At 34.4% G+C, this 269,449-nt stretch overlaps 33 protein-coding genes, 5 long non-coding RNA genes, 2 other non-coding genes and 3 pseudogenes across 53 annotated transcripts; 17 read left to right on the forward strand and 26 right to left on the reverse strand.

Annotated features, from left to right (window-relative positions):
• Positions 1-7,635: 7,635 nt before the first annotated feature.
• On the forward strand, positions 7,636-9,263 carry LOC18597488 (nudix hydrolase 11-like). Its single transcript, XM_018121839.2, has 4 exons — positions 7,636-7,995; positions 8,165-8,307; positions 8,389-8,508; positions 8,900-9,263. Exons 1-4 carry the CDS (start codon positions 7,665-7,667, stop codon positions 9,116-9,118), a joined length of 813 nt encoding a protein of 270 aa, XP_017977328.2. The 5' UTR covers positions 7,636-7,664; the 3' UTR covers positions 9,119-9,263.
• Positions 9,264-9,990: 727 nt separating this feature from the next.
• Positions 9,991-13,053, forward strand: LOC18597489 (ammonium transporter 2-like). Its single transcript, XM_007026558.3, has 4 exons — positions 9,991-10,780; positions 10,877-11,162; positions 11,262-11,365; positions 12,393-13,053. The coding sequence occupies exons 1-4, from the start codon at positions 10,136-10,138 to the stop codon at positions 12,825-12,827; spliced, it is 1,470 nt and encodes a 489-aa protein (XP_007026620.1). The 5' UTR covers positions 9,991-10,135; the 3' UTR covers positions 12,828-13,053.
• A 1,084-nt stretch (positions 13,054-14,137) lies between these two features.
• Positions 14,138-17,070, reverse strand: BAG4 (BCL-2-associated athanogene 4). 2 transcript variants are annotated; one of them, XM_007026559.3, is made up of 4 exons: positions 16,610-17,070; positions 15,823-16,142; positions 15,577-15,723; positions 14,138-14,510 (listed from the first exon to the last, which is right to left on the reverse strand). In XM_007026559.3, exons 1-4 carry the CDS (start codon positions 16,821-16,823, stop codon positions 14,313-14,315), a joined length of 879 nt encoding a protein of 292 aa, XP_007026621.3. In that variant the 5' UTR covers positions 16,824-17,070; the 3' UTR covers positions 14,138-14,312. The 2 variants fall into 2 exon arrangements, with proteins under 2 accessions (XP_007026621.3, XP_007026622.1); XM_007026560.3 differs by lacking the exon at positions 16,610-17,070 and adding an exon at positions 16,351-16,563.
• Positions 17,071-19,386: 2,316 nt separating this feature from the next.
• G1 (transmembrane protein G1P-related 1) lies at positions 19,387-20,569 on the reverse strand. Its single transcript, XM_018120805.2, has one exon. It carries the CDS (start codon positions 20,446-20,448, stop codon positions 19,684-19,686), a length of 765 nt encoding a protein of 254 aa, XP_017976294.1. The 5' UTR covers positions 20,449-20,569; the 3' UTR covers positions 19,387-19,683.
• Positions 20,570-21,632: 1,063 nt separating this feature from the next.
• LOC18597492 (PEBP (phosphatidylethanolamine-binding protein) family protein) lies at positions 21,633-22,358 on the reverse strand. The gene is made up of 2 exons (XM_007026563.3): positions 21,870-22,358; positions 21,633-21,779 (listed from the first exon to the last, which is right to left on the reverse strand). Exons 1-2 carry the CDS (start codon positions 22,299-22,301, stop codon positions 21,705-21,707), a joined length of 507 nt encoding a protein of 168 aa, XP_007026625.2. The 5' UTR covers positions 22,302-22,358; the 3' UTR covers positions 21,633-21,704.
• A 2,762-nt stretch (positions 22,359-25,120) lies between these two features.
• LOC18597494 (transcription factor bHLH140-like protein) lies at positions 25,121-25,974 on the forward strand. The gene has a single exon (XM_007026565.3). It carries the CDS (start codon positions 25,279-25,281, stop codon positions 25,789-25,791), a length of 513 nt encoding a protein of 170 aa, XP_007026627.3. The 5' UTR covers positions 25,121-25,278; the 3' UTR covers positions 25,792-25,974.
• A 1,881-nt stretch (positions 25,975-27,855) lies between these two features.
• On the reverse strand, positions 27,856-31,801 carry LOC18597495 (receptor-like protein 7). The gene has a single exon (XM_018121351.2). It carries the CDS (start codon positions 31,376-31,378, stop codon positions 28,001-28,003), a length of 3,378 nt encoding a protein of 1,125 aa, XP_017976840.2. The 5' UTR covers positions 31,379-31,801; the 3' UTR covers positions 27,856-28,000.
• An 8,033-nt stretch (positions 31,802-39,834) lies between these two features.
• Positions 39,835-40,871, forward strand: LOC108661896 (protein trichome birefringence-like 34; annotated as a pseudogene).
• Positions 40,872-45,445: 4,574 nt separating this feature from the next.
• Positions 45,446-48,825, reverse strand: LOC18597498 (uncharacterized). The gene has a single exon (XM_007026569.3). The coding sequence runs from the start codon at positions 48,823-48,825 to the stop codon at positions 45,643-45,645; it is 3,183 nt and encodes a 1,060-aa protein (XP_007026631.3). The 3' UTR covers positions 45,446-45,642.
• A 9,565-nt stretch (positions 48,826-58,390) lies between these two features.
• Positions 58,391-61,932, reverse strand: LOC18597499 (receptor-like protein 7). Its single transcript, XM_007026570.3, has one exon. The coding sequence runs from the start codon at positions 61,701-61,703 to the stop codon at positions 58,509-58,511; it is 3,195 nt and encodes a 1,064-aa protein (XP_007026632.3). The 5' UTR covers positions 61,704-61,932; the 3' UTR covers positions 58,391-58,508.
• A 982-nt stretch (positions 61,933-62,914) lies between these two features.
• LOC108662230 (uncharacterized) lies at positions 62,915-63,411 on the forward strand. The gene is made up of 2 exons (XR_001928040.2): positions 62,915-63,028; positions 63,125-63,411. It is a non-coding gene; the product is annotated as an uncharacterized LOC108662230 (long non-coding RNA).
• A 1,389-nt stretch (positions 63,412-64,800) lies between these two features.
• On the forward strand, positions 64,801-70,467 carry APTX (APRATAXIN-like protein). Its single transcript, XM_018121352.2, has 7 exons — positions 64,801-64,981; positions 65,087-65,223; positions 65,441-66,366; positions 66,880-67,767; positions 68,298-68,805; positions 68,894-69,064; positions 69,741-70,467. The coding sequence occupies exons 1-7, from the start codon at positions 64,945-64,947 to the stop codon at positions 70,074-70,076; spliced, it is 3,003 nt and encodes a 1,000-aa protein (XP_017976841.2). The 5' UTR covers positions 64,801-64,944; the 3' UTR covers positions 70,077-70,467.
• A 589-nt stretch (positions 70,468-71,056) lies between these two features.
• Positions 71,057-73,786, reverse strand: LOC18597501 (pyruvate decarboxylase 2). The gene is made up of 6 exons (XM_018121353.2): positions 73,092-73,786; positions 72,813-72,976; positions 72,065-72,715; positions 71,813-71,930; positions 71,498-71,686; positions 71,057-71,417 (listed from the first exon to the last, which is right to left on the reverse strand). The coding sequence occupies exons 1-6, from the start codon at positions 73,614-73,616 to the stop codon at positions 71,247-71,249; spliced, it is 1,818 nt and encodes a 605-aa protein (XP_017976842.1). The 5' UTR covers positions 73,617-73,786; the 3' UTR covers positions 71,057-71,246.
• Positions 73,787-79,031: 5,245 nt separating this feature from the next.
• LOC148762315 (uncharacterized) lies at positions 79,032-79,897 on the reverse strand. The gene is made up of 2 exons (XR_016026344.1): positions 79,179-79,897; positions 79,032-79,091 (listed from the first exon to the last, which is right to left on the reverse strand). It is a non-coding gene; the product is annotated as an uncharacterized LOC148762315 (long non-coding RNA).
• Positions 79,898-82,007: 2,110 nt separating this feature from the next.
• On the reverse strand, positions 82,008-84,545 carry LOC148762316 (pyruvate decarboxylase 2-like). Its single transcript, XM_088806518.1, has 4 exons — positions 84,289-84,545; positions 82,576-82,693; positions 82,259-82,447; positions 82,008-82,178 (listed from the first exon to the last, which is right to left on the reverse strand). Exons 1-4 carry the CDS (start codon positions 84,528-84,530, stop codon positions 82,008-82,010), a joined length of 720 nt encoding a protein of 239 aa, XP_088662644.1. The 5' UTR covers positions 84,531-84,545.
• Positions 84,546-84,565: 20 nt separating this feature from the next.
• LOC148762317 (pyruvate decarboxylase 1 pseudogene) lies at positions 84,566-86,305 on the reverse strand (annotated as a pseudogene).
• A 2,615-nt stretch (positions 86,306-88,920) lies between these two features.
• Positions 88,921-90,033, reverse strand: LOC148762318 (dnaJ protein ERDJ3A-like). Its single transcript, XM_088806315.1, has 4 exons — positions 90,004-90,033; positions 89,596-89,892; positions 89,436-89,506; positions 88,921-89,191 (listed from the first exon to the last, which is right to left on the reverse strand). The coding sequence occupies exons 1-4, from the start codon at positions 90,031-90,033 to the stop codon at positions 88,921-88,923; spliced, it is 669 nt and encodes a 222-aa protein (XP_088662441.1).
• Positions 90,034-92,629: 2,596 nt separating this feature from the next.
• LOC18597502 (pyruvate decarboxylase 1-like) lies at positions 92,630-96,569 on the reverse strand. The gene is made up of 6 exons (XM_018120667.2): positions 96,045-96,569; positions 95,774-95,937; positions 95,032-95,682; positions 93,199-93,316; positions 92,883-93,071; positions 92,630-92,802 (listed from the first exon to the last, which is right to left on the reverse strand). The coding sequence occupies exons 1-6, from the start codon at positions 96,567-96,569 to the stop codon at positions 92,632-92,634; spliced, it is 1,818 nt and encodes a 605-aa protein (XP_017976156.2). The 3' UTR covers positions 92,630-92,631.
• Positions 96,570-100,192: 3,623 nt separating this feature from the next.
• On the reverse strand, positions 100,193-101,783 carry LOC18597505 (pyruvate decarboxylase 1-like; annotated as a pseudogene).
• A 4,628-nt stretch (positions 101,784-106,411) lies between these two features.
• On the reverse strand, positions 106,412-108,763 carry LOC108661892 (uncharacterized). Of its 2 annotated transcripts, none has more exons than XR_016026424.1 (9): positions 108,737-108,763; positions 108,512-108,574; positions 108,184-108,246; positions 107,969-108,077; positions 107,675-107,769; positions 107,515-107,573; positions 107,221-107,330; positions 106,960-107,051; positions 106,412-106,873 (listed from the first exon to the last, which is right to left on the reverse strand). It is a non-coding gene; the product is annotated as an uncharacterized LOC108661892 (long non-coding RNA). The 2 variants fall into 2 exon arrangements; XR_016026425.1 differs by having other exon boundaries at positions 108,224-108,246; positions 108,737-108,762.
• A 975-nt stretch (positions 108,764-109,738) lies between these two features.
• On the reverse strand, positions 109,739-113,722 carry LOC18597506 (dnaJ protein ERDJ3A). Its single transcript, XM_018122371.2, has 7 exons — positions 113,530-113,722; positions 113,121-113,176; positions 112,689-112,762; positions 111,863-112,410; positions 111,431-111,772; positions 110,809-111,162; positions 109,739-110,464 (listed from the first exon to the last, which is right to left on the reverse strand). The coding sequence occupies exons 1-7, from the start codon at positions 113,617-113,619 to the stop codon at positions 110,171-110,173; spliced, it is 1,758 nt and encodes a 585-aa protein (XP_017977860.2). The 5' UTR covers positions 113,620-113,722; the 3' UTR covers positions 109,739-110,170.
• A 1,715-nt stretch (positions 113,723-115,437) lies between these two features.
• On the forward strand, positions 115,438-125,262 carry LOC18597507 (ARM repeat superfamily protein). Of its 2 annotated transcripts, XM_018122202.2 has the most exons (24): positions 115,438-115,981; positions 116,090-116,199; positions 116,405-116,477; positions 116,755-116,816; positions 116,932-117,073; positions 117,424-117,642; positions 117,781-117,847; positions 118,416-118,815; positions 119,104-119,251; positions 119,379-119,539; positions 119,797-119,896; positions 120,544-120,618; positions 120,736-120,870; positions 121,313-121,402; positions 121,771-121,953; positions 122,041-122,145; positions 122,767-122,925; positions 123,321-123,365; positions 123,487-123,708; positions 123,951-124,057; positions 124,152-124,208; positions 124,305-124,377; positions 124,463-124,714; positions 124,934-125,262. In XM_018122202.2, exons 1-23 carry the CDS (start codon positions 115,841-115,843, stop codon positions 124,625-124,627), a joined length of 3,039 nt encoding a protein of 1,012 aa, XP_017977691.2. In that variant the 5' UTR covers positions 115,438-115,840; the 3' UTR covers positions 124,628-124,714; positions 124,934-125,262. The 2 variants fall into 2 exon arrangements, with proteins under 2 accessions (XP_017977691.2, XP_017977692.2); XM_018122203.2 differs by lacking the exons at positions 123,951-124,057; positions 124,152-124,208; positions 124,305-124,377; positions 124,463-124,714; positions 124,934-125,262 and having other exon boundaries at positions 123,515-123,705.
• A 512-nt stretch (positions 125,263-125,774) lies between these two features.
• Positions 125,775-128,294, reverse strand: LOC18597508 (ran-binding protein 1 homolog b-like). The gene is made up of 4 exons (XM_007026582.3): positions 127,948-128,294; positions 127,701-127,852; positions 127,447-127,572; positions 125,775-126,301 (listed from the first exon to the last, which is right to left on the reverse strand). The coding sequence occupies exons 1-4, from the start codon at positions 128,112-128,114 to the stop codon at positions 126,066-126,068; spliced, it is 681 nt and encodes a 226-aa protein (XP_007026644.3). The 5' UTR covers positions 128,115-128,294; the 3' UTR covers positions 125,775-126,065.
• A 952-nt stretch (positions 128,295-129,246) lies between these two features.
• LOC18597509 (metallopeptidase M24 family protein) lies at positions 129,247-133,264 on the reverse strand. Its single transcript, XM_007026584.3, has 10 exons — positions 133,124-133,264; positions 132,884-132,997; positions 132,676-132,760; positions 132,421-132,570; positions 132,170-132,323; positions 130,238-130,453; positions 130,007-130,143; positions 129,831-129,922; positions 129,546-129,725; positions 129,247-129,426 (listed from the first exon to the last, which is right to left on the reverse strand). Exons 2-10 carry the CDS (start codon positions 132,972-132,974, stop codon positions 129,350-129,352), a joined length of 1,182 nt encoding a protein of 393 aa, XP_007026646.3. The 5' UTR covers positions 132,975-132,997; positions 133,124-133,264; the 3' UTR covers positions 129,247-129,349.
• Positions 133,265-134,609: 1,345 nt separating this feature from the next.
• On the forward strand, positions 134,610-136,018 carry EM1 (Stress induced protein). The gene is made up of 2 exons (XM_088806594.1): positions 134,610-135,440; positions 135,534-136,018. The coding sequence occupies exons 1-2, from the start codon at positions 135,227-135,229 to the stop codon at positions 135,749-135,751; spliced, it is 432 nt and encodes a 143-aa protein (XP_088662720.1). The 5' UTR covers positions 134,610-135,226; the 3' UTR covers positions 135,752-136,018.
• Positions 136,019-136,279: 261 nt separating this feature from the next.
• Positions 136,280-140,449, reverse strand: G4 (UbiA prenyltransferase family protein). Its single transcript, XM_018122297.2, has 15 exons — positions 140,173-140,449; positions 139,927-139,971; positions 139,737-139,825; positions 139,225-139,312; positions 138,856-138,941; positions 138,671-138,757; positions 138,539-138,604; positions 138,375-138,458; positions 138,214-138,275; positions 137,668-137,743; positions 137,518-137,580; positions 137,293-137,374; positions 137,108-137,184; positions 136,954-137,001; positions 136,280-136,664 (listed from the first exon to the last, which is right to left on the reverse strand). The coding sequence occupies exons 1-15, from the start codon at positions 140,297-140,299 to the stop codon at positions 136,602-136,604; spliced, it is 1,143 nt and encodes a 380-aa protein (XP_017977786.2). The 5' UTR covers positions 140,300-140,449; the 3' UTR covers positions 136,280-136,601.
• Positions 140,450-146,157: 5,708 nt separating this feature from the next.
• LOC148762319 (uncharacterized) lies at positions 146,158-152,838 on the forward strand. 2 transcript variants are annotated; one of them, XR_016026464.1, is made up of 4 exons: positions 146,158-146,388; positions 147,040-147,119; positions 147,986-148,698; positions 152,588-152,838. It is a non-coding gene; the product is annotated as an uncharacterized LOC148762319 (long non-coding RNA). The 2 variants fall into 2 exon arrangements; XR_016026463.1 differs by lacking the exon at positions 152,588-152,838 and having other exon boundaries at positions 147,986-148,718.
• Positions 152,839-158,994: 6,156 nt separating this feature from the next.
• On the forward strand, positions 158,995-160,288 carry LOC18597515 (uncharacterized). Its single transcript, XR_016026460.1, has 3 exons — positions 158,995-159,531; positions 159,647-159,754; positions 159,851-160,288. It is a non-coding gene; the product is annotated as an uncharacterized LOC18597515 (long non-coding RNA).
• Positions 160,289-171,619: 11,331 nt separating this feature from the next.
• On the forward strand, positions 171,620-179,045 carry FAC1 (AMP deaminase, putative / myoadenylate deaminase). The gene is made up of 20 exons (XM_007026594.3): positions 171,620-172,137; positions 172,754-172,935; positions 173,045-173,231; positions 173,677-173,855; positions 173,946-173,997; positions 174,099-174,226; positions 174,320-174,499; positions 174,909-174,976; positions 175,078-175,220; positions 175,701-175,762; positions 176,067-176,180; positions 176,365-176,505; positions 176,623-176,775; positions 177,066-177,119; positions 177,196-177,306; positions 177,391-177,564; positions 177,653-177,733; positions 178,102-178,200; positions 178,354-178,475; positions 178,571-179,045. The coding sequence occupies exons 1-19, from the start codon at positions 171,786-171,788 to the stop codon at positions 178,420-178,422; spliced, it is 2,529 nt and encodes an 842-aa protein (XP_007026656.3). The 5' UTR covers positions 171,620-171,785; the 3' UTR covers positions 178,423-178,475; positions 178,571-179,045.
• Positions 179,046-179,445: 400 nt separating this feature from the next.
• On the reverse strand, positions 179,446-182,219 carry HCC1 (electron transport SCO1/SenC family protein). Its single transcript, XM_007026597.3, has 7 exons — positions 181,971-182,219; positions 181,679-181,876; positions 181,499-181,589; positions 180,938-181,150; positions 180,577-180,666; positions 180,334-180,466; positions 179,446-179,908 (listed from the first exon to the last, which is right to left on the reverse strand). Exons 1-7 carry the CDS (start codon positions 182,124-182,126, stop codon positions 179,794-179,796), a joined length of 996 nt encoding a protein of 331 aa, XP_007026659.3. The 5' UTR covers positions 182,127-182,219; the 3' UTR covers positions 179,446-179,793.
• A 517-nt stretch (positions 182,220-182,736) lies between these two features.
• Positions 182,737-185,101, reverse strand: LOC18597519 (UvrABC system C protein). Of its 4 annotated transcripts, none has more exons than XM_007026598.3 (5): positions 184,949-185,099; positions 184,676-184,778; positions 183,366-183,427; positions 183,186-183,244; positions 182,737-183,097 (listed from the first exon to the last, which is right to left on the reverse strand). In XM_007026598.3, exons 2-5 carry the CDS (start codon positions 184,750-184,752, stop codon positions 183,083-183,085), a joined length of 213 nt encoding a protein of 70 aa, XP_007026660.1. In that variant the 5' UTR covers positions 184,753-184,778; positions 184,949-185,099; the 3' UTR covers positions 182,737-183,082. The 4 variants fall into 4 exon arrangements, with proteins under 4 accessions (XP_007026660.1, XP_017976973.1, XP_088662394.1 ...); XM_018121484.2 differs by having other exon boundaries at positions 184,676-184,769; positions 184,949-185,089; XM_088806268.1 differs by lacking the exon at positions 182,737-183,097 and having other exon boundaries at positions 183,162-183,244; positions 184,949-185,101.
• A 1,151-nt stretch (positions 185,102-186,252) lies between these two features.
• TBL3 (trichome birefringence-like protein (DUF828)) lies at positions 186,253-188,425 on the reverse strand. Its single transcript, XM_007026599.3, has 6 exons — positions 188,133-188,425; positions 187,772-188,009; positions 187,505-187,676; positions 187,217-187,413; positions 186,842-187,000; positions 186,253-186,749 (listed from the first exon to the last, which is right to left on the reverse strand). Exons 1-6 carry the CDS (start codon positions 188,422-188,424, stop codon positions 186,416-186,418), a joined length of 1,392 nt encoding a protein of 463 aa, XP_007026661.3. The 5' UTR covers position 188,425; the 3' UTR covers positions 186,253-186,415.
• A 2,823-nt stretch (positions 188,426-191,248) lies between these two features.
• On the forward strand, positions 191,249-193,322 carry CXIP2 (CAX-interacting protein 2). Its single transcript, XM_018120616.2, has 2 exons — positions 191,249-191,701; positions 192,680-193,322. The coding sequence occupies exons 1-2, from the start codon at positions 191,318-191,320 to the stop codon at positions 193,181-193,183; spliced, it is 888 nt and encodes a 295-aa protein (XP_017976105.1). The 5' UTR covers positions 191,249-191,317; the 3' UTR covers positions 193,184-193,322.
• Positions 193,323-194,543: 1,221 nt separating this feature from the next.
• On the forward strand, positions 194,544-200,269 carry SAC8 (SAC domain-containing protein 8). The gene is made up of 20 exons (XM_088806458.1): positions 194,544-194,789; positions 195,097-195,171; positions 195,297-195,424; positions 195,529-195,620; positions 195,713-195,770; positions 196,276-196,332; positions 196,544-196,575; positions 196,763-196,845; positions 196,933-197,039; positions 197,389-197,475; positions 197,588-197,665; positions 197,978-198,042; positions 198,455-198,553; positions 198,659-198,758; positions 198,931-199,039; positions 199,129-199,201; positions 199,292-199,385; positions 199,495-199,581; positions 199,704-199,770; positions 199,968-200,269. The coding sequence occupies exons 1-20, from the start codon at positions 194,639-194,641 to the stop codon at positions 200,093-200,095; spliced, it is 1,770 nt and encodes a 589-aa protein (XP_088662584.1). The 5' UTR covers positions 194,544-194,638; the 3' UTR covers positions 200,096-200,269.
• Positions 200,270-200,471: 202 nt separating this feature from the next.
• LOC18597523 (protein ZW2-like) lies at positions 200,472-202,170 on the forward strand. The gene has a single exon (XM_007026604.3). The coding sequence runs from the start codon at positions 201,189-201,191 to the stop codon at positions 201,894-201,896; it is 708 nt and encodes a 235-aa protein (XP_007026666.3). The 5' UTR covers positions 200,472-201,188; the 3' UTR covers positions 201,897-202,170.
• Positions 202,171-202,217: 47 nt separating this feature from the next.
• ACX4 (acyl-CoA oxidase 4) lies at positions 202,218-206,079 on the reverse strand. Of its 3 annotated transcripts, none has more exons than XR_001928183.2 (13): positions 205,890-206,079; positions 205,513-205,617; positions 205,203-205,309; positions 204,962-205,039; positions 204,740-204,863; positions 204,527-204,600; positions 204,359-204,418; positions 204,127-204,236; positions 203,473-203,632; positions 203,208-203,284; positions 202,951-203,122; positions 202,618-202,855; positions 202,218-202,521 (listed from the first exon to the last, which is right to left on the reverse strand). XR_001928183.2 is itself a non-coding variant. In XM_088806459.1 (13 exons), exons 1-13 carry the CDS (start codon positions 205,912-205,914, stop codon positions 202,390-202,392), a joined length of 1,332 nt encoding a protein of 443 aa, XP_088662585.1. In that variant the 5' UTR covers positions 205,915-206,078; the 3' UTR covers positions 202,218-202,389. The 3 variants fall into 3 exon arrangements, 2 of the variants coding, with proteins under 2 accessions (XP_088662585.1, XP_017977375.1); XM_088806459.1 differs by having other exon boundaries at positions 202,763-202,855; positions 204,973-205,065; positions 205,890-206,078; XM_018121886.2 differs by having other exon boundaries at positions 202,763-202,855; positions 205,890-206,077.
• A 9,434-nt stretch (positions 206,080-215,513) lies between these two features.
• On the reverse strand, positions 215,514-219,427 carry LOC18597525 (lysine--tRNA ligase-like). Of its 2 annotated transcripts, none has more exons than XM_088806597.1 (15): positions 219,192-219,427; positions 218,947-219,079; positions 218,702-218,867; positions 218,529-218,622; positions 218,268-218,353; positions 217,999-218,117; positions 217,852-217,920; positions 217,499-217,624; positions 217,116-217,398; positions 216,810-216,906; positions 216,543-216,699; positions 216,137-216,280; positions 215,976-216,044; positions 215,736-215,879; positions 215,514-215,648 (listed from the first exon to the last, which is right to left on the reverse strand). In XM_088806597.1, exons 1-15 carry the CDS (start codon positions 219,245-219,247, stop codon positions 215,610-215,612), a joined length of 1,782 nt encoding a protein of 593 aa, XP_088662723.1. In that variant the 5' UTR covers positions 219,248-219,427; the 3' UTR covers positions 215,514-215,609. The 2 variants fall into 2 exon arrangements, with proteins under 2 accessions (XP_088662723.1, XP_088662722.1); XM_088806596.1 differs by having other exon boundaries at positions 217,852-217,923; positions 219,192-219,426.
• A 273-nt stretch (positions 219,428-219,700) lies between these two features.
• TRNAA-AGC (transfer RNA alanine (anticodon AGC)) lies at positions 219,701-219,773 on the reverse strand. Its single transcript has one exon. It is a non-coding gene; the product is annotated as a tRNA-Ala (tRNA).
• Positions 219,774-220,363: 590 nt separating this feature from the next.
• Positions 220,364-220,436, reverse strand: TRNAA-AGC (transfer RNA alanine (anticodon AGC)). Its single transcript has one exon. It is a non-coding gene; the product is annotated as a tRNA-Ala (tRNA).
• Positions 220,437-220,780: 344 nt separating this feature from the next.
• On the forward strand, positions 220,781-228,430 carry LOC18597526 (uncharacterized). The gene is made up of 24 exons (XM_088806534.1): positions 220,781-220,989; positions 221,130-221,248; positions 221,506-221,590; positions 221,901-221,954; positions 222,039-222,130; positions 222,252-222,355; positions 222,593-222,668; positions 223,076-223,511; positions 224,033-224,371; positions 224,465-224,671; positions 224,743-224,841; positions 224,943-225,015; positions 225,091-225,218; positions 225,353-225,651; positions 225,750-225,966; positions 226,050-226,174; positions 226,354-226,468; positions 226,681-226,736; positions 226,842-226,935; positions 227,014-227,191; positions 227,271-227,342; positions 227,424-227,524; positions 227,614-227,676; positions 227,940-228,430. Exons 1-24 carry the CDS (start codon positions 220,945-220,947, stop codon positions 228,045-228,047), a joined length of 3,285 nt encoding a protein of 1,094 aa, XP_088662660.1. The 5' UTR covers positions 220,781-220,944; the 3' UTR covers positions 228,048-228,430.
• Positions 228,431-229,271: 841 nt separating this feature from the next.
• LOC18597527 (omega-3 fatty acid desaturase, chloroplastic-like) lies at positions 229,272-232,201 on the forward strand. Its single transcript, XM_007026612.3, has 9 exons — positions 229,272-229,639; positions 229,770-230,344; positions 230,459-230,548; positions 230,702-230,768; positions 230,878-230,970; positions 231,047-231,232; positions 231,350-231,430; positions 231,570-231,707; positions 231,813-232,201. Exons 2-9 carry the CDS (start codon positions 229,812-229,814, stop codon positions 231,990-231,992), a joined length of 1,368 nt encoding a protein of 455 aa, XP_007026674.3. The 5' UTR covers positions 229,272-229,639; positions 229,770-229,811; the 3' UTR covers positions 231,993-232,201.
• A 1,400-nt stretch (positions 232,202-233,601) lies between these two features.
• On the forward strand, positions 233,602-235,762 carry ACI1 (ALC-interacting protein 1). 2 transcript variants are annotated; one of them, XM_018122449.2, is made up of 2 exons: positions 233,602-234,784; positions 234,889-235,762. In XM_018122449.2, the coding sequence occupies exons 1-2, from the start codon at positions 233,932-233,934 to the stop codon at positions 235,260-235,262; spliced, it is 1,227 nt and encodes a 408-aa protein (XP_017977938.2). In that variant the 5' UTR covers positions 233,602-233,931; the 3' UTR covers positions 235,263-235,762. The 2 variants fall into 2 exon arrangements, with proteins under 2 accessions (XP_017977938.2, XP_017977939.2); XM_018122450.2 differs by having other exon boundaries at positions 234,892-235,762.
• Positions 235,763-261,149: 25,387 nt separating this feature from the next.
• LOC18597532 (trihelix transcription factor GT-3b-like) lies at positions 261,150-262,675 on the reverse strand. 3 transcript variants are annotated; one of them, XM_018120802.2, is made up of 3 exons: positions 262,481-262,675; positions 262,076-262,387; positions 261,150-261,904 (listed from the first exon to the last, which is right to left on the reverse strand). In XM_018120802.2, the coding sequence occupies exons 2-3, from the start codon at positions 262,337-262,339 to the stop codon at positions 261,368-261,370; spliced, it is 801 nt and encodes a 266-aa protein (XP_017976291.2). In that variant the 5' UTR covers positions 262,340-262,387; positions 262,481-262,675; the 3' UTR covers positions 261,150-261,367. The 3 variants fall into 3 exon arrangements, with proteins under 3 accessions (XP_017976291.2, XP_007026681.2, XP_017976292.2); XM_007026619.3 differs by having other exon boundaries at positions 262,076-262,392; XM_018120803.2 differs by lacking the exon at positions 262,481-262,675 and having other exon boundaries at positions 262,076-262,461.
• Between the last annotated feature and the right edge of the window lie 6,774 nt (positions 262,676-269,449).

Consider the following 269,449-nt stretch of genomic DNA (forward strand, 5'->3'; position numbering starts at 1 on the left):
CTGAGCAGCTTGTCAATATAGTCTTGAATACCTTCATCATCCTTCATCTTCAGCAATTCAAATTTTTTGGATAGATTCAACACCTGCATAGACCTTGTCCGATCACTGCCTTGATATTCCTCCCTTATGCTATCTCAAACTTGCTTTGAATCCTCATAGTTCATGATCTTAGCAAATATGGATTCTGACACTACAGTTTGAAGATAATTGAGAGCTTTATACCGCTTGACAACTTCCTCACTATGCTGCTTAATCTGAGTAATAGTAGGGTTGGCATGCCTCTGCACAGGGATCTCACTTGTCTCAACAGCATCCCATACATCAAATGCCTTTAAATAAGTGTGCATTTTAACTGCCTAGAACGGGTAGTTTTCACCTAAAAAAATTGGAGGAGAAGCTGCATTGAAACCAGATGTGGCCATCTTAATCACTTACTAAATCACTAAAAAATAAGAAACAATTCATAGGCTCCTTAAGAAACCAGCTCTGATACCATGTAGAATTTTTTGAAGAATAAGAAATTTCAAGGTCACAAAGAACACAGCTCACAAAACCAGAAAACAGAGGAAAATAAGAAGCATTAGGAAGTAATTTGGGAAAAAACCAACCATTTATGTTCCTGTATTCGTATATATAAGCATCAAGGTAACCGTGCCTTAAGATTCGACATTAGAGAAAACACCTTACTGCACCACATAACTGTGCACAGAAATCTAGACATTGGATCCTGTGCATTACAACGACTCAGCCTAACGGCTATAATAAAATAAAAGACTGAACATAAAACGTGTTTTAATTGCCTCAACAGACTGAACAAAAAAAAATGACACAAGGACTGACGTTTAAGCCACAACAAAAAACAGAAGAAAACAAAATGACATAACAACAAACGTTTCATTTAATTATTAAGTAAAGAACCAAAACGACATAGTATCCTTCCTGCCTTCTTTCTTTCAGCCAGTAGCTGGTTTGCGCCCAAATTCATTCTTCTTCAACTTTTACCAACTGAAATTACTGAATCTTCAACAGATGGTGATTATGTGTTATTATTTAAAAATCATGCACGCATAATTTATGAGCCTATAGGTGAGTACTTGATGTGAGTTTCCATGATTCTTGTGAAATGGAGTAATGTATGCTTGTTGTAATAACATCATCATCATAACAGACATCCTTGTGGCACAAAAAGGCTTGGTCATTGCAATTATAAGTCATTATCGCAAGCTAGTGCCTCAAGTTTATTGCTTGATCTTCCAAAATTACATCAACATGGTCTTGTGTGCAGTTCATGTCCACCTGGTAAACTGACTAGAAAGCCTTTTCCTAAATTGAACTTCAACAAAACAATCAACAGGTTAGACTTAGTTTATTATGATGTTGCTAGTCCTATGAGTGAGTCGTCATTAAGTGGAAGCAGATACTTTGTCATTTTTATTGATGACATGTCAAGAATGACTTAGATTTATTTTATGGAGCACAAATTAAAAATGTTTTCCATATTTTATAAGTTTAAAGCCAAAGTTTCCTAAAATGAATCTAGCAGAAAAATAAAGACATTGATGTTAGATAATAGTGGAGAGTATACTTCATTAGATTTCCAAAGTTTCCTAAAAAAAAAAGGTATTCATCATCATTTGACTACTTTATATTGCCTTGAACCAAATGGGGTTAGTGAAAGAAAGATTAGAACAATTGTTGAGATGTTAAGATGTCTGTTATTTGAGAAAAGTCTTCCAAAATCTTTCTAGGCTGAAGAAGCAAGTTCCTCTGTCCATTTGTGAAACATTTTGGTGACTCAAACTATCAACAATAAAACTCCTTATGAAGCCTAGCACAATGTCAGACCTTCTGTTGATCATTTAAGGATTTTTGGGTGCTTTTGCTATCAACATGTGCTAGATAAGCTTAGAGACAAGTTGCAACCAAAGGCAAAGATTGGAATCTTCATTGGCTATAGTCAACAATCCAAGGCTTATAGAATTTATCAAGTTGCTACAGGTAGGGTCTTTGTTAGCATAAATGTATCATTTGATGAAGGAGATTACTAGAATTGGGAGCTTAAACAAGTCCAGTATACAAGAATTCCAAATGGTAATGTTTATTTTCATCCTGTCAACAATGATGACATGCTTGATAGTGAACAGTCATTAGATGAACCTTTTATGAGAGGCACTCGATCATTATCTGACATATATGGGAGTTGTCATATGACTTTAATTGAACTAACTACACTTGAAGAGGTATTCAAATCTTTTGAGTGGATTAAAGCCATAAGGAAGAGCTTAACATGATAACTCTTAACAAGACTTAGAGCTTAGTTGACAGGCCTAAACATCGTCATGTCCTTGGAATGAAGTGGGTATTCAGGAAGAAACTCTGATGGTATATTGAACAAGCATAAAGCTAGGCTGGTAGTTAAAGGTTTTCCTCAATTACTTGATGTAGACTACCATGAGACTTTTGCACCAATTGCAAGAATGGATACCATTCGATCACCAATAGCTGTATCAGTTATGTTCAAATGGCAGATATATCATTTGGACATCCAATTTGCCTTCTTGAATGATGACCTACAAGAGGAAATTTATGTTAAGCAGTCTAATGGCTTTGAAGTTGAGTCCAATAGAGGCAAAGTATATATGCTTCATAAACTCTTTATGGTTTAAAGCAAGCATCATGTGCTTGGTATTGTAAAATTGATGAATACTTAAGTCAAAGGTTTCAAAAAAGCTACAATGAAGCAACTCTGTATGTGCAGAAGACAGGTGACCAAAATCCATTAATCATCTTATTATATGTTCATGATATGTTGGTTGCAGGAGGAGATGTAGAAAGAATTTCAAAGTTCAAATAAAAAATGCAAAGCAGATTCAAAATGACTGATCTTGGATAGATGAGTTACTTTTTGGGATTACAAATTTCACAATGTAGTAGAGGAATCTATGTAACTCAGACAAATTACATTATAAAAGTGTTGAACAAGTTCAGTATGAATAGTTGCAAGTCTACTGAAACTCTTCTTGTTACCAATGAGAAGCTATCAATTGATAAAGGTTCAAAACTTGAGGATCCTTCTATGTTCAGAAGCTTGATAAGATCACTTATTTATATCTATGCATCAAGACTTGAATTGGTCTTTGTTGTGAGTTAATTATCAAGGTTTATGCAGGTTCCAACCTCTGAGCATTTCACAATTGCGAAAAAAGTTCTTAGATACTTGAAGGGACATCTGACTTTGGCCTTTATTTCACACATTTTAATGCAAGCTCTATTGAAGTGATTGGCTTCTCTGACAGTGATTGGTGTGGATGCATTGATGATAATAGAAGTACTTCAAGCTATGTATTTTCCCTTGGAAATGGATCATTCTGCTAGAACTCAAATAAGCAAGAAACCACAGCCTAATCCTCTACAGAAGCAAAGTACATTATAGTAGTAGTAGTAGTTACAAATTAAGCCATTTGGGTGAGAAAAGTCTTATCTAATCTTGGTTTTCTTCATATTCCTCCAACTTAACTATATGTGGACAATAAATCCATGGTAGTATAGGATTCACTAATTTATATGATTCTCCGTCGAGATATTATATAATTACCTAACTCAATTTACCCCTTATATATCGATAGAGAACTAAATCAAGCCAAGTACCTTCAGCCTAAGTCCTGGTTATTGACTATGTATGGTTAATAAGTGTATGTCTATCCTATCAATTTATCACCCACTCAACTCTTGAAATGAATGAACACACATTATCCAATTCTAGGTTTATTTAGATTGTTTTTGTCAAGTATCATCTAAACACTGAATCTCATCTTGTTGGTAATCAATCAACAAGAGAGGAAATAAATATAGAATTGAATAAACATAGATAAATTTAAAAAGAGTATTTAACAAGAACCCAAACATCCAATCTACATATTAGTGTAGACACCTAAAAAATGAATAAAAAATTAATTAAAAAAATTAAATTGTAATAAAATAAAATATATAATAAAATAATTAAAAAAAAAAAGAGATAAGGAATGGCTGGGCGTACACCCAGCCATCCCTTCCCCAACCACCATGCATGATGGGGCTCTGGCCACCAACTCTTTGGTGCCAGAACCCCATTGCCGGGTTGTCTAAATTTTTGGACAACTCAGCTGTTAAGGACACCACCTGCAAAACCAAAAAGGGGGGAGGAGATCAAAAATCCAAAAAAAATCCTAAATCTACCAGCAAGCTACCTAGCCACAAACAAAAAATTAAAAAAAACAACAATAAAAAAAAGCATAAAAAACAGATATACAAAAAAAATGAGAGAGGGCAGGGGGTTAGGATTTGAATTCGGTTTGGTTTGAGTGAGGGAGATTGGTGAGCTTTGAGGGAAGGGTTAGATCTTCGGAGTTCTGGCTAAATGAGAGTGGAAGCTAAAGCTTTTCGGGGTCGGTATACCAGCCATCGACAAGGGAAAGGGTAAACCCGATTGGGTCACCGTCGACCGAGGCAGGGAGTGCCAGATCCGTCGATCGGAAGGGAAGAAGGCTTCGAGGGAGAGAGGCTGAAGTCTCACCGGTCTAGGTGAGGAAAACGGTGGAAGCGCCTGCCATAAGAGAAAGAGAGAGAGGGGAAAAATTTTAAAGAGAAGGCAGAGAGGTCGGTGGCTAGAGAGAGAAAAGAAGGCAGAAAAATGAGAGGAGAAGAGAAAAAGAAAGCTTAAATACTTAGGTTTAAGGTCTCCAAAATGACGCCATTTTGGAGGAGCACAAGCTGCTAAACAAACACTCCAAACGGTGCGTTTTGGGCTCAGTTTAGTGGACCTAGGAAGTTAGATCCAGTGCAGCAGACTCGGGCTTTTTGTGGGTCTCCGAATTGGGCCAATCGCAACCCAACAAGGTATAACTCTTTTCTTTTTTTTGCTTGGGCTTGTTTTAGTTAGTGTTGGGTCTAGCCCACTTTAATTAAAATGCATTTATTTATTTTTTCTAGGAAAGAAATATATATATAATATGAATGCTTATATTTAATATTAAAAAATCAAAAAATAATAATGATAGTAATAATAAAAAATAAGAGTAAAGATGCATAGTTTAGAGAAATATATATATATATATATATATATAAAATAAGAAAATTCATAATAGATTTAGTTTGTTTTTTTAAAATAGATATAGTAATAATGATAAGTAAATGAGAAGAAATAAAATAATAAAATAATAAAATAATAATAATAATAAAAATAATAAAAAAATGAATGAAATGATTATTTAAAAAATTTCATCCATGAGAGGTAAAGAGTTGCCTCTTCTAAGTGGATTTTTTTTTAATGCAAAGTTCAAAACGAATTTTCACCGAAGCGTCGGGATAAATCCGAACTCCAAATTTCAATACCCATCAACTCAAATAATCGTTGCTAAAATAATAATATATATTAAGAAAAGTAAATCTACACAATATCACATTTAAATCTAGGTTAGTGTAGTTAGTTAATTAGCAAATAAATATCATTAAATAAAATTAAGTTAACCATTAATTTAATTAATTGTTTATTTGATTAAAAAAGGAAAATAATACATAAGATGAAATATTAATTCACTATGCTAGTTAAAGAATATAGATTTAAATGGGAAACTCTAAAAAATAATAATAAATAATTAAGTAACACTAAGTATATAAACAAGGTGATAAATATTTAAATACATAGTTGGGTGAATTATGAATCACCTAAGTCAATAAATGCGTACATATAGACATCAACATTTTATCCTGTCATAGCACGCCACATTTATTTTGCAAATGGTGCGAGAATTCCGATGATGAGATTTCCCCGAAGAGCTTGTAGAGACGAGTTCTTCCGGGGATATCTCTAGGTGAGGAGAATTTCGAGACTTCACCAAAGCGTTGGGATGGTTTTCGAATAATTTTTCAAAAAAAGATTACCGACCCCATTATTTAAAATAAACGAGTCATGACATCATTTAACGCTTGCATCACATGCATACGTAAAACCAAATAAAAGACTCAGGCAGTCAATTTAATAAAAATTTAGTTAATAAGTAGGGATTAAATCAAAAATAGGCTATAATAGGATAACTTAAGAATAAATGGTACCGTTTATGGAACGGGCGCCACGGAGGTGCTAACCTTTCTCCGTGCGTAACCATACTCCCGAACTCATATATAAAAAAGACGTGGATCAGTTCTCGTTCTTTCGACGGATCTAAAATTAATTTAGGACTTCGTCGATTAGAATCGGATTAATAGGTAACCAATCACACCTAGATAAAAAAAAAAGATTGGTGGTGACTCCTAAACCATTTAACTTTCGCCCGCATATGATGGTCGGGTTCTCGGACCCGCACGTTACGACAATTAGTATCCTCCATGATCCTAGATAGAAAAATTTAGCTCAGCATATTTATAGTAAAATCTAATATTTTCAAAAAATCATTCATTTCTACAATAGAACATAGAAGGAGAAAAATAAAACTAGTGAGGGAAAAATGAGCTGATGCAGATGATTAAAGCCTCCCCAAAAATCCTTGATTCCTTTTTTTCCTTTTTGTAGAAATCCTTTTTTTTTTTCTCTCTGAAAGTTACTGCAAAATCTCCCCCAATTTAGCCCTAAAAGACTTCTTTTATACCCTAATCTTAGCCACCGATGGAAAGATTGGATGATCAGGATTTATTGAGTCCATGCTGGCGCTGCGGCCCCAAGTAATTGGTACTGCAGTGCCAAACGCTGATGTGGTTGTCTGCTTCTTGTTTGGCGCTGTGGCTAAAATGGAATCTCACTGTGACACCAAACCCTTTGTTTTGGGCACTTAATATTGCTGAAATTGGCGCTGCGGCCAGAATGGAATCTCGCCGTAGCGCCAAACTCTCTGTTTTGGGACTTACATTGCTGCTGAATTTGGAGCTGCAGCCAAAATGAAAACTCGCCGCGGCCCCAAACTCTCTATTTTGGGACTTGACATTGCTGCTGAATTTGGCGCTGCAGCCAAAATGAAAACTCGCCGCGGCTCCAAACATGCTTTGTTGCTTTGTGTAGTCTGCAGCAATCCTTCGGCTTCTAATGCGATTTTGACCATGCTCTAATCAGAATTAGGCAAAGTGATAAACATAAAAGTTGTAACCCTTCCTTTTGGCTTTCTAGTGATCCAAAAACCACGACGATCAAGCATATGTAACTCAGTTTATGCTCAGAAAACCGCAGCATGTTCATCCCACAATATGCATCAATCCAACCTTTGCACAATTCACTGCAACTAAATCAATAACAACTACAATTAAACATTTTAACACATAAATGAACTAAACTAACTAACATTTAATCTACTCGACAAGCTTTTATTTCATTAAAGAAAAAGCAATTAAAACAATTTAAACAACACCTAAAACTCAAGAACTTAACCCTTTAAACACCTGAAATATAGCAAGATAACTCTATGAAGTAGAGTTATCACTTAGTACTTGTCATACACCTGTCTGTACAAGTGTTAACCATGTATGTAAGATATAAATGATTGTATTTACTCATCACTTAATGTATAAGCTCAATATTAACAAAGTTTCTCTTCTCTTAACTGTGTTTAGTTCTTAGCATTACTGTTATATATCCGTTAATGCTTTGAACAGAACATATCACAGTATAGTTCTGTATATATGTTGCAGAGCTTGTAAACATGGCTCGTATTCCTCCATCTATGAGCATAGAAACTGAGATGGAATGCGGAAGAAAGGAGGTTGTAGGCAGCCAGACGCTCCAAAGGATTGCAGAACAGCTTCAATGTTACAAAACACCTAGTCTGATTGAAGAATTGGAAAACGTTACCGGTCGTAATATGGGCTCAAAATTTGGGATCATGGATCATGTAGAAGGTGAAAATGGGCTGTTTACTCATGCAAACTGGAGGAAGAGGAGAGCAGCTGTCCTGATATGCCTCTTTGAGGGCAAGCAAGGCGAGCTACGCGTTATTCTCACCAAGAGATCGATGAAGTTATCATCACACCCAGGTAACATGGACAAATGTTATTTGTTTCTTAATTGAACGTGTAGGTATAATTGTTATATCATGTTTGAAGGATAAAAAATTATGAATTCCTCTGATAGAGAAAGAACATAGTTCATAGACACATGACAAAAATTTGTGGATGCTTAAGTATTTTTCTTCGAAGGAAATAGGAGATGTAGCATTGCCAGGTGGAAAGATGGAGGAAGGAGATGATGATGACTCTGCTACTGCATTAAGAGAAGCTATGGAAGAGATTGGCTTGGACTCATATTTGGTTCAAGTAGTTGCCAAGTTAGAGCCCTTCATCTCCCAGGTATTTGTGAAATTCACAATTTTTATTAGGCTTTTTCTGTTAGATATAAGTCTCAAATTCTAAATCTAAAACGTCATGCAGAACCAACTGAGGGTTGTTCCTGTGGTAGGCCTACTTGCCAAGATAGAAGACTTCAGTCCTGTGCTTAACTGTGATGAGGTTGATGCTGTTTTTGATGTCCCGCTGGAAATGTTTCTCAAGGTCTCGAATTTTTGGTCAATTAAGTTGAAAATATATAGGAAACATTCCTGTGGATTTATACATCCACAATCACACACATTTGCTTTGTCAATGGAAACAATTAATGTGAAAAAAGGTCATCAAATCTCCTTGTTCTAGAGAAAAGGAGGTGAACTAGAACAAAAGAATGGCAGCAAAAACATTACTACTTTCTAAAAGACCATTCTTTAGATTCAGGGTGGCAATTCTGGTAAACAGGGAGGTCTTGGGGATTTAGAGACGGTAACTGTATCAACTAACTACCTGACAGGTGCTAAATTAACTGGATGAATCACTTTCATATCATTGCAATCCTTACCATTGACAAAGACATTCAGGATTCCGCAACTAACTTCATTCTGCTATTCTGCAGGTAGATAATCATAGATGTGAAGAAAGGGCATGGAAAAGTTGGAAGTATGTTTTCCATTGTTTCGACTGCGAAACAGAGCAAGGAGCTTTTACAATCTGTGGTTTGACGGCAAGCATTCTTATTAGAGCAGCCTCTGTTGTCTACCAGCAGATTCCATGTTTCTCTAGCAATCTCCCTGACTTTCAACAGCTGCAAAGGGCTTTGAGTAATGCAGCATAATATACTTTGTACTTCGGTCGGTTCAAAACTGCGTAAGCATGAGGCAACCAGTAACCAAAACTCGATGTCTTGATGTTTCCATAGCTGTGAATCAATATACTAGGCTAATTTTATTGAATAACATAAATTCTATACCAGAAAGCAATTCTGCCACGGCATCTCAGAAACTGCTTACAGTCTTCAGCCATTTGTTGTTCTCAAACTTTGAGAGTGAAAGATGACATGAGCTGGTTATCAAATATAAATGGTTGCGTAACTTGCCAAGTAATCATTCTTTCTTGTTTTTCTTTAGAATGACACCAAAGACCATCTGACTTGCATTGGAAATGACACTGAAGCTTCAATCGAACGAGCTTGGTCTTTCTGCAACAGGCAATTTGTTAAATAGCAGATGGGATTTGCCAAATTTTCATGTGCAAAATGCTACTTTGCTCATCAGTTCCTTTAGCTTTTCTAGCATCTCTTTCACCCATCCAATTTGAACGCAGCTTTGCGATACTATGCCCACCTATTTTCCTTTCCTTGATTAGATTGCAGTTGCATCATTTCAGGTTTAAAGATTCCAAGAATCCTCATGTCAAACTATCATATGTTCCCATTGTGCTAGGTATCACATGCATTGACCGACCAAGGTTAGCAAGTTCGCTACGAATTCACGGGGAGCACATGTGGGTCTAACAAGGAAGACCCTTCTCCCAAATCAATATTTTCAACTTTGGACAAAGTCTGATGTTTAGTCCTGTCAATGAATATAGCAAAATGATAATAATGATAATAAATAAAAGAAAAAACCATTCATTCTTGACACGAACCTTCCAAAGAATTTACCAAAAAGAAATAACAAGTACTTATATTTAAATAAGTAAACGAATGTTACTTCACAATCAATTTCCACTTTCTATTCACAGCCCACCCAACATCTATAAACACTTAAGTGGTTGAACTTTAACAAAGATATTGCCTCAGCTGGTGTATGCTTCTGGGTCAACTCTGCACGGCTCACGCTAAGTTTTATCCATGGCTGTCGAGCAGCTAGCCTACACAGCACACGAGATCGCCCCGGCAGTGCCCCCATGGCTAAACAAAGGAGACAATGCGTGGCAAATGATAGCATCGACTCTGGTGGGGATTCAGAGCATGCCTGGACTTGTAATCCTCTATGCGAGTATTGTCAAGAAGAAATGGGCCGTCAACTCAGCCTTCATGGCACTTTATGCCTTTGCTGCAGTCCTCATTTGCTGGGTCCTTTTATGCTACCGCATGGCCTTTGGTGACGAACTCCTCCCTTTCTGGGGCAAGGGTGCACCGGCTCTAGGCCAAAAGTACCTTGTTGACCGAGCCAAGATCCCTGAGAGTAAGCACAGGATCACCAACGGTAACTATGAGATCACTGAGCCTTTTTATCCCATGGCGACACTTGTGTATTTCCAATTCACTTTTGCTGCTATTACTCTTATTTTGCTCGCTGGTTCTGTTCTTGGTCGCATGAACATCAAGGCCTGGATGGCTTTTGTGCCTCTGTGGCTTATATTTTCCTATACTGTTGTTGCTTTTAGTCTCTGGGGTGGAGGCTTTCTCTATCGCTGGGGTGTCATCGATTACTCAGGCGGATACGTTATTCACCTCGCCTCAGGGATCGCCGGTCTCACCGCCGCATACTGGGTAACAGAAATCACAGTTTTATTTCTATCAAATTTCTCAAGTTTGATGATATCGTTTATTCCTGTATTGTTACAATTACTATACAATATGACACAGGTTGGACCAAGGATAAAGAGCGACAGAGAAAGGTTTCCTCCGAACAATGTTTTGCTAATGCTTGCGGGTGCAGGGTTGCTGTGGATGGGATGGTCAGGGTTCAACGGAGGAGCGCCATATGCTGCAAACATTGACTCTTCTATAGCAGTACTCAACACAAACGTTGCTGCAGCAACGAGCCTTCTTGTCTGGACATCTCTTGATGTTGTGTTCTTTGGGAAGCCTTCCGTAATTGGAGCTGTTCAGGGAATGATGACAGGACTTGCTTGCATCACGCCAGGAGCAGGTTCGCAATTTTATAAAATTATTTGGAGAATTATAGGGCAATTTTGCAGCAATCGATCCGATTCAAAACTTTAAGAAAACTGTTGGTTTTTTGTTCCAGGTTTGGTGCAATCGTGGGCTGCTATAGTGATGGGAATGCTTTCCGGCAGTATTCCATGGGTATCCATGATGATCCTTCACAAGAGATGCAGTTTGCTACAAAAGGTAGGTGTGACCGTACGACTTTGTCCCCATTTTTTGTTTCTTCTGTTTCCGTAAATGCGTTGGCTTCCCATCCCAGATTTCAGGCTTGACTAACTCCGTTGGCTTAGTTTGATTTTTCCCATCAATTTTTCTACATTGAATCTGTACAAAATTTGAACCCCCAAAAAGCACAAGGTCTAGAAAGATTATGTAGGTTGTTTTAAGAGCACTAGTGAGAAAGTCGTCCAAAGTCAATGAATTCAGGACTCTCACGGTTCACCATTTGCGGCCAGGACCACACATCATAAATCCTAGAGGCCCGAAGATTGAATTCTAAAACTTTCATCTTCTCAACTTGCAACCTGCATCCTAGCTCTTGCTTCATTGAATGGTTTTCAGATCCTGAGATTGATGGTCTGAAATTTTATTTTCTTTTCCCTGGGAAAGTTCTTTTGGACACAGCTTCTTTCCTAGAAATTATGTATACAAGTTAATAAAATGACTTCTGTAACGAGTTTCACCACATGCAGAATGCCAGCTCAAGCACTAGTTTGATGCTTGTCTTTTCGGCTTTTCTCCTTGCTTAAAGTCATGGTTTATCCAAAAAGAAATGATAAGGTTCGCCCCCACCTTTGGAAAATTAACCCCAGGTCACTTTCAATGATGGAAGCATAGCATTTTCAATCATGTTTCTAATCTTTGTTCTCCAATTGCCAAGAGCCTGAGAATTTTGACCATTACTTACCCATTATAAAAAGAAGCCCATAAACAACAATATAGACACGATCCCATTGGGTTTTCTGGCATGTGAGATTTGATCTTTTACATTGTCTGCTCCACACGTTGGATGTCAAGTATTCAACTCTAGAATTGTTAAAAAAAGAAACTGAGTCAAAAACTTGGATTGCCACTGCAATTTCGTCCATGTATAGACATAAGCATTGATTGAATTCTAGTTGGAGGATTAATTAATTTCGTACCACGGGGTTGAAGCCATCAAAGTTTATAAATTTTAACTTGACCATTTTGTGCTTTGATGTGACCACAGATAGATGACACACTTGGTGTTTTTCACACCCACGCGGTGGCCGGTCTGTTGGGCGGCCTCCTCACCGGGCTGCTGGCAGAGCCAGACCTCTGCAAGCTCATACTGCCGACCGACACAAGGGGTGCGTTTTACGGTGAAAACGGAGGTGTGCAATTCTTGAAGCAAATAGTAGCAGCCTTGTTTGTCATTGGTTGGAACGTAGCGTCCACGACCATAATTCTTCTAGTAATAAGGCTGTTTATACCATTGAGGATGCCCGATAACCAGCTCGAGATTGGAGACGACGCCGTCCACGGGGAAGAAGCATATGCCCTTTGGGGTGATGGAGAGAAATACGACCCGACAAGGCACGGTTGGCACACGTCTTCACACTCAGAGGTGACAGCACCATCACCTTATGTGAATGGTGCAAGAGGAGTAACCATCAACCTGTAGCTGCTGCAAACTTTGACACATAAATATAGAAAATATTTTGCTGTAAATATGATTTTTCCTGTGTGAGATTGCGTGGTGGGGAGGTAATATATACATATCAGAAAGTAGAGATCCTCAGCTCCTGGCAACTTCAATTTTGAGAATGGACACCCTTATGGTCTGCTTGTATTAGCGTACCCTGCAAAAGCGGATTGTTTCTGTTTTAATCTCAACAACGTTCTTTTCCTCTTTCTTTGTTTAATTAATTGAGAAAAGATTGCCACTAGCATGAAACATTGCCTGTCTTTGACCGCGGAATTGAAAGGAAACAAGTATACTGGCCAACCCAGTGCCCCTTTCCTCCGGGAAAATATCTATCCTCACAGGCTGACACCTTTTCTCAAAAGCAAATGATTTTGGATGTATGATTGCACCACCAATCACACAATGAATGATGAGAAAAAGATGGGATAATTGTCTTAATTAGAACAGCCGGTAATTATGGCTTTGTTGGAAAGACTTTAGCGACCCAAGGTCAAGCCCTGTCTGCTCAAACCATATTTTGGCCCCTCGGTACTTTTCCTCAAATTTCCCGTGCTTTTCTTGAACCTCATTCGTTCATTCATATTAGCCTACGGAAGTTGTTCAACCAAAAGGACATGAGAAAATGTTCCATTCTCGAGTGAAAGACTAGCTATTTTTTTTTTATAATTGAAAGAAGAAAAATTCAAACTCTACTCTTTTAAGCGAAAAAATTATACACTAATCAATAAACCAACTGTTTAAGTACTAGTGAAATACTTGTTAAGGTTGACCAGCTTTCTTGCAGGATTAAAATCTGCATTCGTATTCTTCCCAAATTAAAACAACACTTCCTTCTGGCCATTAATAGCAAGTCCTTCTCAAGACACAACTTGCTTGTAGTTGTCTCATGACCAGGGAACTGCAAAAGGTTCCATTCAAAACCGTTGCAAACTCAACATCAACATTTATAAACCTTGTTAAGTGTGACAAATTCAGATCCCACCTTACTAAAGATCTAGGAAGTATATCTGTCTAATGATAAAACTTGTTTGTAAAATGTGTAAGATCGAGCTCCACGAGCATACACGACAAGAATAAAGCAGAGAAGCAAGAGTTGAGTTCAGAAACCTGCTTAAGTGACCATGTCGAAGGGTATAACACATCTAACCGGTCACATGATCCCTGTTTTGTATGCAAAATTTTCCACATGAGAACTGAGTATCTCCAAGATACTTAGAAAATGTGGTCTAGTTAAGAGCTAAACTATAAATAATGAACCAATTCATAAATAAGGTACTATAGAATAAAAGACCATGAATTCAAATATTATATCACAACTGTTAAAAATGCAGTTGTCTTTCAAGCATAAGATATATCTCCGTTAGCTTTAGTAAATGGCACACCAAAAAAGGAGCCCTGCATGATACATATGTTATGTTCCGCAGACAAGTTTTATAGGCCAAAGAATTGGGCAAATAATAACTATTCAAACTGTTCCCAATCCTGCGTCATTTTTGTTGAAGATGACATAGGTGGAGGGGCAGTCAAACTCCCCATTCCAGAGTCAAATGTCTCCCAATTTGTTGTCACAGACACAGCATTGCTACTGTTGCTAAATGGATTGGAATTTCTTGCTTTTAGATTGTCCAGTGTCTCATGGAAGTTTTGGACACGTCGCACCTGATCAAGGGAGCAATGAGTTGATGCGACATCATGCAGCAACATATACATAATTGATTGGCTATAAATAGAATTTACAATATTGTAAAGCTTGAAACATGATGCCATAAAAGATATACATGCCTAATCTACTAATTCCATAAACTCCCTTCCTCTTTCAGCACAAAGCAAAATATGACACTCTACTAGAATTGTTTGCATGAAGAGTACATTGCCATGACTATATCCATGACTGTGTGTTTGCCTTCACACACCTATTCTCTGGTAATGTCAGAGTTGACATGCTGGAGAGCAAGATTATGGTGCAAACTATTCTTCAGTCATGGATTTGTCGGTTTGTTGTCATTATAGGAAGTGGCAAGTTCTAGCATTACCAACAAAAATGAATTCAAAGGACATATAGCAATATTCTCCTTACAACAGGTATTAATATCAAGGTGACACAGCTTTCCCAAAAGAGAAGATCATGGGAACCAGGGGCTGAATATCTTCCATTTACTGGGGAATTTAATTGAAATATCAAACAATAGCATTCCTATATTTCTCATGTAGAGTAGTCCTTAACTGACATTAAAAAGCAATAACTTAAGACTTCTTATGATTGTACAAAGGAATTCCTTTTCTGGATTATGAATGAAATCTAATGTCCAAAAAAAAGAAAAACTTGAAGACTTAGTAGCCATATTCCCAATAACCAAAGATGGAAAAAAAGGATTCAGGTTGCAACGCATTAGTGAGACCTAATAATTCCATCCAAATAGTTAAGAACTCTAAATGCCCATCATATTTCCAAATCCTTTCTAACAACATTAGATACAGGACATGGGCAAGAAACAACATACCTCAGATAAGAGGATATAAACACACGATACTCATTGATAACAACTATAGCTGAACAATCTCAAAACCCCAGTTTACGTTCAACTCTTTTTAGCAATTGGTTAAAGATATATTTATATTGCAAATGATGCAATAAGTGAGTACAGTAAAAAAAAAAAAATCAATGCAATATGCGAGCATTGTCCACAAACAAAATGTAGTAAACCTCAATGCCTACAATACCAACCTCAGCCTTTCGCTGTAACTTTGCTTCTCCTTCTGCCTCAATTCCATCCAATTTCAGCAGCTCTCTCATGAGTAACTCTGCCGAAACATCAAATTCCTCATTTGCAACCTTGGTCCCACTGTTCACAGCCACTTCTAATGCAGCCACCTATACAGAAGAACAAGAAAAAGAAAATTCTAATTAAGTGTCAACGAATGATAGGCTTCAGTCTCCATAATAATAAATACAGCAAGCGGACAAACTCACTCTTTCCGAAAGCTTGTCAACCTCTTTTCTAACTCCAGCAACCGCTGCAAAAGCCTTTGACATTTCTTCACTTTCTCTCATCTCCTCAACCTCATTCTCTTCGCTAGATGTGGACTCTTCAGCCTTCTCTTTGCTACTTGACATCTCCTCAACCTTCTTCTCTTTTCTTGCTGGATTCTCTAGAAGCAAAACCTTGGATTTATCCTTGACACCAGCCACGTTCAAATGCTCTTTGTCCTCTTTCTCCTTCCCTCTAAACAAGACCTTTTGTCTATCAGGTTCCAACCCAGTTTTTTGAGCAATTTCTTTCTTCAATTCCCCTGCCATCACCCGATAAAAACAAGAAGACATAACAATTTGAATCAGCACAATGAATTACAATTCATAACAGGAAAAAGCAGCTTCTTTTACCAAGTGAAATCATCCAGTCCAATAATCAAACAAGTCTTGTTAAATTTCATACAAAACTAAGAATCCATCAACGAACTTACACAAATGCAACTAAAAACAATGAAAATAGAGCAATACCAGAAGCAGTTTTAGGAGTGGAAGCCCCAAGACCCATATGAAAAGGCATAAACAAACGACAAAAAACCCTAATCACTCTTCATTTGCTTATCCACAAAGGCACACCAATATCTCCAATTAACGCCCAAAGAAACAATTAACACGCGCATGCACGAAACCAATAATTACCCAAAAAAAAAACTAAAAAGAAAGAAAACGTTCTTCTTTTTGTTTTTAATTTGAGGCTATAAAAAGAATGGAGAAGGTACAAGGAAGTTACCGAAAGTAGAATGGGCAGGGACATAGAGCTCGTGCTGGGCCGGGCCATATGAGACGTTGATCTTGATCATGGGCCCGAAAGAAGAATCAGCAGCAGCAGTTTCGTGATCGTGTTTGTGATGATGATCTTCCTGGCCGTCTCTTCGCTGGACCAGCATGCCTCCTGGTCTCAACTCCCAATCGGTTTCTTCGCTTTGGGCGTTGGGACTTTTCATTTGGAAATCACGATGATGGAAGGAGAAAAGGGTGGGAAAATTTATATATGTATATTTATATAAATATCACTCGTAAGAATATTCGACGACAAAGAAGAAGAAGAGGGAGATAGATATGTTTTTTTTTTTTCAGAGATTTCGGTGAATGGTAACTCAACCGTATGTCGGTTTGGTCGGTTTCCGTCCGGGGTTTAAATAAGTTACCATTGATCTTCTTTAATCTGGCTAACGCTTACAACGGCGTCGTTTTATATTGTCCGTCATGGTAAAAAGGGGAATTTGCGAGGGACAAACACACGAATAAATATCAATATACCGAAGAATTCTGAATAACTTAACAACAGGGTACATGTTTAACTTGTACAAATTGGTTGTTGAGTAGGTAGAATATGCTAGACTTGCAATGAAAAACACACCGCGAGTTCAGATGGAAAGAACATAACGAAATCTTATGTCGGATAAGTAAAGAAGGGATCTTGGATTTATATTAAAGGTACACCCCATTATCTTCACTTTTGAAGAGATGACAATGGCCATTGACCAGCGCACTATTGTTTATATTATAGATCCATATGAGCCACAAAATCTCAACTACTGCCTATATTTGGTGCAGGCAGGGCCATGGCGACTGACCATAGCATCAGTTATTGTCTCACTGTCTTTTGTATCTCTTCTTCTTCCGATGTCATCATCCTCACATTAATATCCGAACTAGTGGTAGTTGAATCCAGAAACTACATTTATTCGAGCCATAATCTGATTTTCATTCTGATAATCCTTCTTAACATTCTCAAAATGATGCCATCAAGCCCTAAGGATGTGAAGAAATTAATGGAACACCATGTCTGCTACGTAAATAGGATAATCCATTGTGACACAAACAAGTCATGCATTATCACGCAATAAGCAAGCTGCTCATTCAGTCCAGGGATGTCAACAGGCTTGGATATTGGTTATTTTCCAGCATCAGAACAATCATCATTCACCATGAAGATGAACGCAGTTCCAATATGTTACCATACACGACAGGGGAGGATTTCAGTACTAGAAACAAAGCAATAATACAAGAGCTAATATCATATCAAGAGGAAATCAAATACCTCGAACACTTGGCCTAGATGATGAAACAGATGGTTTCGAAAAAAAAGAGAGCATTTATCCATGGCCAGGACCTTCCTCACCAAGCTTGGTTATAGACCCTTTGTATAAATCCAAGTTTGTCATTTATTGTCCACATAACTAAAACCAATCCACACTCCTCATTTCATAACTGGCCAATGTCCAAAGAACTCTGCATACATTTAAAATCTCCTTCCTAAAGACTTGGCAACATTGGTATGCACAAAGTAGAAGGTGAAATATAGAAACAGGTTACATTTGTAAGTACTTTTACATTTACATACCTGGAAGCCTTACCAAATAGAAGAGAAAAAGTGGTTTCCTTCTCATATAGGCTAAACCAGACAAACAAAGAAATCTTGCGCTAGGCAAATGGAGAAGATCCTGTAACATTGCATATCTTAATTTGTTCCAAGCAAATGTATAAACCAGTTCCTAAACTTTTCCTAGAAGATATTGCTGATGCTGTAAAACCGTGCCTCAAAAACAAACCATCACTCTCTGTGCATAATGTTCTCTTCCCACTGATAATTTTATGAATCTTGACTTGAGGGTTATCCATATCCATACCAGAAATAGTATAGCAATCAAATAAAATTTCCCCAATCCCCTGCGTGCGGCCATGTGTATGTGTGTATAAATTCATTGTAGTTGAGGAAAAAACTACACTTAAATTTTCTCCATAATCACACTATCTTCAATCATGATAACTAGAAATTCATTGAAATGAAAACATCATAAAACCTTTTCCAATTCCTTGATTATATAGTTATAGTTTCCCATCTCTTTTGTTCTGTTTGCACTATTCGAAAGAGAATTTTAAACAAAATTGTTTCTTCTAGTTTTATTAGTTAGCTTTTCATCACTCACAAAAAATTTTCTAATTTGTCAATCTATTTCAGGTATCGATGATTGACAAACTTCTTTTAATCCCCACCTAAACTCCCAAAAAGTAGGAACAAGAACTATAACCAGATACCATACAGAGGATTAGAAACACTCAATGGGAAAAAATCAACAATGAACTAAACATATCACAACGTAATGCATGAACAGAAACAATCTGTTTCAGGTCCTAAATGAATCATAATTTCCATAGGGCATCAAGAACTCCTCAAAATAATAGAAGGTACAACCTACCAGGTGACGACTAAGACAGCATGCAGCTGATATAAGGCATGTAGCAGCTATAAAACAGGTTGCTTATTCCTGTTACTATGAACAAAAGGAAGATTCTCATAAGTTTAGTTCATGATAGCCGTTGCTGGTACAATGTTCGCAAAGCTGATAAAGTATCAACTTGCAGCAATTCTCTAATACCATCATCCAAATACCGATAAAAGGAAATATTAACAATGGTAGCGTGCAACCAATTTTGCTTTGCCCGCAATAACATTACAATGAGAAGAAAAGACTAAAGCAAAGTCATCCATTGAATAACAAATAATGTAAATTGTGAGGATGTATTATTCAAGGTAAGAATGAAAAAACCAGTAAAATTCCGCAATGGTGGCATTACAACAACAGAATTAAAAGAAAAAAAAAATCCTCAAATGATTAGATTTCATCCTCTTCCTCAATTTCCTGTTATATTTCTATCAAAAATTGATTCCCATCTATTCAATCTTAACCTATAAGTTTACTACAATAAAACCCCAAAGAAAATTAAATCATTCCCAAATCCCAATAATAATCGTCCAAATAAATTAATACCGCCATTAAAAAAATCAGAAATTACCCATCAAACTACCGATTCCTTAGTTCCTTCCAGCCCTTCCTCAATCTTCTTCTTGTTCTTCTCAATAGCAGCTGCAACCTCTGCAGGCATATACTTCTCATCATGTTTAGCAAGAACCTCAGTCGCTGAAAAATAACAGTCTCCGCTCCTTGCTTTACCGGAAACGCTCTTCGACGAAACTTCCCTTTTAGTCTCTTCTGTAAACGGCTTAACAAATCCTTCAACCACAACGGAATGTCCCTCTCTAAACAAATCCGGTAACGAACCTTCGTACCTAACCAAAATATCGGTTATCAAATCGGTAATGACAAATTCCATTTCTTTGCTAGAGCCCGGTTGAACGACGCTTCCTTCCAGAACCAGACCGCCGAGTCTAAACTTAGTTTTCGAAGGATTTTGCGTGTACTTTTCGAGGGCGTCGGTTGGGGTAACGTAAAAGACTAATTGTTCTTGAAAATTGTTGAGGACTAAAACTACAAAGCCCGCGATGCAACTGAAGGTCAAGGCGTAGGTCCAGAGGCGGCGGGTCTGGAGCTGGCGGGCTCGGGCTCCAATGTCGACTTTTTTGGGCCGGGTGGGGATGCGACGGGACGTGGAGAGGAAGCGAAGGGTGGGGGATGTGAAGAAATGGTCGACGGTGGTGATAGGAACGGGTGCGAGCTGAGAGATCAATGGTGGAGATTTAAGCGTGGCGAGAGTTGGAGGTTTCTGATTGTGGAGGTTGCGTAGGAGATGGGATCTGAAATGGAGGGCAAGCCTGGCGGCCATTTTTTATCGATCTCCCCTTCTGGTTTTCTCGGGAAAGTGATGGAAAATTCTGGGAGGGGTTAGTTGGGAGGGTTTTGGGGTTAGTAAGCAGACAAAACGGATGGCGGCAGTTTGGTCTTTGCAGGCTTTGATAGCGTGGGAAGCACGGGAGTGAAGACCATTTCTTTTTATTATTATTATTATTATATTTATTTAAAAAATGTAATAGTAATTACAAAACAAAATTCTAATAAAATTAATTTTTATAAATAATAATTGATTAAAAAGGAAAAAATAAATATATCTATAAATAATAATTAATCTTACATAAATATATATTAGTATGATTTTCCAATTTAAAATTCAATAAAAAAAAGAATGATATGAACCTTGGATTATGAAAAAATGTAAGTAATCATTGTTGGGACAAGTCTATATTGTCATTTTAATGTATATATTGAAATTAAAAAGCCACCAAATAATTTTTTTTGTTAGCAAAGATATATTATAAGGTTGGTCTATATTATATATAATAAATAAATGTGGCTAAATCCTTTCACCATGCAAAAAATAGCTTTTTAAATAAAAAAAATCTTGAGATTTACTAATTACTTGAATTATAAGATTAAAATGCAATGAAAAATGTACTTAATTATTTTGGACCAATGATAATGTATATATATCTTCGATTTTGAATTCAAAAAATTATTTTTTTTAACTTTTATCTTATAAAAAAGATGCAATATAAGTTTCGATGAATAGAATTTCTAAGTTAATAATTAGGATTGTATTTTATAAAAAGATGCAGTAATATATTTCCTGAGAATTTATGATGAATAGATTCTCTAAATTAATAATTAATATTTGAAATTGCAACTTATTCTTTAAATTTTTAATTAATATTCGAAATTATGATGAATTATTTTTTTACGTTAATATTTAAATATCCCAAAAATCTGTATCTAAGCTTCCACTTGAATCGGGTCAGAAATACAGATTGGACGGATGAAATCGGGGCGGCCATTAAAAGGTAGAAAAGCCGAACAAAACCTTAGTGCTTACATTTCATTAGTTTGAGATTAATCTACTTAATTAAGAACAATCTATCCGATTATCGAATACTTTTCAAAGTTAATTAACAAAATATTTTTTTTCATAAAATACATTCAAGAACAAAAAATAAATTGATAATTAATTTTCCGTAGTTATGGTGCGACAAAAAGCAAAAATTAATTGATGTTCAGTAGCTCAAGATTACATATGACAAAGACTTTCACTTAAAACTTGGTCGTGAATTCTGCTTCTCCAAGCATATGCCCTTCGATTGAATCTAGCAGCTTCTCCTTGGTCACCTGCATACACAAGAAGCAGACCAGTCAGAATGAGCAATTCCATTGCAGATGAATGACATAGAGTGACCTGAATATTGATAAGCAACGTACTTTGTTGCCAAGTTTCAATTCATCATCCAAAGCAAAGAGCCTGAATTGGAAACGGTGGCCATGGGAGGGTAACTTGGGACCATGCCATCCAGGAACCTTGTGATCATTGCTGCCTTCTTTGATCTCAGCATAATCTCCACCAGCCTCCTCTTCCTTCCCAGAGAACCCCTCAGGGAGACCCTTCAACGTCGGCGGTATGTTAACAACCACCCAACAGGTCCAACGCACGATCGGTTCGCTGGGGTCTGGTGCATCTATGTCTTCCACCACCAGGGCCAGCGTGCGAGTCCCCTCTGGCACATTGTACCATTCCAGTGGGGGAGACAGATTCTTCTTTGCACCTTGACCTTCGTCTGTGTACTTCCTTGGCAACCTTCCTTCATGGTTTATGGCAGGGGATACGAGCCTGAACTGATCCTGATCGGTAGCCATGCCCTTAGTTTTTGCTCTGCTTAATTCTTCTCAGAATTCGCTGCCTGATTAGAACTTGTCCAGCAAGGTTGTTTATACATGGAGGTGGAGGCTGGAAGGAGATGACACGTGGTGCGAGAAGTTTCAAGGTGGCGAGAGAAGGTTCGAGGAGTGGGGTGTGGATACACGTGGAGAGCCACATGGAGAGAAGTGGATTGTTCTAGCAGATCAACTTCTGCTAATTTGTTAACAAGATCTGCGGTTCTTTAATGGCGATCAGAGGCATCGACCTGTTGATTCATGCAGCTTACTCGAATGCCCTTGAAAATGCATCATTCTTCTTGAATTGGGCCAGGCTCAATGTAAGCTATACAGAGCAAGACCAAGCTTGGGTGGTAGTGGTACGCACTGCATAGGCTGTCAAATGTTTTCAAAGCAATCGAGCATGGGCTTATGGTTGGGCTTATTGACATAATCATAAACAGGCTCGCAGGATCAAGTTCAAGCACTAAAGTTTTGTTCTCCAACTGTTGGTTAATGGCTAAATCAAGAGCAGGAGGATGAGGACGACACATATAAAACCAGCAGTTAGTGTCCAATTCTCTGCCCTCAACACTCAAATCGTTTAGTCTTTTAGCGGTATGGGTGCTTGGAACTCAGTGTATCATATCCAGTCAATCATCTGCAACAGGATAGAGTCCTTGACCTTTGGGAGAAAGACTCCAGTCTCCCCCCATTTCTTCCCAAGATGAAACCCTCCGGTCAGCATGTCCTTTACTCGAACAAAAACAAAGTCTTTTGGCTATGTGATCCTTGATCCCTGATCTCACAGTTCACAACTTATTCTTTGGCAAACTCTTTTGCAAAAAGAAAAGGCTCGCCCTTTCATGCATGGTAAACATCTCTCTTTCTCAAAAAGCCTAAAGAAGTAGAGCCGACATTTTTTATTTTTTTGCACTTTTCTTGATATATTAAAATCGGACAAAAGGAAAAGAAAGAAACGGGTCATGCAATGTTTCAGAGGGTCCTTCTTCAAGTTGTCCACAGATCTTTCGTAGCGTTTCTCTTACTCAAAAACTGAGACAAAACAACAGTTACCCTGTACCCACTATAACAAGTTAAAATCGTATCTGTCTCGGTGACATAGCAAACAGTGAATCAGAACATGTTAATAGCCATGTTTCTACTCAATGAGTAACCTTTCTTTCAATCAAATGGCTCATCCTAAGGTTTACCAGCTTCTGTCCCCAACTCTGTAGACTTCTTCTAGTTTTATCTTCTTTTGATATGGTTTTGGTTAACTAGTCCAGTCAAAGAAAAATCATTAATTTATGTTAAACTAGTCTAAAATTTATCAGAACAATCGGATAAAATCTGAAGAAATTGTGACTGATGTGTGTTGACTCGATATGAGAAGACTTGAAAAGCTGGGTATTTCAGTCGAACAAGAAAGAATAATTAGGGTTCTACCCACCCCCAACGCGAAAACCGGAAGCCACATGTGCTTTTACTTGCCTTTGTCTGTCCTTCTCTCAATGACTACATATATTTTTTTTTTGTCTTTCCAGCTTTAATCACTTCTTGTATTTCCATTTCATCATTTATGACTGCTGAATAAAGTAAGGATAGCCAGGGTAAGTAGTGACGAAAGGCTTGGCTGGAAAAGAAGTTCAAACAAACTGCGGCACTGTGCAGGTTTCCCATTGTTCAACCAATGGAAGATAAACCTGATAAATTCTTCAATAAAAACCTGAGCGTATATTGGCGGAATATTCTATACATGGATGCTAAAATTAGTCATGAATTGGGTCTGTTTCTTTGTTAGTTTACAGAAATTGGAGATTGTAGAGTAAAACCACCAATCCAGAGTTTATATATTTGCTTCCCTGGAAGCCATTTTTGCAGCCAAGGAGCCAGGATTTCCCTACTTCACCCTGGGGGGTTCTTTTCATCTGTAACAGTTAATTTCTTTTTAATTTGCATTTCTGTTGTGGCACTAATTTTTATGTTAAGGTGATGAGTTTGTCGTGACGTCTGAAAGTTATGAAAGGGTACATTTTCATTTTTCCTTTTCGAGCTCTTTCACCAAGAATATTTGAGGCTTTAGGCTTATTCCTGGTGCATTGATCGGTTCATGTATAGTTACAATTAGGTAATTTCGACTGACCTTTGATCTTCAGCCATACAGGGACAAGTAAAGGAACAACATGATTGCTAAATGGGGTATCGCAAACCATACCTCTGCCTTGTGGTTCCTATGGAAGGTTTGGTTATGGGGGAGATGTTTGCATGCTAACGGATCCAGTTTGAATCTGAAACTGGTTCAAACGAGTTTCTTGAAAAAATTCCCTTTAAAAGAAGAGCTGATATGACTGGAAGCTCTTTTCTTTTTCCTACTTAAAGAGGAGTAATCAGGGAACATGAATAGTTATTTTCTTTCAGCAAACAGTGTGTAACCTCAGGAAAAAGGCCTGCTTCGTACATTAAAAGCCCGGCAACGATTTGGTTCTTGGAATTAGGCACATCCTGCAACTATGATACATCCACTTCGATTTCAGAGAAGGACCCCCACGGCCCCCTCCCTCTCTTTCTTTCTCTTCACCACTGACCAAACGCAAACCCAGATTTTCTCTCTCTCTGTGCCTAACGTTTAAGTGCATTTGTGCCTTTGAGGAGGGGGGGTCCTAGCCAGTGGGTCAGATATTCTGTAGAAAGGGGAGTATCAAGACATTAACACAAGGCAAAGCAAATGCCTTTGCGTAGGTTGCTTTCCATGCTGGCCTAGGCCCCTAGTGCAAACACCCGTATCCTGCGCCAAAGATCGGCTGACCCACATGACGACATGTACATTTCCTCGATTCATTCAAATCAAAACTACCTGCATTTTTTCTCCTCTATATATACATGTCTAATGAAGGAGGACCCCTACCAAGCGTTCAAGTACTCAAAAATCATAATCAAACTTGTGTGAGAGTTTCAAGTGCTAGCTGGTGCTTTAATGGACTACTTTCCTTCTCCTAACCTTTGCTCATCGTCATCATTTGCTGGGTCTCCTTCTGTGGCAAACAACCGCAACAACAACAACAGCAAAGAGAAGAAGAAGGCTGGCAAAAAGACCAAAGGTGCGGTAAAGCTATCGACTGATCCACAAAGCGTGGCTGCTAGGGAAAGGAGACATCGAATTAGTGACCGTTTCAAGATCTTGCAGAGCATGGTTCCTGGTGGAACTAAGATGGACACCGTCTCCATGCTTGATGAAGCTATACACTACGTAAAGTTCCTCAAAACTCAGATATGGCTTCACCAAGCCATGATCAACTTCGTGGACGATGATCCATCTTCCTTCTTTGCCGGCTCTTTCCCTGTTCAAGGAGATTTCTACTCACCAAACAACACCAACCCAAACCCTGCTGCAGCACTGCAACCATCACAGCTGCTGCCATTGCCCGATTCTTGCTTCCAAGATGACCAATGGACCATGCCTTATGATGTATACATGAAAAATCAATAAGCTTCGTCTCTTTATGTCTCTCGCTGTTGTCGGCAGATTAAGATGAATGGGCTGCTTTAATATTGTCTAGGATATTTATCAATGGAACTGTGTGAATATCATGAAAATCGATCTTGTAACAAATTGTAATGTAGCTTGGTATCAAGGAGGATTATGGTGTTCATGATCTGGTTTCCATTAAAACTTCTTTCAATACCCAGTGTTCGGCTGTTCATAACAAAATTCACATCTTAGTTCCGCCATGAAAAACATTAGCTCTTCTCCTCGAGCAGTAACATGTGTAGTGTAAAAAAGTTGCACATGCACGCACTCAATTTATTCATTACTACTACATTTGTCTTACACGAACTATATTAAATGTTAATGCTAGATCTTTATTATCTACAATTATTTTTTATTTTGTGTTATATATATATAAATATGGAAAACTTGAAAAATACTTTTATTTAAATTTTTAATTACACATCTTTCATTTTTAATAATAATAAATATACACATAATTTTTGTAATATTGATTGTTATACATGATTTTATATTTTTTTATATAAATTCATGAATATTTTCAAACTTTATAATACTCTTTATTGTGGCAGGGAATTTGAATTTGAAACAATATCTTTTAAGATAAAGGTAAATAATTTATTAATGTAAAAGAAGAGAAATGATCAAACCTTAAGAAATCGTGTTGAAAGCAATAATGTGGGAATCATTAGCCTTATATTTTGTTTATAATAATATATTCACCATGGCATGAATTCACGTAGACATTTGAAAAAGTCAATTGGCTTCCTTTTGATTTGGTCGAGGATGTTGCTGGTCTTGGGAGGCAGTCCAAAGCTTCGGGGGTCCAAGGCCTTCCCCTTTTTCTTTTTGGCTTTTGTAAATTGTATCCTTTTTGTTTTCCTTTTAAGAATGAAGCTAACACAAAAAAAAAAAAGTGGTCAAATAACAATGAAAATCTAACCAAAGTTAAAGACAATTCAAATTGGGAATCTTAAACTTTAACCCTTTTGTACTTAAAATAATATTAATAATAACACAATTAAGACATGCATGGATGATTTACAACTCATTAGGTTAATGGTTTATAAGACATTTTGTTTAGGGATGAACATTTAATTGGTTCGATTGTAGAATTTTGAAAGTTGAATTGATTGAATTTTTAAAATCAATCAAATCATAATAAATGATTAAAAATAATTAAATTTAATTTATTTTGAGAGATTCGATTCGTTATTTTGATTGGTTTGAATGGAAAGTATTTTTGAGATACATTTTAAAAATTATATTATTTATGGATGGATTTTCGATCAATTTAATTGTAAATTTTAAATACTAAAAATTGATCGAAATAAATTGAATGGACTATCCCTTCTCATCGATTAATATTGAAAGCTTCTAATTGATTAATACCGAAATTGAAAAACTCGTTTCGAATTAATCTAATTTAATTGGTTTCGATTTATTATTTTAATAAGTTGTCCAAAACTCCAAGACAGCTAAATCTATTTCATTTTGGAATTTGTTCGCACAAAATGAATTGTTATTTCTTGTTACTCTAATTGGACTCTTTTAGTTTAGCCCACATTAGAATATGCGATGGGCTTGGCCCAACCAAAGAGCATAACTAATTAATGGACTCGAAAGCCGTAGCTAACATAGAACATGGAAAGGGCCCAACATTCCCTCACCAAAGGCAACGTTCGGCGGATCGAACGACAGAGAGAAAAGGTTTTTAGGCGGGAATGGTGTGAGAAGGGAAGGGAAAGAGGAGTACGCTGTTCTTTTGAGGAGCATACACGGATTCAAGGCCTTTGATTTATACAGGTAAAGAGAATGGGATGTTGGAAATGGGGTTATCCCAAAATCAGTGTTAGTTGCTTCTCAGGTACTGGTTTTGAGAACTCTGAACTCATTTGTGCTTAAGTTTCATGGTTGGTTTTGTCATCTATGGGTGTTCAGTGAAATTCCTGAAAGAAAATCATTGGTATTTTATCATATGCTGCATTTGGTTTTGAGGGGAGTTAAGCAGCAGGAAGGTAGAGCCTGTGACTGTGAGAATACTTGAGAGCAAAAGTTGGTTTTGAATTATTTACTCAATACCCGAAATTATATGTTCATTTCTCATCACCCCCTCTTTCCAGGGTTGATTCTTTCTGTGTCTATATACAAAAGAGGAAACAACAGGAAGAAAAGAAAATTAAAGGGTTTAAGGAGAAAATGAAGAAGAGGTGGATGAAGAAGGAGATAGAGATGGGGAATCATAGCAGGTACAACATGTGTCATGAATTGCTTTCGTCCTGGTTTTGTCAAGTTTGGAGCAAAATACACAATATCTCCCGCGGAATTCTCCATATTTGTCCTTGATTTCTTCATCTTCATCGTCATTTTCCGTGTTGTCTGCCTTAACCTCTGCGTCATCAGGAGGTGTGTAAACTAGACCCACCTTTGGAAGGATTATCCCAAGGATTTTATCAACAGTGTTGTCGACCCACTTGTTTGCTCTCTTCCAAAAAATGAATGGTGCAACGGCTGCCGCTGCTCCTACACCAAACCCCGCCCCAATGAATATGAACTCCCAATCAAATTCATCATTCTGATTCTTTTCTGCTGCATCGGATTGTGAATTGTGGCCATTGTTGGCATTTTTGCAACTTTTTGTCAAAGGATACCCGCATAGTCCCTTATTCCCTTCATAGGACTCATTTTCGAATGTTGAAAATTGCTTTCCTGCTGGGATAGGTCCCTCCAGTTGGTTGTGTGAGAGGTTAAGGACTGCAAGGAAATTAAGGTTTACCAGCTGCGGAGGAATACTGCCATTCAGGTTGTTACTTGAGAGGTCCAAGGATTCCAGCTGTTGCAACTTTCCTAGAGATGGTGGGATTGCACCTGTGAGAGCATTGTGTGACAAGTTGAGAACATAGAGTGCTTTGAATTCTCCGATCACATCTGGTATTGGCCCTTCAAAATTGTTGAATGAAAGGTCAATGGAGGTGAAAAGAGTTAGGATCTTTACCAGCTCCATCGTTAGACCTTTGTTGGTAACTGTTATGCCGTCCGCATAATACAATCCACTGAGTTGTAGAAACTCAAATTGAAGGTGTTTAACACTTAATTGGGTTTCATTGTCATCAACCTTCATTGCCTCCCATGTTGCTAAGCATTGCTTTGGTAGTCTTCCACTAAAACTATTGTTAGCAATGTCAACAATTTGAAGCTTCGGCCAGGGCGCCTTATTTGGCAGACAATCAATTTTCCCATGAAATTCATTTGACCGCAAAACCAGAACCCGCAAAGTGGATATATTCTTCAAATGGCAAGGAAAGGAATCATTGATCTGATTGTTACCAAGGTCTAACACCTCCAGCATTTTGCACCTAGAAAGGGACCTTGGAATCTTCCCTTTAAGCTCATTGCCATTGACATCTAGTGTTTGTATGGAACAATGACTTGGAAATGCATCAGGAATATTGCCATTGAGACTGTTGCCGCCAAGATTCAGAACCCCTAGAGATACATTCCTTTCAATTAAACATTTTGGTATTCTACCACTCAAATCGTTGTTGGACAAGTCAAGAACCTGTAGGTAATCAGCTTTACATATTGAATCAGGAATGACGCCTGTAAGGCCATTGCTTGAGAGAGAAAAGAAAATAGTGTATGAGAGGTAGTCACTGATGTTATGTGGTAAAGAAGAAGCAAAATGATTTCTTGAATAATCCAGATAGCTAGCAGATGGAGGCAGAGTTGGGATATTACCACTGAGATTGTTAGAATGCAGGTCAAGGACTGAGAGACCAGGCATTTGATAAGGTGTTTGTAGACTCTCTAGCTGATTCAATGAAAGGTTCAGATGCTGGAGAATGCCATTGCCAACATTCCAAATCCAATTGGGTATTGCACCTGAAATTTGGTTGTCTGAAAGATCCAGATATGCTAGTTTTGACTGGTTACTTAGATCAGGAAACACTTTCAGTCTGCAAGATGCCAGTTCTAGTCTGGTAAACTTGGGGAAGGAGGAGAAGGTAGAAAAGCTGCCAGTTGCATTGACATACAGCTTGTTATGTGAAAGGTCAAGACGTGTGAGGTTGGCAAGCTTCTTAACGTCTCCTAGCCATATAGTGCCATTGAACTTGTTGGAAGAAAGCGACAGGATGTTAAGTCTACCGAGTTCAAAAACAGACATGGGTATAAACCCTTGCAGTTGGTTGCTACTGAGATCAAGAGTATCCAATAAAGATTGCGGCACATTTGGAATGTCATGAACTTTACCGTCAAATTGATTGTTGGAAAGCATAACCTTCTTCAGTAACGGGAGTGCCAAAAGAGAGGAGGGTATATCCCCATGAAGTGCATTGTGACTTAAATCAATATCAGTAAGGTTTTGAAGGCCTTTCCAGTCATATGATTGGATCGTACCAGTCAGTTTATTATGAGAGAGGTCTATATGGGCAAGATTTCTGGACTTATCAAATGGTGGAATTTGACCTGTGAAGTTATTGAATGACAAGTCCAAATAAACAAGTTGTTGAAGATTTGGGATTGGATTCAGAATTGCTCCACCGAAATTGCAATAGGAAAGGTCTAATCTTGTCAAGTTCACAAGGTTACCTACGGACTGTGGTAATGACCCAGAGAACTTTGTTCTGCTAAGCACTAGGATACGAAGAGAACCATTAGGAGGGAATTCTGGCAAGGAACCCTGAAGTTTTTCATTTGCGGATATTTCAAGAGACTGTAGCATCCTTACCTGGAGTATTTCTTTCGGAAATGGTCCATGCAAGCCACACGAACTGAGCCGCAAGGAAGTCAAATTCGAAAGTTTAGCAAGGAATGCTGGAACTGTGGCAGACAAATTGTTTTTATCCAAGCGAATAACTGAGAGATTCGTCAAGTTTTGAAGGTGAGGTTCAATTGGTCCAGAAAGATAACAGTTGGACATGCTCAACACTTGCAATTTACTTAACGAAGCAGATATGGCCTGGCACCACTCTTTGCCCTGCGCTGATATGTTCACGCCATCAAGATACAGTTCTTCTAGCATACTCAGATTTTGAACAAGCATTCGTAGATTTGGGTTTTGAAGCTCCAATGAAACTTGTCCAGGGAAGTTTAGCGTAGATAAATCAAGAGTAACCAACCTTGTCATTTGTGAAATCGCCACAGGTATCTGACCTTTGAAGCCAGCATTTGACAAATTGAGGAAACTCAAATTTGCAAGCACATCAAGCCTGGAAGGAATAGTGGAGTTGAATCTGTTATACGCCAAATTTAGACTCCGGAGATTGTGAAGACTGAAGAGGCTGCTTGAATTGTCAATCACACCGGAAATTGATTGATTGCTCAAGTTTAGGGCGATAACCCGACCACCTGCATCACAGCTCACACCATCCCAAGAACAGCAATCCGTGGTTTGATTCCACTTCACCAACTTCACAGATAAAGTAGAATTGAGGCCGTCTTTCAATCGGAGCAACAAATCTCGCTGATCGCTTTGACATTGGCCAGAAACCAAAACTACAGCGATGCTAAAGAAAACTGCTATGAACGAATTCAAGAAAAGCCATGAAAAGAGTGAAATCCTCATTACTAACGGTAACCAGAGATATCCATACAAGTAAGAATTATGAAGAAGATAGCAATGGGAATTGGCTGAGGAGGGTGCAGGGCCACAAACATGAGCTTTTGGCGTATCCTGTTCGAGTGGTGACTGACCAAACACTCACCCGATTTGGCACGGGAGGGCAACCCAAAATGTGGAATGGGGGAGATAGAAGAAAGTAGAGGAGAAGCAAGGGAGAGGCAGGCAATTTGGGTTGGTCAGCAAACGAAGAACCGTCAAAGGTGAACCGCGTAATTCTGTGTGTTTGTTCTTCAAGTTGCAAGGCTTTTGGCATATCACTACACTCTGTACAAAGACGCGTTGTTTCTTGTCGGCTTTTCTTTAGTATTATTTTTGGTTGAAGACTTTGTGAAGGGCTGCAGTTTCCTACTTTTCCAAGCTTTAGCTAACTTAGAAAAATCAAACCAAAGAATTGATTGGTGTTGATTTAAAGCTGCTAACCATCCTCCAATAAATTAATACAAGACAAACCACATTTTAGAACATGGCTTTCTTTCTGCCCATTCTCTGTTGCTTTTTTCAACCAGTTCTGATTGCATGAAGTCATTGCCTACTGACTATAATGGGAGCTTACCAAGTTTTGTTTGCAGTAATTAAACTCTGCCATCTCAAAATTTCCATTGTTTTGCTTATTCCCAAAGTTTGAAAATGAAATAAATCATGACTTTTAACCTTGAAATTAAGTCATTTAACAGGGGTTTTGCATTTTGTTCCTTTTCACATGGATGGGAATCTGTTTTCACATGGCGCCCCGCTTCGCTTGAGTGTTGAATTTTTTATTAAAAATAATTTTAAATTACATAATATTGTAAATAAAAATAAGAATAATTAAAGAGAAATAATTTTAAATTTAAAAATATTATAAATAATAGTTATAATGATAAATTAAAAATAATTATTTCACAAAATAATTATTTTTTAAAATATTTTCTCATCTCTTATTAAGTAAAATATTTTATTCAAATAATTTTTTTTGAAAACATTTGATTTTTTATATCTTAATATATGCTAATGTTGATATATGTAATCATATTTTGTTAATTATATGATTCTAATAGTGAAATCAAATTCATATTGAGAAAATATAATATTTTAAAAGTAATTATTGATAAGTTACATAATTGATACAATAAAATTATTAAAATAAAATAAACATTTTTTTAAAGTCCAAATAAAATGAATATTAATTATATTTATTAATTTTTTTAGTTTTAATGATGAAATTTTCTAATTGATCTTCAATTTCAATTAATATTTTTTTTTATCTTATGCCTTTATAATTATTTAGAATTAATTCACCTTGTGATCCTTATCATGTCTCATTAAAAATTAAAAACTTATTTCACTTCAAACTTGGATGAAATCCACAAATATCCACCCAAATATTTTATTTTATAAAAAAAATAAGCGCTTCAATTTTCAATGAACCAAAACGCTATAACTCAATGAGGGGGAAAACCCCCTTCTGAAGCTAAAGAAAAAAAATACCCCCGTTGACAACTCTAAATGCAACAGACCTCACAAAAAACCATCTCAAAATTCTTATATATATATATATATATATATATAAATATAGTGTTATATAGACTAATTCTGAGCATTCAATAATTAATGCTTTGGTCTTCAATGATTGCCGGCTAATCAGAATATAATTTTTATCAATTCTATTTTGTAAAGAGGGGAAAAGGAAGTCAAAGGTCCTCAAGAAGAAGAGAGAACTTAAATCAAATTACTATCATTTTCAGGCATTCCTCATCAATGGCCCCTGGCCTAACCATTTCTGGATTTTTTTGTTATAGGCAAGGAACCAAATGCTGAAAGAAACAACTCAACTACAAGACAAGCAATCAATATGGATTTAAAGAAAGAGAAGAGGGTTTTTAAAATGTCTTCACTTGGAACAGTTGCTGTAATGAATTATGATCATAAGCTTGAAGATGTTGACATTTCTGGTATAATTCAACAAAATCTGCATCACCCTCTGCTTTTTTCAAAGTGAGGGAAAAGTTGAAAGTTCCACTCACAATGTGAAATATGAGGTGGAAAACATTGACTAAGTCACAAGTCTCTGTTCCTAAGTCACAAGTCTCTGTTCCCTGTATTCTTTCTTGTTCTTCACTGCCAAATTTTGGGTCTTGATTCATCATGGATGCTGAGAATTTACTAACCAGGAACATGGGTTTTGTCCAAATTTAATCATTCAATATTTAAGACTTAAATCCGAATTTACCTCTAGGAAAAACAAAAAGAGAATTTATATTATAAGTACTTCAATTAGTAAGAGTATGCAATCATTGAATAAATTCATCAAAGTGAATTAAACTAGTTTATACTGTAAACCAGAAGCCGCCAGATGAACACTAATCAGAAATCACTTCTTCCAAACCAAAAAGAAGAAAACAAAGGAAAGTAAAGGATAACGTACAACAAAGGTAAACATAAAGAAATAAGTACAAAAGAAATGTTTAAAATGTCCCATGATAATAAATCATGATTAGCCACCATGAAAGAGCAGAACCAATGGTTCAGTAGGCAGAAATTTGTCGTGTTAAACGACTAAATTGTTTAAAGGTGGGGAACCCTTTTTCCATGGATTTTCACCAGATTGCAGAGACTGGACAATGGGGAGACTTTTCTGCCCAAGTAGGCCCATCATCTACCCCACATTTTCCAAGGCTCTGCTGGACTTGGGGACCTCCTCGAATAAATTTTAGGCAAGTTTCACTGCCCGTTAGGTTTTGGATGTTACGGCCCCAACGGGCCTCTTTGACTTGGAGCTATCCTCCTCCAAAAGAAACCAGGTTCTGTCATCTCAATCTCTGCCGGATGGAAATGCTTTCCACTTAATGGATGCTTTTTTTTTTTTTTTTGGATTTTTCTGTTTATTAACAAAATTTTGATAATTTATACAAAATATAGTATTAACTGAGTAGCTGAGTATTGAGTTTCCATTGATTAGATGATTGTGGAACCATGTTTTGGAGTGAAAATGATGTTTAAGACAAAAAGCAAAAACTGATCTTACAGGGATGTGCTGCTATGTAGACCACGAATAGCAGAGGGAAAGCAACAGATGAAGATGAGGTTTGAAGCTTTGGCATGAAGGAAATCTAATATAGTGTCATGATTATGGCACCAATTACTGCAATCTGCAAGACTTTGGATGATCAGAGGAGACTGCAGAAGAAAATTGCTAGCCTACCTATTGCAAGTTTGGTTGAATGTTTGTCTTTTTATTCTTTTGAGATAATTGAGTTTGGTTGAAAGTCCATATCAAGAGTAGTAGTCCATATTCTAACCAGCTTTCCACGACTTGGCAGAACGCTGAAATAATTCCATAAACCTTTTGTCATTACATGGCAAAATTATTTACTTTACAGCCTTTCTATCTGTGCTTAAAGAGTTTACACATTAGACAGACACATCCCTTGGTTAAAATAAATTCTTAATTTCTTACGGTTACTTGATCTTATCGGTTTACTGCATGATATGATAGGACGAACCCAGATTTTATTATGGCAAATCGTATCTAAATGCTTGTAAATCTGCATGCTGCTTGCTGGAATAGATACCATGCAGAAGCTCTTATGAAAATAGCCCAAAAAACAACAATGATAAAATTTAGAGAAATCAAATAGAAAAACATAAGAATTTACATAGTTCAATTTGTTGCCTACGTCTACAAAGTGAAACCGTTGTTTTATTATTGAGAAATTAAAGTATAATAAATTGACCTCTATGATTTTCCAAACCAATCTAAAATCTCTTGCACATCCTTTCTCAATAACCTCTTAAGAACTTTCACTCAAACTACTTTTGCTCCACCTAAAACAAAAGATAGAGTTACAAGATGTCCTTTCTCTAGAGCTCTTAAAGCACTACTTGCAATTCTTAAACTTTGAGATCTACTTTTATAATATAAAAGTCTAATGTAGAATGTGATTACGACTTGATGTAGAATAAGAAATTTAAAATCATACAACTATTTAATGTTGTATACAAACAAAAATCCTAATCAAATAAGATCTAGAATTCTGATCAATCTAAAACTCAACAAATCTCTACCTTTAACTTGAATTCAAACTCCTTAAACCTTTTCCAACAGTCGCACTCAATTACAACTTCTTAACTCCACCTACTTTCTAACACCTTTAACAACTTTCTAAGCATAAGACTTTCCAAACCATTGGCCTTTAAAACTACCACGACTACACATACTGCATCAAGCATGGTCCAACACTTGATTCCACCGAATGGCCAATGCACTTGTGTAGTTGTCAAGTCAATGGCACTAATTGACTTCGGAAAAGGACCTTGACAATCCTTCCAAATTACTACTAGCAAGAATTTTTGTCTTGTCACCATTGTCTACACCATGTGAACCTTTCATTACCTGTGCACTATTCCCATCCCTTCGAGTGCTCACATTCTAGACGCTACAAACCATTATGCAAATTCCCCCTCATTGGGACCATGTTGCCTTGTGTGACTTTTGCTACTCTATCACAAGCAGAATATCTATACCTTTGGAGTTTAACAGGCTTAATGATATTAGATTCTTATACATCTTTAGGATATAGGTCTCACAACCTCAAGAGCTAACAACCCTATCAAACATTTTGATTTTCACCACTGCAAAACCTATGAATTTCACTATTAACTTATTGCCTAAAGTCAAATTCCTAACCACCCCTTCTTGCAGTAAATAAAATTTCCATTTGATAGCATATGTGAGTGGTAGAAGCAGAATCTAAATACCAATAAGAATTTGCATCCATATTTTTTTAGATTTCAAGGATATCACAATCATCACCTTCAGCAACGAAAGCACACTCACCTTTGTTCTCATTACTTTCATCCCCTTTTGTAGGATAATCCCTTTTAATATGTCCATACCTTTTGCATTGAAAGCACTAAATATTGTGGGATTTAGACTTGCCACCCTTAAATCCCATGCTAGTTGACTTCCTCCTACGAACCTCAATTACCAATGCCAAGCCACTTGAATCTCTATCCCCTTCCTTACTTTTCTTTCAGGCTTCACGAGACATTAACATTGCTTGTGCTTGTTCTAACATTATTGTATCCATCCCACATATTAGAGATTCCATAAATACCTCATAGGAGTATGAGAGTGAAGCTAAGAATAATAGTGCCTTTTCCTCTTCCTCCACTTTCATATTAACCTTTTTCAACTAATCAATGATCTCGTCAAATATATTGATATGCTTTATGAGGTCTCCATTCTCCTTTATCTTTAAGCAATAAAACTTTCGCCAAAACTACAACTTGTTAGAAAGACTTTTCGTCAAGTAAATCTTCTCCATAACCTAGGGGCTGAATCCTCATCAATAACATGACATGTTATCTCTAATGCAAAGCCGAATAATACTCACACATCTTTGCTCCAACTCTAGCCATTCAGCATCCTTCATGTCATTGGGTTACCCTTCTTCATTTTTTAGCAAGGGGCACATCAAACTTTACTGCACAAGGAGATCTTTCATCTTTCACTACCACTGTGCGAAACTAGTTTTCCTATTAAACTTCTTAATTAAAAAATTTGTGGAACTAGTGACTTTCAATATCTTTGTTGAATCTTGAATTTACCGAACATGAAACTCTAATACCAGTTTGTTATGAAAATCACCTAAGAAATAACAAAGATAAAACTCAGAGAAATCAAACAAATAGAAAAACACAAGAATTTATATGGTTCAGCCTCTTGCTTACGTCCACAGAGTGAAACTGTTCTTCTATTATTGAGAAATTAAAGTACAATAAATTGACATCTATAGTTTCCCGAACAACCTAAGATCCTTTGTACACCTTTTCTCAATAACCTCCCAAGAACATTTACTCAAACCACTCTAGCTCCACCTAGAGCAAAAGATAAAGTTACAAGGTGTCTCCATTTTAGAGCTCTTAAAGCACTATTTGCAATTCTAAAGCTTAGAGATCCACTTTTATAATATAAAAATCCAAAATAGAATGTGATTAAGACTCAATGTGGAATAAAAAGTTTAAAATCATACAACTACTCAATATTGTACACAAACAAGAATCCTAATCAAATAAGATCTAGAATTCTAGTCAACCTAAAACTCAATAGAAGCACATTGATATCAAGCCATGACATTGGTTTTACAATATCAGGAAAGATGCATTCGTGCACATTGAGACAAGCAAAGCTGCAGAAAACAAAATTACTAAGGATGCTTTACTTTTTACTATTTTAACTTTCCAAGTCATATAATTCTACCACGAATGTACACATATTTTCATAAAAACAAAGGCATTAACGGATGGTAAGATCAAAATAGAAATTTTATGAATTTGACAATTTTTAATTAGCCTGTAACGTTCATTACACTATTTGATCATGTTCTTTTCTTTTTTCCTTTACCTACTATGTGTATTAAGGTTATTGTAGATGCCCAATTCTGGTTAACTATTATTTTTAAAGTGCTATTTACAGGAAAATTACATCAGGGTGTTCCAAACGTGGAAATACTCAAGGGCGTTCCAAGCGCAGAACGCCCGAGGTTTTTTAAGCGTAGAAACACCCTAAACATGAAAACACTCAGAGGTGTTCTAAGTCTGGAAGAGCCCAGGGGTTTTCCAAGCATGGAAGTGCCCAAAGGTGTTCCAAGTGCAAAAGCACCAAGGGTGTTCCAAGCACGGAAGCACCCTAGGATATTCCAAGCATAGAATTGCCCAGGGGTGTTCTAAGAGCGGAAGCGTCCAGGGGTGTTCCAAGTGCGAAAGCGTCCAGGGGTGTTCCATGCGCTGAAGTGCCTAAGGGTGTTCCAAGTGCGAAAGCACCTAAGGGTGTTCCAAGTGCAGAAACGCCCTAAGTGTGGAAACGTCCAAAGGTGTTCTAAGCATGGAAGCGCCCAAGGGTGTTCCAAGCATGGAAGTGTCTAAGTTGTTTCAAGCGCGAAAGTGCCAAGGGGTGTTCCAAGCTCAGAAAGTGTCTAGGGGTGTTCTAAGTGTAGAAACGCCCTAGGCATGGAAATACCTAGAGGTGTTTTAAGCGTGGAGGTGCCCAGAGGTGTTCCAAGCATGGAAACTCCCAAGGGCATTCTAAGTGCGAAAGCGCTCAAAGGCGTTAGTAGCACGAAAGTGCCCAAAAGTGTTCCAAGGTAGAAACACCCAAGAACAAGCATGGAATAATTGTTTGTACGGGAAAGTGAAAACAACTTAGAACAAGTGGCAGAGTTCATGAGTTACCTTTACATTTGGGATTTTCTAGATAGTTTGGCTTGGTAGCTCAGATATGGAGATAGTTAAGAAGACTTCTTCTTAATCTTTCTTTAAAGTACATGTGTTTTACCCTTTTTTTCTTTACTCCTTAAAAATACGTGTGGCTCACTATCAAGTGTCACTATTTCATTACTCAAAACTTACGCTTATTACTCAACTACATTGTCATTCTTTTAATATCCCATAAAACATTTTTTAACTGCTCTTCCATGATAAGCACGTTCTCCCATGATTAAATGTGCTCTCTTAACTACTCCTAAGAAAGTGCTTTTATTCAGTGTAAATAGGAGGTTGGGAGGTACGGAGAAAGGGGTAGACACCTAACAAAGATTACCCTGAGGTACGTTCTCCCATTCACCGCTATCCACTGCTTCTTCCACCTTTTCTCATCCTTCACCACTTGCCACCTAAAGCACTTACACTTTAAGGACTGCTCCAATCTTTCTCTTTGCCGCTTCTAATGCATCCCGATTCACTCATTGTAACACGTCCTTTCTCCATAACTAAAAGAACACTCTACAGTTATCAAGGTTTTTTTGGATCAAATCTTATCTCGATAAAATGTTCAAATCATGAGAAAGAAAACTGTTTTAAGTAGGTGAAGCACATCGATAGCTATCTTTGGTATAACTCCATGAGGTTGGAAGTCCATAATCATGAGAACCTAATTTAATTTAGAGGATGTTTCCCATTTATCAATGGCAATAATACATATTCGGTGCCACACCCTTTTCCCTGGTTTTGCTTACTTTTGATAACAAAAGAGGAAATGCATTCTTTTGAAGAAAATTAACTCACTCTATATATCTTGAGAAGAAAAAAAGGTCTGCAAATCTCCTATAAGATATTTCACTTCCACTTCTCTTAATCCAAGGTAAAACAATAAATTGTGAAAATTGATTGCCACCAACTACTAAAAATTAACTTCTGAAAGAGGAAACAGAAAGATGGGGAGCCGATTCTTTTGATGCACAAGGCAAAGAGGGCTGAATATGGCGAAGAAGCAGTAGGTTATGGTTTCTATAGCATGGGGTGTCAACACCAGCCTTCAATCGCTTGTTATTCTTCTCATTGCCATTGTTGTCGTTGCCACTGTCTATTTGAGACAAAGAAATGAATAACTCTTTGAGTACGAGATATACATGAAAGTTTTGGTGGCAAATGTGCAATATGTTTTCAAGGAAATGAGTATATGATAATGAATCTTACCCTCTATACAAAAAGAGAGAATGCACGTTTATGTCAAATCTGTTAGCTTGTGAGAAGTTCGGGAGAAAGGACCTTAACTATCAGTTATAGAAATGGCAACCTCACTAGTGTGACCACTTTAGGTTTCTTTTATTCTGTTTTGTTAATTTTCTATTCCATATCATATAAAAACAGGAATAATGATGGTTTTAAGATTGCATTTGGCAATGTTTTTGAGTTTTGTGGAATGTTTCCTTGTTTTATGTTAATAAGGTAACATGTTACAGCATTGTTAGGGAGTCTTAGAAATAAAAGGCTTGCTTTCATCGGGAAATTTCTCAACATAAACCAATGGGTTTTCATTGTCTGTCTAGTGGATTTAGCCATCCTTCCAACCTTCAATTTCATGCATAACAGTGGCTCAATAAACATTTTCAAGGCCGTTGTGAGTACTCTATAATATTTTCAAAAGATTTTACAGTTGAATATACCAACAAAGTGTTTTTTTTTTCTTTTTTAATCTCACTATCTTTGTCATTTTTGCTATAGTGGCTAAAATTTTACTAATTCATGTTATTAAAAAATATAATGCAACAATCGAATTTTACTGGTCCCCATTGTTGGTGGAATCCAACTTGGATAATCTAGTGAACCATCGGGTACCAGATTGAATTGTCAAAGTCTAGGCAATTGAAAAGCATGCTAGGCATTGGATAGATGCAGATGTTCTTATTTTCAATACCTATCTTTGGGGAAGTAGACGCCAAATAAGGGTCTTGTAAGTACATTTTCCAACTTATAATTAATCAAAACTAACAGAATAGTTCGAAGTGGTTATCATATTATCAGGTGGGGATTTTTCACCCATGAAGATGGGATTTATAAAGCAATCATGTTACCAAGAGTGTACGAGATGGCCCTGAATACATGGACACAGTGGTTGGACGTTCATGTCAATAGCAACACGTCTTAGTTTTTCTTCATGAGCATGTCACCAACATAACAAAGTACTATAAACTTTCCTATATACAATCTTTTTGAATTTAAAAAAAAAAAATTCAATTCTTTGTAAGAAAAGAATTATCTACAAATAACTTGAGAACAGCCAGACATTATGGCACCACTCATTCATTGAAATGTTAAAAATTTTTATTTGGTATATTACTTATTCTAAAGCTTTATACAGTTAATGATATTAATGAACTCATTAATTTTTTTTACAATTTTGTAGAGAATGTGTCAAAAACTCCAAATCAAAGTAGATTTATATAAAAAAACATAATTTATTTATTAATATTTAAATAGTACATGAAAAGATAAAAATTTTCTTTTTATAATTTAAGATTTTATTAAAAAAAGTCAAAATCTTAACTACTCCGTTTCTTTAAAAAATTACCTTATATAATTTATTTATTTATTTTTATTATTTTAATTATGACACCACTCGAAAAAATTTTTGGATCTATCTAAATTGTGTGCGAACGTGCACACAAATCCCGATATTGACAATCAAATCCATTTCTGCAGAAATTTGTTCGATAATGGAATGGATGGTAAAGACACTCCAAGTGTGTGTGCAAAAGCACAGCCAAGTTCGTTGTAGTTTGGCATTGTGCACTCTTTTCTAGAGTAAAAGATTTCCTTCAAATTCTTTCGAAGTACTCTCTTATCATGACTAAATAAATGTCTCAAATACTCAAACATCATATAACATGGATTATTCAATGGCAATAGCCGGAAAGGATTTGGCATTTTTGTCTATATCGACGATAGATTTCAAATTCAACATTAGGTATTATTGTTGAGAAAGTAGAGGAATTCATGGATAAGCTTGGTAATGTCAAGCTTGTTTTAATGGATTTGACTCACAAATAAAAAAGTTTGTATTCAGTAAGGGCTAAAGCTACACAAAATAACATTGACACTAGAAGGTTTTTCACTCGGTATGCAAAAGGGAATTTTGTGAATAGCTTTAAGGATATAATGAATTTAACATCTAATTTCGCCACCGAGGATTGCAAAGTTGTTTGGACTTAGAGCCTATTTTCTGCAGCAAGTAGTTTATAAGGAATTTGGACACTTAAATGATGGGAACTCAAAGTGTTTATGTTATTTTCGAAATTTTTAATTCAAAACATAACATTTCTTTTGCTCTAGATTTTTAGCTGAACTTGGCACACATATGACATCAAGCCATCATTAGCCAACTACCAGCATTAAGTCCCCTAGTCGATGAAGGTAAAGAAGAAGCTATATCCTAACCACTTACTATTTCAGGCGCTAGCCAACTCTCATTGATGATTTCTCTCCTTCTTCCCCTTCTTTCTTGGATGAAGCAACCATATAACTAACGATATGGATTGAGTAGCGAGATCAGTTACACTAGCTCGGGCATACTAACTGTCTTAGCGTCGGGGTCTGACCTTCGCCATTGTTTTTGCTATGAGGGCCATGAATACTGGGGAGGTCGAATCCATTAAGATGATGATGTCACCTATTGAAGCAAATTCAGGGGCTTCCGACGCCTCTGACTCTGAATCTTCGTCTCCGTCCGAGGCAAAAAATGAGTCTAATTTTGCAGGGGTCTCACCCTAGCATTCATTATCCCATTACCGAGGCCATACTCAGTAGCCATGGCTTTGTTGCACTACCACTTCTATATTTAGTCCTTGTATAGTTTCCCTTATCTTTATTGAGTTCCACCAATTGTGAATTCAATAGTAGATGAGTTATTAGAGTTACATTTGCCTTTTTTCGGATCAATGAATACGGAACCACCAGTTTATCATTCGTTACAGCCCCCTTCTCCATCGAGCAAAGCATTCTTAGTCCATCCAACCAAACCTATGAATCGGGATTCAACTACCTTTTATCTCATATCGAGGTTCGATACCTATTAGTCGAGTGTGTTTTTGTCTTGTTTGTTTGTTGTGTTAAATTGATTGACAACAAGTTTTTTATATAGACTTTCAAGTGTCCTTTATCTTTCTCCAAGTGTCATTCTATTAAGAAACATAACTCTTTATATGAAAAATTATCTAGAATCCAATAATCACAATATACATGGGAGATAACCTTTCAATATATGTGACTTTCCAATAATCACAATTTTCATATCAGAAACATAACTTCTAATTTACAACTTTTCATATGAAGAGATAAGGTTTTGAAAATACACCAATAATTACAAATTTGGTTGAATGTTTATCTTTCTTTGGATAATTAAGTTTGGTAAGAGATAAGTTTTTGAAATACACCAATAATTACAAGTTTGGTTGAAAGTTTATCTTTGTTTGGATAATTAAGTTTGGTTAAATGTCCATATTAAGAGTAGCAGTCCATTTTCTAATCAGCTTTCCACGACTTGACTGAACCGTGAAATAATTCAATAGACCTGACATGGCAAAATGAATGACTTTATAGTCTTTCTTGCTATGCTTAAGATTTTACATGTTAAAGGGACACATCACTTTGTTAAAATGAATTCTTAATTTCTTGCAATTACATCATAGAAAGCTGATTTTCCACGGGGACATGGTGATGACTTGACCTGATTGGTCTACTGCATCGAATGACAGGACGAATCCATATTTTATTATGGCAAATCATACCTAAATGCTATCAAAAAAGATGCATTTGGGCATTCCTTACACTGAAACAAGCAGAGCTACCAGAAACAAAATTACTCAAGTTGTTTTACTCTTGCACTGCAGCTTTATTAGATGAATTAAGGGAAAAAAAAGTTAGATTAGGATACTAAGTACCAATTTATATTGTGCTATGACTCAACTTTTCATTAGTAAAGATGCTTTCCTGCATTTGCTTTTCTTCTTACTGATGCAAGCAGAACCAAGTAATAAAATCACTCCACGAGAATTACACTACCACTCCAACATCAAGTTGAGGAAAAATCTATATTATGAAATACTACTAAGAAGTTTTAAACAAAAGTTTCATCTTCTGATTCTAGGCAATTTGAATACAATTTATTTCGAATTTGACCTAAGGCAAAACAATTATGGTGCGTGGTCCAATCGAAGTGCTTGGAGTCAACAATCATTTTTATTATTTGGTAAACCTCCAACCAAGATAGGAGCATGTGAAATTGAATTATGGTCAAGTTTGGCTTTGTTAAATAATTCATATCGATCGGAAGTATCATTGACTTTGGTTTTTTTATTATTATTTCAAAAAAAAAAAAACAACTTCATTTTAAATCATATTGCACTCAAGCATTTGATTTATTGATTGATATATGGTTTTCTACCTAAAGAGTAGACATCGAATCTCCTTCTCCCAATTACAAAAAAGACTTCATTTTAAAACATGCTAAAAAAAATAGACAAAAAATGATTGGAAAGTGTATGTACTAATTCATTAGCATTCAATAATTAATGCTTTGGTCTTCACTGATTGCCAGCTAATCTTAATTTAATCTTTTGATGATTCTGTCTTGTAATGAGGGGAAACGGACCTTTTGCGTTTGGAAAGTGAGGAAAATGTTTTTTATAAGTGACGAAAATGTTGAAAATTCCACTCACAACGTGAACTATAAGGTTGACGAAATCACAAATCTCTGGTCCTTGCATTCTTGTTCATCACTGCCAAATTTTGGCTCATTACTAACCTGGAACATAGATTTTGTCCAAATTCAATCCTTCAATGTTTAAGACTTAAATCCAAATTTGCTTCCAGGAAAGAACAAAGGTACATAATAATGCTTTATTAGAATATTTTTGTAAATATTCAAAAATTTAAAACCAGAACTTCCTTTTAAAGGATAGAACTTTAAATTTTTTGAAAGAATCGATATCATTATATAATTGTAATCATATAGTACAAACTTTTGAATTGTAACAATTAATTATATGTTAATTCTAATTATTTATAAGTACGATTCTATATATATATATATATATATATTGAAAAGCTTGTGGATTATCATTCAAAACCGCAGCCATTGTGCCATTTAAAGTCTCTAGTCAAGAGGAGCAGGAGACTTCTGATGGCATCTGGAACTGGCTAATCGGTAGCGCGCTGGAACTGGCTTCTCATTGATGCAAGCAGAACCAAGCAATAAAATCACTCCAGTAGAGTCACTCTACAACTCCAATACTTTCCCTTCCGAAATCTATCAGCCATTCTTCCTATATTAAGTTGAGGGAGAATCTATATTATGAATTGCTACAAAGAACTTTTAAGCAAAAGTTTCATCTGAATACAATTTACTTCGGATTCAACGTAAGGAAAACGATGTCAATGTTTCACAGGAAGGAGCTTGAGGTTCTGGTATATGGTCTAATCTAGGCGGTTGGAGTCAGTAATCATTTTTATTATTTCGTGAACTTTCAATCAAGATAGGAACATGGGAAATTGAATTATGATTAGGCATGTGTTAAATAATTTTTTTGCTTCTACCACAAGGATCATTCTGGATAAATTGTCTGATGAACCTTCTGATACTAATGTAATCATGCAATAAGGATGATCAGCTAGAGAAGTGAGAGCTTTTTTCATTGCCTAAAGCTGAAAGAATATGTTAGCTTAGTTTCAAGCACAACGTGAATAGAACCCTCCTTTTCATTTTTTGCTTTTGGGATATAATTTAATTTGTTTTTATTCAAAAGAGCTAGGATAAACCTGTTACAAGGACTGAAAAAAAAGGTTGGAAAGGGAAGAAGCACAAACAACTTACGGTTGAAACAAAAACCAAAAACAGGAAAATACAACGAAGGAAGTATCTAAAAATCCTTTCACTTATTCCTTGCTCCTTTTCATTGTTGCTGGAGCCTTCTTCCCCGACTCCGATGAGCTCTCCTTCCGTGATTTCTGTTTTTGAGAACCAGCCGAGGGAAAAGCCTATAAAGAGCACGATCAATGTGCTTATAATACCATATCCTCCATCTCTTCCAAAAGATGAGAGGTGCAATGACAATTTCTAAACCAAAGAAAAACCCTGTCTCAACACTTATCAGATTCCAATCGATATGTCTCCCAGTCCCAGAATGTGAAGGGCTATCTTTAAAAGTTGGTGAAGATTGACATTTTGCCTCTAAAGGAGGTCCACATAATCCCCCATTGTTTTCAAATGAAGCATCTGAAAACGACTGAAGCTGGGTACCTTTTGGGATCCTTCCCACCAATTTATTGTTTGACATATTGAGGAATGATAGGAAATTTAAGTTTGCTAGCTGCGAAGGGATCTGACCAGTTAGGTGGTTGCTTGAGAGGTCTAAGGACTTAAGCGTTAGCAAGTCTCCTAAAAATGATGGGATTGTGCCTGTGAGCAAATTACTTGACAAATTAAGTACGTGAAGTGCTTTGAATTCTCCGATGACTTGTGGTATTGGCCCTTCAAATTTGTTGCAAGAAAAGTCAATGGAGGTGAAGATAGTTAGGATTTTCACCAGCTCCATCTCTTGACCTTTGATGGTAACTGTTAGTACATCCTGAAAAGACAATTCATCGAACTGGAAGACTTCAAATTGGAGGTGTTTTAAATGGGGTCCATCTTCGTTTGCCTTCATAGCATTCCAGGTCCTCAAGTATGCTTGTGGCAGTTTACCACTAAAATAGTTGGAAGCTAAGTCAATAATTTGGAGCATTGGCCAAGTGATGTTGTTCCCTTGGCAATAAATATCTCCGTTAAATTTGTTGGATCGTAAAACCAGAGCACGCAACCTGGATGTATCCTTCAAATGGCAAGGAAATGTGTCATTGATTTGATTGTTCCCAATGTCTAAAACCTCCAGCATTCTGCAATTGGCCAAAGATTTTGGAACCTTCCCACCAATTAGGTTCCGATTGAGATCTAGAGTTTGTAATGTACAGATTTTTGAAAATGTGTCTGTAATGATGCCACTGAGATTGTTTCGCCTTAGATTCAGTACTCCAAGAGACACACTCATCTGAATCAGACATTCCGGAATTGGCCCACTCAGGGAATTATTAGACAAATCAAGTACTTGAAGATATGAATTGTTGCATATCGATGTGGGGATACTTCCGTGAAAGTTATTACCTGAGATGGAGAAGAAAGTAGCAAATTGGAGGTAGTTACCAATCTCAGGTGGTAAAACAGAGCTGAAATTGTTATTTGAGTAATCCAAATAAATGGCCTGTGGTGGAAAAATTGGGATTTGCCCTTGAAGCTGGTTGCCTCGAAAGTCAATAACAGACAAATATGAAGGTATATGCAAAGGTCCTTTAAATTGTACAAGAAAGTTTAGAGAAAGATTTAGGTATTGAAGCTTTGGTTTCCAAATCCAATTGGGTATTTCCCCATAAATCTGGTTGTTTGAAAGGTCTAGGTGGGTTAACTTGGACTGATTTTTCACGAAATCAGGGAATTTCGTTAAGTTGCAAGAAGCCAACTTTAATCTGGTAATGTTGGTGAAGTAAGGCACTGAAGCACTTGAGTCAACAAAGAAGTTGTTATATGAAAGATCAAGAAAGGAGAGTTCCCTCAGTTTCTGAAAGGCAGTCAATGGTATTAATCCACTGAAGTTGTTCCATGAAAGTGACAGGAACGTGAGACCTTGGATTTCAAATACCGACATCGGAAATGGCCCTTGTAACTTATTGTGACTTAGATCAAGGACTTTAAGTTCTAAAGAAAACTCACCGCTGACCTCACTGAATCCACCAGTGAACTGATTTTTTGAAAGGTCGACTCTCTTTAAGGATGGACTCCGAAATAAAGTTGGTGAGACAGCTCCACTAAAAGAGTTGTGTCGTAAGTCAAGAGTTACAAGATTCAAAAGGCTTGACCAGTTAGTGGAAAGGATAGAGCTAGTTAACTGATTGTCAGCAAGGTGTAGCTCTGAAAGGTTTCTTAATGATGTGCATGATGGAATTGGACCAGAGAAATTATTTTGGGAAAAATCCAAATAGATCAGCTGTCTAAGTTTTTCTATTGTTTCAGGTATGGGCCCATTGAACTTGCATTTCGTCAACTCTATTCTTCTCAATTGCCCAAGGTTACCAATAGATTCCAGTAATTCCCCCCCAAAATTTGTGTAACTAAGTACCAGTGTTTGAAGAGAAGCATTCGGAGGAAACTTTGGGAAAGAACCTTCAAGTAAGTAGTTGAATGACAAGTCCAGAGTCTGTAATGTAGGTACCTGGAGGATTTCTTCTGGTAGTCTTCCACTCAAGCCAGTTTCGCTAAGATGCAAGGAAGTCAAAGTTTGGAATTCTGCGAAGAATTTTGGAAATGGAGCGGACAAATTGTTACCGTCCAAACGAATTACTGAGAGAGACTTAAGCTTGGCAAGGGAAGGATCTATAGGTCCCGAAAGATAACAGTAGGACATGCTCAACACTTGCAGATTAGGCAGCGAAGATGCTAAAGTCTGGCTCCACTCTTTTCCATTGGCTGATATATTTACGCCATCAAGATAGAGAATTTTCAGCCTTGTAAGGTTTTGGACAAGCATTACTAGATTTGGCTTCTCAAGTTTCGCTGGTAGATCAAGAAACCAAAATGTAGATAAATCGAGAGTAACCAACTTTGTCATGTCTGAAATCTCAATCGGAATTTGCCCTGTAAAGCCCGCAGCTGACAAATTAAGATAAGTCAAATTTGCCAACTTATCAAACTCTGAAGGAAACGCGGATATGAATTCGTTATAAGCCAAATTAAGTCGCTGGAGATGCTGAAGAAGGAAAAGACTACATGAACTCTCAATTGCTCCGGAAATTGATTGGTTGCTCAAGTCAAGTTCGATAACACGACCACCTGCATCGCAGCTTACACCATCCCAAGAACAGCAATCCGTGCTTTGATTCCACTTCATCAACTTCACAGATAAAGTAGAATTGAGGGCAATTTTCAATCCGAGCAGCAACTCTTGCTGATCGCTTTGACATTGGCCAGAAACCGAAACTGCGTTAATGGTAAAGAAAATGGCTATAAATGAAATGAAGAAGAGCCATGAAACGAGTGAAATCCTCATTTGGTGAGGAAGATGAAAGACACTTGGCCAGTTGGAGAGTTACAGACTGCTGAACTATCAAGTTGGACGTAACGGATGTTCACAATAAAAAGGGGGAAGAAAGCTGCATGCTAGAAGAGTATGCTGCGGTGTAGACGGTAACGGTAGACCTAGAAAGTCGAAGGAAAAGCCGCAGAGTAAGAGTTAGACGAACTCGCTCAGTCTCTTATGAAAGAAAAATCTTGGTTTGTTGTCGTGGAGAACGTATTGCATGCGGCACGACTTGCAATAGTTGCATTGCAGGAAGACTCAAATGGTCAATTGGCACTGGAGAAGAAAACTGCAAACTTGTCAAGTTGAAGTCCATATACAAAAGTACCATTGGCTTTGTTAAATTATCCATATCAAAAGTATCGTTACTGTTAGTAGGATATGAAATTTTCAAACCTTAATTTTGTTTTACATTGGACTGATGGTTTCAGAATGTCATGTCAGCTTGGAAATTTTAATATAATCAGTCTAAGTCTTTAATATGTATGTTCAAAGCAGTTGCTTCGCTTCTTCTTCTTTTGTAAATTCGATTGTTGGCTTGGAAATTTTGATATAATCAGTCCAAGTCTTTGATATGCATGTTCAAAGCAGTTGCTTTGCTTCTTCTTCTTTTGTACATTCGATTGTTCAAAGTGTCTTGTTAGCTTGGAAATTTTGATATAATCAGTCCAAGTCTTTGATATGCACGTTCAAAGCAATTGCTTTGCTTCGCTTCGCTTCTTCTTCTTTTGTACATTCGATTGTTGGCTTCAAAGTGTCTTGTTAGTTTGGAAATTTTGATATAATCAGTCTAAGTCTTAAATGCATGTTCAAAGCAGTTGCTTCTCTTCTTCCTTCTTTCTTTGTTCATTAAAATTAGAAATTCTTATCATGCTGGTTGAAACTGTTGACTGCTCAAACATCCTTTTGTAACATCCAAACTCCAAATATTGAAATTTTAAACTCAAGTTGTTAGTAGTGATGGACTTCAATTAGGCCACATATCATATATAAGTCTTAACAATCATATTTATATCAGATGTGATATGTGACATCACATCCACGGTACTACGATATCATCAGAGCAATGTTTCTTTTTAAGCAAGCAATAACTCCAATTCAAAAAATGCTTTTGATTGCCTACTAATGTGTATTGGTGGTGATCACAAATAAATTAATTACCAACACTTTTGAAGTGTTTCACATTGATTATTCAAAAATGCAACAAAATCATCAGTGATTTTATAATTAGATTTGAGTTGTAATTAATTAATTTATTTTTTGAGAAAATACATTAATTAAAAAAATTAGTTGCTATATGTTTTGCTTACAAAATCAATAATGGATGCAGCTTTCTTCTTGTTTTTTCTTCTTTTATTTTCTGTCGTCTCAGTTTTGCAATTATGTTATTGTTTTTAAACAAAATTATTAATCAGACTTCAGGTTTATATTCAAATCTTTATTTGCTATATCAATTACAATGCTTGAAATTATATATTTTGACCTTATCAAAAGAAAGTTTTGCACTTTTTATGCAATAAGCTTACTATTCTATTTGAATTTGGCATATACTTTTTACTGTCTGTTTTGATTGAATGGTTCTATTTATTTACTTTTTACTCATCTTTTACTTGTATTATTATTTTTATCCCGACCCCTCCAAAATTAATATCATTACTTCGCCCCTGCTCGTCTTATTTCATGTAAGAGCTCCACATTAAAAAGGAAAAAAAAAAGTATTTAACAAGTGTTTGAAGCTCGGACATGAAAGGAATTTTACGCTTATTAATATATATATATATATATATGTATATTACACTTGTTGATATATATGATTATGGCACCAATGGCTGCAATCTGCATGACTTGCATGACTGCAGAAGAACATTGCTAGGCTATCTTTTACAAGTTTGGTTGAATGTTTGCCTTCATTTGAATAATGAAGTTTGGTTGAATGTCCATATCAAGAGTAACACTCCATTTTCTAACCAGCTTTCCACGTCTTGGCGGAGCCTGAAATAATTTCATAAACCTTTCGTCAATGACATGACAAAATCATTGACTTTACAGACTTTCTTGTTGTGCTTAAGACTTTACACATTAAACAGATAAAAAAATGATGAGAAATAACCTTATAAGTTTAATTGAAAAATTACCCTCATTATAATTTTAACTGTTAAATCTCGATTTTTTTCTATTCCACCATCTATTTAAAAATTTTAAAATTAAATCTCGATTTTTTTCTCTTGTCAAATATTGTCTATTTAGTCATCCCAAAGCGCAAAGATAATATCGAGGTATGTGTTTTAGATTCTTGAATTTATTAATTTATATTCATAGAACTCCAAAATTAAGATGTTGAAATTGATTAAATATATCTGTAAGTTAAAATACTGTATGACTTTGACAAATTAAACCTAACTGCGAGCCGATAAATTAATTAGTTATTAGATATTTCAAGAGATTCTGTATAGCTCTTACATGTTGGAGGGATTAGAGATGTAAAATCTTGTATGATTAAAATGATTTGGGGTATGATGAGAACTTGAGCAGTGTTATGTTAGTAAGATGGTAATTTAATATCTCACTACTCATCGGTATCTTTATTTTCTTGTTTGTCGCACTCTCCATTAACTGTATGACAATGAATGGAGAATAAGTTAAATTGAGAATGGTATAAGTTGATGTCAATACGTATAAGTGGGAGATTATGCATTTAAAGGTGGTGCGTCCACATGGCATGTAACTTTATTAATTATTTATAAATAATTAACATACATTTAATTAATGTTAGATATTGTTTTGATATTTTTTAATTAAATAATTGAAAAACATTTGAGATGAGATATAAATTTAAATTTAATTTGTTTAAATTTAAATAAGGATTATTTATGTAATAATCCATTATATTTAAATTTTTAAAAAATATTCTATCTCTATATTTCTAACATTTTTATAAATAGTGAACAGACGTATTGGTTTTTTGACACAACCAAGTGAATTATTCTATAAGTCATAAAAAACTAAAAACTCTTCCTCTTTTTTTCCCTTTATTCTTAAGGTACCATTAAGAATAAAAGATTTTGGAACATAATTTCTTGTGGAGGATTCTAGTAACCACTCCATAACAACGAGAAGGAAGAGAGCACAAAGGAAGATTCGTAAGACAAATTTTTTTTCGATTAGAAAAAAAGTGGAATATTCATATGAAAATATAAGCTCGCCTCCCAACACTATGCATTTGACAAATTAAGGTAAGTCAAAATTTCCAACTTATCAAGGAAACACGGATTTGAATCTACATGAAATGTCAATTGCTCCGGAAATTGATTGGCTGCTCAAGTCAATTCGATAACACGACCACCTGCATCGCAGCTTACACCATCCCAAGAACAGCAATCCGTGCTCTGGTCACAGATAAAGAAGAATTGAGGCCATTTTTTAATCCGAGCAACAACTCTTGCTGACCGTTTCGATATTGGCCAGAAACCAAAATTGCATTAATGGTAAAGAAAATTGCTATAAATAAATTGACGAAGAACCATGAAACGAGAGAAATCCTCATTTTGTGAGGAAGATAAAAGAAATTAGCCCAGGTGGAGAACTACAGATTGTTGAACTATCATGTTGGACGTAACGAATGTGTCCAATAAAAAGGGGAAGAAAGCTGCGATGCTACAGGAGTATGATGCCATGTAGACGGTAACGTAACGTAGACCAAAAAATGTCGAAGGGAAAGCAACAGAGAAAGACAAATTCGCTCAGTCTCTTACGAAAGACAACCCCTAATTAAACCTCAATTTTGTGTTGCATTCGATCTGTTGGTTTCAAAGTGTCATGTCAGCTTGGAAATTTTGATATAATCTGTCAATTCTATGATATGCATGTTCATAGCAGGTGTTTCTTCTTTCTTCCTTTGTTCATTCATACTAGAAATTCTTATACATATACAATGCTGGGTTGGAACTTTTGACTGCTTACATCCCCTTTTACCCTTTTTCCTCCAAGCAAGCAAAACCCACCGGATGGCATTACACTTTTGACTAAATGCAACAAAATCATTGGTTATGTCGACCAAAACATAGATTAATTGTTATTACAAAATGTAATTATTACTTTTTTTTTCCAAATATATAGTGTTTTTATTATTATTCATTTTTATTGAGAATATAATATATATTTTTGAACAATTTGAGAATATAAAATATAAATTTTTTTTACCATATTCACCATTACCTTACAATTGTATATAATAGATTTAAAAGTTATTGAGTTTTAGGATGATAAACAGCTGCTTGCTCTAATTACAAATTCAATCATATTTATATACTAACTCAGTATCTTTGCATATTTTTGTTAAGAAAAATGCAAGATTCAATGTTGATTGCTATCACTGATCATAACTTTTATAGTTTTTTTTTCTCTAAATGATTTATAATTTAAAATATTATGCCTATATTTCCACATGTATATCTTTTCCAAACTTATTATTATCAATCAAAAGAAAAAAAATAATTTGATTAAAAAATAATAAAAAATTAACAATAAATGATTAGTTAAAAAATCATTCAAGAGCATTCAATAATTAATGCTTTGGTCTTCACTAATTGCAAGCTAATCTTAATCCAGCTTGAATCTGAAACTAGCTCAAACAAGTTTCTTAACAAAATGCCCTTTAAAAGAAGAGTTGATATGACTGGAAGCTCTTTTCTTTTTTTCTTTTTTTTTTAAATACACTAATCTCTCAACTTTTAACTAAATTATATGTGAATTTGTTAGTTTTCAAAATGAACAGTTCACCCAAAAAAAATATTTTTACTAGAAACATAAATCTGGCCGTTAGTCAACCATCAATATTTCTATTAGTTTGATAATTTTTCTCTTTATTAATTTTAAAAATTACCACTACATAAACTATAATTTTCTATTTTAAAATTTTTTTCTTTTTTTCAAAAAAAAATCTTTCCACGACACTCCCCACACGATGCTCCTCAAAGAACTCGAGGTCTGGGGTACGTAGCCAAATCTTGCACTCTCTTGAGGAGATCCAGCTAGATCTGGCATTCCATAACTAAATTTGGCCACAGGGTGGTTGGCCGGTATAAGGAAGTGTCGTTAGCCACCCTAAGAGAAAGAAAAAGAGTGAAACAAGAAAAATGACATTTTAGACATTTTATATCTAGGCATTAATGTTGTTTATACATTTGGGACGGAGTGTTTGTTTTGAAAACTAATAAACCTATGTGTAGCTATGGCCAAAAGTTGATGGGGTTAGTGTATTTTGTCTTTTTTTTTCTACTTAAAGAGGTGTAATCAAGGGAACATGATTATTTTCTTTCAGTAAACAATGTGTAACCTCGAGAAAAAGGCATACTTCGTACATTATGTAATACCCCTCTCCAAATTTTAAATAAACTGCTGTTAGATAAAATCTCAAATTTGACAAATAGGTTCCTATTGAATTGCTTTATAAATAGTTGGATTTATAATAGAATATCTTTTTTTAAGGGCTTATTAGAAAATTATTAACTAGGTCTTGATTAAACGGTTGATTTAACATTAGATGACCGAATCTCTTGAGTCAGTTTCTTTGAAGAAAAAAATCCCATGAGAATATTGGAGGTTGGAAATTGAGAGAAAATCCTTTCCATTGAAGGATTAAGGTAAGATTATGTGTTTAGCTTTGAACAAAAATTCTAAGTTTAATCATGTTTTTTTAATTTTTGTTTAAATCCAGTACTGTTTCGATGACTTTTCGACAGCATAATGGGTGGAAAAGTCTTGAAAAGATCTTTTTAATGGTTTTTATAACATTTTATTTCGTTAAGCGGTTAAAGAGATAAATTTTTTAAATTGGCTGGAAAACCATTTTTAACAGTTTTGACGATCCAACTTTGGATCACCAAAACTCTACATTCCAATAACATTTTGAATCAATTCTTTGAGGGGGAGGGGGGTTGTAGTACAAAATGTGGTCGTTAGTTTGGTGCCAATGGCTCTATTAGGGCTTTTTTGGTGCTAAGATAATGGAAGATTCAAAGTTGGTTTGTTGATATTGGAAATCAAGAAATCTAGGTATGTTTGTAATAACTTTCAAACTTTTGGCTCTGTAACTTACGAATTTTGCAATCTTTTTCATTAAAAAAAAAATCTAATGTTACAGTATGACATGAATACTTTAAATTAGTTTTTAATTTATCACTGAAAACAACTCGGGTTAATAGTTATAAGAGTTTAAAATAAACCAATTGGTCATGAAAATCAGTAATTTCAAAATTTATGAAAATTTATTTTTAATTATTTCAAAAATTATTTTTAACCAATATTCAACCTATTTTGATAGAAACTTTAGAAATTTGAGTTACTTGACTTTTAGTGAATTTTTGCATGAGTAAATATTTTTTTGAAAAATTATTCTTGAATTGACATATTTTCAAAAAATTTATTGAAAACTTTCAAAAACTAAATTTTGATTTGTGCTTGACGTATTTTCACCAACCTCATATGTGTTACTAATTTGGTATTTTAACCTGCAAGTTTCGAGGTTTTGAATCAGGTAAGTAACTAATATTCTTTCGGTATTTTTACACTTAAAAAAATTAGACTTAATATGAATTTAAATTTCATATATTATGTATAATATATTTTATCCTATGATTTGTTAAAATCAGGCTAAACATGTAAAATGTACACACACACACACACACACACACACACACACACACATATATATATATATATATATATATATATATATATAATTTCTGTATGTTGGATTAAAAATGTGGATTATGCAACGTATGATTTTTTATTTTGAAATTTGTATATGATTTTGTTTAATGTATGCATATATGATTATCTTTGTCAATACAACATAAATATATAGTTTGAAATGAATTTGCTTTTGATGTAGACAATATATGTTTTGTAAAAATGGATAATATCATTTTGTGAATTTGGGTAATCTAAATATATGTTTTGTTTTATCTCCAAGTATGTCTATGCTATGATCTTGCCAATGGGGGTTAATTATTGGTCATGTCGACATGTATTATCCACTTTTACAAAACACATATCGTATTTTGAGTGGAAGTATTTCACATGCCCACACGAAGGTTATCACAGCATGAGAGCAAGATACTCAACTTCTTGCTAAAAAGGACAAAGCTTAAGTTGAAGGCTTATGCATGCATGGAAGTGTTGTGTGTGAATAAATCAATTATGTACAAGGAATATGAACAAAATAATAGAAAAATAGATACATAAATACATTTAAATCACAAGGCTTAAGATAACAAATAACTAGTTATAAGCTCGACTCTCGAGATCCTCAGTAGAGTCGCCAAGCTATCATAATGTGGTGAGTCCTTAAACTCAATAGTTTGACTTAAGAAGAGTTACCGTCAATCTTTTTTTAGATGTGATTGACTACTTAGGTAAATCTGTTTTCCTAATGAAGTCTTAGGTTTGACTCAGGTTCATTAAAAAAATAAGTTTGGTCTACAAAACAAATTTGGGTTCAAGAATACAATTACATGTGAGGAAGGTATTAGCACCTTCACAATGCCCATTCAATTGATACCTAATTAATTATTTATTACCCTTAGCTTTATTTATTATTTAATTTTATTCCATTCCCCAAAATAAACAAAAACTCTTTGATATTAAAATTTTCCTTCAAAACTCCAACAATTATGACAGAATTCAAGAAAAATCTCTCATCGAGGGATTTGTAAGAAGCTATTATTTATAGCTTCTTGAAATTCCATCATTCAAGAATTTTTATTTATTTAATGTGAGCCCTTAAATTTTTATATCACAAAAAATAAAAATAAAAATAAAAAATAAAGATAAAAAAACTAGAATAATAAAAAATACTTACCTAATTGGGTTGAAAAACTCAAAAAGAAAACCAAACTACAAAACCAAATACCAAGCGTGCACTGCTGGGAAAGAGGAATCCTCTCTAAACCTTATTCGAGAAACAAGCCTAAAAAGAAAACCAAATTGCAAAGCTAGATACCAAGCGTGCGCTAACGAGAATGAGGAATCCTCTCTGAACCTTATTTGAGAAACTAGGACACTCTTTCTCCTTGTCTTTCTTATCTCTCCCTTTTAATCAAAATAGTTTCTTTTTCGAGAACTAAATTGATTCTCCTAGATCAATAAAAAGTAATTGAAACCTAAGAACTCCAAAGAATATTTTTTCTCTATTTTGCCAATTGTCTTTCTTTCCTCTCCCTCTCTGATGCTTGGGTATATTTATAGTCAATGTGTTTTATTCCTCCTTGAATTGGTTTTTTGAGTTTTAATTCAACTTAACGTATTCTCTTATCAGATTTTCAGTTCACCTAAGGTTCGGATTGGTGCACGCATATCCTTATCCTTTTCATATTTATCTCTTTTTATTGTCATATTTTATTATTTTTAAGTTTTTCAAAATTCAATAAATTATCTAGACAAAATGAGATGTCTACGATAACTTTTATATTTTTTTCTCTTTAGTACTGATAGTTTAAAAAACTTTGCCTATATTTCCAAATTAATTCTTATCAACCAAAAACACAATCGGTTCAGTGGAGGCAGGCAGGGGCCTTGGGCTTCCCTTGGCTTTTCAATTATTTGGTAGTCGGGCTTGATTTGTCTACCCTAAGATGGAGAATTTTTATTTCAGCTCTTCCAAGGATTTATAACATGACCTCCCTTTCCAAATCCTTGGTAATTGATATGTAAATTTTATAATTTCCTAATACTTTTACTGATCCAAATCCAATTACTTATTTGATTTTCTTTTATTCTTTTAATATTTTCATTATTAAGTTTGATTTTTAACACTTTAAATCATGAATTTACCTTCTCAATTAATCAAATACATAATTGACCCTGTTTATTTTTTTGAAAAAACACATTAATTAAAAAAAAGTTGCTATATAAGTTTATATTCAAATATTTATATGCGGATATCACTTAGATGTTTGATATTATATATTTTGAACTTATCAAAAGAAATATACACTTTTGATGCAATTATCTTACTATTCTGTTTGAGTTTGGCGTATACTTTATACTGTATATTTTGATCCAATGGTTCTATTTAACTTTCTTGCTATGCTTAAGACTTTTACATACTAGGAGGGACACATCACTCAACTAAAATGAATTCTTAATTTCTTACAGTAATTTCATAGAAAGCTAATTTCCACAGAGATCATGGGAGCTGACCTGATCGTTCTACTTCATGTTATGATAGTTCTAGGGTTAAAATAGGATGAACTCAGATTTTACTATAGCAACTCATATCTAAATGCATGCAATTCTGGCAAGTTGCTTGCTGGAATAAATACCATATAAAAACACATTGATATTAGGGCATGACGTTGCTTTTATCATGTCAGGAAAGATGCATCGTGCATTTCTTACACTGAAACAAGCAGAGTCGCGGAATGTAAAATTTTTTGCTCAGTAATAATTTGATCATGAGGGGTGTAATATGCCGAAATTAGGACAGTATTTGGGAAAAGTAATACCAGTTACTGAGTAATGCAAAATTTCCAAGTATAGACAAATACTATTTCATTTCCCCTTACGGTTGATACAAAAACCAAAAGCAGGAAAATACAACAAAGGAACTAGCTAAAATCTTCTCACTGATTCCCTTTACCTTTCCATTATTGCTAGAGCCTCCTCCTCTGACTCCGGTGAGCTCTCCTTCCATGATTTTTGTTTTTGAGAACCAGTCGAGGGAGAAGCCTGAAAAGAGCACGGTCAATGTGCTTATAATACCATATCCTCCATCTCTTCCAAAAGATAAGCGGTGCAATGACAATGCCTAAACCAAAGAAAAACCCTGTTTCAATACTTATAAAATTCCAGTCGATATGGCTCCCAGTCCAAGAATTTGAAGGGCTATCTTCAATAGCTGCTGGGGATTGACATTGAACTTCTAAAGGAGGTCCACATAATCCCGCATTCTTTTCAAACGAAGCATTTGGAAACGACTGAAGCTGAGTACCGGTTGGGATTCCTCCCACCAACTTATTGTTCGAGACATTGAGGAATGATAGGAAATTTAAGTTTGCTAGCTGCGGAGGAATCTGACCAATTAGGTGGTTGCTTGAGAGGTCCAAGGATTCCAGCTGATGCAACTTTCCTAGAGATGGAGGGATTGCCCCTGTGAGAGCATTTTGTGACAAGTTGAGAAAATAGAGGGCTTTGAATTCTCCGATCACATCTGGTATTGGCCCTTCAAATTTGTTGCATGAAAAGTCAATGGAGGTGAAAAGAGTTAGGATCTTTACCAGATCGACCGTTAGACCTTTAATGGTAACTGTTACACCGTCCAGATAATACAATCCACTCCCTTGTAGAAACTCAAATTGAAGGCGTTTAACATTTAATTGGGCTTCATCTTCATCAACCATCATTGCCTCCCATGTTGTTAACAATTTCTCTGGTAGTCTTCCATTAAAACTATTGTGAGCAATGTCTATAATTTGAAGCTTTGACCCGGTGCCCGTATTTACTGGACAACCAATTTCCCCATGAAATTCATTTGATCTCAAAACCAGAACCCGCAAACTGGATATGTTATTCAAACGGCAAGGGTAGGAATCATTGATATGATTGTTACCAAGGTCTAACACCTCCAGCTCTTTACACCTAACGAGGGATCTTGGAATCTTCCCTTGAAGCTCATTGCTATTGACATTTAGTGTTTGTATGGAACAATGACTTGGAAATGCATCAGGAATATTGCCATCGAGACTGTTGCCCCCAAGATTCAGTACCCCTAGAGATACTTCCCTTGCAATTAAACAATTTGGTATTCTACCACTCAGATTGTTGTTGGACAAGTCAAGAACTTGCAGGTAAACAGCATCACATATTGAATCAGGAATGAAACCTGTAAGGCCATTGCTTGAGAGAGAAAAGAAAATAGTGTATGACAGGTTGCTACCAATGTTAGGTGGTAAAGTAGAAGTAAAATTATTTCTTGAATAATCCAGATAGCTTGCAGATGTAGGCAGAGTTGGGATATTACCACTGAGATTGTTAGAATGCAGGTCAAGGACATTGAGAAGAGGCATTTGATAAGGTTTTTGCAGACCCACAAGCCGATTAAATGAAAGGTTCAGATGCTGGAGAAAGCCATCGGCAACATTCCAAATCCAATTTGGTACTTCACCTGAAATTTGGTTGTCTGAAAGATCCAGATAGGTTAGTCTTGATTGGTTCTTTAAATCAGGAAACACTTTCAGTCTGCAAGAAGCCAGTTCTAGTCTACTAAATTTGGGGAAGGATGAAAAGGTAGAATAGCTGCCAGTTGCATCGACAGACAGCTTGTTATGTGAAAGGTCAAGATGTGTGAGGTTGACAAGCTTCTGAATGTCTCCTAGCCATATAGTGCCATTAAACTTGTTGGAAGAAAGCGACAGGACATGAAGTCCCCTGAGTTCAAAAACAGACATGGGTATAGGCCCTTGCAGTTGGTTGCCACTGAGATCAAGAATATCCAATAAAGATTGTCTCACATTTGGAAAGTTAAGAACTGTGCCATCAAATTGATTGTTGGAAAGCATAACCGTCTTCAGTAACGGGAGTGCAAAAAGATAGGACGGAATATTCCCATGAAGTGCATTGTGACTTAAATCAATATAAGTAAGATTTTGAAGGCCTTCCCAGTCATATGATTGGATCTCACCAGTCAGTTTATTGTGAGAGAGGTCTATAGAGGCAAGATTTTTGGACATGTTAAATGGTGGAATTTGACCAGTGAAGCTATTGAATGACAAGTCCAAATAAACAAGCTGTTGGAGATTTGGGAATGAATACAGAATTGCTCCACTGAAATTGCAATTGGAAAGGTCTAATCTTGTCAAGTTCACAAGGTTGCCTATGGACTGTGGTAATGACCCAGAAAAATTTGTTCCGCTAAGCAGTAGGATCCGAAGAGAACCATTATAAGGGAATTCTTGCAAGGATCCCTGAAGTTTTTCATTTTCGTGTATGTCAAGAGACTGTAGCGTCCTTACCTGGAGAATCTCTTTTGGAAATATTCCATGCAAGCCACACGAACTGAGCCGCAAGGAAGTCAAATTTGAAAGCTTAGCAAGGAATGTTGGAACCGTAGCAGACAAATTGTTCTTATCCAAATGAATAACAGAGAGATTCTTCAAGTTTTGAAGGTGAGGTTCAATTGGTCCAGAAAGATAACAGTTGGACATGCTCAACACCTGCAATTTACTTAATGAAGCAGATATGGGCTGGCACCACTCTTTGCCCTGCGCTGATATGTTCACGCCATCAAGGTGAAGTTCTTCTAGCTTACTCAGATTTTGAACAAGCATTCGTAGATTTGGGTTTTCAAGCTTCAATTGAACGTCTCCAGGGAAGTTTAGAGTAGATAAATCAAGAGTAACCAACCTTGTCATTCGTGAAATCGCCACAGGTATTTGACCTTTGAAGCCAGCATTTGACAAATTTAGGTAACTCAAATTGGCAAGCTCATCAAACGTGGAAGGAATAGTGGAGTTGAAGCTGTTATATGCCAAATTGAGACTCTGGAGATTGTGAAGACTGAAGAGGCTGCTTGAGTTGTCAATCACACCGGAAATTGATTCATTGCTCAAGTTTAGGGCGATAACCCGACCACCTGCATCGCAGCTGACACCATCCCAAGAACAGCAGTCCGTGCTTTGATTCCACTTCACCAGCTTCACAGATAAAGTAGAATTGAGACCATTTTTCAATCCGAGCAGCAACTCTTGCTGATCGCTTTGACATTGGCCAGAAACCGAAACTGCGTTAATGCTAAAGAAAATTGCTACAAATGAAATGAAGAAGAGCCATGAAACGAGTGAAATCCTCATTTTGTGAGGAGGATGAAAGACACTGGCCCTGCTGGAGAGTTACATATTGCTGAACTATCAAGTTGGACGTAACATATGTTCACAATAAAAAGGGAGGAAGAAAGCTGCATGGTAGAAGAAAATGCTGCCGTGTAGACGGAAACGGTAGACCAAAGAAAGTCGAAGGCAAAGCAGCAGTCTCTTACCAAGGAAAATTTACGGTTGTTGTCGAGTAGAGCGTAATGGACACGGCACGACTTGCATAGTCGCACTGCAGGAAGACTCAAAACAGTGGATGGACATTGGAGAAGAAAATTGCAAACTCGTCAAGTTGACGTCCATATCAAAAGCACCATTGACTGTATTAAATTATCTATATATCAAAAGTGTCATTATTTATTAATTATTAGTTTCTCTTTATTATTAAGTTAAACATATATTTAATTGACTACTATTAACTTTATTAATTTTAAGTTAAATATTTAAATCTCACTAATTTTACAAAACTATCAAACTTTTAATTTTGTTTTGCTGTTGGTTTCCAGTTGTCATGTGAGCGTGGAAATTTCGATATAGTCAGTCAAGTGACAAGTCTGTGACATGAATGCTCGCAGCAATTGCTTCCTTCTTCTCCTTTCTTTCTTTGCTCATTAATGCTAAGAAATTATTAGTGTTAGGTTGGGAGTCCATATCAAATGTACTATTGGCTTTTGTTAAATTATCAATATCAGAAGTGTCATGACTTTGGTTTTTCTTCACTATTTAAAAAAAAAAATTTGATTCTTACTATTTACGATTAAAAATTATACATTAATCATTAAATTAAATACTTCATTGAATATTATCAACTTTGCTTAATCTAAGTTAGACATTCAAATTTAAGAAATGCTTTTGATTGCCTTGTATCAAAATGCTTCACATGCTTTATTTAGATGCAACAAAATTAGTGATTATATATATCAAGTGCAATATCAGTAAAATTCATATATATATATATATATATATAATTCTTACTTTTTAAAAATAAATACTGTTTGTATTCTGATTTATTTTTGTTGAGAGTATAACATTTTTTTAACAATTTGAGAATATAAAATATTATGCTAAAGAAATTATTTTTATTAATTCATTTGGGCCAGTTACAAAACAACTGGTTTAATTTCTGGCCCAACTAATCCATCATTGTTGAAATTGGATCTGGGTCGGGTCAGATCAGGCCCTAGGGTTTATCTATAAATGTGTAAAAGGGCAGACTCTCCCTTGCCGCCTCTGTCTCAGCCGGTGTTTCTTGAGCAACCAAGGAATAGGAGACTGCTTTTCGTCATTCCATCACCATGAGAGCCAAGGTAATTTCTAAAGAAAAATGCATCACGCTGAATGTTTAACTTCACTATTAGGTTTTGATTGTTGTTTCATTTGTATGATTTTTGTTTTTTAAACAGTGGAAGAAGAAGCGCATGAGAAGATTGAAGAGAAAGCGCAGAAAGATGAGGCAGAGATCCAAGTAGACAGGAGCAATCTCTCCCGTCCTACGGGTTTCAGTGTCAGTGCAGTTTAGGGTCTAGTCATCCTGTCAGTTTTATTTCAGTTTTGAAGCTTTCTTTCTTTCTTTCTTTCTTTCTTTGTATTTGGGTCTTTCAAGTTGGTCTTAATCTGGCAGTGAGTGTTTCAGTTTTTTCAATTGTTGAGAACAGTTTGATCGATTCAATGAAATGGGTGTTTATTATTATTTTTGTTTTATTATGATGATTTATTTTGATTGGGAATGTTGTTGCATGGCAAATGCACGGAAATGGCTCCATGAAGCATTTCTCTGCCTGCCTCTGCTCTCTCTTTTTTGCGGGTAACTGGACAGGAATATAATGATGAATACGGAACTTGAATTCAGATTGTGAGCCAGAGTTTGAATTATGTTTTGTTCTGATTAATTCATTTTCATTGGGAGTGTTGATGAATTGCAAATGCATGGAGAATGTTTATGAATTCCAAATGCATTGGTATGACTCAATGGAGCATTTCACTCTGCCTCTGCTCTCATCGTTCTTGCGGGTAAACTAGACTGGAATGCGGAATAAATTCAGGTTCTTATCAGATGATATGAGAATTAAGGAAACATCAAATTCTTTGCTGTTGCCAGTGGATTATGAATAAGGACATCGATTCAGATTGTGAAACAGAGTTAGAATATTTTTGTTTTGTTCTGATTAATCCATTTTGATTTGGAAAGTTGATGAATTGCAAATGCGTGGAAATGGCTCCGTGGAGCATATCTTTGTTTGCCTCTGCTCTCTCATTCTTACAAGTAACTAGACAGCAATGTTTAGTAGATTCAGATTCTTATCAGATGATATGAGAATTAAGAAACATCAAATTCTATGCTGTTGCCTGTGGCTCTATGAATAAGGATCGATTATTTTTGTTTGTTCTGATTAATTCATTTTGATTGGCAATGTTGATGCATACCAGATGCATTGAAATGGCTCCATGGAGCATTTCGCTGTCTACCTCTGCGCGCTCATTCTTGTGGGCAACCGGACAGGAGATGTAATCATGAATAAGGACTTAATTCAGATTGTAAGCAGAGTTCGACATTCACATTCATCAAAAACACTTCATTACCTTGCATCCAGGAGCTTTGATTAATTTATTCTTGATCACATTTCTTGTTTTTGCCAAGAAAAAGGATTCCAGCTCTTTAATAATATCCAAATCCTGTCAGGACAGCTACTCCAGGAAGAAGAAAAATCAGAATATCAGGTCTAGTTCTTCTGTTCTTGGGGATATGTATATATTTGTAAAATCCCACAACCAGACAAATTTTAATCAGTCCAGGAGAGTAAGCTTCAAATAACACGTAATTACAATTGCATGGTTATAAAGACAAGATTTTACAGTTTGAAATTTACCCAAGTGGTAAATTTTAACGAACTGGAGACCTAAGGGAGCTGAAGAACCAAAATTTGAAAATTTTTTAAAAAGAATAATAAAATATCTTAATCAAATTATAAATATAATAATAAATATGTAAAGTACAATAGTAAATATGGATGTGGTAACCAAATAAAAGTAAAAATCCATTTCCCTGTAACCAAACAGATTCGCGAGGGAAGCCAGCGGTGAAATCATAATAATAAGGGAACCTTCTAACGAAACTAATCTTCCTTGTAACTAAACTAGCACTGGAAGCTTGCAAGAGAGCCTATCTCTTGAACATAAGCAAACAGTTAATTGCATAGAATTGCCGGAAAAAAGCCGATCAACAATGGAAATGGACATCGATGGCGCCTGTAAACCCAAAGGTACCAACTTTGTTCCCGTCCTATCATTTGTTCTGAGATTGCATCATCATACAAATTACTGAACTTTATTTTCTGCTTCTATGTTTTTTTTTTTGGTTCAAAAAGAGAAAGAAGGTGAAGAAGAGAAGGAAAAGGGGAAGCCAATCGTGGCAATGTTGGTGGGCGCACCAGGAAGTGGCAAGTCCACTTTTTGCGACAACGTCATGCGAGCTTCTTCACGTCCCTGGGTTCGCATCTGCCAGGTTTCTCTCTTTCTCTGCTTAATTGTCCATCGTTTCTGGAAATGGGGTGTTGTAAAATTATGATTTTGATACGATGTTATGGTTCCTTTTTCATTTACTATTGTAAATGTGATGTCTTGAATCCTGATACTTGAAATTATAAGGTTAATGAACTAGTGCTGCTAGCAAAGTGGGCTGTGTTAAATGTTATTAAGATTCTATTTGCTTCTTCTTGCAGGATACAATCAATAACGGCAAGGCTGGGACAAAGCTGCAGTGCTTAAATAGTGCAGCTGCTTCACTCAAGGGGGGCAAGAGTGTGTTCATTGATAGATGCAACTTAGATAAAGAGCAGCGCCTGGATTTTGTGAAGCTTGGTGGTCCGCAAGTAGAGGTGCATGCTGTGGTGCTTGACCTCCCTGCCAAGCTTTGTATATCTCGCATAGTTAAACGTACTGGGCATGAGGGAAATCTTCAAGGTGGAAAAGCTGCAGCAGTTGTGAATAGGATGTTGCAAAACAAAGAATTGCCCAATTTGAGTGAAGGGTTCTCTCGAATCACATTTTGCCAGAATGAGGCCGATGTTCAAGCTGCTGTTAACACCTACACTGCACTCGGCTCTTTGGACATCCTTCCACATGGTTGTTTTGGTCAGAAGAATCCTAATGCCAAAACTCAACTTAGCATATTGAAGTTCTTAAAGAGACCGCATGAAACAAATAGTCAGGATTCTGAGCCTTCTCAACTTAGTAAGGGTAAGGGTCCCTGCAGCAAATCACAAGAAACTGTTTCATCGTTGTCAGGTGCAGCTAGTCAGAAGATAAAGGTCAGTGAAGACCCGGTGGCAGGTTTTATTAGTCAGCATGATGATGATTTTCCTACTTTGGCATTTCCGTCTATTTCTACAGCAGATTTCCAATTCAACCTTGAGAAAGCGTCTAACATTATTGTTGAGAAAGTAGAGGAATTCATTGATAAACTTGGTAATGCCAGGCTTGTTTTAGTGGACTTGACTCATGGATCAAAGATTTTGTCCTCGGTTAGGGCTAAAGCCGGAGAAAAGAACATTGACTCCAAAAGGTTCTTCACATTTGTAGGAGATATAACTCAATTGTATTCAAAGGGAGGTTTGCGCTGCAATGTAATAGCTAATGCTGCCAACTGGTAAGCTCTTTATATATATAATTGATCTGCCTGACATCCAATGGCTGAGTAAATAAGATGATTGTAACTTTTAGGTGGAGGAACTTCGCTAGTAGCTATGTTTCATCTTTTTGAGTTCTTCAGATTTGCTGGTATAGGAACCCATGTGTAGGTAATCACTAAGACCTTATCCTCCAGGATGGAAAATGTCTATGAAGAAAGATCAGTTTCTTGTTTTAAACATTTTGTCTATGTTGTAAGGTGTCTAACTTGATCTTAAACCATCAAAAACCTACCGGCATGTTTATTCTGTCTTCCATGAAATATTATTATTCTTTCTTTCTCAGGATCTCACAACTAGTTAGATCTAATATGCATAGTTCTGAAAGTTTTTCTGTCAACTGTGAGGATGCAGTATATCTTGCCTGCTTTGTAATAACACTACTCTTTGAAAACAAACATGATATTTCTCACAGAAAATAAACATGATACTTCTTTTTTTATAAATGCCAACTAAAAATTCATTCTGTTCAGGCGCCTGAAACCTGGAGGCGGTGGGGTAAATGCTGCAATTTTCAATGCTGGTGGTCCTGCTCTAGAGGCTGCAACCACGGATCGGGCTAAATCTCTTCTCCCAGGGAATGCCTTGGTTGTTCCTCTTCCTTCAATTTCTCCTCTGTATAGCAAGGAAGGGGTGACCCATGTGATCCATGTGCTTGGACCAAATATGAACCCACATAGACCAAATTGTCTCGACAATGACTATACCAAAGGCTGCAAAGTTCTTCGAGATGCTTACTCATCACTGTTTGAAGGATTTTTATCTATTGCTAAGACCCAAGTGAAGTTCCCCAGTAGAAGCAGTCAAAGTATTCAGTTAGAGCTTTCAATATCAGAAGATAAAACTGAGAATATTCTTAGAAATCATTTTTCACATAGTGATCAAGAGATTAAAGAATATGGCAACTATGAATCTGACAGAAGTAAGAAATGCAAGGAATCTGAAAATGAAGTTGTTGTTGTCATGGGCAAAGAACAAGAAATGGTTTTATCATTGTCAGGTGCAGCTAGTGAGAAGATAAAAGTAATTGAAGAGCCAGCGGCAAGTTCTATTAGTCAGCGTGGTTTTGATGTTCCCACTCTGGCATTTCCATCAATATCTACAGCAGATTTCAAATTTAACCTTGAGAAGGCGTCTAATATTATTGTTGAGAAAATAGAGGAATTCATGGATAGGCTTGGTAATGCCAGGCTTGTTTTAGTGGATTTGACTCATCGATCAGAGATTTTGTCCTTGGTAAGGGCTAAAGCTGCACAAAAGAACATTGACTCCAAAAGATTCTTCACATTTGTAGGAGATATAACTCGACTTAATTCAGAGGGAGGTTTGCACTGCAATGTAATAGCTAATGCTGCCAACTGGTACGCCTTTTGTATATATAACTTATATCTGTGACATCCAATGACTGGGTAAATAGTATGCTTGAAATTAATTGGTGGTGAAATCTGCTAGTAGCTTTTTTTTTTTTTTTAAATTCTTTGAATTTTGCTGGTATAGGAATCCACATATGGGAAACTCCTGAGACTTAGTCCTTAAGAGTGGTTTATGTCTATGCAGAAAGATCAGTTTCTGGTTTTAATCCATGAGTTTAATGAAATGTAACGTCTTTTTTTTATACAGTGTCTTGTTAGATGTATAATTTGATCTTAAACAGTTAAAAACCTTCTGGCTGGTTCACTCTGTCTGACATGAAAGATGATAATATTCTTGCCCTTTCGGGATCTCAGAACTAGTTAAAATAACATGCATAACTCTGAAAGTAATCCACTGTGATGATAAAATATGTCATACCTGCTTGATAATACCAATATTCTCTGAAAGTAAACATGATGCTTCCACTCGTGCATACATTTCTTTTTATGAATGTGTACTGAAAGATCATCCTGTTCAGGCGCCTGAAACCTGGAGGTGGAGGTGTGAATGCTGCAATCTTCAATGCCGGTGGTTCAGGTTTAGAGGCTGCGACCAAGAATCAGGCTATGTCTCTTCTTCCAGGGACTGCTGTGGTTGTACCCCTTCCTTCAATTTCTCCCTTGTCTATTAGGGAAGGGATGACCCATGTAATACATGTTCTTGGACCAAATATGAACCCAGAGAGACCAAATTGCCTTGATGATGACTATATCAAAGGCTGCAAAATTCTTCAAGACGCTTACTCATCACTCTTTGAAGGGTTTTTATCTATAGCTAAGACCCAAGTGAAGTTTCCCAAGAGAAGCAGTAAAAGTATTCTGTCAGAGCCTTCAGTACCAGAAGATAAGATTATCGGAACTATGACTAAAACCTGGGCCCCTTGGGTTCAATCTCTATATAACATTGCAATGCAGCCTGAGAAGTATAAGGATGAAGTGCTGGAGGCATCAGATGATGTTGTTGTATTGAATGATAAGTATCCAAAGGTAAATACATGCTGCCTTCTTCAATCCTCTCTTCTCTCTGGATAATTTTCAATAAATAAAGAAATGGATTTCCTTTCCCTTTTTGCAGGCAAAACAGCATCTTTTGGTGTTGGCAAGATTTGAAGGTCTTGATTGCTTGGCAGATGCACGTAAAGAGCACCTTCAGTTGTTAACGACAATGCATGCTATGGGTTTGAAGTGGGCTGAGAAATTCTTGCATGAAGATGCAGCATTGGTCTTCCGCCTTGGATATCACTCGGTTTGCTAAACATTGTTCCTTCTTCTGATTTTGGTTTTGTTTACGTAGTTTTAGTTCTGATAAACTTAAATGCAACTCTCAGTGCAAGACTGAAATTCAGTCTTGGAAATTGCAAGCTGGTAATTAGGGTTTTTTTGAGCTTAGGCAATATATCCTTGCCTTGAACATATTTAGCAGGAAAAGAACCTTATTTTTGTGTGCTGCCTAATGCAGACTTAAGATTTGAATGAATCAAGAAGTTGGTGGAGTACCAAACAATGGAATCTTCTGTTAGATTCACTTTTATGCAACATCCAGTTACTGTAGCCAGGAATAGCGATATGATGCATCCATGCAGATGCAGAGGTTCGGAAAGGCCAAAAGAACATAGGTCTTACATTGTAGTCTTCTAGATGTGAACAAAGAGATAATATTATGGCCTAATATATTTATGGATGAAGTATTAAGTACTGAAAGCTAAAGTATTTTAGGGACAAGTGTAAAACATACATGAAAAAGTTTTAAGAATAGGGTGCAATGGTTGTGCGTGTAGGAGAATCTGGCATGCTATACATCTTGTTTGCAATCAACCAGTGGGTCTTTGTCCTTGTATATTTCATCTTTCAATCTTCAATGGTTAGTGAATATCGGAAGACGCCATTTGAAAATATGGTTTCTTTCCTGTCTCCTCCTGCAGGTCCCTTCAATGCGACAACTGCACCTGCATGTTATTAGCCAAGATTTTGACTCCAAACATCTCAAGAATAAGAAGCATTGGAACTCTTTCAATGCCGCCTTTTTCCGTGATTCTTTAGATGTGATTGAGGAAGTTAGTAATCATGGAAAAGCAACGTTACAAGATGATAACAGACTGATGTCAATGGAGTTGCGTTGCCACAGGTGTAGAAGTGCACACCCTAACATGCCCAGACTAAAATCTCATATCAGCAACTGCCAAGCTCCTTTCCCTGCTGCCCTACAGGAAAATGGCCGTCTAGTGCTTGCGCAAAGTAACTCTGGCTGTGACCCCTAGGTGTTTGTAGACCATTTTCCTCAGAATTTTGCTGTATATAGAATGAAAACCAATGGCTAAAAGTATCAAATCTTGCACACTTTTTAGACCCAGAAATGAAATGCCGGTGACTAATGCCTCTCTATGTCTAGTTATGAAGAACAAGTGGAGATGGGAAGCCCCAAAAAAGGTTCTCTCTTACTCATTCATGCTAGCATCATTAGATGTATGTAATGTTAATGGTGATAACGGCAATGACATGAATGTCTTATGTTTTGGGTAATTGAAGTGATTCCAGGGTGGTATAATAGACAAATTTAAAAGGCTTGGACACCTTGGATGAAGCGAGGGAAATCATGTTTGACTTTAATTCCATAGAGACCCAAAAGCGGGGACTGATTATTATTTGTAATTACTTTCTTTACTGTTTAAACCAAAATGACTTGACTCCAACGAGTTGGGAGTTTCCACAGGTATGGTAAACTATAGCTGGACTAAATATTTGTTCTCTTCTTTAAATGGAAGCTCAGATACTAGGATATGGTCAAAACCAGGACACAAGTTTGCACAATTTTCATGGAAAATTTACAAAACAGAAATGCTGTAAAAGTCAAGGTCTAAGGACACCATTTCCATTTTTCCTTCTTTGAGAAAAGTAAAAGTCAAGGTCTTAGAACACCATTTCCATTTCTCCTCCTTTGAGAAAACTTGGTATAGATTCTTTTGATTGAGAGCAACATCGGAAGTCTGAATAAGAGAGGCCAGATTTCATTTTTATTATTATATTCATAGGACCCGGAGCTTTTTAATCTTTGGATATGATCCATATAATCAGTTTTGCTTAATCCCCAACGTTATAAAGCTTTCAAAAATATTCTCAGAAAAGAACAAAAATGAATTGCAGCATCATCAGGACTTTCGAAAGGCTACATGTTCCTTTGGCCCTTCAGTCTGTATCATGTCAATGGGTCCCTTCTTTACGCATCAACGATCACGAGAAATGAAACCAAAACATTCATTACTTAGAAACGAAATCCAAAGTGAATGTACATAAAATATCCGCAAGCACTCCACAGATCAAAACAAATTGTTGAAAAAGATAGATTTAACTCTGCATCCATGAACTTGTGCTAGTAATTCTTATGTACTTTAAAAAGGGTTTGAAGCAAATAACATCCAGCATCCAAGAGTTCACTGAGGATTTGGGGGACGGCTGTTAGCAGCGGAGACCCTGGAGCCCCATTCCAACAGTTCTTTGCTAGTATCATCCTTGTGAACTATCACCTCAATGAAACATAAGCAGTCCTTCTTGGCTCCTGTTGCCATCTCAATAGCTTCAATGAGCTCTTCCTCGCAAAAGACCTAAAGACAATAACAAGTTTCGTCAGGGAATTGATCTGATACGATTTGAGCAAATTTACCCAAACGTTGAATTAACTAACCTTGGTTGTCCAGCAGTTGCCTTCACCATTGTGAATTGCATCGACCAAGGCGGTGTAGTTCCAGTTCTTGATCACATTGTATGGTCCATCATGAATCTCAACTTCAATGGTGTATCCACCATTGTTTATCAGGAAGATTATGGTATTTTGTCCACATCGCAGCATTGTTGATACATCTTGTGCGGTAACCTAGTGAATCAATCACCAAGAACATTACAAACACGTGAATGATTTTGATAGTGCATTGGTTTTATATGGCATTCATTTCCCGACCAAAATTATCATAACTACAGGGCAAAAAATGACTGCAGGTACCTGGAAACTACCATCGCCAATGCAAGCAATGACACGTTTCTCTGGAACAGCCTGTGCATACCCAAGAGTGGCACCAACTGACCACCCAATCGATCCATACTGCATTTGGAATTCATACCTGCCAAAAAAGATTCACAATTCAATGCCAAATTCAAAAATCACACTTTTTTTTTCTCCTTTTCGGGTTTTGAATCATAATCTAAGTTGGGAATCAACATAAACTAAAACAAAAGTTTGTTCCCTAATACTCACCCACATCCCCTAGGCAACTTCAGTTTCTGGCAGTTAAACCAAGAATCTCCTGTTTCAGCAATCACTGCAGTATCACTAGAGAGCAAATTCTGTATATGTTGAAACAGAACATTAACCCTCAAGGGCTCTCTAGGTGATGCCTTCAAAGGATGCCCCTCAGGAACAAAAATCCTGTGGTAATTCTCATAAGCAGTATTATTGTGCTTGACCCTCTTGGCAAGAGCTCTAAGGAAATCTTTCATCAAAACACATCCAAACGCAGGCCCATTAGCAATCACCACCCGATCAGGCTGCACAATAATTGCCTTCTCTTTCTTAAGAAGCAGAGAGTAGCCAACAGAGCTATAGTCATTGAAAATCGGTCCAGCAAACAAGTAAGCATCAGCAGATTCAACGATCTCAGCACAAAAAGCAGTGCTAACAGCACCCCAATAAGTCCCAATGAAATGAGGATGTTGCTCAGGGATCAGTCCTTTAGCTGATGGCATCACCGCCAAAGCATAACCGCTAGCATCAGCCAACTCAACAAAGGCCTCGCATGCCTTCGCAACACGCAGCTTTGGTCCACCTACTAAAACAGGTTTCACCGCCTTGTTCAAGAACTCTGCTGTTGCCTCTACGGCCGCCTCTAAACCCATCTTATTACTCAATCTACACACATTTCCAAAAGAACAAAACATTAACTTGACGTAAAAATCAATCACTAAGTAATCTCTAGCTTGAAAAGATAAAAAAAAAAAATACTTACTTTGGAGAGAGTGAGAACGGAACAGGCTCGCTGCTAAAAGTAGGGTGAGGAATTGCAGCCAAGTTGCAGCTGATGCTGATATAAACAGGCTTGCTTTCTTTCAAAGCAGTTGAAACTGCAGTATCGATCAATTCATGAGCATCCTCCAAGTTATTCACAACAGCCTAGTAAAAACCAAAGACCCCATATTAATCATCTTCCTAATCAAACGAAAACAGCAGAAAAAATATAAAAAAAAAAAAAAAACAGGGGAGGGGGAAATCAAAGAGAGAACATTACCTGATAGCAAGTAACAGTCTGGAAACATCTAAGCTCTTGGCTAAAATCAGGTAACCCAATAGTGTGATGAAGAACCCTGTTAGTTCCATAATCATTGGAGTTCGGTCCGCCCACAATGCAAATAAGAGGCAGATTCTCACTATAAGCACCAGCGATCGCGTTCAAAACGCTGAGCCCACCGACGGTAAACGTCACAACGCAAGCACCAACGCCACGTGACCTGGCATAACCATCAGCGGCGTATCCAGCGTTAAGTTCATTACAGCAGCCGATCAGGTTAAGCTCCGGCTCAGCTATCAAATGGTCAAGCAGAGTCAAGTTAAAATCCCCCGGAACAGAGAAAACATCGGTCACACCAACCTGAACGAGCCGTCTAGCCAAGTGGCGACCCAGAGTGGCTTCACAGGAGTTGATGACGGTGGGGGACACGGAGCCCTGAATGGTAGCAACAGTGCCGTTGGGTGGACTCCCAACGTCGGTGGAACTCGGTTTACACACATCGAGTGAACCAATCTTAGTATCCATTCTAAAGAACAAATTTTTCACCGCTTTGGCGATCAAGAACAAAGCTAGCGGAGGTAAATGTAGAGAGAAAGTCAGAAAAAGCTTGATGATTTCTTTTTCAATGGAATTGGAAAATTTGTTTCTATGTGGAAGTGGAAAATAAAGAAGAGGAATTTATAACAATGTGAGCGAGTGGAAAATGATTACCGGGGGCGGTTATGCGTAGAGATGATGTTTAAGACGACAGCGGTTTGTTTTCTGTGGATTCTTCTTTCCCTCGTACCCAAATTGTTTTTTTAACTTTTTGGGAAGAAACTAGAAAGAATGTCGGGCAAGGAGTGTGCTAGACACGCGCTTGTTTAATTAAAATAATCCAGTAATTAATTTGCCTAATTAAGATTGACTAACCTATTAGCTAAACAAAAGACTATATCTTCTTTTTAGGCATAGCAGGGAAAGTTGTTAATCAAAAAGATAGATTAATGTTCTATCATTTTTTTACTCAAAAGGTAAATACTTTTTTAAAATGTAAAAATCCCTCGAGATTAGTGACAATGTACAAAAAATTAATTTAATATGTTGCAAAAATTAATCGAATCGATTGAGAATAAAGGCTCCACTCGAATAACCAGTTCATAATTGAATTAATCAAATTTTTTATATCATATGTTTCTATTATAATTTATAAATGGTTTATTTTCAAATATATAAAATTTTACATATTTTAATATAAATTACATTTAAATCAAAATGTTTAACTTTCACAAAATCAAAAAAAAAAATTAAAAAATAATATTAATTATAATCTATTACATGAAAAGATTAAATTAAAAATAACGTCGATGAAGGCTTAGATTTGTATGTGCATGGCCAAGCGTCGCAGCGCCACGGTGGTCCATGTTGAAACATTCGTGGCGCTAAAGGAGAGTGAGTCAATCAAAGCGTCAACTGTCAAACACGTAGCGAGTTTGCTCGCTGAGTTGTGTCATTGTTTTTGACCGCTTTAGCACTTTGTTTTTTTCGGAAGTAAATTAATTATAATTCTTTTTAGGGTAATAATTACTACATTTTTTTTGTAATTTTAATGTTTAAAAAATTAATTTTTTTTAATTTTTATCTAATAAAATTATCAAAATAATTTTAATTGAAATTAATTTATTTTTTTACATTTTAAAAAATATTTTTATAATTTTATTATTTAAAATGAACACCCTAATTTCTAGGAAAATATTTCAGCATGTGCTTTTGGTGGAAGAATCCAACTTAAATAGCAAAAGCAGAAGCACTACTTCTTTTACCAAACCTTTGCATTATTGTGTCCGATTGAAAAAACCAGGAGCAAAACAAGAATCTGTTTCACTTGAACAGTGCCGTCCACCGGTTTTGGAAACCATTTGAAAAAGCTTTCTTCTTCAGTCAAAGGAAATTTGGTATCATCAACTCTTAACAGGATTTTACAGCCAAATGTCTTAAAAGGGGAACTGATTGTAATCTCATTTTCTTTTAAATTTATTTATTTATTTTTATTCAATATATCGATCAAAATCTAGCTTAATGTAGTAAATGGCTAAAGGCATAAGCAATGAGATCAGAGTGCGCAAAAGAATAGAGAAAAATCCAGATTCACACCTTTTACAAGCACCGATTAAGGTCTAATATATTAAATGAGTTATAAAGGTATGTCTATAAATAGTACTCTATTTGTTTAAATTATAATAAATTATATTGATTGTATGGACACCCTTCTAGATTTATTTTTTTTACGAAATAAAAAGTCAAAAAAAATTAAATTACCTATTAAATAAACAAATTTTGCATGCACTAGTGGGAGTCTATGATTTTTTTTTAATTAACATTTTGAGGATATCTTTTTAATTGATCTTCTAGAGATAATTCTTGTTTTTATAAAAAAATTGAGTTATTGATTTTTGTTAATACAATTATTAAATAAAATTAAAAGTTTGACTTTTTACTTAATATTTTTCAAAAAAATTGACTTATGACTAGAATTTAAATGTGAAAACGAACGTAAAGATTCTCCGGCTAGAGTTTAGCTTAGCTTTTAAACGAGAAAGAAAAAGCATGAAGATTTTCAAAGCTATATGACTCAGTGATGATTCACCAAGGAAAAAACAAGCAAAATGGGTACGACGGAAGAGCATGTGGAGTATCTTAGCAGCACGTGGCCATCGTAGAACGCTGTCTTTAGCGGCGAGAAGGACGAGCACATGCGGTGATTAGAAACGAGCGGTAGCCAATGGGACGAAGACCGAATCACGTGGCCCCATTACCAGCCAAAGCTGCTTCCGTTAGAAATACTTGAAGAGCTTTCAGTCAAAAAAAGGAAAAGCAACTTTGTTTTGGCATTTGCATTATGATTTCATAACTTGGCCTTTCTGTCAGCATTTCATATACTTCCAAAACAATAAGGTCAAATTCTTTCGCATTTGATTTCTTTTATTTTCTTTCTACATTAAGAAAACTTCAATCACGTCATTTATTAATACCGCAATCATCTCTCTCTCGTACACGTAATGTTAGAATAAATATTCATTTTAAAAATTCAATAAAATATTAAAATAAATTTATTTTTTTGTGAAATTTTGTTATTAACTTATTTCACGAGATAAATTCTTAATTCTTCAAATGATGATATTTGGTAGATTAATGAATTTGATATAAACGAAAAATAGAACAACCATTCTGGCATTTGAGAAAGGAAATCTGGCCTGGCATGGCACGTAAAGCGTGGCAGCACATTTGCCGCGGATCAAGCATGGAGTGAGCCATTTGATATAAACCAGAAATAGAACAACCATTCTGGCATTTGAGAAAGGAAATCTGTTCTGGCATGGCACGTAAAGCGTGGCAGCACATTTGCCGCGGATCAAGAATGGAAGAAGCCACTAGAAAGCCATAGGTTTCTGAAACAATGATCAATTTGGCGGGTGAGTGGCTTGCAGTCCATAGCATAAGCTGTAAAGTTTTCTGCTTTAGGTATGCGATCCCGTGACAATCAAGAGGCAAGGGCAAGGCAAAAGTAATCACGTTGTTGGAACTGGATTTCCCTAATTGAAATCTACAGGAATTTGTCCATATTTGAGGCTGTAAATTGTCTGAAAACATGCATCAATATCTGTACTGGTGGTGCTTAAACGTATGGTATTTAAAACAGTTCTCATAATAGTAATAATTACCAACACACATGCCCCAAAGATAAATACCAACTACTGTGTCAGGTTTTGACTTTATGAAAAAAAAACTTGCAAGGACAAGTGCAGCAGAAACTGCCCTGAATTGGCAAACAGCAAATGCTGTAGTTCACAACTCAGTCTTTCAAGTAAACAGACTCCAAAGTCACACAAATCCAGCAAAGAGTCGACACAATTGAAAAAGAAGGTGAACCAAAACACTAAAACCGCCAATGGTATTGGTTTTTGTTCTCTATCGGCAACACTATCTTAGGTGAGTGCAATAGCAGCGACACTAGAATTAGAAACGGAATCAGAACCCTTAGATTTGAGTTCCTCACGACAGTATTACAATGTTAGTTGGTTATAGAAACAAAGCCGATTATATCATAAAATCACCGAAGTCTTTATTTTAGGTCTCAATTTTTTATAAATCTATAATTTTATAATAATATAATTAATTATATTGAAAATATATAATAACTTAAATTATTAATAAAAAATTTACATATTTTCTCATTTTTAAATTAAGTACTTAATAAAAATGTATTTTCTCTTACTTCTAGTGAGGCAGTCCAATAATTCACCGATCACTCATCCCCTATGATTGGACAATAACGTATCTTGATCTCTTTATATTCATTTTCATATTAATAAATTATTTTTATATGGCTCTAGTAGTTACGTATATGACATTCGGTATATTCAATGATTTCGATATGCATTATCTGAATCTAATTTGTAACTATTGTTAATGTTTGTTCAGATATAAATAAGTTATTGGCTCACTTGCGTGTAAATGTTCACTAAAGCGTCATACGAACTATCGCATACGTAAGCGAGAGAGTGTAGTTCATGACATTATTTCATATCCAATTAAAAATATGTAAAATTCAAGATAATTAATAAAATAATATATTTTCTCACTTTTCTAATTATGTACCTAATAAATTTTAATTTTTTATTACCTCCCAATTCCTATAATGTTATTAATTTTCAATTATTTTTTTTATTTCTAACTAATTCTCTTATTTCTAATCAATTAACAGTCATATGTATTAGACGATCCTCAATAGCTATTTTTTATATAAAAAACTTTTTTTTCAATTTATTTATCCACTTTTAAATTATTTTTTTCTCATTTTCTTTTTAATTTCAATTTCTTCTAAAGAATACACAGGAAGTTTGTTATGTGAAATATCTTTATAAAGCCACGAGCTTTATTTGTTTTTTATAATAAATATTCAACAATTAGGTATCATTATTTTAATCTTTGTAGATTTTTTTTTATTTTAATTTAGAGTTTATATTATATTGTTATATTATCTCTACTTTATGTAATAATTGATTTATTGAATTAGAAATTTGATTGTCGATTTTATATTAGTCATTTTAAAAACATAAGATAATTATAATAGGCAAATCTTTTTGTTATTTCATAACTGAAATTTAAATATGTCAAATCGTGAATATTAATTTGATTATTCAAAGCTATAATAATAATAATAATAATAATAGTAATAATAATAATTGAAAGTTTAATAAAATCTAAAAAAGAACACTTGATAAATTTTTTACAAGTAGCAAAAATAATGAATCAAAAATTAATATAGATTTTATGTTATATTATTATATTATCTCCACTTTATGTAATAATTGATTTATTGAATTAGAAATTTTGATAATTGATTTTATATTAGTCATTTTAAAAATATAAGATAATTATAATGGTTAAATCTTTTTGATACTTCATAATTGACATTTGAATATGTCAAATCATAAATATGAATTTGATTATTCAAAGCTAAAAAAATTAATAAGAATTGAAAGTTTAACACAATTTAAAAAAGAACACTTGATAAATTTTTTACAAGTAATAAAAATAATAAATTATAAATTATTTTTTTAATTAAAGGAAAGGGAATTCGAATCTTATTGGCTTTTTAAGTAAAAGACCATGCACTAATCAATAAACCAAATATTCAAATGTAATGAATCAGAAATTATTAATAAATGTCTCTTAAATGAAAAAGTTAATAAAATTTTAATAAAAAAAGCCTCATTGCCAAAACGAGAAATATTCTTAAGTTGGACTGTTGAACTCACATAATTCATGCAGAAATGCTTATCTTATGTACTTGGGAACTAATAAACCATGTGCTAGGCACTGCAAACTGCAGATTGGACATGGCAGCATTGTCGGTACAGAGGATCTATGATCAGTGAAAGTTGAGACATTGAAACATAAACAAATCAAGCCACTGCTTATCTTAAGCAAATCATATCCATTGTTTGAGACCTGACACTAGACAAAAACTTTGAAGTGTCACTTGTATGATCAAAGACTTTATCATCTAGTACTATACAGTCAAAGATAAAATTACTCACTAACTCAGTAACAAAAATGTTAAATGTCACATGGGGTCTGGGATTTTCCAGCCCAGATACATGCAATGCTCTTGTAAGCTCCCTTTTCATGATGCAGATGCTCCTCAAACTCAGAACGTTTAGGGTGGAAGAAGAACACCACTCAAGGTGGCATGTGAGACTGGAGCCAAGGTGTTTGTATTGTTTCTGTTGTTTAGATGATTAGGAATTCTAATGATGCTATCACTCTCCACTATGTACATGGTATTCGGAAACCAGAACCTGAGTTCATAACTATATATTGACTGGTTTATTTGAGAACAGGCTTCTGTCTTGTCCTGGTAAATTGCACATCTCCATTAAGAACAGAGCCTATGAAGATCTCTGCTTCTTCCATGGTCATGTCACCCATATATGCTGCAAACTTCCTCTTCCGAGGTTTGTATGCCACCACAATGTTGTCTGATGATTCGAATCCAGATTTATCAAATGCACTTAAAAATGATGGCTGCTTGGTAGCATCTAGGAGGATATAAGATATGGAATCCCTAGAACCTGAGGCCACACTCTGATTCTGTCTCCTCGATAGTGATTTCTGAGAAACCTGAAAGTACAAATCATGCCACAAGTAAAATAAATGAATTCATATATAAAAGTAGGGTCATTTGACAATTGAGTATGCAATCCCCATCCCAAACTTTCAACATGGTGATAATGGTTGCATCGACATAATTTACCAACAAACTTGGTTAAACGAGACTCCAGCTTCTCCCCAGCTCTGGATGATCAAATACACCTAAAATACAGAGAGGAGTTTTATCCCCACAAAGAGCAGCAAAGTTTGATGCCGTCAACAAAGGCAACTACCCCTCGATTATTTTCTCAATTACATATGCGATCTCTCTCATCAAGAGCTCAAGCTCACCCTCAACGCTTTCACCAAAACCTTTCATCACAATTTTCTTTTAAATCAAATAAATTCTTGATAAATCTACAACAATTCGTTTCATGGAATTTCAGAAATGCACAGCACTTGCAAAAAAAAAAAAGACGACTCATGAATCATAACATGTGAAAAATCGAAGTCAAGAAGGAGCTTCAAATTACAGCAGCAATTAGAAGGGGAATGGAAGTTCTTGACCTTGCAAGGATCAATGGTTTTGGCTTCTACGTATATAAGCAGTAGCGTTGATAAAAGCACAAATGACAATGCATGATGTGGGTTTGAAGTGGGCTGAGAAGTTACTTGCATGGAGATGCATCATTGGTCTTCCGCCTCGGATATCACTCGGCATGCTAAACACTGTTCCTTCTTCTGATTTTGATTTTGTTTACATAGTTTTAGGTCCGATGAAACTTAAATTCAACTCTCAGTGCATGACTGAAATTCAATCTTGGAAATTGCAAGCTGGTAGTCGGGGTGTTTTTTGAGCTTAGGCAATTTATCCTTGCCTTGAACATATTTAGCAGGAAAAGAACCTTAGTTTTATGTGCCACCTGATGTGGCCAGGAATTGAGGAAGCTCGTAATCATGGAAACGCAACATTACAAGATGATAACAGACTGATGTCAGTGGAGTTGTGTTGCCACATGCACAGGTGTAGAAGTGCACACCCTGACATGCCCAGACTAAAATCTCTTATCAGCAACTGCCAAGCTCCTTTCCCTTCTATCAGACAGCCAAGAACTGAATAAACTCACAGCCATGATGATAAACTCAGTACCAGACAAGAAGGATCGGGCTGAAGAAAAGAGACGATGAATCTGAGCGCAGCGTTTAGTCAATAAGTTTTTAAATTTCTGTTTAGTTAGTTAAGCCTTGTAATTATTACGTTTTTCTCTCTTACTTTACTCATTAAACCTCTCTATATAAACAGTTGTTTTAGCTTTTGGTTGAATATGAAAATCATGGGACATTATTCCCAATATCACGCCGCCTTGGTTTTGCCCTTTAATCGTCACTCTCTGACACCTTCTGCAGAACACGAAAATGGCCGTCTAGGGCTTGCGCAAAGTAACTCTGGCTGTGACCTCTAGCTGTTTGTAGACCATGTTTCCTCAGAATTTTGCTGTATATACAATGAAAAACACTGGCTAAAAGTATCAAATCTTGCTCACTTTTTAGACCCAGAAATGAAATGCCTGTGACTAATGTCTCTCTATATCTAGTTATGAAGAACAAGTGGAGATGGGGAAGCCCCAAAAAGGTTTCTCTCTTACACATTCATGTTAGCGTCATTATCTTAATGGTGATGATGGCAATGACGTCAATGTCTGTGTTTTGGGTAATTGAAGTGATTCCAGATGGTATAGTGGACAAATTTGAAAGGCTTAGACACCTTGGACAAAATGAGGGAAATCATGTTTGACTTTAATTCCATAGAGATCCATAAGCAGGGGACTGATTATTATTTTTAATTATTTTCTTTACAGTTTAAACCAAAATCACTTTACTCGAGGGAACTGGGAGTTTCCACATGAATGGTAAAACTATAGCTGGACAAGAAATTTGTTCTCTTCTTTAGATGGAAGCCTAGATACTAGGATATGGTCAAACCAGGAGCCATGTTAGCACATTTTCATGGAAAACTTAATATAGATTCTTTTGCTTCAGAGCCAACATCTGGAGTCTGAATAAGAGGCCAGATTTCATTGTATTATTATTATTATATTCATTGTTTAGAAATGAAATCCAAAGTGACTGCACATAAAATATCAGCGAGCACTTCGCAGATCAAACAAATTGTTGATAAATGCAGATTTAACTCCCCATCCATGAACTTATGCTAGAAATTCTCGTATACTTAAAAGAGTTAAAGCTCAATAAGCATCCATGAAAGCAGCGTCCAAGAGTTTACTGAGAATTTGGTGGACGGCTGTTGACAATAGAGACCCTGGTGCCGAATTCCAAGACATCTTTGCGAGTATCATCCTTGTGAACTATCACCTCAATGAAGCATAAGCAGTCCTTCTTGGCTCCTATTGCCATATCAATTGCTTCGATGAGCTCTTCCTCGCAAAAGACCTAGAGACAATAACAAGTTTCGTCAAGAATTTGATTCGATACTATTTGAGCAAATGTACCCCAACTTTGAATTAACTAACCTTGGTTGTCCAGCAGTTTCCTTCGCCATTGTGAATCGCATCGACCAAGGCGGCATAGTCCCAGTTCTTGATCACATTGTATGGTCCATCGTGAATCTGAACTTCAACGGTGTATCCACCATTGTTTATCAAGAAGATTATGGTATTTTGTCCACATCGCAGCATTGTTGACACATCTTGTGCTGTAACCTATGGAATCAATCACCAAGAACATTAGAAACAAGTGAATGATTTTTGACAACAGCATTGGTTTTATATGGCATTCATTTCCCAAGCAAAAATATCGTAACTACAGGGCAAAATATGACTGCAGGTACCTGGAAACTACCATCGCCAATGCAAGCAATGACACGTTTCTCTGGAACAGCCTGTGCATACCCAAGAGTGGCACCAACTGACCACCCAATCGATCCATACTGCATTTGGAATTCATACCTGCAAACAAAACTTTCATATTCAATGCCAAATTCAAAAACCCAACTTTTTTTCCCCTTATTTTCGACTTCTGATTCATAATCTAAGTTGGAAATCAACAGACTACAATGGTGCATCCTAAATTTTAAATTAAGGGTGATTAAACGATAATCATATAGGTCAGGGAATGATTCGAATGAGAACAAAAATTAATCATTTTTAAAATAAAATGAAATTACAACATAAAATTATATTAACAATTTAAATATAAATTTTTACATTTACTAATACAAATAGATATAATACCAGAAAAAATTAATATTAGATTTTCATAAATCACCATAGCAGATTTTATACAATAACGCAAAATATTGTAGTAAAGTTATGCCAAGTGTTCAGACTAAGGTCAATCTAGTTATCCAAGAAATACATGTTAAAGTCAAATCCTCCAACACATATTAATAATAATTTGATTTGAAGAGAAAAAAAAAGTTTAATTGATTCATGAAAAAGAAAATAGGATAAAGGTTTTTTTTAATTTGATGAATTATAATTGTTTGATTGATTAAAAAAAACTTTTTCCAATTTGATTAATGATAGTTTGATTTACTAATAAAAAAAAGTCAAATAATATAATTAGTCTATATACTTTATCAAAATGGTAAATTTAGTTTCTATATAATAATTTGTAAAAATTGAGTACTTATACTTTTTAAAATTAACAATATCAATTCATTAAAAACTTTTTATTATCTATATTGATATGTAATTTAGTTGTGTTGATGTGACATTTTTTTATATAACATTAAATTTAATAATATGATAACGATGATGTGGCATTTTACGAATGATGTAATACTAATGCGATATGATGTGACTAAACAATTATATAGCTTTTATAATTGTAAACGTGAAATTATCTAATATAAGCTAATGATTTTTAAACTGAATTGGAAAAGAAACAAATCAAAATTACCATTTAGGGAAAAAGTGTTTTAAGATAGAAAAGAATTGAATTTTTGTATTTGATAATTTAAAGGAATGAAAAAGAATGTTATGAAATAGATTAAAAATACCACATCATCTTTAATACATCATCATATTCAATACTATATCAACAAAAAAATGTCATATTATCATAAATAATAAAAAAAATTTAATATTATTAACAATTAGACCGACATTATCAATTTTAAACCTTAAACCTTAAACCCTAACTACATAATTTAACCTAAAAAAATAAGAGAGAGTTTTTTTAATTTAATGAATGATAATTGTTTGTTTGATTAAAAAAATAAGAGAAAAGGTTTTTTCAATTTGATGAATAAAAATGCCTCCAAAAAATTTATAAGAAATAGTAGAAAAAACAGAAAAAAGGTCTAACCAACCAAAAAGGAAGGAAAAAAAATTCTAGAATTTGAAGTAATTAATAGTTTTGTTAGAAAGCTTATCACTATTCCAAAAAATATTACTTTATTCAATTAGGGTAGCAAAAATATATGTCAAATTTTATAGACATGATGATAAAAAAAAAAATTAAAAACTGACATGTGGAGGCCGCCACCTCTCTCCCTCCTCCACTGGAAATCAACAAAAGTTTATTCTCTAATACTCACCCACATCCCCTAGGCAATTTCAGTCTCTGGCAGCTAAACCAAGAATCCCCAGTTTCGACAATCACTGCAGTCTCACTAGAGAGCAAATTCTGTATATGTTGAAACAGAATATTAACCCTCAAGAGCTCTCTAGGTGATGCCTCCAAAGGATGCCCTTCAGTAAAAAAAATCCTGTGGTAGTTCTCATAAGCAGTATTATTGTGCTTGAGCCTCTTGGCAAGAGCTCCGAGGAAATCTTTCATCGAAACACTCCCAATCGCAGGCCCATTAGCAATCACTACTCGATCAGGCTGCACAATAATTGCCTTCTCTTTCTTAAGAAGCAGAGAGTAGCCAACAGAGCTATCGTCACTGAAGATAGGTCCAGCAAACAAGTAAGCATCGGCAGATTCAACGATCTCAGCACAAAAAGCAGTGCTAACAGCACCCCAATAGGTCCCAATGAAATGAGGATGATGCTCAGGCACCAGCCCTTTAGCTGATGGCATCACCGCCAGGGCATAACCACTAGCGTCAGCCAACTTAACAAAGGCCTCGCATGCCTTCGAAACACGCAGCTTTGGTCCACCTACTAAAACAGGTTTCACCGCCTTGTTCAAGAACTCTGCTGTTGCCTCAACAGCCGCTTCTAAACACATCTTATTACTCAATCTACACACATTTCCAAAAGAAAAAAGCATTAACGTGACGTAAAAATCAATCACTAAGTAATCTCTAGCTTGACTAGTTGTGGAAAGCAACTCCGCCAATGCTATCAATTGGGCGCAACACCACTGCAAAGTCCCTTGGCGGATGAAAAATATTTCGAATGCCATTGAAACTTTCTTGCGTAAAAGCACAAGAATCACTTTCAAGCATGTAATGAGGGAAGCCAACAAGGTTGCAGACGGATTGGTCAAAGCAGGGGTATTAAGAGACTCTAACTTCAAAGCCTACTTTCAAAACCAACAGGGGAGAGTACATGAACTATTCCTCCATTGCAAAGACTTTATTATTTTGGTTAACCTTCAACTACCCCTATGTTTTTTCTTTGAATATGATTTCTCACTTCATCCTCTGTTTGTCATGCATTGTACTTCAATGCTGGAAGTAGCAGATCTCTTTTTTTGTAATCTGCTACTCTTTTTGCATGACATTCTTGAAGTGTCTTTTGTAATCTCTTCTTGCGAGATCTCTTGTGATTAATAAATATTGTCTTTAAAAAAATAAAAAAATATACTTACTTTGGAGAGAGTGACAACTGAACAGGCTCGAGGCTAAAAGTGGGGTGAGGAATTGCAGCCAAGTTGCAGCTGATGCTGATATAAACAGGCTTGCTTTCTTTCAAAGAAGTTGAAATTGCTGTATCGATCAATTCATGAGCACCCTCCAGTTATTCACCACAGGCTAATAAAACCCAAAAACCCCATATTAATAATCTTGCTAATCAAACCAAACAGCAGAAAAACTATGAAAAAAAGAGGGGAGAGGGAAAACAAAGAAAGAACATTACCTGATAGCAAGTAACAGTCTGGAAACATCTAAGCTCTTGGCTAAAATCAGGTAACCCAATAGCGTGATGAAGAATCCTGTTAGTTCCAAAATCGTTGGAGTTTGGTCCGCCCACAATGCAAATAAGAGGCAGACTTTCACTATAAGCACCAGCGATCGCGTTCAAAACGCTGAGCCCACCGACTGTAAACGTCACAACGCAAGCCCCAACGCCACGTGACCTGGCGTAACCGTCAGTGGCGTATCCAGCGTTAAGTTCATTACAACAGCTGATCAGGTTAAGCTCCGGCTCAGCTATCAAATGGTCAAGCAGTGTCATGTTAAAATCCCCCGGAACAGAGAAAACATCGGTCACACCAACCTGGACGAGCCGTCTAGCCAAGTAGCGACCCAGAGTGGCTTCAGAGGAGTTGATGACGGTGGGGGAAACGGAGCCTTGAATGGTAGCAACAATGCCGTTGGGTGGGCTCCCAACGTCGTTGGAACTCGGTTTACAGACATCAACTGACCCAATCTTAGTATCCATTCTAAAGAACAAATATTTCACCGCTTTGGCGATCAGAGAGCTGGCGGAGATAAATGTAGAAAGAATCAGAGAAACAGAGAAAAAGCTTGATGATTTCTTTTTTCAATGGAATCGGGAAATTTGTTTCTATGTGGAAGTGGAAAAAAAAGGAGAGGAATTTATAGGAAAATGAGTGTGTGGAAAACTTGAGTTATTTATTTTTATTAATAAAATTAACAGTTTAATTTTTAACTTAATACTTTACCAAAAAAAAATTGACTTATGACAGGAATTTAAACGTGATAAAAAAAAACATAAAGATTTTAAAGCTAGAGTGTACTGGTTTTAAACGTGAAAAAATAAACCATAAAGATTTTCTGAAAGTCATACGTTTCTGAAACAATGGTTAATTTGGTGGGTGAGTGGCTTGCCGTCCATAACATAAGCTGTAAAGTTTTCTGCTTTAGGTATGCGATCCCGAGACAATCAAGGCAAAAGTAATCACATTGTTGGAACTGGGTTTCCCTAATTGAAATCTACAGGAATTATTCCATATTTGAGGCAAGAAATTGTCTGAAAACATGCATGAATCTATGTACTGGTGGAACTTAAACGTATGGTATTTAAAATAGTTCTCATAATAGTAATAATTACTAACACACATGCTCCAAAGATAGATACCAACTACTGTGTCAAGTTTTGGCTTTATGAAAAAAAACTTGCAAAGACAAGTGCAGCAGAAACCGCTCTGAATTGGCAAACAGCAAATGCTGTAGTTCACAACTCAGTCTTTCAAGAAAACAGGCTCCAAAGTCTCACAAATCCAGCAAAGAGTCGACACAATTGAAAAAGAAGGTGAACCAAAATACTAAAACCGCCAATGGTATTGGTTTTGGTTCTCCACCGGCAACACCATCTCAGGTGAGTGCTATAGCAGCAACACTAGAATTAGAAACGGAATCAGAACTCTTAGATTTGAGTTCCTCACGACAGTATTACAATGTTGGTTGCTGATAGAAACAAAGCCGATTATATCATAAAATCACCAAAGTCTTTATTTTAGATCTCAATTTTTTATAAATTTATAAATTTATAATAATATACTTAATTATATTTAAAATATATAATAATTAAAATAATTAATAAAAGATTTACATATTCTCTCATTTTTAAATTAAGTGCTTAACAAAGATGTATTTTCTCTTATCTCTCACAATCTTATTAGTTCTTAGCTATTTATCTCTTTTTCAATTAAAAAATATGTAAAAATCAAAATAATTAATAAAAAGACATATTCTCTCACTTTCTTAATTATGTATTTATTAAACCTCAATTTTTTATCATTTCTTAATTTCCACAATACTATTAATTTTCAACAATTTCTCTTATTTTCAATCAATTAACAATAATATGTATTTAATTATCTCTGATAATTAGTTTATATATATATAATTAAATTTTTTTAATTTATATTATCCACTTTTGAATTCTTCTGTTCTCATTTGTTCTTTCTTTTTAACTTTAATTTTTTTAAAAAAATACACAATAAGTCTGTTATGTGAAATATCTTTATAAAGCTATAAGCTTTATTTGCTATTTGCAATAGACATTCAATTATTAGGTACTATTGTTCTAATTTTTACATATTTTTTATTTTAATTTAGTGTTTTTATTATATTATTATATCGTCTCTATTTTATGTAATATTTGATTTATTGAATTAGAAATTTTGATCGTCAATGTTATATTAGTCATTTTAAAAACATAAGACAATTATAATAGCTAAATCTTTTTGGTACTTAATAATTGAAATTCGAATATGTCAAATTGAAAATATGAATTTAGTTATTCAAAGCTAAAACAATAATAATAATAATAATTAAAAATTTAATACAATCTAACAAAGAAACACTTGATAAATTTTTTACAAGTTATAAAAATAATGAATCAAAAATTATTAATAAATATCTCTTAAATAAAAAATTAATAAAATTTTAATATTTTTTTAAAAATTTTAATAAAAAAACCTCATCGCCGAAAACGAGAAATAATCTTTAGGTTGGATAATTCATGCAGAAATGCTAATCTTATGTACTTGGGAAGTAATAAACCATGTGTTAGGCACAGCAAACTGCAGATTGGACATGGCAGGACCGTCGGCACAGAGGATCTATGATCAGAGAAAGTTGAGACATAGAAACATAAACGAATCCAGCCACTGGTTAACTTAAGCAAATCATATCCATTGTTTCAGACCTGAGTTCACTTGTATGATTAAAGACTTTATCTTCTAGTTCCACACAGTCAAATGATAAAATTACTTATTAACTGGGTAACAAGAATGTTAAATGCCACATACGGTCTGGGATTTTCCAGCCCAGATACATGCAATGCTCTTGTAAGCTCCCTTTTCATGATGCAGATGCTCCTCAACTCCTAGAACGTATATGGTGGAAGAAGAACGCCACTCAAGGTGGCATTTGAGACTGGAGCCAAGGTGTTTGGATTGTTTCTGTTGTTTAGATGATTAGGAATTCTAATGATGCTGTGACTCTCCACCATGTACGTGGCATTCGGAAACCAGAACCTGAGTTCATACTTATATATTGACTGGTTCATTTGAGAACAGGCCTCTGTCATGTCCTGGTGAATTGTATGTCTCCATTAAGAACAGAGCCTATGAAGATCTCTATTTCTTCCATGGTCATGTCACCCATATATGCGGCAAAGTTCCCCTTCCGAGGTTTGTAGGCCACCAGGAAGTGATCTGGTGATTTGAATCCGGACTTATCAAATACACTTAAAAATGATGGCTGCTTGGTAGCATCTAAGAGGATATAAGACATGGAATTTCTAGAACCCGAAGCCACACTCTGATTGTCTCCTTGATAGTGATTTCTGTGAAACCTGAAAGTACAAATCATGCCACAAGTAAGATAAATGAATTCATATATAACAGTAGGGTCATTTGACATTTTGAGTAAGCAATCTCCATTCCAAACTTTCAATATGGTGTTAATGGTTGCATCGACATGATTTACCAACAAACTTGATTAAAAGAGACTCCAGCTTGGTAAATGATCTTGGCAAAAAGTTTTGACATTCTTAGCAATCGAATCACCCTTGTATTCTTCCAGAGAACCCTTCTCACTCCCTTTGTATGAATAAACAAACAACCTTGGTGTTCTCCCTGTCCCACAGTTTTATGCTTCCAAATCCAACCTGTTGCAATGGACCAAAAGAAGCTAAGATAACGAAAGCAATGATTAGCAAATAGCAAATTATAGAAATATTTTAAAATGCAACGGTACCTTTATAGCTCCTTGCAATAAACTAGCCACCTCCTCTATGATAGATTCATAATATTGTTTCCCCTGCAATGATGGTGTATAAGATAACAAAAGCCAAGTTATCCCTTGGTCAGCTATTTCTTCTTTGAAGACCTCAGAATTTATGGCTCTGATGCTCTTAGCTGAACTCCTACATTGAGAGTGAGACCTGCTCGAACCACCGAATTGACCCTGATCTTTCATACCACCCCCAAAGAAGCCAGAGAAAACATCGTCTAGATCAAAACCAAAGGAAAATGAGAAAGTCTGGGAACTTCCCTACACGAAAATTAATGCTTAATAACCTACACGAAGGAAATTTCAGAATAAATGGGAAATTCCCAGTAAAACATACTTGGGAAAGGCTTTCGGAATCTCCACGCCAAGAACCTGAGGATAGAGTAAATTCATCAGAAACATTTCGACAAAAAAAAAATTCAGACTGAAAAACTCAAGAACATGCAAACTGCTACTCGATTATTTTCTCAATTACATATGCTGTCTCTCTCATCAAGAGCTCAAGCTCACCCTCAACGCTTTCACCAAAACCTTTCATCCCAATTTTCTTTTAAATCAAATAAATTCTTGATAAATCTCTACAATATTTCCTTTCGTGGAATTTAACAAATGCATAGCACTTGAAAAGAATAAAAGAAGACGACTCATGAATCATAACATGTGAAAATCGAAATCAATTAAGGAACTTCAAATTACAGCATAAATTGGAAGGGGAACGGAAGTTCCTTACCTTGTAAGGCCAAAAGAATATAGGTTGTACGTTGTAGTTTTCTAGATGTGAACAAAGAGAATATTATGGCCTAATATATTTATGGATGAAGTATTAAATACTGAAAGCTAAAGTTTTTTAGAGACAATTGTATGACACTCATGAAAAAGTTTTTGAGGATAGGGTACTATGGTCATGCATGTAAGAGAATCTGGCATGCTATGCATCTTGTTGCGATCAGCCAATGTGTCTTTCTCTGTGTATACTTCATCTTTCAATCTTCAATGGTTAGTGACTATTGGAAAACGCCATTTGAAAATTTGCTTTCTCGCCTGTCTCCTCATGCAAGTCCCCTCAATGCGACAACTGCACCTGCATGTTATTAACCAAGATTTTGACTCCAAACATCTCAAGAATAGGAAGCATTGGGACTCTTTCAATACTGCCTTCTTCCGTGATTCTTTAATGTAATTAAGGAAGTTACTAATCATAGAAAAGCAACATTACTAGATGATAACAGACTGATGTCAATGGAGTTGCGTTAGCACATGCACAGGTGTAGAGGTGCACACCATAACATGCCTAGACTAAAATCTCATATCAGCAACTGCCAAGCTCCTTTCCCTGCTGCCCTACAGGAAAATGGCCGTCTAGTGCTTGCGCAAAGTAACTCTAGCTGTGAGTCTGTGACCCCTAGGCCCTAGGTGTTTGTAGACCATGTTTCCTCAGAATTTTGCTGTATATACAATGAAAAACACTGGCTGAAAGTATCAAATCTTGCTCACTTTCTAGACCCAGAAATGAAATGCCTGTGACTAATGCCTCTCTATACCTAGTTATGAAGAGCAAGTGGACATGAGAAAGCCCCGAAAAGGTTCTCTCTTTCACATTCATGTTAGCGTCATCAGATGGATGTTATGTTACTGGTGATAATGGCAACGACATGAATGTCTGTGTTTTGGGTAATTGAAGTGATTCCAGGTGGTACAGTGTGTTGAAAAAATAGTGATATTTCATAAAGTTTTAATCTCATATTGTCTAGGTATAAAAGATGTTAAATATTTTATATAAGCAAACCCTTTATGAACTTGTTATAAGCAAGAAAAAAAATTGGGTTCACGCGCACACGACCTTGGACCAAGTCTAGAGAAAGTGCGAATTTCTTTTTCCGTGCAAATATACACGTACGCTAAACCCAAGTGATATTTATAAATAATAATCTCCACATTCATTCTCAACACACCTTAGTTCTCACATATTCTCTTTTCAACTTACCTACTATCCCTTTCTCTAATTCGCTCACTTTTTTTTTTTTGCTAGATTCTTTCTTGTTATTAAGTTCTATTGTTTCACTTGATATCTCTGATAGTTTGTACAAACTAATCCGAAAGAGTCTTTTGCATCGATTTCATACTCTGGACCACATTCATTCTCAACACACCTTAGTTCTCACATCTTTGATTCTCTTAGTTGCTCTTCTTTATAAATACCAATCTCCATATTCATTCTCAACACACCTCCATTCTCACATCTTCAAACCACTTTCATTCTCAACACACCTCCGTTCTCACATCTTTTCTTCTCAACTTTCTTGATATCTTTTCTTTTATTTCTTCAATTTTTTATTTTGTTGAGTTTTTTCTTATTATTAATTTTTCTAGTGTTCCTCCTAATATTCTTAATAGTTTGTACAAACTAATTAAAAAGAGTTTATTAAATCTTGGAGGATAATCATTACAATCCTTTTGCATCAAGTTTCATATTTCGAAAGGACGGAATTATCACATCTCAAACTTTTTTCTATTTTCACTTGTTTTATTTTTTTTATTCACCTTGGACAAAATGAGGAAAATCATGTTTGACTTTAATTCCATAGAGATCCAAAAGCAAGGGACTGATTTTTTTTTTAATTATTTTCTTTACAGTTTAAACCAAAATCACTTGACTCCAAGGAACGGGAGTTTCCACAGGAATGGTAAAACTATAGCTGGACAAGAAATTTGTTCTCTTCTTTAGATGGAAGCCTCTTTTTTTTTTTTTTTCTATATCCTCCACGTAATTAAATGAGAAAGTCCTTTTGAGTCTTTTTTTTATATATGTTATAGATATTCATTGCTTAGAAATGAAATCCAAAGTGAATGCACATAAAATATCGGCAAGCACTTCGCAGATCAAACAAATTGTTCATAAATGCATATTTAACTCCGCATCCATGAACTTATGCTAGAAATTCTCATATACTTAAAAGAGTTAAAGCTTAATAAGCATCCATGAAAGCAACGTCCAAGAGTTTACTGAGAATTTGGTGGACGGCTATTGGCAATAGAGACCCTGGTGCCGAATTCCAAGACATCTTTGCTAGTATCATTCTTGTGAACTATCACCTCAATGAAGCATAAGCAGTCCTTCTTGGCTCCTATTGCCATATCAATTGCTTCGATGAGCTCTTCCTCGCAAAAGACCTAGAGATAATAACAAGTTTCGTTAAGAATGTGATTCGATACGATTTGAGCAAATGTACCCCAACTTTGAATAAACTAACCTTGGTTGTCCAGCAGTTTCCTTCACCATTGTGAATTGCATCGACCAAGGCGGTATAGTCCCAGTTCTTGATCACATTGTATGGTCCATCGTGAATCTGACCTTCAATGGTGTATCCACCATTGTTTATCAAGAAGATTATGGTATTTTGTCCACATCGCAGCATTGTTGACACATCTTGTGCGGTAACCTATGGAATCAATCACCAAGAACATTAGAAACAGGTGAATGATTTTTGACAGCAGCATTGGTTTTATATGGCATTCATTTCCCAAGCAAAAATATCGTAACTACAGGGAGAAAATGACTGCAGGTACCTGGAAACTACCATCGCCAATGCAAGCAATGACACGTTTCTCTGGAACAGCCTGTGCATACCCAAGAGTGGCACCAACTGACCACCCAATCGATCCATACTGCATTTGGAATTCATACCTGCAAACAAAACATTCATATTCAATGCCAAATTCAAAAACCCAACTTTTTTTTCCCTCATTTTCGACTTCTGATTTATAATCTAAGTTGGAAATCAGCATACTACAGTGATGCATTTAAGATTTTAAATTAAAGAAGGTTAAACGGTAATCATATAGATTGGGGAATGATTCGATTTAAAACAAATATTAATCATTTTTAAAATAAAATAAAATTATAATATAAAATAATATTAACAATTTAAATATAAATTTTTACATTTACCAATACAAATAGATATAATACCAGAAAAAAATTAATATTAGATTTTCATAGCATTGTAATTTGTTAAATAATGTATTTTTTTACATAACACCATACTAGATTTTATACAATAACGCAAAATATTTTATTAAAGTTATGCCAAGTGTTCAGACTAAGGTCAATGTAATTATCCAGGAAATAAATGTTAAAGTTAAATCCTCCAACACATATTAATAGTTATTTGACTTGAAGAAATAAAATTGTTTGATTGATTCGTGAAAAAGAAAATAGGATAAAGGGCTTTTCTAATTTGATGAATAATAATTGTTTGATTGACTCACAAAAAAGAAAATAGGAAAAGGGTTTTTCTAATTTGATGAATTATAATTGTTTGATTGATTCGAAAAAAAAAAAACTTTTTTCAATTTGATTAATGATAGTTTGATTGACTAATAAAAAAAAGTCAAATTATATAATTAGTCCATATACTTTATTAAAAGTGGTGAATTTGGTTTATGTACAATAATTTGTAAAAATTGAGTATTTATACTTTTCAAAATTGACGATATCAGTTCGTTAAAAATTTTCTGTTATCTATACTGATATGTAATTTGGTTGTATTGATGTGACATTAAATTTAATGACATAATAATGATGATATGGCATTTCACGAATGATGTAATAGTAATGCGATATGATGTAACTAAATAATTACATGGCTTTTATAATTATAGACGTGAAATTATCCAATGCAAGATAATGGTTTTTAAACTGGATTGAAGAAGAAACAAATTAAAATTACCATTTAGGAAAAGAGTGTTGTAAGATAGAAAAAAATTGAATTTTTGTATTTCATAATTTAAAGTAATGAAAACAAATGTTGTGAAATAGATTAAAAATGCCACATCATCATTAACACATCATTATATTTAATGTTACATCAACAAAAAAATGACATGTTATCATAAATAATAAAAAAAAATTAACATTATTAACAATTGGACTGACACTATAAATTTTAAAAAGTATAGGAATTAAATTTTTATAAAATATTGTATAGGGATTAAATCCACCCCTTTACTATAGTACAAGGACTAAGTGCATAATTTAACTTAAAAAAACAGGAGAAAGAGTTTTTTAATTTAATAAATGATAATTGTTTGTTTGATTAACAAAAATAAGATAAAAGGTTTTTTCAATTTGATGAATAAAAATGCCTCCAAAAAATTCATAAAAATTGTAGAAAAAACAAACAAAAGGTCTAACCAACCCAAAAAGGAAGGGAACAAATTTCTAGAATTTGAAGTAATTAATAGTTTTGTTAGAAAGCTGATCACTATTCCAAAAAATATTACTTTATTTAATTAGGGGTGGCAAAAATATATGTCAAATTTTATAGGCATGATGATAAAAAAAATTTAAAAACTGACATGTGGAGGCCGCCTCTGGGAATCTTATTCTCTAATACTCACCCACATCCCCCAGGCAACTTCAGTTTCTGGCAGTTAAACCAAGAATCCCCTGTTTCGACAATCACTGCAGTTTCACTAGAGAGCAAATTCTGTATATGTTGAAACATAATATTAACCCTCAAGGGCTCTCTAGGTGATGCCTTCAAAGGATGCCCTTCAGTAAAAAAAATCCTGTGGTAATTCTCATAAGCAGTATTATTGTGCTTGAGCCTCTTGGCAAGAGCTCCAAGGAAATCTTTCATCAAAACACACCCAAACGCAGGCCCACTAGCAATCACTACTCGATCAGGCTGCACAATAATTGCCTTCTCTTTCTTAAGAAGCAGAGAGTAGCCAACAGAGCTATGGTCACTGAAAATAGGTCCAGCAAACAAGTAAGCATCGGCAGATTCAACGATCTCAGCACAAAAAGCAGTGCTAACAGCACCCCAATAGGTCCCAATGAAACGAGGATGATGCTCAGGCACCAGCCCTTTAGCTGATGGCATCACCGCCAAAGCATAACCACTAGCGTCAGCCAAGTTAACAAAGGCCTCGCATGCCTTCGCAACACGCAGCTTTGGTCCACCTACTAAAACAGGTTTCACCGCCTTGTTCAAGAACTCTGCTGTTGCCTCCACGGCCGCCTCTAAACCCATCTTATTACTCAATCTACACACATTCCCAGAAAGAAAACCAATAACTTGACGTAAAAATTAATCACAAAGTAATTTTAAGCATGAAAAGATTAAAAAAAAATTACTTTGGGCAGAGTGAGAATGCAACAGGCTCTCGGCTAAAAGTGGCGTGAGGAATTGCAGCCAAGTTGCAGCTGATGCTGATATAAACAGGCTTGCTTTCTTTCAAAGCAGTTGAAATTGCTGTATCGATCAATTCATGAGCATCCTCCAAGTTATTCACCACAGCCTAGTAGAAACCAAAGACCCCATATTAATCATCTTCCTAATTAAACCAATACAGCAGAAAAACTATGAAAAAAAGAGGGGAGTGGGAAAACAAAGAGAGAACATTACCTGATAGCAAGTAACAGTCTGGAAACATCTAAGCTCTTGGCTAAAATCAGGTAACCCAATAGTGTGATGAAGAATCCTATTAGTTCCAAAATCGTTGGAGTTTGGTCCGCCCACAATGCAAATAAGAGGCAGATTCTCACTATAAGCACCAGCGATCGCGTTCAAAACGCTGAGCCCACCGACGGTAAACGTCACAACGCAAGCACCAACGCCACGTGACCTGGCGTAACCGTCAGCGGCGTATCCAGCGTTAAGTTCATTACAGCAGCCGATCAGCTTAAGCTCCGGCTCAGCTATTAAATGGTCCAGCAGAGTCAAGTTAAAATCCCCCGGAACAGAGAAAACATCGGTCACACCAACCTGGACGAGCCGTCTAGCCAAGTGGCGACCCAGAGTGGCCTCAGAGGAGTTGATGACGGTCGGGGAAACAGAGCCTTGAATGGTAGCAACAATGCCGTTCGGTGGGCTCCCAATGTCGTTGGAAGTTGGTTTACATATATCAACTGACCCAATCTTAGTATCCATTCTAAAGAACAAATATTTCACCGCTTTGGCGATCAGAGAGCGGGCGGAGATAAAGGTAGAGAGAATCAGAGAAAGAGAGAAAAAGCTTGATGATTTCTTTTTTCAATGGAATTGGGAAATATGTTTCTATGTGGAAGTGGACAATAAAGGAGAGGAATTTATAGGGAAATGAGTGTGCGGTAAATTTGAGTTAATTATTTTTATTAATAAAATTAACAGTTTAATTTTTTACTTAATACTTTACAAAAACAAATTGACTTATGACAGGAATTTAAACGTTAAAAAAAAAAACATAAAGATTTTAAAGCTATGGCTTGCGGGTTTTAAACGTGAAAAAATAAACCATGAAGGCTTTCAAGAAGAAAAAACAAGCAAAATGGGTACGACGGTAGAGCATGTGGAGGATGTCAGCAACACGCCGTCATCGTAGAACGCTGTCTGTAGCGGCGAGAAGCACAAGCACATGCGGTGTCAGGAAACGCTCCGCAGCCAATGGGACGAAGACTGAATCACGTGGCTGGCAGCTACTTCCGTTGGAAATACTAGTAGAGCTTTCAATGGTAAAAAGGACAAGCAAATTTGTTTTGGCATTTGCATTATGATTTCATTACTCGGGTTTTTTGTCTGCATTTCATATACTTCCAAAACAGTAAGGTCAGAGTCTTTCGTATTTGATTTTTTTTTATTTTCTTTCTACACGTAATTTATTAATACCGCATCGTCCGCATAACTTTAAAATAAATAGTCATTTTAAAAATTCAATAAGGTATTAAAGTAAATTTATTATCTTTTCTTGTGAATTTTTTTATTATTTTATTTTATGAGATAAATTCATAATCCTTAAAACGATTATATTAATTAGATTAATGATTTTGATATAAACCAAAATAGAACAACGTACCATTATGGTATTTGACAAAGGAAACCTGGCCTGGCATGCCATGCAAAGCGTGGTAGCGCATTTGCCGTCCATAACATAAGCTGTAAAGTTTTCTGAAAGTCGTACGTTTCTGAAACAATGGTTAACTTGGTGGGTGAGTGGCTTGCCATCCATGACATAAGCTGTAAAGTTTTCTGCTTTAGGAATGCGATCCCGAGACAATCAAGGCAAATGTAATCACATTGTTGGAACTAGGTTCCCTTAATTGAAATCTACAGGCATTATTCCAAATTTGAGGCAGTAAATTATCTGAAAACATGCATGAATATCTGCACTGGAAGTACTTAAACGTATGGTATTTAAAATAGTTCTCATAATAGTAATAATTACTAACACACATGCTCCAAAGATAGACACCAACTACTGTGTCAGGTTGTGAAAAAAAACTTGCAAAAACAAGTGCAGCAGAAACTGCACTGAGTTGGCAAACAGCAAATGCTGTAGTTCACAACTCAGGCTTTTAAGAAAATAGACTCCGAAGTTACACAAATCCAGCCAATGGTAAACCAAAATACTAAAACAGCCAATGGTATTGGTTTTTGTTCACCATGGGCAACGGTATCTTAGGTGAGTGCTATAGCAGCAACACTAGAATTAGAAACAGAGTCAGAACTCTTAGATTTGAGTTCCTCACGACAGTATTACAATGTTTGTTGGTGATAGAAACAAAGCCGACTATATCATAAAATCACCACAACCCTTATTTTAGATCTCAATTTTTATTTCCTCATTTTTTACTTCTGATTCGTAATCTAAGTTGGGAATCAACATACTATAGTGGTACATCCAAAATTTAAAATTAAGCGTGGTTAAGCGGTAATCATTTAGGTCAAGAATGATTCGATTTAGAATAAAAATTAATCATTTTTAAAATAAAATAAATTTATAACATAAAATTATATTAATAATTTAAATATAAAATTTTACATTTACCAATACAAATAGATATAAAATAAAATAGTTAATATTAAATTTTTAAATTAGGCATGTAAGTTGTTAAGTAATGTATTTTTTACATAACACCATAGCCGATAATATACAATAATGCAAAATATTTTAGTAAGTTTATGCCAAGTGTTTAGACTCAGGTCAATCCAGTTATCTAGAAAATACATGTTAAACCTAAATCCTCCAATACATATTAATAGCTATTTGGTTTGGAGAAAAAAATAAAAAAAATTGTTTGATTGATTAACGAAAAAAGAAAATAAGGCAAAGGGTTTTTCTAAAATAATAATTGTTTGATTGATTAAAAAAGAGAATAAGACAAAATATCAAATTCTCCAATACATATTAATAGTTATTTGGTTTGGAGAGAAAAAAATAAAAAAAAATGTTTGATTGATTTACAAAAAAAGAAAATAAGGCAAAGGGTTTTTCTAAAATAATAATTGTTTGATTGATTAAAAAAAGAGAATAAGACAAAATGTCAAATTCTCCCATACATATTAATAGTTATTTGATTTTGAGAGCAACAAGAGAAAAAGATTGTTGAATCGATTTACAAAATAAGAAAATAGGACTAAGGGGTTTCATAATTGAATGAATGATAATTGTTTGATTGATTCAAAAAAAAGAAAATAGGAAAAAGGTTTTTCCAATTTGATGAATTATAATTATTTGATTGATTAAAAAAAGCTTTTTCCAATTTGATTAATGATAGTTTGATTGATTCATAAAAAAAATAAATTATGTAATTAGTCTCTTTACTTTATCAAAATGATGGATTTAGTCATTGTATAATAATTTATAAAAATTGAGTGTCTATATTTTTTAAAATTAATAATATTAGTCTAATGTTTTTAAAATTTTCTGTTATCTATATTGATATAAAATTTGATTGTATTGATGTAACATTAAATTTAATAATATGACAATGATGATGTGACATTTCACAAATGATGCAATAGTAGTGCAATATGATATGACTACACAATGATATGAATTTTATCATTGTAAATGTAGAATTATCCAATGTAAGTTAATGATTTTAAACGAGATTAGAAAAAAAAAAACAAATCAAAAGTACAATTTAGGGAAAGAGTGTTGTAAGATAGAAAAAAATTAAATTTTTGTGTTCCATAATTTCAAGAAGTGAAAAGAATGTTGTGAAGTGTATTAAAAATGTCATATCATCATATTCAATACCACATCAGTAAAAAAATGTCATACCATCATAAATAATAAAAAAAATTTAATATTGTTAACAATTGGATTAACATTATCAATTCTAAAAAATACAAGAACTAAATTTTTATAAATTATTGTACATTGATTAAATCCACCACTTTAGTATAGTACAAGGACTAATTGCATAATTTAACTTAAAAAAATAGGAGAAAGGGTTTTGCTATTTGAATGAATGATAATTTTTACAAAAAAATTCATCACATGGTCGAAGTGATGAATAAAATAGCTTTCAAAACATTTACAAAAAAAAATAGAAAAAAAAGTCGAACCAGCCAAAAAAGGAAAGAAAAAAAATTCTAGAATTTGAAGTACTTAATAGCTTTGTTGGAAAACTTATCACTATTCTAAAAAATATTGGTTGATTTAATTAAGGTGGCAAAAATATATATCAAATTTTGTAGATATGATGATGAAAAAATTAAAAACTGAAGGTGGAGGCCGCCACCCCTCTCCCTCCGCCGCTGGGAATCAACAAAAGTTTATTCTCTAATGCTCACCCACATCCCCTAGCCAATTTCAGTTTCTGACAGTTGAACCAAGAATCCCCAGTTTCGGCAATCACTGCAGTCTCACTAGAGAGCAAATTCTGTATATTTTGAAATAGAATATTAACCCTCAAGGGCTCTCTAGGTGATGCCTTCAAAGGATGCCCTTCAGTAACAAAAATCATGTGGTAATTCTCATCAGCAGTATTATTGTGCTTGACCCTTTTGGCAAGAGCTCCTAGGAAATCTTTCATCAAAACACACCCAAACGCGCGCCCATTAGCAATCACTACCCGATCAGGCTGCACATTAATTGCCTTCACTTTCTTAAGAAGCGGAGAGTAGCCAACAGAGCTATGGTCATTGAAAGTAGGTCCAGCAAACAAGTAAGCATCGGCAGATTCAACGATCTCAGCACAGAAAGCAGTGCTAACAGCCGTGCTTTAGCAGCACAGAAACAGAAAGCATCGGCAGAAAGCACCTCAATAGGGCCCAATGAAATAAGGATGATGCTCAGGCACCAGCCCTTTAGCCGATGGCATCACCGCCAGGGCATAACCACTAGCGTCAGCCAACTTAACAAAGGCCTCGCATGCCTTCGCAACACGCAGCTTTGGTCCACCTACTGAAACGGGTTTCACCGCCTTGTTCAAGGACTCTGCTGTTGCCTCTACGGCCGCTTCTAAACCCATCTTATTACTCAATCTACACACATTTCCAACGGAAAAAAAACATTAACTTGACGTAAAAATCAATCACTAAGTAATCTCTAGCTTGAAAAGATTAAAAAAAAATACTTACGTTGGAGAGAGTGACAACGGAACAGGCTCGAGGCTAAAAGTGGGGTGAGGAATCACAGCCAAGTTGCAGCTGATGCTGATATAAACAGGCTTGCTTTCTTTCAAAGAAGTTGAAATTGCGGTATCGATCAATTCATGAGCATCCTCCAAGTTATTCACCACAGCCCAATAAAAACCAAAAACCCCATATTAATCATCTTGCTAATCAAACCAAATAGCAGAAAAACTATGAAAAAAAGAGGGGAGTGGGAATTAAAACAAAGAAAGAACATTGCCTGATAGCAAGTAACAGTCTCGAAACATCTAAGCTCTTGGCTAAAATCAGGTAACCCAATAGTGTGATGAAGAATCCTGTTAGTTCCAAAATCGTTGGAGTTTGGTCCGCCCACAATGCAAATAAGAGGCAGACTCTCACTATAAGCACCAGCGATCGCGTTCAAAACGCTGAGCCCACCGACGGTAAATGTCACAACGCAAGCACCAACGCCACGTGACCAGGCGTAACCGTCAGCGGCGTATCCAGCTTTAAGTTCATTACAACAGCCGATCAGGTTAAGCTCCAGCTCAGCTATCAAATGGTCAAGCAGTGTCAAGTTAAAATCCCCTGGAACAGAGAAAACATCGGTCACACCAACGTGGACGAGCCGTCTAGCCAAGTGGCGGCCGAGAGTGGCTTCAGAAGAGTTGATGACGGTGGGGGAAACGGGCCCTGAATGGTGGCAACAGTGCCGTTGGGTGGGCTCCCAACGTCGTTCGAACTCGGTTTACACACATCAAGTGACCCAATCTTGGTATCCATTCTAAAGAACAAACTAATTTTATTATTCCAAATTAACACCCTAATTTCTATGAAAATATTTCAGTAGGTGCTTTTTAGTCGAAGAATCCAACTTAAATAGCAAAAGCAGAAGCACCACTTCTTTTACCAAACGTTTCTATTATTGTGTCCGATTCTAAAAACCAGGAGCAAAACAAGTATCTGTTTCACTTGAACAGTGCCGTCCACCGGTTTGGGAAACCATTTGAAAAAGCTTTCTCGTTCAGACAAAGGAGATTCGGTATCATCAACTTTCTAAATGGATTTTACGACCAAGTGTCTTAAAAAGAAATTAATTGTAATCTTATTTTCCTTTAAATTTATTTACTTTTTATTCGATATATTGATCGAAATCTAGCTAAATGTAGTATCGATGATTTGGTAAAGCCATAAGCAAAATGGGATCATATGCAAAAGAATAAAGAAAATCCAAATGCCGACCTTTTTAAGTATGGATTAAGTCTAATATTTTAAATGAGTTATAAAGGTATGTCTAAAAATAGTACTATGTTTGCTTAAATTATAATAAATTGTATTGAATCATAATGTTAAAAAAAAAAAAGAATCCAAAAATCACACTGCCTATATGAACAAATAGATTTTGCACGAAGAATTGAGAGTTTATGATTTTTTTTTTAATTAACGTTCTGGGGATATATTTTAATTTGGTCTTTTAGAGATAATTTTGGTTTTATATAAAATTGAGTTATTAATTTTTATTAATAAAATTATTAAACAAAATTAGCAGTCTAATCCTTTACCTAATATTATGCAAAAAAATTGACTTATAACGGGGGTTTAAACGTGAAAAAGAACATAAAGATTTCAAGCTAGAGTTTACCTTTTCAACTAGTCTGTCTTAACAATAATCACGGGGTTTTTCACATGAAGATTTTCAAGCTCTATGACTTAGTGAAGATTCATGAAGAAAAACAAGCAAAGAAGGTATGAAGAACATGTGGCGGATGTTAGCAACACATGGCCATCATAGAACGCTATCTATGGTGGCCAGAAGCACGAGTTAAATCTGATAATTTTGTACATGACACAACAATATGACATAAGTTTAAGTAGGTTTGAGTTTAGACTAATCATATTTCGTATATTAATCGTGTCAACATAAATAAATCATCTTTTAATCATATTAGACTTATTTAACTCATTTAAGACACGATTATTTAATCATGTTATTATGTATTCGTATAATCTGTGACTCATTTATTATCTATTTATTTATTTGTGTTCACATGTCATGTAGACACGTTTAGCATATGATTAAGACTTATTTATTGATCGATATAAATACTAATATTTTTATGATGATTAAAATTTATTAATATTAAATTTTATTATATTTGGTATATATTATAATATGATATTTATAATTTTTTATGGTAAATTTGAATAATAGAATCATATTTTAGTTGTACATATTTTAATTTAATCATTTTAATCGTATTAATCATATCAATCATGTAAGTACGTCATAAATCGTATAAATTATAAGTGTGTTAATTGTGTCGTATCGTATAAAATTTAACTTAACATGTTTAATAAACTTTTTAGATGTTACACGTTTAACCATATAATTGTTAATATCCTATGTTTACATGCAGTCAAATCTAGCATGAGCATATACAGTGATTAGACGCACGACATAGTTAAGACACGGATACACGAATTATCAGATCTAGCATGAGCATATACGGTGATTGAAAACGCGCGGCAGCCAATGGGAGAGAGACCTAATTACTGGACAACCAATGCGAATTGTCGGTTTAGCATGAGCATATATGGTGATTCGAAATAGCATGAGCATATACAATGATTGGAAACACGAGGCAGCCAATGGGAGAAAGAACCAATCACACAACAACCAAAGGGAGAGAGACCTAATCAAATGGGCCCATTACCATTACTAAACAAAGTTGCTTGATACACAAATTGTCAAGTCTAACACGAGCACATAGGATGTTTGGAAACGTGCGGCAGCAACCAATTGGACAGAGACCTAATCACATGGCCCCATTTCATGAATTGTCAGGCATAACATGAGCACATGCGGTAATTAGGTATTGTCCGTTTTGGCGTTCTGGCTTATCTATTTTGTCTCACAAAATCTCATAAGCTGAAATTGGTGTGAATCTTTAGATGCCTAGTATCACTCTAATATACAGTTGGTATTGAATTCGTAGCTCTCCTTTAAAACCATGACAACCTCCCTTGGCTCTCTTCTAGAATCACGACATCTTCCCTTAACTCCCTTCTAAAATCACGACATCCTCCCTAAACTCTATGACACCATCTCTTGGCTCCCTTCTAAAACCACAACATCCTCTCTTGGCTCCCCTTTAAGGGTTTTTCTTTGACGTGGGATTTATGGCTCCCCAATAGGTTCATGTGTTCTCTTTGATGTGGGATTCAAGATTCTCCAGTAGAATCCCTTTAGGAGCTTTTCTTCAATGTGTGGCTTCCCACTGGAACCATGCATTCTCTTTGATGTGGAATTCTGGGCTCCACAATAAAACCATGTATTTTCTCTGATGTGGGATTCAGGGTTCCGCTGAAACCATGACATCTTCTCCCACTTCAACAAAGGTCTATTATCCTTGGTGGCACATCATTAGTACTCAAAGTTTGTGGGATTCATGGCTTCTATCTAGGATCATGACATCTATCTAGGATCATGACATCCTCCCTTAACTTCCCACTAAAAGCTTCTTTTCAATGTCGGATTTATGACTCCCCGTTGAAATCATGTATTTTCTCTAATGTAAGATTCAGGAGTTTTCACTGAGATTGTGACGCAAAATTTTCAATCATAAAAAGAAAAAACAAATTTATTTTAGAATTTACATTAATTTCACGTACTTCCAACAATAAGTTCAGCTCTTTCGTATTTGCTTTTATATTTTTATTTTAGTTAATAATATCACGGGATAAACTCATAACCTCCATATATCAAGAGAATTTTAAAACCGTAATCATTTCACATATTTTAAATTGAAAAGTAAAGTCAAGTTTCTTTCAAAACAATTAGATAAATGACTTTGTTGTGCACCAAAAAGGAGCAACCATTCTGATTTTTGAAAAGGAAATCTGGACTGGCATGCAAAGCGTGGCAGCACATTTGCCGCGGATGAAGCAAGGAGGAAGCTCACTAGAAAGCCATTGGCTTCTGAAACAATGGTCAATTAGGTGGGTGAGTGCTATATATAGCATAAGCTGTAACTAAAAAAATCAGAAAAATCTCTACTAGTAGTATTTAAACATATAGAAATATAAAATAGTTTTCATAATAGTAATAGTTACTAACATAATATCAAGTTCTGACTGCACCTGCTCCGAAGACACCAACCACTGTTCAGGTTGACTTCATGGAAAAAAAAAAAACTTACAAAATTAAGTGTAGCAGAAACAGCTTTGAATTGTCAAATAGCCAATTAGCAAATGCTGTGGTGCACAACTGAATCTTTAAGAAAATAGACTCCAAAGTTATACAAATCCAGCAAAGCGTCGACACAATTGTACAAGAAGGTGAACCAAAATACTAAAACCATAGTGATCTGCAAAAGGAAGAGAAAAAAGTGCTTACTAGTTGGCCACGGTCGACAGCAGGCTAAATTGCGGTTAATTCTGATGGTGCCCATCGACGTAGCATTGATGTGGCTGCTGCTGGTGGAGTTATCCGAGATGCTGAAGGCAAGCGGCTGGTAGGTTACGCAGCTAAGCTGTAGCTTACAGAGTTGAACTATGGGGCGTTTACCGTGGTCTCCAATTTGCATGGGATTTGAGGTTTTGCGAGGTTTGGTTGCAAGTGGATAACAAGATAGTAGTCCATGTAATTTCAGCTAGTTCATCTCATCCTTGTACTAACCCGAATTTAATTCAAGCTGTTCGAGGAATGCTACAGTGGCAGTGGTAGGTGAAGGTATCTCATATTTACCAAAAAAGAAACAAGGTAGCTGAACTTATGGCCAATATGAGATTTACTTTACATAATAATTTTTCATTTTATGATTCATCACCTATTGAAACCAGAAACTTGTTAATGAACGACATGTTAAGAATTTGTTTTCTCAAGATTATCAGATTATAATAAAATTCTATTTCTACAAAAAAATATTAATTTTTATAAACATTGACTATCAAAATCTAATTTTTAAAAATTCTTAAAATACTGACCCATTATGGTCTTATCTTTTATTTGAGCATATGATATTTAAATTAAATCATTTATTTAAAAAGGGAATGAAAAAAGGAAAGTAACAATTATTAATTTTAATTCAATTAGTACATATTATCAAATATATATTGATCACCATTACCATCAACCTTTTATTGAAAGCATATTATATAAAAACTTAATAAAAGATTAGATCATAGTGAAAAATATTTGAAGCATGATAACAAAGAAATGAAAAATAAATCAATCAAATTCAATTGTAATTATTAATTCAAATAGTGTATTTTAAGTGTCTCACTCCACATTATTTTATATATTATTCTATTCAATTAAATTGTGATTAATTGCATCATTGAAGATATAAATTAATTGTGAAGAGTAAAAAAAAAAAATTCACACACTATTTATAGAGGTTCGGCCTCTCTTTAGGTGCCTACGTCCTCTCCCTTAGCAAGCTAAGGAGTTTAATCCACTATTGAATAAATTTAATACAATGTGCCTTTTTAAAGGTTTAAGCACAAAACTTGTCTTTTCAAGGATAAGACACAACTTCTTTAACTTTTCAAGGTTAAGTTAGAACCTTTATACCTTTTTAAGAATTTGGTATAACCTCTAAACACTACCTTTTAAAGGCTTAGGTAGAACCTTTTCTCTTTTACAAGATAAAAAGCAAAAATACCTCTTCAAAGTGAGCTTTGCTAAGTACAAATATAGGTACAAAGATGTATACAAGGAATAGGAATGAAAGCACCAAGAATTTGAAGCTCATAAATTGCACAACATTCTACTTGGACTTTGCATTGGTAGGCTGTGGAAGAAATCTACCGCCTTTTCAAAGTAATTAATACCCTGCTCAATGTACTCCTACAATTTGGCAATTTCCTGCCTATAAAAAAAGCCACACATATTTAGGAATCACTCTACCATGATTCAAAGACTTTTACAAAGTCTACAAGAAGTGAATATGCTTACTATTCTAGCTGAGCAGCAACTTTTGCAACTTTATACTTGCATTGGTTGGCTGTAGTAATCAATTCTTCACTTTGGAAAACAAGCCTAAGTGCCTAACAAATTAGATGTAAAATATGAGTTGAGACATATGGAATAATGTTCAGTTTGGATGCATACAAATTGATAATTCCCATAACATTAAAAGGCACCTATGTATACGAATAACTTTTAACATCATCATAGAAAGGGCTTTCAATGTCTAGAAGTAGTGAGTATGCTTACTGTTTAGCAAGTAGAAGTGGTGCTTCTTCATTCCAAAGGAAATCCTCTGCCTTTTGCATAGAGTAATCAGTGGCCTAAAGTTCTGTTCAACCTCATAAAATTTAGAAATCCTGCATACAGAAAAGGCAGTTCATGAATAACTATAAACATCATCATACAAATACCTCAAAAGAGAGGGTGGGATTGAGGGAAACAGTACTACTAAAAGCATTGTTTATAGCAACATCAAAGATCCAGATCAAAGAAATTAATAAGAAACATCAACCCAATCAGCGTTTGGTCTAAGTGCCATACCAAGCCTTCCAGTGTCACAAAACGTGTTTGTTGCCTCTTGTAGAATCAAGATTTGGCATCTTTATAGAGACTAAATATACAAGAGTCAAATCCTAAAAAGAGGAAAAGATTGAAGAAACCCTTTAAAGACAACCTTTAGAAAAGTTAAATCCATACTTACATCTTGTAGATGCTTTTACAGCAGACGTAGTACTTCATTCCAGAGGAATATCAAAGCCTTTACATAGTATCAGACTCATAAAATTTAGGAATCTTCTGCATATAAAAAAGGCATGCATGTTGATGAATAAACTCTAAACTCACCATTCAAGGACCTCACAATGTCTACAGGGCAGAAGTAGTACTTGTTTTATAAAGGGAAAAAAGAAAGATAAGATCCCCCAACCACAATCTCATGTTGTATCAAAAGGCTAAAAAAGAAAAGATACTAGTACTTTAGATGGGAAAATTTTACCTGCATAAGTGTGTTTAGGACATTTTTGCAAGATCTTGAGGATGCTCCGGTCAAACTGAAGCCAAAAGTTTTGGCTTCCTATTAAAAAGATTGGGCTGTCCATAGTTTTCTGAGTGTTTAAAGACATTCAAAACAATGCAAGGAGATCAACATGAATAAATCCATCATAGTATGATCGAAAAGATGACACAAAAGATGATAAAAATTAATAAAACCTTGCAAATATTGACCCAGAAACAGATTGTGAAACCTCACCACTCTGCTTGGCTACATCAGGCCTGGGAAAGAAAAAGATATAAGGATTAAAACGTCAATTACATTCCTTTGGTCTGCCAATGCATTTTCAGAGTCAAGAACTTTTGTATTTATGGCATTACCAGCCCTGTTATCTCCAGTTTTTCAAGGTGGCAAATTGAAATTTGTTGGGTCAGATTTTGCATTCAATGATTTAGAATCCAAAAATCTTCAGGAAGAATAGAACTGAAAAAGATACCAATAATCTTAAAAAAGACTTAAAATGAATTGGAACAGAGAAAGACTTACTAGGAATCAGACTACTCCATTGTTGAATTTGCAGAAAGAGAGAAAGATTTAATATCTAATAATCTGAAAGCAAAAAAAAAAAGAAAGAAAATGAATCATGAATGGAAAAAGAATACGAAAAAGCTAAAAGCTAATCATCCAAAAAAGAGAAAAAGTTAATCCAAAAATCTTTAAGAAGAACAACTGAAAAGAATACCAAAGACTTGAAATAAACTGATCACAGACTTGGAATGAACTGGAAGAGAGAGACTTCCATTGTTGAATTTGGGGAAATAGTAGCGGGAGAGACCTTATATATAAGCCAGTCAAATTAAAGCCTTACCGTTAAAAGATGGAGCGGTAATTATCTGCGTACGAGCGTTTAAGGAAGACTACTATTCCAGATGGTGATTCAAATAATGGTATGTGGGACTTGGCGTGGAAATGGCAGGGTCCCCAACGGATCCGTACTTTTTTAGTTCAATGCCTTCATAGCCGACTTCTTACAAATTTGGAGAGAAGGCGTGGAAACTTCGTAATTGTTCCAACATGGGCACGATGTGGTTTATAGGATGAATCCATTCTTCATTTGCTGTGTGATTGAACAGGGGCATTTCTAACCACTCTCGATGCTAGATTGGTTTACTTCCAATTTGAATAAAATGCAAGATACGAGTAGATCATATCCCTTGGCCTCTCATATTTGGTACCACATGCTGGTACTTATGGAAATGGCGAAATTCAACTATTTTTGATGGAAAGAAAATACCAGCAGAAGGAAAGATAACGGCAATCGAGAGTTTGGCTGCTGCAACTCTTAGCGCATTTACTATTCCTAATCCTGTTCTCCGTTGGCAACACTATCTTAGGTAAGTGCTAAAGCAACAACAATAGAATTACAAATCATTGATTACTAATTATTTAATCTTTCAAATGAGTGAAAATTGGACGATATATAAAGTTTTCGTTGACTGTTAAATGTTTGTTACTGTTTGACTCCCATTAAAAATCTGTTGCTCCTCCCCTGCTCACGACAGAATCTAAGACTTACAGGACAATGTTGGTGATAAAAAGCGAGAAATAATCTTAAGTTGGACTGTTGAACTCACATAATTCATGCAGAAATGCTAATCTTATGTACCTGGGAACTAATAAACCATGTGTTAGGCACTGCAAACTGCAGATTGGACGCGGCAGCATTGTCGGTACAGAGGATCTATGATCAGAGAAAGTTGAGACATTGAAACATAAACAAATCAAGCCACTGCTTATCTTAAGCAAATCATATCCATTGTTTGAGACCTGACACTAGACAAAAACTTCGAAGTGTCACTTGTATGATCAAAGACTTTATCATCTAGTTCTATACAGTCAAAGATAAAATTACTCACTTACTCAGTAACAAAAATGTTAAATGTCACATGGGGTCTGGGATTTTCCAGCCCAGATACATGCAATGCTCTTGTAAGCTCCCTTTTCATGATGCAGATGCTCCTCAAACTCAGAACGTATAGGGTGGAAGAAGAACACCACTCAAGGTGGCATGTGAGACTGGAGCCAAGGTGTTTGTATTGTTTCTGTTGTTTAGATGATTAGGAATTCTAATGATGCTATCACTCTCCACTATGTACATGGTATTCGGAAACCAGAACCTGAGTTCATACCTATACATTGACCGGTTCATTTGAGAACAGGCTTCTGTCTTGTCCTGGTAAATTGTACATCTCCATTAAGAACAGAACCTATGAACATCTCTACTTCTTCCATGGTCATGTCACCCATATATGCTGCAAACTTCCTCTTCCGAGGTTTGTATGCCACCACAATGTTATCTGATGATTTGAATCCAGATTTATCAAATGCACTTAAAAATGATGGCTGCTTGGTAGCATCTAGGAGCATATAAGATATGGAATCCCTAGAACCTGAGGCCACACTCTGATTCTGTCTCCTTGATAGTGATTTCTGAGAAACCTGAAAGTACAAATCATGCCACAAGTAAAATAAATGAATTCATATATAAAAGTAGGGTCATTTGACAATTGAGTAAGCAATCCCCATCCCAAACTTTCAATATGGTGATAATGGTTGCATCGACATGATTTACCAACAAACTTGGTGTTCATATTGCTATGTAAGAAGAGAAATATATAAATCATCATCGAAGTACACCCAGTATTCGATAGTTACACATGAGAATACTAAAATATGTAGAAACTAAATTGTAAGACTACAACTGTACCTTTTGGGGCTCCAGTCCACATTTTATTTTTTCACCAATTGACAAATTTGTTATTTGGAAATAGAAATATTCTCACCTTGGATAAAAGAGAGTCCAGCTTCTCCCTAGCTCTGGACGATCGAAATGCACCTATAATACAGAGAGGAGTTTTCTCCCCACAAAGAGCCTCAAAGTTTGATGCCATCAACAGAGGCACCTGCCCCTCTGTGGAATCTGTCTGCATTTTTCTAGTCTGAGATGAAGCCACCTTTTTGTTCTTCTTCTCAAAACTATCCAGCAACGTACTGAGATCTTGGATTGCAGACTTCAAATCCTTTACAGAAATACCAGATTTCAGGATTTGCTTCTCTCCGTTAGACAGACATCCAATTATAGCTGGAAGTGCATCAACACCTAACTTCTTCACAGCTGGATCAGAAACATCGTGCACCTACATAAATAATGAAAGAGCCTGAATTCATTTTACTACAAAAATTACTGAGAAAAGTAAAAGCATATTAGAATTTTAAAAACAGGAAGTAAATTAAATGTTTATCATTTCTCTAAAATTTCTGAAATTGTGAACCCCTCTATTCTTTGCCAGACACAAAATTGAATAGAGTAGACACATTTCTAATTCAAAATAAGGTTTGAAAGCATCAAATTTCCATGCACGGTATTAGTAAAAACTTTCACATATTGAGATCTTGGCAACATACCTCTGCATCATAGAAAATGAATCTTTTATGATACAAGCCACTGAGAACACGCCAGATCACAGGTGTATCCTTTTTGGTAGAAAAAAGCATCACCCTTGGGTATGTTTCTACATTACTAGAGGACAAGTCAAGATGATTTAGGCTAATCCTTTTTGAAAACCTTGGTAAATGCTCTTGGCAAAAAGTTTTGATATTTTTAGCAATCAAATCACCCTCGTATTCTTCCAGAGAACCCTTCTCACTTCCTTTGTATGAATAAACTAACAACCTTGGTGTTCTCCCAGGACGCATACCAAGATCCTTACAGAAAGTTGATTCAGTTTCACAATTTATGCTTCCAACCTGTTGCAAGGGACCATAAGAAAGGTAAGATAACAAAAGCAATGATTAGCAAATACCAAATTATAGAAATATTTAAAAATGCAGTAGTACCTTTATAGCTCCTTGCAATAAACTAGCCACCTCCTCAATGATAGATTCATAATATTGTTTCCCCTGCAATGATGGTGTATAAGATAACAAAAGCCAAGTCATCCCTTGGTCAGCTATTTCTTTTCTGAAGACCTCAGAATTTATAGCCCTGATGCTCTTAGGTGAACTCCTAGATTGAGACTGAGACCTGCTTGAACCACCGAAACCACCAAATTGGCCCTGATCTTTCATTCCACCCCCAAAGAAGCCAGAGAAAATATCATTTAGATCAAAACCAAAGGAACTTGGTCCACCACCGCCACCGAATGAGCGCGATCCACCAGGGCCACCAAAGGAAAATGAGAAAGTCTGAGAACTTCCCTGCCTACCCATATGCTGCCATCCACCAGATCCAGAAGTAAACCCACTTTGGCCAGGTCCACCACTGGTGAAGTAAGTATATCCACCCTGGTCCCCAGGATGGCCAGCACCAAATCCAGGGGCACCTTTTTCATCCCCATACATATCATAATTTTTTCTCTTTTCTTCATCTGATAAAATGTCATACGCTGATCAAACAATAAGGATGAATCAGATCCCTTAATAATAGACAAAGACCACAAGAAGAACAGGGCAAATATTCAAAGGTACAAAAACCCCAAACCCTGTTCTCATATTAATTATTAACTAGTAATTACACATTTGGGTAATATGCTCACAAACCATATAAATTAAAGACTGTATTTCCTAATTAAGGAAGATAAAGAGAAAGTAAGAAAGAAACGATATGAGAAAGTGCAGCCAAAGAAAAAAGAAGAAGACAAGGAGTAAGAAGTCTTGGCAGTACCGTTGTTGATCTCAGCAAACTTCTCTTGTGCACCTTGATTTTTGTTCTTGTCAGGGTGGTATTGAAGTGAGAGCCTATTGAATACAATTCAAGCAAAATTAGTAGAGTGAAACATTTAAACATGTGTCCATGTTCGTTCTATCATAGAATTTTTTTTTTTCATGGAAATAAGAAACATTTCAAGGTGCAATTAAATGACAAAAGAAATATGTACTGAATAAAAGAAGCAGGGAAAGGAAGATCGCGAAAACGTAATGCCGCAAAGTAAGTATTTCTCATTCAATAGAGAAGGTATTTGATTAAGGATAACATTAAAATGATGTATATAAGAATGCCATGTACACATCAAGAAAGCATATAGGATGATTAATGCTTAATAACCTACACGAAGGAAATTTCACAATAAACGGGAAAATTCCCGGTAAAACATACTTGTGAAAAGCTTTCTGAATCTCTCGTTGACCCGCGTTTTTCTCCACACCAAGAACCTGAGGATCGAGTAAATTCATCAGAAACATTTCGACAAAAAAAAAAGTCAAACTGAAAAACTCAAGAACATGCGAACTGCCACTCGATTATTTTCTCAATTCCATATGCGGTCTCTCTCATCAATAGCTCAAGCTCACCCTCAACGCTTTCACCAAAACCCTTCATCCCAATTTTCTTTTAAATCAAATAAATTCTTGATAAATCTCCACAACATTTCCTTTCGTGGAATTTCACAAAAGCATAGCACTTGAAAAAAAGGACGACTCATAAATCATAACATGTGAAAATTTGAAGTCAAGAAAGAACTTTCGAATTACAGCACAAATTAAAAGGGGAGACCGAAGTTCCTTACCTTGTAAGGATCAATGGTTTTAGCTTCAGCGTATAAAAGCAATAACGTTGATAAAATCACAAACGACAATGGCGGTGGTCGAATTTCCATCTTCGCAAAACCTGTAATGTCGCCACTGGGGTTTTCTTTTTTTTTAAATCGTGACGTCGGTGGGAAGAAACAGGAGAGAGAGATAAGAGTTGAAAGAGAGGACAACGACGGTTGCAAAAATAAATAGATTCGCGGGGAATTGAAAACCTTCCAGATCGTTCGTTCGAGGTCCTAAGGCCGTTAGGTACACGTGGCGTTCGCATGTGCTCCCACGAATTCTGACCAATAGGATTTCAGAACGCTCTTCCAACCCAAACCCAAACGCATCGCCCAGCACTGACGTGAACGTGTTTTTTTCTCTTTGGGGCTGGTGGCGTTCGAAGGCTCGGGCTCTACAACTAACGTATAGTAACCCAATGACATCTGGATTTCTCCAGGCCCTAAATCATTAAAAATAATTAATGGAAAAAATTCATTCCAATAATAATAATAATTTTTCTACTGGTTTTATGTTTCCAAATGCTCACATTATTCAACTGAATTCATGGCAAAGATAATTACAAATAGAAAATTTTCGTAACAAAATCTTATGAACTATAGCCTATAGAAAGTAAGAGATGTAAAAAAAAAAACTATTTATTTTTATTTAATATTTTTTCATAATTTTACATTATATGTTCAATTTTACATAATCAAAATTATAAAAAAAAAAAAAACAATGAGTGAACCATAAAGTGCAGAAGATTTCTATTTGGCAACAAAATGGAAGGCTGCTTGGTCGAATTCTGCTCATGAGTATTGTCCAGCTCGTACTAGGATGTAATCAGGCATAGGCAGGAGAAGGTAGAATGACAAAGGGTTATATGGTTTCAACACAAACTGTGTTCTATTTCAAAAGATATGAAGTCTAGAGATCACTCATATTTTACTTGTGATTTTCAGTGTATATATATATATATATATGTATAATATTTTTATTATCTATATTTTTTTGATATCTCGACAGAAATTATATATATATTCACGAGATCCATAATTTTATAAATGTTTTAAATAATGTTTCTTTGAATTTTACATGTCATTATTTCAATTCTTGTACAGTAACACTATGTTGGCAAGGCTTTGAAATATAAGCATTTAATTTCATCAAACTTAAAAACCAATTCAACTAGGTCATAACATGCATTATCGAATTAAGATATATGGTCACGAGTCATATTGATTCAAGTATAAACAAAGTACTTCCTCCAAGCTACATTAGGATTTAGACATGAACACAAAAGTTTCAAATTTCATTATTGAACCATATGCTTCAAACACAAAATTTTTGAATTTTTACTTGAAACATGGTTTATCTTTAAATTCGTGGATTTGGGAAGAAAATGTTTTTTTTTTTTATACATTTTGTTTGGAAAATGCGAAAATGTTCTTAGAAAATTTTGTTACGATTTTCTCCTATTTAAAAAGGAAAAAAAAACAAAAATAGATATAAAATATTTTCAGATTATCAAAATTAACTCATTGATTCAAAAAATTAACTTGCATCTTTTAACATCGTAAGACAATTTTCTAAAGATAGCTCTTTCATATTTTCCTCGACTCTCCCTTCCCTCAACCCTTCTTTCAAAAATTATTTTTCTTAATTTATTCAAATAATAAAAAATACTAATTTTTTAATAAAATAATATTTTCACTTTTTTATCGAAATTAATTTTAAATTATCGAATGAAATAATAAAATAGTAAAAAATTACTCATTAATCACTATAATTACCAATTTTAAAGGAAGACAAGATAAAAATATAGTATTAATAGATAGTGGGTTGTCACTCCTTACTTCCTTTAATTATATCGTGTGATAAGAAGGCTAGACGCACAATAAAGCACCTAGGCCATTTCATATCCAAGAGAAATTCCCCGGCTTTTTCCATTTTTCTATGCTTTGCTGCGAGTAGAAGAGAGAAAGCAAGGGCGGAGTCCAGCGTAATAGCTGCTAAAAGCCCAAAAGAAGACCAAGAACACCACCTCGATCACACTCTCGTCGCTCCCATCTCCTCACCGGAACCAAAATCCCTCCATCGTTTTGGGCCTTCTCCGTCAAATAGAAAAGCTCAATAAACAACTCCGTTCAAAACCTCAACGTTCATGGTGATGTGAAGCCTCGCCGCACGGGAATCTTTTCTCAATATAAAGTTCGCGATTCACCGATCCAACTCGCTGACTCCGCTCAGCTTGTTCTCGTAGTTTAAAGATAAAAGAGGGAGATTTTGTTGGGGATATCGATGGCTTTCTCGGCTTCTGATTTGCCTGCCATTTACTCGTTGCTCGCCAACTCAATGAGCCAAGACGAGACCATTCGCAAACCAGCCGAAGCGGCTCTATCTCAATCCGAGAGCAGACCTGGTTTCTGCTCTTGCCTCATGGTATTTATTGATTATTATTTTGTTTTTCTTTTATTTTGCATTTTCTGTACAATGCATTTGAGGCTTCTACGAGTCTAATTTGCGTTCTTTTTCTTTGTTTTATTTCAGGAAGTGATTACAGCGAAAGATTTAGCGTCTCAAGTGGATGTTCGATTAATGGCTTCTGTGTATTTCAAAAACAGTATTAATCGGTATTGGAGGAACAGGCGCGATTCCTCGTAAGATATACGCTATTTTTCCATGCATTTAATTCATATTTAAGTTCAAACATAAGGATTAGCATTTCATTTCCAGTCTTCGGAAACTGCATTGATTTTTTTAGTAGCAAATTGCTCTCTACAAGCTGATAAAGAGTGTTTGATTTGCTTTTCTTTATTTATTTCTTAAAATATGTTTCATTTGTAACCTGCAAATTGTATTCAGGGGGATAAGCAGCGAAGAGAAAGTACATTTAAGACAAAAATTGTTATCGCACTTGAGAGAAGAGAAGTATCAGGTGTTTCTCACATCTTTTTCTTAGATTTATTTGTAAAGAATTTTAAGCTTCTGTTCATTAGCTTTGTTTTTAACCATAGCGAGGAGGCGAGGACTTAGACATAATAGGATCTGATTGGATTTTAGTTGCTTACTAGTTCTACCTGGAATATGTTTTACATTGTGTCATGGTGGCCGGTAATTTTGTTTGAGTTTAGTAGTCTTTAATAAATTTCTATCTTTTTGAGTTTAGTAGTCTTTAATAAATTTCTATCTTTTGCATTTTTTCCCCGATACAGATAGCTCAAATGCTGGCAGTGCTCATTTCCAAAATTGCTCGCTTTGATTATCCTAGGGAATGGTATATATCTTCACTTGTTAAACTCCTTTATATTCATTAATGTGTTTTCCCATTCCTTAAACATTTCCTTCTGTAGCTAGTAATATTTACTGATTTTTTGGTGTATTGATTTTAGGGCAGAGCTGTTTTCTTTTCTCGCACAACAGCTTCAATCAGCCGATGTTCTTACCTCCCACAGGATTTTTATGATTCTCTTTAGAACTTTGAAGGAGTTATCCACAAAACGTCTTACTGCAGACCAAAGGAATTTTGCGGAGGTATGTTGTTACTGAAACATCTTCACTTTTGTAAGCTCCCCCTAAATGAAAGTTGTCTTGATCCTGGCCATTTATCTAGCCCCTCTTATGTAAGTGAACGTGGATGCTAACAGACAGGTTGCTTAAGCCTGGACAGCATCGGTTTGAAAGGCATTGTCATGCTAATGACTAATGTATGCATTTAGAACAGTGATTACTGGCTTCTACATTCTGGTTTATAAGTCATTTAAATCTGTGCTCCAGTGTTCTCATATAAATCATAATTTATTTGTTTTAGGATTACATTCCTTGCAAATTACAGTTCTGTTCTATAGACCTGAGGAGTCTGACTTACAAAACTTTTTCGGCAGATATCATCTCATTTATTTGAGTACTGCTGGCATCTTTGGCAGAGTGATGTACAAACAATATTACATGGTTTTTCTACAATCACTCAGAGCTATAATTCAAATGCTGAGGAGCAGCATCATGATGACCTTTATCTAACGTGTGAGAGATGGTTGTTGTGTCTAAAGATAATATGTCAATTAGTGATTTCAGGTTTTCAAAGCGATGCGAAATGTGTTCAGGTACTTATCAGTTCTTTCTCTTTCCGTTTAGAACATTTTCAGGATTTTAGAGTCAATTACAGTTTCATTCTATTTTCTTGTTTTATTTTTTTGGCAGTTTAGAACGAGATTATATGATCTAAATTATTCATTTTGCAGGAAGTAAGACCAGTAAAAGAGGTTTCTCCTGTGCTTCTGAATGCTGTGCAATCATTTCTTCCATACTGTAAGATAGCTTGTTCTTTATGTAAATTTTGGTCCCATATATCCAAAAACCAGATTCATTTGAACCAAAAATAGGCATTACGCATGTATAGTTAAAAGAGTTAACTTTTAATTTTAATTAATCAAAAACCAAGCAATCTCATTAATTTGCATACAAATTATTCAAAAGTTTTGCCCTGCTTTCTTTGATGCAAGACTCATGCTCTTTCACACTTTGAGCATGTTGTTTTTAAAAACTTTGTTGCAGAATAGTGACCATAGTTATAATTAATGCATATAAAATTAAATCAAGATTTTTTGGTGTGCTTTAATTTCTAAATATTTTTCTGTTTTCTTTTTCATAGAGAAGCAGGTAGAATGGGTTTCCTAGGTCTAAAACGGTAATCTATGCTATTCCATTCTAATTGTGGGAGGAATATATATTTTTGCTTCTTGATCTTAATATTGGCAAAAAAAAAAAAAGCTTCTGATCTTCTTGTTTTAAATAGAAAACTGAAGCCATCTCAAACGCTTGTTATTTTAGATTTTGTGTTAGATTAATTTATTTCTATGTGTTACCTTATTTACAGATACATCTTTTCAGAATGGACATCCTAAATTTTGGGACTTTATAAAGAGGGCATGTACTAAATTGATGAAGGTTCTAGTTGCAATTCAACAAAGGCATCCTTATTCATTTGGTGATAAATGTGTCCTTCAACCTGTCCTGAATTTCTGTTTAAATAAGATTACAGATCCTGAGCCAGATATATTATCCTTTGAGGAATTCCTGATTAAGTGTATGGTAATGGTAAAAAGTGTATTGGAATGTAAAGAATATAAACCGAGTCTTACTGGACGGGTTATGGAGGAGAATGGTGTTACGCTAGAGCAGATGAAGAAAAACCTTTCTAATGCTGTTGCTGGTGTTTTGACTTCCCTTCTACCTAATGAAAGGATAATTCTCTTATGCAATGTGTTAATAAGGAGGTAATTAACCTTTCACTTCTGCCTCTCTTTATCAGTTTGGCTTTGGCTTGTTGCACGTATGATGTTTCCCTTTCCACCCTCTCCTCAACTGAGGTGCGAGAAAGAGAAAGAATAATTTAGAGAACCATGGTTAAAATTAATGTAGTTAAATTATTTTTCTCTGGTAATTAATTTTGCTTGTTTCTACATAAAAATTTTTGTTAGCAATGCACTCTGCGTTTCACTGGTCTTTTCCCTGCTTTTGAACAAATTGTTGCTCAAAATTTGTTCTAATTAGCATATCAACAGGTATTTTGTTCTAACTGCAAGTGATTTGGAGGAATGGTATGTGAACCCTGAGGCTTTTCATCATGAGCAGGATATGGTTCAGTGGACAGAGAAACTGCGGCCTTGTGCTGAGGCTTTATATATTGTATTGTTCGAAAACCACAGTCAAGTATGTGGTAATTTTGTACAGATTATTTAGTATGTTCTTGTGTTACTATCTCTTTCTTTCCTTTTTTCTTGTCAGATGTTTCATATAATTACATATATGCTTATTTGAGTTAATTCATTACATTTAGCTGCTAGCTCCTATTGTGGTGTCCGTCCTTCAAGAGGCAATGAATGGTTGTCCAACTTCGGTAACTGAAATTACCCCAGGATTACTTCTTAAAGAAGCTGCCTATGGCGCTGCTGCATATGTATATTATGAGCTTTCAAATTACCTGAGCTTTAAAGATTGGTATGCCCATTCTTCAGTATGCTACATTGGTGTCTAGGCACTTGATAATTTCGCTGCGTTTATACTCTCTCTGTACTTGGTGGTTTGGGGTGGTTTTCTTTTATTTCTTTATTGATAATTTATCCCTCAGTTCAGTTGTTAAGTTGTTAAAGTATTACACTAATTGAAATAAATAGGTAGCTATTATCTTCTTATTTTTGAGTAGGTGGTATGACGAAAATGTCTTTTGTTTTTTCCTGAAATATCTTGGATTGCAGGTTTAATGGTGCTTTGTCCCTTGAACTCTCTAATGATCATCCAATTATGCGTATCATCCACCGGAAAGTTGCACTAATATTGGGACAATGGGTCTCTGAGGTAAGATAATATTCTTCTATAGGCCTTATCCATATCTTCTCCTCGATTTCTTTCTTGTGAAGTGTATGTGTGTGTCTGTATGCATGCCTCAGCAGTATGTTGAGGCTTCCATCAGTATAGCATCGTGGTGACTAATAGCTCATATCAGAAGCTAGTCCAATCAACATTGAATCTTGCGCACTGGCAAAATGCTGGTTGCTATTTTTTTTTCTATCAGATGCAGTAGATTTCTAATTAAGTGTTGAAGTTTTTGTCAATCATGGAAGAAACTAGGTGATACAGGACAGGTCACAATTCTAAAATCCTTTGGCACCTGATCCTGTTGCATTGGCTGCATCACAGAATATAGAGTAGATAAATTAAAGGCAGAGTGTAAATAAGTGCCACTAGGAATAGGCTCTGATCTGGTATGTGTTGGATGAGTGCCTTTTACATGGACTTGTGTCCATGCAAGAATTGGGGAATATGTTTTATCTTGTCATAGCAGAAGAGTGGTGCATCTGGAGTCTGGAATCTGTAATGTAAATCTAATACTGCATATCAGTTGTTATTCCTCTTTAATTTCTGATGGGAATGTTGCTGATGTATTCTGGTCGGAACAGGAAATTAGTCATAATGATTGTTTTCTGATGTTTGCATTCCTGCAGATCAAGAATGATACAAAAAGAGCTGTATACTGTGCCTTGATACGGTTGTTACAGGACAAAGACCTCTCTGTGAGGGTATGTTCCATAAGTTGCATCATGTCTCCCTGCTTGTTTCTCTGTCCCTTCATAATAATATATTCCTGAAGGTTACTTTACTTTGCTCAATCACTAAGTTGTGTGTTGTTGTTTTAGTTGGCCGCCTGCCGATCATTGTGTTTACATGTTGAAGATGCAAACTTTTCAGAGCAAGATTTTTCTGATTTACTTCCTGTTTGTTGGGGTTCATGTTTTAATTTGGTCAAAGAAGTTCAAGAGTTTGATTCAAAGGTAAATTCTACTGTTGGTTGTTATGGATGTTCACTGCTTGCTTAGGCGTTCTTTCTCCCCTTTCTTCTTTCTTGGTATTGTGATTTATGTATCTTATTGGATTGCAGAAAATTCTGGAATCTATAGTCCAAGCTTTAGAAATTCTTTCATGCATGTACCGCATCTGATGATAAAGTTGAATTGATGGTGAATATTTCTTGAAAATTGTTGTACTGATGTGCTTTGCCCATTCCTACATAAGATCATAAATGATTGCTGTAGATTCACATTAATAGATATAGGTTAGCAAATCAGAGATGCAAATTCTGGTTTTGGGATAGTTTGTGTCTAGATTTAAATCTTAGTCTTTGTGTATGTTTGTATGTGTGCATGCACACCTATATGCATCTATGTATATTCCGGACATTCAATTCAAATGCTGCTGCGTTTTTCATCATTTCAGGTCCAGGTTTTAAATCTGATCTCTGTTCTTCTTGGCCATGTCAATGAAGTCATCCCATATGCAAACAACTTGATGCAGTTTTTCCAGATGGTACTGTTGTCACTGCTTTACTTTCTTATCTGAAAGTTTCACTTTGACTTTGATATGCTTGGGTGTTTATAATATAAGTATCAAGGAGTTTTTAATGGGAACCATTTTCCAAATCAGATAATTACCAAATTTAGAAATTGCTGTTGTTAAAAGAATTTTGCTGTCATGTAAGGTTAAGTGCATTTAACTTTTTATGAGAAGTTTGTGTCCTAGTCAGTAGTTGATTACAACAAAAGAATGGATAAGTTGGAATGTCTAGGAAAATTTGAGTGTAAATGCGTTAATTAACTTGGCTAGACGTGTCGTAGACTGTCCTTATCAGGTGCATTTATTCTATTTAATTTCCTTTAACTTCTCAATATGAATAGGTCTGGGAGGAATCTTCTGGTGAAAGCCTTCTACAGATACAGCTTCTTATTGCTTTGCGGAACTTTGTCGTTGCGCTGGGATATCAGTCACCTAGTTGCTACAGCATGCTGCTGCCCATTCTTCAAAAGGGGATTGATATAAATAGTCCAGATGAAATCAATCTTCTGGAGGATAGCATGCTGGTTAGACTACTGCCCAAATATTTGGTTATTTATCTGGCTGCCTTTACCCATAAACATAGTGTGCTAAATGTTATCATATTCCCGCAGTTGTGGGAAGCTACACTATCTCATGCCCCTGCAATGGTGCCACAACTCTTAGCATATTTCCCATGTCTGGTGGAAATATTGGAAAGAAATTTCGACCAATTGCAGGTTAGACTTCTTGAATTAGTGACCCATATATTTTGTTTTGTGGTCTATCTATTGCTGCACTCTCTCTTGTATGTCCTTCGATATTAGAAGAAAAGAAACAGAATTGTAGTCCTTGTTATTTCTTTCATATATTTATTACAACATTATGAGTATTTCCCTTTATACATTGGAAGGCTATGAATATTTAGTTGGCCACATAAGGGAGAACAACAGGAGGTTCGGGAGGTCCTTAGGAACTGAAAAGTTGGAGAGTTGATTGTAGTTGTAGATGGGTCATAAGCTGTGCAGTGGATACTTTTTGCAATAGTAATTATTTAGACCAAGCACGATGTGATGGGCAACAGAAGGCATGACACTATAGTACACTATTACTTTGTGACTATATCTGTCCTTGTTAGGTCAGTGCTTTATTCCCCCTTTTGTAGTGATTCATCAAGAAAGTAGGATTGTAATGGCAACTTTAAAAAAGTTGGGTGTCAATGGTCTTGGATTGTCTACCTATTTGCACTTGGTGCTTTCGACTTTCCTTGTTCACAGTCTTATAAATCATTGCTTGCAGCTCCTACCCCTTTTGTCTCCCCTGCTATTTTGTATCTTATATTAATGAGAATATGCTTGCAGGTTGCTGTCAATATTACTGAAGCTTACATTATTTTGGGTGGAAGGGAATTTCTTAGCATGCATGCTTCCAGTGTGGCTAAACTTCTAGATCTCATTGTTGGAAATGTCAATGACAGAGGGCTGCTTGCAACTTTTCCTGTCATTGACATTCTAATACAGGTATTATACCGTGAACTTTCAGGGCAGTTGACATCATAGGAAATAGGATGAATTATGAAGAAGCTAGTAGTAGTGTGTGAATATTTATTTATATTTTTTTGCCACAAATGATATCAATGGTTGAAGATTTAATAATGAATACAAAAAATGACCAGAAGCATATCATTGTGTATGTCATCTTTCAGCTTCTTTATAAAAGGTTGTCATTGTGTCCTTATGTTGGAGATGTCATGTGCTGGCCATCACTACTTAGTGCCATGCCTAGAACCATAAATGTCATCGATGTCATTACTTATTGAAAATACATCCTGTAATGTGAAATCTTTGGTGTTAAAAGACCTACTTTCATCTCAACTATTTTGACAAACCATTGACATCTTGTTGCTATTTTGTAGTGTTTCCCCATGGATGTGCCCCCATTAATCAGCAGTACTTTACAAGTAAGCATGGTTCTTTACCCGCAGAGATTTTTTATCGTTCATGTTCTCAGTTATATTTGCCATTATATATGCCTGTTCATAACATTTCATTCAACTGTTATGCCTTGTTAAATGTTGATAGAAACTTCTTGTTATTTGCTTGAGCGGAGGAGATGATGGTGATCCTTCAAAGACAGCTGTTAAAGCATCTTCAGCTGCTATACTAGCAAGGATTTTGGTGATGAATACCAACTATCTTGCACAATTAACAGCAGAACCTTCTCTTTCGTCACTACTGCAGCAGACTGGTGTCAATATTGAAGAAAATATTCTTCTTTGTCTGGTTGACGTATGGCTTGACAAGGTTAGTAGAAAATATTTCCGTATGAAGGATAGTCAAAGTTCTGTTGTCTGTTAGTGTTCTGAACTGTTCGAATTGATGTTTTGACTCAAGAAGGAAAGGAAAACCCTGACGTTTTGACCATCTGGAGGTTTAATGCTTTCTGTTAGGATTGTGAATTATCTAACTAGAGTCCGTCCCATTAATTGGCAGGCTTCTTCAAGTTAATTCTTGCTTTTCTCCGTTAACTTTCCATCTTTATACAGGTAGACAATGTCTCTTCACCCCAGAAGAAAATATTTGGCCTAGCACTTTCCATAATATTGACTTTAAGGCTGCCTCAAGTTCTAGACAAACTTGATCAGATATTAAGGTACAAGCTCAATCTTGATTTTGATGCATATCTGCAACCGAACTTTCGATGGCATCTAATATGTGAAATGATGATTAAACTTTTATTCCTTCAGTGTCTGCACTAGTGTAATTTTGGGAGGGACTGATGACTTAACTGAGGAAGAGTCAAGGTTATATACTCAGATCCTTTGTATTTTCACTTTTGATTGGCGATGATTACAACAGTGATTTGTAACTAATTTTATTCTTTTGCTAATAAATTGCAGTGGTGATAACATGAGCTCTAGCAGGTCTCATGGCGAGGGTTCGCTTCCTAGTAAGGAGTTAAGGAGAAGACAGGTTTAACATTCTTCAGTTAAATCATTCGACAAATTCTGATACTTTTATTTATTTATGTGTGATGGATTGGTTTGCCACCATTCAGATCAAGTTCTCAGACCCTATCAACCAGTTGTCATTGGAAAACTCAGTGAGAGACAATCTTCAAACTTGTGCTGCCCTTCATGGGGATCCATCGTTTAATTCTGCCATTGGTAGGATGCACCCTTCAGCTTTTGCACAATTGAAGCAGGCGCTGAAGATGCCATAGGCAGCCTGGACATTCCATTTATCAAATGATGTCTCCTTTTACTGGGCGATTATCATTATTTTTCCAAAAATTGGGAAGATCATTTAGGTAAGATTTTCGGATCTTAAATACCCCTGCACTTAACTATCCTCTTTTATCATTGCATTCAATTCCTTCAAATGTTACCAACCAATTCTTTCTGGGAAGTTTCTTCAGTTCAAGTAAAATCTTTTTGAACCAGTCAACATTCAAACACAATGCTGTCTTATCTCCCTCTCTCATTTACACCGTAGCATCTAATCATATGTTTTGTTTCTCCAATTCCAGGTGACATTCATGCTTTTTTTCTTGAGCTGCTTTGGGTTGGTTTCTACATTCTTTATATTTCGTTTCATGGTTGCGTTGGCTGGGTGTCGATTTTATTCATAAGTTAATTTTTGGTGTATATGCCACATGGGCAACAGGCAAACATTGTATATAGCTTGCTGGTCCCTTGCCTGCCTCCGTATTTAAAGCACACAAGGGTCGGCGCATTGAGTTCATGGTATGTCATTTATTCACGAGTGCAATGAAAAAAATTTTACAGTTAAAGAAAAAAATAAAATAAAATGTGGAGATATTTCTTACTCCATGGCGGATATGCCTAAGCCTTTTCAGTTTTTTAGGCCTCAATGTCAATGACTTCAAATCTCATAATACTTTTTTTAAGAAGAAAATATAGCTAGGATTTAAATTTTATTTATGTATTGACAATAAACTGTCAATCTAAAATATTTATATATTATCATTTAATTATAAAATATTATTTTATAAATGTATAAAAATATTTTTAAAAATTATGAATTTTTTTTTAAGATTTTTAATTGTTAAATTTATTTAACAATAAGTAATAATGTTTTATTTATTGGTAACATATAAAACTCATGTACAAATAATGCATGAAATGTAAATTTTAAAAATATTTATGAATTTAATGTTTGTCGTAAGAAAGGAATTTTAAATTATTTGATACACCAAGAAGTAATTTTTTTCTTATCCATAAACTTACATCTAATTTCTTTATACACATCGCAAATAAAGTCCTCTTAATCGAAATATTCTTAATATTTGAACTAATTGGTAATTAAATGCCACTTAAGGAGGCAAAATATAAAAAGTGGGAACGAACTTCATAACAAGCATTGATTAGTAAAACTTCCAACAGCTTTTTCCCCTTCAAACCAAATGAACTAACCATAACATCGAAAGACCGATAAAACCGTCTATCACAATCCCATGTAAGGCAAAATAAGAACAAACCTTTGCCATCCCAATAGGTCCCAACATAATTTTGATTGTTTTGCAAACATTTAATCTCTCTCCAACCTGTGGAAAAAAATTTTCATCTCCCTAACCACTCAAAATCCAATGTATACGTTAAACTTCGACCGGTATTAGATGCTCTGTTTTTTCTTAGGTTTTATGCTTTTGAAGCCGGCTCATCTTCCGTCTTTGCTTTCTCTTCTGTGGCAGCTGCGTCTTCTTCCTTATCCTCGGAGGCAGCAGCTTTTTCTTCTGGTTCTTTTCCATCGGTTTTACTCTCTTCGACAGTCAACTTCTCGAGGAGATCAGCTGTAGCTGTGGCATCTTTGTTTTCCTCTTTCTTTCCCTGACTTTCAGCAACCTCTTGAACCATCTCCATGAAGGACTTGCAATCTGAACATAGATGAATATGTCAATCAAACTTACAAAGCTAAGCACTAAAAATTGGTACAAATTTACAATTGCATGCATATACACATCCGATCATATGCCGAAATTGGTACACAGTAGGAACAGATTTAATCAGAAAGATGTTGGAACTCAGAAGTGGACAACCGTTAAAAGTATCCCTTGTAGTCTGCTATACGCTGCAGATAATTCAACCCTCCAAACACCCATAAAACAGGAACACTCACACATGCACAGGAAGGAGAAGGGCAAAAAAGGGTAATAATCTTGTATGGTTCCCCAAAACGCATAATGAAGACGGCAAAATCTTTAAGAAAATACAAATAAGCAAGCAAATATGGGACCTGTTATGCCTTCTTTTTCAAGTTATTGAGTCGCCTTTTATCTTCCCCAAGCAATTTGTTCAACTTATTTACATTTTCTTTAGTTTGTTTAGCATAAGATACCTAAGCACTGGTAATTATATTGCAGGTAATAGGCTGGTCTTATGCTTAAGGTTCCTTAGGTAAGGTTAGATCTGGCTTATCAAGCTTTCATGTGCACATTTTCCAATACAAAACTATAGTATTCTTTATATTTTCGAATTTGAGGCACCTAATCCTTTCAAGTATCAAGAGAAGCAAGCAGAAAACTTATCAGTTAGGTAAATAAAAACATAAAACTTGTTTTCACTAGTTTGCAACAACTAAGGCATGCTTTCTTCCCACACACCCAAGACTTCAAAGCAATTTCTTATGTACAAGTCAGATAGCTATCTGCAATCCGACAAGTATTTGCATAGCCCAAAATAAAACCTCTTAGTATAATTTTAACTGTTAGTAAACTCAACCACTACCAAAAAGAATGTCGATGGAGTGTTAAGATGCTGCATCGCAAGACACTCGACTCTCGATTCACTAAAAGACACTTCAAAATCAAATATTGAAACATACTAAAACAATGCTGTTATAAACTAGATACGTAAATCCTATCCTTCATTTGATTTCTACAAGATTTAATCTACGTACTAAAACAGTAAGGGCTCGAATAAGTTCATCTCAGCAGCATTGTTTGTTAGTGCTAGTAATAGTAATACTAAATATAATGCAACATAAAAATGTTGATAACTCAATGAAATTAAAAATGCTCACTCTCAACAGAAGCAAATCGAATGCAGAACATCTCTTCTTTCAATTCCCCATCTGCGAAATCAGTTGCATGCCAAACGCATGATTTATCGTTTCCAGCATGTTCTTGCACAGTCATCGTGGGAAGAACTGCAACCATTAACATTCACCAAAATTACCGCACACAGAATGATACTGCTTGAATCAACTTCAACTAAGCTAATTATTTTTAAAATCAGGGGAAATGGTAAGAAAAATATAGTGAGAAGAAAACAGACCAAGATGATTTGCACAGATCTTGAGGGTCTTAGATTGGCGCATGACGAGGCGAACTTTGCCACTGACTTTGTGCTTTAAAAGCTTCACACTACCAACTCCTCTCTCCTTCCACTGATTCCCTTCCTTATCGAACCGATAAAGCTTCGCCTTCCTGTATCAAAATCATTTTTGTAACCGATCACCCAAAAAAAATATATATAAGGAAAAAGAAGTTCGGAAAACAGCAGAGAAATCGAAATTGCGCACAGATCGAGAATCGGATCTTCATCTTCTTCGCCGGTAGAGACGGCAACTTCCTCTAGCTTGACGATGGGAGCGACTTGAGCTCCGGTGTCTTCATCGTCGGCGGCGGGAGCGTTCTCTTCGTCTTCTCTTTTGTGCTCCTCTGGATCCGTTTTAGCAGTGCTCGCCATTTTTTGTTTGCTTGCTGCTGCTGCTGCTGCTTAAGCTTTCGATAGAGAGAAAATGAAAAAAAAAAAAAATCGAAGACAAAAGAGCGCAGCGAAACTCAACTACACCATCTATGAGAGAGAGAGAGAGGAGAGGAGTGTTCTTTTCCCATTTTTTTTTTAATTTCTTCTTGGTTTATTAAATTTAGGGCTTGGGTGGCGGGGCGCTATAATGAGGAAAGAAAGGGGAAGGAATTTGGAAGTGGGTGATGTGGGGTCATGCTAAGTGGGACCCACGGGCAGCGCTGTCGCTTTCACATGCCAGGTTCTGCTTGCGCGTGACAGGTGTAAAGATATTTTTCTTGCCCACCATTATTTCCCCGACGACAGCCCTGTTTGGCTGTCCAATTGCATCATCTTTACCCTTTTTCTTCGAAAAGTTTTTGGACCATGCTATGCGAAAGCATAATATTTATATATATATATATATATATTATATAAAAGAATTAAATTAATTTTCACTTTATTTATTTTTTTTATCATTTTTTAGGAAATTAAATCATCATGTTGTGAGCATAACAAAATTAATAAATAAAATTCAATTCATAAAACAAAGTTATCATTAAGATATAATTTTAATATTTAAATTTACAAAATAATTTCAAAATAATAATTCACTATCCCACGAAAATCATTGTGTTAAGTAATGCTAATCAATTTTGCCTCTCCCGTCTCCTTGATACTCGAAATCAAGAACACTGTCATGCTTCCTTTCTACGAAACCAAGCCAAAAGGGTAAGTGAAGATATCCTTCTCAATCAACACAGTGAACCTCAACCCACTACCAAAGAAATTGAAAGTTTTGTATGGGGCATTGATTACATCATGACCTTTATTACCACTCTTATTTCCAGCTAAATTAACATTTTTAAACCAAATTATGTTTTGGAAAATAAAAAATTTCTGATTAAACAGCAGAGCATCAAATAGCCTATGGAATTAAGCCATGCGTATTTTCAGAGAGCTTCAACAACAACCTGTTTAACCAAAGACATGCCAAGGTAAGTTATTGGCTTTGGCTTTATTCAGTTGTCAACAAAAGCATATATGGGCGGTAAGACACGAAGGGGAGGTGTGATTGTACGAGAAAACCCAATTAGGAGGATCAATGTCTGATACTATATTAAATTTAACTCATAACCAACCAGATACAAGTGAACAAGAGTACCAAAATTGAAAAACAAGGAGAGAATGTTTTCTTAAGACGTAGCACCATTTGTTGCTTCATCCATAGGCTCCGCTTCCGCTGATTCCTCAGCTTTATCACCCTTCTTACCTGCAAACACATATGCACTTACGTTTACTACATAACCCTCAAAAATTTGCTTCCAATGTACCAAGATATTTGATGTGGTAATCTTAGACCATTTAGATTATCCTCTCTGTAAATCATACCTTTCTTCTTCTTCCCACCTCCTTTCTTCTTTGTCTTTGTACCCAAAGCTAACCAGGCCTTGATTTCAGGATCATCTATTGTCTTGGTTGGCTGCAGCTCCTGCAGAGGATGGGATGTGACCCGATCCGATCCATTAGGCATTAGCAACACGGTGAATTTGATATGAGCAACATAATCACCTGCAGAATTATAGTCCAGAATGATTAAACAGGCTCAATGTGACAAACATTACAGGGTAATATCTCATATCATGATTAAACAGGATTTCAGCAATGAACTCTTACCAGGCTTCTCATGAAGAACAGGATATGGCTGCAAGAGATCATGGTTCACACATTCAACTAAACCTAGACGAGCTCTTTTCTCTTCCAAAGCCCTGTTTGAAGAAAATCCACATGAATTGTAAAACACGAGGAAGTACCACCAATGCGTTCATAACAAATGTGAAACAATCACAGACCGGGCAGTGAATGGCAGGATGGGAAATTTCTGATTTATTTCACTGAAAATAAATCTAGAGGTCTTCATCTTTAAATGATAATTCTTGTCAACAGCTCTCTTATAAATAGTTGTCTGCTTCTCATCCAACAGCTTCGGCTGCAAATCAAACACAGGGAAACCTTAAGGACGAATTAACATGACATAAGCATAGGGTCAGCAGCGGTGTTAAAAGACAAGAAAAGACTATTACCTTCCCTTCACCAGTGCTTGCGACAATATCTACTGCATAAACTTCATTTTCCTCAAACTCCGCATCATCAACTCTTGTGTCTGGATTGGAGACGCTTAATATGACTTTGTTTCCATCTATCACAAACTGCTTTAGTTGATGGCTAAGAACACCTTCAACAATTTTGCAGTCGTAAGCAGCAGCTACCTTCTGAATTGCATCTGTGACATCTTTATTCTGCCATTAAAACAATGATGAAAATTTTAGTACAATCAAGAAGACCAATTAAATGAGTGGTGATGCATGTTTCAAAGCACATAAGTACAAACAAAACAAGCCAGACAGCAGTCTGTTCAAAAAAGGGAAAATGTAAAGAAATATCTTCCCTATCAGAGTAACTATGACTAAAGCCTCACTTGGACGTTGGTCCATAGCTTTTGAAAACTATTCATCATATAGGGAAACTAGGATCTAAGGACATTCTGAAAATATCACATCTACTATACAGAAGCATATAACTACAAACAAAACAAATAACAGATTCATCAGAAAAACAACGTTCCAGACAGCAGTCTGTTCAAAAAGGGGGAAAATGTAAAAAAAATCTTCCCTATCAGAGTAACTATGACGAAAGCCTCACTTGGATGTTGGTCAATAGCTTATGAAAACTATTCATCATATAAGGAAACTAGGATCTAAGGACATTCTGAAAATATCACATCTACTAGATAGATTATACAATTATAAAATCAAAAACCATGAAACTCAAAAAAGTTGTCTTCCCACTGCAGCAGGGGGTGTTGGATGATTGACTTGGAGGGTAGAGAGTGAGGCACAAAGAAATTGATCACACATGATACTCTACCAGTGTAACTATGACTAAAACATGCTACACTGGAACTAAATCCATAGAGCGAGATTATCTTCATCATGTAGAAATCATGTGAGTTATACAAAATATCCAAAAAGGGTCCCCAATACCTCCCCCAACCACCAAAGAGAGGGCAGGGGGAGGGGAGAGAGGCAAAATTCATAGCAGTTGAGCTGTTGCCACAGTGACCAAAACCAATTTGTGAATAAAAACAAGAAAAGTTTTGCAACAGTGATAAAAAACTAAATAGTAGAATAGTACAAGTCCATTTACTAAATAAAATTTCTCAATAGATTGATGAAAACAATCAGGAGGGTAACACTCACTTTGTTTTTAGCGATAAAGAAAATGTTGGTCCGCCTTGGCAATTTGTATAAACCAATAAAAGATGCATCACCTTAAAGCAGCCCAGCATGACCAAACATAATATAGGCAACAGGGAAAAGAGGAGATCGACAAGAAATTGACCACCTCGGCAAAGTTGCCTAGCCTTCAAATTTCTATTCTACAATTTACAATCACTTCCAAAATCTAAATCAAAACGGTATTGAGAAACCCACGTTGTTTGGTGATGAAGAATATGTTGGTCCACCTAGACATTTGGTATTAAACCAATGGAAGATCTACCACCTTAAAGCAGCCTAGCATGACCACTCAGAATATTGGCAACAGGGAAAAGAGGAGATTGACAAGAATTTGATCACCTCGGCAAAGTTGCCCAGCCTTTAAATTTCTATTCTTCATCTTACAATCACTTCCAAGAATTAAATCAAAAGGGTATTGAGCAAACATGAGAAATGTTGTAGCAAAAACTTGAGGTGAGAGATAAATTCCCCTATCAGAGTAACTATGACAAAAAGCTTCATCTGGATGTAGATCCATAGCTAACAAAAAAGGTTCATCATTTAGGGGATTCAGTGAATATCAAAACTTGAAAACACAGTCATTACACTTACCAAAAACCAACCACAAGTTGAAACATGATAATCAAAAGTTTGGCACATGGATTTTAAGATAATAAAAGCACAATAGCTAAAGAAACACTCAAAAGATGTCACAGAATAGATACACAAGATGATTACCTTCTTTCCAGGCCTGACAAGCCTCAAGGCAACTTCAGCAGCAGTATTGACAGCGGCAACAACATCAGCCTGCCTGCCAGTGATTGGCCCATCCTGAACAACATGAGTATGTGCAACTATAGCAATAAACCCATCAATGTGGCAACCCAAATCACTGTATCCGGGAAGAAAAAGACACTTTAGTTGTCATTCAAGGCATGAAAACCCCAAAAAAAAATAAAAAGAAACATTTACTACTAAATGAAGCTTACATCTTCACCATATCACCTTCTTCCAACTCTGACGTGTCACTAGCAAGCGGAGAGATATGACACACAGTGTTGTTCACGGAAATGCAAGTGGGGAAGGCAACACCCCTCTCAATCTTCCTCTTCACGTTCTTGTACATGTTGCCGGTTTGCCTTCGCAATACATTAAACAAAAGCAATAAACCATAAATTACTACTATTTCATTATCAAACTATCAAACATAAAACCACTCAACCACCAGAAAACCAAACGCTTACTCTCTGATAAATACATCACCCTTCTCACAAATGTCAACAATCTTAGCTTTTGGCTTGCAATCTTTTACAACCAACTGCAACGCCTCTGCAAAATTTTCAAAACATAACGGAAAAAACAAAAACTAACATTAAATTCAAAAGCTCAAAAAAAAGACAATAAACATCGGGAAATTAAAGTGAACCAAAAAACAAAGAAATAGACATTAACTGTTAACGATCTCAGCAGCGCTCTTGTACTTGGTAACAACTTCAGGGGAGGTGAGATCCAACTCCTTCTCCTCTCTCTCGTCGTCCGACATCGTTTTCGCAGCTTATCACAAACCTATTGAAATTCCAGCAAAAAAAAAACCAAGGGAAATAATCAGTACTCAAAAATCAGAAGTAATCGAGAGAGTAGCGCCCCGTGTATTGAAAGGGATAAGAGTGATTGAGAGAGAAAAGGGCTCACTGGTTGGAATTGGCGGCAGTTCCTGAAAGGAGCTAGGGTTTTTGGGGAGAGCTGATAAGAGAAGAGAGAGTGTTGATTTATAAATAAATAAAATCAAATGAAAGAGGGAGGCAGTGTGGCTGACTAGTGACTAGGGTTACGGTCTTTACGGCAGCGTTTGCTTTATATAGGAAAATTTTCCTTGCAACTCACCCGGTAGGGTTTCAGATTTTTGTGTTTGGTGTAGTAAAATCTGACTGCCAAATGTCCAAACACTCCTCCCACTGTTTGTTACAATCATTTTGATTTTGACCCTTTTTTTTAAATATTTATATTATTAAAAAATATTAATATTAATATAAAAACATTATTAATTATAGATATTTTGATTAATTTGATTATAAAGTTTAAATATTGAAACAATCCAATAAATAATTCATATTAAATTTTGATAAAATCGAACCGCACTAATTCAATTTATTCATTTGTAAACTAAACATGTAGGACTCTGTGGGCCCTCGATTCTCATCTTTTCGTCACCATGTCCTTCGAGTCTGTACTTTTTGTTAATTCTTCCATTCAAAGTAAATTCAGATATTAACATTTGGAAATTAAACTTTTTTAAAATATCATAATTTTATTTAATCAAATCGAACTGTAAAAAAATTATTTAATTAGATGAGGCAATTGAGATTTTTATATTCCTTAATCGGATTAGATACTGAAATGAAATACACTATTTAATTAGATTAGACAAAATCTCATATTACTTGAACGGATTAGATATTAAGACAAAAGATATTACTTAATTGGATAGGACACTAGAAATCCCTAATTACTTACTTAATCGGATTGAACAATAAAACATATTACTTAATCGGATGGACATTAAAGATCTCCATATTACTTAATCAATCGAACATTGAATAAAAGAAATTATTTAATGAGATTAAACAATAGAGACCTCATATTTTTTGGTCGAATTAGACGTTGAGATAAAAGATATTATTTAATCAAATTGCATAATGGAGCTCCCCACATGACTTAATCAGATCATACATTAAAATTCTCGATTCTTTACTTAATCATATCCAACAATAAAAAATATTACTTATTCAAATAGAAGATTTAAAGATCTCCATATTACTTACTCGATTGGACATTGGATAAAAGAAATTATTTAATTAGATCAGACAATAGAAACCTCATATTTTTTGATCGAATTAAACATTGAGATAAAAAATATTATTTAATTAATTTGAATAATAGAGTTTTCCATATTACTTAATTAGATCATACATTAAAAATTATTGATTATTTACTTAATCAAATTGAACAACAAAAAATATTACTTATTTAAATCGGATATGTAAAGATCTCCATATTACTTAATCGAATGGGACACTAAACATCCCGATAACGGCGCTCATTGCAATCCCTAAAAAAACCTTAGAGGTAAGTCATTGCTTGCAGTTCTTTTAGCGCAGCATGAAAAGCAGTCATCTAACACGACAGCAGATTGTATGGGCAACAACCAGCTTCTGTTCCAGGAATTTTGCAGGAGCATTGCAGAGACAATTCGATGGAAACTTAGTGGTTATAACCAAATTGCCAGAGGTCAAGGTTTGCCATAGCTGGAGCATTGATCAGGATACTTTTTTGTTCATTCATTCTTGCCTGCAAATAGTTAACAATTCTTTTATTTGTCCTGCTTATAGTTGTATGTTTCCCCTTGTAAAAGTTAGAAATACTACAACTTAGAGCAAAAGAAACAGAGTGAACAAAGCTACGCAGTTTCAGTCTTGTTTGAGAGCATCTGAGACAGGGTTTTCTTTTTCTTTCTTGAAAGATCAAAGAAGGCTAGAAACCCAATAGAATTACTAGGTACTAGTGCTGATTTTACCACTGCAAGCCTTGACTCGTGTCAATTGGGTTTGCATCCGAAGTATGTTAAGCACCTGCGTGTCACTGCAACATGGTTTCCTTGCTCCTCCTTTGCCGCGTCTGTTCCTTTACGTGTCCTGCTTTCCTTCATCGACCCCCTTGCTCAACTTCATACCTTGCCTCTATATAAATCACTCTTCGAGTTTGCCACATTTCGTATGAGCATCTAGCCAGTTTTGTATGTATTGTTACGTGAATTCACCTCGTGTGAGCTTGTGCCAGTTTCCGAGCTGTGTAAAAGAAACAAGCAAAGCGGCCCCCAAAAGAGCGAAAGTCATCATGGCCTCGCAACAGGACAGAGAGGAACTCGACGCCAGGGCAAGGCTGGGAGAGACTGTTGTTCCCGGCGGAACTGGTGGCAAGAGCCTTGCAGCTCAAGAGCACCTTGCTGAAGGTGCAGTACCATGCCGTCTCTCTCTTGTTTGATATTGACCTACTCGTTTGGCGCTTGTTTTTCATATATTTTTTCTTCTTGATGGTGATTTAGGGAGGAGCCGTGGAGGTCAGACAAGGAAGGAGCAACTGGGGAGAGAAGGGTACCAGGAGCTGGGAAGCAAAGGAGGCCAGACAAGGAAGGAGCAGATAGGAACTGAAGGGTACCAGGAAATGGGCCGAAAAGGTGGACTCAGCACAATGGACAAGTCAGGCGGTGAGCGTGCTGCTGAGAAAGGAATCCACATTGACGAGTCCAAGTACAGAACCTAGGAACCGTAGCCTATATGTCTCTGCTTCGGCTCTGTTTGTCAATGTCGAGTCTTAGTGGTTTAGAAGTACTCTAGGTTTACTATTGTCAAGATCGTCTGGTATTTCTGCCTTTTTTTTCTTATTTTCTGTATGATCGGTAACTTCTCTTCTGGTTCTAGTGGTTGAGTGGCATGGCATGGTGCCTTAGAGCGGTTTTCACCGTGCCAGGTTCCTTCTCTTTTCTGTATGCTTTTGACAGTGGAAATGAATGATGGTTTTTACATCCCACCACCAGCACCAGCATGCTTCAAACTCCCTTGGAAGGTGTCCGGGCGTAAGCAAACCGCCCCCTTGTAAACTAGTTGGCAGTGGCAGTCCTGAACAGAAGCAATTCTCGGATTATAAAATGGATAGAGATCTTTGAAAGGATGATTTTAAAAAACCACCCCCAAAAAGGTTGGAGTCTCATGTTTCTTAACGTGGAAGACAGGGATGATCCTCGATCCCACAGCGAAATAATGCCTTGTTGAGGAACCAAAACCCATAACATTTTCAGAAAGTGTAACTTCATTGCCATTAGCAGCGACCATATTATAGCTTTTTGCAACACTTCCCTAGAGTTCCCAAGAAAAAGAAAGGAAAAAGAGAGAAAAGGCAAAAACTACATTGAAACCAGAAAGAAATGACAGCCATTGTGGGAAAAAGGAACCAGAACGAACAAGCCATTGGTTAGATACTACATTTTGAGCAAATCTTCAAAAAAAAAAAAAGATATTACATTTTGGGCTAAGCAGCTTCATTCGGTGGTTTTTTACAGTGCTCATCAGCTCCCTTCGAAACTCCCTACTTGTCCTCAAGCTGTAATATTTCATCAGTGGCTCATTGCTAAAGCAGTCACCAGCAAACCAAGCACCAGAAATGGCTGTGCACTTGCCTGAAACACAAGAACAAGATTTAACGTTCGATGTAAAACAAGGCCAGGTCAGAAGCATTATCAAATGACCTGTTTCTTTGAAACTACCCTGATCTTGATCCTTGTACAATTTTACAGATTGTCATACTAAGTATAACTCCGGTTAGGCATCAAGACATAGGTATACAAATATTACATTCAGGGGTGGAAGCTGGTAGATTTTGGTCATTGGTTATGGCCATGATTATGGTAATATTCTTTACATTGTTCTATCCATTGAGCAATGGACTTGACTCTTCAGAAAATTTACCTGATACTTCACATCGTACTTGACAGGATCTTTTAGGAAGTACTGGAACTGCAGCGGACAGGTATTGGTATGAGCATTAATCTCCATTAATCTCTTAGAAGGTAAGGAAAAAGAGGCACTAGAGTTTCTACAAGGCATCAAGAAATTGTTCTACCTGGAATACAACTTGTGGAACTATCAAAGCAAGAAGGGCAAGCGCATAATATGGCTTACCAGCTCCAAGAAGATAACCTGCAACCACCATTAGTATATATTAGCATTGATTTTAAATTTTCATGAAGAAAGATGCATTGGATTTCGTAATCCATCAGTTACTGAATATAAATTCCAGTGACATACCAGCTACAGATATTTGGGTTATGTCAATAGCACCGACACAAATCCATTTAGCCGTTTCAGCCCCAAAGGCTACCGGAATTGACTGCTCAAGCATCATTACCATACAACTATCAACTCAGCTTCTCTCAAGGATAATGCAGTAATATATTTAAAGAAAGCGAGGAGTGAGGAGAACTCATTATAGTCCCAAGGAATTAACTAACAATAATAATAAAGAGAGAAGACCTGTAAACCTAGAGCTTTGTCTCCTTCAACACTTTTGAAGTCATTAACAATGGCAATACCAAACTGCAAAGTGATACAACAAAAAGAAATTGTTATAGTCAAATCATGTATGCATACACAAGAAGGGAACATGCTAGGAAAAAAACATACCCCAGCTATGCTGTACAAGAGTGTGAGAACAATTATGTCTGGTGTAAGGGTCCCAAACAAAGCTTGACCAGCCCACCTATTCGCAAGATTTGGAACAAAGTGAAAGTCCAGAATATAGGTCACGTACTTCAGGACATAACCAAACAAAGTGAAAAGGCTAAATCATTTTGTATAGACTCATATTAGCAACATTAGAGATTATTCTACAGAAGGAACTGAACCTGCTAGACCTGCCCTCCAAAAGGGTATCTCAATAAATGGAAAAGGAATCACAACAGGTGAATAGATGGCAGTCCAATTTATGTTGTAGTTAGGATGCTCTATTTCTGTGGGAAATTAGCAAAGATTTCAAAATCATATAGGGGAATAAGGAGGACTAACAATTGTTGGAAATTCGATTCAGGTATTTTAGACCCTTTATGAACATTATTACTAAGGATAATGACTATTGTCAGATTATAATCAAGCTGAACAAGCCCTGTAGTATATTTATAAAAAAAATCTTGAACTATCCTCCTAAAAGTAGCAAAATAGAAGATATCACACCATGGCAAACTGATATAGCTTGCTCCAAGAGCAAAATTTCCGAACCAGCCATTTTGTTTCAACTGCAAGATATTTGGAATTTGGTCAGATCTAAGCAGATTTTCTTCCGATAAGAAGAAAGAAATTAGACTGGTCATAGTGACAGCATGGAAGTGAACTACCTTTAAAGGAGGAGCAGAGTATATGTATGATAGCAAGGAACCTCCCAAAGCAAGGTAAAATACAATTGGGATATCATGCCCTGCCTATAAAGAAGGATTAGAACTGCTTTCATTTTGTATATCGTTTAGGAAAAGCATGTACCAACTACTTGAAATTTACTTACCCAAACATCTAGTAAACCAGCTATGCCAATGCCTCCTAAGAGTAGCAACCAGATTTGGGTGACAACCTGCATGAAGCTTTTAATGAATATCATTTCTAATATGTACATAACACAATTAGTTACAGTACACACCTCATTCTCAGATATTGCCCCTGAAGGAATTGGACGATAAGGCTCATTAATTGCATCAATCTCTCTATCATACCAGTCGTTGAGAGTCTGAAAAGGTAAAATAGCCAGACCAATTTGCATTATTCAGGTTGAAGCTTGTTTTCATTTAAAAATCCAGACACACCTTTATTCATACGGTTTTATACCTGAGTATAGCCTGTGAGACATGGACCTGACATTATCATGCAAAGAATTGATTTGGCAACATCCTCCAAATTCCAGTGGAAGTTTCCTGCAATTTATAAAAATTATTTCAGATGGTCCTCTAGTTACTTCTCAAACTCTTTCATGCAACTTCTAATTGAGTTCAGGGACACAAGTAACGTTCATAAAAAATGAGATTTGGACAAATGACATTCACCAACTTGCAAAGATGCAGGCAGCCAGGCTAAAGATATCTAGATATCCTGAAACTTCCTCAGGATTTCTGGTGTAGTTTCATACTCATATGCATAAATAAAAGGATATTTCCTAACAGTAGACATGAACAAATTAAGTTAGAGATGAGAGAGAACCTGAAGCTGCAGCTCCGCAAACTACACCCCATACCAAAGGAGGCCAAGTAACCGGTTTTGTAAGTTGGAGACGAATCTTCCATTTATTCTGTATCATATATAACACCAAATAAGCAGCACAGCTTCACACATTTCTAGGGAAGTAAGGCTATAAGGTTATCATTCGAGCAATGAAACACAGTTCAAATAAGCATTTCCCATTCCTCTGGCTCTGTCTTAATTGGGTAAACATTCCGACTTTTCCCACCAACTGCCAAACTTCAGTTAGTCACTAACCGTACTATATGAATTCTATGTTCATGTTATGTAACAACTGTGTACTAAAGTACAAATGCAATAAATACAATAATTTATAAGCAAAAAATAGTGGGGTTGGTCTTCAAATAAGCATCAATTTTCTCTAAGTTAACATCTAAATTACAATTGCATTTCTAGACTATAATTCACGCATGAATAATTAAAAAAAATAAAAAATTGCGAGTACCAAATGGATCTGTATATAGAGGGCTTACAGTTTCTTGAGCGGCTCCTTTGATACCAAGAAGTTGGTTGAAACTTGACCCGCCACCGGCTGGCGCCTTATCCGGTGCCTTAGATTTCACTGCCAAATAAATATCCACATAAAAAATCAAAATTTAATTGAAAAAAAAAGTTTATACAGTAATTACAATTATTTTAAAGGCTAAAAATAAAAAATAAAACCTTCGTTTGTATCAGTGTCCGCTGCTCTCACGGTCAATTTCCGTCCTGAGAAAAGTGAAAAATTAAATAAATTAAGTTCGAAAAAGCTTCATCGAGGATAGGAAACGCAAGGCAATGGAAAATCGAAGCGATAAGAGCCAAAAATTAAACTCTTGCTTAACGATAGTGCTACTTAAAATTTCAAATTCAGTTTTCCTTCCAGCTACTCAAAGAGCGGAAAACAAGAGCAGGAGCCAGTTAACTTACTGGTGAAAGAGACAGAAGCGGGAGTTGAAACGGATTGAGTCGGCACTCGGAGGTGATTGTTATTGCTGTAGTTGCGGTAGATTCTGGATAGCCTTAAGGAAGAGACTGTGTTGAGTACAGACGACATTGAAGCGATTCAGCTTTCTATCCCCTTTTTTCTATTTATTTTTCTTTTTTAACTTTCCTCTTTGAAGCTCAAAGGAGAGGGATGAAGGCCAGCGAGTGGACTTTGTAGTATTTCTGGTGGAGTGATAATCCGGCTCCCACCTGCTACCTGCATATTATATTTGAAAGAGAGACAAAGAGAAGTTTTCTGGTACGAACAAACCTACCGTTTTCATCGTGTAACTATTGATTTTATTAAATTTTACCATTATATGTTTTTAATTTTATTGATTTCATTAATGCAAACCATAAATTTCACTGATTTTCGTTATTTTTAATCTGAAAATTAAAAATAAAGTAACAAAGTTTGATAAATTTAAAATATAGTGACAAAATTTAAAATTAACTTATAATATAATAACAATTATAATCTTAATTTCTTTTTTCTTTTTTATTTTTAAATTTAATGTCTTAATTTTTTAAAAATTTAAATTTGATCCGTTGTCATATGTATTATGTATTGCAATTTAATCATAAAATATCACTTTATGAATGTTAAAAATGTAAATATTCAATAAATTAAAATAAATATTTTAATTTATGAATATATATATTTTTTATATTTTTATCTTAAAATAACATTAGGGTGGAACAGGGGTGTATTTGAATTTACCAAAGCCTACCTACCTTTTGACACAGACGGATTAAAATATTTGAAGCAAACAACTAAAGTTATTTGTTTATTTAAATAATCAATCAATTACTTTAAGCATATCAAACCATCAATCTCAAATCATATTTAGCTGAAAATGAAAGATTAAGCCCTAAGTCCACATAGTTTCATTCAATTTGATTTAATCCTAAGTTTTGATATTGCATTATGGTTTTTTCATATCTTAAAGTATAAGTGAAGTAATTTTAAACTACCCAATTTAGTTAAACTTTACGATAAATATTATGCATTATTACGATAAAAGGAATTAAATGCATGAAATCAGAATTTCTTGCTCTATATAGTCATTAAATTAAGAATGATATTTTAAAAAAGACTTATATTTGACACACTATGGGTTAATAATATCTATACTCTATCATTTAATTATATATTATTATTTTGTAAATATTTAAAGTTAAGAGTTCAAAAGTCTTTGAAAATAAAATTTTTTAAATTATAAGTTTTTTTTTGAGATTATCGATTTTTAAATTTATTTTATTAATGAGACGGTAATATTTAACTAACTGATAATATATAAAACTCATGTTACGAAATTAAATATAATTATTTACTTTACTTATTAATAATAATAATAATTATTAACCCAACCAGGAAGCCACGGAGCCCATACTATCCACTATTAATGGGCCATCTCCCAGCCTGGAAGCTCGTACTATTCACAGGTCAGATGGAGGCCAAAGGCTTGAAGAAAGTTAATTGGGCAGGTTCCGTGCCAATTTTAACCGAGTCCGTCAAATTCCAATGATTCCAGGCCGTTGGAGCCAATTTAGTGAAGAGATAAAATATTTTCACGCGTATTTTGAAAAAAAGTATATTATCTCCTCTCTACAAGTAATTTGAGTTGGTCAAGTAAAGGGGTTAAGTGTAAGTTTGAGCAAACATAATTGAGGTTGGTAACCTTTTATTTTCATTTTAAACCGACTCGAACTCGAAAAATTCATTCGATTTTGATCCAATCCAATTTTATTAAAAAAATCAATAACTTAAATCCAAATTAATTTAAATCAAATAAATAAATTACACATTACAATTATGAAATAAATATTTATACTTATCCTAAACACTCTCGATATCTGAATTTAAAGAAATTTTAACAATCTCTAAAGATTTCTTTCTCATATCTGAATTTGGAGAAATCTTTACAATCTCTAAAGATTTCTTCTCATAATTTAAGTAAATATTTGCAATTTCTATCTCGATATTTGAATTTGGATAAATTTTTATAATTTCTAATAAAGGGACAAGACAAGGGCACAGGTGAAGCCTAAGGTATAAGAATTAAGCCGGACAGTCTCTAGGTAATCATCATCTTCTGGATGGATCATGTGATTTCGAGCGAAGTTTCGAACGAAGTTATTAAACAGCCTCCAGGATATCGGAACCAAGATACAACACGAGATGCGTGCTGGAGCAGTAAACCAAAACGGAAATCTTCTAGTTTCTTTGCACTCTGCTTCGTCATTACCATTGAACTCACTGGGGTAGTTAAAGAATAACGGCAGTGAATCCACGCCACAGAAAATAATGAAGGGCATAACACCCAAGGCAACGCCATAAAATAAGGTAATGATCAACACCGGTAGAATTTGAGAATGTCATATGAAATTACCTTAGTTTAGGAAGTTGAGTAGCAAAAAAACAATTATTCCATATAGTACAACCCATACTCTGCACCATCACGAATAATCAATTATGGATAAATTCATTCTAATTTAATTTTCTTAATAACTTTTTCACAAAAATTACTATATCTCATTTAATAATCACAAAGTATATATTCGTGCTTAAAATTGTTGTAACTAAGAAGAAAACTCTTTAATAATCACAAAAATCTATAGTCTAACGATTTCTACTATATCTCATTTGACAATGCATATTTCAATTTTATGATTTTTTGCTTTTATTTTTATAAATTTACATCAAGATTTTTAAATGGTTAATTTTCATTACAAGTGTTTTTGTTTTTATGTTTATTCATTTATAAATTTAAATTTTTAAATGATTACATTTTTTTAACTCAAAGATATAAATAAGATTTATTAATTTTCACTTAAAGTATATTTACTTTACTTGAATGACTTGTTATAGTAACTCTTATATATTTACGTCAATATTTATATAATTTTTATTTCAATTTTATGATTTTTTTTACGTTCATTGTTATAAATTTACATGAAAATTTTTAAATGATTAATTTTCATTACAAGTGTTTTTATTTTTACGCTTATATATTTATAACTCAAAACTTTTAAATGGTTAAATTTTTTAGCTCAAAAATATAAATGTAATTTAAAACTTTTAAATTTCTTAATATGAAAAAAAAAATTAGGGTATAACACGTAATTCAAATATGATTTTACCAAAGCCTACCTACTTTATGACACCGACGGATTAAAATATTTGAAGCAAACAAATAAAGTTATCTGTTTATTTCAATACTCATTTAATAACTTTAAGCATATCAAATCATCAATCTCAAATCATATTTACCTGAAAATGAAAGATTAAGCCCAAAGTCCATATAGTTTCAGTCAATTTGATTTAATCCTAAGTTTTGATATTGCATTATGAGTTTTTCATATCTCAAAGTGTAAGTGAAACAATTTTAAACTACCCAATTTAGTTAAACTTTACGAAATATTATGCATTATTACGATAAAAGGAATTCAATGCGTGAAATCAAAATTTCTTGCTCTATATGACATTAGATTAAAAATGATATTTTAAAAAAGACTTATATTTGACACATTATCAATTAATAATATCTACACACTATCGCATAATCATGTAATATTATTTTGTAAATATTTAAAGTTAAGAGTTCAAAAGTCTTTGAAAGTAAATATTTTTAAAATTATGAGTACTTTTTTTTTTGAGGTTATCGATTTCTAAATTTATTTATTAATGAAACGGTAACATTTAACTCACTGCTAACATATAAAATTTATATACGAGATTAAACATAATTATTTACTTATTATTAATAATAAAAATGATTAACTCAGCCTGAAAGCTCATAGTATTCATAGGCCTAATGGAGCCCAAAGGCTTGAAGAAAGTTAATTGGGCAGGTTCAGTGCCAATAGTCCGTCAAATTCCAATGGTTCCAAGCCCGTTGGAGTCAATTTAGTTAAGAGAAAAAATATTTTCACGCTTATTTTGAAAAAAAAAATTATCTCCTCTCTATGATTAAATTGAGTTGGTCAAAGTAAAGTGATCAGAGGTAAGTTTGAGCGGTTGGTAACTTTTTATTTTCTTTTTAAAACAACTCGAACTCGAAAAATTCATTCGACTTTGATCCAATCCAATTTTATTAAAAAAATCAACATTGGAATCTAAATTAACTTAAATCAAATAAATAAATTACATATTACAATTATAAAATAAATATTTGTAATTATCCCAAACGCTAACAATCTCTAAAGATTTATTCTCAATATCTGAATTTGCAAAAAGCTTTACAATCTCTAAAGAGATAAAATATTTTCAAGCTTATTTTGACAAAATAAAATTTTCTCCTCTCTAGCGTTAAATTGAGTTGGTCAAAGTAAAGTGATAAAGTGTAAGCTTGAGCAAACATAATTGAGGTTCGAAACTTTTTATTTTCTTTCTAAACCGATTCAAAAAATTGATCCGACTTTGATCCAATACAATATGATTAGAAAAATCAATAATTTGAATTCAAATTGATCTAATTGAAATAAATAAATAATTATAAATTAAATAAATATTTGTAATTATCTTAAACATTATCAATATTTGAATTTGAGGAAATCTTTACAATCGCTAAAGATTTATTCTCAAAAGATTTTTTCTCTGTATCTGAATTTGGAGAAATCTTTAGAATCTCTAAAGATTTCTTCTCAGTGTTTGAATTTGAAGAAATCTTTGTAATTTCTAAAGATTTCTTTTCGAAGGATTTCCTCTCAATTTCGCTAGTGATACAGCATCCAAAATAAAAGGAGAAGACAAGGGCACAAGTGAAGCCTAAGGTACAAAAATGAAGCTGCACAGCCCCTAGATATCCATCATATTCTGGATGGATCATAAGATATCGAACGCATTTATTAAACAGCCTCCACGATATGGGAACCAAGATACAACACAAGATGCATGCAGGAGCAGTAAACCAAACCGGAAATGTTCTAGTTTCTTTGCACTCTGCTTTGTCATTACCATTGAACTCACTTGGGTAGTTAAAGAACAGCGAAAGTAAACCCAAGCCAAACGCAATAATCAAGGGCATAGCAGCCAAGGCAAAGCCATAAAATAAGATAATGAGCAACACCAGTAGAATTTGAGATTGGTTCTCTTCCGGATGCTTCAACTTCATTTTAAACAATGATAAGCAGCACCATATCATACCAAAGAATAGAGAAAATCCGTTGAAGCCAAGTGCAAAAAAAATCCAATGAGGACGTTCTTCTTCATTATGCTTCATTTTTATCTCAATTGACCTGAGAAAAATTGTACATATAGAATTGGATTTGTTTAAAGATTAATCATTTATACTGCATTAGCTTGCTTATTCTAAAAAATTAAATTTGCATAAAAAAAAAATCTAATCGAAGGAAATTGAATCAAAACAAAGAAAGCATACCTGGTAATTAACGAGGAGGAAAACTGTCAAACCCTGCTTTGTAAAATAATTATAATATCATTCACATGCTCGATAGAATGTTTGTATATTTAGGAAGTTCGAGAAATCGTTAAAAGACGATATTGTCCCTAATGGTATCATTAAGTCGATTAAGCCTCGAACTAGTTCAAATAGGAATTTTAAGGTGAAATTAAGAGTTTCACAGTTCAGGGATGACTCAAAATGGTAATTAGGAGTTCGAGGATCAATTCGGAGTCAAATTGAAATTTTCACTATATAGGGGTAAAATTGTAATTTTTCTATCTGCGGACAAAATTTGAGATTTTGAGAGAATTTAGATCACATTTGACAAATTGGGGAATGATATGAGTATAAGGGATAAAAAATATGTTTATGGGCAATTTTTCAGTTTTTGGGGTAAAAATGTAATTTTTGATTTTTACGGGGGCAAAAGTGTAAATATCAAAAATTACTTCACCAAGACTTTGGATAAGTTTGAGAATTTTATCTAAGTTATGGATATTTTAAGGAATAATGTGTGGTGGAGATTTAAAGCTTAAAAGATAAGAATTTAAAAAAATGGACCAATAATGTAGTGACATGTGGCAAGTTTAGATTATTATATTATTTAACTATAAAAATCAGCCCACACCACCATTTTCTCTTCATTATGGCCGGCCATAGCAAGAAAACAAAGGGGAAAAGAAAAACAAAAACCTAGGGGGAGAAATTCAAGGAAAAATTGGTGAAAATTCAAGGAAACAAGTGACCAAAGGTAAAATTTCTTGATTTTGACTTGTGCTTTACCTTTCCCATGCATTTCCCATCATTTTCCATGGTTGAATCATGTGATTTGAGGATGAATTCAATTCTGGAAAAATGGGTTAGAAGAGAGAAACTTGTTAGATTAATTTGATTTTAAGTTATGTAAGTGTTTTAAGTTAGTTTAGCATATTTAGGAACAAAACAATAATAAAAAAATTTATTTTCCTCCATTACCATTATTGGCTGAATTTTCTAGGGGAATATTGGCTGATGATCTTGATGTTTATTTGAGGAATTATGATGAATAATGATGAATTATGAGTCTAGAAAAATAATGGAAATTTTTGGAGCAAAAATATGAATTTTACCCATTAGGGGTATTTTCGTAATTTGCTATCAGGACTGATAATTTGCACCACACCGAGGGACATTAAGTCAATTTGGGTGCAATTGAGGTATAGAAACTGAAAAAAAATTAATTTGAGATTAAATTGGACGCGTTAGTAATTTAATCGGGTAATAGGTCGAATTAGGTCAGCACCGCATTTAAGCGGTAGTCGGATAAGTTGCATGTCATATCATGCATATATACCGAGCCTGAATTGATTTTATAATGGTCAAGCATTGATGTGGTGAATTATGTATTGTACATTGTGGATAGGTGGTGAGCAAATTACACTGGTAAAAGTACCAAAATTGTGCTTGAAGACTGAGATTAGGAGTACATCGACTACTAAAACAGTGAGTGGACAATTTATCGTCTTAAATATCTAGAGTAATTATACTTGTTTGATGCTTTTATTGAATGGTGAATTTAAATTATAAAATATTATGTTTTCCAATTAAAATATTTTTTAATAAAAATGAGATTTATACTGGTTTTGAAATCAAATATTGTTTTGGGAAAATTGAGTATATGGAGACTGTGTTGAAATTTATGATTTTATATGTTATTGAAATTGGGGCTTATGATACTATGGTAGCATGATGGCTAAATTTTTGGGATTGGCATGAAATATATGAACAATTTTGGATTGGTCTCGGTAGACTGGATTACATTTTATTCGTCATATTATGCTACTGGAATTTTTATGGGTCTGGTGGTATATTAAACGGTCACTGCAGTGGTGGGGGTTTCCGTGGACTGCCTATGAGAGGGGCACGGTAACTCAATTATATACTTACCTCCGGGGGGAGATGTTGGGTGAAGTATCTCCTGAGGTATGATTTGAGTGCACCTCACGTTCGGGCCACCACGTGAGAGTGAGACTCAGCCAACACCAAGGAACGGCTGTGTGTCAGATGTGAAAACATGTTTATGGGTATGGGTCATTGAACAGCCTTGGCGGTCTCAGTGGGATACCTTGACGAAGGTACCCGCGAGAATGATATTGGCAGGGGCCAAGTTTAAAAAAATTCATAAGTCGGGAAAATTTTGATGAAAAGAAATTATTTGGTATAGATTGAAACGAATTTTGTGTTATGAACATTATTGAGATATAACGTTTTTATATTGTCTCCATCTACTCGGCTTTAGATGCTTTTGATGGTAATTGTTTACTCACTGGGATTATTTAATCTTACCCCTCTTCCTATCCATTTTTCAGGCTCAGGACAGTTTGTTGATAGTTGATTAAGACGAGAATTAATCTCGGAGTTGCATCATAGGAAGTAAGGGTTCGTAGCTCTACACCTTCTTGGTTAGTTGGGGGCCCACGTGTCACTGTAAACGAAATTTTATACTTTAATTATCTTTATTACTATATGAATAAATTTATTTTACTCTTACGCTACAAAAGTTATTTTAGGAAGACTTTGAAAATATTGTGTTTTAAGAAAATAGAATATTTTATTTAATATTTTTATTATATTCAAATAGCTATAATTTTACTTTAAACGAATGTTTTAGACTTCAAAATTTAATTTAAATCATGAAATATGTGTTTCCACTTACATATTACATTTTTTCGGATTTCGAAATTTCAAAAAAAAAATGACGAAAATGCCCTAGTGAGGTAGAAAATAATATTTTTATTGTTTTGAGTTGGAAACAACTTATGATTTCTTGAAATGCGAGATTTAATAACTGTCGCTCACCGGGGAGATGCGGAAGTTGATGCTAAGCCTTGCGGGGTTTCGATCGGCATTCGGGGTAATGAGTGCTTATCGGGACGTCGCGGCGGTTGTCACGGGCCCGATGGAAGTTCCGGGTCGTGACAAAAACACACTGAGACGGTTAACAAAATTACAAATCACTGTTGAAAGTTGAAACCACCACCTCTCGATGCTTACTCAAGTAGTTACTGCAGTCATAGAACTGGTCAGTAACTCTAACTTCCTTTTTGGATAAATGTATAGCTTTAAATCTATTATTAATAACAGTTTGATTTAAGAGGTAGAATTGTAGCCAATTTTAATTGCATTAATTTTAACTCAATCTTTTCCACTTTTATCTAAACGGATGCTCCAAAACAAGTGCTTTAAAAAAAGTAACAAGTCAAAAAAGAAATCTATTTGAGTAGGTACATCCTCCGTTAATTTTGGATGGTAATTCTTTTAATTCAATCAATGTCATATTAGGAAGTTGAGTAGTAAAAAACCAATTATTCCATATAGTACAATCTATACCCTGCACCATCACAAATAATCAATTATGGATAAATTCATTCTTATTTAATTTTCTTAGTAACTTTTTCACCAAAATTACAATATCTCATTTAATAATCACAAAAATAAATATTAGTGCTTAAAATTGTTATAACTAAGAAGAAAAATCTTTAATAATCACAAAAGTATTTGGTCTAATGATTTTTACCATATCTCATTTGACAATGTATATTTCAATTTTATGACATTTTACTTTTATTTTTATAAATTTACATCAAGATTTTTAAATGGTTAATTTTCATTACAAGTGTTTTTATTTTTATGTTTACACATTTATAAATTAAAATTTTAAATGATTAAATTTTTTACTTCAAAAATATAAATATAATTTGAATTAAGGATGTGCCATATTTTATGTTAATTTTTATACATTTTCATTAATAATAAATATAATGTTAACATATATATTCGAATTAAACATATGTGATATTTTATATTAATTCTTTTACATTTATGTTAATAATATATAAATTTGAATTACACATATGTGATATTTTATGTTAATTTTTATACATTTAAGTTAATAATTTATAAATCCAATTTAAACATATGTGATATTTAACGTTAATTCTTATATATTTAAGTTAGTAATATATAAATTTGAATTAAGGATATGTGATAGTTAAGGTTAATTCTTATACATTTACATTAATAATATGTAAATTCGAATTAAGTATATGTGATATTTTATATTAATTCTTATACATTTATGTTAATAATATATAAATTTAAATTACACATATGTGATATTTTATGTTAATTCTTATACATTTAAGTTAATAATTTATAAATTTAAATTAAGCGTATGTGACATCTAACGTTAATTCTTATATATTTACGTTAATAATATATAAATCCGAAGTAAGAATATACAAAATTTAATGGTAATTCTTATACATTTATGCTAATAATATATAAATTTGAATTAAGTGTATGTGGTTTTTTATATTAATTCTTATGCATATATGTTAATAATATATAAATTTAAATTATGCAGATGTGATAGTTTATGTTCATTCTTATACATTTAGGTTAGTGATATATAAATTCAAATTAAGCATATGTGTTTTTTAATGTTAATTATTTTACATTTATGATAATAATAATATATAAATTCAAATTAAGCATATGTGATATTTAACGTTAATTCTTATACATTTATATTGATAATATTATATAGATTCAAATTAAGGATATATGATTTTAATGTTAATTCTTATACATTTATGTTAATAATGTATAAATTTGAATTAAACATATATGATATTTAACGTTAATTATTATATATTTATGTTAATAATATATAAATTTAAATTACACATATGTGGTATTTTATGTTAATTTTTATACATTTAGATTAATAATTTATAAATTCAAATTAAGGGTATGTGATATTTAACATTAATTTTTTTACATTTACGTTAATAATTTATAAATTTGAATTAAACATTAATTGCAATACATTTACATTAATAATATATAAATTTAAATTATGCATATGTGATAGTTTATGTTAATTCTTATACATTTAGGTTAATAATATATAAACTCAATCTAAACATAGATGTTATTTACTGTTAATTTTGCACATTTATGTTAACAATATGTAAATTCAAATTAAATATATGTGATATTTAATGTTAATTCTTAAACATTTTTGTTAGTAATATATAAATTCAAATTAAGGATATGCGATATTTAATGTTAATTCTTATACATTTACCTTAACAATATATAAATTCGAATTAAGTATATGTGATATTTTATATTAATTCTTAATATTTTTGTTAATAATATATAAACTTAAATTACACATATGTGGTATTTTATTTTAATTTTTATATATTTAGATTAATAATTTATAAATTCAAATTAAGCGTATGTGATATTTAACATTAATTTTTTTACATTTACGTTAATAATTTATAATTTGAATTAACTATTAATTGTGATACATTTACATTAATAATATATAAATTCGTATTGCATATATGCGATATTTAACGTTAATTCTTATAAATTTGTGTTAGTAATTTATAAATTTAAATTACGCATATGTGATAGTTTATGTTAATTCTTATACATTTAGGTTAGTAATATGTAAATTCAAATTAAGCATATGTGATGTTTTACGTTAATTCTTATACATTATGTTAATAATATATAAATTCAAATTAAGTATATGTGACATTTTATGCTAATTCTTATACATTTAGGTTAATAATATATAAACTCAATCTAAACATAGATGTTATTTACTGTTAATTTTGCACATTTATGTTAATAATATGTAAATTCAAATTAAATATATGTGATATTTAATGTTAATTCTTAAACATTTTTGTTAGTAATATATAAATTCGAATTAAGGATATGCGATATTTAATGTTAATTCTTATACATTTACCTTAACAATATATAAATTCGAATTAAGTATATGTGATATTTTATATTAATTCTTAATATTTATGTTAATAATATATAAACTTAAATTACACATATGTGGTATTTTATTTTAATTTTTATATATTTAGATTAATAATTTATAAATTCAAATTAAGCGTATGTGATATTTAACATTAATTTTTTTACATTTACGTTAATAATTTATAATTTGAATTAACTATTAATTGTGATACATTTACATTAATAATATATAAATTCGTATTGCATATATGCGATATTTAACGTTAATTCTTATAAATTTGTGTTAGTAATTTATAAATTTAAATTACGCATATGTGATAGTTTATGTTAATTCTTATACATTTAGGTTAGTAATATGTAAATTCAAATTAAGCATATGTGATGTTTTACGTTAATTCTTATACATTATGTTAATAATATATAAATTCAAATTAAGTATATGTGACATTTTACGCTAATTCTTATACATTTAGGTTAATAATATATAAAGCCCAATTAAGTAGATGTAATATTTTAGCTTAATTCTTATACATTTATGTTAATAATTTATAAATTTGAATTAATCATATATGATAATTTATCTTAATTTTTATACATCTAAGTTAATAATATACAAAGTCAAATTAAGCGTATGTAATATTTTACCTTAAATTTTTTACATTTATGTTAATGATATATAAATTCAAAATAAGTTTATATGATAAGCTCAAGTTTATGAAGGAGTCTATTCCGAATATAGTCAAGTAGTTTGAGGTGAAAGGACTCCCGCTAGGGAGGATTCTGCGTAGAGTGCCACACAAACTCGTCTGCTTCTACATGGTATTTCAGTTAAATTTGAATTGGCTAGTTGGAGGAGTTTGTCCTGATGAGTGGGATTTTACTAAACAGTTAAAGATGAATTGGAGAAGAACATAAATTGAGGAATGGACAGCTTTTTTTTTTTTTTTCCAAAGGAAAAAGGTGTATATAAAATTAAATTATATTCAGCTTTCAAAACAACATGGATAAGCTGGCACAAACATCCAAAGGAAAACCACAAGTGTTCAAGCCTGTTCTCCCATTTAGCTCATTAATACAGTCGAGCTCGACCTTAATTAAGAAGCGACTCTTGACAGCTTTAGGTCCACAAAATTTAAAGTTCGGACAGCAGTAATGGAGCGGACTGCAATTACATCTCAATCGCAAGAGTGCTCGGGCATTTAATTCACCAGGAACAGCTGTGAGCTTTGGACAGTTGTGACGGTGGTTTGGTTTGGACAAAGTCAATGTGTTCCGATATATGTATTATTTGAAGCTGAGCGGATTCGGTGGGATGGAAGTGGGCATTATATCATCCCGTAATCCCCAAAGCTGGATATTTGCAGGAAAATAGGGGTTATTGATGTTTTTATAGGTTATTTTATCTACTATCTTTTGTAATTATAAAGCACAAAGCTAATTTAAGCTTTGGCATGAAGCAATGCCCTGCATAACTTGAAATATATATATATATATATTAACAATATATAAATTTAAATTACATATATGTAATTTTTTTAAATTTTTATACATTTAGGTTAATAATATATAAAGTTAAATTAAACATATGTGATATTTAATGTTAATTTTTATACATTTACGTTAATAATATATGCGTATTTAACTGTTAATTTTTTATATTTATATTAATAATATATAAACTCAAATTAAGCATATATGATTTTAAAGTTAATTTTTATACATTTACATTAATAATATATAAATTCAAAATTACACATTTGATATTTTATGTTAATTTTTATAAATTTACGTTAATATTATATAAATTCAAATTAAGCATATGTGATATTTTATTTTAATTTTTATACATTTATATTAATAATATATAAAATTCAATTAAGCTTACATGATATTTTACATTAATTTTTATACATTAAAGTTAATATTGTTATATAAATTTAAATTAAACATATGTGATAGGAAAACTTGTTTTGCATTGTATAATTTTATTTGACATTGAAAGTGTTAACACGAAATGCATTAATGATTCAGGGATCCACCATCGCCAGAAAATTAATTACAATGCATAAAAAATTAGTTTTAATCTCCCAATTTTCTTTTCTTTTTCATTTAATTTTTTTTTTTGGTTCAAACCGGTTTACTCAGTTTACAAGTTTTAATTTTTGTTTTCATCGGTGGCTGAATTTAAACTTCGTCGTGCTCTCTTTATCGCGCTGAGAAACCTCCATCTTCATCGTGCTCTCTCTCTCTTCAGCTTTGCCTTAAACAAAGTTACCAAAATCGTCTTCCCTTTCTTCTTCTTCATAGCTAAATCAGACAAAATGCAGCAAAAATCTTCTCCACAGAATTAAAACAGAGCAAAATCAAAATAGAATCCTCAGCCAAAACACCAAAATCCTAAATTCTTTCCTCTTCACAGAACGAAGAGCTAAAATGGTTAAACTTGATCAGATCCAAAATCAAAGGCAGCACCATATCTTTCGAGATCAGCCACCCATTGGTGCTCTCTTCTGCCAGAACACAGTAACGACAACAAAAAGTGAAACCAACAGCTAGTATCATAAGGGCTAAACATAACACAAATTATCCAATTTGTGTTATGTTTAGTGCTTATGGTAATAGGTGGGATTCAAGTGAAACTTCAAGGTGATCCCAAAAATTTCAATCTTCCTCTGTCTACCATTCTTTATTGGTAAGTGTTACCGAGGCAGCCTTTCACTTTACTAACAATCATAGGTTTTGCAATTCCTACCTCAATTGTAGAGATCAAATATACAAATTACAAGATCTTCAATCAAGGAACATGCCAGTCCCAAATAATGAACCCCTGGAGATTGAAGCCTTGATTTGTGACTTCCACAAGTTTAATACTTTCTATATGGTTTAATTTTATGTTAAGTATGGACTCGTAGGAATATATTCCTAATTTTGTTAATTTAGTCCATTTTATTCTGAATTTTAGTTAGTTTAGTTTTCAGGAGTTTATTCGGAGTTTTAGTTAGTTTAGCTTTCAGGGAAGTTAGTTTAGTTTTCAAGGACTGTTTTCCGTTGATGGCTGCATGTCACCCTTTGTCCAGCTATGTAATCTTGCTTTAAAAAAAATGTATTTCTTATTAAGACTAATATTTATGGTATTTGCTGTTGTGCTTTGTTATTAATGAATTATCTTGCCATTTTAAAAAATGTATTTCATATTAAGACTAATATTTATGGTATTAAGACTAATCTCAGGTGGTTTTCATTGTTTTATGCTAAAAAAATAATTTTTTTATGTCCCACTAACTCTCCTTTGTAGATTTGTTGAAATCGGATTTTATGATTAAAGTATTGCAATAAAATAAACTTTTAAGTTGCTGTTGGAGATTCTTAGAAAGATATCATTGATTATTATCAATCTTTAGTTTAATTACTGGTAATGGAAGCCGAAGTTTAATCCGAAAATTTACCTAATCCAAATGAACGTCTCTGAACATTAAATTGATTCGCTTTTGTGTAGACTCGAGACAGAAACCTAAATCTTCCAGGCCTGATGATGATTGGCCCAAAATCAAGCCTTTAGAGTTCAAGCAAAGATGCTCCCACTTGAATCCACTGTTATTAAAATTCCCTCTATCCCCATCCGCTTCTTGTTTTCTTTTGTCATTTCCTTTTCCAACTTCAAGCCCTCAAATATAAAATATTCTCGTAGTTGAAAAGGAATGTGATTCCACCCGATAACAACAGGGGCCTTTTGCCTCCATTGATGCTGTTGTCAACCTGACATAAACCTGGAAAAAGAAAAGCATACTATGGGAATTTTCCTTCGCGAGAAAACTTTGGGCAGATGTTGGCACCATTCATCAACAAAATTCTTCACTTAATATCCTCATATTCAGATTTTGTCGTGATGGACACGAGTATAAGATGCATGAATTGAAGATCCCATTCTTCCCCAGTTCCCACCCTCCCTATAGCGAATAGAACAAAATGATCCTCTTAGAATTTTCGTATCCTTGTGGCATGCAATGGATACCGTACTAGTAAAGGAATTACAAAAAGAAAACATATGAATAATTCAAACAAATATTTCCTGCTCGACTTTATTCTTTCAGGATTTGGGTTGAATGTTGTCAATATCTGAATTTGGAGAACTCTTTACAATCTTCAAGAATTTCTTCTCGATATCTGAATTCGGAGGAATGCTTTAGCAATATCACACAGAATCCAAAAAGAAAAGGCAAGACAAGGACAGTCGCCAGGGCTCCATTAGGATCTGGATGCTTCACAAGATTTCCAATGAAGTTTTTAAGGAGCCTCCAGGATATTGGAACCAAGATATAACACAAGATGGATGCTGCAGCAGTAAAACAAACTGGAAATCTTCCAGTTTCTTTGCACTCTGCTTTGTCACTACCATTGAACTCACTTCCATGCCACAGGTAGTTAAAGAAAAAATGACAGTGAACCCGCGCCATACACAATGATCGAGGGCATAAGAAAAAAAAAGGCAAAGCCATAATATAAGATAATGGCCAATACCAATGGAGTTTGAGAGAGGTTCTCTTCCGGACGCTTCAACTCCATTTTAAACAATGATAAGCTGAACCACATCAAACCAAAGAATTTGTAAGCTGCGATGATGTAAGCTGCTACATAAATCCAAGGAGGATTTTCTTCTTCATCATGCTTCATTTTTATCTCAATTGACCAGAGAAAAATTGTACATATAGAATTGGATTTGTTTAATATTAATCCTGCATTAGCTTGCTTATATTCTACAAAATTAAATTGGCATAAAAAAAATCTAATGGAAATAAATTGAATCAAAACAAGGAAAACATGCCTGGTAACGAGGAGGAAAACACACTGTTAGCAAAATTGCAGATCACTGTTATTTGATCCTTGATGCTCTAGTTAAGTTATTACTGCAATCATAGAACTAGTCAGTAACTCTTAACTCCTTTTTAGATAGATATATAGCTTTAAATTTATTTTATTATCCCCTTAAAAAATGATACTAATAACAGTTGGATTTAAGAGGTAGAATTGTAGTCAATATTAATTACATTAATTTTAACTTGATCTTTTCCACTTTTATAAATATTTATCTAAATGGGTGGTTAATTATGGACGAGTCCTTTCTCATTTAAGTTTCTCAATAACTTAATTTCTTCTCAAGTTCATTCTCATTTAAATTTCTGAATAATATAATGACAAAATTCAATAGTAACGCTAAATAAGGACAGACTGTAAAGAACTCTAAAGGTGGAACTCTTTGGAAAGAGCACTTTCAGCTCATTTAATGACAAAATTCAACAGCAACTTTAAATTAAGAGAGACTCTAAAGACGAAATTCAACAAGCACACATATACTATCTTTTTCCAGTAATCCCCAAAGCTGGATATGTGATTTTTTGTTAATTCTTATACATTTAAGTTAATAATTTATAAATTCAAATTAAGCATATGTGATATTTAACATTAATTTTTATACATTTACGTTAATAATTTATAAATTTGAATTAAACATATGTGATATTTAAAGTGAATTCTTATACATTTACGTTAATAATGTATAAATTCGTATTAGGCATATGCAATAGTTAACATTAATTGCTATACATTTACATTAATAATATATAAATTTAAATTACGTATATATATGATATTTAACTTTAATCCTTATACATTTATGTTAATAATTTATAGATTTAAATTAAGCATATGTGATAGTTTATATTAATTCTTATTTAGGCTAATAATATACAAATTCAAATTAACATATGTGATATTCTATGTTAATTCTTATACATTTACGTTAATAATATATAAATTCAAATTGAGTATACATGACATTTTATGTTAATTCTTATACATTTAGGTTAATAATATATAAAGTCCAATTAAGTAGATGTAATACTTTACATTCATTTTTATACATTTATGTTAATAATATATAAATTTGAGTTAAGCATATGTGATATTTTACCTTAATTTTTATACATTTATGTTAATAATATATAAAGTGAAATTAAGTGTACGTGATATTTTTCTTGATTTCTATATTTATGTTAATGTTATATAACTTCAAATTAAGTGTATGTGATATATTTTTTTATACATTTACTTTGATAATAGCTAAATTCAAATTAAGCATCTGCGATAGTTTATGCTAATTCTTGTGCCTTTATGTTAATAATATATAAATTGAAATTAAGCGTATGAGATATTTTATGCTAATTTTTATACATTTATTTTACACTATGAAACTCATTTCGAATGCTGCATTTGCTGTAACTCATTACTGTGTAATGTCAGCTTCCTGAAAAGCGATCCACATATCGGCTAGCTGCAGAAAATTGAAATTAAGTATAACTGATATTTTATGCTAATTTTTATACATTTACATTAATAATATATAAATTGAAATTAAGTATAATTGATATTTTACCTTTCAAAGAGAAGCATATGTGATATTTAATGTTAATTTTTATATATTTATTTTAATAATATATAAATTTGAATTAAGTACGTGTGATACTTTATATCAATTCTTATAAATTTATGTTAAGAATTAATTACTTCAAACAAATCAATTGAAGAATTCAATTTAATGCTCCAATGTAAAGCAAGGCATGCGTTTAGAGAAGCAAATGAGGAAATTGAACTCCTAGTAAACGACGGCATACAAAGGTGTGAGGATCTGTTGCAATTATTTGGCTAGGATAAGGATAATTAATGGTAAGGATGCGCACCGTTTTATTTCAATTGAATGGTGTGTGATCAAAGAGCAAAGTTGAACGGTGGAAGGTTGGCTGGCTGATTTTCTCCACTTGTAGTATAGTATAGCATGATAAGCTCGAGTTTAAGCTTTGGCATGAAGCAATACCCTCCTTAACATGAAAAAAAAATATTTATTTTAATAATATATAAATTTAAATTACATATATATGATATTTAAAGTTAATTTTTATACATTTACATTAATAATATATAAATTTAAAATTACACATATTTGATATTTTATGTTAATTCTTATACATTTAAATTAATAATATATAAATTTAAATTAAACATATATGATATTTTACGTTAATTCTGATATATTTACATTAATAATATATAAAATTCAGTTGAGCATATATAATATTTTATATTAATTTATATACATTAAAATTAATATTATTATATAAATGAAAATTAAACATATGTGATAGGAAATCTTGTTTTGCATTGTATCAATCACGTGCTGATGGCTCTTCTATAATCTCTAATGGAGTTCTGCTGGTTTTGACTTTGTATAAAGCTCATGTACCTTCTTCTATCAATCAACTTCCTAATATTCTAATATTAGGGTTCAGAAATCCACCATCGGCAGAAAATTAATTACAATGCATAAAAAAAAAAATTTTAATTGTCCAATTTTCTTTCTTTTTTTTTTCATTTAAATTTTTTATTGGTTCAAACCGGTTTACTCAGTTTTCAAGTTTTAATATTTGTTTTTATCAATGGCTGAATTTAAACTTTGTCGTGCTCTCTTTATTGTGCTGAGAAACCTCCATCTTTAGCGTGCTCTCTCTCTGTCTTCGGCTTTAAACGAAGTTACCAAAACCATCCAAAATCATCTCCCCTTTCTTCTTCTTCAGAGCTAAATCAAACAAAATGCAGTAAAAATCTTCTCCACAGAACTAAAGCAGGTCTCAACAGAGGTAAAATTAAAAGAGAATCCTCACCCAAAATCTTCTCCACAGAGCTAAAGCAGGTCTCAACAGAGCTAAAATTAAAAGAGAATCCTCAACCAAAATCTTCTCCACAGAGCTAAAGCAGGTCTCAACAGAGCTAAAATTAAAAGAGAATCCTCAACCAAAATCCTAAACTCTTTCTCCCTCACAGAGAGAAGAGTTAAAATGGTGAAAATTGACCGGATCCAAAATCAGAGTCCACCCATTGGTGCTCTCCTTAGCCAGACCAAAGTGACGACAACAAAAACTGCTGCACCATCCTCTCCACTCCATTACAAATACTTTCCCTATAAAAAGAAGTTGGGGGAGGAAGCAGACCATTTTTGAACTAAAACAGGGTATTTTCCTAAGCTTTAATTTTCTTTTAATTTCTTTCTCTTTCCCTTCATATATGTAACTTTCTCTTCGTTCAGACTTGTTTATGGACTGATTTAATGGTTACTTTTACTGCAGCTGCAATAGCCTTTTTCCGGAGGACTTCCTAACTTCAGCAAAGCTTTAGGTCCTGTTTTAGGTTGTTTGGCAACGTGTTTGATTCAATGTGGTCTATGTTTTTCTTGGGTAAGCTATTTAAATTTGTTTGATACTTTTCTATACTTTTTAATTTTTTTTTCTTTAAAATTCCTAATATTTTTTTTTACAATAATTGCTTTACAGATAAAGGGGATTGCAGTTTTTATTGGGCTTTGGATGCGGAAGCATAGGTCCATTCTTGGTAGCTTAATTATGCCGATTATTGAAGCTGCTGGCTTTGCTATTGATATCATGTCTTTTCGTTGGAGATGGATGTTCATCAATACTATTAGTCCTGCTGCTATAGAGTGAAAGCTCAGCCTCCGTGGTGAGATATGTTCTCAATGTACCTTAGACTAGTGTTACAATTTGTCTTATCTGGTGCTCTTATTGTAATAAGCATGGTTCAACTAGCATTTCAAGAGTATCATAAAAATCTGAATCTTCCATTATCTACCATTTCTTTGTGGATAAGTTTCATCACAACGGACTTTCATTTCACCACAAACGCAAAGATTTTTCGTACTCTTACATGAACTGTAGAGATCAATTAAATAAATTAAAAAATCTTCAAAAAAAAAATATGCCAACTTTAAATAGTCGACTTAAAGATGAAGAAATAAAAGTTTTAGTTACACCACAAACTAAAACTTTTATTTCTTCATCTCCAGGTTGACTATTTGGGGTTAACATATTTCTTGTTTGAAGATTTTTTAATTTATATAATTGATCTCTACAGTTGATGTAGAAATATGAAAATACTTTATGTTTGTTGGTGAAGTGCAAACCCGTCGCGGTGAGACTTACTCACAAGAAAGAAGAATTACAGTGAAGAATAATTTAATTTTCTGTTAATTAAGGACTTTTGGAAACATTTTCCTAATTTTGTTTAAGTCCATTTTATTTGGCAAATGTAGTTTTAATTAGTTTAGTTAAAATGTATTTCGCTGTTTTTTTAATATTCAGTTAGATGATTAAGACTAATATTTATGGTATTATATATCGTAATCTCTCAGTTATTGAATATATATTCCCGTGATAATACTTGCGTTATGTGGATAGCACCCTCACAAATCCATTTAGCTGTTTCAGCACTAAAAGCTTAAGTGAGTTTTAAATTCCAAGAATTTAAATATTTACTAAGAAATATGTCGTTAAAGGAATTATGTAGAAAAAATTAAAAATGAAATTCCGAATTGATTTAGGACAAATTTAGCTCTTATTGAATATTAAATTTTTTATTATATTTTAACTTTATTGAAATTTAAAAGTATAATAATAAATTTAATTCAAAAGAAAAAAAGAGTACTCATCCTAATATACACCTATATTGCCCCCATTTACCAAGACAGGATATTACAATGAGTCTTGACCTTGACTCGCGACACGGCCCCTACAAGAAGGCAATTGCATGCTTTCTTTCCATAGCAGTATTCCTTCTTATGTATATTTTGCATGTTGTGCTATTGTGTGAGCCACCCTATTTTCCTCCATTGAGCAAGGACGGACTTGCGTACACCAAGTTTTCTCCAATAACGTGATGCAGTCTTCCAGTATGTGTCCCAATCTTCCTGGATGTTATTTTCAATTTCCATAAAATATTTTGTTAATACAAATCATAAGTTTCGTTGATTTTTTGTTATTTAAATTTAAAATTTAACAAAATTAACAATATAATAAATTAAAATATAATACAATAGCAATTTTTACTTTAATTCCTTTTTCTAATTTCCAAACTCGAACCTTGTCCGTAGTCTTCCATGGGAGCTTAGGAAGTGACTGCTCTAGCCTCTAGTGTCACTGCCATGCAACTATCAACTCAGCTGCTCCCCAGGATATTGGGCTGGGATTGGTATTGAGGAACCGTTGAAAGGCCTACAAGCCCATTCTATTCATAACCCAGATTAGCCCAAAGGCTTAGAGAAAGGTAATTGGGCAGGTTCAGTGCCAATTGTAGTTGAGTCCAAACCACAAGTTCCGGGCCCATTGGGCCCAATTCACTAAAGAGATAAAATGTTTTTCACCCTTATTTTGACCAAAAAGAAAAAAAATTTAAATCACTTCTATGGAATTAATTGAGTTGGAAGTTGAGAAACTCATCTGAATCTGATCCAACTCAACTTGAATCCACTTGAATTAACTTATCTGAATGGACCTAAACTATACAATTATGTTAACAACTAGTCTTTAATTACATAATGGTGCATCTTTCGAATTAATTTATCTGAATCGACCTAAACTATACAATAATCAACTAATCTTTAATTACGTAATGGTGCATCCTTTTGGAACATATAAAAAACAATTAGTGCACAAAGGTGTTTGTGTCCCACTAACTCTCCCTTTTAGATTTGAAATCTTTCAATTAGAGCAATTGGATTTTATGATTAAAGTATTTGCAATAAAATAAAATTCTAAGTTGCTGTTGGAGATTCTTAGCAAGATATCATTGATTATTATCAATCTTTTGTTTAATTTCTGGTAATGAAACCCGAAGTTTAATCCGAAAATTTACTAAGCTAATCCAAATCAACGTCTCTGAATATTAAATTGATTCGCTTTTGTGTTGACTCGAGACGGAAACCTAAATCTTCCAGGCCTGATGATGATTGGCCCAGAATCAAGCCTTTTAGAGTTCAAGCAAAGATGCTCCCACTTGAATCCACTCTGATTAAAATTTCCTCTATCCCCATCAGCTTTTTGTTTTCTTTTGTGAATTCCTTTTCCAACTTCAAGCTCTCAAATATAAAATATTCTCGCAGTTGGAAAGGAATGTGATTCCTGACTCCACCCATCAACAACAGAGGCGTTTTGCCTCCATTGATGCTGTTGTCAACCTGACAGAAACCTGGAAAAAGAAAAGAATATTACGGTAATTTTTCTTCGCGAGAAAAATTTGGGCAGATTTTGGCACCGTTCATCAACAAAATTCTTCACTTCATATCCTCATATTCAGATTTTGTCGTGATGGACACGAGCACAAGATGCATGAATTGAAGATCCTATTCTTCCCCAGTTCCCACCCCCCCTACAGCGAATAGAACAAAATGATCCTCGATGAGGTCATCGTCAACAATCCATTAGACCTTACAACGACTTAATCTCAGTAAATATTATTTAGAATTTTCGTCTCGTAAAGGAATTATAAAAAGAAAACATATGAATAATTCAAACAAGTATTTCCTATAAGAGGTTTGAATAAAGCTCGACTTTACTCTCTCAGGATTTGGGTTGAATGTTATCAATATCTGAATTTGGAGAACTCTTTACAATCTCTGAGGATTTCTTCTCAATATCTGAATTTGGAGGAATGCTTAGCAACATCTGAATGATACAGAATCCAAGAAGAAAAGGCAAGACAAGGGCAGTCGCCAGGGCTCCATTAGCATCTGGATGCTTCACAAGATTTCCAATGAAGTTTTTAAGCAGCCTCCAGGATGCTGGAACCAAGATATAACACAAGATGGATGCTGCAGCAGTAAAACAAACTGGAAATCTTCCAGTTTCTTTGCACTCTGCTTTGTCACTTCCATGCCACAAGTAGTTAAAGAACAATGACAGTGAACCCGCGCCATACACAATGATCGAGGGCATAAGAAAACCGAAGGCAAAGCCATAATATAAGATAATGGCCAATACCAATGGGGTTTGAGCGTGGTTCTCTTCCGGAAGCTTCAACTCCATTTTAAACAATGATAAGCTGAACCACATCAAACCAAAGAATTTGGGAGCTCCGATCATGATGATGTAAGCTGCTAGATAAATCCGAGGAGGATTTTCTTCTTCATCGTGCTTCATTTTTATCTCAATTGACCTGAGAAAAATTGTACATATAGAATTGGATTTGTTTAATATTAATCCTGCATTAGCTTGCTTATATTCTACAAAATTAAATTGGCATAAAAAAATCTAATGGAAGTAAATTGAATCAAAACAAAGAAAACATGCCTGGTAACGAGGAGGAAAACACACTGTTAGCAAAATTGCAGATCACTGTTATTTGTTCCTTGATGCTCTAGTTAAGTTATTACTGCAATCATAGAACTAGTCAGTAACTCTAACTCCTTTTTGGATAGATATATAGCTTTAAATTTATTTTATTATCCCCTTAAAAAATGATACTAATAACAGTTGGATTTAGGAGGTAGAATTGTAGTCAATATTAATTGCATTAATTTTAACTTGATCTCTTTCACTTTTATAAATATTTATTTAAATGGGTGGTCAATTATGTACGAGTCCATTTTCATTTAAGTTTCTCAATAACTTAATTTCTTCTCGAGTCCATTCTCTTATAGGTTTCTTAATAATTTAATTTCTCCCAGGATACTATCCCTAGTCAATGAAATAGCTTGATTATAAAATTAACATAATATATCATGTTAAATAATGTGATATTAATCAATTTGATTTGATTTCACAAATGCAGGCCAAAGGAGAAATTAAATTAAAAAAAATCATCATCAATCAACTAATTTCAGCCTAAGAAAGAGGAGTTTTTCAAATAATTACTCTCTTGTTTTCAATTTCCAGATTATCTCAAGGGAAGCAAGCATTTGATATATATCCAATCGTATTTTAATACACACGTTTTCCTTTGAAGACATCCTTCTTTTTAGATGATTAACATGATTTTAACATGATTATATATTTGACAACCCAAGATCAGATTTAGCACCCTAAATAGTTGTACCATGGAAAAATATCCTGGTATGCTGATCAAAGTTTATTAAATATTTTTTTTATTCAGCCTGCACATGTTTTGTGCGGGCTTTAAACATACAATTATACAGAAATTACATGTTAAGACATGGGAAATATGAACCTGAGAAATCTCAAAGATTTCCTCTAAGCTTCCAATTGCCTCAAAACCATAACTTTCTTGCAACATCTGTCATGCACCCTAATGGAATAAGAATGGATAACCAGTGTCACAAGAAGGTGTATCAGCATCAATTACTATAAATCTACCTAAAACAATAACAAAATTAAGGTTTGTTGTCGACTTCTGCTAATCCTTTCCGAGTAAAAACAAAGAAGGCAAACAGCAAAGTATATCTGTAAAAACTCCAACCTGACATGGAAAGTGGAATACCACATCACCCCCTCATTGCTGTAAAATCAACATATAGTAGTTGCAAGGGTAACTTATTTGCAACAAACGTCATTGTTCCAAATCCTTGTTTCGTTTGTTTCTGCAAATGGTCCCCGGCTGTATGATCCATTTCAGTCAATCCAGCTGTAACGAAGGAGCATCTCTTTGTGCTAGCTAATCATTTTCAGGAATAGGAGAAAAATGTTTTGATTATAATTAAGTCCATATCTTTACGCTCTTGTTTGTTTATAAATTCGTTTACGTCAGAATGATTGTGATTAAGATATGTAACAAAATTAAGTATATTAGTATATATCTCATAAGTTGTCTGCTTGCATGTTTTAGATAAATGTCCCTACTTATATATATATTCTTCGACACAAGATCTATCAATCGAAATAATTCGATATTAAAACAAATTTTTCACGTGACATAATGGTTGGTGGCGACCTCACGTACATGAATCATTATTGATCTGTCAAATCTATGTGTTGATATGTATACATCAAATATATATACGTATAAACATACATATTATATGTATGACAACATACACGTATTCTATACATGCAGAGATCAGAGAGAGATAGAGATTGTTCTGGGACATTGTGGCATGGACTCCTTTGGCTCACATGGACCGTGTCCATTTCTAAGCTACAATGATGGGTCACCACTCACCAGAATCATTATTGTTGCAAAGTCCAAATGGAATGCACACATGTATTGTATTTTCTTTTCCTGGTCAATCACAACTTCACAGGCTTACGAAAGCTAGCTGGTGTTTGTTCAGTTTATTTAATTATGTATAAGAGCCAAAAGCACCATCATGGCGGGGGTTGTTGCCATTTGGCTTCAAGCATAGGGATAGGAGACAGGAAACCTCTTGCTCACTTTTTCATCTTTATTCCAATACAACCAGAGGGGATATAGAAATTGTAAATCAATTAGAAAAACTGTCTATCAAGCCTTGGTGAAAAGAAACAAATACACCAAGAGGGCTGTCTGCAAACAAAAATTGCAGAAAGAGACGATCTCCAATATATGTTTCATCTTTTGATGAACAACAACATGATTAATAGTTCAAAAAATAGCATTGCCCGAATCAATAGTTAGAGTATTCAGTACCAATAGACTTAGAAAAAATTCTTTTGACAAAACCATCTAATCAGGTAAGACACCATCAATTACAGTAAAAGTTGATAAATTATATTTGATCTTTTGTCCACATTATATAGAAAATTTTGAAATTTGACAAATTTGTATTTTATCGGAAACGTGTCGGTTTCAATAATTCTATTCCAGGTTCAACTCATGTCATCATCATCTTGTATTCGCACTCCTTTACTTTTCCATGTAAACCTTCTAGGGGAAAACATGGGGTTTATACGGTTCAAATCCAACTGATATTTTCCTTTTGTCAAACATGGAAAGCAACTGATAAAGGGCAGAACGCAAGCATATTCTACCTGGTTGCTGGCTTACGGTTCAAATCAATCTGTAATATACCCTACGCAAGTTCCATGTTGCATATTGCACTGGAGCAACTACAGCGGTGAACACGACACATGTTTATCCGGTTGAATAAAAGTATAATGACAAAATTCAACAGCGACATATTCCACTAAAGCAACTACGGTGGTGAAAACGACACACGCTTATTTGGTTGCATAAAAGTATGATGACAAAACTCAATAGTAAAGCTAAAAAAGGACAGACCCTAAAGAACTCTAAGGGTGAAATTCTTTGTTTGGTTAAATAAAAATATAATGACAAAATTCAACGGCAACATTGAATAAGGACAGACCATAAAGGACTCTAAAGACGAAATTCTTTAGGAAAAGCACTTTTAGCTCATATTTTTTTATCTTTGGCATCGACTTCTAATCCAAGCATGCGAGATTCTCTTCACTTTTCCGTGCACGAATTCGATAAACTGGTAGTGTTAAAGTGTTAATGCTTACAAAATTTCAACCTACCCTAGTGTTGCATCGAGATAGGTAAGTAGAATATATAAAGAAAAGATCCACGTTCTTCACTACAAAGCACAGTATCAACTATCCACGCATGTTCTGATCTCTTCTGCCAGCATCCCTATGTGGCTATGCAGCTTATCTCCTTGAAATCGGGCATCCTTTCTGGTGTTTTGTCTTCATGTTAAAGATTACAATTTGAACTTTGCTATCTTAGCCACGAGAGTCAATCATCATCAATTCCTATTTATAATAGTTAACCTTATCTCATGGCTCAAGCCAAGTTAATGGGTTCATCTGGTCTAACTTGGGTTTTGGCTGGTCGATTTCATGGTCAATTGGAGACCCACACAGTCAAAGAAGTTACGAATTGAGATGAAATAGTTAGATTTTGAACTATATTACTTGAAAATTTGAGTTTGTTTTTATCCTAAAATTTAAAATTAATGAGAGATTAAAATCAATTGATAATTAATGAAAAAACTTCACGAATAAAAGAATTTTCGATATGGATAAACTTATAAGAGACAAAAAGTTTGATTGATATGTTGATTGAAAAAAACAAAGAGATTAAACTTGAATGTAAGATCACAATGGTGTAATATCACTCGACAATATGTTGAAAAAATGTGCATGATATCACGTGACAACAGTGGTGAATTGATGCATTTGAGTAACACTGAATTTTGTTGTTTCTTTCCCTAGAGGGAGTCCTTCCAATCAAGCTACTGTTATTCACTGACCTGGTGAGCTGGGCAGGCCAATGAATGAATAAATTTTTGTTAAATTCCCTAAACTACTAAGCTAATAGTACATTACTATCAAACCCCCACCCTATTTTCCTTGCCCAACACTTGGGGGAATTGAACCAAATTTATGAATTTTGATGAGCACTAACACAAGAGTGAAACAACAACAACATTTTGTTCCTTTTCTTTGATGTTGTTTGCATCTAGGAATTGATTTGTGATATTTTAACCATTAACAATGTTTGAATTTTGAGTGCTTTTTATAAATGGACCTGAAGTATAAAATGGTTTTAAGAGTAATTTTCTCTATAATTTTATCTGTTTTTAGTCAAGAGAAAAAAAATTGGACAAAATTATCCTTAATAAAACCGACTCATTCGTTAGGCTCAGCACCTCAACCCGAAACCTATTAACGGGTCAAGTATGTTTAGGTTTGCGCTTCAAACTGACTCATATTTTTTGAGCTTTTCTCACCAGACTATTCATCTCTGAAGTATTTCTTACCAGAAAGAAAAAAGTTTAAGCATTTTGAGCATTTTGGAGTAGTTTTTGATACACAAAGAAAATTTGTGAGCGTTTTGAGTATTTTTAAACATTTTAGAGTGATTTTTGATATATGAAGAAAAATTTTCGAACATTTTGAGCATTCATATTTGTTAATTATGTTGTTAAATGGAATATAGTGTATCGTTTGAAGTTGTTGATCTTATTAAATGGAATTCAGTAGTTTTGGTGATTTTTGAAAATTATGTGACTAGTTTTTGATAAGGCATTGCGTGACTAGTTTCTGATAAGACATTGCATGACTAGTTAATAGACATTGCGTGATTAACTTTGGGCATTGCGTGACTAGTTTTTGATAAGGCATTGCGTGACTAGTTTCTGATAAGACATTGCATGACTAGTTAATAGGCATTGCGTGATTAACTTTGGGCATTGCGTGACTAGTTTTTGATAAGGCGTTGCGTGACTAATTTTAGGTATTGCATGATTAGTTTTTGATAAGATATTACATGACTAGTTTTTGATAAGGTATTGCGTGACTAACTTTGGGTATTGCATGATTAGTTTTTGATAAGATATTACATGACTAGTTTTTGATAAGACATTACATGACTAGTTAATAGGCATTGCGTGACTTGTTAGTAAAGCATTGCGTGACTAGTTCGTAAGGTATTGTGTGACTTAGGCATTGCTTAAAGATCAGTCATGCAATGTATAAAAACTAGTCACGTAATGCCTAAAACCAATCACGTAATGACTAAAAACTAATCACACGGTAATTAAGTCACGCAATACCTAAAAACCAGTAAACTCAATTTTTGGGTTCTATGAATAAACTAACAAACTCAATAACCTAAAACACATGAGAAAATATATCCCCATCGGGAAGTCTTGCTCACTCCCCCTATACAAAAATAAAATATACCCTCTTTACAAAATATTCCCTAAATAATTTCAACTCAAAATCTCATAAAAAAAATCAAAATCCCTAGCAAACATACTTAACAATCATCCCAATCCTAAACACAACAAAACCGTGAACCACCATAAAACCCATCAAACATGTTTTAGCTGTTCTTTTTTCCTGAGCCAAATCGCTACCTGCAAAAAGCAAAATCGCTGTTCATCGCTTTTAAGAACCCCAAGATCTACCATCCAAAAAAATAAAAACAAAATAAGAAAGAGCTTGATGTCATATCTGCGAAGTGGATAGCGAAATAGACATATTTGAGTAGAGAGAGAAATCGAAATTTAATTTTAAAATTTTTATCTGGATGGCGGGAGAGAGAAAACTGAAACCATTTTAATTTGTCTGAAATTGTTTAAAGAGTATTATTATCAAGTCATAAAAAAAACTAGTTAAAAACAGTTAAAATTATAGAGACGGTCATTTTTTAAGTCATATTTCTATGAAAGTCATTTTTCACAATTTTTTTTTTAATTTTCTCTGAAACAGGGTCAATGGAGGTAGCAAGAAAAAGGGGTGGAGTAAAATTTTAATTGAATCTGATAATCTGAAATTCACCATAAAGCTAAAAAAAATCAAGACCCGAATCATCCAATTTTAAGATGTCGGTTTTAATTATATCTACATACAAATTGAATTGTTAAGAAAATTAGAAGTAAATCTTGGCTCTCAGGTTTATTGGGTTTGCTCAATTGGTAATCTTTATTTAGTTGGCACTGTGCCTTTACATCGAACCAGAACAAATATCGAAACTTGAAACAAGTTAGGAATAATTAAACCACATTTCTATCATGTAAAAATGTGAGAAATCATAAGGTTAAAAGAGGTTAATAAAGTGGAAGACATAGATTAGGTAGCGGGGATCCCACGCGATTTGCGCACATACTACTAACTATATGCCCATTTGGGAGGCTCAAATTGGCCTAAAATGATAATGGAAAATCAAACACTATTTAATTTTCTTTTGCTTAATATGGTAAATGGTGGTCCGAAGCAATATCTTCTTTTATTTATTTATTTATTATTTATTTACTTTGGGTGTGTTGCAGCTGCTCGGCATATACTGGAAATACACCTCGTTTTGGATAACGAGAGCGACCCACGATCCACACCGCCTTTTACACGAATCCTCCCACCCCACCTTGGGCTCGAGCCCGGCCCCACTTCCTCTAACCGGACAAGGTTCCCCCCTCCCCCACCCCTCTTTAATATTATTTTTTTTTGGCCTTGGGGTAAGAGCTTTACTAATATTATTATCCCTCTCCTTTATTTATTTTTTAGATATTTTAAAATGATTTTTTTATTTTTTATGAAATTATTTTTTATATTTTTTTATTTTAAAAAGCATTGAAAATCTTAATATAAAATACATACAAATTAAAATTTTAGTGTCAACATTGATAAAAATAAAATAAAGATAAATTAGAATTAATTGTATGTATTTATGATTAATAATTGATAATTTTTTTCCTTTTTTCGTGTTTTAAACAATTATTATTTAAAAATAATTGTAAGAAAAATATTATAAAAGAGGTAAGCCCATTTTTTTATTATTTTTTAACCTTTAAAACTCATAAAAATCCATTTGACTTTGTAGTAAATCAAGGATCAAATAATGAATTAGATTAAAATATTAATTACCATCCTATATCAATTTAAAAGAATTCAACTTGCTTATTAAAAAATTAACTAAAATTTAGTTAAAGTTTTAATAAAATCACAAGCTTTTTCGATTTTTTGAATATTTAATTCACATAAAGTTTTCATCCATGAAAAACATAATTCATGCGTTTAAAATAATTATCACATCTTTGAATCTTGATTATCATTTATCGATTTTTATTTTATAAATTTAAATTATTAATAATTTAATAATTATTAAACGAATTAAACATGTTTAATAAAAAAGATTAAAGGGTTAAAAGCATTGAATCACATTTAATTTTTTTCCACTATAAAAAGTAGGGTGAGAGAAAAGTAAAAAATAAGTAAATAAGAGTTTGTTTGGTTTGGTTTTTTTTTTAACTTAAAAGTTATTATTAAGCTCTTATAAAAAATAATAATTTTTAAAATTAAACTAAATCTATTTGTTAAATTTACATTTATAAAGTCTTTTTTATAGATAAATTATTTGATAAAATAATTTATATAAATTTTAATTTTAATTAAGATTATCATAGAAGATATTTAATAAATAATCTTCTATTAATTATAAATTGTTTTGTTGATAATAAAAAAATTAACTTTATTTTTTATTTATTTAAAATAAATTTTTAAAAATATAAAAATATTTTTATATAATATAAAATTTATAATTAATATTAAATTATATAAAAATAAAAATAAAAATAAATAATGTTGAAATTATTTTTAATAAATGAAGAAAGTTTTGAAACAAAATAAAAAATTCACCTTAAAATGAGATGTGTTTTAAAAAAAAAACAATTTTCTCTAAAATCTTTTTAATTATTTTTATTTTATTTAAAAATATTATTTTTTAAAAAAACTTTTCATATTGTTTATTTGACTTTAACTTTTACTTTTAAAAATAATTAGACTTGCAAAAAGGTCAAGCAAACCGCCACTCAATAAAATTTTTTACCCTATAAATTCTGACAGCAGGCTGGACTCTGTCCCGAATAAAACAGAGCTTCTCTCTCTGTGTTTTCTTCCTTTGCCGAAGACTGTTGAGTTTTAGTAGGTTTTTTGGATTAACAATTCTCTCTGCTCTCTGTTTTTCTTTTGTTTGAGAGTGGGAAGGACAGTGAGGAGAAAATTTTGTGGAGAGTTCTAGATGGACACGTACACTGTCCATATTGCGATGGCGGCTCTGGTCGGAGCGTCGCTGGTGGCTGTGTCGGCGTATTATATGCACAGGAAAACGCTGAGTCAGCTGCTGGAGTTCGCCAAGACGGTTGAGAGAGAGAGGGAGGAGGTTTCGGACGGAGAGTCTCCGCAGCACTCCAAGAAACGGCGCGGACACCACTCGCGCCGGAAGGGGAACGGATACTACCGCCGTGGCTCGGCTTCTCTGCCGGATGTTACGGTGATATCCGGCGGGATTGATGGAGAAGAGAAACGCAACGGTGCTATCCATGTTGACGGGATTCCCCCCGGGTTGCCGAGGCTCCATACGCTGCCTCAAGGTAAACTTGGGATTTGAAGTCAGGAGGTTTGATGTGTTATTCAATGATATAAGCAGATTGATACTTTGTGAAATGAAGTTTTGCACATTTCAGAATTAGCAGCTTGGAAACTTGTTTTCTTTGTATAATTCTCTCGTTTCTTGTTTTATGACAAGAGGATGGAACTTATTACCAGATTAATTCTACAAAGAGTGCTGCTTTTTATTACCTTTAGCGATGGAAACAAAAATTTGATACCTTAGGGCAAGAGTTCAGTACTCTTTGTTCGGAAGTACTTCAGGGGAGGATCAGCCATATCTTCTAGAGAATCTGACTTTAAATTTTGCTGCTCTGCGGGAATCTGAAATATTTAAGTAATCAAGATATGCGAAGATCATTAAACACTTGTAAAATCGAAATAAAAGAAATTGAGGGCTTCTTTTTGTCTTTTAAGATTGTTGGCTGCTTCTCTTTGCGATATATAACACAACTTTCACTCATGAGAAAGTTCCAGTTTCAGGGCTTGGAAAGAATAAGATTGTCTTTTTTTCCCCCACTTAGTATTCTGTGTCTTCTTTTATGTTTTTATATATTGTTATCAATATGTTTTCTGATACAGTAGTTATTTTGGCTTCAGGGAAGTCTGGTGCCCATGCAACTTCAGCTAAGAGATCTTCAAGTCTTATCCGACCTACTTCTCCCAAGTCCCCTGTTGCTAGTGCAAGTGCCTTTGAGAGCATAGAAGGATCAGATGATGAAGATAATATGACTGACAATTCTAAGATAGACACTACTTATCTGCATACTAATGGAAAAGCCGTGAGTCAACTTTACTCCCTTCTCTTACAGAGCTTGCTTCTGCTTTGCTTTATAGTTTCTTGAAAATTTAAACAAACTATTGAGTTATACCTAAATCTCACATATGTAGGGCCCGAATTTGCCTGACCACATTAATGCCAATGGAGAGACAATCCAAATAGCTGCTTCAAGCATGATTCGATCCCATAGTGTATCCGGTGACCTCCATGGCGTTCAGCCTGATCCTATTGCAGCTGATATCCTAAGGAAAGAGCCAGAGCAAGAAACTTTTGCACGACTTAGAATTGCCCCTACTGGTATTGGTTCTGTCTATTGTATGCTAACTTAAGTTTGTGTTTAATAGTTCTGCATTATAATTTTTGTTCTTACTTCATACACCACTCTCACTCTTTCTTGTGTCCTAATGCTTAGATCATGTGCGCATATAAAATTCTCAACATGTTGAATGTTTAGCAATTTATTTATGTAATAGAAAAGGAGGGAAAGTTAAAAAAGAAAAAAAAAATTGGGGTAAACATTCAAAGTAGACCTAAAAATTTACTCCTGTATGATTTATTAAAACATGCTAATCTTTCTTTAAGAAGATATAAACTATTAAAAAGGTCACTTTTGAATGCTTCAAAATTGACCTAAAATAATGTATGTATTTCCTTGTTTGTTTTAGTTTAAGGGTATGATATTAGATTTTGTAAGTACAGTTTGCAAATCTAGTTTCTTAATTTATTTTTATTTTCTACTCAGAGGTACCATCAGCAGATGAAGTTGAGGCCTATGTGGTTCTGCAAGAATGCCTTGAAATGCGGAAAAGATATGTATTCAAGGAACCAGTTGCTCCTTGGGAGAAAGAAGTTATATCAGACCCCAGTACACCAAAACCTAATCCAGAGCCATTTTTTTATGCTCCTGAGGAAAAATCTGATGTAAGTTTATACTTGCAAACCTAGATTCTGTGCCACAAGTTACTTGTATTTGCATTCATTCTTGCTGAGGCATGCCTATCTTTTTTGCAGCATTATTTTGAGATGCAGGATGGAGTAATTCATGTCTATGCAAATAAAGACTGTAAGCTTTAAGAGACCTGATACTAAAATTTCTTACTTGTGATGATCTGAACTAATCTCTTGCTTAAGCATTTTCATTTTTTTTTTTCTGTTTTATTTCAGCAAAAGAGGAGCTCTTTCCTGTAGCTGATGCGACAACCTTTTTCACTGACTTGCATCACATACTTCGTGTTATAGCGGCAGGGAATATTAGAACTCTATGTCATCACCGGCTAAATCTTCTAGAACAGGTAAATACTTCTCCTTGTTTGTGAAGTGCATGCTAATTTTGTAATTTTTTAGTTTTGATCATTAAAATACTTTTTCATTTTGATATCATTCAGAAATTCAATCTTCATTTGATGCTCAATGCGGATAGAGAATTTCTAGCTCAGAAAAGTGCACCACATCGGGACTTTTATAATGTGAGGAAAGTTGATACTCACGTTCATCACTCAGCTTGCATGAACCAGAAACATCTTTTAAGGTTTATAAAGTCAAAGTTGAGGAAGGAGCCAGATGAGGTAACTTTTATTCTTCTGGATGTCCTCTGGTGTGTTTTTCCCATTTAGTTATACTAATGACAACTAAAATTGCTATAGTATGCATTTTCTCCTTGTAAAATGAAGTTCTTTCCAAGTTGATGCATTTATGCTCTATGATTTGGCCATTCTTCACTGCAAGGAGGCCTTAGGTGCTATGTAAATGTGTGTGTTGTGCCCTCTTTCCTTGAAAATTGTAATGCTTTTTGATATTCTCTCTCTAATATGGAATTTGCAAACAAGCTCATTTGTTTGGTTTGACCAATTATAACTTCATGTTTGATGTAGGAATAGCCTCATTCATTATTGCGAAAAGTGTGTGAAAATGATGCATGTGAAGAAACATTTTGGCCCAAAAGTTTTGTGTTTACTGTATTCTTTCTTTGTTCAGGTTGTAATATTTCGAGATGGGACATATTTGACCCTGAAAGAAGTTTTTGAGAGCTTGGATTTAACTGGGTAATAACTTTTTCTTTTTTACCTATTTTCTGCTTAAAAAGGGAGGGAGATTATGTGACTAATGTTTAGATTATAATTCATTCTTGCTTTTGTTTGAGCAGGTATGATCTAAATGTGGACCTTCTTGATGTTCATGCAGACAAGAGTACCTTTCATCGCTTTGATAAATTCAATCTTAAGTATAATCCCTGTGGTCAAAGTAGACTCAGGGAGATTTTCCTCAAGCAAGACAATCTTATCCAAGGTATATCCTTAATATTTCCTTGATCATAAGGACACGGGAGTATTATGCTAAAATCAACTTGAAAATAAGCAATTTATTTCTATTAATTTGTTATGAGAGGTATATCCTTAATATTTCCTTGATCATAAGGACACGGGAGTATTATGCTAAAGTCAACTTGAAAATAAGCAATTTATTTCTATTAATTTGTTATGAGATGTGTTTGTTTGAAGTATGTATTAAGATTTAGATATGGTGCTGAATGCTAGTATCCTACAGTCCTTCCAATTTTATTATGAATGAACTATCAGTAACTCTTCTTCATAGCTGGCCATCATTATATATTAATTATATGTTATGAGGTGTGCTCCAATTCTTTTACTATAAACATGATTCTGTGTCTTGTGTTTGATTGATTTATTACTCTGAAAGCATCTTTTTGTTTTTTTTTTGTGGTGATTGTTGTTATGAAATTACACCGAGACTGTTCTATCTGTGCAGGTCGATTCCTTGGTGAGCTGACAAAGCAAGTGTTTTCTGATCTTGCTGCAAGCAAATATCAGGTACTTTTTCTGTGCACAAATACATTTTATCCTGCAGAAGAAATTCTGTTTTGGCTTTTCAGACTTAGAGACAGAACTTAGGAGCACTTTAGTAGAACCATTTATATGGAGGAAGATTCTCGAATAAATTTACTCGACATGTTTTAATTCATTCTTTGTGGAGCTATATGTAATCACCAAACCATATTAGAAAATGTTAATATTTTCTTTTCATAGTAAGTATCAGGATGCTCACTCTTTTTAAATACACCAAACCGGTTCTCTGGATTTTATCTTGTTTTGATGTTCAATTTGATTGCTGCAGATGGCTGAATACAGAATATCAATATATGGCAGGAAGCAAAGTGAGTGGGACCAACTGGCTAGTTGGATCGTTAATAATGACTTGTACAGTGAGAATGTTGTTTGGTTAATTCAGGTGCAAATAATCTCTTTGAAATCTCAGTACTTAGTCATTAGCTTCTTTTGTGATGCATCTTGTGAACCTATAAATAAGGGTCCATTTATGTGGATTAGAACTCCACAGAAGAAAATTGTTGAATGTTGGCCAGACAATATTTCTTAGTCCTGAATATATGATGTTTTTCTCTATTTTGCTTCAGATCCCTCGACTTTACAATATTTACAAGGAGATGGGAATTGTTACGTCATTTCAGAACATTCTTGACAACATCTTTATTCCTTTATTTGAGGTTACTGTGGATCCTGATTCACATCCTCATTTACATGTTTTCTTGAAGCAGGTTTGCTATCTTTTATTTGTAACTCTTCTTATTTGTGTATTGCAATGTTTTTGTTTGGACACATGCACCTCGGTTTGTGTTGTTTACCATGACATCTGCATCTTGTGGGCCATTCAGGTTGTAGGGTTGGATTTGGTGGATGATGAAAGTAAGCCTGAAAGACGCCCCACAAAACACATGCCTACACCGGATCAATGGACTAATGTATTTAATCCTGCATACTCCTACTATGTGTATTACTGCTATGCTAACCTCTACACCTTAAACAAGGTATGCATTCTATAATTGGATACGATTTTATCTTTACTAGAAAATATTGTTTCTGGATGGTTATTTGAAGACCTCTCTTTGTTCATTTTTCTATTTCTGAGCTAGTTACTTTTTCCTTAGCATTGGCTTTATAGCTTCTTTCTATACATAAATTGGCCTTTCCCCCAATTATTGTTAATGTTAAATTTTCTTCTTAAACACTATTGATGACTACTGAGTGCAATTAGGACTAGATGCAATCACTTTGTTTTTGGTATATAAATGCTTACTTTGTGGCATGACTTTTCCAGCTTCGTGAGTCCAAAGGCATGACAACCATAAAATTCAGGCCACATTCTGGGGAGGTACTGATCAAAGTTATATGCTACCTTCATGAATGTTTTAATTTTTTTATGTCCCTCATATATATAATATTTTCAGGCTGGTGACATTGACCACCTGGCGGCAACATTTCTAACAGCTCATAATATTGCTCATGGAATCAATTTAAGGAAATCTCCTGTGCTACAGTATCTTTATTATTTGGCACAGGTAAGAACAAAAGACACTTAAAAATATTTAGTTAATCAATAAGCTTGGAATTTCTAATTGTTGTCATGGCACATTGGTTATTAGATTGGCCTGGCTATGTCTCCTTTGAGCAACAATTCATTGTTTTTGGACTATCATCGGAACCCTTTTCCAATGTTTTTCCTACGGGGTCTGAATGTTTCCCTTTCTACGGATGATCCACTTCAAATACACCTAACAAAGGAGCCTTTGGTGGAAGAGTATAGCATAGCTGCTTCTGTAATTCTCTCCCCCTCTCTCTAGGCAAGAATGTAAAATTTATACTTTTACCTTAAGGTTCAAATAAATTAAAGTGCTTGACTTGCAGGTGTGGAAGCTGAGTTCATGTGATCTATGTGAGATTGCCCGTAATTCAGTCTACCAGTCAGGTTTTTCACATGCTCTGAAGGCAAGTGCTCTTTTTCTGTTTTGACATGTGATGCTGATAGTTGGGGAGGGGAGTAATCTGGTGTTGCCCCTCTCTCTTGGAATAGTCAATATGGGGGAAGGAATGACTTTGTACACAAAGAATGTACATGTTCTGTTCCAACGGGCGCTGATCTAATTTGGTGCTTGATGTATTCATGAAATGTTGCGGGTGTGGAAGTGAATTTTTTTTTTTTGGTCACAAACTCAATAGCTTTACAAGGATTGAGTTTTTATAGGGAAATTGGCTCAATCTACTATTATTGGTTAGATTAGTGAGCTGTCCCTTCCACTTTGGTGGACACCTCTTTGAAATGATTGATGTATTGAAATCAGTGGTATTTGTTTCAGTCTCACTGGATCGGAAAGGAGTACTACAAGAGAGGACCTGATGGAAATGATATACACAGGACAAATGTACCTCATATCCGGCTGGAATTTCGTGACACTGTAGGGCCCTGACTTTAATTTGTATATGCATGGATTATTTTCCTTTATTATCCTTCTCCGATCTTCCTTTTGTTTCCTGTTTCCTACTTTCCTCCTTTCTGGTCTCTGCCTAGTGAGTAATTAAAGCATTCGACATTGTTAATTCTTCTGCAGATCTGGAAAGAGGAGATGCAGCAGGTTTATCTGGGCAAGGCCATTATCCCTCAAGAAGTGGACAAGTAACGTGCATCATACTGCACAGGGTCCATTCTTGAACATCACACTTATTTTAGGAGGTAGCCATCTGATTCCTTTTGATCATGTTTGAGTAGTTTCTTAATTAATTTAATTGATAATGTGGATTAGCTGGCATCTCCCTTATTTGTACCAGGAGGCAAAGAACCTGCCTTCTACCTACACCCTGGATAAAAGGGATGACGACTTCGATGAGAACAGAGAAATGGTAGGGACAAGCAACAAGATGGATCATTGAATTTAACAAAGGTCTACAGCCTGTGTTCAACCCTGTTATACGTGATGGAATTGTCAGAGAGTTGTGCAGTATCCCAGTTCTCAGAGCATGGTGTATTAATAACCAAATCAAATACAAGCCTAGAACACGGGGTAGCAAATTACAAGCATGAAACATTCAACTGAGACAAAATAACCAAAATAATGATGTCCAGTGTAAGGCTATATAATACTCTGTTACAGTTTACTACGGTGTATGCTATTTTACTCATCGCAAGATGGGAAGAATGCTCTCTTGCATCAACAAAATTTTGACCCAAATTTATTTGAAGGGGTGCGGACATCTCATGGAACACTTAACACGTCATGAATAAATTTACTTTTCTTTCATCTCATTTTTCGAGTGAATGTCTGTACATTGATAGTGCATTAATTACGAGCAAAACATGCTTGCCATAACCCTTTCTTGTTTTTGTGTTTCTTCCTTCCAAGTGAAAAGGTAAATTAACCCAACAAGGTCTTTGTGGCCTCGACATTTTAAAGGTTACTAGAGTTTTGCTGGCATCATTTTCCCCAAATATTTCTAAGCATCCACCAGGGTGGATGGAACCCACAAATTTGAACCTGTTTAGATTTTTTGGTAAGAAAAGAGTGTAAAATCCAGGAAATGTTCTGCCAAAAATTCTATTCTTGTCTATATTTACGATTCAGCAAAGCAATCCCGTTGCCATCAACCATGAACCATAAGTGTGGGATGGCAGAGTGAGCATGCTTAAGTTGATTCAAACTCTTCCAGAACTGAAATGCACCCAAGGGGTTTATCTTTCCATGAGATACCTTGAACAATCTCAGTGAGTCACAATATCAGTTTCTATCAAATCTCGTCCAAGCAAATAAGCTTTGGATTCAAGCACAGTTGCAATCTATTCCATTTTAACTTCCCTTTTCTTCTTTCGCTCCATTATTGCTTTAACTCTCCAGCACTATCCGTAAGAGTAATTGGACATTAACAGAAAGATTCTTAATATGACAATGGATTGTCTAGTCTATAACGATAACAGAAAAGCATCAGGAGAAACTGAATAGAGTTCTCGCCTTTGATGAGGATATCCAAATCCAACTCCAACAAATGAAGCCAAACGTTCATCTCTTTAGTTTGCGCTGCTTAATCTCTTTGATTACACCATCAGTTAGTGAATCGACATCACTATTCTTCCCAAAGAATTTTACGAATTCCATATTAGGATCCATCAAGTACCTGCACAAGAAAGAAAGGCCAGAATTAATAAAAGGTGTCACTCAAGCTATTGGTATCAGGATTAGTTTGATTACATGTGTAGTTTAGCATGTAAGAATGAAAATCAGATTATTACAAGTGTGATTGTGAGAACAAGATTCAAGCTAAAAAATTACTACCACCCTTTCCCTTTAATAGCAAAGCATTTTTCCCTTGCCATGACATTAAGTGTTCACATCGAAAATAGGTTCCTTATCTCATTGTCTAATCAAACAAGTCTTGCCTGAAAAATTTTCCATCTTTTTTCTATTTTGAGTTTCTGCTATTTGTGTTCATCAACATATACAATATGCTAATGTCTTCATATTCTACAAATAGAACATCATGCTGATACAAACTACAGATGCAGGTCAAACCAAACAATGCACAAAGAAGCTAATACATACATGACTATGGAATGATCAACGAGGTAGTCTGAATCTTCCTCTGCTGTCTTCATATAATAAACTCGATAGGCACGAGCAACTTTCTTTATCTCATCAGAGGTACCAGTTAACCCAATTAATTTTGGATGAAATTCTGCAAAAGTGGAAAACAATTACAGAGCAAAAAAATTTTGATGAACCAAATTATAATTAGTATATGCAACTGGATCAAAATAGCTGGCTTTAAAAAAAACTAAGAAGTACCTTTCACGTATTCACGTACTTGCTCAGTGGTATCTCTCTCAGGATCGACAGAGATAAATACAGGCACAATTTCTATTCCCGCCTTTTCCTCTAAAATAAAAGAGACGCAAATAGAAATTAAAGATACTACAAATGGTACCGATCACTAGAGATATTTATAGTTTGAAAAGTTCTTGTCTCATGTTCTTGTTTCTATACTAAATCCAGAATCAGATTTTTTCCTTTGATAATAAACAAGTTTAAGTAACTAAACAAAAACACAATTCATGATTTGCTTCATCAGAGAGAAGCACCACTTCCTTTCTGTAATCCTAAATCCATACTAATAAGTTCCTGCCAAATGAAACTATCAACAACTTACTTATTTTATCAACAGCGGCAGCTAGCTTTTGTAGCTCATCAGGGCAGATATCAGGGCAGTGAGTGAAGCCAAAATATATCATAGTCCATTTCCCCAAAAAGTCCTTCTCAGTAACAGGTTTATCATCATGGTTTATAAGACTAAACGGGCCGCCAATGGCTGCTTTTCCAGCTGATGGTCCCTCTTTTACAGCCTTTGAAGCATTACTTATTTCTGCAGCAGTAATCCTTAATCAGTATATGCGGGAACGAAAACACAACATGATAATACCACTAACTAATAATTAAAAAATCAGAGATATTTCGTTCATCAACAAGCCGGATCAAAACAACTCTTTCCACCCTAAATATTACAATTAAGTTTTCATGAAACTACTACTCTTAGCTAAAGCCTTACACTTGAATCTCATAACCATGAAACTTAAAGACATTTAAGAAAGACACATTATGATGCTCGAACACGCAAGTTACAATATATAGAAGACACAGCTTCTTTATTCTTATGTTTTGTTTCCCAGCAGAACTCAAAAACACAAAAATACAACTCACCATAGAAGTGTACCTTCAATATGCCGTTTCTTTTCCTTGTCATAGTAGAAGATAATTCCCATTCCAGTGGCAAGCAGCAACAGAAAACTCAACCATGAAACAGGCTGCAAAATCCCAAATTTCAATCGTCACAAAATCCAAAATGGGCAAAAGAATTTAGAAAAAGAACCAATTGAAAAACAAAAGACAGTACCCCGCCGCGAACAGGTTTGCCAGCATCACTACCGCTCTGTTGTGAACCTCCAGAGCTTTGGGTTCCTTCAGAATTAGCTTTCGACGATGATGACGATTTCTCTTGATTGTCAGAAGTAGAAGTAGAAGCAGCAGCAGAACTAGATAAATATCTCCCACAAATTCCTAAAGATTTGAATCCAGCTCCAACAGGAATAACCTGTGACCCCAAGTTAAAAAAATCATCATAAATTTGAAAGAATTTTGTTGGTTTTTCTCGAAAGAAAAAGAAAAAAATGAAGAGGAAAACGAACCGGTTGCAAGAAAGGGAGAGATGGACGGCGAAGATAGTCGGCGATCGTGGGTGAAAATGAAACGGAGGATCCGCATTGCCTTAGAGTGTGGGTACAAAGGCACACATGAAAGTTACGAAAACGACTTGCGCTTCTCCAAATAGCACGACTAGCCATGAATCTAATTCCTTTGCTTTTTCTGGCAGTGTTTTGATAAACCCTTCACAGAAAATCCAAGCGTCAACGGGCTTTGCAATAGGAATGACATTAAAAGGAAGACGACGACCCTCTTACCAAACGCTCCTTAGATTTTTTGGGCTTTTCTTTTCCATTTTCCAGGAAATTCTATTTGGATTTCGGGCGGGCTTCCTTTTAGTGAGCACCATGGCCGGTAGCCCCTTTGGAACTAGTGAGAATCTGGAGTAGAATCAAAGCCCACGAGGCTAATGCTCTACTCGGCCATTTTTCCATTATTTTCTTTTTCTGAAAAATTTTCTTAGGTAGCACCAAGAGTAGAAATTTCACTCAGATGATGTTAATGGATTAAAGGAAATTCAGAAAGGTTCCCATTTCTTTGTTTGGTATTAAGAAAAGGAAAATTAATATCATTCACATCAATGAATTGAAGGCTTTAGCCCTACATGGAAATGTTAGTCCATGTGATTTTTGACATAATTTTGTCACCTTTTGCTCTTATTTTCCTCTTCCCAAAGAGAACAAGAATACAAGACTCATATCCACTCTTTTCTTTCACAGAGTTAAGTCTGTTAACCAGAGCTAGACTTACTGATTCTCAATTTTATGCTAACATAACATTCATCAATGCAATGAACAAAAGCACAATCGGCACAAGCACAATGTACATAATGGCACCAGAATTTCGAAATCATGAACCCTATTTAGAAATGGTAAACATCATCTACTGTAAAATTTAAAAAGAAATTCTCTGGCTCAGTCCAAAGAGAAAACTAAAAAAAAAAAAAAAAAACAAAACCCTTTCTAATATAGCTCCTGTGGATTAGAAACGCCACAGTCCACCCCTCTATTTCACGTGATGAAGACAAGCAGCAGTAAATGAGCTAAGATTATCAAAGACAGTCACACAAATGCAAAGTAGTAGCATATCCACCGCATCAATGGTTTTTAGACTGCAACAAAGATAAGATGTGGTTAGAAACAATAAAACATCCACCAAAGAGAATATATCTACTATCAACTTAAATGGTAGCAGCTGACCTCAAAATCTTTCGTGATTTCTTTCATCTGTTCAGCAAGTTCTTGCCTCTTCTGCACAGCTGCATGCACCATAGCCAACAATCAACATCAGCCATTGGCTCTATGTTAGATAATAATGAGCCAAATTCCAAGATAGAATCTAGAAAAAGATGGCAGTAACTGAAGGAAACAAGCACATACCCATACTGGAAATATCCTCAATCTTCTTTGATGTCCTCACAGCAAACCTCTGGAAGGCAGGACTGAAAAATCAAAAACCAAGTAAATTGTCAGTCCTCCATAAAAGTCATATAGCACACCAATAGAATGCAAGTAAATCATTAACTAATGAACCTAGATGAACAAAAACTAGACTCAAGTTATCAAACTATGAGCTCATAAAAAGGAAGGTTATCAAACTATGACAAAACTTTATATAGGCCATTAAAGATCAAAGTGCAATTCTTTTTTTTGTTCATAGAAAACTTTTCTCAAACCTCCTGAATGCGTACTATACACTGAACATATGCCTACGATGTCTAGCAAAGCAAACTAAAGTTAGTTATAACATAATTTTCTGAATCCTTTTGCCTATGATTCACAAAACTTAAGCAAAAATTGCCCTCAGGCGTTTGAACAGATCCACTAAATACAAAGTTGGTAGTATTTCCAATCCATAAAGAACAAAAACGAAGATGGGACAGGTGCTTTGAGGTAAAATCTTCTCAACCTTCCTTAATCCATACTGCATGACATATTGCAATACATATATGTATATGTATATATGTATATGTATATGTATATATATGTGTGTATATATGTATATATGTGTGTATATATGTATATATGTATATATGTATATATATATATATATATGAAGATTTGAGGCACTCTTGCTTCAAGGGAACGAGCTGATGGGTAACAAATTAGTCCCAGCAGCCAGGGAAAGAAGCTTCTAAGTTGTTAACAGAACATTATCTCACAAACCTATTATCAAGTCATCACACTCATTTACTTCCCATATACTCAACCTTTGTCCAGATATTACCAATAGGATATTGATCCTGGTGGTAATCAAAATATGCAAGTGAAAATATTAATTGCACTGCTTCAAAGTCAACACTTATAACTACAAACAAAAGATATAATAAGAATACCAAAGGAAGCTCTAATGATGTCTTAATGATCATCGAATCAAAAGGCCACAGGCCGAGGAAAAACTGAGAATTATGGCAAAATTTTCTCAGAATTCATAAAGGAAATAACTTTTGGAGGTCATGAGCTTTATTTGTTTTCTGCTAAACCAAATAAGGAACCATTAACCTAAACTCACAACAGCCTAAATCTAAACTTCAATCAAACAATATTCTTTACCATAAAAAATCTAATCAATCATCATATATCAGCACACAAAATTATAGTCTAAAAATTCCTAATCTTCAGCAAATCAGAAAATACGATTTAAAAAAATGAAAAATACTAAAAAAAAAATAAACAGAGAAGTTAGTTACCTGTTTGCTAGTCTATCAACGACAAGTTCATTGACAACGTAGGATATAACTCTGTGCATGAAATTCCCTCCCGCCATGATCCGCTATTCAAAATCTGATAATCCTTAAATCAAAATAATTAAATACAAATATCAGATTAAGAAAGCCCAAATTCAATTAAACCCTAACCTTTTTTGACAACAAAAAAAGTTATGATAACTGCACAAAAAGGTAAAATAAAGAAAATTCTTGCAAAGGGATTTTGATATTTAAGGAGGAAACGCAGAATTTTACCGGCCAGACGATGAAGAAGCAGGCCCCTTTGTTTCTGGAAGTTTCCTGGTTTTTATTCAGGTGAGCTTTGAATTTCGCTATTTTGGGTCGCGCGCAGCCGCTGGAGTTTTTGATTTCCTTTTGGGTTCAACCTGGGTCAGGGGCTCGGGCTCGAGCTAGGGCTCTGGAGTTTAATTGCCGAGTTTTATTGGATCATGGGCTTTTTTTATTCGGCCTGAAAACTGTTATTGGGCTTTTTGATGAGACCTGATTCGTTTTGTATGCGTTCCATTTAGTAGACATAACAATTCTTGCTATTTTGTCATAATCAAATCATATTTAGATAGAGTATTAATAATTATATAAATAAGAATACGGTGCAATTAATTAAATGAGTTAAGATTTTGAAAATGTATATGGATATGTTTATTATGCATGTTACGTGAATACAATATAATTAACACGTTTATTAAATATACTAAATTAAATTTTATACCACGCAATATGATTATGATAAAAGAATCATAATTAACACATTTAACCTATTTAGATAGTATCGTAAACAAGTTAAGCATGTCATATTATATGAATTGATATGATAATACGATTAATTAAACTAATTAAATATATCATTTGTAGGTTAAGTAGGTTTAATCCATTTAACATATTATATATGATAATTATTGATTCGAACCCATTTAAATTCATGTCGACGTGTTAATCAGTCGTTTCCAAAATTATCAAGTCTAGTGTTTGGTTGGATTTATAGTAAATTGAAGAAGAAAGTAAATTTCAAATTTTCAACAGTAAGTTTTATTTTGACCTACTTAAAGAAAATTTCATTTTCACAATTTTAATTATATGGCATCACCTTATGGAAAAAATTTTAATTATGCAATTTCAATATTGTTCTTTACATATTTATCATTTACAAATAACTAACTTGAAAGTTATAGAATTATTATTAAAATTATCTACCAAAAAGAGTGAAAAAGGTGAAAGGGAGTTTTGACTTTTTGGCCTACTATTAAAAAAAGAAAGTTAATTTGGAAAAGAGCATATTTTAGAAGAAAAAAAAAAGGAATTTGCAACAATTTTGTTTGTTTTCTAAGAAAGTTTATGGAAAAGAAAGCTAAGGTCAAAGCAAATTTGATAGGACACATCCCATGAGAAATTTTCAATTTTCCCAAAAAATGATTGGATTTGGTGGTCAAACTGGAAAAAGAGGAATGGGGAGAAACTATTTTGCTTTGCAACTTTCTTGTCTTCTTCTTTAATGTAGATTTCATTGAAACATCTTTAGTATTATTTGTTTTGAACCCAGAAGATACAATTTTACAGATGATTCATTGGACCTTTGGAAGTTCTTTCTTTGTCACAGGTTGTCAAAAACAAAAAAAAAAATGCTTAATTTGCTAAAAAAATACAACTTGCAGATACAAATGAAAGAACTTTTTGAACACATAGGTGGAAAAAGAAAAAAAAAATTTACAAATGTGCAAGAAGGATTTGATTCCAGGTATCAGGAACTCCAGGCAGGCACCAATGGATGCAATCTGCATGGCGTCGTGGGTCTGCTTTTTCCTCATCAGTCAAGAGCCTTCCCCCTGTCTCCGTATAGATCGATGAATGTGCATCGATTCTGTACTCTGAAAGCTGTGTTATGTTGAGGACCGTGACAGGAACTTTCATTTTCTTCAACACACCATCCACCACGCTCATCATCTTCTTGTCTGAACCACTTCCCCAGAACTTCTTCTTCATCACTGGCTTCGTTTCGTTGAAGCATTTCAGCCCATCTTCCTTGCCCCAGTCTTGGCTCCTGGAGAGAAAGAGATTAGAATTTGTTACAATCGGCAAAAGGGAAAGTTCTATCAAGATTTATGCAGGTTTGCAAGAGAAAGAGAGAGAGACCTTGTGTGTACAGGGGATATGGTTGTGAAGAAAACTCGGGTCTTGTTGGGATTTATGGTTGAATCAATCCAGTTAGCCCATGTCTTCAGACCAACTTTGTAGGCAACTGGTGTATCCAGCACTGTATAACCTTCTTCACCATTAGCGAAGGAACCCCATCTGTTTTTTTTTTTTTAACAGAAATAATGTTACTCAAATTCCAATCTGTGAAGTCTTAATACTTCAAAGAAGCTTTGAACAATTGTATCACACGAAACAAGCTGCAGGGTTCACGAGTTAATTCCACTTTTGATATGTTCTGAAGAACTTGGCTTGATTGACTCAGATACAGAGGCATTGTTTCGTTAAAACTAGAGGGATTGACAGAGAACTTACAATGTCTTGAGCCTAAGGCCGCTCATCCACCAAACATAAGTATTAAACGCAAGAATATCAGCTCCTTCCCAGTGTTTGGAGTGATTGGCAACTGAATCAACTTTTAGAATCCTCTTCTTTGGCTCTAAAACATCGATATCCGTATTGGATTCAATAAGAAATGGAGCCCAGTAAAATTCAATGGTTGCATTATATTCCTGACAATGGGGATTGGCAAGCATTAGCTTTGTTTTTCTGATAGCCTTTTGCTTTCCATTCAAGCAATGGACATGGAAGTCTATTCAATACCTTAGCTTTGAAGACAGAACGAACTCTGCCCCGTTTCATAGACTTCTTTTCTGGAGGTATAGTCCATTCTATCATACAAACGAAAGATTCCCATTGATTTCTTTGCAGCGAATCCCCTGAAAAGACTAGCCTCTTTCCTCGAAGCTTTTTCAGTGCAAGTTCCGGTCTAAATCTGCACACATCGAAACATTAGAAGAAAGAGAAAGGAGAAAACTATTACAAGAAACTGTTCCATTTCCATGCATGAACCAAAAAAAAGTTTCTTACCGTGGCAAGTTGCAGTCCTCTGGCTGCCATTCCCAGTGACGGTAGTCGAAATCAAGCCGACCATTTCTGACACAAGCAAATTGCATGTCGATGTATGGGCAACTCCTATCTGTGTACAAAGGCTTGACAGAACGGTTGAACACCCACTTCCCATTAGCAACATTGCACTCTTCAGGGTCAAACTCGAACCTGTCATCGATTTCGGGGTTTTCTACGTTCTTCTCTGCAGTTTTATCCTCTGTTGATCAGACAATGACAACTCAACATTAGAATTTCTTTTCACTAGAACGATCTGATCAGGAAAAGTTTTCAATTTATTAACAAAACTCCTGTTGAGTTTTTTCTTAGCTATAAAACTTACTAGCCGTTGCAACAACACTTCTTCTAGCACAGGACGTGGATTTCAGAATAGAACTTGAAGAAAGAAAACTTAATCTTTCCGCATATAAGAGAGCAAGGAAAGCAAAACTGCAGACTATGACTGTGATAATAGAAAGAGGTAGCTTTCCTTTGTAAGTTTTCATCATGATGGTCGAAGGAGATGCCGCAAAGCTCATGGTTGGAGGGAGAGCATGAGAGGAATTAAGCTCAACGGTGGGATAAAGAGTATGAGCTGGTGCAATAGAATGATGAGAACTTCCCTTTTCCCCCATTTCTTTTTTTTAAATTTTATTGAGTGTTTTGAGTAGGAGTAAAGCTAAAGCCAAGTATGGTTGGGGCTTTAACTTCCTTTTTAGCAAAATAATGGGGGGTTTAGGAGTAAGTTGAAAGGCTAACATCTATGGGAAATTCTCCCTATGGTGCAAGCTACATGCTTTCATAGCCATCAAATATTTTAGATGTTTATGAATATTTTCGTTAGGTGGGGGGAAAATTTAATGAACAATTTGTTAAAAACAGTGGTCAGGAGTGTTAATGCAATGTCTCATCTCTCTCTCTCTCTCTCTCTCTCTCTCTCTCTTTTGACTTTTGTGTTCATACATGTATATATCATTGCTGAATTGATTAGTTTTCTTCTTTTTGTAGCAGGTGAAAGTTACCAATCGTATTGTTCGCTGGTGGAACTTGATTTGGACTCATGGCCTAGCAGTGTCTTTTTACAACCCCATGGCCATGTATTTCACTTCGATATATATATTTACATACTGTAAAGGGAGAAGCAGAAGGGAAATCCCACAAATTGGGAATGCCTTATGTCTTAAACTTCCAATCCTCCAAGCCCCAAGAACAAGGCATTGTGGGAATATCTGCATGCTATCCTCATGGTCAATTTTCAATTCTCTCGAAGGAAAAAAGAAAAAAAGAAAAACCTTCTCAGGTTTGAACACATCTCACCTTGATAGGTGAATAATTCTCCACTCACTCTCAATTGGGTTGAAATCTACTTGCCTTTGGGAGTAACATTAAGCAAAAAGCAATGGCTCAAAAATTCCACTCCTAGCTTTAAATTGTTATAAAAGAAATGACATTTTGAGAGGAAAAGCTCTAATTATTGTTACATGGACTACATATGAGGTGGTTATTGTAATTAATTCCTTGACAATTAATCATATTCTTTTTTGATACCATTACAAAATTTAAGATCGATAATCGGCATTATGAATAAAGTTGATGTATGTCCTGCAAATCAATCGACATGTTTTTTTATAATTAATTTTACGAGTTAATTAACTTCTATTTTCAGAGAAATGGGAGAAGCAGAGATTGATGAAGAATTAAGAAAGCATGGTGTCCCTAGCTATTATTTCTAATCAATAATTAAATCCACTAGCTCACATGCAGAAATCCCATCTCTATTCATTAGCTGGTAGTAGTCATGAGGGGGCTGTAAATGCGTAGCTATTCGGGGAAAATAATGGTATGCAGAAACCAATCATGGATGCAGCCTTTCTACTGGAAATAACACACAAGTTCCCATCTTCATTGCTATCATTGCTTCTTCAAATTCAAACATTTCAATAATCTCCTCTGGCCCCCAAGATTTTACAGGTTTGATTTCGACTCAAGAACCTATGCAGGAATATCTCCAACTGCTTGATTATCAAGATATAACAAGAAAGGGGGATCATCTCATCCCCTAAGAACCCATTGAAATGCATTGAATTGGACAGGGAAAAAAAAGGGTTCCTTTGCTTCGTTGTCGACAGGCTGAGGATGTTAATATCGCTTGAAAATTAGATACTGGGGTGATGTCAAAGGTGACTCTGTCGCTTGAAAATGAATTAAACCAATTCAGGTATTCATGTTACATCTCTTTGAGTGACAACAGTCCTAAAAAAGAAGGCTTTGCCTCACTGCAACAGGGGCCTGCTGTTTCGCTGCCCTTTTACTCGAACCCCATTCCCCCCCTTTTTTATTTTTATATTTATTTTTATTTCCTTTTTTGTTTAAACAAGGGAGGTTGGGTGCATTCGGAGTTAATAAGGAAATAGTTAAGTATGGTTAAGGGAATATTTTCATGCAATTTGCTTTTGCAACAATAGGCAATAATGCCATAGTGGTTCCTGGGTTTCCATGCATTCTTTCAGTGGAGGGGAAAATCCAATTTGGTGAGGTGGGAAAGTTGCTTTTAGTTTTCTAGGGTGTCTCATCAAAGAAAGAAAGTGAAAGAAATTGTATCTATCAGGTTAATCTTTTGGATAGAAGGTAATTATCTCACGATAAAATAATATTAAAATATACTTGATTAAAATCTGATATATGTCAAACACATTTAAAGAGAAGACAAGTATGGTGACAGACGATCGTCAAATTAAATAAAGATAAATATCACATCAAATGCTTCGAAAAAAATAAATAAGATATTTCAATTTTATATCGAACAAGTAAAATAATTTTAAAAAAATTATAAATGTAAGCGTTACATATCCTATCAAGTTAATTTTTTTTAAAAAAAAGTAATAGTGCTGTTAAAAAGTGGCAAATGAGGTCATGAATAATTTATCTTGCTCCCTATTCAAATTTACATGAATTAGAGAGGTCATAGTCAATAAACTATTGAGGTTTTGACAAATCATTTCTGTTAGACAAAGCAAGGATCTAACATATCACATCCATTCTCTTTACAAAATAGTTAAATGAATATCATTTTGTTGGGGGATTTTGGTTGGAAGATCAAGTGCATGTTTCATTGTTTTGCCTAACGTCGAGCAATAAATTTTTTATTACACTATTCCAATATGGTAAAGTTAGGCCAAATAGCAATTTCTAAAAGTGCTTTTGATTCGGGTTTTTTAATTTTTATATTAATCAATTGAATCGAAACTTATTGAATTTGATTAATTCAAATCGATTTTTTTAATTTTCATAATAATCAATTAAAATAAATAATTTATTCAATTATTTTTAACCATCTTGACCAATTGAGCCAAGTTTTAAAACCAAATCAAGCCCACCCTACAATCTACATGGATAGATTGGGTAATTGAAGCTAAGCCCATTTTCCTTAGGACAAAAAATAAAAATAAAAATGGAAACTCTTTGCCTTCGAGTTCCAACTTCCAAGCTGACGCGAAAAATCCGGGTTTCAGCAAAGCTCTGTTTCGAATGGCCGCATTTAATCTCTCTCCACTCCCTTCTTCTTCACTTCGCGTACTCTCATCTCATCATCCCCGAAATACCCCCACCCTGTCCTTCTATTCACGCTTCACCCCTTCTCTCTCTTTCCCTTCCGTTTCTCTGAGACCTCTCACCTCCAAAAAACCGCGCTCTTGCATCATCTCTTCAGCTCTCAAGAACCTCTCGGAGGTGGAACCGGTTTCATTCCCGGAAAAACCCGAGGAATTCGTCGCCAAGTTTCCGTCGGATGCCGGAGTCTACGCCGTTTTTGATCAAAACGACGATCTTCAATTCATCGGTATCTCGCGTAACATTGCTGGCAGCCTTTTTAATCATAAAAAATCGGTGTCGGAGCTTTGCGGCTCCGTTAAGGTACGTTTAATCAATACTTCTTTTTCTCCTTTGCTTTCTTGATCAATGATTATTAGTACTATTTCTTTGGATGATGATTGCTGAGTTTGGTCATTTATGAGTAAATGAATTGCGATATGTAAAGTGAAAGAAATTAATAAGACTTGACCAGAAATAATTGAACGAGCTGGGTTGAAGGATGGGGATGTTTGAACCAATTTGATGCTTGAAGTTGCGAGTTTAATGGGATTTTAACAGAATAAAGATTGTACAATTCAATTCTTGGAAATTTTCATTGTTTTTTGGGATTTTTCGAGCCTTTTAATTGAGTAATTCTAACCACTCCTCGATCTGTGTCTTGTCTACCAGTTCTGATTGAAACAAAATTTGGATTTCTTTTGTCGTTTTGAGGGAATCCCGTATCCATGAATTCATTGGAGTTAATAGTCTTGAGTTGCCGAGTGCCAAGTTTTCTACAAGATTTTGATGTTCTGTGTTCTCAAAGTTGTGATGGTTGTAGCTATTTGTCATTGGGTGAATCTTGATGTTTTCACAACTGATTTTGGTGGCCTGTTCTTATCTGATGTGCTGGAATTGATTCTTTTAGTGACCAGAAATTTAAGGTGAATGATTATTATCACGGTTTTATTCATCATGGAAAATCAAGTAGACAGGGACTAGATTGAATTGGAAGTCAAATGATGTACCCCCAAGGTGGGTGGATTATATATAAATGTTGTAGTTTGAGAATTTTCAGCATGAATCATCCATGAGGTTTGAATAGGATAACCAGAGCTTGGTTCAATTCTTACCAAGCAAACTGAATTGGAATCCCCACCAAATCCACTTGGCTTTGTTTGTTGTGTATCGTTTTCATAATCCACTTTGTTCAGAGGTCATGTTATGGTAATTCTGCTGGTGTATTTCTTGATTATGTGAATGCAATCAAACAGTTATTACTCGTCTGATATTTATTATGTCATTTTAAGCGTTCTGTAGGTTGGCGTTGTCAATGAACCTGATAGAGCAGCTCTGACTCAAGCTTGGAAGTCATGGATGGAAGAACATATAAAAACCACTGGAAAGGTCCCACCAGGAAATGAATCAGGGAACACAACTTGGGCTCGACAGCCTCCGAAAACGAAGCCAGACCTCCGACTTACACCTGGTCGTCATGTCCAACTGACAGTTCCGCTCGAGGAACTCATTAATAAGTTGGTGAAGGAGAACAGGGTAGTGGCCTTTATTAAGGGGTCTAGAAGTGCCCCGATGTGTGGATTCTCACAGAGAGTGATTGCCATCCTTGAAAGCCAAGGAGTAGATTATGAGAGTGTTGATGTGCTCGATGAAGAGTATAATTATGGGTTGAGGGATACACTGAAGCAGTATAGCAACTGGCCCACATTCCCTCAGGTTTTCGTGAATGGAGAATTGGTTGGAGGGTGTGATATTCTGACCTCCATGTATGAAAAGGGGGAGCTTGCTGGTTTGTTCAAAAACTAGATTCTCCTGTTAGCAGAGTTTGTAAGACTGCATATAGTCATCCAAGTTGTAAACGTTTCATCACCATTTTAACGATATGGGAACAATCTCTGGATCATGATCTAATGCAAATTCTCTACAGAATCCATTTCTGACTGTACTCTCTTCTCCTTTCTGAAAAGTAGCTTATGAATCTTTGGATCATGTCTTCTAGGCCAATGGCAACTGCTCACAAACTATGGGGTTGGCCCATCGATCCTGCTTGTGATTGTGTGGGTTAACACTATGCTATAACTAAAAAGAGAAGCAGGCCTTTTTCGGCCTTGTAGGTAAGATCAAGTTTAGCCCAAAGGCAATATGTGAAAAGATTTACTAATTGGAAGAAAAAATTATGTTATATTAATTAATATGAAAAAAAGAAAAGAGAAAAAAGAAATTATAGCCATGTCAAAGTAGTTAAGTACTTATTAATTAATAAATGATGTTAAAGTATCAACATCTTTTCTTTTTGGTTAAAAACTAAAAAGTGTTAACATCTAAAACTCAATTATCAAAAAAAGGGATCCCTTTACTTCATTCCTTGTATTAATTAATCACTACTACATTCCTTGTGTTAATTAATCACTATTGCAACTATAAGGTACCTACCAATTTTAAAATACTCAAACCCGAACCTAAATCTGATAAAAGTTTAATGACTCTTACCCTACTTGATTTCGATTATTAATAATTCGCAAAAAACTGAAACTCGACAAATTAAATTATAAATAACATGAGTATTTGTTAAATAAACTAGATCAAAACTTAAATCCGAAATAAATAATAAACTTAAAATTAATTTTTAGGTGTATTATTAATGAAAATTAAATTAAAAATTAAAGTTAATTTATAAAAAATAAATTAAAATTCAAAATCATATTTTAAACAATTAATAAATTTTAGTAAGTATTACATTAAGTAATTTATAAATAAAAATAATACATAAAACTAAAATTTAATATTAAAAATTATTATTTATAATCAAATTAAAATAAAAAATAATAATTTTATTACTTGACATTTCTTGAACACCAATATAAAATACTTTAATTAATTAATTAATATATGATACTCAAATATAAAATATCATTATGTTATACTACAACTTTACCTTAGCTGGGGCCTGGGGCTACCTTGTCATTGCCCCCATGTAAAGACAAAGATCTTACCAGACATTAACAACATGAAATTTATTAGGGAATCATTATCCATTAGCATAGTAATCAGAAAATTATACTAATCAATTAGGGTTACAAACGTCATTTTTTGAAAACTACGCCGTATTGAAAGTCAAAAAATTAACTACCGGTCGTTATGACCTTTGACCTTTATTCCTTTCTTCATCATCATCCTTAATCCATCATCGAACAATTGATGATTTTTTTTTTCCTTTCCATAGAAAAAACAAACAATAACTAATCAAAATACTCGTTGAAGATGGAAATCGGATCTTCTTCAGGTAATTTCAAGCTCTACGATCGACTGGAATTGCTGGAATATCAAGATAAGTTCGTGATCAAATCCGTCGAATCTCCCGATCAAGGCTTCTCGATTTGCCGTCGTGAAGGAAACATCGAGCCACTATCTGGCAAGTTTTTGATCCTGTTATTTTTTTTATATCTTCGTTTTGCTGAGATTTTAAGTATGGAACGGCTTGTACTTTAAGAATCCTGATCGGCGCCATTTTTGAATTATGGATTTTGTTGTTTGTTTTTATGATATTACTAGTAACGTAAAGATTAGCATTTGGAAATGAAGTCTTTGGAGTTAATTTTTTGTAAATGAAATGAATGATTAGGTATTTTCTGAATCAGAATATAGATAATTTAATTTTTTACCATTTATTTTTGGTTTCCCTGATTTGGAGAGCTTAATGTACTTTATAATTTTTGCAGATGAATCTTCTTCTGGAAGGCCGTCCAAAATCTCTACGATTTACGGCGTGGCTGGAACAATTAGATTGCTTGCAGGTACATAATTATCCTAATTAAGTGAAATTTTCAATTGTGTAAATACATTTTACCTTTATGTGTTAGTATCTATGAACCTACAGTCAGTTCTCAACTTCTCATGAATTCTTCTTGCACTTATACAGGAATATATGTACTTGTTATAACTTCAAGAAAGGAAGTTGGAAGTTTTCTAGGTTACCCTGTTTACCGAGTTGAATCTATGAAATTCCTGGCTTGCAATGAGGCCTTGAGGTATTCAAATTCTCAAGAAGTAAGGTTCTACTCCGGTCTTTAAAATGTTTATCTAGACGTCTATTTTGATGGTTAATATTTGAACCTTTTTTATAAAACTAAGTGATTCTTTATTTTGAGCAGAAAAGAGATGAGGCTTACTTCATGACTCTGTTAAAAACAGTGGAAGCAACTCCTGGATTGTACTATTCATATGAAACAGATATAACATTGAAGTAAATTCTTTTGCCTTGCAGTGTGCTTTTGAGTTATAGTCACTGAGTTTTTGAAGTAATAAGTTTATAAGATGCATTTGATCATGTACCAGCTTGCAAAGAAGATGCAAGTTAATGGAAGGGTGGATGAGCAAATCAATATGGAAGCAGGTTAGTTATCATGCTTCGATCATCATTGAAAGCTTGTTAAGCTTTTTTTATTGAAGAAATCCACTTCTGGTGTTTTACAAATCTTTTGGATGTCAATATTGGTTTTTGGTTTGTTAATGTTACAAGTGAGAACTTGTAGTTTTAAGAGGTGAATATTGTTCATGTGCTTATTCTTTGTAGCTGCTAGTTTCTGGAGATCCTTTGCAGTTGAAGTCAAACACTCAAACTACCTTAATTTCATTTTTATACATTTTTCTCTTTTCTGAACTAGTTCAGGAAGAAGAAAAAGAGGGAGTCATTTTTTTTAAAGCATGACTCTTCGCTCACCCATTGTTATTTTGTGATTCCAAATGAGTTCCCTTTCTGAAAAATGATTGCTATGCTCATGGGAGAGGCTGTGTATTGGTTGCATGTAATATTACTTTGTATGTAAATATTGTAGTACTATCTATAGCTAGTCAGTACTTGCAATCGATTTCTAACTTCAATTTTCTGTGAATTTCAGGCTGATCCTCGATTTGTTTGGAATAAACATCTTTTGGAGGAACTTATTGAGTATAAGGTTATAAATTTTCCCCACATATATTATAACACTATAAGCTTCTTATATTGTCAGTATTTCTTTGTTACCCATACCAAGTGACTTCTACATTTGTCCTAAGAAGAAAACACTCTAAAATGTTAAATGATTTGAACTCGTCAAATAGGATCATGAAATCGCACGTTTCTTTCTTTTTTCCACCTTTTTGACACAATTACTTTTGCTATGGCAGCTTGATGGGTTCATTATTCCTCTCCTACAAGGAAATATCCTTAAACTTCTGTTTCCTCGTGCTTTTGAACTGATCTGCATGTGTGTGGCATGTGCATGTATATGTATGAGCAGATGACTGTGTGTACTTCTCATGTATATTCATGAGAACTTTCTTGTACATTTTTTTTTATACTATCTTTGAAAATCTATATTTCTTGTTTCTACTTAACTTAGGTTTAAGTTTCCAAGTTGCTCAGCTAAAGTTGAAGAATTCACCTGCCACATTTACGTTACTTTCAAGGAGGTGTACAAGACGTTTAGGTAAAATGTTTTTGAATGAGTCATCCTTTTAATTATTAATGCTGCTATGTCTGAACCGCTCTAAAATATGGTAATATGGTAATGCAGGAACACGTATGTGGAGAAGGGGAGCTAACCTTGAAGGAGACACTGCTAACTTTATTGAAACTGAACAGTTGTTGGAGCTTGAAGGTTTTAGGTGTTCATTATTGCAGGTATGTGTTGTCTTATATGACTTCAGAAAAGCCGATCAGTTACTATTATCCAAGGTCTCATTTTTCCATTATAAAGTGTTTTGGAATCTCTTTCTCTATCCAAACTTCGTGGTTATTTTATTTGGTAAAGAAGGAAGAAGTGATACAATTTGACTTTTTTGGATGTTCTGTCAAACTTCCTGGTTCATACTTCTTGTGCTTCCACCAATATTTAGCACCATTTGGTTTTTGTTAATAATCAAATACATCCCTATTTCACCTCATATTTTCATTAAGTTTATTTTTCTAACAAATGGAGAAGAAGTAACTTTCTTTCAATTTGTAAAGTTATTTTCTTTTTTTATCTCAGATACGAGGATCTATTCCACTGCTTTGGGAGCAAATTGTTGATTTAAGCTATAAACCCCAACTTAGAGTTATTAATCATGAGCAGACGGTAGATTTTCTCTTGAAAATGCAGCAATTTTCCTTTTTTAATCATTTTCACTGAATAATGGTGCTTACGATTTAGCATTTGTGCATTTGTGCACTTTCAACTCTTCCCCCAGCCACAAGTTGTGGAGCGCCATTTCCATGATCTTTTTCAAAGATATGGAGAAACTATAGCACTGGATCTGACAGATAAAGTATGTGTTCATTCTCCCTCCTCATTATTGTCATAAAATAGCATGTGACATAAAATGGTTTGACATATCTTGCTTGGAAAATTGTTGTTAAGACCTGCTGGATAGAATTGCAAACTAATCCGCATTCCATAGAAAAAGTAATCATTTCTTATTTTGCCAGGCATAGGAAATATTTAAATGCATAGGAAGCTGCAATGTTTAATAGTATTTACTGACTTTATACAAGTTTTGACTCTTTTATGCAAAGCTCAAATATTTCATTATATTCCTAACTAGCAAATATTTCATCTTTCATTTATTTTGATGTTGTAGCATGGTGACGAAGGTCAACTAAGTGCTGCATATTCAGCTGAGATGCAAAAGCTTCCAAATGTGAGGTGACATTCTGCATTCCTATATATTACAATATATTAGTTTGTGACTGATTTTCTAATAGTTGGCTTGTTGCTATTTCTAGATAATTGTTGACTGTCTGCTTTGCTATTTGCTTAGCATAATTTTCCATGAATAACCATTGATTCTTTGAGTATCTATTTGCCGATTTTTGATTGTGAAGATTCTTTCACTTGACACACTTTTGATACTAGTTCATAGGTTTTATTATTCCATGATAGTACATAACTTGGAAAAGCCCGCCTTGCCCCTCTTTTTGGGCAACTTCTCTCTGTCTCCTTGATGTCAATAGCATTCCATGGAAAGTGATACACGTGTTTACTAAGTTAAGATCTGATGGGCCTATACGAGAACTTTGATTGGTACAGATTAATCTTTTGCATGTCTTTCTTGCAGATACGTATCATTTGACTTTCATCATGTTTGTGGGAACTCAAATTTTGATAACCTTCACATACTATATGATCAAATCTCTCAGGAATTTGAAAAGCAAGGGTACGAAGAACAATTGAAATGTTATATATATAATGTATTGAATGTATGCCATGATACTGGTGCTAGCTATCCAAAATGTTAACCATCACTATTCCAGCTGAGCAGATACTTTCTCATAGACACAGATGGTAACATCCTGGAGGAGCAGAAAGGCATTATTAGATCTAACTGTATTGATTGCCTTGATCGAACAAATGTGACCCAGGTTTGTGGACAATCTACTTGCGTTGTTCTTTGTTATCACATATAATGCTTTCAGTATAAAATATCCATGCTGAGCAACTAATCTTTATATGCTGTAATTTCTATAATATTTCAAACGTCTGGACCTTTTAAACTCTGTTTTTCATTGTTTGTTTATTTATTCTGTTGAACAGAGTTACCTTGCTCAGAAGTCTTTAAATATCCAATTGCAAAGGATCGGGGTATTTACTTCTACTGAGTGCATTTCTATGTTTGCAGAGGACTACGGAAAGTTCAGAACATGTATGGATTTTGCATACAGTTTTGCTAATTTTACATCGTAATATAGGAGTTCATAATGCCTTTATATTCATCCTGAATGCTTTTGTTAGTGTGGGCTGAGCAAGGTGATGAGATAAGTCTCGAATATGCTGGGACTCATGCGCTAAAAGGGGACCTTGTTAGGTACGTGGAATTTTAGGTCGATGTTTGCAAAGAATCAGTATCCATTCGTATCTCATTTATGATTGTTTTCGGATGCCAATAATGCTGCAGATTTGGCAAACAAACAGTAGCTGGACTTCTCAAAGATGGGATGAGTGCATTATCAAGATACTATTTGAACAATTTTCACGATGGAATTCGGCAGGCATGCTGCCTCTTCAGTCTGAACTTTTTTTTGCCAATCAATGAAATGAAATAGACCCAACTACACACAATAAATTGTTGAAAATATTTATATAAACATGTTTTCTCAGGATGCATTGGATCTTGTTAGTGGTCGCTATACCGTCAGCAGAAATAATCCTTCACCATTCCAGCTTAATAGTTTTGAATCTTTCTCTGTATGTGTAATCATTTCCCATTGATATTTAGTTAAATATTTATGTCACAAAATCTTTGTTACTAGATTACTTCTTGGATGATTCTTTTTACCTAATATGCGTCTTTGATTGAAAATTTGCAGTATCTTCCGGTGGCATCCGCTTTGCTGATAGGAGGTTTGACAGTGACAACCTTCACGATTCAGCAAGGTATCATTTTGTCGAATTTATAGACGAACATTCAATCTACAATCTGATATTATCCAACTTAAAATTATCTCGAAATGCTTGTAATTTAATTGATGTGAGATTTCTTTTCTCGAATCATGATAGCGAGAACCAGGTACTAACATTGTTGTACTGTTTAGTAACAACTGTCGAACCACTTTTCTTTTTAACACCTGCAGCGGGTCGAAACGCACAGCAATATGTATCTTCTGTCGTGTGGGCTGGAGTGGCTGCTGGGGTCATGGCTCTGGTGAAAGCTAATGGAAGGCAGTTTTGTTCTAGGCCTCGCTTGTGTGGCCTCTTGTAAACTACTCTCCACTTCTCCAGATTGTGGTTTCAGCACAAAACGTGTACAAAATGAAAAATTCTCAGGTAGTTTTGAAGGTTTTTTACTATGTTAGACATACTCTTAAATACACGCAAATTTTTTATACAGTCTCTACTAGTGAATGCAATTTCATTTTTTACTTGGATTGTATAATTATGTTTTTATGGATTTATATTATCATTTTCGGGTTTGGTTTTAAAATTAAAATTAAAAGTGTAGAAAAGGTCTCGAAATTTAGTATGCATTTAGCAACTTAAGATCATATCATACTATCAAGGATGACTTGGATTACCATCAAAGCTAACCCGAGCAAACTCCTGCCTTGGTTTTTTTCATATGAGAGTAATGGGTTGGCATCTACGTCTTACTTGGCTTCATCATGTTCCTCCACTTTGCAGCTTCAAGAAACGTGGCTTATTCTTGTTCAAACAACTGGAAGGCAGCATCAGCCAAACCCACCCACTTACCCATCAAAAACAAAAAAATAATCCTTGGCTTTCCCCGCCATGGCTGTGAAGCAGCACTTTCCTTGAATTCTAATTCCCGCATGTGCAAAACGTGCTGCCTAAAACATACTCGCTTGACGACAAAGCTCACCGCATGCACGTTGTCTCGACCAAACACTCATCAATCTCGCCTGTGCCTCCCCTTTCGCCCTCTCATTTTGTCTGTTGGGTCGGTGGCCTTTTCACACCAAAGATTACAGCTATTCATCCCCCCCTACTCCCCTTCTCTTGCAAACTTCAAGGCAGTCCCTGCCCCTCTATTTCTGTCTATCTCACGCCATATATGCACACGTCTCCCATGAACTTCTGCTTGAAGCACCTCAGATCTCTCTCTCTCTCTCTCTCTCTCTCTCTCTTGAAACCCTGAAGCATTTCCAGGCTCAAGGAAAAAATTACTTTCCCACCAAGCAAGAAAAACTCTGATCAACTTCAGTCCTACAACCACCTTGCAGAATCCCCCTGCTATAAAAAGCACAGTTTGCTTTACTCTTTTTCACACCCATCACTCTTCTGATCTTCTCGTCTGTTAATATTTCTTTCCCTTTTTGTTGCTTGCTTACCCTGGTATGACTCCGGGAGGAAGCAGCACCAGCACGAACCACAATGCTGGCTCCTTCGATGCATTCTTCCAGGTTTGGCTCGAACGCCAAGAGCAATACCTCGACGAGCTTCTCTCTGTTCAACAGCGTAGCCATGAAGCCCGGGAAGATGATCTCAAGGACCTCATTACCCGAGTACTCTCCCACCACCAACAGTACTATGAAGAAAAATCTCGCGTAGCCCACCGCAACATTTTCCTTGTTTTCTCTCCAACATGGCTCTCTTCCTTCGAGCGTGCCTCGCTTTGGATAGCTGGTTTCAAGCCCGGGTTTGCGTTGAAGCTTGTTTCCAATTCCGTGCAAGACCTGTCTCAAGAGCAAAGCGAAAGGATAAAGAGGCTGATGGCGGAGACAAGGGTCGAAGAGAGGGTGCTTAATGACGAGTTGGCGAGGGTTCAAGAGAGCATTGCGGCTCCGCCTTTGCTTGAGATAGCCAGGAAACGAGCACGACTGATGAATGCGGAGATTGCAGGGGAGCAAGCAGCACTGGCCTCCTTGAGGAAGGCAGTGGAGGAAGTGGTGGCGGCCGCTGATTTGTTGAGGATGACCACGGCCATGAGGGTGGTGGAGATATTGAACCCGGTACAGAATGTGAATTTCCTGACAGCCGCGACGCAGCTGTTGGTCAAGCTGAGGAACTGGGGGTTGCAAAAAGATGGCGAGAGAAAGGAATGAACCAGTGAACCCCGGACAGTGTGTCATATAGGTAGGTAAGACTATACGGTACAGATAGCTGACAGCAATATCTTTGTATTTGTTTAGGGGATTTTTGACAACTCGAAAGTCTTAAACGGCAACGGATCAGGGTCCAGGAAAGTCTCCGCCGGAGCTAAGTTCGTCGATTGTCCGGCCGGTTGATGACCTGACGTCTACCCTTAATCTCCCCTTCGTCGTTGTTTGCTTATTTACGTGCCCAAGTAATTAATTATGGTGCGGTCTTTTTTGAATTTTAATGGAGACTAAGATAACATAAGTTACGACAAAAAGAGCACAAAAGAATAAAAAGGCTGATTTACGTGAGCATTAAGCAAGCAATGGCAGAAATATTTGCACTATTTCTTTTATTATTACAATTGTGCAAAGGCACTGAACTTATTTAACTTTCTGTGAGAAGTTTATCGACTTTGTTTTAGACCTTATACAGAGTCCAGGAAGGAGGTTTACACGATCAAAGGCGGCTGCGCTGGCTCAGTGCGGCTGGCTTAAAACTGGCAAAACCAGTAATTTCCCTACCAGTGACCAAGCTGTTGATGTCATAAGTGCCTTCATATGTATAAATGGGCTCCAAATCACAGAATGCCTGCATGGTGACAAAAGAAAGAAAACTCAAGATGTTTGTAGAACAACTTCTGTCTTCAAAAACAAAGGCAGATTGTGTTAATACTCCATAACTCACTGAAAGCATAGACTATTGGGTTCTCTGGTTTGGATTATGTTCCCAAGTTGCATTCTGGTCTAACCTAGAGCTAATCCAATATGTTACTATTTAGCAGGAAGAAGTGAGAAAGTGATTTTTGTGTTGAAAGCAGAGAATGGAAAACCTTTGCAACAAGAAAATCAGCCAAGATTCCGTTGCCGCCGAGTAACTCCCGCCCGAGAGAGACTGTTTCTCTTGCCTTCAAGGTAATCCATGACTGAAGATCATAAAAGTTTGTTATGGCTAAGAAGTTCAAAAATAAAACCTTGTTATGAAATCACGGGCTTCTATGTCTCGAGAATGTTTGTATACCTTTCCCAAGCTGGCTTGACCGGGAGTCATTTTACCCCCCTCATACAATTTGCAAAGGCGCCAACCAACTAGGGTCATTGCTTGAACATTACCTAGCATGAGAGCAAGTTTCTGCTGGTTAATTTGGAAGGCTGCCAATGGTGCTCCGAACTGTTTCCTCTCCTTCAGATACCTACATCATAGCAAATGCAGAGCAGGTCATCTTGAAAGCTTGAAATGTCATCACTCAAATTGGAGAACAGCACCCATTGCAATACCTCTGACACATGTCATAGACACCCATCGATATGCCAATAGGCTGCCATGCAACCATTACTCGCGAAACAGCCAGTACCTGCTTTTCCGTGGTGGCAATTCATAATTGATTAAAATAAATGCATAAGATACAGCAGGATCTACTAAGAGTTGTCACTGTAAAATGAATGGTGAAATTCTATAGAGTGACCGGATATAAACAACCAAATAGCAAGAAGAAAGATTGAGATGAGATATCATTATTTGAGGGAGGTAATTAGAACGAACCTTGCTTGTATCCTGAAAAGAGTTTACACCGGGTAACCTGTCCTCATCAGGAACAAAGACTTTCTTTAAAAGAATATCTCCATTTTGAACAATTCTCAACCCAATCTTGTTTGCAATTTTTGTAGCTGTCAATCCAGGGGAATCCTTCTTAACTAGATATCTGAAACAGAAAGCAGAAGCATTCCATGTTTTAAGGAAAACGAGCATGCATTGAAATCTAACCACCTTTTGATTTGCAATCTCATTGCTTCTCTCTTGGGTTACAATTTCCATAAACTTGGGCAATTATGGCTCATGCCCATGGTGGTCTTTAGGTTTGCAACCAGTGGTAGTTCCATCTTTGTTTTTCAACCTAGCGATTAGTAAACTCAACACGGACCGAAGGTCCTGAATATATGACTTACCATTTTTAAAAACTTATTCCAAGGTTTCAACAATTCTACTTCTTCAAGATCATTAGGTCCTATATGGTGGTTTAAAACAAAAATTCTTAACGGAATTATTAGTCTTCGGTTCTCATTCTATGTTTGATAATGCTAATACTTTTTCAGTTTTAGTGAACATACAAGCATGTTTATCTTTTAGGCTTAGATGGATTCTTTTGTGTGTAAGAACAAATGCTAAATCCTATGTCTTATACGCTATTTCACTTACCCGTTTATCTGATTGGTTGTGGTATTCCTGGCAAAAATAACCAACACATCTGCAAAAGTACTGTTCCCTATCCATCGCTTTTGTCCCTCAAGCATCCAACCTCCCTTTACCTGAATGTTTGAGATGACAGCAAACATGATACAACAGAAAATTTAGACTGTTGAGCAGTGTTTGTAATCAGCTATTCTTAAAGAAGACAAGTGAAGGCAAATATACAAGGTTGAGGGTGGACCTTTGTTGCCGTTGTCTTCAGAGCACTAGCATCACTTCCATAGTCAGGCTCAGTCAAAGCCTAAATATAATATTAGAGTTATCACTAATTTCAAAATTCCTTCAATTATAGCTGAAAAAAGATACAAGAAGACCTCCGAAGATTCTAATGCTAAAAAGAAAAACCTACCCAACAAGCTATAGTTTTGAGTTGTGCCAAAGAAGGTAAATACTTCTGCTTCTGTTCCTCTGATCCGCATAATGCTATTCTTGATGGTCCAGACAAGGTATTGAAAGGTCCAAATTCATGGTTTATCTTTTTTTTAAAGAATAATTAATCAAAAGAAAAATGATGCCAAAAATTCATAGGAAAAGAAAATCAAAAGTTGTTTATAGATCTCACCAATAGTAAGCATGGCTAGAGATGAATGAACCAAGATAAAAGTTGAGCAGCTTGCATCAACTCTAGCGACCTCTGCAGTAGATATAGCACTTCCAGTGATGGAAAGACCAGGGCATCCATAACCCTGCAAGTCAGATGTAAACCAAAACATCATACCGACTTGATTTCCACATCAAGAAAGAAAGAAATAAGTTAAAAACCGAAAAACTATGTAGGAAGTACCTTGATAGTACCACCAGCAATACGAAGAGCAGCAAGTTTTGGAACAATTTGGAATGGAAACTCCGCTTTCTCCCAATACTGAGAGAAAAATCACAAATCAGTGACTTTCTTCGAGAATATATATAGGCAAAAAAAAGCTATTAAACCCCAAAAATCACAGCATTTAGCGGTCATCTACTTAAAACCAATTCATCTATCCATGTTGTGAGAAAAATTCATGAACAACATTAAGATAGATTACCTCTGTCATCACAGGAGCTACTTCTTTTTCCATACACTCTCTTACTTTCTTACGGATCGCCTGCTCCTCAGGACTCAATAGATCATCAAATTGATAATAGTCGGAAGCTATAAATTTGAGCAAAATACGCATTTATATATAAGCAGAAATTATCAAGATTTCTCATTCAATAACAAAAAGAACAATTATCAAAACCGATCAAATCATACACTAATCCAGAACAATTATCAACAAGTTCCAGATGCATAAATGGAAGCTATACAAATATCACCCAGAGCTAAAAACAGAGAACAATGATCGAAATTCTTACCAGGAGGAGGAAAAGTAGATGCGGGAGTTGCTTGAGGGAATGCAACCGAAACATCCAAGGGTGGTAAGTTGAAATAAGAACTCTTGGCACTTTTGTCAGTTTCATCTGTCAGACATCAAACCCAACAAACCAAACAACACAGGAATCATAAAAGCACGATCACTTAGCAGATGTCATAGGTAAAAAAACAGCTAATGAAAATTACATATTGACCCAGAAATAATATGTAAAGCGCCAAACTTTTTAGAGAAAAAAAAAAACCCAGAATTTGCTTAAACAACTACTAACAGCTTGATTAAGTCAAATTGGCAACACGAATTCAGTGTTCCATATTATTTAACAGCCAAATTAAGACCAAACGACGAGAAAGGACGAACCTCGAAACTTAGAGAGAAGGGCCATGGTGATGGAAAGGAGAGGTTTTTTCTTTCGGTTTTTGGATAAAATAGAAAGTGACAGATCGGCAGCTGGAGGAAGATAGAGTTGGCACGCAAGTTTAGGCTGTTTTGCTTCTGGTTTGAGACAAAACAAAAAACCAAGGCAGGAACTGACAGTGTCGAACGGTGGGCGTCAAACCTTAGTAATCAAAGTTTGGGCTCCTAAATTCCTTTATTAAATACTATACTTAAAGAGCTAAACTTCGACATTAATCTCATCTAATAAAGTTATTAAATATTTTAATTTTAAAAATTAGTTCACATTCAAAGAATGCTTTTCTAAATTTATTAAAAAAATTAAAAAAATAAAATTTATGCACGATGAATTATTAAAAGAAATACAAAATATTATGCAAAAAAATACTCGTGATAGATAAATTATTAAAAAAAATTATCTTAATTTCAATCAGTAAAATTATCATAATATTTTAATTTACAATTTAGATGGATTTTAAAGATATTTTAATTAAAGATATAATTTTTTAAAAAAATAAATTTTATTCATGGAGATTAATTGAAGAAAAAGGATAAATTGTTTGGTGAAAAAATTAAAATATAAATTGAATATAGTATCATATCCAATCAAGTATCGACAAGTGTTTGCATGTTTTTAATTGTTAATGGATCATATCAATAAAAAAAATGTTTGGTACAATTTTCATTTAATTCTTAACGCAACAGAATAATAAAATACCTAACATGTCAAATTGCTATGTTTGTTATGAATAAATATGTGAATGTCCATTATATTATAACTCAATAAATGCAGACCAAGTCAAATAGTCTAAAAGGTAAAATACAAGAAATGTAATATGATTTGAACTCTTAGATAAAATTAGATTAGGTCTATGATTGAAGCGGTTGTTAGCTTATAAATAGACCTCTTCACTTCATTTGTAAATATACAATTCAATAAGATCTCTTTTCTCCCCCTAAACACTTTCTTTCTTCTCTTTAATTATTCTTTCCAGTTATCTTTATTTGTTCTTTTAAGATTTATTTCATAACATGTTATCAGCACGATTCTCTGATCTCTCAAGTTTTAGAATTATTTTGTTCGCATCATCTTCAAGCTTCAAAAGGATTTCAACGATTCGGTTTTGATTTATAGTTTTAGCAAATCAAGTAAGTGCTACTATTATTTTGTTTTCATCATCTCCAAGCTTTGAAAGAATTTCAATGGTTGATCTTTAATTGTTTTGGTTGTAATAAATCAAGTAAGTGACTTAATATCTCTTTAATATTTTCATTCTCTAAAAATCAATTTTAATATAAATTTTACTATCATATAGTATATATTAAATTCTGTCCCTTGATTGGAAAGTGAATTTGTTATTATATAACTATTAATGAAAAATCATAATGTCCATTCCCTGAAGTGAATGTGACAAACGAGTTACTAATAAAAAAAATTATAAATTTATCCATTCCCTGAAGTGAATGCGACATCATTTAATAATTATGGTCATAGTCATGAATCTATCTTCATAAATCCATCTATTCCCTGAAGTGAATGCCACATCATTTAATAATTATGATCATACATATGGAAGAAGTGGATAATAATTTTACCATCAGAATCTAAGAATAATTTTACCATCAGAAGTGGATGAATAATTTTACCACCAGAAGTGGATGGATAATTTCAACCCACCAGAAGTGGATGGATAATTTCAACCCACTAGATGTGGATAAATACTTTCAACCTACTAGAAGTAGATGAATAATGAAAATACAAAAATAGAATAAAGAAAAAAAAAGAAGAATATAGAAAACATATTGTCATTGATGTGGCATGAAAAACCATTGGTTACGTACCTGTTGTACATCTTGAATTGTATCAAGCATCATCGAAAACTATAACATCTTGCGATGATTTTAATCATAGACAAGATGATATAGCACATCAAGATATTTATCCATCTTGAAAAAGGACTTGATTATATGATTGGTAACGAAAATATTCATGATTGATTTTCTTGTCCTGTAGAAGGAATTGATCATTTAATTAGTAATGGGAATATCTGATAATGAACTTAATAGTAATTGGTATGTTTTAGTATAACTATATTATGAAGATATTTTAATATGTTCTTATTATATTTAAAAGATATGTTCTTATTATGTGTTTTAATTATATATTTAATGTTATTTCATTTTAACTTCTAAATTTCTTATTGTATATATGTTCTTATTTAATGTTAGTTCCTCTATTACTTATAAATATGGATATTCATATTGTTGGATCCAAGATCTATGATGTAAATATATGTCTAGCAGACATTGCTATAACACACACTATATTTAAAGATAAGAAATTTTTTTTCCTACTTGACAAAAAAAAATCAATGTCAATTCAATATCTGATAGTACAAAATTAATTGAAGGCTCCAGAAGAGTTAATATTTTACTACCTGAAGGAAAAAAGTAATAGAGGATGTATTATTTTCTATTAAGTCTCAAAAAAGTTTATTAAGATATTTGTTTGAATAGATATCATATTGAGACAACGAATGAATGAGACACTTAATACCTCTATATTGCAATTATCTCAAATAGAAAGTGTGTGTTGAAAAAAAATTACTCGCTTTGTTCTCAGAATTAAACTATACAAATATTAAAATAATTGAAACTCATAGTAAACCAGAAGTTTACTAATGATATTGATGTTTGGCATGACCGGTTGGACCATCCTGGATCAATAATGATGCAAAAAAAATGATTGAAAATTTATATGATCATTCGTTGAAAAATCAGAAGATTTTTTAATCTAATGAATTTTATGTGCTGCTTGCTCTGAAGGTAAATAAATTATAAAGCTAACACCAGTTAAAGTTGGGACTGAATTTCCTACGTTTTTTAATAATATTCAAGGTTATATGTGGATTGATACATTCACCATGTGAACCATTTAGATATTTTACAGTTTTAATCGATGCATCGACTAGATGGTCACATGAGTGCTTATTATAGCTTGCAATTTGACATTTACAACCATTCATTTGCAAGCACATTTTCTTGGTTATGTAATTAAGATTATTTGTCTTGACAATGCTGGTGGATTTATATCTCAAGCTTTTAATATTGCATATTAGTTGGAATAACTATTGAACAGCCTGTTGCTTATGCTTATACACAAATGGTTTAGCAAAATTATTTATTAAATGCTTCCAACTGATTGCAAGCTTATGAAATTCAAACTCCCAATGTTAACTTGGGGGCATGCCATTTTGGATGCAGCAGCATCAAACGAGTTATTATAAATTCTCCCTATACAATTGGTTTATGGTTAGGAACCAAATATTTCTCATCTAATAATTTTTTGGATGTGCGGTATATGTTTCAATTGCTCCACCACAATGCACAGAGATAGGTCCTCAAAGGAGGTTAGGAATATATGTTGGATACAAATCTCCATTTGTAATTAAATATTTAGAACTATCGATAGGAGATTTTTTCATGACAAAGTTTGTCAATTGTTTTTTTGATGAAACACTTTTTTCAATATTAAAGGGAGAAAATAAGCAGCTGAAAAGAGGAAATTTCTTAGAGTGAATTTGTCACGACCCGGAACCTCCCTCAGGCCCATGACAATCGCCGCGACGTCCCGATTGACACTCATTATCCGGAATGCCAACCGGAACCCCGCAAGGCTTACATATCAGTTTCTTTCCTTTTCTGTGAGCAATCATTGTTAGATATCGAGTTTTTAGAGAATATATACTATTTTAGATCAAAAACAATCAAAATAAAATTTTCGCCACATAGGGGTATTTTGGTCATTTTTTTCTCAAAAATTTCAAAACTGGCTAAAACGTAATATACAAGTACAAAATACATAATTCATATTCAAAATGAGTTTAAAAGTCTAAAATCTTCATTTAAAACGAAATTACGGTTATTTGAATATAATAAGAAAATAAAAGAAATATTAAGGGAAATATTCTATTTTCTTATAAAACAATATTTATAAAGTTATACGTGAATAATTTTTATAGCGTAAAAGCTAAATAAATTTATACATACTGAAATACAGTAAGCCAAAATATTTAATTTAATTTACAATAACCAGAGAGCCCCCGAATAAACAAAAGTAAAGAGGACTGTGAACCTACGATTTGGAAAATGCAGATCCAATAGTAGTCCTCGATGAGATCAGCTATCTACAGTCTATACTGAACCTGAAATGGGTGGAAAGGAGTTGGGTGAGATTTTGCATTCCCAATGAGTAAACAGACATTATCATAAATATCTAAAGGCGAGTAAAATGGAGGCAAGTTTAAACAACAAATTTCAACCCATTTCGTAATGTTTTCAATTTATTTCTTAAACCATAAAATATTTGTAATTTACCAAAATAGTTGTTAAGGCTTATGTCTTTTATTAAAACAAGGCTCAAGCCAAAACTAATCCTCGGGGATACCTTGGCCGAGGCATCTAACCGAGTCCACCAAGGGTGTTAAAATATTCACACGTGAAACACATTTTTATTTTTAAAACAAGCCGTCCCTTGGCGTTGGCCGAGTTACACATTCACGTGGGGGTTCGACGTGAAGTGAGCTCTAATACTACCACAGGAGTTACCCTCCTCGCCTCTACAACCGGAGTAACTATATAACTGGGTTTACCGTGCCCCTCTAATAGGCAGTCCACGGAAACCCGTCACTGCAGTGACTAACCCACCAATTTTAATAAAATTTCGACAGTATAACGTGGCTTTTATTTATTTATCCAGCCTGCATAGTAAAACAACTTACATAAATTTCCCAATGCATTCACAAAATATAGCCACATATACTCATTTCTCAGAAGTCATTCCTAGGAAAATATATATTTTTCAAGTCAATTTGTAGCCTCCAATTACTCAATTTCATAATCAATACAATATATTTTTATTTATCACATTTATTCCTAAAACATCAAAAATCCCGTTTTAATCTCGTTTTCATTTCATAAAATACATAAAGGGCATTTAAAAATAAACTCTAGATAATTTACAATAATAATAAGTTTACTCACCGTTTGTACAAACTAAAAGCTTTCTAAGTGCCCCGATCACTACTCGTCGGGTACGACTTCTTTGCCTTTTCTGGAAGGCTCTCCTCCTAGACACATTACAAAAATTTACACAATTCATCACATTGATGCTAAATCACTATATAATTAACTTAAATCCTATACTAATGCATGGTATGAAATGCAATAGCCTAAAATGGCTTAAACGCGGTATTAACCTATTTTTGGCACTTTGCCCGATAAATTGCTAACGCGCTCCATTTTAGCTCTAAATCATCCCATTCTCTCTCCAACATTTCTAACCATTAAATATCAGCCAATAACCTTCTAAAAACAACAAAATCAGCTCACTCTCTTCCTTGAAAAATTCGGCCAAAAATGGGACATTAACTCGGTTAATTTTCTACTTTGTTTTTCTATCACGTTTAATCGTTTTTCATCATTTTCTCTTCATTTTCCTTAGAATAAAATCAATTCATCATCATTGTACAGCATTGAGCATCCATCCAAGAGTGGGTATTGTGAAAATTTAATGATTTCTTGCCCAATTTAATTTCTAAACACATTTAACTAACTAAAACTATCAATTTAACTAAAAATCAAAACCTAAAAATTTCAATTTCTCTCTCCTAGAATTTCGTCCAGCCCTTGATATCACTTTTTGATCTCTCTCCTCAAGCATGCTAAATGGAAATAAAGGCATAGGAAAGGTAGAAATCAAGCTAAAATCGAAAAATCTTACCGTTAGACGCGTAAACGGTCGAAAATCGCGAATTTCCCTTTGAATTTTCTTGTTTCTCTTTGGTTTTTCTTTTTTTCTTCCTTTCCTCTCTATTTCCTCTCTTGTTCTTCCTTATGGCCGGCCAGCACTTAAAATTTGGGTTTAAATGGGCTGATTTTTCATTAAAATAATATTATATCATTAAAAAATACCACATGTCACTTTCCCATTGGCCCATTTTTAAAATTTCATCCATTTGTTTCCAAATTTTCACCATACACTTGTCTTATATATTCATAGCTTAGATAAAATTCTCAGACTCATCCAAAGTCTTGGTGGAGTAATTTTTGAAATTTACACTTTTGCCCCTGTAAAAGTCAAAAATTACATTTTTACCCCAAAAATTGAAAAATTGTCCATAGACATATTTTTCATCCCTTATACTCATACCATTCTCCAATTTGTCAAATTTGATCTAAATTCTCTCAAAATCTCAAATTTTGTCCGTGGATGGCAAAATTACGATTTTGCCCCTACACTCCAGAAATCACAAGAATTAAACTTTTTCACTTCCTATCATTAAATTATACTCCAAATAGTTAATCTTGATCAAAAATTTCACTCCATGATCAAATTATTATCTTAAGTGGCAAAATGACGATTTTGCCCTTGAATATCAAAATTTCTAATTTTACCCAAAATGAACCCTCGAACTCCGAACAATCATTTTTAGTCATTCCTGGACTATATAATATTAAATTTCATCCTATAATTCCTATTTGAACTAGTTCGAGGTTAAATCAACTCAAGTGTACCGTTAGGTACGATATCAGGTTTCGTCTTTTCTTATGTGCTTTCCTAGCATAATAACATGTTACTCAGTGCATGTATGTCATGACATGTATTTATAGGATTGGGTTTTACAGAATTAATTATTTAGTTTTGATCATCGCACAAAGCAATATGAACTTGAAGTTCAAAAGATAATTATTTTACAAAATATAGTAAATCAATTGCCAGACGTCTTTACTAACCTAAAGGAAATAACTAAATCTTATATACTAGTTGCAAATGCTTTTATTAGCATTGATATCCTTGTAGGACAAGACACGCCAGAAGCATGGAAATCAATCGGTTCCAAAGATAAAATCCTAGAAAAAGAAAAGGAGCAAATATTTAAGATGGTTAGAAAGAGCAAGTATAAACTCTAAAAGAGACCCCTGACATAATTAAGAAAAATTTCAGAAAAAATTCACGTATCTGAAATCATTGAAAATAAAGAGATCTCAATCAATTATGTCATAATGGGAAAAGATGGAACCGGTAAATAAACGTCGATGATATTTTTTGTATAATATAGGGCTCAATATTATGAAAGAAAAACGAGGATCTTGAACTTATATAAATTATTAGCCAATATGGAAAGACGCAATCAAAGTGGAGTTGAATTTAATTGAAAAAACGTGAAGTTTTTAGACCTATAGTTCGTACATCAAAAGATGTAAAACTAATGAGATATAAATAGGTATTTGTGCGAATACGAAATGAGAAAAATGAGATTATGAGATAAAAAGTACGGCTTATCGCACAATGTTTTACCCAAAGATCTAGTATTAAATATGAAAAGAGATATTTTTTGTGGTGGGCATAATTTCAATTCTATATTAACTAGTCTAGCAATAAACAGAAAATGAAAATGCGTCTAAGGAGTGTAGTTACAGCCTATTTATATGGCTCATTTGATATCGATATCTATATGAAAATCCCTGAAGGATTTAAGTTGCTTGAAGCACAAAATTTGAAATCCCGAGAGATTTCGTCGATCAAATTAAATAAATCTTTATATGGATTAAAGCAATTTAGACACATGTGGTATAATCGCCTTAGTGCAAATTTGTTGAAAGAAGGCTATAGTAATAATCCTATACGCCTATGTATTTTATAAAAGGGGTTTATATATGAATTTATTATAATTGTTGTTTATGTTGATGACTTGAACATTATTGAAACTCTTGAAGAGTTATCAAAAGCCGTAGATTACTTAAAGAGAGAATTTGAGATGAAAGATCTTGGAAAAACAAAGTTTTGTTTGAGTCTTTAGATTAAACACTTGACAAATAGAATATTTGTCCATTAATCTAATTTTATAGCAAAAAGTGCTAAAACGATTTTATATGGAGAAAGCATATCCATTGAGTTCACAAATAGTTGTAAGGTTATGAGATGTAAAAAAAGACTTTTTTGACCTCGTGAGGATAATGAAGAATTTTTTGATCCTGAAGTACCATGTTTTATTGCAATTGGAGTACTAATGTATCTTGTTAGCAATACATGACTTGATATATCAATTGCTGAAAATTTATTAGCAAGATATAGTTCTTCTCCAACTCGAAAATATTGGAATGAAATTAAACATATAATTTGTTATTTTCGAGGAACAATGGATATGATTTATATAATTCAAATGCATCAAAATAAAATTTAATTAGTTATGCAGATGCAGAATATTCATCTTATCCACATAAAGCTCGATCCCAGACAGGTTATTTGTTCACATATCGAGGTATGGCTATTTTATGACATTTTATAAAACAAACTATAGTTGCTACTTCTTCTAGCAATGTAGAAATTTTAGTAATTAATGAGCAAGTCATGAATGTGTCTGGTTAAGATCTGTAACATAACATATTCGAGAAACGTGTGGCATGTCAATCAAGAAGAAAATTTCAACAATATTATATGAGAACAATACTACTTGCATAGCACAGTTAAAGGAAAGATATATTAAAAGCGATCGAACAAAACACATAGTTTGCCAAAATTCTTTACTCATGATCTCCAAGAAAAGGTGAAATTATTGTTCAACAAATTCAGTCTAGTGACAATCTAGCAGATTTGTTCACCAAAGCCCTTTTTATTGCAACATTTGAAAAGTTGGAATGCATCATTTCAAAGATCTCTATATTGCAGTCATCAGTAGAGTAAAATACGCACTGTACTCTTTTTCTTCATTAAGGTTTTTTCCACTAGGTTTTTCTTGATAAGGTTTTTAATAAGGCAGTAATTTAAAAGCGTATTCTTGAAAAAAATTATGTACTCTTTTTCCTTCACTCAGATTTTTTCCCATGAGGTTTTTTCCTTGTAAGGTTTTAACGAGGTATATTCTTAATATAATGGACATTCAAGGGGAATGTTATGAATAAATATGTGAATGTCCATTATATTATAACCCAAGAAGTGCAGACCAAGTCAAACAACCTAAAAGGCAAGATACATGGAATGTAATATGATTTGAACTCTTAGATAGAATTAGATTAGGACTATGATTCAATGGGTTGTTAGCTTATAAATAGACCCCTTCACTTCATTTGTAAATATACAATTCAATAAGATCTCTTTTCTCTCCCTAAACACTTTCTTTCTTCTCTTTAATTATTCTTTCAAATTATCTTTATTTGTTCTTTTAAGATTTATTTTATAATAATGTTTAATATATATGTATAATCAGGGTTAAGAGCGTTAGGGTATTTTATAATATTTGAAAATTAATATAATTAGGTTTGAGTAACAAATATTTTAAGGGTAATATCAGAAATTTATCTAAACTTAGAGCAGATATTAAAATTTTATTTAAATCTATTCCATAATTAAATATAAGATATCCGAACTCTATATTATTGAATCAAATATTATAGATATTTGTAGAAAATCAACTCGGCCCCGTTTACAGCCTTAACTGTTTAATAACAACCATATTATTTTAACATATGATATTTATCTCCAATTAGCCAAAGAGGAATGGCCAATTAGTGACAGACAACAACATATACAGCAATCTGCCAAGTGATTAAAGTGAAATATTCTGTCTGGTTTCAATGTAAGGGTCGCCATTATAACTTGTAAGAATAAGAATTAAGAGGGCTCTAATCCTGAGGCTTCATGGCGGGAAACAGGAGAACTTCCTGCAAAAAAAAAAAAACATAAAGACTTGTTACATTGAGTTCCAAGTCCAACTATGTATTTCTTGTTCCCTTTTGAAGGCCACTGACCTTAGCATTTGGTGAATCTGTAAGCAACATTGCTAGCCGATCAATCCCCATTCCCAGTCCAGCAGTTGGGGGCAGTCCATACTCCAAAGCAGTGCAGAATGATTCATCCAAAACCATTGCTTCATCATCACCCGATTGTCTATCCTGAAAGAAGTAAAAGTTATGTTAGGTAGATCTAATCCTTAGCTTGTTGCTGCAACCTATGGTTGCATCGGAGCTGCAGAGATAGAGAGATGCTACCTTCAGCTGCTCAGCAAATCTCTGGCGCTGCACTTCAGGATCATTCAGTTCGGTATATGCATTGCATAGCTGCAAATGAGAACAGGATTGATTGGTAAAAATAGTAGTCAATAGCATGAACTAAGCAGAAAAAAAAAATCTATGTACCACTTGGAATGTACCTCTCGCTTGTTGACAAATAATTCAAAGCGCTCGGTTAATCCTGGTTTTGATCTGTGCCACTTTGCCAGTGGACTCATGGTCTCAGGATGGTTGATAATGAAAGTAGGATTTATGCAAGTTTCTTCAAGAAAATGGCCTACAAGCTGCTATTAAAAGACATTCAGTGCATTGCGTTCATCGAATTCAGGTAAGGGTGCATCTCAAGTTATTGAAATTGATCACAGGAAATATGAAGAAAGAATAAAGGTATCAAGATATCAACATTTCGTATGTATTCCAATGTCCAGAGTCAGATATGGAGCATCAACATGCATCATATGGATGTGACATTGTTAACATGAGTCCAGTTTGCATTGCATCATATAGATAGATGGTGATTGTTGGTCAACTAGGGAACGAAATGACCTTGTCTAACAACCGGGTTGTGGTGTGCGGAGGAGGGCATTTGACATCAAATCTTTCACAAGCTTCCAACAAATACCAATTGGCAGGTTCACTGGAAAGGTCCTTGGGTATGCTGAGGTTTGCTCTAGATTCCAACTCCTCTATCAGATCCATCCTTCTACAGAAGTTAGGGAAACAATAACCATTAGACCCTTCAAAGCACAAAGCAGTATCTGACAGAATAGTTATACTGATAACCTAACTGATGTTACATACTAGTACTTGTACCTAAAAGGTGGAGTAAAATCGATTTCTATAGGTTCGCTGTCGAAGCCATTACCATGGTACTTTATTTTGTAGCTCCCTGTCAGCTCCTTCACCATACCTGCAAGTTTTAAAATGTTGCAAAATCGTTCACTGTCTGGCATGCCTAATAGATATGTTATGCACAAAATCAAACAGAAAAGTTACAGTTGCATCAGTGCTCAAAGTGAATCAAGATGGCTATAGTAAATACCTGGTCAAGTTAAATAAGAGTGCTAGGGTGTTAATTTGAAATAAAACAAGTTGGATTAAATGCTTTTGGAAGCTTACCTGATAACAACTTCTCTGTTAGGTCCATCAAGTCATTATAATCTGCATAGGCCATGTAAAATTCACACATTGTGAATTCTGAAAGATGAGTTAGATCCATTCCCTCATTCCTAAATACTTTCCCAATCTCATAAACACGATCAAGCCCACCGATAACCAGTTTCTTGAGGTACAGTTCTAGAGAAATACGCATATAGAGCTTCATATCCAATTCGTTGTGATGTGTAATGAATGGCCTGGCTGCAGCTCCTCCAGCAGTCATAGTCATCACAGGAGTTTCTACCTGAGAGGGATGGATAGAATATTTATAGCAAACTAAACACCAGGGAAAGTTCAAAAGATGTTGCCAGATATTTGATCACCATGCCGGACTAGCTTCATACCTCTATGAATCCAAGATTGTCAAGGAAGTTTCTGTAGTAAGATATGATTTTGGCCCTGGTCCTGAATACTTTCTGAACCTCTGGGTTCAACATCAGGTCTAGATAACGTTGACGGTATCGAGTTTCCTAACATTAAAGAAGTTGTTATCAACTGCACAGATGAAAGACACATGACTTGACAAATTCTTAGCAGAAGTATCTGGTGTTGGTCATTGAAAGATTAGCAAGCAAACTGACCCTTCATATTGTATAACTTGCTAGTAGCAATAAACATACTAGGGGAGTTGAGAGTAGAAGCTAATTCCGGGGCACACATGACAAGGAAAGATAAATCATAAAGCAGAATTACGTACCTGATCTCGGAGAGTGTAAGTTTCTGGATTTCTTGTCATTCCAGGGGTCCATAAATGATCAGTTGTTTTCTTCTAGAGACATGAGTATCTAGTTAGCATTAGTAAAAGAATTATAAAGAACATAAAAATTCCTTTGTGATCTTTTACCTTAGACTGTGCTTCATCACAATTGGAGGTGACTGTATGCCTTGGTAGCATGTGAAGGCATGGGGTGAGTACTGCGAATGACTTGGGAAAAATACTTAATTCCCCTCTTTGACTCTTCCCTGCAACATGCTCAGGTGCAAAGAGCTTTCAACTGACAATTTTGGTCCAGAATACGAAACAGCATGCTGTTCCAAATGCTAATGGTAGGTTCCACTGAAAAAATTTGATAGGAAAAAGAGCAATCCTACTAAATATAGATGTAAACTAACCAGGGAAACCACTGATCCCTACAATGTCACCTCGCTTCACCCCTGAGTGGTAGTTAGAGAACTCATTTTCATCCATGTTGGAATGCCTAGCAGAATCAAGTTCAAGACAAAGGTCAATTCTCCCACAGCAAATGATGTTGGTTGAAACAGGAAGTTTCTAAGCAGCTTGATTTCAATATCAGTAACAACACCTTGAAGCTTAATAACACCTATCTAAGAGGATCACTGACGGAATTCAAGACAGGAAAAAAGAAGATATACCTTGCATCTGTCATCACTTGAATTTTAGCACCATTTCCTTGAAGGTCATAGAAGTATAGTTTTGAAGAGGATGATCTCTTGTTCATTATTCTCCCTTAAAAGATTGTAATCATGATCAGAGTACTCACCTAAGAGACAAACATAGAAATTAAACCTACTCATACGCTGAGTACCTGCTAAGGAGATTTCAGTGCTCTCAACGTGTTCACCGATGCTCAAGCTTCCAAATTTGGCAACAAATTCAGTGATAGACATTGAAACCACAAACTTATGAGGGTATGGATTGAAACCGGATTCCTTCAGCAATGCCAAGCTTTTTATTCTGTTCCTCAGATATTGCTGCCACCAAATTTTATTTTAAGCATCTATAGGGAAGCTGAGAATTCTAGAAAAAAGTAGTGAACTTGGTGAAACCTACCGTAGGATCAATGGTATCATCGTCTGCAGCCTGTTGTCTTTGATTCTGTGATGTCCTGATTGTGCTAACCTGCCTCTTTTTCTCCTCTTCTCTGACCTGCCTCTCTCTTGCCCTCCTTTCTCTCTTAAGAGCACTAAGCAGAAAGCAGAAAGGAAAAAAAAGTAGTATTAGTCACCAGAAGGTCACTGAAGAAGGCAAACAACTCAGAAATTTACACTGAAAGTAAAGCACATGAAGAGCAATACTTCTTGCTGAGAGTTTCAGATGAAGCTGGTTCAGGTTCTGAAACACATGAATCCATTGATAACTGCTTTGTAGTTCTTTCAGTGCTGTTGCTGATGAGAGAAACGCTATATATAATTCTGTGGTGGTCTATAATATTGTCTTGCTCTATGCTTGCAAGTAGAAAACATTCTTCTAATCCTCCATTTGAGTCAACTAAATCAAAAGGTTTTCCTTTTCAGACATTTTTTCTCCCCTCCTTTTCACCATAACCAATTTAATTATAGAGAAAGGATGACTGCCTCCACTTCCTTTCCTGGTCTTTTCCAATATTCAAATCAAAATGAATTGTTAAATGATATATGCAGTCTTCCCACTTGATAATCTTCAATTCTTTATTGTGTCTAGGCCTTGCATTATTCTTGGGGCTCAAGACAAGAAAACTTGAGAACTCAAAATCATTTTAGAACTCCCACTTGTTCTTTCCTGTCCGTGCTTGCGGTACAAGAAAAAGTTGAAACTCCGAAAAAAGTGGAGATGCGGGGTATCGATCCCCGTACCTCTCGCATGCTAAGCGAGCGCTCTACCATCTGAGCTACATCCCCTGTTAACAGTCAGAGTAGAGCTTAACTTCAGAATCTCAGCAATGTCAGAACATTCTAACTATCACGGCCGCTTTTTTCCCTCTTTTAAGGAACAGAACATTCTCCACCAACCATTGGGATTAAGCAAACAAGGTAAGAAACTTCAATGACAACATAGATAGAACAGCCAATGACTCAATGAGGTAGCAAATAATCTTCTTTAAAATTCTCTGGGTTTTCCCAGAAATTCTGTTGAATAATACTCAACCATGAATCTAACATCATATACAAAGTAAGACTAAAAGCTGCAAAAGTTCTCAATTTTAAGTCCAAGGTCTCCTTTGGTGCAGAATTGTAATGCAGTTGGCTTTGTTAGCCCAAGTACTCTGTTTTAAATCAGCTTGTTCTGCTGTTTTAAATCAGCCGCTTGTTCTTGCTATTATCCATTGCCAAGCAAAAGTTGGTAAAGCAGCTGCAGAAATTTTCTCCATTAATGCACAAGCTATCATTTTTATGGTGAATGTTAGCTTAAGTTTCCTTCATCTTCATTACTGCAATGAACAGAGGCAGAGAAGATTAGAAGAATGAATGAGCAAGGAAAAAAATTTTAATGGAGATGCGGGGTATCGATCCCCGTACCTCTCGCATGCTAAGCGAGCGCTCTACCATCTGAGCTACATCCCCGCTTGAAGAACTTGCAAAGTTACATATTAAGTGTGGTTAATTTCTAAAAAGTTTAGCCTGAGACAAACAGTCATCGTCTAAAATAAGAAAGTCGCCAAAAGGGGTCATATCTCCTGCAAATGAGTTTATTTGGAAATTCCTGCAATCACGTTCTTCAAAAAATCATATCTTGACAGCTGTCAGAGAAAGCTATTGAGTTCAAGTTTAAAGTGCAGATTTTGGGGAGCTAATGAGAAGGCTGAATGCAGAAGATTAACACCCAAGACATGTCGACAATGGCAGCATAGCTATTCGAATTTCATGTTTTAATTTTATCTGGGATGAAACAAGCTAATATTCCATATTGACCCAAGCATGACAAAGTCTCAGCTTTTACATCTTTCATCGGGTTAATCACTGCAACTAAGCAAAGAAAAAGTCTTTAACACCCAAAGCAAGCATCAATCCGAAACATAAAAGAAAGGAAAGTTTTTCTTCAGATTCCATTTCACCTCAATCTGGATTCACCATGTTTGCCAAACGCTTGCTTCAGAAAGCGGTTCACCATTCTCAGGTACAAAACGAAATTCCCATATTGCTTTTAGATTCTTCAGATTCTTTCTCTGTTTTATGCGTAAACATCTGATGGAGCTTCTTGGGTCGGTTTCTGTTTTTGCAAAAAAAAAAAAAAAATGGTTTCAACAAAATGTGCAGCATGAGAATTTGAAATCAGAAGACTTGGATTTGCGAGTTGCTATCCACTATGGGATCCCATCTACTGCATCACTCCTTACTTTTGACCCTATTCAGCGGCTCTTGGCTATCGGGACTTTGTGAGTAAAGTTTTAAGCTTTCTGCTGGGAGTAGATGGTCATGTCAATGCTTCGAATATGATAGCTTTTTTGAATTTTTTAGTATTATTTGCTGTTGGGAGGTTGTTGGATGTAAGAATGTTTTGAATTGTGATTGTTATTTGTTTGAATTCATCAAACCAAAATGCCCTTAGTATCTTGAAGAATTGCTTCATCTACAAATGTTTTAATTACTTGCTTTCTTTGTATATGTATATCGATTCCCATTTATTTTATAGGGATGGCCGGATTAAAGTTATTGGTGGTGATGGAATTGAGGCACTTTTCATATCTCCGAAGCAATTGCCTTTCAAGTATTTGGAGGTTTGCATATGTACCGCACAAAATGCTTTTAAGGCTTGCTGGCTATATCAGTATTTCTTTAATCCTTAGAAAATTCCAAGATAAAAAAAATGTGAATTCCTTCTAAGAACTTCAAGATGAAATGTTTTTCTGTTGAGAGAAATTTGATTGTCCATCTATGAAAGCCGTTTTAGACATCATGTTCGGGACTTCTGAAAAACAATGAGATATTGAAGATTGTGACTTGATTAACTCCTTAATCTATTTAAAACCTCAGGTACATTTTCTTATACATTCAGCTATGAACTAAAATTTATTATTTTTATGGCAGTTCATACAAAACCAGGGTTTCTTAATCAGCATCTCCAATGACAATGATATTCAGGTATTGATTCTTTATCAACTTTGCGGTGGTTAGGTCCTACGGACTCATTTATCTGTATGTTAAACAACTTCCCAATTTTTACAGGTTTGGAATCTGGAAAGCAGGTGTCTAGCATGTTGTTTACAGTGGGAATCCAACGTTACTGCCTTCTCTTTCATCAGTGGTTCACAGTTCATGTATAATTTGTTTACAAAATAATGATTTAATATATTTCTATATCAGCTGCAAGTGTGGTAGTTATGGAAGTGTATATTTGGTGAAAGCTGCATCACGTTGTTGCTCTATCTTTTCACACAGGTACATTGGAGATGAGTATGGTTTGATGTCAGTGATTAAGTATGATGCTGAAAATGGAAAACTTTTGCAGTTGCCCTATTATATATCAGCAAATTCTTTAAGTGGTACTTTCTTCTTTCCTTACTAGTGGTCAATAAATAATTTGAACTGTGATTAGGATAATTAAATTACTTTTCATGTTTCTCCTTTGGCAGTTTGGCCTATATGACTTGGATTTCTTAAATATTATTTCTTATGTATCGATCTTTTGGTTCACAGTTATATTGAAGTCTGCTAGATATATTATTTTAAGCTTTTAGGTTCTCTATCCTCTTAATAGACTGTTTGGTTCTGGCTCACAGAAGCAGCTGGGTTTTCATTTCCTGATGACCAACCTGTTGTTGGGATTCTTCCTCAACCCCATTCTTCTGGGAATAGGTAAGTGCAATTGCCTAAATTAGGTCAACTTTTGGAATTGATAAGGACTGAGGCTCAACTTAATATTAAGTCAATTTTGACCATTTGATTTTATCTATCATTTTGGCATCCAATCCATAAGGTTTGAATTTGAACCTTCACTTTTACTTTTTGTGTACGGTAAATGTGAAAAAAGCTTAGGACAATTTGATGCATTACCACAAAATAACATATTTTAGTCCAAGGTGTACATTTGGATCTAATCTTTGATTCCATCAGCATCTAAGTATGGCTGCAACATTACTAGCATGGAACTGCTATTTTAGGTTAGAACCTAATTCCCCTAGACTGTAAGGAAAACGCAAGCAATCAATATTATTTGAGTGTCTTCTCATCACTTTAATATTTTCAACTATATTCTTTTGCAGAGTCATAATTGCATATGCAAATGGTTTGATAATTCTTTGGGATGTTTCTGAAGCTCAAATTCTTTTTATTGGAGGTGGAAAGGATCTTCAGTTAAAGGATGCGGTGGAGTCTGATGTTCAAGATGATACATTTGAGCATCATCTACAAGAAAAGGAGATAAGTGCTATTTGTTGGGCATCTTCTGATGGAACCATTCTTGCAGTGGGATACATAGATGGGGATATCTTGTTCTGGAATACATCAAGTATTGCCTCTTCTAAAGGTGAACGAAATGGACAAAACAAAAATGTTGTTAAGCTGCAATTGTCATCTGCTGAGAGGAGACTTCCTGTGATTGTCTTACAATGGTCCTCAAACAATAGATCCCGCAATGATTGTAATGGCCAACTTTTTATCTATGGTGGTGATGAAATAGGATCTGAAGAAGTTCTAACGGTGCGTTAGGCATTTGACTGCACTTCGACACTTTATATTCTAAAATTTATGTAATTGTAAAATGTCTGCTGGATCTTATATAATGAAGTTAAATAATTTGAATGTGTAGACATATGTTCTTAAAGGGTGTAAAGTTCTCACTAGCGTTTTGGTAGATTCTAAAAGAATAGTCATCCATTATGAAGTAATTTATTCATTTAAGAGGCTATAACTTCTAGTAAATATACTTAATTTAGGAATTCCTTTTTTTTTTTTTTTTGCTTGGGTAGGAATTCCTATTTTTAACATGATAATAATAGTCTATTTTAAGTTTTTATGTCAAGTTAGTTTTATCTTGCTTTTGGGTGGTGTAAAATGTAACTTTGATGAGTGTTGTTTTGTCTTAAGTTAGTTATAGTACTTTGTTGCAAAATGATAACTGTATCTATTTCTAGTCTCTATTTGGAAGCTGTCTACCATTAAAAATAAAATAAAATAAAAGAAGAAGAAGCTGAATTTAAAGCTTCATATGGCTGTTACAGGTTTTGAGTCTTGAATGGTCATCTGGGATGGAGACTGTTAGATGTGTTGGTCGTGTGGACCTTACCCTCACTGGCTCTTTTGCTGACATGATTTTGTTGCCAACTGCTGGGGCAACAGGGGGCAATCACAAAGCTGATCTTTTTGTGTTGACAAACCCTGGACAACTGCATCTTTATGATGATACGATCTTGTCTACCTTGTTATCTGAGCATGAGAGGAAACAATTTTCCTGTCCAGTGGAATTTCCCATGGTAATACCTACAGCCGACCCATCAATGACTGTGGCAAAGTTCAGCGTGCTACCCAAAGGAGGAAACTCACCAAAAGGTCTGTCAGAGGTATTGCACTTCTCTCATAAATATGTTTATTATTTGAAGTCATTGAGTTCTATAAAGTTTTTCTTGTCTTATGTTTTCCTTCTGTTCCATCAGCTTGCATCAATGATGAAACCAGGCTCAACACCAACCCCAGCTGGTGGCATAAAGTGGCCCTTGACAGGGGGTGTACCCACACAACTATCTGTTGCCAAAGACAAAAGTATCAACCAAGTGTACATAGCAGGTTACCAGGATGGATCTGTTCGGATATGGGATGCGTCATACCCTGTCCTGACACTTATCTCTGTTTTAGAAGGAGAAGTGAGTTCCAGCAATGTTTTGTCCTTTTAATGCAATTTTGTTTGCATCAAATAATTTCTTATGATTGGCAGGTGCAAGGTACAAATGTGGCTGGTTTAAGTGCTCCAGTGACCACCCTGAACTTCTGTTGGCTCACTTTAAGTTTGGCTGTTGGAAATGAATGTGGAGTGGTCAGAACCTTTTCTTTACATTTTCTCTTCCTCTTTGATGTGTCAAAAGCTGGCATAAAGCTGGTGCTTTATATATGTTTTTAACAGTCTGCCTTGTATAGGTTCGCATTTATAACCTCAATGGCAGCTCAGGTAAAACAAGCTTTCACTATGTCACTGAGACGAAATGTGAAGGTAAGCTTCTATCTTATGATACTTTTATTAGAGCCTTTATTTTCTCAAATTAATGTCATCCAACTTGCCTTCCAGTTCAGAGTTTGCCCCAAGGAAAAGGACCTCAGTGTATAGCTGTATTTTCCCTTCTTAATTCACCAGTTCGGGCCATGCAGTTTGTTAATTGTGGAGCCAAGCTTGCTGTTGGATTTGAATTTAGTCATGTAAGTTTCATGTGTCTTCTCTTTGTTTGATGCATCCTCTTCATTTTTCTAAGAGGCTAGGTCATAAGGGATTTGCTGGTTATTCCAGCTTTCTATTTGAGAAGGATTCATATTTCTTTATGCTTCCACAACAGGTCGCTGTACTTGATGTGAGTTCATCATCAGTTTTGTTTGTTACTGACTGTGTATCTAGTTCGTCATCTCCGATCATTTCAGTGTCTTGGTTAGAGTTTAAAAATGCTCATAGCCTTGTAAAAAGCTCAAAGCATTCAGAAACAGAAGCTGCAGTCAAATCTGAAGAGGAAATAATATTTATCTTAACCAAGGATGGAAAAATTATCTCTGTTGATGGTGGTAATGGTGCGATGATACGCCCTCATCCATGGCACTTGAAAAAAGAAGAAACTGCACTTTCCATGTACATTATAGGCAAGTACCATAATAAACCTGGATGCTTATAGTTTACCTTTTTTCGTACTTAGTAGTTATGGATAATAGAATTCTGATAATATTTTCAACTCCAGAGAGCAGTTTTTCTGTATCTGAATTAAACTGTGAAAAGCAGCTGGAGGAATCCAGCAAGGATACCACTGACAAGGGTGAGCCTAGGCTTAATGCTTCTTCAACTGGGACTGAACATCTCCCCTCTTCAGAAACTGCATCCTCTCAGGAGCACTCACTTGATGCACTTCTTTTGCTTTGTTGTGAAAATTCATTGCGCTTGTACTCCATGAAGTCTGTGATTCAGGTGCATTTATTGCCTTCTCTATGTTTTACTTCAAAATGTTATTTTGCGTCCTTTTGTATGCTAAGGGGATATTGTTTCTATAGGGGAAGGATAAAACCATTCTTAAAGTAAAACATGCAAAACCTTGCTGTTGGACGACCACTTTTAAGAAAGATGGAAGAGTTTGTGGACTGGTCTTGCTGTTTCAAACAGGGGATATGGAGATAAGGTGAAACGTTGATAGTGTATCTTTTTCTTTTTTGGTCCTTAACTAGGGTGTTGATTCCGTTATTGTGTCATTTAATTCCCATGTTTTAAATAGAGATTTTGTTCCTCTGATGATGATCACTATTATTATTATTAATGTTTATCAAATGACTGATAATTTTAGTACCTATCTCCATGCAGATCCTTGCCAGACTTGGAATTGGTTAAAGAAAGCTCCATAATGTCAATTCTAAGGTGGAACTACAAGGCAAACATGGATAAGATGATGACTTCTGATAATGCACAAGTTACACTGGTACATTCTCTTGGAATTTTATCTTCAGAAAGCCATTTCAATGTTTACCATAGTGCGTGATGACATATAAAAAATAGATTTAAGAACATTCATTAACATATGCTACACAAATCCAAAATTACCTCTACTAGTTATAACCCTTTTTTGGGTCAATATATTTGTATTCTCAATAATTGATCTGATGATAAATGCCTGACGTTGTTATATAATAGGCAAGTGGATGTGAAGTGGCATTTGTCTCTCTCTTGAATGGTGAAAATGATTTCAGGTACTACTGTCACTTTTTTAATTTAATGCATGGTGAAAGTTTAAAAATGAGCATAAAGATCATTAATGAAGAAAAAGAATCTGAGAACTTGCTCTGCCGATCTAGGGTTCCAGAATCTCTGCCTTGTCTCCATGATAAAGTTCTTGCTGCGGCTGCTGATGCTGCCTTTAGTTTCTCTTCAAATCAGAACAAAAAACAGGTCCATGGAAAAATCTCTTTCTTGGTTTTTATATCTGAAGAAACAAATTTGCTTATACAGTTTATAAAATTACTGCAGGGTGCAGCACCAGGGATTCTTAGGGGTATAGCCAAAGGCTTCAAAGGAGGAAAAGTGAATACTTCTCCAACGCCAGAATCTGATTTTTCTCATTTGGAGAGAAAGTTTTTGATGTCCCCATTCTTAGACACAGCCCAGAATGCTATAAATACGCAGGAAGATGTGGAGCTTGATATAGGTTCTGTCTACACCTATGATCCACATTTTTTCTTTTTTCTTGGTTTTTCTCTGACAGCATGCTTTTTCTTTTGGCACAGATGACATTGAAATAGATGAAATGCCACCTGTAACTAGCTCCTCATCTCATGAAGTTGTTAAAACAAAAGGAGGTAAATCTGACTTTCTAACTCACTTTTCATGATTTCTAAACTTCTCAAAATGAACTGTCAGAATATTCTCTCTACTTGCAGAGAAGGAAACAGACAGAGAAAAACTGTTAGGTGCATCAGATGATACAACGCCCAGACTTAGAACACCTCAAGAAATTATTGCTAAATATAGAAAAACTGGGGTAACAGTTCTTGACACCTTTTGGTTTTATCAATTCATCTTTTTCGCAGTAGCAGCATCCTGAGAAGACTCCACTATCTGATATTGCAGGATGCCTCTTCAGCAGCTGCGCATGCAAGAAATAAACTGGTGGAAAGGCAGGAAAAGCTAGAGGTAAAAATGGTTTCCTTTAGAATGCATTCAGCATTTGTATGGATAAAATCTCATTAGACTTGGAAACCGAACTGCTTACCCTTTAATTGTTCATACTTAATGAGACCAAAGGAACAGAGCTGTGGAGAAATATTTCCCTGAAGAACTAATTTATGCTAGAAGATGAATATTTTAGTGCTATTAATTTAATAAAATATTGATGTAGCATATTCTAATGCTTACCTCTAAATTAGCTTCTTTCTGGTTACGTGTGATTGTACCAGAGAATCAGCAGGCGTACTGAAGAGCTGCAAAGTGGGGCTGAAAACTTTGCATCATTGGCAGATGAGCTTGTCAAGGCAATGGAAAATCGAAAGTGGTGGCAGATATAAGGGGATACAAATGGGGATTAATGATCTTGAGATTAGTTCTTTCATGTTCAATGTCTTGATCACTTTCGGGAACAGGAGACTTGAACCAAGAGGATCTTTGATGGCCATTATCATTGCACACTACCAACTTTCTGCAAAGCATATGATCTGCTTAGTGGAAAATTGAGGGTTGCAGCTTCGACAGACGACAGCATTCACGAGTTCACTGTTTCCGATGTAAAGTAAATATATGTTGCAGCTGCTTAAATACGATTCATGCTGATAAAAATACATGGGGTCGAAAATCATAGATTTCTTTTTATGCAATGCATATTGAAGAGTGAATGTAAAAAAGGATTGATGTTGATGAAGTATAGAGGTGTAAAATCTTTATTTTGGAACAATCTACCATCCATATCAGTGATGCAGAATTTCCCGGCAGGTTACTACTAGTATCAGAACTTTCCATTAATAACAAAGAATGGTAAGCAGGAACTGTGTCTGCATGAACTTTGGGACTATACCCTTTTTCAAAGATTGAACCATAAAACAGAATCAGAAAAGCTAATGAACAAGAAAGCGACAATTTCGCGTTTAAAATGAATTAAATTCATTGAACTCACACATGATACATTTAATTAATCACGTCAACTTGTTAAAGTCTAAAACAAATCAACAACCAATTAGCAAGTCCCATTGGATGTAGTATAAAATTTCAAAGAACATAAAAAACGTGTGAAGCTATGGCTATTGACTCGAACTTTCACTAAAATAACAAAACTAGGAAGTTCGGTACTTATGGGTTCCCATTGTTGGCTTTGACCAAATATTATCTTAAAAGAGAAATGCAATTCCTCTTTCCTTCTGAATGGCATGAAATAAAATAATTAATTAGACCCAGGGAGAAAGTACTTCAGATTCACATCAAAGAATAGAATTTTTGTTGGTAAAACCACGTGATACGTGTAGTTTGTTCTTCATGTCTTATGAAAATCTAAGACCGTTCACTCATAGATTTAGATTTCCCACAAAGAACCAGGATACCCCAACAGGGGAAGCAAATGGAAATCGTAGTCATCCAACTTAAAACGTACTCTTTTGACAAAGCCAGCACGATATACGCATGCTGGTACTTGTTCTTTCAATCTCTGTGGCTGTGGTCCTTATGGGCTTCAGTAGAATACCGACCTTTCGAAGCTCATGGGAAAAAAAATCGTAAATGTTTTTATATTTAATATTATCCCACCACCAAGGAAATTCCGTCCATGACCATGGAAGACATGAATGCGTGAACAGGTCCAAGTACAATGGCACTGTCATATGCACCGGAAAGGGGTTTCACGCGAATTCTACCACATGGGAAAAGTGAAACACGCTCCAATGAGATGGACTGCACCGGCCGAACCATAACCTAAAGTCCACAAATCTTAAAAAAAAAAAAAATGTTGACAGGCTGACTCTCACTCGTTCCGGCACCCCCTTCCTCCCTTCCTTTTTAAGGGGGCGGAAAGTCCCGGACTTTCCCTAACTCTCTCTCTTCTCAAGGAACAGAAACACTCACAAATATTGTGACCTGTTGTTGCTGAGGAGAGAGAACATCCAAGAATCGTGAGGTTGTTGTTCGAACAAGATTGATAGCGTCAAGAACTGTTTTTGTTTCTCTCACCTTAAAGTTGGCAACTTATTTAGTAGTATTTGGTTTCTGTTACATATTCCTTTTTTGTTTTCCTTTTCTCTCTGTAGCCTAGACCTGCCCCTGGTTGAGCCTTTACTGTGGGGTTCTTAATGGCGAGTTTTGTGATATCAGAATGTGGTTTAAAGCCTCTTCCTCATATCTACGCTAGACCCAGAGCTGGAGTCGTCTCGAGGAACTCTTCAAAACCCAGATTTTTACATACAAGCAAGAACTTTTCAGATCTAAAAACAACAAACTCGATAAAATTCTCTACTGGGGTTTTTGAAGACAGAAACTGGGGGCTGAAAGTGAGTGCTCCATTGAAAGTTGCATCCATAGAAGAAGATGAGGAAAGAGAAGAGAGAATCCGTTATGTTAACGGGTTTGGAGAACAAGAAGAAGAGTCAGGATTCGACCCAGGGGCGCCGCCACCGTTCAAATTATCTGATATAAGAGCTGCCATACCAAAGCATTGTTGGGTAAAGGATCCATGGAAATCTATGAGCTACGTCGTGAGGGATGTTGCTGTGGTTTTTGGCCTTGCTGCTGCTGCGGCTTATCTCAACAACTGGCTTGTTTGGCCTCTTTACTGGGCTGCTCAAGGGACCATGTTTTGGGGTCTTTTTGTTCTTGGTCATGATTGGTAATTCACAATTTGCAGCACAGCCTTCTGTTATTAGATTTGCCTCTCTGAATTTATATGCTTATTTTCATTAATTGTTGCTTAATTTGGGATGCTCTGGATTTCTTTGTGCAGCGGCCATGGGAGCTTTTCAAACAATCCCAAGCTAAACAGTGTAGTGGGGCATCTCTTGCATTCTTCGATTCTTGTGCCTTATCATGGATGGTATGCTATAGATTTGGAAATTTTTCGTTTTTCAATTTGTATATGTAATTTTAGCATGTATGCATTATACTTTTTTTTTTTGATAGCCAAGTTTGCATTATATTTATCAGGAAGTTTTTATTAAATTCATTTTAATTCTGTTTGACTTTACAGGAGAATTAGCCATAGGACTCATCATCAAAACCATGGGCATGTTGAGAATGATGAATCATGGCACCCGGTTGGTTAAATTTCTCTGTTCTTTCTGGTGTTGGTTTTGTTCTATTACCACCCTTTTGTTCTTCCTTTCCACCTAGTCTAAAATGTAAAACTTTGGTTAATTTTTGCAGTTATCTGAGAAGATATACCGGAGTTTGGATAATGTAACTCGAATATTGCGGTTCATGTTGCCTTTTCCCATGCTCGCATATCCTTTCTACCTTGTAAGTGTGTTGGAGCTTGGTTGATAAATTTGATCCTAGATGGTGAGAAATTAATGGCTGTTAATTTTAATTACAGTGGATCAGAAGTCCAGGGAAGACAGGTTCTCACTTTGACCCTAACAGTGATCTGTTTGTCCCAAGTGAGAGAAAAGATGTGATTACTTCCACCTTATGTTGGACGGCCATGGCTGCTATTCTTGTTGGGTTAGGCTTCACAATGGGTCCTACGCAGTTGCTTAAACTATACGGCATTCCCTACTGGGTAGCTTTCGTTTTTCTTTTGGTCATCTATTTCCTCCATTGTAGAAATGATGCAAGCGTAGGTATCTCCTCACCAGTTAGAGAATTCAATTTGACTCGTCTTTGCTTTGTTGTTTAGATATTTGTAATGTGGTTGGATGGCGTTACATACTTGCATCACCATGGTCATGAAGAGAAGCTTCCTTGGTACCGTGGAAAGGTATAATTTCCCTACCAAACTCTAATGCAATGCCGTCAGAGAAGTGTTTTTTTAAGGTTGAAAATTCCGATATTCAGACAATGTTTTGTATGGAATTCCAAGGTTGACTTGAATGTTTCCTTGAAACAATCTTTGACAGGAATGGAGTTACTTGAGGGGAGGGCTTACAACACTTGACCGTGACTATGGATGGATCAATAACATCCACCATGACATTGGAACCCATGTCATACACCATCTCTTTCCTCAGATCCCTCACTACCACTTGGTAGACGCGGTGAGTACCTCTCTCGTATAGTTTTGAGACTCTGATATTTCTTTGAATACAATTTCTAATCCATTTGTTCCTTCTTTTTTTTTTTTTCCTGTTTTGATCTCATAGACTGAGGCAGCTAAGCCAGTTCTTGGAAAATACTACCGGGAGCCAGAAAAATCAGGTCCTCTACCTTTTCACCTGATTGGAAGTTTGATAAGAAGCTTGAAGAAAGATCACTATGTTAGTGACACTGGAGATGTTGTGTACTACCAAAGTGACGCAGAGCTTAAAGACCCTTCTAAGTAAGCCATGATTCTTCATAACATTCCTCAGCTGGAACAGCAGAGAACTTGCGTAAGAGACCATTTAAGTTGTGAAGTAGAATTAACAAGGGCAATTGGAGCCCTTCTTTTTTGGGGGGTGGCAAAGCATATAATGCAGGGTATTTTTTTTTTTCTATATTGCCATTTTACTTCTAAAGGAAAATATATATTTATTCTTTACAAGAGAAATAATTGCTCAAGCTAAATTAAACATTGATTGCTTGATTAAATCCTCTACAAAAATGGAGAAAAGGAGTTCACAAAAGAATGAGTTCTTCTTGTTGTTTACCCTTGGATATGTGAGAAATGGAGACATCAAGTTTCCTCTTTACTTTCGGAAGTGGTCCCGATCAGAAGAAGTGATCAAGCGAATCACTACCATACATCATTATCAGTCTCTACTATTCTATTGATGTGGTAATGAGAAATTAGCAGCTTTTTTTTCTCTTTTTTCTTGGTGATGAATCACTATCAACAATCAAATATCATTACCTACAATCCTCTGACAACTGATTTGTCAGTATCCTTCTGTTCCTTGGTGCATTCACGAGGAAAATAAGACGACGTCCAAAGTTGCCCATTTCCATTAGATACACCTAATGTCACAAGTTGGGACAGTTTTTTATATTTAAATATCTCTATTTAAAGGATTATTTTTTCTTTAATTACCATCAAGCAAGAACAGAAAACCCTTGAAGTCTCAATGTTATAGTCTCATTTTGCACGTGAAAGGGATTGTTACATGGGAAATCACTTGCAAACAAATGAAAGATTCTCTTCCTTTTCTTGCCCCCTGATTCACAGCCAAAAGAAAATCATATACAAATTTCTACGAACTTGGAATCTATTTGATACTATAAACTACTAGTTTCTAATGTTTAGGCAAAGTGAAGTCTTGCAGCCTGCTAGATGCATATGGAGTTAACACTCCCAAATTCGAGCTGGAGCTAAATGTTACTGGTAACAATGGAGTATTCCTCTTACATTTCACATAAAAAACACTAAATTTTCTTTTGGAAATAGTTCTTTCACCCACTGCCCTTGTAAATGCGTCTGACAATATAATCCGAATTCATTCCAAACTCAGACTGGAATTATATATAAATCTGATGTATCCGGGTCGAATAAGATAAAATACTTTATTAAAGAATACCCTTATGGTCCTAGATTGAACTTCCGGCCCTTATACTCTGGGCTTTTAATGACAGACTCTGGTCCAAGATTTCAACTGCAAAAAGTTTTAAATACAACGCCGAATCTACATGAAAATGAAAGGCCAATCATGGCCCAAAAGAACTGTATGAACAGAGAAGAATTTTCCTGGAAGTTGTCAGCAAGGACCTGAGTGAGTCGGTGGCTGTCAAAATTCGTACCCCAGCAAGATTTGAACATCAAAAAGTCCACAACTTCGGCTGCCCCAGAACTGCTGTCCTACCTTCTTCAATGGTGAAAAAAAAAACATAAGCCTAAGATAGCCAGCGTGGTCCTCCTCTTTGGGCAATCCTCTTATCCTCTAAGCATGGCATGGGAGCGTAGGCTAACGTGAATCAATAAATATACTCTGAAAAAACTGAGCAAAGACAGATGTGCAGACAAATTTTGTCTCCATGCACTTTATCGTACACTCTATACGTGACTTAATTGCGCCTAGGTCTTAGCATTATGCTTATTTTGCACTGTGAATTCGACGACCAAAAGCCTTCTCCCTATGATACGTGGACCGACCTCCTTCCTAATCCTATGAAATCGAAACAAAAACTTAAACTCAAAGCCCGCCCCTCTAGGTTTCTTTCGCAGGGTTTTTTTTGCTGACTAGTTTTTGAACCCTTGTCCCTAGCAAGAATCATCTCACTGTATACAACCAAGCTAGTCTCTCTCACTACATTCTTTTGCTTCTGTTTGTTTTTTCTCCCGTTGGAACCATGAGCAACACACAAAGTTCTAGTTCTGGGTGTTTTTCGGCCGTTGTCCGCCGGCTTCTTTGTTCAGGGAGTCCTCAGACACATCCATCGGAGGACATTAAAGAGTCAACTACAAACGGGTTTGTTGGTGATGAAGCTAAGGTTCAAGTCAAAGCTTCTGAAAGTGGTCCTGGAATTGTGGCGAGGCTAATGGGGCTAGACTCATTGCCAGAGAAAAACTGGGTTCAGAAAGGTAACAATCCAGGCCCTGTTACACGGAGCAGGTCAGTCAATTTCATGGATTATATGCTGGAGTTTGATTTGGCAAATGCCAAGCACCGCCGTGTGAAAACATCAGCGTCGTTTCGTGAGGTACCGCAAGGTCCGCAACTGTTGCAGCATAATCATAATCATGATTTCTTGGTTGTGTACTTGGATAGTGCGGATAAAAGTAATGAAGCAGGGCTTAAGCCGAGGAAATCTGAGAAAGGAGATGGATCAAGTAGTAAGCATGATAAGCAAAAGGAGAATTTGAGAGAGAAAGTAGCTTGTAAGGGGGAGAATCAAGAGAAAAACAAGAAGATAGCTAAGCTAAAGAATGAGCGGAGGAGAGTCTCTGGTCAACATTCTTTGAAGGCTGGTAGCTGCATTAGTGGAGCCAAGGATGTTCAGATTAATCGTGGTGCCAATTCAAAGGCAAAACGTCCCTTGAAGATGGTAAATCAAAAGGAAGCGTCTGTTCTGACAAGGAAGAAAAAGAGTCAACGTGAACTGAAGAAAGTTGAGTACTCTGAGAATAACTCAGAGGGTTCAAGCCCTGTTTCTGTCCTCAATGTAGATGATTTTACTGCCCACCAAGAAAATGGCATTTCAGGTTTGTGTTTCTAAACTTCTAAGCCATCTCCGCTTCTGTGAATACTGCAAAATTGGTGCTGTCCTTGCTACCTAACGTGATTATTCTAAACATTTTCCTCACAGCAGAGTCAAGGTCCTTGGAACTGAAGTCAGAGAAGAAATGGTCATCAAAGTCAGTGAAACATGACTCCCCTGCTATGAATTTTAGTGCTCGCATTTCAATCACTGAAGGTCTTGGAAAGCAGGAATATACTAAAAGGAATTTCGAGTCAACGGGTATCGAGGAGACTGAGTATTACATGGAGTTGGTGGGAAAGCCTTGCAAGTTGACAGAAGAAGATATAAAATTCTCAAATTGGATAGAACCCAAGACGGTTTTCACGTTTGAGGACTTTGAAGATATCTGTGCGGAGTTTGGGGAGCAATTACTTGATCTCATGATGCACCAGGTAGCAGATGAACTTGTGGGATTTCACATGCAAATCACTGGCTTGTAAAGCAGAGTTGTTCCATGCAAAATCTCTAACTGGTAAACCCTGAAAATAACATTTGAAGGGGGAAATCTCGTGTGAAAGGAGTCCGCCGACTTTGATTACAGGACCAGTTGTCTCCGCAAGCAGATTGCAGCAAGGATCTAGAGTCACGTGGCGTACGGATGTGTAGGAATAATGTGATCCATGTTCAGTAATAAATTAGTAATAGATTCCTTTTGGTCAAAAAATGTTTCCACTCTGTTACCTGTGGGTTTCATACTGCAGCTTTAGGCACAGAATGTACATTTTCCACTCTTCCTTGTGGTTGAGTTCGACATTGATTTGCGAGTCATTTTTTTATGTCTAAAATTTCCCGGGGTCTTAATTTGAAGCTGCCAAGTGATGGATTTTGCATATTTTGTAATACAAATCTCTAATATCAGGCAATAGATAATGGACCACTCAGGAATCAAACCATTCCCAATGACCTCCAGGTTGTGCATTGCGGTCCTAATTTCAGCAAAGTTTCTTTTCCCAAGGTGCTTCCTTGTGTACTCATCTTTGACTGATTCACTATTTTGTGTGGAGCCAAACCGATTGAGAAGGACATGTATGCTTATAACCTCACGAGGAATTGTAAAGCATGAAGCCAAAACTGATTGTACATTGTGAGAAAGGCAAAGGAAAGGCCCTCATTTCTTTACCCATTGTAAAATCTAACAGTAGAGCATACACGGGTTGCCCCTGATTCCTGAAACGTCAGATTGGTTGTAAAAAGTCAAGAAGTTTTACTGATTTCCTGAAGACAGTGGTATCACAACAGATGATTGAAGAAAAAGTAACACCGCTCGTTATGAAGCAGTTCATCTAGGACCAAAAAATGGAGAGAGAGAAGAAATATTGGATTTTCAAGCTTGGGTTTTCAAAAAACAGAGCTCTCTCTGCAGTTTTAGTTGCAGAGAATATGGCAGAGAGATTGAAGGGAGAGTCTGACAGTCTCCTAGTCGAGTTCCTGCCCCTCTTGTTTTAGTACCACAGTCATGTTGTTTGCATCAATATGAGTTGCAGAAGATCTGGACCGCAATTTACGTTTTCTTCCTCCATCTGAGCATAGGGATCAGGGTTGCGTCTTTCTTCTGCATTGTGAGCATAGTGGCCGAATTGTCGTTTGCATGAAGGTCCTTCGATGCAACCTAGGGTCGTGCGATATACAGAAGGGTGGTACCATCTCTCCCAGTTTCTATGTGCAAACGGGCATTGATCTCCTCTGCCAACCTCCACTCTCCACTGCATAGTTATACTTGCAGGAACAAGCCCGGTAATAGTGCTTCCTTAAGTCCCTTCTTCCATCCTTCGCCGTTGGATGCAGTTAAGGGCATTCTCAACCTGACACCCTTATTTGCAAAGTCCTACCTTGTATGTAAACATGATAAATATAGGGCCCTTTAACTCACGATTCCCATTGTTCTGGTCCAGGTTGTTTGGTTGGTTCCTGGTTCCTCGAAGCACTAAGCAGCATCTCAATAATTTCAGGAGAAGGTTTATCAACATTGACACGACCATATCCTAGTGTATATTGCACCACTTTTGAACTTATATCCTCATCAATTTTATATCCTTCATTCTCCACCATGCGTCTGAAATTTGTCAGATCATCCAAGATACATGATGCAGCCAAATCTCATTGAGGAACGTTTGCAGCTTGCGCCATGGTGAAACTGAGTTGCCAAGTATCTTAACTTATTCTCTCTTCCCCCCACCCCCGCCCCCAACTCCCAAGTTATGCAGTACTTGTCTTCAGATCACGAGGAAGCCTCTTTTAGCTATATCTAGAAGAAAGATTAACTTCAACCTGTGAAATAAAGTTAGTAAGCCTTTTTTTCATAAAACCATAACTCCATTTCTAGTTTTCTATCGAGTTTTTGTAGTATCATCATTATCTTGCTTCTTTAGAGGTACAATAATGAAATCTTTCAGGACCTGCAACAGATTAAGAACAAAAAAAGAAAAGAAAATGAAGAAGAAGAATACTTCAGGTTGAAAGATTGAATCAAGAACTGTCTCGACCCCAGAATTACTGTCTACATCAAACTTGTACAAAGAAGTGAAACAGTATTGAAATTTAATAGTTTGAAACAAAAGTTTCAAAACCAATGCAAGCCACAACCGACTATGGCGGAAATTATTTTAGTCTCTGCATATAAAAGGCTTATCAAACAAGGGGGCAAAAAAATATTGCGGTTTAAGGGAAGTACGCAACGAAAAATCTTTGAGGAAGTGGAAGTACAAAGAAAAAGCCAAGGCTTCATATTACATTTCAATTCAAGAAATTGAAATGAAAGCATGGGATAAGATGACCGTACCTTGAGAGAAGAAATATTGGATTCTTAACCTGGGATTTTCAGAAAAACAGAGTGCTCTCTATTGCTCTTCTAGCAGAGAAGAGTCTGACAGCTCCAAGTCGAGTTCCTCCTAGCTTGCTTCAGTATTTGGAATCTTTTTGTTTCTTCGAAATTCATTTGGAGTCTATGTAAAATCTGAGACAATCTTTTTCATTTCGCAAGTTGATAAGTAGAGGCAACATGAGAGATCTGCAGCTGTTCACGTTAAACCTTGTCCCGAACAAAGCGGAAATCAATTTCAATGTGTTTCATGCGGGAAGGAAAGACAGGGTTGGCGCACAGGTATGTAATATCAATATTGTCACGATACACTACCGGTTGTTGATAATTGCAGAATTGAGAGTTTGCGCAGAAGAGATTGAACCCAGTATATTTCAGTCATGGTGACGTAGTATTCAGCTTCTTATGAGTAACGAGCAAATAGAACGCTATCTCCTCGACCTCCACGAGATTGGGTTATTGTCGAAAAATAGAATATATGAACTTGTGGATGTGTGATCATCTTTGTTGCCAGCTCAATCAACATCGAAGAAAGTATGAAGTGTGAGCGGTGAAATACAATGGAGAAAGATACCATATTTTTCAAAAGTTGAGTGAAGATAAAAGAAATTCATCCAAATAATGAGATGTTGGAAATATTTCTCAATTATAGATTTAAATCTGAGAAAAATAGTGAAAACTTTAGATTTTCGTTTGACTGTAAATAGTCATGTATATTTTGTATAATGTTCAACAAATAATAAATAATTGGTAAAATCATCCATAGAAGAAATCAGTGAATGACTCTATATGTCAAAATAAATAAGTTTAAGGGCAGCATTAGTAGTCATGAATGAAATATAAAAAAGTAACTTGTGCATTTTTTTTCACTTGCAGGAGTTACATGAAAAATTTTTGCAAATAAAAGATATAGATAAATGAAATTAGTTGAGAATGTGATGTAAAATGGAGTAAAAGGGATGACTAAGTCGATTGTGCCAATCTTGGAATAGAGCTTTGATAGCGGCAAGAGTAAAAGGGAAGAAACAGAAGAAATTGATATGGCAAAATTAGTTGGCCATTCATACTCGTCATTTTTAAGCTTCTACATGGCTAGTTGTTCACTTGATTAACAGTAAAGATATAATTCAATTCATTTAGAATGATTCACCACAAAAAATTGTAATAAAAATATCAAAATCAATGATCATGACTGCGTACATTTACCATATATCTAAACATCATAAAACTAGTATCATATTGTGGCATTTAGTAGGAGACTTTAATACTATATAAAGAAACAACTTTGCACAAATTTTGTACGAATTTTGCACGAATTCTATTTATCTTATTAATAATTTAAACCAGTATATATATATATATATATATATATAGTACTTTAGATTGAATCCACTAATCTAGGAGTATTTATCTTTTAAAAATAATATATATCAAATAAATACATTTAAATTTATAATCTAATTTTTTTATTAACAAAATCCTTACTATTTTCAAATTTTTTACATAAAATTGGTGCCCTAAATTAGTATGAGGTAACAATCATAATCACAAAATGTTATTTATAGTTGTACTGAAAATTCAAAAATATAAAAACTTAATGGTAAAAAAACACACTAGTCTATCATATCTTAATTGCCTTTTGTTTTTCCTTTGATGATTTTTTTAAAAGAATTACTAAGCTACTACTATATTTGATTTGCATTCAAATTACATCAAATATATATTTTTACTAAACAATTTTTGAAAAAATTACCAAGTTACTGCTTTGTATTTGATTTGCATTCAAATTACATCATATATGTCTTTCTTATGATTTGATTTTCCTTTTGATGTTGCAGCATTTCCTTGTTCAGCAAGTTACTTTTGTAGCAACACAGAATCATTTGCCTGTTCTCAAAGACATAGACTCATTATTACAACAAGACTTGATCGCTTCCATTTCTTTCTTTCTATTCATGCCACGTCAAAGTTGCTCGCACCAACAACCTTGTTTCAGTGAACTTAAACTTCTTACTATCAACGTAAAGTATTTTTGTTACTCAATATTATTAAATTCTAACACATTAGTGTCGACACAAATGTCAATAAACTTTAGGAATATCTCCGGTAATATTCTCCCAACCCTGATGATAAAGTATATTAGATGTAATTTTATTTCAACCTTATAACTACATTAAAAAAAAAGCTACATTTGTCAATGTCTTATCGATTATCTATTTATATTTAGCAAATCTTAGACTCTCAAAGATTTTCTGAGAAATGACAGTAAGAACTTTTTTTTCTAAACCTTCATCTTAGTTTTATAAAATTTACTAAGACAATAAAAAAATGTATTCAGACCTTTTATGTAATACCAAACTAAAAATTATTATATTAAGATCTATTTCTAAGATCTCTTTTTCGAATTATATATTTTTTTATCACCTTCATTACTCAATAAGTATCTTCTGAACTCTTCAGGAGATAAGTTATATAGATCTACTGCTTTCAGTGGATTAAGACATCCATTCCCACATGCTACCACATCTTATACATAAATTTTTCAGTAATTATTATAGCATACTTAATCCTTACACATCCCCAATTCTTATAAATTGTCTTAACAAATAATATCATCCTAATCGCTATTTCACTAGCCATTTAACTACCACTCATCATAGAAGAATAAGCATACATATTCTATAGATCATATTTTCGAGCATATAAAATATCTTCACTTGGGTCACATGTTAGGTTTTAGTATATATTGGTCATATGGATTTGGACCTTTTCCTGATTGAAAACTAATCCGACGAACTTCTCGATCTTCTTTTCCATAAACGCTTTTATAAATTTTTGCCTTGATTTTTGCATCAAATTTACTTTTGTTTTCAATAGAATTCAAAATTATAAAATAAATATTTGTAATTATCTAATTTGTTTGTACATGAGGCTATTGTTTCATTCAGTTGATCGACAATTGATATATAACCCAATTTATTTAAAATGATTCACGAATGTAATTAAAATCTCAAAATCATTTATAAAAAAAAAAGTTTTTTCATTTTTATTGTGAGTGAAGACATTGATATTCCATCGTTCACATGCGGATTTATATCTACGATAATTGGTTTGATATTGAAAAGAATGAAATAGACTCTCTAATTGTGCATTTGCATAAAAATAGACAAATTCAGTGCAATTTCTTTTGAACCGGTATTTATAGTAAAACTCTTCCATCAAGTCTCTTCTTTGCATATTTCCCATCATAACCATCATAAAGCGAATGTCATGACACCATATAGAAAAACAATTCTGCACGAATTCTGCACAAATTTTATAAGAATTGTACTAATTTTATTAATAATTTAAACCAGTATGTGTACACATAGTTAATGGGTAATTTATGAATATGTGTATGTTAAAGTAATAGAACTAGAGGCAAAGCCCCCTTAGACTCTCCCATTATTTTGTTTTGGTATGAGAAAAAAAGAAGTCAATTCTAGAAGTCAATTCTTGATCTTCTCTCTTAAGGTAAGATATCGTCATAATTTTTTAATCTCAATAAATTATGTTTAATTATTTCTATTCTAAAGTTAGCCTTTATATAATATACTTTGTTTGATTATAATATAATATAATATTTTAGTTTTAACTTCTTTTTTCTATTTAATTTAAAGAATAAGTTTTTGAGCACAACTTTACTTATTTGCTTTTAGATATTTTAGTTTTAACTTCTTTTTTGTATTTTATTTAAAGAAGAAGTTTTTGTGATTAAATGGATTTTAAGCTTTTTCTAGGTATTGGGTAATTTCTTTTTTTTTTGTTTGTTATGCCTTTTTTTATTGGTTCAAGGTGTTACAGGCTGAAACTTAAATTCTAAAAATAGAACTTAAAACATGCTTGATAAGTGGTGGAAGGTTCATGTTTTTATACCCAAAACCTATCTTATCTCTTACTGATGTGCGATCTATGACGTTCTACTTCACCTAATTATGCAACGCCCACTGTAGAAGAGAGGGACTCTTACACTAGTTCGAGTCTACTTTGACCATTGTATCTTTCATGGGAGCTTCACATTAGTGAAGATTCGGGTTTGTTCTAATATCACTTGTACGGGCCGAAATTTCAACCCAATCTTGTGAGGCCTTAAATTTTGAAAATAAAATTGAAGTAAGCATATAAATCACAAGTCCACGTTACTAACCCAAAAGACATGCCTGATAGCTAGTGGAAGGCTCATGCTTATATACTCAAGACCCATTCCATTTCTTACTGATGTGAGATCTGTGACATAGGGTAGTTCTTTTATTAATGTTAGATTAATTATTCTTTACTTATTTTCAAATGACAAAAAGAAATGACCAAAATTCATTTTACTTATAGAAGATCAAAGCTCTCACATTCCCAAACAATGTCAAGTAAGCTTAAAAAAAGAAATGAAATGAAAAAGACTCTAAAAAATGCACTCTGGTCCAAATCTATGGATACATGTTCTTCATATATCGATACATTTAGATAAGTATCAATAGATTCCAACATCTATCAATACATGTTCTTCAGCAGAGTCAAAACTCAAAAGTCAAACTCAAATCTGTTGATACATTCTCAATTGTATCGATAGAATTGAAACTGAATGCTTATTGACCTAGAAGTATCGATATATTTTACAAATGTATCGATAGATTTTCAACATAAATGCTTATTGTCTCAAAAGTATCGATACATAGACATATGTATCGATACATTTTAGGCAAATGTCAAAATCTTTGTAGGCAAGTTAATGTATCGATACATTTACAAATGTATCAATACATCTCAACAGGAATTCAAAAATAAAAAAAGTAATTTATCGATACATATACATATGCATCGATACAATGTGGTCATTGAAGCCTTGAATGAAGAGAAGAACAACTATTTTCACATTAAATGCACTCTCAATTACCTTGGAAGTTTTAGCAACTATAAATACAAGTTTCTTCAACATTTATGAAAGTTGGAAGACTTGAAAACACAGCTCAAAAAAGAAGAATCAACCAAGTTACATTCAAAACCCATTGTACTCTTCTCAAATTCAAAAAGTCTTCTAGTCAAGTATTTATTAAGCTCTCATCTTTTCATTTAACCATTGTATCGAATTCTCCATTCAGCCTTTAAGAGGCACATTTGCTGTACTTATATTGCTTTCATTGTACTTGCTTGGGTGGTTATACCTTAACCAATAGAAAATGTAAAGTGGTTCTGCTTTAACCATAAAAAGACATTGTATTGAATGGTTATGCTTGATCCACAAAAGGCATTGTATTGAGTATTGATTGAATAGTGGATTTCAAACTCCTTAGTGAACTTAAGAGAGAAGACGTAGGTAAAGAAGTCGAACCTCTATAAAACACTTGTGTCAATTCTCTATTCTTTCTCTTACTTGAAATTCAATTTTCTTTCATTGAACAAGAGGTCAATTAACTTGATCATTTTCAAACTCAGCATTTGATTTAAAAGAAGGGAGTTTATTTTCTTAAAAATTAAAAGGTCTTTCAAAATTTTCAAAGTTGTCCAATTCACTTCCCTTTTGGACTTATCCACATTGAACTTATTAATCTAACGGTTAATATTACTGCATGATATGCACAAAAGCTATATTGTCCCTAATTTTCTTTGTTGAGAAGCGAACTCCAATCTCAACTTTTCAATTCAACAGAGCTTCCAATTCTGCCCCTTTCAATTTCAGCTAGGCATTTTAACAAATAAAAAATCGCCTTAATATGATAAAGTAAATATGCCATCTATGTTTTACTTAGGTAGCAGCTAACTTTTTAACACATATACATTTTCTTTAAAATTTTCATGTCTTTCTTCTAACCAACATTACTAACCTAAATCATTGATTTTTAGTTTTACTAGTAATTTATTCTTTACCAACTAGGAGTCATTGGCTGCTTATAATATGAAAGATTAAAGAGAGGAGTATAAAAGAAAAGAAAAGCAAAAAAGAAGAATGATTGTAATTCTACAAGTGGTGCATAAGGCATTGAGGCCTTAGGCCACTGTGTCAGCTGCTAAGATAGTTTTCTATCAAACCATCCGTTTTCAAATGGCCATGGGGCTTCTAGATTTTCTTCTTCCTCTCACATCTGTTCAACTTTCTTGCATTGTTTTTTCGTCTTTCTTTTTCTCTACCCCTTAGGTTTCTCCGCTCTCTTTATCACCTGCAAACTATATCTCCTTACTTCATAGTTTGGAAGCAATCAACTTATACTCTAAGTTATTTATAAAATCCTATAACCAATCATTTTGACTATTTAATCAAGGTATTTTTACTGTTTAATTAATCTGTCTATAATTGATTGAAAGCAATACAGAGGATTAATGCTTCCACACTTCAAAGTACTTATTTCTTATTAGAAACAAGAAAAGGGACATCTGGGCTGCATAATGACTAGTCAACACCAAATTATTAATAATGACCCAAGCCCAAACAAGATCTAAAGCTTTAACTGGTTTTGGATTGACCCAGTACAGTAGTACCCATTTTAAGTTGGGTTCTTGAATTGGCATTGGTTAGTTCAAACAACAAAAAAACTGATTTTTATTTGTAAAATTTATTTATAAATTTTCTAAGTAAGTGCAGATTATAAAGCCATATTTGACAGGAAAACACTAAGAATTTTTTTTATTTTATTTTATATATAATGATCTGTAAAAAGGAAATAATCATTATAATAATAAAATTTATTCTTACCCTTCACTTTGTACTCGATCAAAAATAATTGATATTGATTTATTTATTTTTATTGTTTCAAATTTAATTTCTATTAATTTGTCGGTAGCTTACAAAATTTTGAAACAATTCAAAAAAAATTGATAAATATCAAAATTTTTTGGCCAATAAAGTGAATATCAATTTAGGAGGGAAGGAACAAATGAAAATGATAATTAAAATAATACAAAAAAAAACTTTAAAAAAATTGCCTCTGGCCTCTGTACAGCTTGTCATATGACCTCACACTTCTATTTTTTTCCTTTCATTTTAATTTTGTTTTTCGGGATAAATAACTAATTTTCCTTAATAAATATTTAGCTTCAAAAAGAAAAAAAAAAAGTCTGGAGATGCCCCACCCTTCCTCTAGGATTTCTCCCAAATCTCTCTCGCTGTCGAATTCAGACCCCTTTATTCTTTGAAAACATAATAACATAAATAATATACTATATTAGTAATTAGTAGATACTCTATACCCAAAATGAAAAAAATCCATGAAACTAAAAGATGCTGCATCACGCATCCAGGTTTTTTTTTTTCCCTCAATTATCAAGAAATTTATTGCATATCTGATCTTAAATGATCAGCTTGTTACAACATATTGCACAGACGAAGGAGGTCTGGTATTAACATGTGTACGTCTGAAACATAACAATTCACCTCATGTTAGAGAAAAATTCATCTTGTCTCAGGCATGATGTTAGTGTTGAGTTTTATGTTGAGTAAGATTCTTATTTGTGTAATAACATTAAGTAGTTTTACGATTTTAAACTTCCTGTCTCAAATAGAGTCCTAATTTCATTCCAAAGGTGGGTCTTTGGGAGTCTAAAGAGAACACCTTGTAACTTTGTCTTGAGTGTTCTTGAAGGTTATAGAGAGAGAGAGAGAGAGGTGTACAAGGGATTTTGGGTTCACCGTTCACGTAAATTCTTTGACCTGTCAGTTTGACCATGGAGATCAGGACTCAACCCTTTAGTTTTTTCAGTTCTCCTGATGATCTATTGATAAGATGTTTGTTATCGGATGATTTGTCTACGTTCATATACATTGTGGAGAACGAAGGATGTAAAATTGATGAGGAGATCACTTGTGGGTGCAGGCAAATTGGATCTGACAGGCGCACCGAATTGAAGAGAACACCTTTGATGCTTGCTGCCATGTCTGGGAGTTTCAATGTGTTAAACTATATCCTTCAATCTGGTCAAGTTGACGTGGATAAACCTTCTTCCTCAGATGGAGCGACGGCCTTGACCTGTGCTTATTCTTCCGGCTCTCCTCCCAAAATCATTCAGGCACTGATTTCTGCTTCGAAGAGTTTTTCGTCGATCCCTCCCACAGCCAACAACGCAAAGACCGGTCAAAATAGTAGTCAAGATAGGGAGGAAGGGAGCTCTGAACATGGCGAGTTGAACAGGAGATTTCCAGGGCAAGGGCAGGAGCAGAACATGGCTACCAATACCACTAAAGCTAATACTTCTAGACTCACATATTACATAGCTCGCAGGCTTACAGGAGATTTCCATGGCAGGAGCTGACCATGTCTACCGATCTCAAGGCTGGGTTGCCTGGCCACCTAATCCCTAAGAATTAGTACATATCTGTGCCATTTTAGAAGTTAGCTCCTATATTAGAAAGAGTAGCACAACCTTTTTTCCATCAATACTCTTGGAATTTTCGTTGCTATCATGAGATCAAACTCGGTAGAATAATCAGAACTTAGTTCATTCTGCAAATGGCAGTGCTTGATTTTTCTTTTCATTGTGATAAAAATGTTTTGGTTGCTTACTGTCTTGTGGTGGATCGATGAATCCTGTATGAACCTAACATCGGTAATACATTTGAAAAATATAAAAAATTATTTTAATTAAAAATATCAGTCAATAAGCTTTTCTTTAATGAATGGAGTAAGAAATAAGTATTAAAACCATTTACTATATTAGCAATGGTAGACATAATTGCTTATCCAAAATTGCCTATTATAAAAATATATCAATATTTGCTTTTATTAGAGAATAAGTTTCGATTATCTGTCTGGGAAGAACACTTGCTGGAGTTATTGTTAAATTCCCTCTTTTTATAGTCATGCAACTTGGCAGTGCCTCTTGATTCATAGTCCTGAAAGTGTCATCTTTTTTGAATGTCAATACTATCTGCTTGTTGTTAAATTGGGAAAACATGCTCTGAGTAGCAAGTATATCATTATGCTGTGAGATTTGAGAGTTGTTTTATGTATATATGGGGGCCATTTGTTTTGCTTAGCGGGCACTAGGCAATTGAGTTCTAGTATTTTCATAGCTGTTATTATTTTCTATATTGAGTTTGAGAATCATCTTGATGAAGTCAAATGTTATGAATTAGATGCTGTGCAGTGCCAATGTTTTGTACTTTATTAGTGATTTTGCTTAATTTCTTCATTATTTTTCCTTTTTTAAATATCAAAATTTCTTGTGAATATTAATCAATTTCTATGACTGCCTTTTGTTCTAAGAAATTGGACAATCATGTAGACATTAATACCATGCATGATTAAGTTTGAGATTGACAACGAATGACGATAATGTTAAAAACATGATGGGCTGAGGGAAGAGTTTGAAGGCAGTATAGTGATGGGATTCGATTACTTGTTTAGGTTATTGGATCAAAAACTAGAAGATTTGGCTTGAGAATGCAGGATTTGAAGAAAAGTAATGTTTAAAGGGGAATCTGTTGTGCGACTTGAAATTCACGCAAGGACGATGAACAAAACCACAGGGAGACCTCTTAACCTAATGGAGAGAGTTCTTCATTATGTTTGGGGATATGCTTTCGCTTTGTAATCTGGACCCTGACCTTCAAAGCATGCAATAAATATGTAAAGAGCACTCTATCCTTTAGATATATCAGATCTCGTAATGAAAAGTTGATCCAATGTTTGTTATCGGATGATTTGTCTACGTTCAAATACATAGCAATTGGATCTGATAGGCTCACCGTGTTCAAGAGAACACCTTTGATCCTTGCTGCTGTTTCTGGAAGATTCAAACAGGACGGTAATTAAATATGAGGACGTAAATGGATAGTTGTTATTTGGCAGTAAATATATGATGTAAATGGATAGTTATTATTTGATTATTCACAAGTATTCAATTCAATAACATAAGGTTTGGATAATATATAATCGGTTTTGATTTGGGTTTGGATAGGATTTTTAATACTCGATTCGGGTTCGGATGAATTTCGGGTATTACCTTTAAAATACTTTAAATACGAACTTGATTATATTAATATTAAAATATTATATATATAATATTACAAAATTTTGTAAGTAATGAGTTTCAAACATTTATTTCCGTTACCTTCAACATAATCTTAATCATCTTAATCAACTTCCTTTCTTGTAAATTAATAAATATAAATCATATTACAAGGAATATAACTATTATATATATATATATATATTGCAAAGTTTTATGGTTAATATAATAATACAATAATCAATTATACTTGTATAATAGGTATTTTCATTTTCAAATATATGACACACATAATGTGCTTATACACTAAGATGATGAAATATGTAATTACAAATTATATATTTTAAATAGTTATATGTTAATATTAATATATAATTATTAGATATCCTACATATTAATAGATTATAATGATTATACCTATATAGTAATGTATTATATTATAAAAATTATGTATAATTGTATAATTATATATCTATTATGTACTTTTAATATAAATATATTTATTTTTTATATTATGTTAATATTAAAAAGTTATAACTTATAAATTTACAACAAAGCATAAAACATTTTTAACATGTCAACTAGAGAATCTATAAAAAAACGTTAGATTCTCGAAAAGCATGCATAAAAATATTTAAACACATGTAATTAAATGCATAGATATATCTAATTACTCTATGAAATTATAAAATTTTATATAATTTATGGGAGTGTTCTATATCTAAGTAATGTTGATAAAGAAATAGAAAAGAAAAGGGACACAAAGATGGCCAATTCTACAGTGGTCATGATATTTGACCTTACTGTAAGGTCAGTAAATAATGACCATCTGATGAAATTGTAGTCATGGATCACAAGCCAATATTAACACCAATAAACTCATTCAACCGGTTTCTAAAAACATGCTTTAGAATAATAAAAAAGTCCATTGGAGAGAGGACTCTCCCTCACATATGGATTCATATGAATTAGAGTTTCACTATGTAAAGGTAAAGTCTAAATTCTGATGAGTAAGATTAGGGCTTCATAGATAAAGTCTTATCTCCTATAATGTAGAATTAGAGTTTTACTAGGGATTAGGTGTCTAAAGGTAAAACCTAAATTCTACTATTAGGGATTGGAAAAACTTAGTTCATCTTGAATCCCAATAGTTAGTATTGTTTTTCTTATCAAATCATAGATCAACGATCTAGTATGTATGGTACATTGGTTTCGTTTAATTGTAATTTTCTATTTGGTAAACAAGAAATAAAATATAAGAGAGAGGAATTTATTAGAAGGGAATAAAGAAAAGTATTGACTGGTTAGAAGTGTTTATTTGATGATATTGTTTCCTTTGATCTTTGCTCGGTTACCATAGGAACCAAATCAATTCTAAAAAGGTGGAGATGTGACACTCTCTCTCAGGTGAATACAGTTGGTTGGGTTGTCTTTATTAACGGTTGGGATGTCTTTATTGCAGAAAGAAAGGCGTGTCTTGACCAACTGAAGATGAGCAACAAGAATACCGGTGGCTATGGTGCAAAATTGAATGTGAATTTGGCAAGACTCGGGACAGATTCGTTGAAAAGATATTGCAAGCTCTACAATATTGACAACATGGGTTCTGACTCATCAAGGGAACAAATGCTTAATGCTGTGCAGCAGCATTTTGCCTCACAGCCACTATTGCATGAGCAACAAGTGATTCCTGAATTCGTTGATGCGATCAGGACTCGGCCCAAGGATAAAAAAAATTAAGGAGACCTCCACCATTGCACGAGTAACAAGTGATTGCTGAATTCGTTGATGCGATCAGGACTCGGCCCAAGGATAAAAAACATTAAAGAGACCTTTGAATGCTTCAGAGGCTACCTTTAGGCTTGTAAGGATTTTATTATATGATTTCTGCCGTCAAATTGTCTTAAGGATCAATGTATCATTCTAAGAGTATGTTTAGTTTAGTTTTTTTCTAACTTAAAAGTTATTATGAAATTCTTATAAAAAATAATAACTTTTAAAATTAAATTAAAATTATTTGATAAATTTTATTTTATAAATTATAATTTTTGTTAAAATTATTATAGAAGGTATTTTTTTTTTGAAATGGTAATATTATAATTATTTTTAATAGATGAGGATATTTTTGAAACAAAAACAAAATTTTTTTTTGTATTTTTAAAAGAAGAGAAGAAAAAGCTCTTTTCCTAAAGCTTTTTTTTTAATTTTATTTTAAAAAAAAAGCTACTCTTTTTTAAGAACTTTTTAAAATTTATATTTGACTTGATTTTTATTTTTAAGAAGTAGATAAACTGAAAAAAAGTCAAACCAAATAAACACTAAGTCTCTTACTATTGAAAGGAACACCATTTTAAGTCTCTTTTCTATTTTAAAGGAAGAACCTGGTCTAGGCAAATTGATATCTGAGTACTTACAAAAGACTATAACAGGCCTACTTCACAAAATTCGCTGCTTTAACAGCCCCTAATACAAAAGCTTGGACATAATCAATTCCAAAAAATAAAACCTCAAGCCAACCTGATAAGCATACTAATACAAATACACATCCACATTCTTACATTTTACCATTAAAATAGTCCATCTTGATCACCTAAACTCTATAAATTCAAGACTAAACAAAATTGATAAATTCAAGACTTTACCATTTAATTTGGTTAAAAATTGAGTTAGCTAATCTTTATCAAGCATGGCAATTCAATTTAGAGTTCTTTGAAAGTATTATATATCTAATTATTTTTTTTTTTTGAGAGGCTAAGAAATTGAGTATATTGCTATATCAAAAGAAGGGGATAAGTATATCCCTGTACAGAGCAGTGAAGTCGCATCCCATACAAAAATAAAGCTGCAGCGAAGCAACGCATACCAGCAAACAAAAAAACTATACATTTGATCAATACATGAAACCTTTACCCTGTACTTGGCAAATTCTATCAACCAAGAGAGAGATAACAGGCAATGAACCAAAAAAAGAATCATCAACACAAATGGATGATTCAGTCAGCATGAATGACCCAAAACAACTCTAAGAACGCCTTCCTTAGCCAGTGAGTCTGCCTCTTCTAATTATTAATTAGCCAGTAAATGACCCATATCTAATTATTAATTATTCGAAAGTATTTTATATCTAATTATGATAAAAATAAATAAATAAATGGATTCAAGAAGTACTTGAGTGAAAATGAGTGTGGCCAGAAGAAAAAGTTGGATTCAATAACGATTTCAGAGAAACATATGCTGTTGGCTGATGCCTCTCGAAATTAATTCAGTAAAAAGAAAATGATTTAAATCCAATTACAGAGTTTAATCTGATAATTTCCACTCAATGCTCAACAGTCTTTAGTTTTCTTTTTCATTCATGTATCATTTCTATGAATTTAGGAATCGACTATGAGACAATATGCTGCTGCACAACATCGAGCACTTGTTCCCTTGATGAATGGGAATCAATGTTGTCAATCTTGAAGAGCTTGCAATATCTTCCATACGAATCTATCCAGAGCTTTGCCAAGTTCACGTTCAAATCTGCATGGAAATTTGCCGGGATTTCCTTGTTCTTGTCGCTCATCTTCAATTTAATTTTTTCTGCAAAATTTTTAATGGTAGAAAATTTTACTAAACTCAACACATTAGAAAAAAAATTTGCAATAAACACAACCTAAAGATTCACCTGAGAGAGTTACCAAGCAAAAGATCAAAAGAAAACATCATCATAGAAACGTATTAATTAGATTTGGAATATAAAAACGTACTTGATTTTTTATTCATAATTTAACACAAATCATTATAAAAACATACAAACTAGATTTAGAATATAAAAACGTATCTGATTCTTTATTCATAATTTGATACAAAATCATCTTAAAAACATTCTAACTAGATTTAGAATATAAAAACGCTTATCTAATTTTTTTTGTTCGTAATTTGATATAAAATCATCATAAAAACGTACTAACTAATTTTTTATTTGTAATTTGATACAGTATCATCATAAAAATGTACTAACTAAATTTAAAATATAAAAACGTCTCTGGTTCTTTATTCATAATACTAGATTAACTGATAATGCACTAAGATTTTCCTTTTCCTCTCCAATAAGTGAGTTTTTTGTTGTTTCAAAAAAAAAAAATACTGGACTTTACTGAACCCTTATCAGGGAATTTAAGTTTTACCTTTATATAATAAACTATACAGTGAATTCCTAATCCTAGTGAAACTCTAATTCTACTCATCATAGGTGTTAAGACTTTATCTATGATTCTCTAATCCATACCAAACTCTAATCCATGTGAACTCAATATCTGTATCTGTTGGGTAGTTAAAAAAATCTTTTCTTCTTCTTTTTTTTTTTTATATTTCCTTGATACATGTTCCAAAAAGAAATAAAAAGACTCTTGATTTGAGTTGGGTTTAAAATTTTGTTTCCTTTTGTCTTGTTTGTTTTACGTTATGGCAGTTTGCTGTGATCTTGAAGTGGATGTTAATGGAAAGGAGACTTTCCTGCTCGACAAGAAAATTGTTTGTTCATACTCGGGCAGGTTGAGCAAATTATTTGGTAAATCCACAACCTTCAAGCGAAATAAAGTGATATTCCATGACTGTCTAGGAGGGTTAGCGAATTTTTAGCTTATGTCAAGGTTTTGTTACAACAATGCAAAAATTGACATAAATCCTTCAAACATTCTCTTGTTATACATTCCAAGTTTCTTGCAAACCAAACCAGGGATAACAAAAAGCTCCAAGATGCAAGAAAATAACATAATACTTAGTTTTTCTTGTGCTAACTTCTTCAAAAGTCAAAACCCTTTAAAGCAAAATCAAAGAAAGCAACTAATGCAGAGAAAAAACCCAAGGCTTACATCACATTCTCAAGAAAACCCAAGGCTTACATCACAATGAGTTGGGAGAGAAAGAGAGAGTTGGGAGAGTTTTTTTTTGAGTTTGGAATTTAGAAATTGAACAAACACAAATAAAGTTGTGCAATCGATTATTCGGTAAAATCGGTTTTAAAAATCTCAAAATTTCAAAATTGAATTTCCTTTTAAAAAATTTGAAACCCAATCGATCTAATTTTAGTAATCAAAAAACTGAACACCAAATTACTTCCATTACTTCGATTCAGAACCTAAAAACCGAACTTGAACCCCATTACCAAAGATTTGTCTAGGTCAAGTTACTGTGTGCTTTGTTATGATCAGAACATGTTCGAATATGATCTCTAGATACTTCCTTAAGAAAACAATCGTCATTTTGATGAAAAACGTGGTTTTTGAATGTCAGAAGAAAACCTACCTTATCCCAACATTAGGATCTAAAATTAAAATGTCTACTTTTGTTCACACATATATTGACAAGAAGCTACAATCTTCAGGCGCATAAATTCCTCAATACTTTATGGGTAGGTTTCCTGTCTAGAAACATGGCTAACCACCATGAAGCGCCTTGGAGGATAGAAGTTTATTAAACGGGGAATGCCACAGTTGATTGAGCTGGAATGAGAATGGACGACTGTCGACTGGTTGAAGATGCAAGCCTGCGGCGATGGTGAGGACGCGGTGATGTAAGTAACCCCTCCAATCGCCCTTTGCAACCTGTCAATTTCAGTAAATATCTTCCACAAGGCTCATGGCCTGTCATCCAGTTTAGAAATCCATGATAATGCAACAGAAGAATCCGAGTCTAAAACCAGAGATTTCAATTCATGAAGAAGAAACATAATAAGGTAAAGCAGTTTTAATAGCCATAACTTCAGCATGGTTAGACTCAAAGTTCACCAAAATTATCCATCCATTATTTAATACTAGATTCTAGATAGCGACGTTAATTTATTTTGTATAAAAAATTAGGAATGTAATTAATAATGTTACAATATAAAGTAATTTGTTTAGGTGCTTTGATTTAAAAAAAAAATAGTTGCTTTCATGGTGTGAAACTCGACTAAAATATTGTATACAAGTTAAGGTACAGATGTTTGATCATTCAGAAATCAACTTGACTTAAACTTAATTAATTCAAATACTATATAGTTATCTATTGGAATTCAAATTGAAAATTGAACAAACAAAATATTACTATATAGATCTAACTAATGTTGATAAAGAAATAGAAAGTGAAAGTCTCCCATGATATTTAATAAAATGGGCATAGTCCAAATATTTGACCAACTCATAGATAATTACAGGAAAAAGGGTGCAAAAGTCAGCCCAAGTTTCTTCTAATTTCGTTTCTTTTCTATCTATCTCTATATATAAATTTAAAGGCAATAAAAATTTCATTTCATTTCATCAGAAACCTGTACATTTGCCTGTACAAAAGGAAGGACAGCATAACCTTCGGAGTCCAATACCCCAGTAATTCCTACAACTCCCCTGTACATATTCAAGAAACAGAGCAAGAAACATTCCACAGCGGCACAACTATCACACAAAATTAGTAAAGAGATGCTGCACTATACAACTATTTAGATAGGCAAAAAGAGAAAAGGACCTGCATCATTCTGATCCTTAGAAATTTCAACATCATAGAAAAGTAAAAGATATCCAACAGCAGCCAGATCATCCGTCAACCACCAAAATCCATAAATTATATATATATATATTTGCCTCAACAGAATCAGTCCAGCAATTGCATGATGAATCACTCGATCTTTAGGCTTTCCATCCTTGTGCAGTCTCCTCGCTGCATCAACGAAGTTAGGAATCACTTGTTGCTCATCCAATGGTGGTTGTGAGGCAAAATGCTGCTGCACAGCACTGAGCATTGAGCATTTGTTCCTTGATGAATCAGAATCGATGTTGTCAATATTGTAGAACTTGCAATATCTTCTCAATGAATCTGTCCCGAGTTTTACCAAGTTCACATTCAATTTTACGCCATGGCCTTCTTTATTAGAATCACCGGTAGAATCAGCTCCTTCCTCATTGAGAATCTCCTTGTTCTTGTTGCTCATCCTTAACTTGGTGATCAAGACGCACTTTCTTTCTGCCATATCTGAGATCAGCGCACAGAAAGGAATTACGATAAACACAACCGTACGTCGTGGCCTTCTTCATTAGAATCACCGACAGGATTTGCCCCTTCCTCATTGAGAATCTCCTTGTTCATGTTGCTTATCTTCAATTTGGTGATCAAGACGCATTTTCTTTCTGCCATATCTGAGCTCAGCATACAGAAAAGGAATTACGAAAAACACAACCATAGAAGCAAGGGTTAACAAGTTCAAAGACGGTTACATTTTTACTTTTTGTGCAATGATTAACAAGTTCAGAGAGGGTTACATTTTTAATTATAAAGGAACTAAGACATGTTATTATCAGGTCATAGGGGCAACTCTAAATGATTTGTTACAAACAAACCTTTACTAGTGAGGTAGCATAACAATCCGCCAACTGCTCACCCTTTATAAATTTAATGGCTCTTAGTTAAATTTTCGGGCTTTTGGGACCTTGGTATACCAAGTAATAATCATGTCAGTTAGCATGATACAATAGATTATTCCTAATTTTAATATACAATAAAATGAATTTTAAATCTTTAACCATTAATTTTATTTCAAATTTATTTTATTAGTAGTACAAGTATCTTCAATTTTGGGCGTGGGATATGTTTGGGGTTTTTTTTTTTTTCATTCTAGTGTATTATAAATCTCATTCAATCTGAGCTTTGACACCTAACAATAAAATTGTGTATTTTTTTAAAATATTATTTTTAAAAAAATTAACAATGTAATTAATTAATAAAGTTATAATACAAAGTAAATTGCTTTAGAGTTTGTTTAGCCTGGTTTTTTTCTAACTTAAAAGTTATTATGAAGCTCTTATGAAAAATAATAGCTTTTAAAATTAAACTAAAGTTGTTTGGTAAATTTCTTTTTATAAGTTTTTTTTATAAGTTATAATTTTTGTTAAAATTATCATAGAAGGTATTTTTTTTTAAAGGGTAATATTGTAATTATTTTTAATAAATGAGGATATTTTTGAAACAAAAATAAAAATTCTTTTATATTTTTAAAAGAAGAGAAGAAAAAGCTCCTATTTGGAGCTTTTTTTTAAGCTCTTTTTTAAAAATTTTGTTCTTAAAAATAATAACTTTTAAAATTAAGCTAAAGTTGTTTGGTAAATTTTTTTTTATAAGTTTTTGTTATAAGTTATATTTTTGTTAAAATTATCATAGAAGGTATTTTTTTAAAATGTAATATTGTAATTATTTTTAATAAATGAGGATATTTTTGAAACAAACATAAAAATTCTTTTATATTTTTAAAAGAAGAGAAGAAAAAGCTTCTATTTGTAGATTTTTTTTAAGCTCTTTTTTTAAAAATTTTGTTTTTAAAAAAAAGTTATTTTTTTTAAGAGCTTTTCACAAAATCATGTTTGATCTGACTTTTACTTTTAAGAGATAGATAAGTTGAAAAAATACTAAGCCAAACATGCACTTAGTGCTTTCATGGTGTGAAACTCAACTAAAACATTGTATTCAAATTTAGGTAGAGATGTTTCCTCCGTAAGAAATCAACTTGATCATTAGACTTAATTAATTCAATTACTATATAGTTATATAATGCTATTCAAATTGAGAATTGAACAAACAAAATATTACTATATAATTAATGTTGATAATAAAGAAATAGAAAGTGAAAGTCTCGCATAGTATTCAATAAAATGGAAACAAAGATATAGTCCAAATATTTGACCAATTTATAGATAACATTAAGGGAAAAGGGCGTAAAAGTCAGCCCAAGTTCCCTCCAATTTTGTTTGTTTTCTATAATATATATAAATATATTTGCCTAAACAGAATCAGCCAAGAATTGCATGATGAAATAATTAATAAAATGAGGGCACAAATGAAATGTATTCCCATTGGATTGGACCCACCAACCGCATAAATCATGAAATCACTCTCAACACATTTCCTTTGGATTTGTAGGGTCACCGACTCATGCAATAAGTGATTACCTTTTTTTCTTCTTTTTTTTTAAGTAAAAATAAAATTATTGTTGTTTCTTAAAGGGTATGATAAAAGGATTTCTTTTAAAAGAAAATAATTTTTTTAAAAACTTGATATTTTTATTAATTACAGAACATAGATATGTTATAATCACTCAAATAAAATCTTAATCAACTTAAATTACACATTAATTACATCTTTTAATGTTTGAGTTGAAATGTCAAAATTCAAACAAATAAAATATAATTGAATTCATTAAAATCTATACATATACACACACGTTATCTGATAATGTTACTTATTCATAATTTAATTTACAAATATACATATATGTAATTTCATCGATTAATTATTGAATTAAACTTTTTGACAGGCAGAATTGTATCATAAATACCTACATAATATATATATATATATATGGTGTGAACGATTGAAATTTGACAATAACATCCATGATAATCCTTCATAATATGCTTTTTCAATTAATGATTTAAAAAAGAAAAAAAAAAGAGAGAAAAAGAATGTGTGAGGATAATGGTGGACATGTATTTGGATTAGAGATTGCTAAAAAGGTTGTCAACTTGGTGAAGGGAGAAAAGGTTGTCGTATCTTAGAACTGAATAATTGTGATTTGTGTAGAATCTTTCTTTCTCCCCAGACATCATTTTCCGTGACCCTTGATGTGATGGTTGCTAGTTGCTACCATGATTCTGCCAATCCCAGTAATTTCAAGGTCAAGGTTTGCGTAGCTTAATTGTTATTTATTGAAGATAAAAAATTTGATTTTGATGTGTTTCATGATTAATTATTAATAAATTTTTGTTACTTATTTTTTATATTACACGCATTAACATGACGGGTGAAAATATCATATAGTTATTTTATTATGTGTTATAGTATGTTATAGTATTATTTATTATAATATATTGACATATTACGTTAGTATTTATAATTAATATTTTAATTAATTATTAATTATTAATTATAAAAATTTATTTGATTTAAATAAAAGTTTATATAAAATTTTTTTATTTATTATATTTTTTTATTGGTTTCCTTTGAAGTAGTATGGAACACGAGTGAGGAAGTGTGATAGTTAAAGATTAATTAATTAATTAACCAAGCTTATACTTTATTGAATTTGTTTTCTACTACAACCGTGATCTCCAAAACTGTAGTTTTGTCTGGTCAGAGAAAGTGTTGCATTGTGGGTTCTTGGTTCACATGGTAATTAATTAAAATGCAACACAGTCCGTATAGATTTAGCTGGCTTTGACTTTCTTGCATATGCAAATAAAAACATTCCAAGAATAATGAAACATGGTATGGAAAACCAGCAGAAGTTGGTGATAACTAAATCCTGAAATATACGTATATATTTATTATAGGTTCGGATCGACTGAACTTTTCCTATGCATTTGCTCAGGCAAATTGACAAGCCTGAATCTGGTAGAAATGGCAATCTGAACCTGATTGGGAAATGGCAGCTACTATTTGCAAAGTTTTTCTACTGGTAAATCCTGGCACAAGACACCATACAGATATACGTCGGTGAATTTTATAACTATCATCTCTTGCCTCTCCTGCCAGAGAAAAACACGGTTACAACGTTAGCTGTCCAGCAAATTTGGACACCTTGTTGTCTGCATGTTTCAGGATATGTCTCTCAAGCTAGCTGTTGACTGGATTAACGCGGTGAAATTTTCTGTAACTGTGGTGGTCTCCAATACATGACAACCAGCAATGATATAGGTGAAATCCCATTTTGAAAATCAAACCAAAGAGAAGATACATACAGTCAAACAAGCAGTACAATTATTTGCCGTTGGTTGTCCTAAACAAGGTATATATCTGGCTGTGATGATGAAAAAGCTATAGTGGAGAAAATAGTTTCCTTTGCAATCATACAAAAATGGAACCAGTTCATATTTTTTGCAGACAGAAAAATAGAGTCAATGGCGAGGAGGGTAATGGGTAATGGTCGAAAAATTCTATCCTGAACCTTTTAAATCTCAATTGAACAGTTTTAGGCTGTAAATGAATTGATTGATGAACTTGCTAAGGATACTGTCTATATATAAATACGGTATAAGGTAAAAGTGTAAACTGGAAAAGAATGAAATGATATCAAGTCAGTTGCAAAAGATCAAGAGACAATAAAGGGCAAAATCATTAGTGTTCATACATAAGGGGATTTGCAAAGATGCAGCAATGAATGCTAGCACAGAACCTTTGCAAAGAATGTTTGACAAAAAGCCATAACTCAAGAAAGCTTAGAGTCAGCATGACATTAATTACTTGAATCATCACTTGCAAATGTAATCACATGAAGACTGATTGCTGAGAGATGTGAAAAGCAAACTCAAGCATACCAATTTGTATTCCAACCGCATGAAGACTCATTGCTTGCTTTCACACTTTTTCATATGGTAGAAATTCTTCAAAGTCTGCTGCATTCAAACGAGTACTACTAGCATAACATACATCAATTTCAGATATAATCAACAAATCAAAGTTAAATTTCTTCTTATTCTGTAGTTTTCTTTGCTCGAGTTCATATTCTTCACATATTTAAATTTAAATACGAGACTTTTTATTTGCCTTTTAAGAAGAGACCACGTACAAATCATATAAAGTAAACAAGATGGTAAAAGTTAACAGTTTATGAGTCCTTAACTTGTCATTGTGACAAGAAACAATACTCAAAAAGTCTATATTTAGACAACTTACATGTAATGAACCATTATCTCAAACAAAGTATAAGAAAACAAATTATTCTTATTTTTGATTGGACAAACCTTTTTAGATAATTTCTAGTACATTTTGCAAAACATCATTTTGAGCATGAATATCAGTCTTTTGGTACATGATAGAACCTTGAGTCAGCTCTAACAAGCTAGCTACCTTCCACTACTTTCACTGAATTGATACACCAGTTGAAAAATACAAATCATGAGGGTCTAACAATAATTCACTGTCTTCATCAACAAAAACAAAAAGACTTTATGGTAGAAAATTCTTGTTCATAATGGCCCATGATGCTATTTTATTTTCTTTCTTTTTTTTTTGATTGAATTTTCTTTTCTTTTCTCTCTTTCTTTTTTCATGTTTGAAGGTGCTAGCTAGACACAGAATGTCAGCTACATATATAACCCTAGAAATCAACACCACATACTGATACATTTGCTATCATGATCTTACCAACTAACACAAAATATACTTAAACACCTTGAAAAAGTGAAATCTTAAAGTTAATTATTATAATAAGATCCTCATCTCATTTTAATATTAACTTTCGAATTCATAAAGTGAAATGAAAGAGCTTTTAGAAAGGAAGTCCATTAATGTATATTCTAAGGTTTTTTTTTCCCTTAATTTTAAGTAAGTATTGGTCTGATTTTAGTGCATGCATACCTTAAAACACCTTGATTGAATGCAAACGAAATATGCCTAATTCATATTCATATATATAAAGTAAAGCTTAAAGTTGGTTTTAGGTTCACATCAAATGATTTATAAGAGTATAAGAAATAATTGGTCTTGAATTATTCTCACAGTGACAAACATGATCCAGGAAAACTTGCATTGCAAGCCACTCAAACTCATCTTACAATGAGACAAATGCAATAGTAAATGAGATAACGACTGGCTTCAGTATGAACATATAAATAAATAATAATTAATGTATACTATATGATTTTTTGATTTGTGATTTGAAGCACAAAATCAAATGATTATTAGTACTAAAAATTAACAAAAGCAAAGAAGCTGAGCTTCAACATGTTATAAATCCGCTAGACCCATTTCAGCTCTACTCTCTATCAAGATAGAACCCTTTCATCTAAATCTCCCTAATTTGACATGTTTTCCTGTTATAGTTTTGCGTGGAGGGGCATCATTTTTGTGAGTATGGCTCCCATATGGTAACCTTCTTTATCACTCATTGAACTCACTAGTTTTACCCTACCTCATCAGAAGAATGTAGAAACAAACACAAGGATGTAATAATCCTAGAAAGTCAAGCACATGTTTTGACAGCCATCACTCTTGGTCAGCCTGTTCTGGTCGATTTTGTAAAGCAAGAAAATACTGATGATATTGTAACGAAAAAACCCAAATTGTTATTGTAAAAAAGCTAAGCTAGCTGTTAACAACTTTGGGGTTTAAATTTGTGGGATTGGAAGCTCCCACAAATGGGTTGATGAATGTCAAGGGAAAGCACGACACAAGCTGGAGTGGCACTGGTAGACATGCAGACCAGGGACATTTATGAAGAGATTGGTGTATGTATAGGTAAGTGAAAGGTACGGAACATTGGAGAAGTTGAGAGGCAATTAGCAAGAATGGACCATTTTCAGCAGTGTCCACTATGAATCTATTTGATGTTCCATAGAATATTTACTTTCCTTAGCCATTATCTCGAACACTATCGTTTGTGGATCATTTGCTGTGTAGGTTGGTTTCTTTTAACTACCACCGAGATATCTAGAGAGCTTGGAGCTTTTTATTCATGATGCTTTTGAAATGCGCCTTCATGGTCACCTCTCAATGATAACAGGATGGCTTGAAGAAGAAAATAACAATATAAAACTAAGGAAAATGGAAGCTCTATATTCTTTTACTAGCCAAAAGAAAGCCTCGGTGGGCAAAACAGGAGGAGGGAAATCCATAGAACTAAAAAAATAAACATCGATCTCAGAATGAGAGTTCCAGGACAAACCTCTCAGAAAAGCTTCCTCTTCTCCAAAAAAACAAGAAAAATAAACAAGTGACCTGATTCTGAAGCTGACTTGATGAGGAGTACTAGTACTACATGTGTTCTTCTCTTCTGAGCTTGTTTAATAGTGCTGTGATGAGAGCGTCTCTCTTCTCAGCCCTAGCTTCTTCCCTCACTCTTCTTTGCTCTTCCTTTTCTCTCCATCTTCTATCCATCATTATCCTTTCATTCTCCAACGCTTGCATGGTCTGTCTCCACTCCATCTCTTTCAACCGCCTTTCGTTTTCCCTTGCCTCGAACGCTTCTCTCCATTGCATTTCCATCTGCATCTGTTGCCTCATGAAATCCTCTAAAATCTCCTTTATATTACTGCTGCTTCCGCTTGCACCCCCACCAATACCCGTTTTCCCCTTTTTCTTCTTCCTAATGCCACTACCCTTATCTAACTCGCTTTCCTCCATATCTTCATCCTCTTCTGAAGATAGCTGCACTGCCTTCTTCTTCGACCCGGTCACTCCTCCTTCATCGGTCCATAGAATACTTTGCATCCTTGACGAGAATATGGCCTGCAACTCATTGTAAAATGGGAATTGTTGTCGCATGGCGTCTGCTTCCATGGTTTCACACCCCTGAACATCACCAGGCAATTAAATAAACACTTGCCATGTCAGTGATATATAGATAATAGGGTTTTCGTTATACATATTTATTTTAGCTAAACAAAAATAGAAACAAGCTACCTGGAAACGTAATTCGTTGCGTCTTAAAAGGGTAAAAGGAAAATTCGAATATTAGATTACCTTATATCTAGTAACGAGGTTTTTCCACTTGCACTTGCACTGTTCAGCGCTGCGATTATAACCCTTTTCCCTCATCCTTGTAGAGATAACTTCCCAAAGCATCTTGTTCCTCTTGGTCTCCATGAAACTCCGATCCAGCTCTGCTCTGATCATCAGGAACTCCTTCGTCTCCTGAATACTCCATTGAGGAAATCTATCAACATCGACGTTAACACCCATAGTCTGTTGCTGAGGTGGATGGGGATGGTGATGGCGTCCCTCCATGACCAACTACCACAAGCAAATCAGACAAAGCAAACAGGATTTCCGAGTCTTCCCTTTTGCACCCACCAAAAAGATTATCATTCAAACAGCCAAAAAAAAAAATAGAGAAAAGAAAAGAAGAAAAGATGGAGAGAGAAATACCAGCAGAGATTTATATGGAGAAGGTGTGAACAACAAGTGTGAACCCTCAAGAAGATCAAACACAAGAATCCCTTCAAGAAACCTCAAAAAGAAAAAGAAAAAAAAATATAAAGGGATTGGAAGAAAGATAGATTTGCTTAAGCTTAGGTGTCAAAGCGAGCGTTTTTATTATTCGTTCAGATGTAAGAAAACGAAACCAAGGAAAGCTTTTCTTTCCTCTCATTCTCTTTTCTCTTTTCTTCCCCTACCTCTCCCCTCCCTCGGTCTCTATCTGTCTACGCGGAAACTCTCTCTCTCCTGGCCTTTTTTTTTTAAATTTTTTTTTGTCCCCATCTCGGACCATTTTGTTCCCATTGCGTTCACGTGGCGTCACGCTGACGGACGACCATGTCTTCCTGGTGGTGGGTGCTTTATTCCCCTGCAACCAGTCATACATTACTCGCATCACAAGCTTATTCATTTCTCTTTTTTTCTTAATCTTTTTAAAATAAAATTTACCTTTACATAATAATTTTATCAAATAAAATTTTAATTTTATCAAATAAAATTTTTATTTTATTGAAAACGTAGAATATTACGTGAAAAATATTAAAATTACGGGGAAAATTTGTAGGTGAAATTTTTTACTATATTATTTATTTATTTATTATTAACATATTGTCAACTTTGTGGTCTATTCTCTTTTGAACCCGTGTGAAGGTGACAAGAACGGCTTTCCAAGACTGTACGTGGAGGCGGTAATGCTTTTTTATTTTTGCATGGATTGCAAAAAATCTAAAAGTGAAAAAGATAAAAAAAAAAGTTATATTTATATTTTTTACTTTATTTTTTATGATTTTAATTAAAATATTTTTAGCTTTAAGCCGTTCATTCTTCTTCTTTTTTTTTTTTTTGGCCTTTTGAATGATCATCATCTACGCGTTATTCAGTCATGTCCCACGTGTAGACTCCTCCGATCACCATCCACGTGGCATGCATGCACATATTTAATGATGGAAAAAGAATGAAGGGACCCACTGACCTATGGTTCACACCTATGAACCCATGACCTATTCCTTAGTCTCTAGTCCCCTTTCCCAAGTATTTGACATTTTGACCCATTACCTTTCTTCCTTTATTTTTTCCTTTTTTAAATTTTTGGGGGATAATCATGGTAATATGAACATGATCAATTTTGTTTATGGGAAGGAAATGCAAAGGGTGGCCACGGTAATCATTACTATATATGTAGCACCCAGATTTTAAGGTGGAAAAAGAGAAAGATATTTTTATTTTCATTTTTAAATTAATTTATAGAAATGAAAATAATCAATTATTTTTTAAAAAAATTTCATGAAAATTTTTATTTTTTTATTATAATTCAAGAGATTTTGATTTTATTTTGTGAAAATTCGATTGATACAATTTTTCAAAATTTAAAATAAAATCAATTGAATGGATAAAATCAAACCTAATGTTCATCTTTATCTAAACGGCTGATTTTCTATTCTCATCTTCCTTTCATGCTTCCTTTCTCCTTTCTTTCTTTCTTTCTTTCTTTCACTTGACCTACAATTAATCAAAGTTTATAGCAAAATAGTAAAACTGTGGAATTTGGCAATCCGGCACCTTCTTCTACCTTCCAAGAGTTTGGATCGAGTTTGTATGCGTGTGCAGTTGAGCTTTAGGATATCTCAACATCGTATGCACCATACTTTTCAAAGGAAAAATGAAGTTTCAATAGCAATTGCTTTGAGGATACCAAATTGTCATTAATAGGACATTTCAATTTATAATATTTTGAAATTTTTATTTATATATTTAATTTTGAAAAAATGAAATTTCTTAATGCAAAAATGCTACGTCATCACTTTGTATTTTAATATTCAACGAGTTTGGATATATTTTGTTTTTTTATTTTTCTATGCTTATTATGAGTTTTTTTTATTAAAATTGATTATGTAAAGTGATCGAAATTGAATTTTTTTGAAACATTTCAAAAAGACACTTTAAGATAATTTGTATCTTAAAATATTTATATAGTATTCCGTTTAATTTTTTTGATTATTTACTAATCATGTTAAACGTCAAAGACTAAAAATATTATTTTAAAATAAAAGGGATTAAAGTGTTATTTTTAGTGTTTTGAATTTTTTTTAATTTTACCCAATTTTGATACTATTTATTGGTGTACATAAATTTAGGGGGAAGGCCATTAATTTTTCTCGATAATTAAGTATGAGCAGAACAATCCTTTCCGGCAATTGTTTGTGTATATTAACATAAACTTGTCAATTCTAATTGTAACTAGGATCAAACTAATCAGTATATTTATTTTTCCGTACTCCCTGTATGATTAAAAATGTTCAGGGAGTACTAATTCAAGGTCATCGCAACCCAACCGGTCTAAATAGATTTATTTTTCATATAAAAGAGTATTGAGTATTTATATTATAATTTTTTTCAAAAATTAATATAAAATAATTGTAATTAAAAATTTTATTTTTATTTTCTGGAAAATTAAATCAATCAAGCATTTAAGTAAAGAAGAATGGCTTTTGAAGGCTAACACTGTGTGTTTTGACAAAACCCAAATTACATTGCGAAAAGACTGTGATGTAATCGTGAAGGCATAGAGTGGAAAAGGGCCGAAAAAAAATTCCCATTTTCTAATTGATGTTGATTTCCTCCGGAAGCAAACACACGTGGAACCGTGCTACGGTTTGTCGCCGGACGAACCGGAGAGGGGGGCAGAAGTGGATAGAGAAAGGGTGAGTCATTGTTGAGACCTTGACCAACTTTAAATTTTGCCAATTCCCATTGGCTGGTGGAGGTAGTAAAATTCGTTCCCGTTGACCGTCTCCTGGATTTCTCTCTCTTGCTTTTTTGAAGCGAAAGACAGTTTGTTTCGTGGGGGGATGACCTTTCCTTCTCTTCAGTTCTCCTTTTTATCTCTTTACGTTTGGCAATGTTTCTGTCAAAGTTGGATCACCTGCCCCCGGAGATGGTCGCCGGTTTGCCCTTTGAATTGTTGCAAATTGTCTCAACACTAGTGGCACGTGTGTACTCCATGTTCATTTTCAGAACTGAATTACTAATTTACTCTTTGGGTTCCAATTTTCTTGTAAGCTTAAAACAGACACGCAAGAAAAGGACAATTCGGCTTTATACAAGATGACATTTCAACAGTTGTATTTATTTTCTATTTACGTAACATATATTGTTATATGATAATTGATATCAAAAGATCATATAATCAAGTCGTCAAGTTATGTGAACAAGAAATAGGAACTAATATTGAATCTAACTATAATCAATAAGCTGTGAAAGGGATATATGCAGGTGCAGGGCTTTTCTGAGACAAATTTTGGTGCGAAATTCTTTGAGAGATTTGAATCTTGTACTGCCCCCCTCTTAACCACAGGAATGAGATTCCAAAACTGTGGATAAAAAGCAAATATCAACCATCCTTTAGCATCTATATAAATATTTCCAGGATCAAATTTAAGATGTTCATACGAGTGTATCTTGTGGCGGTGTGGAAATCTCGTAAAGGTTCAATGTCAATATAGAGTATGCAACATTACGTAATTTCCAAATGGAAAGTTGATGGATCTGCTTTATCATATTCTATATTTATCCAAAAGAAAAAGCATTTCTCTATGTAAACTTCTCTTAAGACTTTGCTTTAAAACTGTCTTTTCCTTCTTCTTTTTTTTTTTTTTTTCTCTTCTTGCATAAGAATTGATTTCATTTCTTAATTTTATTAAAAAAAAAATTATCATAAAACGGTAATGAAACAGAGCAGCATGCAGAGCGATCGAAGCATCCCTTGCTACGTTTATCTACGCATATGAACATGAAATAATCTAATACCAGTTGTGTTTGGAGCCTTTATGATTAATTTTGAATGTAAAACTAATTAATTTATTAAAAATCAAATAATAAAAAAAAGAGAGTATAATTTAAGATAAACTATATCAGGAAATTGGATTTTATGGAATTCCATGGCTCTATTGATTTTTAGTCGACATCAAAAGCATGTAGACCAAATTTTAAAAAGGAAATCGAAATCGTTGTTACACCTAACATCTTAGTGGAAAATGGAAATCCAAATTAAATGGAGGCCATTCATGCCAAGTAGAAAAGGAAAAAGGTTGAGCAAAGAAACTTTCCTTTGTTCTTTCCTATAACAGAACTATTAGAAGGAAGCCATTTTCCTTTTGTTTAATTATATATTCTCTTCCATCGACATGGTGAGAACATATCAAACTTATGGCACATGGAGATTTGCATAGTCCATTTTCAACAACCTTAAAGGTAGATTTATGTTTTCCCCATGTAAATCATGTAGGTAAGCCACATTTTTCAATTATATTATATGCAAAAGTAAAATAATAATTTCATAAAAAAAATTGAAAACAAGAACAACTTCATTATCAACAATAAAAATAAATAAATACAATGAACTTGATAAATGGGTAACGACATAAAGAAAAATATATTAAATTAAAATTAAACAAGATAACTTTAAACGAAATAGATTCTAAATTTAATGAAATATAATTGTTGAAAATATGTTATATTACGAAAATTTGAATTTTATTTTTGAGAGGAGTGTTTGATTATTAAATGTGTTACACATTAATTAAATATCCACTAGCATATAATTAATAATTTATCAGTCTATATCTAAAGATTATGTTAGCCTAATGTAAACCACATTGAAAAATTTGACTATTTATAGAAAATTCATACTCTCAACACGTGGTCAATAGAGTGTAGCTAAATTCCATCACCTTGAATTTCTCATGGGTCTTAAGGAATGTGCAAGCACATGCCCAATAATAAGAAAAGAAAGGAAAAATCAGGACTTTTTTTTTGTCCTTTTGGACCCTTTCTAGAAGGCAGTGAATGGTAATCCAATTTTAACTAAAACAACCCAAAATTTCATCCTCATCTCCAAGCTAGAAGCTTACTTGCAATTTCATTGCAATGTTATCTTCTCAGGATTTTGATATCGGCTTTATTTTTCGTTTGCTTCTTCTACAGGGAAAGGTCATAGACTTGGAAGTTGCCTGGGAAATGGAGGAGAGACCTTGGCTCGTGGACCTGGCAACCCTTCAACATTCGCCATCCCAAATTCTCAACATTGAAATAGTCTTTTTCCCATAATTCCAATAAAAGTTTGGTTCAACAAGCATAATTGCACCAATGCATCTGTTGCACGTCTAGTTTCCAGGATTTCATAATCCTTCCAACAGTATACCAAGTTTTCTTGCATAAGCAAGGAAAAAGAAGAATAGCCACATATTTACAGGAAAGAAAGGCAAATCAATTGTTAAGTTGGTAAAAACCGAAATCTTACGTAGAAGTGATTTTTTTTATTTTTTTAAAAAAATCCTAATTAAAGAATTTTTTTCTAATAATCATTTAATTTGTCTTTCAATTACGTTTTAAGTGAGACGAACTCGTTCATTGTTAGATCGATAGAACCGAAATCTTTCGTACAAATGACTTCTCCATTTTTTTGTAAAAGTAAAATCTCAATTATAGAGTTTCCTTTTAACAGGGGGTTCCCTCAACCTTATTGTAACTCTCTTAAATAGTCAAATCCCTTTGTCGTTCTTGACCTTAAATGCTGCCCATTGTCCTTTGCTCTCCTTAATTTCTCTACCATTTTTTAATGTGGGTTATTAAAATAATCAGACCAAGATGATGAGATGCTGAATTTTTGTATCCTTTTCTACTATTAAAGACGAAAATTCAGATAACGTGTTGCAGAAAATGCCAACACCAAATCTGAAAGGGAGCACCCCAAAAACCATTGTGTTTCTTCTTCATTTTTTTGGTTGACAAGAGTAAATTGAAATTCCAATACCTTTAATTAATTTGTCTTTAGCTTTACTGTGACGATACCTCGTGCTGCTAGCAACATCAACTCAGTTAATGACTGGTGATTAATTTAGCTTACGTAGAATAAGAGCTTACATCCATCTTTTGTTCTTCTCTTTGATTTAATTTCCCCTCCCCTACAATCTTCACAGTAACGACTCAACTTTGCCTCACTTTTTACAGGTTTTTCCCAAATTCAATGAGAGTGTAGGGCCAAAGGGTATTTTTATAAGCAAGGTGAGAAATCAATTGACTATAGGTTCATAAAGGGTGTTAATGGCTTCTGGACCCTTTTGTTCTCCATTCCTGACTAATTCATTTGACCGTTTTATTTATGTCTACTCATATCAGACATATATCCTACACTTTAACATATTAAAGATAAATAAAATTTCTAATTAAATTGTTCAAAATATATAGAGAAACGCGTTGAAAGTTGAAGCATCTTCGAGTTTGAGTAGTATGGTTGAAAATTAATGTCATATCTATTATAAAAATGAGTATCACTTGATTAAAATCGAAATAATTAATCGAATTTGAATCGTGTTTTTGATTTGGGTATTAATGGATTCAATCGAATTTAATTATTTTCATAAAAAATTCATTTAATTTAATTTTTAAAATTTTAAAAATCGAACCGACGAAGCTGTTGAAATGCTCACGCATTTGCTTTGATTTTGTTCAGAAATGAGAATGGAACTGGGCCATGTGATTATTGGGGGGCCACTAGTATTATATGGATCAGGGTTGTGTTTCTGTTGCTTTTATTGCTCATAAATAATCCTTAAAAGTTTTTCCCAACAGGCAGGTCTTCACGGCCGTCTTTAGTTAATGTATGGGGCACCTAACTTGACAACTATTGCACCAGGAATCAGCCGAATGCCAACTTAAAAGCAAGCATATTGTTGTGCGAAGCAGATTTCATCTCTGCACAGGCAAATACAAAAAAGCCTGCATCTGTTTTTATTTGTGGTATTAACTTTTCTTCTCTGCCCTCTGAACTCGAAGCAAGTAAGAATAAATTTAGAATTTCGTGTTTACGTTCTAGATACGACGTAACAGTTATATGAATAAATATAAATAAATATAATTAAT

The sequence above is a fragment of the Theobroma cacao genome, chromosome 5, assembly GCF_053813885.1.
Source record: "Theobroma cacao isolate CCN51 chromosome 5, ASM5381388v1, whole genome shotgun sequence".
In the NCBI taxonomy this organism is placed as follows: domain Eukaryota; kingdom Viridiplantae; phylum Streptophyta; class Magnoliopsida; order Malvales; family Malvaceae; genus Theobroma; species Theobroma cacao.

What these genes read in the sequence shown, in the direction of transcription:
- LOC18597488 (XM_018121839.2), top strand. Translation starts at nt 7,665, where the DNA reads ATGGCTCGTATTCCTCCATCTATGAGCATAGAAACTGAGATGGAATGC. An exon ending in TAGAGCCCTTCATCTCCCAG is followed by an intron (nt 8,308 to 8,388) that starts GTATTTGTGAAA and finishes AACGTCATGCAG; the next exon opens with AACCAACTGAGGGTTGTTCC. An exon ending in CGCTGGAAATGTTTCTCAAG is followed by an intron (nt 8,509 to 8,899) that starts GTCTCGAATTTT and finishes GCTATTCTGCAG; the next exon opens with GTAGATAATCATAGATGTGA.
- LOC18597489 (XM_007026558.3), top strand. Translation starts at nt 10,136, where the DNA reads ATGGCTGTCGAGCAGCTAGCCTACACAGCACACGAGATCGCCCCGGCA. An exon ending in GTCTCACCGCCGCATACTGG is followed by an intron (nt 10,781 to 10,876) that starts GTAACAGAAATC and finishes AATATGACACAG; the next exon opens with GTTGGACCAAGGATAAAGAG. An exon ending in TTGCATCACGCCAGGAGCAG is followed by an intron (nt 11,163 to 11,261) that starts GTTCGCAATTTT and finishes TTTTTGTTCCAG; the next exon opens with GTTTGGTGCAATCGTGGGCT.
- BAG4 (XM_007026559.3), bottom strand. Translation starts at nt 16,823, where the DNA reads ATGAAAAGTCCCAACGCCCAAAGCGAAGAAACCGATTGGGAGTTGAGA. An exon ending in CCCTGCCCATTCTACTTTCG is followed by an intron (nt 16,143 to 16,609) that starts GTAACTTCCTTG and finishes GGGTGATGGCAG; the next exon opens with GGGAATTGAAGAAAGAAATT. An exon ending in AGTTACAGCGAAAGGCTGAG is followed by an intron (nt 14,511 to 15,576) that starts GTTGGTATTGTA and finishes TCCCTTGATCAG; the next exon opens with GTGCGACGTGTCCAAAACTT.
- G1 (XM_018120805.2), bottom strand. Translation starts at nt 20,448, where the DNA reads ATGGCCGCCAGGCTTGCCCTCCATTTCAGATCCCATCTCCTACGCAAC.
- LOC18597492 (XM_007026563.3), bottom strand. Translation starts at nt 22,301, where the DNA reads ATGGCTACCGATCAGGATCAGTTCAGGCTCGTATCCCCTGCCATAAAC. An exon ending in AATTGAAACTTGGCAACAAA is followed by an intron (nt 21,780 to 21,869) that starts GTACGTTGCTTA and finishes TTGTGTATGCAG; the next exon opens with GTGACCAAGGAGAAGCTGCT.
- LOC18597494 (XM_007026565.3), top strand. Translation starts at nt 25,279, where the DNA reads ATGGACTACTTTCCTTCTCCTAACCTTTGCTCATCGTCATCATTTGCT.
- LOC18597495 (XM_018121351.2), bottom strand. Translation starts at nt 31,378, where the DNA reads ATGAGGATTTCACTCTTTTCATGGCTTTTCTTGAATTCGTTCATAGCA.
- LOC18597498 (XM_007026569.3), bottom strand. Translation starts at nt 48,825, where the DNA reads ATGAGGATTTCACTCGTTTCATGGCTCTTCTTCATTTCATTTATAGCC.
- LOC18597499 (XM_007026570.3), bottom strand. Translation starts at nt 61,703, where the DNA reads ATGAGGATTTCACTCGTTTCATGGCTCTTCTTCATTTCATTTGTAGCA.
- APTX (XM_018121352.2), top strand. Translation starts at nt 64,945, where the DNA reads ATGGAAATGGACATCGATGGCGCCTGTAAACCCAAAG. An exon ending in ATAGCTAATGCTGCCAACTG is followed by an intron (nt 67,768 to 68,297) that starts GTACGCCTTTTG and finishes CATCCTGTTCAG; the next exon opens with GCGCCTGAAACCTGGAGGTG. An exon ending in TCCGCCTTGGATATCACTCG is followed by an intron (nt 69,065 to 69,740) that starts GTTTGCTAAACA and finishes CTCCTCCTGCAG; the next exon opens with GTCCCTTCAATGCGACAACT.
- LOC18597501 (XM_018121353.2), bottom strand. Translation starts at nt 73,616, where the DNA reads ATGGATACTAAGATTGGTTCACTCGATGTGTGTAAACCGAGTTCCACC. An exon ending in AGACTGTTACTTGCTATCAG is followed by an intron (nt 72,977 to 73,091) that starts GTAATGTTCTCT and finishes GGTTTTTACTAG; the next exon opens with GCTGTTGTGAATAACTTGGA. An exon ending in CCGTTCTCACTCTCTCCAAA is followed by an intron (nt 72,716 to 72,812) that starts GTAAGTATTTTT and finishes AAATGTGTGTAG; the next exon opens with ATTGAGTAATAAGATGGGTT.
- LOC148762316 (XM_088806518.1), bottom strand. Translation starts at nt 84,530, where the DNA reads ATGAAAGATTTCCTCGGAGCTCTTGCCAAGAGGCTCAAGCACAATAAT. An exon ending in AAATTGCCTAGGGGATGTGG is followed by an intron (nt 82,694 to 84,288) that starts GTGAGTATTAGA and finishes TTTTGTTTGCAG; the next exon opens with GTATGAATTCCAAATGCAGT. An exon ending in TTGGCGATGGTAGTTTCCAG is followed by an intron (nt 82,448 to 82,575) that starts GTACCTGCAGTC and finishes TTGATTCCATAG; the next exon opens with GTTACAGCACAAGATGTGTC.
- LOC148762318 (XM_088806315.1), bottom strand. Translation starts at nt 90,033, where the DNA reads ATGTTTCTGATGAATTTACTCTATCCTCAG. An exon ending in TGAATTTACTCTATCCTCAG is followed by an intron (nt 89,893 to 90,003) that starts GTTCTTGGCGTG and finishes ATTTTCGTGTAG; the next exon opens with GGAAGTTCCCAGACTTTCTC. An exon ending in TGTTTATTCATACAAAGGGA is followed by an intron (nt 89,192 to 89,435) that starts GTGAGAAGGGTT and finishes TTGTACTTTCAG; the next exon opens with GTTTCACAGAAATCACTATC.
- LOC18597502 (XM_018120667.2), bottom strand. Translation starts at nt 96,569, where the DNA reads ATGGATACTAAGATTGGGTCAGTTGATATATGTAAACCAACTTCCAAC. An exon ending in AAGTTGCCTGGGGGATGTGG is followed by an intron (nt 93,317 to 95,031) that starts GTGAGTATTAGA and finishes TTTTGTTTGCAG; the next exon opens with GTATGAATTCCAAATGCAGT. An exon ending in GAAACTGCTGGACAACCAAG is followed by an intron (nt 92,803 to 92,882) that starts GTTAGTTTATTC and finishes TATTATCTCTAG; the next exon opens with GTCTTTTGCGAGGAAGAGCT.
- LOC18597506 (XM_018122371.2), bottom strand. Translation starts at nt 113,619, where the DNA reads ATGGAAATTCGACCACCGCCATTGTCGTTTGTGATTTTATCAACGTTA. An exon ending in AAACCATTGATCCTTACAAG is followed by an intron (nt 113,177 to 113,529) that starts GTAAGGAACTTC and finishes CTCGATCCTCAG; the next exon opens with GTTCTTGGTGTGGAGAAAAA. An exon ending in GTTTGCTGAGATCAACAACG is followed by an intron (nt 112,411 to 112,688) that starts GTACTGCCAAGA and finishes TTGTTTGATCAG; the next exon opens with CGTATGACATTTTATCAGAT.
- LOC18597507 (XM_018122202.2), top strand. Translation starts at nt 115,841, where the DNA reads ATGGCTTTCTCGGCTTCTGATTTGCCTGCCATTTACTCGTTGCTCGCC. An exon ending in ACCAAAGGAATTTTGCGGAG is followed by an intron (nt 117,074 to 117,423) that starts GTATGTTGTTAC and finishes CTTTTTCGGCAG; the next exon opens with ATATCATCTCATTTATTTGA. An exon ending in GAAATTTCGACCAATTGCAG is followed by an intron (nt 122,146 to 122,766) that starts GTTAGACTTCTT and finishes ATATGCTTGCAG; the next exon opens with GTTGCTGTCAATATTACTGA.
- LOC18597508 (XM_007026582.3), bottom strand. Translation starts at nt 128,114, where the DNA reads ATGGCGAGCACTGCTAAAACGGATCCAGAGGAGCACAAAAGAGAAGAC. An exon ending in GAAGATCCGATTCTCGATCT is followed by an intron (nt 127,853 to 127,947) that starts GTGCGCAATTTC and finishes ATTTTGATACAG; the next exon opens with GAAGGCGAAGCTTTATCGGT. An exon ending in TCGATTTGCTTCTGTTGAGA is followed by an intron (nt 126,302 to 127,446) that starts GTGAGCATTTTT and finishes ATCTATGTTCAG; the next exon opens with ATTGCAAGTCCTTCATGGAG.
- LOC18597509 (XM_007026584.3), bottom strand. Translation starts at nt 132,974, where the DNA reads ATGTCGGACGACGAGAGAGAGGAGAAGGAGTTGGATCTCACCTCCCCT. An exon ending in GGTGATGTATTTATCAGAGA is followed by an intron (nt 132,571 to 132,675) that starts GTAAGCGTTTGG and finishes TGTATTGCGAAG; the next exon opens with GCAAACCGGCAACATGTACA. An exon ending in ATCCTGCCATTCACTGCCCG is followed by an intron (nt 129,923 to 130,006) that starts GTCTGTGATTGT and finishes TTCTTCAAACAG; the next exon opens with GGCTTTGGAAGAGAAAAGAG.
- EM1 (XM_088806594.1), top strand. Translation starts at nt 135,227, where the DNA reads ATGTATTGTTACGTGAATTCACCTCGTGTGAGCTTGTGCCAGTTTCCG. An exon ending in TCAAGAGCACCTTGCTGAAG is followed by an intron (nt 135,441 to 135,533) that starts GTGCAGTACCAT and finishes ATGGTGATTTAG; the next exon opens with GGAGGAGCCGTGGAGGTCAG.
- G4 (XM_018122297.2), bottom strand. Translation starts at nt 140,299, where the DNA reads ATGTCGTCTGTACTCAACACAGTCTCTTCCTTAAGGCTATCCAGAATC. An exon ending in ACAAAGCTCTAGGTTTACAG is followed by an intron (nt 137,375 to 137,517) that starts GTCTTCTCTCTT and finishes ATGCTTGAGCAG; the next exon opens with TCAATTCCGGTAGCCTTTGG. An exon ending in TTCCACAAGTTGTATTCCAG is followed by an intron (nt 137,002 to 137,107) that starts GTAGAACAATTT and finishes TGTCCGCTGCAG; the next exon opens with TTCCAGTACTTCCTAAAAGA.
- FAC1 (XM_007026594.3), top strand. Translation starts at nt 171,786, where the DNA reads ATGGACACGTACACTGTCCATATTGCGATGGCGGCTCTGGTCGGAGCG. An exon ending in TGAGGAAGGAGCCAGATGAG is followed by an intron (nt 174,500 to 174,908) that starts GTAACTTTTATT and finishes TTCTTTGTTCAG; the next exon opens with GTTGTAATATTTCGAGATGG. An exon ending in GTTTTTCACATGCTCTGAAG is followed by an intron (nt 177,734 to 178,101) that starts GCAAGTGCTCTT and finishes TATTTGTTTCAG; the next exon opens with TCTCACTGGATCGGAAAGGA.
- HCC1 (XM_007026597.3), bottom strand. Translation starts at nt 182,126, where the DNA reads ATGGCTAGTCGTGCTATTTGGAGAAGCGCAAGTCGTTTTCGTAACTTT. An exon ending in CTCTCCCTTTCTTGCAACCG is followed by an intron (nt 181,877 to 181,970) that starts GTTCGTTTTCCT and finishes TTGGGGTCACAG; the next exon opens with GTTATTCCTGTTGGAGCTGG. An exon ending in TGCCGCTGTTGATAAAATAA is followed by an intron (nt 180,667 to 180,937) that starts GTAAGTTGTTGA and finishes CTTTTATTTTAG; the next exon opens with AGGAAAAGGCGGGAATAGAA.
- LOC18597519 (XM_088806268.1), bottom strand. Translation starts at nt 184,752, where the DNA reads ATGGCGGGAGGGAATTTCATGCACAGAGTTATATCCTACGTTGTCAAT. An exon ending in GTTGATAGACTAGCAAACAG is followed by an intron (nt 183,428 to 184,675) that starts GTAACTAACTTC and finishes TTGATTTTTCAG; the next exon opens with TCCTGCCTTCCAGAGGTTTG. An exon ending in TGAGGATATTTCCAGTATGG is followed by an intron (nt 183,245 to 183,365) that starts GTATGTGCTTGT and finishes TGGTGCATGCAG; the next exon opens with CTGTGCAGAAGAGGCAAGAA.
- TBL3 (XM_007026599.3), bottom strand. Translation starts at nt 188,424, where the DNA reads ATGGGGGAAAAGGGAAGTTCTCATCATTCTATTGCACCAGCTCATACT. An exon ending in AAGTGTTGTTGCAACGGCTA is followed by an intron (nt 188,010 to 188,132) that starts GTAAGTTTTATA and finishes TCTGATCAACAG; the next exon opens with AGGATAAAACTGCAGAGAAG. An exon ending in GGCCTTAGGCTCAAGACATT is followed by an intron (nt 187,001 to 187,216) that starts GTAAGTTCTCTG and finishes AAAAAAAAACAG; the next exon opens with ATGGGGTTCCTTCGCTAATG.
- CXIP2 (XM_018120616.2), top strand. Translation starts at nt 191,318, where the DNA reads ATGGCCGCATTTAATCTCTCTCCACTCCCTTCTTCTTCACTTCGCGTA. An exon ending in AGCTTTGCGGCTCCGTTAAG is followed by an intron (nt 191,702 to 192,679) that starts GTACGTTTAATC and finishes AGCGTTCTGTAG; the next exon opens with GTTGGCGTTGTCAATGAACC.
- SAC8 (XM_088806458.1), top strand. Translation starts at nt 194,639, where the DNA reads ATGGAAATCGGATCTTCTTCAGGTAATTTCAAGCTCTACGATCGACTG. An exon ending in AAACATCGAGCCACTATCTG is followed by an intron (nt 194,790 to 195,096) that starts GCAAGTTTTTGA and finishes TAATTTTTGCAG; the next exon opens with ATGAATCTTCTTCTGGAAGG. An exon ending in TTCACGATGGAATTCGGCAG is followed by an intron (nt 199,386 to 199,494) that starts GCATGCTGCCTC and finishes ATGTTTTCTCAG; the next exon opens with GATGCATTGGATCTTGTTAG.
- LOC18597523 (XM_007026604.3), top strand. Translation starts at nt 201,189, where the DNA reads ATGACTCCGGGAGGAAGCAGCACCAGCACGAACCACAATGCTGGCTCC.
- ACX4 (XM_088806459.1), bottom strand. Translation starts at nt 205,914, where the DNA reads ATGGCCCTTCTCTCTAAGTTTCGAG. An exon ending in TCTAGCCATGCTTACTATTG is followed by an intron (nt 204,601 to 204,739) that starts GTGAGATCTATA and finishes CATCAAGAATAG; the next exon opens with CATTATGCGGATCAGAGGAA. An exon ending in CTTTTCAGGATACAAGCAAG is followed by an intron (nt 203,285 to 203,472) that starts GTTCGTTCTAAT and finishes ACGGAAAAGCAG; the next exon opens with GTACTGGCTGTTTCGCGAGT.
- LOC18597525 (XM_088806596.1), bottom strand. Translation starts at nt 219,247, where the DNA reads ATGGATTCATGTGTTTCAGAACCTGAACCAGCTTCATCTGAAACTCTC. An exon ending in ATGATACCATTGATCCTACG is followed by an intron (nt 218,868 to 218,946) that starts GTAGGTTTCACC and finishes ATTTGGTGGCAG; the next exon opens with CAATATCTGAGGAACAGAAT. An exon ending in TATTTGTCAACAAGCGAGAG is followed by an intron (nt 216,045 to 216,136) that starts GTACATTCCAAG and finishes TCTCATTTGCAG; the next exon opens with CTATGCAATGCATATACCGA.
- LOC18597526 (XM_088806534.1), top strand. Translation starts at nt 220,945, where the DNA reads ATGTTTGCCAAACGCTTGCTTCAGAAAGCGGTTCACCATTCTCAG. An exon ending in TTGGAAATGAATGTGGAGTG is followed by an intron (nt 224,842 to 224,942) that starts GTCAGAACCTTT and finishes TGCCTTGTATAG; the next exon opens with GTTCGCATTTATAACCTCAA. An exon ending in AATGGTGAAAATGATTTCAG is followed by an intron (nt 226,737 to 226,841) that starts GTACTACTGTCA and finishes CTGCCGATCTAG; the next exon opens with GGTTCCAGAATCTCTGCCTT.
- LOC18597527 (XM_007026612.3), top strand. Translation starts at nt 229,812, where the DNA reads ATGGCGAGTTTTGTGATATCAGAATGTGGTTTAAAGCCTCTTCCTCAT. An exon ending in TTTGTTCTTGGTCATGATTG is followed by an intron (nt 230,345 to 230,458) that starts GTAATTCACAAT and finishes TTCTTTGTGCAG; the next exon opens with CGGCCATGGGAGCTTTTCAA. An exon ending in TCGCATATCCTTTCTACCTT is followed by an intron (nt 230,971 to 231,046) that starts GTAAGTGTGTTG and finishes TTTTAATTACAG; the next exon opens with TGGATCAGAAGTCCAGGGAA.
- ACI1 (XM_018122449.2), top strand. Translation starts at nt 233,932, where the DNA reads ATGAGCAACACACAAAGTTCTAGTTCTGGGTGTTTTTCGGCCGTTGTC. An exon ending in CCAAGAAAATGGCATTTCAG is followed by an intron (nt 234,785 to 234,888) that starts GTTTGTGTTTCT and finishes TTTTCCTCACAG; the next exon opens with CAGAGTCAAGGTCCTTGGAA.
- LOC18597532 (XM_018120802.2), bottom strand. Translation starts at nt 262,339, where the DNA reads ATGGAGGGACGCCATCACCATCCCCATCCACCTCAGCAACAGACTATG. An exon ending in ACCTCGTTACTAGATATAAG is followed by an intron (nt 261,905 to 262,075) that starts GTAATCTAATAT and finishes GGTGATGTTCAG; the next exon opens with GGGTGTGAAACCATGGAAGC.